At 39.1% G+C, this 288,358-nt stretch overlaps 2 protein-coding genes and 2 pseudogenes across 2 annotated transcripts; 1 reads left to right on the forward strand and 3 right to left on the reverse strand.

Annotated features, from left to right (window-relative positions):
* Window positions 1–5,357: 5,357 nt before the first annotated feature.
* On the reverse strand, window positions 5,358–55,903 carry CREG2 (cellular repressor of E1A stimulated genes 2). Its single transcript, XM_066264909.1, is given in 5 exon segments — window positions 5,358–5,505; window positions 8,077–8,208; window positions 53,033–53,174; window positions 55,484–55,816; window positions 55,819–55,903. Coding segments are annotated over 5 exon segments (840 nt in total).
* Window positions 55,904–64,627: 8,724 nt separating this feature from the next.
* On the reverse strand, window positions 64,628–172,626 carry RFX8 (regulatory factor X8). The gene is given in 21 exon segments (XM_066266496.1): window positions 64,628–64,717; window positions 66,275–66,366; window positions 66,369–66,567; window positions 66,987–66,994; window positions 68,987–69,007; window positions 69,010–69,097; window positions 76,246–76,340; window positions 78,544–78,685; window positions 80,045–80,100; window positions 82,273–82,373; window positions 86,483–86,664; window positions 94,833–94,910; window positions 95,466–95,541; window positions 97,848–97,936; window positions 98,943–99,001; window positions 106,629–106,633; window positions 132,093–132,179; window positions 153,264–153,325; window positions 170,526–170,649; window positions 172,352–172,437; window positions 172,537–172,626. Coding segments are annotated over 21 exon segments (1,830 nt in total).
* LOC136328675 (peptidyl-prolyl cis-trans isomerase A pseudogene) lies at window positions 127,046–127,699 on the forward strand (annotated as a pseudogene).
* Window positions 163,408–165,142, reverse strand: LOC136328922 (eIF5-mimic protein 2-like; annotated as a pseudogene).
* Window positions 172,627–288,358: the final 115,732 nt, after the last annotated feature.

Consider the following 288,358-nt stretch of genomic DNA (forward strand, 5'->3'; position numbering starts at 1 on the left):
TGGCATTTATTATGTTGAGGTATGTTCTGTATTCCCACTCTGCTGAGTTTTTTTTTTTAATCATAAATGGGTGCTGGATTTTATCAAATGCTTTTTCTGCATATAGTTATGTTATCATGTGATTTTTCTCCTTCCTTTTGTTTCTGTGATGAATCACATTGATTTGTGAATATTGTACCAGCCTTGCCTCCCCAGAATAAATCCCACTTGATCATGATGTATGATTTTTTTCATGTACTGCTGATCCGATTTGCTAATATTTTATTGAGAATTTTAGCATCTAAGTTCATCAGGGATATAGGCCTATAGTTTTCTTTCTTTGTAGTGTCTTTACGTGGTTTTTGAATAAGGATTATGCTTGTCTCATAAAAGGAGCTTGGAAGTCTTCCCTCCTCTTGAATTTTTTGAAATGGCTTGAGAAAGATAGGAGTTAGTTTTTCTTTGAATATTGTATAAAATTCACCTGTGAAGCCATTTGGCTCAGGACTTTTGTTTGTTGGAAGTTTTTTGATAACTGTTTCAATCTTATTTGTTGTAATTGATCTGTTTAGGTTTTCTGATTCTTCCAGATTCAGTTTTAAAAGATTATAAGTTTTAAGGACTTTGTCCATTTCACCTAGGTTGTCCAATTTTTTGCCATACTGTTCTTCATGGTATTTTCTTAAAATCTTTTGTATTTCTGCTGTGTCAGTTGTTACTTCTCACTCTTGCTTCTAATTTTATTTATTTGAGTCCTCTCTCTTTTTTTCTTGGTGAGTCTGGTTAAAGGTTCATCAATCTTATTTACCTTTACAAAAAACCAGCTCTTAGATTCATTGATTTTTTGTATTTTTTTTAGCCTCTAAGTCAATTATTTCTTCTCTGACTTTATTATTTCCTTCCTTTTTCTTCCTCTGGGCTTTACTTGCTGTCCTTTTTCTAGTTCTTTTAGATGCAGGGTTAATGTTGTGGACCGTTAATGGCAGGAAGCCATTATAGATTCAAGGCTTAGCAAAAGGCTAAGTTCTCCCCCCTCCATCTCCATATTTGGCTTTGATGCTCTGTGTTTGCACCCACTCCACTTCCTTCCTTGGGTTGCAGGAAGCAATATACATACCCTTCCTCTGACTCTGTTTGTTTCAGATGTTTGTAGATTTCACTAATGTATCCTGTTTTTGCCTTGGGAGAGTTCCTGTCTTAGCCTTTGATGTGCAACTTTGTATCAGGGTCCTTGATTTGCATAGGTCCATATAATAAAGCGAACTGGGGCTGTGAGGGACTCAGATGCTGCCAGGCAGTTTGAGGAGTCCTCCCGGTCCCATTGGTTTTGTTCTGACAAAGTGTGTTTCCTTAATTCCGCACCGTTATTTGGAGCTGCGCTGGTCCGCGGCAGGTTAAGTTGTTTATTTGAGCTTTTTCTTGCTTCTTAATTTATGCCTTAATTTATGTAATGCTATGATCTTTTTCTCTGGACTGCTTTTTCTTTCTTATAAATTTTGAGTTGTTTTATGTTCATTTTCATTTGTTTCAAGAAAATTTTTATTTCTTCTTTGATCTCATTGTTAACCCATTTGTTATCTAATAACGTGCTATTTAGTCTCCAAGTGTTTGAGTGTTTTTCAGTTTTTCTATTGTAGTTGATTTCTAGTTTCATGGTGCTGTGATCATAGAGATCACAAAGTGCCTATTGCTTTTAGTAATAGGCACTTAAAAATATTTGGAAAACTCAAGCTCTCTTAATGTTTTAATTCTATAAAGAGAAATGTAACTATTAATAATACTTTTATTTGCTTTAAAATAAATTGCTTGATATGATTTCAATCTTCTTTAATTTATTGAAACTCATTTTGTGTCCTAATGTGTGGTTCATCCTAGAGAATGTACCATGAGCACTTGAAAAGAATATATATTCTGCTGCTTTAGGGTGAAAGGTTCTGAAAATATCTATTAAATCTAGTTGATCTAGTGTGTCCTTTAAGGCTATTGCTTCTTGGGTAATTTTCTGTCTGGAGGATCTATCCATTGATGTTAGTGGGGTATTAAAACCTCCTACTATTATAGTATTGCTGTTGATTTCACCCTTTATGTCCATCAAAACCTGCTGTCTATATTTAGGTGCTCCTACATTAGGTGCATAGATATTTACAATGGTTATATCCTCCTGTTGGATTGCTCCCTTTATTATTATGTAGTGACCTTCTTTATCCCTTACAATAGCCTTTGTATTAAAGTCTATTTTGTCAGATTTAAATATTGCTACCCCAGCGTTTTTTCATTTCCATTTGCATAAAATACTTTTTTCTATCCCTTTACTCTCAGTCTATGTGTATCTTTTGTTCTGAGTTGAGTCTCTTGTAGATAGCATATGAACAGGTCCTCTTTTCTTATCCATTCAGCTACCCTATGTCTTTTTATTGGAGCATTTAATCCTTTACATTTAAGGTTATTATTGGTATGTAGTTGTTTATTGCCATTTTATTCTTTAAATCTACAATCTTCTTTTTCTAGATTTTTTTCCCTTTACTCTGTTTACAGGAGACCCCTTAACATTTCTTGCAGTATTGGTTTAGTTATAATGAATTCCTTATTTATTTATTTTGTCTGGGAAGCTTTTTATTTTTCTTTCAATTTTAAATGATAGCCTTGCTGGATAAAGTAGTCTTGGTTGTAGGTTCTTGTTTTACATCACTTTGAATATTTCTTGGCAATCTCTTCAGGACTCAAGTGTTTCTGTTAAGAAGTTGAATCTCATCCTTATGGGGGCTTCTCTGTAGGTAATTAATTACTTTTCTCTTGCAGCTTTTAGCATTCTGTCTTTGTCTCTTAACTTTGGCATTTTAATTATGATGTGTCTTGGTGTAGGCCTCCTTGAGTTCCTCTTTAATGGGACTCTGTGCTTCTTGAACTTGTGTGACTTTTTCCTTCATTAATTTAGGGAAATTATCAGCTATGATTTCTTCAAACAGGTTCTTTATCCCTTGTTCATTCTCTTCTCCTTCAGGTACTCTTATGACATGGATGTTGTTTCTCTTCATGTTGCCACAGAGCTCTCTTAGAGTTTCCTCAGTCTTTTTGAGCCTCTTCTCTTTTGCTGTTCTACTTCTGTGTTTATATTTATCTTGTCTTCTAAATCGCTAATTTGATCCTCTGCTTCATCCAGCCTGCTGATGATAGAATTGACTTTTGATAGAGAATTCTTCACATTTTATTTTGCTTTTAGTAATAGGCACTTAAAAATATTTGGAAAACTCAAGCTGTCTTAATGTTTTAATTCTATAAAGAGAAATGTAACTATTAATAATACTTTTATTTGCTTTAAAAATGTATATTTTCTGGCCTGACCGGGCGGTGGTGCAGTGGATAGAGTGTTGGACTGGGATGCAGAGGACCGGAGTTCGAGACCCCAAGGTTGCCAGCTTGAGTGCAGGCTCATTTGGTTTGAGGTAAAGCCCACCAGCTTGAACCCTGGCTCCAGCAAGGGGTTACTCGGTCTGCTGAAGGCCCATGGTCAAGGCACTTATGAAAAAACAATCAATGAACAGCTAAGGTGTTGCAACACGCAATGAAAAACTAATGATTGATGCTTCTCATCTCTCTCTGTTCCTGTCTGTCTGTCCCTGTCTATCCCTCTCTTTGACTCACACTGTCTCCATAAAAAAAATAAATAAATAAATAAATAATTTAAAAAAATGTATATTTTCTATGTACATGATGTGATGTGTTTTTTATACAACATCCTAATCCACCAATAAGGGTTAATAGCCATTATATATAGACAGAAAACTGGGTACTGCTAGCAGCTTTGTTGATGTCAATATAAGAGGTCTTGGATGTGTACACATAGTTCCATGTTGGCCTTAGATGTATACATAAATATAATGTGGTTTCTTGCTAACAGCAAGAGCTCCTGTATATAATTTTGTAGAAAATTTAAAATTTGTAGTAAGAATCAATTTTCAGAGTCCTCTCCACACTATTTATTTATTTATTTATTTATTTATTTATTTTTGCAGAAAGCAGGGTCAAATCATCTACAGGCAGGTTAGTTAAAATTTACTAATTTTCCTGGTTCAATGACTACCTGTGCACTTCAGTAACTCTTGTTTTTAAACTGGAAATTTTCTAGGTAGTACTCCATTTATTGTGGGTAGTGAGGTCTGGGAAGTTGACTTAGATGCTCGGAGCCTTCTGTCTGTAAGTGGCAATGATAAAATGTATCTCATTGGTTGTAAGGCTTAAATAACATGATCCTGTCAAGGGCCTGGACCATGCGTTTAGTTATTAACTTCTTTTCTTCCTTCTTACATGTTGCTTTTGCTTCCTTCCCAGATTCACCCTCTCTCTCTCTCTTCCTGTGCACCATAGAATGAGGTGCTTTTTAATTTTTTAAATTATTTTATTTTTGTAAGAATTTTTTTATAATTGATTTTAGAGAGAGAGGAAGGAAGAGAGAGAGAAACACCAATTTGTTGTTCTACTCATTTATGCATTTATTCATTGATTCATGTAGTTTTCCTGGCTAGAGATCAAACCCCACAACCTCAGTGTATTGGGACAACATTCTACAAACTGAGCTACCTGACCAGGGTAGCATTTTTTATTTTGGATACACTTCTCATACCTAAGAGAAAGGAACCCTCTGCCAGAAGCATAAGCAGTGGGTATCCAGGAAGCTTGCTGCCAAACTTGCCCCTCCTCATTAATGTACCTCCATGGCCTGTGTGCACAAGAGTAGTGCTGTGTGCAAAACTCTGTGTCTTCACATGGTTCATCATGTAAAAGTTGGCAAAAAGTTTCCTAAGTGACCAAAACATTACCATAAATGTGACAGTAATGCATTTACAATCTAGTTGCATGATAAGTAATCCATGGACAAACCTGTATCCTCCCCCTAAACATGAGACTGTGGCTGTGAGATGCATATTTAGTTTCTTTTTGGTTGCTATGAGTTTAGAATGAAGACACTGATTTTGACACAGCAAGAAACAAAAATACTCTCACAATACAAAGCAATCTCACTATACATTCAGGGTTTTTTTTTTTTTTTTTTTTTTTTTTTTTACTTAAAGAATGGAATAGCAACTGTCTCAACATGTCACTTTGACATCCAACAATGATTCCCAAGTAGGTAAGTCTGGATAGACTACAATGTAAACAAAGATGACATATGTGAAGAACCTGTGTGAATTAGGGATTTGCAAGCAACCATTTTATCACCAGTCTTAGCGCAGGGTTCCCTGGACACTCTCTCCCCTTCTGCTGTGAGAATGATAAGGCTGTTATGAACCTCTCACAAATAGAAGCAGTTAGAGCTGTCTGGTAGTATCATTTACAAGATTTTATTTTATGGAAACACTGAGGACTTTTTTCTCATGCCATCAGGCCTTTCTTGGAACTGCTTTGAAATATTCTTCCCTTGAAATGCCTGATACTCCTTCATACCATTTCTGAAGCCAGATGTATTCGATCCTCATCTTCATAAAGAACCATTCATACTGATGAGGCCACTTCCTCATAATCAAGTGTCTGTAAGGATGGAGGAGAAGGTGTGATTAGCTTGTTCTTATCAGCAATTGCACCTTCCTGGGGCACAAGTTCAGACTCTAGTGTACTGAGCCTCATTTGAGCTGAGACCTACTCAAACCAGTCAGGAGAAGAAGCCAGGGGTTTACGAATATGGTATGGGACAGCCTTAGGAAGACAGGAAATTGTTATTCCATAAGGTGGCAAATAGTTCAACTGTAGAGCAGAGCTCCTTGGTTGAATCCCAGTTTGACTGCTGATGAGCTATGATGCCTTGCAGGAGGTTTTCTCTTTCAAATCCTGGTCTCCTCACCTGTCACGTGGGATGACAATGATGGTGCTGAAACCATCGGGTTGCATAGGGAGAAAAAATTAGGCACACATAAAGCACCTGCATAGAGGAAGTGCTCAGTTATTGTATCAGGAGGCAGAAAGAAAGGCATCATTGTATGAAATGTTGAAAGAATTGGGAGCCCATGACATAAACCTGTTCATGGGAAGATTTCCATCCCTGCAGCAGGCTTGGAACTGTTGGGACAATTTGAGAACCAGCCAAAGCAGACAGGGGCACCTCATGTCCTGCCTTCTGCTAGTTACTGACTTGCCTTTACCCTCACACATAGCCCTAAACATACATCTTATTCTTTTTTTTTTTGTATTTTTCTGAAGTTAAAAGTGGGAAGGCAGTCAGACAGACTCCCACATGTGCCAAACTGGGATCCAACCGGCATGCCCACCAGGAGGTGATGTTCTGCTCCTCTGGGGCATTGCTATGTTTCAGTGGGAGTCATTCTAGTGCCTGAGGCAGAGGCCATGGAGCTGTCTTCAGGCCTCAGCACCTGGGCCAATTTTTGCTTCGATGAAGCCTTGGCTGCAGGAGGGGAAGAAAGAGAAAAGAAGAGGAGAAAGGGTGGAGAAGCAGATGGTCGCTTCGCCTGTGTGCCCTGACCGGGAATTGAACCTGGGACTTCCACATGCTGGGCTGATGCTCTACCGCTGAGCCAACCAGCCAGGGCCATACATCTTATTCTTTTTTTTTTTTTAAATAAATTTTTATTAATGGTAATGGGATGACATTAATAAATCAGGGTACATATATTCAAAGAAAACATGTCTAGGTTATTTTGTCATCAAATTATGTTGCGTACCCCTTGCCCAAAGTCAGATTGTCCTCCGCCACCCTCTATCTAGTTCTCTGTGCCCCTCCCCCTCCCCCTAACTCTCTCCCTCCCTCCCTCCCATGTCCTCCCTCCCCCCACCCCTGGTAACCACCACACTCTTGTCCATGTCTCTTAGTCTCATTTTTATGTTCCACCAATGTATGGAATCATGTAGTTCTTGTTTTTTTCTGATTTATTTCACTCCTTATAATGTTATCAAGATCCCACCATTTTGCTGTAAATGATCTGATGTCATCATTTCTTATGGCTGATAGTATTCCATAGTGTATATGTGCCACATCTTCTTTATCCAGTCTTCTATTGAAGGGCTTTTTGGTTGTTTCCATGTCTTGGCCACTGTGAACAGTGCTGCAATGAACATGGGGCTACATGTGTCTTCACGTATCAATGTTTCTGAGGTTTTGGGGTATATACCCAGTAGAGGGATTGCTGGGTCATAAGGTAGTTCTATTTGCAGTTTTTTGAGGAACCACCATACTTTCCTCCATAATGGTTGTACTACTTTACAGTCCCACCAACAGTGAATGAGGGTTCCTTTTTCTCCACAGCCTCTCCAACATTTGCTATTACCCGTTTTGTTGATAATAGCTAATCTAACAGGGGTGAGGTGGTATCTCATTGTAGTTTTGATTTGCATTTCTCTAATAACTAATGAAGCTGAGCATCTTTTCATATATCTGTTGGCCATTTGTATCTCTTCCTGGGAGAAGTGTCTGTTCAATATACATCTTATTCTTAAGGGCAGGTCCTGTGGCTCACTTTTTAAATATTTCATAAAAATAAAAATTTTATTCATATCTATAAATGTTATAAACAAAAGTCAAAGTTCAAGTGCAAACTGGAAAAATACAACCAAGACAGCTAGTGTGAAGTTCTTTTTTTTTTTTAATTTTTATTTTATTTTTTTGTATTTTTTTTCTGAAGCTGGAAACGGGGAGAGACAGTCAGACAGACTCCCGCATGCACCCGACCGGGATCCACCCGGCACACCCACCAGGGGCGATGCTCTGCCCCTCCGGGGCGTCGCTCTGCCATGACCAGAGCCACTCTAGCGCCTGGGGCAGAGGCCAAAGAGCCAACCCCAGCACCCGGGCCATCCTTGCTCCAATGGAGCCTTGGCTGCGGGAGGGGAAGAGAGAGACAGAGAGGAAGGAGGGGGGTGGAGAAGCAAATGGGCACCTCTCCTATGTGCCCTGGCTGGGAATCGAACCCGGGTCCCCCCCACGCCAGGCCGAGGCTCCACCGCAGAGCCAATCGGCCAGGGCCTAGTGTGAGGTTCTTATTGCTGCCATCAAAGGGCAGCTCAGACCATTATTGTCATCAATTCAGAGACATCAAATGATACAGCCCTGACCTGTCCTTTTTATTACTGTATATTTTTGGGAAAACCAACTTCAAAGCACAGACAAATCTTGAAAACATGGCTTGTCTGGCAAATTCTGCTTCTTATGGAGACACTGTGATCACCTGGCTGGCAACTGTTAGTCAAGCGCAGCAGGGATCTTCTGAGTCAACAATATTCTTCCTGTATTTGGAGAACATTTTTCATATATCAAAATGATAATAGGCCCTGGCCAGTTAGCTCAGTGGTAGAGCATTGGCCCAGCATGTGGAAGTCCCAGGTTCGATTTTTGGCGAGGGAACACAGGAGAAGCACCCATCCACTTCTTCCCCCTTCCCCCTCTCCTCTCTCTCTGTCTTTTCTCCTCCCACATCCAAGGCTCCACTGGAGCAAAGTTGGCCCGGGTGCTGAGGATGGCTCCATGGCCTCTGCCTCAGGTGCTAGAATAGCTCTGGTTGCAAGGTAGCAAAGGCCTGGATGGGCAGAGCATCACCCCCTAGTGGGCATGCAGGGTGGATTCTGGTGGAATGTGGAAGTCTGTCTCTGCTTCCCTGCTTCTCACTTCAAAAAAATACAAAAAAAAATGATGATAGACACCATCTGGAAATACTAACGGTTTTATGAGAAACTGAAAACAAAATAAAAGGAACATAAAATAAAGACAGAGATTCTGACTTTTAAAAGTTGTCCATTGTTTCTAGACCTAAATTGACCCAGCAGACCATCTAGAGCAGTTTTCCTGGTTCTGAGAAAAATTTGTAGCATAGAACTTCTCACTGTGTAGAGCTAAAGGGCCCCACTGCCCCGGGATGGAGGGTGCCTGGACAAAGGCCCCTGTCCCTTGGGAAGCTGGAGTGGTCAGTGTTGGCCAATGTGCACTGAGACTAGGGCCTCTTCGGGGAAGCATGGAGACAGGGGCTGTGGCAGGGGAGGTGCTATACTTTCCTCTTTTTACAGGTGTGTCTTAGATGTTTAAGTGACCTACCCTACACCATACCATGAAATTAATGGTGGGACAGATTCTGTCCCAGCTTGGTGAGGCTTCGTAAGCTGAGTGTATGCTGAGCTACAAGCTCCTCCACCTGTCAGAGATTTCCTCACCTCATCCATAAAAACTCAGCATTCAGGGGTCTTCTAGTTCTGTGATCTCTAAACATCAGGTAAGAGCACCCTAGTTTTTGCACATTATTCCAACTATGTGCTGTGATTTTAGAGTGTCAGCTTTCCTTAAAACTAAGTATTATACAACATTCCCCCTCATTCATGGTTTCCTCTCTGTGGTTCAGTAATATCAGTTAACCATGGTCTGAAAATTTGAAATGAATGATTCCAGAAATAAATAAATGATGTGTTTTAAATTATAGGTGTTATGAGTAGCATAACAAAATCTTGACTTTCCTGCTCTATCCTGCTCATGATGTGAATCATTGCTTTGTTGTCTACACACTGTGTGCACCTTCTGCTGCTTAGCCTTCTCGGTTATCAGAGAGAAAGAGACAGAGACCAAATTCACATAGCTTTTATTACAGTATCTAGTTATATTATTATTATTAAATTCTTACTGTGCCTAAATTATAAATAAAACTTTATCATAGGTATGTAAGTACAGGGAAAACACACACATATACATATGTATGTGTATATGTGCATATATATGTATATGTATATAGCTTGGTACTTTCTATGGTTTTAGGCTGTGCTGAAACTTCAGGCATCCTCTGGGGATCTTGGAAGGTTTTAACCTCCAATAAGGAAGAACTACTGTATTTAAAGGATTATTTTTCAATAAATGTAATAAGGGTAGGTATAATACAGAGAAGAATAGAAAATGTGTATTCATTTTTAAGTAAAAAATTAGGGTAGTGTTGGGGACTACCCATATGCTTTGCTCATGCTTAAGGAACTTGTTCTCACCTGCCTGAAGTTTTTCTTTATTACACATTCTTGTTAAGTTGTAACAAGAGAACTAGAGGACAGGACCACATTTTAAAGTAAATTACTAAGTGACGTCACGGAAATGGCGCCGTGAGCAGCGCGTCCGACAGCTCTCCCCTAAGTCACAACAAATTTATCAACTAGAAACAGAAAAATTTATCCTCGGAGCATTCCGGAGTTCCACACAAACTGATAGCGAAAGGACTGTTATCACTTGAATCTGAGAGACGAGGGTGTGGAGGAAGAGACCACAGGGACGTTCTTTCAAACCGCAAGGAAGTGCGCATGTGGTGAGTCAGCCCATATACTTGGGAACCGCGAGCCGCCGCGCGCGAGCCGCCGCCGCGAGCCGCTGCGCGCGCCCGGTCCGGTTGAGCACCGCTGACGTTCCCAGCGGCCTGCACACTGCGAGTGGGGGTCGCCGGCCACCGGTTCCCGGAGCGCCCCATTCGCGCACGTGCCTTGGGCATTCCACGCGCCCAGGGCGCCTTGCTGGCCCGCACACCCAGGGGACTCCATTATCCTGCGCCTGGTGCGGTCCAGCCGCCAGCAGCGGGGCGAGCGGGAGAGGCTTGGGAGATTCTCTCTGTGGGCGGGGCACCTCACCCAGCCATTCAAGCTAACAATCAAGCGTTGGGGGAGGGGTGCGCGCAGGCAGCCTAAAATACCTTCGGAAGCACAGCTGTGACCCAATCACTGAAATTAGCTTAACCCATGAAATCTGCGCACCCTCGGTTCTAATTGATAAGATCTCTCTCAGTTCAGCGATCCAAGACAAGAGGCGTGATATTTTTTAGTGCCTCTCGCTAAAGGGGCGGGGGCAACTTCTGATTGATAGAGCCTCCATATTCAGGGATAAACACTAACAAGAAGGACTTGGCAGATAATAAGGTCTATACTACACTAGTCATAAGCAGAGACTAGTGCCTCTTCTGCCCATCCAAAACAGGCTACAAAGTGTGGAAAGCCTGGGTTGAGAGGTCCAACTAAATGATAGGCGCTGAACAGTCACCTTGACAACAATTGACTCCCACCCCCGCCTGATTACACTGGAGGCCCTGACTCTCAGAGCCTTTCCCAAAGCCTTGCACTGAGTGGGGATAGAGTGGGGATTTCCCAGCTCTTTGAGCCTCTTACTCCCCAGGCAGAAGCAGTTGCAGCCTTATAGCTGGATCACCAGGCTGCTAATTCAGAAAGGGGGGACTAGGAGAGAGAATCCAGGAAAGCAAACTCTCTCATCGTTGGACCCTGCAAACGCCAACAAGCCTTTACTTCCAGCAAGACTAAAGCCAATTATATGACATTGCCATAGAATCCCATCAACTGCAAATCCCTACCTAAGAGTGACACAGGGGCAGAGCCTGGGGTACAGAGTCACCAACCAGGAAGAGGGAGAGAAAAGAAAAAGGAAGAAGTTAACCTCTCAAAATCAAGAAAAACCCACAGACTTTACAACTTGATCCACTAATTTTTTTTTTGTTGTTGTTGTTTGTTTCTTCTATCTTTTTGCCTTTATTTCCTCCACCTCGGTCCTTCTATTCTCTGCCCATCTTATGCTTCCCCTTTCTTGAACTACACTACCCATGAGTGTTGCATTTTATTTTTCTTCTTCATCCTCACCCTCCTTTAAGGTTATACTCCAAAACACTTAACTCTCACTCTCTCCTATTTTGTTCTTGTTTTTTTTGTCTTGCTTTATTTTGTTTTTTTCTCTTCCTATTTTATTTCTTCCTTCGTTTTTCTCTTTTTCTTATTTTTTCCTTTCTATTCGTTTTTTCTTTTCTCATTTTACTTTCCTCCCATATAATCCTCAATCACGAACAAATTAGTTAATTTGGGACTCAAGGCTTTTTTTTGGCTTTATTTCTCTTTTTTGCTTTTGTTTTTATTTTTTTTTCTTGTTTGTTTATTTTTGTGGCATTTTGGGTCCTCCCAACCCAAGGTCTCCATTGTATTTAGTCTTTGCTCCACTTAATACAACAGATTTTTACTTATTATTTTTATTTTTTCTTCTTTATTATTCTTTTTTGTTCCTTTTTTCTGGTTCCCTCTTATCCCTCTCATTATATCTCTTAGTTGACCATCACTTACAAGCAAATCATCTTATGCTTGTCTAAGATTTTCTTCTTCTTTTTTTTTTTTTTCATTTAGTAGGTCCCTACTCCCTTTTTTTTTGCCCCTTGAACTCTTCACCCCAAATCAGGCCCTCCATTATAGGCACGATATTTCCCTGAGGAGGGGAGAGGAGGGAAAGAGAAGAGAGAAAAAAAAGGGGGAAATAATAAATTATTACTGTTTTTTTTTTGTGGGGTGTTTTACCTTTTTTTTTTTTTTACTTTTTACTCTTTATTAATTCTAATTAGTGCTATCAATAAGACCACCCTCAGATGCCGATAAGAAAGAGGAAATCGAATATTATGGGTACAACAGAAAGAGAGGTAACACAAATAGATGTGGAAAAATCTATGGAGAAAAGACAACATATTGGAAGCCTTGGAGCTAAATGACAGAGAATTTAAAATAGAAATCTTAAAAATACTCAGAGATATACAAGAAAACACAGAAAGGCAATATAGGGAGATCAGAAAACAACTCAATGAACACAAAGAATATATTACCAAGGAAATTGAAACTATAAAAACAAATCAAACAGAAATGAAAAACTCAATTCACGAGCTGAAAAACGAGGTAACAAGCTTAGCTAACAGAACAGCCCAGATTGAAGATAAAATTAGTGAAATAGAAGACAAACAACTTGAGGCACAACAGAGACAAGAAGAAAGACACTCAAAAATAATAAAAAACGAGAAAGCCCTACAGGAATTGTCTGACTCCATCAGAAAGAATAACATAAGAATAATAGGTATATCAGAGGGAGAAGAGAAAGAAAATGGAATGGAGAATATACTCAAACAAATAATAGACGAGAACTTCCCAAGCCTGTGGAAGGAACTAAAGCCTCAAATTCAAGAAGCAAACAGAACACCAAGTTTTCTTAACCCCAACAAACCCACTCCAAGGCACATCATAATAAAGATGACACAAACCAATGACAAAGAAAAAATTCTCAAGGCAGCCAGGGAAAAGAAGAGTACAACATATAAAGGAAGGCCTATTAGATTATCATCAGATTTCTCAGCAGAAACTCTACAAGCTAGAAGAGAGTGGACCCCAATATTTAAAGCCCTGAAAGAGAGGAACTTTCAGCCAAGAATACTATACCCATCAAAGCTATCCTTCAAGTATGAAGGAGATATAAAAACATTCACAAATACAGAAAAGATGAGAGAATTTATCAACAGAAAGCCCCCACTCCAGGAAATACTAAAGGGGGTTTTCCAACCTGATTCAAAGAACAAAAGAAAACAACACCACAAGTAACAGCTCCACCAAGAACACAATAAAACCAAACTAAAACTGTGACAAAAAAGGAAAAAAAAGGGGGGAGAGGATGGAGATTAACAGTAGCAAAGGATGATGAAGTGCAGAAATACTTATAAGATAGGGTACTACAATGAATATGGTAGGTACCCTTTTCATTACTTAATGGTAACCACCCTTAAAAAAACCACCACAAAAAACACTTGACTTAAAAAAGGTAGCAACAGAGGAAAGAAGTATGGAACACAAACAAACAAAAACAAATGATAGAAAAACAAAAGAGAAGAATCAAACTAGATACAAAACTAACAGAAAGCAATTTATAAAATGGCAGTAGGGAACCCACAAGTGTCAATAATTACACTAAATGTAAATGGATTAAACTTAACAATAAAAAGACACAGAGTAGCAGAATGGATTAAAAAAGAAAATCCAACTATATGCTGCCTACAAGAAACACATCTAAGCAACAAGGATAAAAACAAATTCAAAGTGAAAGGCTGGAAAACAATACTCCAAGCAAACAACACCCAAAAAAAAGCAGGCGTAGCAATACTCATATCTAATAATGCTGACTACAAGACAGAAAAAGTACTCAGAGACAAAAATGGTCATTTCATAATGATTAAGGGGAAGTTGAATCAAGAAGACATAACAATCCTTAATATATATGCACCAAACCAAGGAGCACCAAAATATATAAGACAGCTACTTATTGACCTTAAAACAAAAACTAACAAAAATACAATCATACTTGGAGACCTCAATACACCGCTGACGGCTCTAGATCGGTCATCCAAACAGAGAATCAATAAAGATATAGTGGCCTTAAACGAAATACTAGAACACCTGGATATGATAGACATCTACAGGACACTTCATCCCAAAGCGACAGAGTATACATTTTTCTCTAGTGTACATGGAACATTCTCAAGACTTGACCATATGTTGGGCCACAAAGACAATATCAGCAAATTTAGAAAAATTGAAATTGTACCAAGCATATTTTCTGATCATAAAGCCTTGAAACTAGAATTCAACTGCAAAAAAGAGGGGGAAAAACCCACAAAAATGTGGAAACTAAACAACATACTTCTAAAAAATGAATGGGTCAAAGAAGAAATAAGCGCAGAAATCAAAAGATATATACAGACAAATGAAAATGAAAATACGACATATCAGAATCTCTGGGATGCAGCAAAAGCAGTAATAAGAGGAAAGCTCATATCACTTCAGGCCTATATGAACAAACAAGAGAGAGCCGAAGTAAACCACTTAACTTCACACCTTAAGGAACTAGAAAAAGAAGAACAAAGACAACCCAAAACCAGCCGAAGAAAGGAGATAATAAAAATCAGAGCAGAAATAAATGAAATAGAGAACAGAAAAACTATAGAAAAAATCAATAAAACAAGGATCTGGTTCTTTGAAAAGATCAACAAAATTGACAAACCCTTGGCAAGACTCACCAAGGAAAAAAGACACAGGACTCAAATAAATAAAATCCAAAATGAAAGAGCAGAGATCACCACAGACATCATAGATATACAAAGAATTATTGTAGAATACTATGAAAAATTATATGCCACCAAATACAACAATCTAGAAGAAATGGATAAATTCCTAGAACAATACAACCTTCCTAGACTGAGTCATGAAGAAGCAGAAAGCCTAAACAGACCAATCAGCAGGGAGGAAATAGAAAAAACTATTAAAAATCTCCCCAAAAATAAAAGTCCAGGCCCAGATGGTTATACTAGTGAATTCTATCAAACATTCAAAGAAGACTTGGTTCCTATTCTACTCAAAGTCTTCCAAAAAATTGAAGAAGAAGCAATACTTCCAAACACATTTTATGAGGCCAACATAACCCTCATACCAAAACCTGGCAAGGATGGCACAAAGAAAGAAAACTACAGACCAATATCTCTAATGAATACAGATGCTAAAATACTAAACAAAATACTGGCAAACCGAATACAACAACATATTAAAAAAATAATACATCATGATACAGTGGGATTCATCCCAGAATCTCAAGGATGGTTCAACATACGCAAAACGGTTAACGTAATACACCATATCAACAAAACAAAGAACAAAAACCACATGATCTTATCAATAGATGCAGAAAAGGCTTTTGATAAAATACAACACAATTTTATGTTTAAGACTCTCAACAAAATGGGTATAGAAGGAAAATATCTCAACATGATAAAGGCCATATATGATAAACCATCAGCCAACAACCTATTAAACGGCATAAAACTGAGGACTTTCTACCTTAAATCAGGAACAAGACAGGGTTGTCCACTCGCTCCACTCTTATTCAACGTGGTGCTAGAAGTCCTGGCCAGAGCAATCAGACAAGACAAAGAAATAAAAGGCAGCCATATCAGAAAAGAAGAAGTAAAGCTATCACTTTTTGCTGATGATATGATCCTATACATCGAAAACCCGAAGGACTCCACAAAAAGATTATTAGAAACAATAAACCAATACAGTAAGGTCGCAGGATACAAAATTAACATACAAAAGTCCATAGCCTTTCTATATGCCAACAATGAAATATTAGAAAACGAACTCAAAAAAATAATCCCCGTCACGATTGCAACAAAAAAAATAAAATACCTAGGAATAAACATAACAAAGAACATAAAGGACCTATATAATGAAAATTACAAAGCATTGTTAAGGGAAATCGAAAATGATACAATGAGATGGAAAAATATTCCTTGTTCTTGGATAGGAAGAATAAATATAATCAAAATGGCCATATTACCCAAAGCAATATACAAATTTAATGCAATTCCCATCAAAATCCCTATGAGATTTTTTAAAGAAATGGAACAAAAATCATCAGATTTATATGGAACTATAAAAAACCCCGAATAGCCAAAACAATCCTAAGGAAAAAGAATGAAGCTGGGGGCATTACAATACCGGACTTTAAACTATATTATAGGGCCACGATAATCAAAACAGCATGGTATTGGCAGAAAAATAGACACTCAGACCAATGGAACAGAATAGAAAGCCCAGAAATAAAACCACATATATATGGTCAAATAATCTTTGATAAAGGGGCCAACAACACACAATGGAGAAAAGACAGCCTCTTCAACAAATGGTGTTGGGAAAACTGGAAAGCCACATGCAAAAGAATGAAACTCGACTACAGCCTGTCCCCGTGTACTAAAATTAATTCAAAATGGATCAAAGACCTAAATATAAGACCTGAAACAATAAAGTACATAGAAGAAGACATAGGTACTAAAATCATGGACCTGGGTTTTAAAGAACATTTTATGAACTTGACTCCAATGGCAAGAGAAGTGAAGGCAAAGATAAATGAATGGGACTACATCAGAATTAAAAGTTTTTGCTCAGCAAGAGAAACTGATATCAAAATAAACAGACAGCCAACTATATGGGAACTGATATTTTCAAACGACAGCTCAGATAAGGGCCTAATATCCAAAATTTACAAAGAACTCATAAAACTCAACAACAAACAAACAAACAATCCAATAAAAAAATGGGAAGAGGACATGAACAGACACTTCTCCCAGGAAGAGATACAAATGGCCAACAAATATATGAAAAGATGCTCAGCTTCATTAGTTATTAGAGAAATGCAAATCAAAACTACAATGAGATACCACCTCACTCCTGTTAGATTAGCTATTATCAACAAGACGGGTAATAGCAAATGTTGGAGAGGCTGTGGAGAAAAAGGAACCCTCATTCACTGTTGGTGGGACTGTTAAGTAGTACAACCATTATGGAGGAAAGTATGGTGGTTCCTCAAAAAACTGCAAATAGAACTACCTTATGACCCAGCAATCCCTCTACTGGGTATATACCCTAAAACCTCAGAAACATTGATACGTGAAGACACATGTAGCCCCATGTTCATTGCAGCACTGTTCACAGTGGCCAAGACATGGAAACAACCAAAAAGCCCTTCAATAGAAGACTGGATAAAGAAGATGTGGCACATATACACTATGGAATACTACTCAGCCATAAGAAATGATGACATCAGATCATTTACAGCAAAATGGTGGGATCTTGATAACATTATAAGGAGTGAAATAAGTAAATCAGAAAAAAACAAGAACTACATGATTCCATACATTGGTGGAACATAAAAATGAGACTAAGAGACATGGACAAGAGTGTGGTGGTTACCAAGGGTGGGGAGGACATGGGAGGGAGGGAGGGAGAGAGTTAGGGGGAGGGGGAGGGGCACAGAGAACTAGATAGAGGGTGACGGAGGACAATCTGACTTTGGGCGAGGGGTTTGCAACATAATTTGATGACAAAATAACCTAGACATGTTTTCTTTGAATATATGTACCCTGATTTATTAATGTCATCCCATTACCATTAATAAAAATGTATTAAAAAAAAATAAAGTAAATTACTTCATGTGAGAACATTGTGTCCTCTTTGAAAATGTTGTAATCTGTTGTTTTTGACCTTCTAAAATTGTAGTCACTTAATTGAGAATTTTTCTTGGAGGTTCAGAGGAAAAAATGATACAATGCAATATACATAATAACTATAAAAATTGGACCTATATTGAACTTTGTGAAAAACCCAAGATAGAAGAAAATAATTGAATATAGTAAACAAGAACTAAATTTACATATACTAAACCAGACTTTCATCAGTTGTATGTAGTTTATTTGTTCACTATTAAAGCTAATTCTTCACAGAATTGCTCTGTGCTGAAAGAAATGAAATTAGCACTCCTAAGTAAGACATTATAGACTAATACATTACATTTAAATAGGGAGGGTTTATTTCTCTACTGGTGGTGGTTACATAGACTGGAAAGGAGTTCTACATTTAAGTAAGTAAATAGTAAACCTTTCATTTACACAGTGGGTAACCTAGCTAAACTCATTATATCTTCCTTCCTACTTGTAGTAGGCAGGAGAATGTCCGCTTCTTCCCCAAAGATGTCCACATCTTAAACTCTGAAATGTGTAACTTTGTTGCTTTATGTGGCAGAGAGAAACTGAGGTTGACAATCAGTTAATTTTGGGTAGGGAGATTATCATGGATTATCTGGCTGGGCCCAAAGCAATCACAAATTTCCTAAAACGTGGAAGAGGGAGGCAAAAGAGCATGTTGGAACATTGTGATGTGAGAAAGACTCAACTCGCCACAGCTGGGTTTGAAGACAGAATGGCACGAGCCAAGGAAAACATCGACCTTCTCTTCTGGAAAGGAATGATATCCTTGGTTTAACCTAGTAATACTCGTATGGGACTTCTGACTTCCAGAACTGTAACAATTAACTTGTATTGATATAAGTTACTAAATTGCAGTAATTTGTTTTAGCAGTATGAGGAAACTAGCATGCCATCAGAAGGGAACTGAATTTCAGTTATGTGAGTATGACGTACTGAGGTTACCTGCTTCTGAAATAGTAAGTGCAACCACGAAGGAAGATCTTGTGTACCCTGATTAATGGCTTTTAATTTATGAAAACCTATTTGGGTGAAAAGGAGCTGTGGAAGACATTCTCTCTTTTCTTAGCAATCCACTTCTCTATCATGATGCTTCGAGGAATCCTTGTCCATCCCCAGATTCTCAAGACTGGGGTCACCTAAATCATACAACATAATCTATCATTTGGCCACAGTGATGAATTCAAGGATTGGCACAAGAGCAAAACTGGTCATTAGGCTCAAGAAAGTACATGGTGGGGACTTCTGGAATAGCAACCCCTTTACACTCTTTTGGCATCTACTGACAGAGGTGCTCACTTTTGCCAGACATAAACAGGAAACATATGGACCTGCAGTTGTTGGCACCACATTGGAACACAAGTAGATCCCCCTTAAGATGAAGCAGACATTGGAGAAGGCAGCAAGGAGAAATGTAAAAATATAATTTTTCTGACATTGCAGAATCCCTAAAAAAACCTACCTCTGGACTTTCTTTTTTCTCTCTCTTTTTAATTATTATTATTTTTTAAATTAATTTTACTAGGGAGACATCAATAAATCAGGGTACATATGTTCAAAGAAAACATGTCCAGGTTATCTTGTCGATCAATTATGTTGCATATCCATCATCCAAAGTCAGACTGTCCTACATCACCTTCTATCTAGTTTTCTTTGTGCCCCTCCCCTTCCCCCTTCCCATCATCCCCCTCCCAAAACCACCACACTCTTGTCTATGACTCTTAGTCTCATTTTTATGTACCACCTATGTATGGAATAATGTAATTCTTGGTTTTTCTGATTTACTTATTTCACTCCGTATAATGTTATCAAGATCCCACCATTTTGTTGTAAATGATCCGATGCCATCATTTCTTATGGCTGAGTAGTATTCCATAGTGTATATGTGCTACATATTCTTTATCCAGTCTTCTACTGAAGGGCTTTTTGGTTGTTTCCATGTCTTGACCACTGTGAACAATGCTGCAATGATCATGGGGCTGCATGTGTCTTTACGTATCAATGTTTCTGAGTTTTGGGGGTATATACCCAGTAGAGCAGTGGTTCTCAACCTTTCTAATGCTGTGACCCCGCAATACAGTTTCTCATGTTGCGGTGACACCAAACCAAAAAATAATTTTGGTGGCTACTTCATAACTGTAATTTTGCTACAGTTATGATTCAGAATGTAAATACCTGATATGCATTATGTATTTTCCAATGGTTTTAGGCGACCCCGCCAGGGTCGCGACCCACAGGTTGAGAACTGCTGCAGTAGAGGGATTGCTGGGTCATAAGGTAGTTCTATTTTCAATTTTTTGAGAAACCACCATACTTTCTTCCATAATGGTTGTACTACTTTACATTCCCACCAACAATGAATGAGGGTTCCTTTTTCTCCGCAGCCTCTCCAACATTTGCTATTGCCTGTTTTGTTGATAATAGCTAATCTAACAGGTGTGTGGTGGTATCTTATTGTAGTTTTGATTTGCATTTCTCTAATAACTAATGAAGATGAGCATTTTTTCATATTTCTGTTGGCCATTTGTATTTCTTCCTGGGAGAAGTGGGGTTTTTTTTTGGATTGTTTTTTGTTTGTTGTTGAGTTTTATGAGTTCTTTGTATATTTTGGATATTAGGCCCTTATCTGAGCTGTGGTTTGAAAATATCATTACCCACTTAGTTGGCTATCTATTTATTTTGTTGTCAGTATCTCTTGCTGAGCAAAAACTTTTTAGTCTGATGTACTCCCATTCACTTTTCTTTGCCTTCACTTCTTTTGCCTTTGGAGTCAAATTCATAAAATGCTCTTTAAAACCAAGGTCTATGAGTTTAGAACCTATGTCTTCTTCTATGTACTTTATTGTTTCAGGTCTTATATTTAGGTCTTTGATCCATTTTGAATTAATTTTAGTACAAAGGGCAAGCTGTAGTCAAGTTTCATTCTTTTGCATGAAGCTTTCCAGTTTTCCCAGCACCATTTGTTGAAGAGGCTATCTTTTCTTCATTGTGTGTTGTTGGCCCCTTTATCAAAAATTATTTGACCATATATATGTAGTTTTATTTCTGGACTTTCTATTCTGTTCCATTGGTCTGAGTGTCTATTTTTCTGCCAATACCATGCTGTTTTGATTATCGTGGCCCTATAATATAGTTTGAAGTCCGGTATTGTAATGCCCCCAGCTTCATTCTTTTTCTTTAGGATTGCTTTGGCTATTCGGGGTTTTTTATAGTTTCATACAAATCTGATGATTTTTTGTTCCATTTCTTTAAAAAATGTCATAGGAATTTTGATGGGAATTGCATTAAATTTGTATATTGCTTTGGGTAATATGGCCATCTATATTATATTTATTCTTCCTATCCAAGAACAAGGAATATTCTTCCATCTCATTGTATCTTTTTCGATTTCCCTTAACAATGCTTTGTAGTTTTCTTTATATAAGTCCTTTACATTTTTTGTTATGTTTATTCCTAGGTATTTTTTTGTTGTTGTTGCAATTGTGAAGGGGATTATTTTTTTTGAGTTCATTCTCAAATGTTTCATTGTTGGCATATAGAAAGGCTATGGACTTTTGTATATTAATTTTGTATCCTGTGACCTTACTGTATTGGCTTATTGTTTCTAGTAGTTTTTTTGTAGATTCTTTGGGGTTTTCGATGTATAGGATAATGTCATTTGCAAAAAGTGATACCTTTTCTTCTTCTTTTCTGATATGGATGCCTTATATTTCTTTGTCTTGTCTGATTGCTCTGGCTAGAACCTCTAGCACCACATTAAATAAGAGTGGACAACTCTATCTTGTTCCTGATTTAAGGTGGAAAGACTTCAGTTTTATGTCATTTAATATGATGTTAGCTGATGATTTATCATATATGGCCTTTATCATGTTGAGATATTTTCCTTCTATACCTATTTTGTTGAGAGTCTTAAACATAAAATTGTGTTGTATTTTATCAAATGCCTTTTCTGCATCTATTGATAAAATCATGTGGTTTTTGTTCTTTGTTTTGTTGATATGGTGTATTACATGAACCATTTTACGTATGTTGAACCATTCTTGAGATTCTGAGATGAATCCCACTTGATCATGATGTATTATTTTTTTACTATGTTGTTGTATTCAATTTGCTAGTATTTTGTTTAGTATTTTAGCATCTGTATTCATTAGAGATATTGGTCTGTAGTTTTCTTTTTATGTGCTGTCCTTGCCTGGTTTCAGTATGAGGGTTATGTTGGCCTCATAAAATGTGTTTGGAAGTATTGCTTCTTCTTCAATTTTTTGGAAGACTTTGAGTAGAATAGGAACCAAGTCTTCTTTGAATGTTTGATAAAATTCGCTGGTATACCCATCAGGGCCTGGACTGTTATTTTTGGGGAGGTTTTTAATGGTTTTTTCTATTTCTTCCCCACTAATCGGTCTGTTTAAGCTTTCTGCTTCTTCTTGACTCAGTCTAGGAAGGTTGTATTGTTCTAGGAATTTATCCATTTCTTCTAGATTGTTGAATTTAGTGGCATAAAATTTTTCATAGTATTCTATAATAATTCTTTGTATATCTTTGACATCCATGGTGATTTCTCCTCTTTCATTTTGATTTTGTTTATATGAGTCCTTTCTCTTTTTCCTTGGTAAGTCTTGCCAAGGGCTTGTCAATTTTGTTGATCTTTTCAAAGAACCAGCTCCTTGTTCTATTAATTTTTTCTATAGTTTTTCTGTTCTCTATTTCATTTATTTCTGCTCTGATTTTTATTAACTCCTTTCTTCGGGTGGTTTTGGGTTGTCTTTGTACTTCTTTTTCCAGTTCTTAAGGTGTGAAGTTAAGTGGTTCACTTGGGCGCTCTCCTGTTTGTTCATAAAGGCCTGAAGTGATATGAACTTCCCTCTTATCACTGCTTTTGCTGCATCCCATAGATTCTGATATGTTGTATTGTCATTTTCATTTGTCTGTATATATCTTTTGATCTCTGCACTTATTTCTTCTTTGACCCATTCATTTTTTAAAAGTATGTTGTTTAGTTTCCACCTTTCTGTGGGATTTTTTTCCTCTTTCTTGCAATTGAATTCTACTCTCAATGCTTTATGATCAGAAAATATGCTTGGTACAGCTTCGATTTTTCTGAATTTGCTGATGTTATTTTTCTGGCCCAACATATGGTCAATTCTTGAGAATGATCCATGTACACCTGAGAAAATGTATACTCTGCCACTTTGGGATGAAATGTCCTGTAGATGTCTATCATATTCAGGTGCTCTAGTGTTTTGTTTAAGGCCAATATATCTTTATTGATTCTCTGTTTGGATGACTGATCTAGAGCTGCAGCGGTGTATTGAGGTCTCCAAGTATGATTGTATTTTTGTCAGTTTTTGTTTTAAGGTCTATAAGTAGCTGTCTTATATATTTTGGTGCTCCTTGGTTTGGTGCATATATATTAAGAATTGTTATGTCTTCTTAATTCAGCGTCTCCTTAATCATTATGAAATGATCATCTTTGTCTCTGAATACTTTTGCTGTCTTGTAGTCAGCATTATCCCATATGAGTATTGCTAAGCCTGCTTTTCTTTGGATGTTATTTGCTTGAAGTATTGTTTTCCAGCCTTTCCCTTTGAATTTGTTTTTATCCTTGTTGCTTAGATGAGTTTCTTGTAGGCAGCATACAGTTGGATTTTCTTTTTTAATCCATTCTGCTACTTTGTGCCTTTTTGTTGGCGAGTTTAATCCATTTACATTTAGTGTAACTATTGACACTTGTGGGTTCCCTATTGCCATTTTATAAATTGCTTTCTGTCATTTTTGTGTCTTTTTTGATTTTTCTCTTTTGTTTTTCTATCTTTTGTTTTTACTTGGTTGTATTCCATACTTCTTTCCTCTGTTGCTATCTTTTTTAAATCATGTGCTTTTGTGGTGGTTTTTTCAAGAGTGGTTACCATCAAGTAACGAAAAGGGTTCCTACCCTGTTCATTATAATGCACTATCTTGTGAGTACTTCTGTACTCCATCATCCTTTGCTACTGTTAATCTCCATCCTCTCCCATTTTTTTGTTTTTGTTGTCAGAGTTTAAATTTGGTTTTATTGTGTTCTTGGTGGAGCTTTTACTTGTGGTTTTGTTTTGTTTTGTTCTTTGGATCTGGTTGGAAAACTCCCTTTAGTAATTCCTGGAGTGGGGGTTTTCTGATGATAAATTCCTTCATCTTTTCTGTATCTGTGAATGTTTTTATTTCTCCTTTATATTTGAAAGATAGCTTTGATGGGTTTAGTATTCTTGGCTGAATGTTCCTCTCCTTCAGGACTTTAAATATTGGGGTCCACTCTCTTCTAGCTTGTAGAGTTTCTGTTGAGAAATCTGATTATAATCTAATAGGTCTTCCTTTATATGTTGTATTCTTTTCCCTGGCTGCCTTTTGACTTTTTTCTTTGTCATTGGTTTGCGCCAATTTCATTATGATGTGCCTTGGAGTAGGTTTGTTGGGGTTAAGAAAATTCGGAGTTCTGTTTGCTTCTTGAATTTGAGGTTTTAGTTCTTTCCACAGGCTTGAGAAGTTCTCGTTTATTATATGTTTGTATATATTCTCCATTTCATTTTCTCTCTCTTCTCCCTCTGATATACCTATTATTCTTTTGTTTGTTTGTTTGTTTTTTTGTTTTTTATAAATAAATTTTTATTTAAATGCGGTGACATCAATAAATCAGGGTACATATATTCAAAGAAAACATTTCCAGGTTATCTTGTCATTTAGTTCTGTTGCATACCCATCCCTCAAAGAGAGATCATCCTCCATCACCCTCTATCCAGTTTTCTTTGTACCCCTCCCCCTCCCCCTCCCTCCTTCCCTCTCGCCACGCCCTGTAACCACCACACTCCTGTCCATGTCTCTTAGTCTCACTTTTATGTCCTACCAATGTATGAAATCCTGCACTTCTTGTTTTTTTCTGATTTGCATATTTCGTTCCGCATAATGTTATCAAGATTCCACCAATCTGCTGTAAGTGATTCAATGTCATCATTTCTTCTAGCAGACTAGTATACCATGGTGTATATGTGCCACATCTTCTTTATCCAGCCTTCTATTTTTTTTTTTTACAGTGGTTAAAAGCTTTTAAGCAAACTCTTGGCCAATACAGCAAGAATCCATAAAAGAGTAGTGTCCTTAACATGTTCACCAAGTCCAAGTTGGCCCCATCACCATGTCAAATCCCTGAAAAATGCAACCCAACCACAGTTCAGTCTGTAGGATCTGTCACAGGGAGCAGGAGTCCAGGAAAAGTCCACATCCAGGAAAAGTCTGCATGGCACTGGAATTGTTATCACTCGTTCTACACTTTGCAGCTCATGTCCAAGTCCCAGTGACTGCTTTTTCTAGCTGGTAATGATTCAGGTAGACTGGAGAAACCATTTGCAGCATGTGTGGATATGGAGCTTCTGTTCTCCTCTGCCTGGAGAGATGAGACCAGGTAGCTTTTCCCTGGAGCTCTGCGACTGTGGCATGGTAAAGAGAACCTTGGGATACACTAGCTGGGTGGCAAAGGTAGATTCATAATAGAAGTTGGCTAAAAGGGGAAAGAGAGCTCTAAATTAGGAGTAGGTCCCAGCCTGAAATTTTAGTGGGGCATTGAGGTAGGAGGGATAACAAAAACACTATATATTAAGGAAAGCAGCAGAACATAGGGCTATCAACACCCACAACAGAGATCTTCAAGGGAAGAATAAAAAACTTGACTATTCAAGCAAAACATAGTTAAGTGGCCCTTGTGCAAATGAGATCAGTTTACCTGCTTCTTGGAACAAATACCCTGAGCTCATCCACAGTGTCGTAGATGGGGCCGACGGCCCTGGGCACCTTCAGCCTTCAGTGGAAAACCCCAGCTTTCTGGGCAAGGCTAGGTCATAGGTGGCTGGAGCAGGGCTGGAAGAGATTGAACCCTCCCATAGAGGAGTGAGGGGGAAGCCTACCTTCCAGTGTCCCTGTTTCCTCACAGTAGAGGCATGTAAGCCTGGCAGGCTTTAGCTCAATGACCTTCCTTTCCACTATTGCAGCAGGACCCAGATGGCATCCCAGGAGACCCCTTTGGGGCATTGGAGCCTTTAAGGGCATATCCTAAAAGCTGGTAGTTCCCCTGATCTCTATTGGGCTTTTTCTGCCTCTAGGTATCTTAAAAGCCATGCTCAGAAGATCTCGCTGAGGGGTTTGAGGATCCCCATCCGCCTATATAAATCTTTTCCATATATCTGGAGCTATTTGGAAAAAGACAAAACAGTGTTATTAGCTGGATCTAATAAAGAAGGTAGTGGTTTGCAGGCGAAAAAGATTTGGTGTCTCCTGTTCATCAGCCTTCAAAAGAAATGTAAAAAAAAAATTTTTTTTAAGTAAAAAGCATGATATGGTAGACCCGTAGGAGTTCCAGGATATGACTACCCCCTTTAAAATTGTTTTTTTTTTAATTGACCTTAAAATGTTTGCTGAGTACACTTTAATAATACCTTAACTTTAAAGATTGTAAGCATGAGAAAATACAGTAAATGCTTTTGCTCCATATGCAGGAGCTTTTTCAGTTAATCCAGTTTAGGAAATCCAATAATAGAACAATGCATACAGACCATGAGCTATAGCATGCTTAGCAGCCTCTCCTATTCTGACAGAGGTTACTATAGATCCGGAATATGAAGCCACTGTAATGTGGACATACGACTGTTTGCCAAATGAAGGTATATGAGTAACATCCATCTGCCAAAGTTGTCCTGGTATGGGTCCTTGAGTGTTAACTCCAAATGAGGGAGCAGTATAGGACCTCTTGGACAGGATTTCCGAATCTTCCATGCTGCTTCCTGAGAAAGTTGAAACTGTTTAAACTGGGCTGCAGCATTCTGGTGATGAATAGTATGAGACTGACTTGCTCAGTCTGTCGTGGTTGCTCCATATAATTTTCTTTTGGGTAGCTTGGTCAACAAGGGCATTCCTAGGCCCTGGCCGGCTGGCTCAGCGGCAGAGCATCGGCCTGTCGTGCAGGATTCCTGGGCCAGAGCACACAGGAGAAGCACTCATCTACCTCACCACCCCTCCCCCTCTCCTTCCTCTCCGCCTCTCTCCTCCCCTCCCACAGCCAAGGCTCCACCGGAGCAAAGCCACCCCGGGCACTAAGGATGGCCCCATGGCCTCCGCTTCAGTTGCCAGAATGGCCCTGGTTGCAACAGAGTAACACCCCAGATGGGCCGAGCATTCTCCCCTGGTAGGCATGCCAGGTGGATCCCGGTCAGTTGCATGCGGGAGTCTATCTGACTGCCACCCCATTTCCATCTTCAGAAAAATACAAAAAACAAAGAAATAAAAGAAAAATATAACAAAAAACAAACAAACAAACAAAAAGAAAAGAGTAAAAAAAAGGGGGGCATTCCTTTGTGTTAAAGCTCCAGGGAGCATGGAGTGAGCTTGAGTATGTCCTATGAAACATGGAGCTCTATGTTGACATATAAGTCTTTGGAGAAGGAGGAACTGTTGAAATAGTTCATCAGCATTTGTCCCTAAGACAGCAGTCTTTATAGTGGAAACACCATAAGTAAATGCTTGATGTCTGTCTATAGATTAAAGGGGGAATATGGCAAATGCTGAAAAGCCATGATCTTTGTGCCCCTCCCCTCCCCCAGAACCCTTCCCTCTCCTACCCCCACCCTGTAACCCCAACCCTGTTGTCCATGTCTTTGAGTCTCATCTTTATGTCCCACTTATGTATGTAACCCCAACCCTGTTGTCCATGTCTTTGAGTCTCATCTTTATGTCCCACCTATGTATGGAATCATATAGTTCTTAGTTTTTTCTGATTTACTTCTTTCACTCCGTATAATGTTATCAAGGCCCATCCATGTTGTTGTAAAAGATCCTATGTCATCATTTCTTATGGCTGAGTAGTATTCCATAGTATATATATACCAAAGCTTTTTAATCCACTCGTCCTCTGACGGACACTTGGGCTGTTTCCAGATCTTTGCTATTGTGAACAATGCTGCCATAAACATGGGGGTGCATTTCTTCTTTTCAAACAGTGCTATGGTGTTCTTGGGGTATATTCCTAACAGTGGTATAGCTGGGTCAAAAGGCAGTTCGATTTTTAATTTCTTAAGGAATCTCCATACTGTTTTCCACAGTGGCTGCACCAGTCTGCATTCCCACCAGCAGTGCAGGAGGGTTCCCTTTTCTCCACATCCTCGCCAGCACTTATTCTATGTTGTTTTATTGATGAGTGCCATTCTGACTGGTGTGAGATGGTATCTCATTGTGGTTTTAATTTGCATTTCTCTAATCATTAGTGATGTTGAACATTTTTTCATATGCCTTCTGGCCATCTGTGTGTCCTCTTTGGAGAAGTGTTTATTCATTTCTTTTGCCCATTTTTGGATTGGATTGTTTGTCTTCCTGGTATTAAGTTTTACAAGTTCTTTATAAATTTTGGTTATTAACCCCTTATCAGACGCAGTGTCAAATATGTTCTCCCATTGTGTAGTTTGTCTTTTTATTCTGTTCTTATTGTCTTTAGCTGTGCAGAAGCTTTTTAGTTTGATAAAGTCCCATTTGTTTATCCTGTCTTTTATTTCACTTGCCTGTAGAGACAAATCAGCAAATATATTGCTGTGAGAGATGTCAGAGAGCTTATTGCCTATGTTTTCTTCTAAGATGCTCATGTTTTCACAGCTTACATTTAAGTCTTTTATCCATTTTGAGTTTATTTTTGTGAGTGGTGTAAGTTGGTAGTCTAGTTTCATTTTTTTGCAGGTAGCTGTCCAATTTTCCCAACACCATTTGTTGAAGAGACTATCTTTACTCCATTGTATTTCCTTACCTCCTTTGTCAAATATCAGTTGTCCATAGAGCTGTGGGTTTATTTCTGAGTTCTCTGTTCTGTTCCATTGATCTATGTGCCTGTTCTTATGTCAGTACCATGCTGTTTTGAGTACAATGGCCTTATAATATAACTTGATATCTGGAAGTGTGATCCCTCCTGCTTTATTCTTCCTTTTCAAGATTGCTGAGTCTATTCGTGTTCTCTTTTGGTTCCATATAAATTTTTGGAATATGTGTTCTATATCTTTGAAGTAAGTCATTGGTATTTTAATCAGTATTGCATTGAATTTTTAAATTGCTTTGGGTAATATAGACATTTTAATGATGTTGATTCTTCCTAACCATGAGCACGGTATATGCCTCCACTTATTCATATCTTCCCTGATTTCTTTTATCAATGTTTTATAATTTTCTGAGTACAAGTCTTTAATCTCCTTGGTTAGATTTATTCCTAGGTACTTTATTTTTTTGGTTGCAATGGTAAAGGGGATTGATTCCTTGATTTCTCTTTCTGACAGTTCATTATTAGTGTAGAAAAATGCCTCTGATTTCTGAGTATTGATTTTATATCCTGCCACCTTGCCGAATTCATTTATCAGGTCTAGTAGTTTTTTGACTGAGACTTTAGGGTTTTCTATGTACAATATCATATCATCTGCAAATAATGATAGTTATACTTCTTCTTTTCCACCTTGAATGCCTTTTATTTCTTCTTCTTGTCTGATTGCTGTGGCTAGGACTTCCAGAACTATGTTGAATAAGAGTGGTGAAAGGGCACTCCCCTGCCTTGTTCTTGATCTTAAGGGGATTGCTTTTAATTTTTGCCCATTGAGTATGATGTTGGCTGTGGGTTTCTCATAGATGGCCTTTATCGTGTTGAGGTATGTTCCCTGTATTCCCACTTTGCTGAGAGTTTTGATTATGAATGGGTGCTGGATTTTATCAAATGCTTTTTCTGCATCTATTGAAATTATCATGTGTTTTTCTCCTTTCTTTTGTTTATGTGATGAATCACATGGATTGATTTGCAAATATTGTACCAGCCTTGCCTCCCAAGAATGAATCCCACTTGATCATGGTGTATGATTTTTTTCATATATTGGTGAATCCGGTTTGCTAATATTTTGTTGAGGATTTTTGCATCTAAGTTCATCAGGGATATTGGCCTATAATTTTCTTTTTTTGTGTTGTCTTTGCCTGGTTTTGGAATCAGAATTATGCTCTCCTCATAAAAGCAGTTTGGAAGTCTTCCTTCCTCTTGAATTTTTTGAAATAGCTTGAGAAGGATAGGAGTTAGTTCTTCTTTGAATAGTTGGTAGAATTCACTTGTGAAGCCATCAGGCCCAGGACTTTTCTTTTTTGGGAGTTTTTTGATAGCTGTTTCCATCTCATTTGTTGTAATTGGTCTGTTTAGGTTTTCTGATTCTTCCAGATTGATTTTTGGAAGATTATATGATTCAAGGAATTTGTCCATTTCATCTAGGTTGTCTAGTTTTTTGGCGTACAGTTCTTCATAGTATTTTCTTACAATATTTTGTATTTCTGTTGTGTCAGTTGTTATTTCTCCACTCTCATTTCTAATTTTATTTATTTGAGTCCTCTCTCTTTTTTTTCTTGATGAGTCTCGTTAAGGGTTCATCGATCTTGTTTACCTTTTCAAAGAACCAGCTCCTGGTTTCATTGATCCTCTGAATTTTTTCTTTAGCCTCTATGTCATTTATTTCTGCTCTGATCTTTATTATTTCCTTCCTTCTACTAGCTCTGGGCTTTACTTGCTGTTCTTTTTCTAGTTCTTTTAGATGCAGGGATAAGTTGTTTATTTGAGCTTTTTCTAGCTTCTTGAGCTATGCCTGTAATGCTATAAACTTCCCTCTCAGGACTGCTTTTGCTGTGTCCCATGAATTTTGAGTTGATGTATGCTCATTATCATTTGTTTCTAGGAATTTTTTAATTTCTTCTTTGATCTCAGTGTTAACCCATTCATTATTTAATATCATCCTATTTAGTTTCCAAGTGTTTAAATGTTTTTCAATTTTTCTATTGTGGTTGATTTCTAGTTTAATGCCATTGTAATCAGAGACAGTGCTCGATATGATTTCAATCTTTTTAAATTTGTTGAGATCACTTTTGTTCCCTAAGATGTGGTCTATTCTAGAGAATGTACCATGAGCACTTGAAAAGAATGTATATGCTGCTGTTTTAGGGGGAAAGGTTCGGAAGATATCTATTAAATCGAGTTGATATAATATGTTTTTTAAGTCTGCTGTTTCTTTGTTAATTTCCTTTCTTGAGGATCTATCTAATGATGTTAATGGGGTATTGAAATCCCCTACTATTATAGTATTGCTATTGATCTCACCCTTTAAGTCCATCAAAGTCTGCTTTATATAATTAGGTGCTCCTATATTAGGTGCGTAGATATTTATAATGGTTATATCTTCCTTTTGGATTGCTCCCTTTATCATTATGTACTGACCTTCTTTATCTCGAACTATGGTCTTTGTTTTAAAGTCCATTTTGTCTGATATAAGTATTACTACCCCAGCTTTTTTTTCATTTCCATTTGCATGGAATATTTTTTCCATCCTTTTATCTTCAGTCTGTGTGCATCTTTTGATTTAAGGTGTGTCTCTTGTAGACAGAATATGTATGGGTCCTGTTTGCTTATCGATGCAGCTATCCTATGTCTCTTGATCGGATCATTTAATCCATTAACATTTAAGGTTATTACTGATATGTAATTGTTTATTGACATTTTTTTTTCTTTAAAACTGTATTCCTCTTTTCTTGTATTCTTATTTTCCTTTGATCTGTTTACCACAGGTCCCTTAGCATTTCTTGCAGCCTTGGTTTGGTTGTAGTGAATTCCTTGAGGTTTCTTTTTTTGTCTGTAAACCTTTTTATTTCTCCTTCAATTTTAAATAATAGCCTTGCTGGATAAAGTAGTCTTGGTTGTAGTTTCTTGTTCTGCATTACTTTGAATATTTCTTGCCATTCCCTTCTGGCCTCAAGTGTTTCTGTTGAGAAGTCAGAAGTCATCCTTATGGGGGCTCCTTTGTAGGTGGTAGCTTTTTTTCTCCTGCAGCTTTTAATATTTTCTCTTTATCACTTAGCTTTGGTATTTTAATTATGATATGTCTTGGTGTTGGTTTCTTTGGGTTTCTCCTTAATGGAGTTCTCTGTGCTTCCTGAACATGTGAAATGTTTTCCTGCCTTAATTGGGGGAAGTTTTTTGCTATGATATGTTTGAACAAAGTCTCTATCCCTTATTCTTTCTCTTCTTCTTCAGGAACCCCTATGATGCGGATGTTGTTTCTCTTCATGTTGTCACAGAGCTCTCTTAGAGTTTCCTGAGACTTTTTGAGTCTCTTTTCTTTTTTCTGCTCTGCTTCCGTGCCTTTATTTATCATGTCCTCTAACTCACTGATTCGATTCTCTGCTTCATCCATCCTGCTTTTAATTCCTTCCATTGTATTTTTTATTTCAGATATTGTATTTGTCATTTCTGACCGATTATTTTTTATTATTTCAATGTCCTTTTTTATATTTGTTATCTCTTTATTTAGGTTTTCATAATGGCTATCTATGGTTGTTCTAATATCTTTGAGCATCCTAACAATCGTTATTTTAAACTCTGCATCTGGTAATTTGGTTATATCTGATTCACTCAGGTCCTTTTCTGGGGATTTCTCTTGGTTTATTTGTGTTGTATTTCTCTGCCTCTGCATTTTCTCTTTATGGGAGTGGCTGTGATCATGCGCTCGGGTGTACAAACGTTGGTGGCCTTGGCCTTTGCCCAGCCCCCGTGTGTGACATTATGCTCGGTCCTGAGGGCACTGGCGAGCACCTTTGCTCAGCTGCGAATCTCAGCCTGTTTCCGGGCTTTTGCCCTGCCCTTGCAGGAGGAGCCCGCTTGAGGAACGGCTGCTAGCCTTGGCTCTACCACTGGGTAGGAATGCGTGCCCAAGTTCAGCTCAGTAGCGGAACTCTGTCTCTTCTGGGCTTTTGGCTCCACCCCCTTTGGAGGAGCCAGCCAACAAGTCAGACCGCAAGCCTGGGTTGCACGGGCGGGGCAAGGCTGTGCTCCTCTGCTCTTGCCCCGGGGCTTGTCTCCACCCTTTCCGGGGTTCCCTCCCTTCTCCTGCAGGCTGGATTACAGGCTGCCAGCAGCTGAGTTTGACCCCTTTTGCACACCCCCTTCCCCCAGCCAGGCAAGATTGAGCTCACACCTGAGCCCAGTGGTGGCCAGCTGGCTTTCGCCCCTGCCAGCAGAACCGTGCTTTTGTCTCACGCTGCCGCCGGCCCTCTGGCGAGCCCTCAGCCACGTGGGCGGGGGAGTTGCAGCTCGGACCCTAAGACTCACTGCTGTAGACCCAAAAGCTCCCTCCTTCTATACAGCTCTGCTCTGAGTGCTGCAGGGGAGCTTGTTTGGCTGCTCTCCTGCTTCCCTTTGCTTGTATTGCTGTTTCTGGGGGAAATATTCACTTCAGCTTTGGGGAGTGACTCATCCCAGGGGTTAGAGTGGCTATCTCCCAAAATGTTTCTCCCCTTGCCTCCAGATTATACTCTCTTCCTGTCACTCTGGTCCTCTCCCCTCTCCCTCTGTCCCCAGGAGTCCTGGATGAGTGTTTGTGAGAGAGATGTTCTGTGCGGTTCCTTTAAGAAGGATCCTGGGTCTGAGAAATTAGACTCTTTCTCACAAACAGTATCCTGACTTATTTCCAGCTAAATACTGTCCTTATGCCTCTTCTGGACTCTGGGGCTGCAGGCTGGGGCTTTGTTCCTGGGGCTCAGGACCCTTCCCCCTCTGCTAAACTCACTTCCCGCCAAGCGAGTCTCTCCCTGCTGCCGTTTGCTCTGGGGAGCTGGGCAGCCCTCTCCGTGTTTCTGCTTTTTCTACCAGTCTTGGTTTGGCTTCTTCAGTGTACCTTGGTTGAAGAGTCCTCTTAGTTTAGTCCAATGGTGGTTTTTCCAGATGATAGTTCCAAAAATTAGTTTGTATTCCACTTTGGTTCTGGGAAGTAGATGTTGCTACGTCCACCTAGTCCAGTGCCATCTTGTCTCTCTCCCTATTATTCTTATGTTATTCTTTTTGATGGAGTCAGACAATTCCTGTAGGGCTTTCTCATTTTTTAAATTTTTGAGTGTCTTTCTTCTTGTCTCTGTTGTGCCTCAAGTTGCTTGTCTTTTATGTCACTAATCCTACCTTTTTTCTGGCTTGTTCTATTAGCTAAGCTTATTACCTCGTTTTTCAGTTTGTGAATTGAGTTTTTCATCTCTGTTTGATTTGTTTTTATAGTTTCAATTTTCTTGGTAATATATTCTTTGTGTTTGTTGTTTTCTGAGCTCCCTAAATTGCCTTTCTGTGTTTTCTTGTATATCTCTGAGTATTTTTAGAATTTCTATTTTAAATTCTCTGTCATTTAGCTCCAAGGTTTCCAATATATTAAATTTTTTCTCAATAGATTTTCCTCATCTATCTGTGCTATCTCTCTTTCTTTTGTATCCATGATATTTGATTTCCTTGTCCTTAATGGCATCTGAAGGTGGTTTTGTTGATAGTACTAATAAAAATTAATAAAGAATAAAAAATTAAAAAAAATAATAAAATTATTATTTTTTCACTCCTCTCCCCTCCTTCTTGAGAGAATCTTGTGGTGAACTGTGAATTATATTGTGCTAAATAGAACAAAATCTACCTATAATGGAGGGTCTGAGTTAGGGAGAAGTGATAAAGGGGCAAAAAAGCAAGCACAGACCCAGAAAATGCAAAAAAGGAAAAAATTTGGGTCATGAATAAAATGATTTCCTTTTAGGTGATGGTTAACTAAGAGATATAATGAGAGGAATAAGAGGGAAACAGAAAAAATTAAAAAAATATTTAGAAATTACCATTGTATTTAGTGGAGCAAAAACTAGATAAAATGAAGAGCCAGGGTTGGAGCACTGCTAGTGAAGTAAAAAAGCAAAATAAAAACCCCCAAAGCACTACAAAGAAAAATTTGAATCCCAAATAAAATAATTTGTTCATGATTGAGGATTGAATGAGAGGAAAGGTAAAGGAGAAAAGAAGAAACTAATATAGAGGGAGAAAAAATAGAAAGAGGAAAACACAAAAGGAAGAAAAAAGAACAAAAGGAGAGAGAGAGAGAGAGAGAGTTAAGGGTTTTGTAGTGCAACCCTCATAGAGAGAAAGGAAGAGGAAAGGAAAGGTAATGAGAGATGTAACACTATGGGTAGTGTAGTTCAAGGAGAGGAGAGAGGAAGACCAGCAGAGAATTAAATGACCAAATGGAAAAGGAAGAAAATAATCATGACAAGAAGATAAGAGAAACAAACGAACAAATATAATAAAATGGGATAGGTTATAAAGTCTGTGGATTATTCTTGATTTTGAGAGGTTATCTTCTTGCTCTTTTGCCGCGGACCAGCGCGGCTCCTAATAATGGTGCGGAATTAAGGAAACACACTTGTCAAAACAAAAACGATGGGACTGGGAGGACTCTTCAAACTGCCTGGCAGTATCTGAGTGCCCCATAGCCCCAATTTGCTTTATTATATAGCCATATGCAAATCAAGGACCCTGATACAAAGTTGCGCATCCAAGGCTAAGACAGGAACTCTCTCAAGGCATAAAACAGGATGCATTAGTGAAATCTACCAACATCCGAAAACAAACAGTCAGAGGAAGGGCATGTATATTGCTTCCAGCAGCCCAAGGAAGCAAGTGGAGTGGGTGCAAATACTCAGCCTTAAAGCCAAATATGGAGATGGAGTGGGGAGAACTTAGCCTTTTGTTAAGCCTCAAAATCTACAATGGCTTTTTGCCATTTACGGTCCACAACACTCTTTTCTCTTCCTCTTCCTGGTCGGTGACTCTGTACCTGGATTCTGCCCTTGTGGCACGTTTAGGTAGAGATTTTCAGTTGATAAGTCTCTATGGTGATGTCATATATTGAGCTTCAGTCTCGTTGGCAATCGAGGCTCATAGCATTTGCAGGCTTTGACAATGAGAGAGTCCATTTTCCCAGAGCCTCTCTCCTAGTCTTTCCTTCCTGAATTAGCAGCCTGATGATCCAGCTATGGGGTTGCTGTTGCCTCTGCCTTTGCGTTTAGTGTGGAACTGCTGGAGGCTCCAAGGATAGATTTTTCTGTCTCTGGTTGAAGATCTTGTTGAATTTTGGGGGAGATTTATCGGTATTGCTTCTTATGGCGCCATTTCTCTGACGTCACTCTCTGGACTTTCAAAAATGTAAACTACTAAGTTTCTTTAATTTTCTAAGCAATTCTGAGCTTACTTATCTGTTTCTTGTAAAGAAAAGGTTTCACGCTAATGAAGGGCTTCAAGTTTTTGGAACTTTCTCTCCATTGTTAGAGTGGATCATAAGGTTGAGGCATGCCCACCTCACGTTAGATGGTATTAACAGCAACCCACAAACTATTGTCTCTATGGGCAGTTAAGTCATGATGGAACTGTGTAAATCCAGAACACAGTTCACATATGCATGTGTTTACATAAAGCAATATCAAGCAAGCAAGGGCAGCCTAAATTATTCACAAATGTATACATTTCCTTAGGATAAGACTATATGCTCCATCTATTGGGAGCAGTTCTCCACGGATCTTTCATGTTTCTGAACATCTTGTGAGCCAAGGACTAGTTTCCTTTGTTTTGGACCATCTTTTTACAAACATATTAATAGAAAAATAGTCTTGGGATATAAAGTGTCCCTTGTGGAGCAGAGGGCAGGGTTGTCTACTGTCCAGTAGGATGAAGGTACTGTCTCCATCTGGGACAAAGGACAGGTAGGTTTACCCTCCTATATACTGTATAATATTTTGGTTCTTTAAACTCAGGGGTCCTCTCCTGTAAGGCAAATTACTGTGTGTACAGATGTCACCTGGTGCTCTTTGAATCACTTTGTGGGAAGTGGGACTCGGGGAATCTCCCTGCCATTAAATGCTGCTTTACAGTTTTTGACACCATATAAAAATAGTAAATTTTTTTGTTTTTGGTTGGAATTAAATTACTTTGGAATTGGTGAGGTAAAATATTTATATCATGCTGATCAGAAGCTCTGATTTATGTATGTTCTAGCTATATTTTTTCAAGTAATAAAAAGGAGGGGCAAAACTATTTTTAAAATGTTATCTATTCTTTAGACAGAAATGCTTTATATTACATGAATTATAGAGGAAAAAAATGAAAGAGAGCCTACTGGTGCAAAGTTTGAAATCTATTGGTGACCTTACTCTTTCTAGATTAATCCAGGGCCTATAGGTCCATCCCCCGACTGAGGGTGTGAACAGCACTGGCACAAAAGGAACTCCCTCTCCACTTCCCTGAACCTCCCCCAAGTCTGCTTGTATCCCCTGTTCCCAGCTAAGCATTTTGAACAGCACCCCACCTTACCCCCTGGCCTGAAATGTCACCTTTCATTTCCTGATCTCTGACTCTGACTCTATCTAGCTTAACTCCATGTCTTGGCTTCTGATGGAAGAAGAAAAACATGTACTACTAAAGAAGTAATAACTGACTGCCAATGGTTTTGAGTTTGGGCATCATCTGTGTGTTATTGAGGTCGAGAGGATGGTGGTGGGTGTAGAGAGTAGCAAATTCACTTCAGGGAGATGCTGTTCCTTTGTTGAGGAAAGCACTTTAATGAGCTTGATTATCAATGCAAGGCCAGGCTGTCCTTCCCAGTGCACCCCAGGCCTGGGTTCTTCCTAAGGAAAAAGCCTCTTTCCCTTAAAGGGCAAATGGAAATCTGCGGAGCCTCTTTAGTTTTGTGGCAACTGGGTTGGGGGACTGAACTTGCCTTTCCTGGGCAGGGGCCAAGAATTCTAAACGTTCTGCAATGCATGGGATTATCTTGCACAATAAACTGTCCCTAGGCTCCCCGGCCCTTTCCACTGCCAGATGCAATATAACTCCTTGAGACATGATGCTGAGCTTTGTCACTCTCTTGGATTGTCCAGTCAGGCAGTAAATTAAGGACAGTTTGTACAGATCAGTGTTTTCAACTTAACTGTGGCACTATAGGCACTCATGGTTCCACCTATGGTGGCAGCTGATATGTACATTGCAGAATATTTAGACACTTTCCTAGGCTCTACCCATAAGTTTGCAGTAGCATCCTCTGCCCTCAAGGTGTAATAATCAAAGGTGTCTCCAGACATCGCTCAGCGGTGGGATTCAGCCTATTTGCACTGGTTCGGTAAAACCGATACCTAATTTTTTGTTGAGTTCAGTGAACTGGATGTTAAAATGGCACTTGTAATCAGGGTTCTCTCTATGGTGGGTGCCTGGGCAGCCACCCAATGTAGAAATCATAAATTTACATTCCTTACTCTTTTTACACGTTCATCTGCGCAACAGCGTACCCTAAGCTCCAGTAGTAATGTTCATCCCATCCATAAGTGAAAAAAATTGCAAGTGAGGATGCCAATCAAGAAGCGATATGGAAATATCTTAACAATTTTATTGTTTTTGTCAGGTATTATTTAATATTTTTTCATTACTATTTTGAAACTTTCTTATAATCTAGTTTTGTGTACCTCTTTTATTGTTCTTATTTAAGTATTATTGTTCTTATTTAAGTATTGTTCTTATTTAAATGCATGAAATAATAAACTATCTCTCAGCATATCATTTTTTATACCTAAAACGGCCATTATGGCAGACAACAATTGTTAAATTATTTGGATCCCACCACTGACATTGCCTAATATCCCCTGGGGAAGGTCTCAGACCTCTCATTTGAGACTACCTTGTGCAGATGAAGGTACTTTTACAGACAGTGGAAGGAGAGGACTTCCACACTTTGTTGAAGTGATGTGGGTGGCATATGCAACTGAGAGAATGAAAGGGATGAGTAGGTTTGGTGTGAAATAAAAGGGAGTAGGCATGAAACTGAGGCCTGGAAAAGGAATTATTTCTAGTAGTGTTGACAACGCATGGGAGGATTTTGCCATGAATTTAAAGTGGAGGTGTCAACCTGACTGCATGGGCTGTCACTGCAATGCTGAATACTTGAGTGCAGGAACAGAGAAGGAGGAAAGAAGGTTTAAGGGGATTGGTGTATCCAGGCAGGAGGTCCAAAGGGAGAGGGGCAGAGGAGGTGCCGATGGTCTCAGGGGTGATTATAAAGATAAAATCACAGAGTTAAAATTTTTTTTAATACTTTCATTTACTTTTTTTTTCTGAGATAAATCTTCTACAAGAAGATGAGTAAGAACCAAAGGAAAGAAATGAATCGATTAAGGTACAATGTAAGCAAATCTAAAGAGGACTGAGATATACAATGTAAATAAAATATAGATTATTAAAATGTAAACTAATTATAAATTTCAATGGAAAGATTTAGCAGCCATTCACCTTTTATTTTAATGTTATTTATTGACTATTAATTTATTTTACTTCCTTAAGAATGATACGGGTGACATCATTGATGTCAATTGAGAGCAATTGGCTCCCAGCCTCCCCTGACATCATAGAAATGGCACCATGAGGAGCACAACTGAAAAATCTCCCCAAAATTTCAACAAGTTCATCAATCAGAGACAGAAAAATCTATCCTTGGAGCATCCTGGAGTTCCACACCCTGAAGGCGAAGGTAGGGTCAAGCGAAAAATTGACTAAATATATAATCAACCCTGAAGAAAATAAGTTGGAGAAAGAAACACCCTGCCTTCCTCACTAACCCGAGCAAAGGCTGCTTTCACTTGGAACTGAGAGTTGGGAGGAGCTAAGGGTGTGGAGGTAGCTAGGCTGCAGAATGGACATTTGTTCAAGCTGAGGAAAGAGTGTGCCTGTGGTGAATCAGTCCACACAAGCAACTGCCTGTGCACCATGCTGTAAGCATCCCAACAGCCCGTGCATGCCAATGGCAACCACCACATGCGAGCAACCACCCGTGCCACGAGCAGCAGCTGCAGGTGGTGCACAGGGAGTGCTCCAAGGTGAACTTCCCTGCACCTGAGCTTATCTAGATGGACAGGGCACCTCACCCAGCCATTCAAGCTAACAATCAAGTGTTAGGGGAGGGGTGCACAAGCAGTTTACAGTTCATTCTGGAGAAATTTGGTGGATCCAATCGCTGAAATGAGCTTAACCCACAGGCTGCTCACCTCCCAACTGACCTACGTGGCTCTAATTGACAAGATCTCTCTCAGTTCAGCGATCCAAGATAAGAGGCGTGATATTTTTTAGTGCCTCTTGCTAAAGGTGTGGGGGCAATTTCTGATTGGCAGAGCTTTCATACTCAGGGATATATGCTAAAAAGAGGGACTTCACAGTATTAAGACCTCCTGTACTGCAGGCAGCGACTAGGGCATCTTCTTCCCAGCCAAAACAGGTTACAAAGTGTGGAAAGCCTGTGGAGAGTGGTCCCACAGAGTGCTAGGCATTCTGAACAGGCCTGGAGGCTCATAGAAAGTCACCTTGAGAGCAATTGGCTCCCAGCCTCCCCTGATTATGCTGGCGGCTCTGACTACCAGAGCCTTACCCAGAGCCCTGCATTGAGCGGGGATAGAGTGGGGATTTGCCAGCTCTTTGAGCCTCTTACTCCCTAGGCAGAGGCAGCGGCAGCCACATAGCTGGATCATCAGGCTGCTAATTCAGGAAGGAGAGACTAGGAGAGAGGCTCTGGAAAACGGACTCTCTCATTGTTGGAGCCTGCAAATGCTAACAAGCCTTGACTACCAACGAGATTGAAGAGATTGCAGCCAAATATATGACATTGCTGTAGAGTCTCATCAACTGCAAATCCCTACCTAAGCATGCCACAGGGGCAGAGCCTGGGGTACAGAGTCACTGACCAGGAAGAGGGAGAGTAAAGAAAAGGGAAGAAGAAGTTAAACTCTCAAATTCAAGAAAAATCCACAGACTTTAAAATTTGTTCCACTATTTTTTGTTGTTGTTTCTTTCATCTTCTTGCCTTTATTAGTATTATTTCTATTTCCTCCACCTTGATCCTTTTATTCTCTGCTTGTCTTACTCTTTCCTTTTTTTGAACTATACTACCCATAAGTGTTTCATTTTATTTCTTTTCTTCTTCCTTACTCTCCATGAAGGTTACACTCCAAAACCCTTAACTCTCTCTCTTTTTCTTTTTCTTTTTTCTTCCTTTCCTTTTCCCCTTTTTCTTGTTTATCCCTTTCTATTAGTTTCTTCTTTTTTCCTTTAAATTTTCTTCCCATTCAATCCTCAATCACGAACAAATCATTTAATTTGGGACTCAAGTTTTTGGTTTTCTTTTTTTGTGGCATTTTGGGTGCTTTTTACTTCACTTTTTAACTCACTAGCATTCCTCCCAACCCAGGATCTCCATTCTATTTAGTCTTTGCTCCACTTAATACAATAGTTTTTTTGTTTGTTTGTTTTCCTTTTTCTTGTTTCCCTCTTATCCCTCTCATTATATCTCTTAGTTGACCATCACTTACAAGCAAATCATTTTATACATGACTCAAATTTTTTCTTTTTTTGCATTTTGTAGATCCCTACTTCCTTTTTTGCCCCTTGAACAGTTCTCCCCCAACTCAGGCCCTCTGTTATAGGCAGTTTTTGTTCCATTTAGCATAATATAATTCACAGTTTATCACGATATTTTCCTAAGGAGAAGGGAAGAGGAGGGAAGAGAAGAAAGAAAAGGGGAGAGAAATAATAAATTATTATTGGGTTATTTTGTGGGGTTTTTTCCATTTTTTTCTTTTTTTCCCTTTTATTCTTTATTAATTCTCATTAGTGCTATCAACAAGATCACCCTCAGATGCATTAAGAAAAAGAAAATCAAATATCATGGATACAAAAGATAGAGAAGTAACACAGATATATGTGGAAAAATCTATGGAGAAAAAATTTAATATATTGGAAACCTTGGAGCTAAATGACAGAGAACTTAAAATAAAAATTCTAAAAATAGAGATATACAAGAAAACACAGAAAGGCAATTTAGGGAGCTCAGAAAACAACTCAATGAACACAAAGAATATATTACCAAGGAAATTGAAACTATAAAAACAAATCAAAGAGAGATGAAAAACTCAATTCGCAAACTGAAAAACGAGGTAATAAGTTTAGCTAATAGAACAGGCCAGATAGAAGGTAGGATTAGTGACATACAAGACAAGCAACTTGAGGCACAACAGAGACAAGAAGAAAGACACTCAAAAATTTAAAAAAATGAGAAAGCCCTACAGGAATTGTCTGACTCCATCAAAAAGAATAACATAGGTATATCAGAGAAAGAAGAGAGAGAAAATGATATGGAGAATTTATTCAAACAAATAATAAACGAGAACTTCCCAAGCCTGTGGAAAGAACTAAAGCCTCAAATTCAAGAAACAAACAGAATTCCGAATTTTCTTAACTCCAACAAACCTACTCCAAGGCACATCATAATGAAACTGGCACAAACCAACGACAAAGAAAAAATTCTCAAGGCAGCCAGGGAACAGAAGAATACAACATTTAAAAGGCCTATTAGATTATCATCAGATTTTTCAGCAGAAACTCTACAAGCTAGAAGAGAGTGGACCCCAATATTTAAAGCCCTGAAAGAGAGGAACTTTCAGCCAAGAATACTATACCCATCAAAGTAATCCATCAAGTACGAAGGAGAAATAAAAACATTCACAAATACAGAAAAGATAAGGGAATTTATCATCAGAAAACCCCCACTCCAGAAAATACTAAAGGGGGTTTTCCAACCAGATCCAAAGAACAAAACAAAACAAAACCACATGTAAAAGCTCCACCAAGAACACAATAAAACCAAATTTAAACTGTGACAACAAAAGCAAAAAAAGGGGAGAGGATGGAGATTAACAGTAGCAAAGGACAATGACGTGCAGAAACACTCACAAGATGGGGTATTACAATGAATATGGTAGGTACCCTTTTCATTACTTAATGGTAACCACCCTTGAAAAAACCACCACAGAAGCACATGACTTAAAAAAGATAGCAACAGAGGAAAGAAGTATGGAATACAAACAAACAAAATCAAAGGATAGAAAAACAAAAGAGCAGAATAAAACAAGATACAAAACTAACAGAAAGCAATTTATAAAATGGCAATAGGGAACACACAAGTGTCAATAATTACACTAAATGTAAATGGATTAAACTCACCAATAAAAAGACACTGAGTAGCAGAATGGATTAAAAAAGGAAATCCAACTGTATACTGCCTACAAAAAACACATCTAAGCAACAAGGGTAAAAACAAATTCAAAGGGAAAGGATGGAAAACAATACTCCAAGCAAACAACATCCAAAAAAAAGCAGGCTTTGCAATACTCATATCTAATAATGCTGAGTATAAGACAGCAAAAGTACTCAGAGACAAAAATGGTCATTTCATAATGATTAAGGGGACACTGAATCAAAAAGAAATAACAATCTTTAATATATATGCACCAAACCAAAAATACAATCATACTTGGAGACCTCAATACACCGCTGATGGCTCTAGATCAGTCATCCAAACAGAGAATCAATTAAGATATATTGGTCTTAAACAAAACACTAGAGCACCTGGATATGATAGACATCTTCAGGACATTTCATCCCAAAGCGACAGAGTATACATTTTTCTCTAGTGTACATGGAACATTTTCAAGAATTGACCATATGTTGGGCCACAAAAATTACATCAGCAAATTCAGAAAAATTGAAATTGTACCAAGCATATTTTCTGATCATAAAGCCTTGAAACTAGAATTCAACTGCAAAAAAGAGGAAAAAACCCCCACAAAAATGTGGAAACAACATACTTTTAAAAAATGAGTGGGTCAAAGAAGAAATAAGTGCAGAGATCAAAAGATATATACAGACAAATGAAAATGACAATACAACATATCAGAATCTATGGGATGCAGCAAAAGCAGTAATAAGAGGGAAGTTCATATCACTTCAGGCCCACACGAACAAACAAGAGAGAGCCCAAGTGAACCACTTAACTTCACACCTCAAGGAACTAGAAAAGGAAGAACAAAGACAACCCAAAACCAACCAAAGAAAGGAGATAATAAAAATCAGAGCAGAAATAAATGAAATAGAGAACAGAAAAACTATAAAAAAATTAATATCACAAGAAGCTGGTTCTTTGAAAAGATCAACAAAATTGACAAACCCGTGGCAAGACTCACTAAGGAAAAAGGAGAAAGGACTCATATAAACAAAATCCAAAATGAAAGAGGAGAAATCACCACAGACATCAGGTATATAGAAAGAATTATTGTAGAATACTACAAAAAACTGTATGCCACCAAATTCAACAATCTAGAAGAAATGGATAAATTCCTAGAACAATACAACCTTCCTAGACTGAGTCAAGAAGAAGCAGAAAGCCTAAACAGACCTATTAGTAGAGAAGAAATAGAAAAAACCATTAAAAACCTCCCCAAAAATAAAAGTCCAGGCCCTGACGGGTATACCAGTGAATTTTATCAAACATTCAAAGAAGACTTGGTTCCTATTCTACTCAAAGTCTTCCAAAAAATTGAGGAAGAAGCAATACTTCCAAACACATTTTATGAGGCCAACATAACCCTCATACCAAAAACAGGCCAGGATGGCACAAAAAAAGAAAACTACAGACCAATATCTCTAATGAATACAAATGCTAAAATACTAAAAAAAATACTGGCAAATCAAATACAACAACATATTAAGAAAATAATACATCATGATCAAGTGGGATTCATCCCAGAATCTCAAGGATGGTTCAACATACGTAAAACGGTTAACGTAATACACCATATCAACAAAACAAAGAACAAAAACCACATGATCTTATCAATAGAAAAGGCATTCGATAAAATACAACACAAATTTATGTTTAAGACACTCAACAAAATGGGTATAGAAGGAAAATATCTCAACATGATAAAGGCCATATATAATAAACCATCAGCCAACATCATATTAAATGGCATAAAACTGAGTACTTTCCACCTTAAATCAGGAACAAGACAGGGTTGTCCACTCTCTCCACTCTTATTTAAAGTGGTGCTAGAAGTTCTGGCCAGAGCAATCAGACAAGAGAAAGAAATAAAAGGCATCCATATCAGAAAAGAAGAAGTACAGGTATAACTTTTTGCAAATGATATGATCCTATACATTGAAAACCCCAAAGACTCCACAAAAAGATGACTAGAAACAATAAAACAATAAAGTAAGGTGGCAGGATACAAAATTTACATACAAAAGTCCATAGCCTTTCTATATGCCAACAATGAAATATTAGAAAACGAACTCAAAAAAATCATCCCCTTCATGATTGCAACAACAACAACAAAAATACCTAGGAATAAACATAACAAAGAATGTAAAGGACCTAGATAACGAAAACTACAAAGCATTGTTAAGGGAAATCGAAAAAAATACAATGAGATGGAAAAATATTCCTTGTTCTTGGATAGGAAGAATAAATATAATATAGATGACCATATTACCCAGAGCAATCTATAAATTTAGGCAATTCCCATCAAAATTCCTATGACGTTCTTTAAAGAAATGGATCAAAAAATCTTCAGATTTATATGGAACTATAAAAAATCCCGATTAGCCAAAGCAATCCTAAAGAAAAAGAATGAAGCTGAGGGCAATACAATACCTGACTTCAAACTATATTATAGGGCCACGACAATCAAAACAGCATGGTATTGGCAGAAAAATAGACACTCAGACCAATGGAACAGAATAGAAAGTCCAGAAATAAAACCACATATATATGGTCAAATAATTTTTGATAAAGGGGCCAAGAACACACAATGGAGAAAAGACACTCTCTTCAACAAATGGTGCTGGGAAAACTGGAAAGCCACATGCAAAAGAATGAAACTTGACTACAGCTTGTCCCCTTGTACTAAAATTAATTCAAAATGGATCAAAGACCTAAATATAAGACCTGAAACAATAAAGTACATAGAAGAAGACATAGGTACTAAAATCATGGATCTGGGTTTTAAAGAGCATTTTATGAATTTGACTCCAAAGGCAAAAGAAGGGAAGGCAAAGATAAATGAATGGGAGTACATCAGACTAAAAAGTTTTTGCTCAGCAAGAGAAACTAACAACAAAATAAACAGCAGCCAACTAAATGGGAAATGATATTTTCAAACCACAGCTCAGATAAGGGCCTAATATCCAAAATATACAAAGAACTCATAAAACTCAACAACAAACAATCCAAAAAAACCCCCACTTCTCTCAGGAAGAAATACAAATGGCCAACAGATATATGAAAATATGCTCATCTCCATTAGTTATTAGAACAGTGGTTCTTAACCTGTGGGTCACGAGCCCGGCGGGGTCATCTAAAGCCATCAGAAAATACATAATGCATATCAGGTATTTACATTCTGAATCGTAAGTGTAGCAAAATTACAGTTATGATGTACCCACCAAAATTATTTTTTGGTTTGGGGTCACCACAACATGAGGAACTGTATTGCGGGGTCATGGCATTAGAAAGGTTGAGAACCACTGTATTAGAGAAATGCAAATCAAAACTACAATGAGATACCACCACAAACCTGTTAGATGAGCTATTATCAACAAAACACGTAATAGCAAATGTTGGAGAGGCTGCGGAGAAAAAGAAACCCTCATTCACTGTTGGTGGGAATGTAAAGTAGTACAACCATTATGGAAGAAAGTATAGTGGTTTCTCAAAAAACTGAAAATAGAACTCCCTTATGACCCAGCATTCCCTCTACTGGGTATATACCCCCAAAACTCAGAAACATTGATACATAAAGATATATGCAGCCCCATGTTCATTGCAGCATTGTTCACATTGGCCAAGACATGGAAACAACCAAAAAGCCCTTCAATAGAAGACTGGATAAAGAAGATGTGGCACATATACACTATGGAATACTACTCAGCCATAAGAAATGATGACATCAGATCATTTACAACAAAATGGTGGGATTTTTTTTTTTTCAAAATGGTAGGATCTTGATAACATTATACGGAGTGAAATTAGTAAATCAGAAAAAACCAAGAACTACATGATTCCATACATTGGTGGGACATAAAAATGAGACTAAGAGACATAGACAAGAGTTTGGTGGTTGCTGGGGGTGGAAGGGAGGGGGGGGCGCGGGAGGGAAGGAGAGGGGAAGGGGAGGGGGAGGGGCAGAAAGAAAACTAGATAGAGGGTGACGGAGGACAATCTAACTTTGGGTGTTGGGTATGCAACATAATTGAATGACAAGATAACCTGGACATGTTTTCTTTGAATATATGTACCCTGATTTATTGATGTCACCCCATTAACATTAATAAAAATTTATCTATAAAAAAGGAATGATACAATTCTTTTTATCAAGTCACTCATAGGCTTTCTTCAATTGGTTATTTCTCAGTATATTGATAAATGGATTTAATGTAGGTGAGACAGAAGAAATGAGTACTGAAACCATTTGATTAGTAGTCATCTCTTCCTTTGCTACAAACTCATATAGATGAACATGCATGTACCATAAGTGTTGAAAAACACAATCATGTAGGAAGAACAGGTGGAAAAGAACTTTTTCCTTTACTGACCAGATGGGAATCCTAAAACTGTCTTGAAAATATAAGTATAGGAGAGAACTACACACATAAAAGTTAAAATGAGGGTCAGCATAGTACGGATTAAAGCAGTTTGTTTTAGAAGTGATAGTAACTTAACTGGAGCAGGGACAGTGCAGAAGTGTTCTGACTGTGTGAAGTGGTGCTGAGCAGTTGGTGGGCACTTCAAGAAACAGGATAACAAGGTTCTAGCACACTTGAGACAAAATGCAGACAAGCAGAGACACAACTAACAAGATTACAAAAAGAAAACAATTTGGATGATGTCAGAATAATGGTGGTATAAGAGATACCTATGATCTCTCCCCTTCAAATTTCTTTTTTTACGTTTCTTCTTTTCCAAGTAAGAGGATGGGAGATAGAGGGACAGACTGCTGCATGTGCCCCAACCGGGATACACCTGCCAATCCCTGTCTGGGGCCAATGCTCTGCTCATTTGTGGCTATGCTCATAACCAACCCACTTTTAGCACCTGAAGTGGAGGCTCCACAGAGCCATCCTCAGCCCATGGGGCCACTGCGCTCAAACCAACTGAGCTATGGATGTGGGAGGAGGAGAAGAGAGAGACAGAGAAGGGGACGGGGTGGAAAGCAGATGGTTGCTTCTCCTGTGTGCTCTAACCAGGAATTAAACCCGGGATATCCACATGCCAGGTAGATGCTCTACCACTGAGCCAACCGGCCAGGGTACCCTTGAAATTTCAACAAATTGAAAACTGTAATGCAGTGAAGCAACCCTAGTTGGGCTCGCAGGTGCACCTGAAAGATCAGTGTACCAAATAGACTAAAGGTTGAATGGGTTGAGGAGGGGGCAGAAGATAAAACTCACTTGCCTTTGGCTTTGGAGAGAAAATAGACCTGGACTGTGTGGGATTTCATCCACTGGGGCTTCGGAGAGGAAGGAAGCCCAGAGGGACTATTTTGTTTTGTTTTCTTCTTCTTTGCTGTGGCCATGGAGAGGGAAGCCTGGAGTGACTGAGTCTCCCTCTGCCAGGAGGAGCAGTAAGATTGAGGGGCAAAGGGGGAGATTCTAAACCAAAGTGGTGGCAGATTATGAGTTCACAGCCAGTGTTTCCGCATGGTCTGCCAGCAGCATGTACTTGGCATAGAGACAGAGAACACTAAAGTGCATCAGATCCCACCTCCCTCACCTAGTGGGTACTGAGAGTGGTAGAGATAGACCCCAGAGCTAACTCTCCAGAGCCACTCTCTCCCCTGAAGAACGGAAATGCTCCATGTCTGGTCCCCTGGTCTGTTGAGATGTGGGAAGGAGAGTCCAGATGCCTGAGGTTGCCATTGCTAAAGCCATAAAGCCCTCACAACACACCCCATCTAACATCGCTATTGCAGCTCTGCCTATATTATTGAGACAGCAACATCTCAGTGGAGATTAGCTCAGGAATTTCATATAGCTAAAACTTGTAACACAGCAACACCTACTGGAAGAAAACAGAAAAACTTCTCAAAACTATTTTTTTTTGCTTTTGAATTTCATTTTATTTAATTTTTATATTTTTATTCTTATTTTTTGGTGGGTGTTTTTTTTCACTTTTTTGGTTTTTCTTTGTGGTTTTTATTTTTTATGTGTCATTATTTTTTAAATTTTTATATTTTTCATTGTATTTTTCCCTTTCATTTTTCTTTTTTAGTTGTTTTCTGTTAGAGTTTTTAACAATATCACTCTCAAATGCCACCAAGGAAGAAGAAGTTGAATACCATGGTTATACCAGAAAGAGTCTTAGTTTAAAAGTAAAATAAAAAATCTCCAGAAAGCAAGCTTAATCACATGGAGAACTTGGAGTTAAACAATAGAGAATTCAAAATCAAAGTTCTGAAAATAATGGATGGGAGAAAACACTGATAGGCAATTTAATGAGGTAAAAAAGCAAATTAATGAACAAAGTGAGTACTTATAGGAGATTTAAACTTTAAAAACAGAATGGAAAAACTCAATACGTGAATTGGAAACTGATATAGCAAGATTAGCTAATAGATCAAGCCAGAAAGAGTAAAGAATCAGTGACACTAAAGACAGGCAACTAGAGATGCTACAGAAAGAAGAGGAGAGAGACCTACAAATTAAAAAAAAAATGAGAGAGCTTTACAAGAATTGTCTGACTCCATCAGAAAGAACAATATAAGAATAATGGGTATATCAGAAGAAGAAGAGATAAAGAAGGTAATGGAGAGCCTATTCAAACAAATAATTGATGAGCACTTCCCAAGCTCATGTGAAGAGTTAGAGCCTCAAATCCAAGAAGTAAACATAACACTGAGTTACCTCAACTCAAACAGACCTTCTCCAAGGAATATCGTAGTAAAATTGTCAAAAATCAATGATGAAAGAATCCTCAAGGAAGCTAGGGAAAAGAAAAATGTAAGCAGAAGTTCCATTAGGTTATCATCGAACTTCTCAGAAGAAACTCCATAAGACAGAAGAGAGTGGACCCAAACATTCAAAGTGTTGAAAGAGAGGAATTACCAGCCAAGAAGACTATATCCATCAAAGTTACCCTTCAAATATGAAGAAGAAATAAAACCTTTTACAGACATACAGAAGCTGAGGGAATTTATCACTAGAAAATCTCCTCTGTCAGAAATACTCAAGGAGGTTATTCAATCAGACATAAAGAACAAAACATATCAGTTTAGATCTAATTTTCTGTTAATGGCCCTATCATTTTTTGGGAGACATGATATGTATCAAATATACATGAGAAAGGAGGAAATCCTGCCATTTGTGACAACATTGATGGACTGTGAGAGTATTGTGCTAAGTGAAATAAGTCAGAGAGAGAGACTACCACTGTATGATCCCACTTATATGTGAAATCCCCCCAAAATCAAACTTGCACAAATAGAGAACAGAATGATGGTTACCAAGAGTTGGAGAATGGGAAAATGAGGATATGTTGGTCAAAGTATACAAACTTGTTTTTCGGAAGATGAGTAAGTTCTAGAGATCTAATGCACAGAATAGTGATTTTAGTCAACAATACTGTATTATAAATCGGAAAGCTGCTTAGAGACTAGTTCCGAAATGTTCTCACCACAAAAAATTATAATTATGTAATGTGATAGAGGTGTTAGCTAATACTACAATGGTATTCAGATTGCAGTATACAAATGAATCAAAGCAACATCTTAAACTTAAATAAAGCTATATGTCAATAATTATATCATAATAAAAAGGCACTTCTTAGCCACATGTCAAGCATGTGTATCAGCTCTGATTACAACAAATTTTCTGATTAAAGACCTCAACTTAATAAAACTAGGCCCAAATCAAATATTGTCAATCAGCAAAAGATCAGGTACTATTATCTATTTTGAGAGGGAGACAGGCACCCTGTCTTTCTTAGTGAGTTTAAATTGGGGAATCCCAAGATCTGATTTGGGTTTTGAAAGATTATTTCAGCTGCTATATTGTGGAAAAATTCAAGGTGATAAAGAGTGGAGCAAGAACCTGGTCAGGTAGCCCAGCTGGTTAGAATGTCATTGTTATACACCAAGGTTGTGGGTTTGATCCCTGGTCAGGGCCTATACAAGAATCAACCAACAAATGCATTAATAAGTGGAATAACAATCTATATTTCTCTCTCTCTCTCTCCCTCTAATCAATAAATTTTAAAAAATTTAAAGAGTGGAGTAGGAAGATCAGTTGTAGGGCAATCATATGTTCTGTGATAAATAATATCTGGCTATGTAAAAATATACACACAAATCTATCATCTATCTATCTATCTATCATCTATCTATCTATCATCATCTATCATCACCTATCATCTAACCTATCTGCTTATTAAACACATACACATTATATATACAATTGTCCTGTACTCCAAATGAAGCTCTAAAAGTACAGAGGGCCAGTCCAATTTGTTTTTTCAGCAGATTCAAACTTGCATTCCTATCACCCTTAAGCCTGAGTTATTTCTGACTCCTGTGTGTCAGGGGGCTTCCTCCTCACAAGCTGTGTCCTCATGCAAATGCATGTCAGGGCACTTCTTTTTTTTTTTTTTTTTTTTTTTTTTTTAGGGCACTTCTTAATCATGGACACCTGATGCCATGATGCTCCAGGGCTAGGGCAGCTCCTGCTTGGCTTATTTGTCCAGGGTACTGGTGTTTTCCCATCTTTGATTGGTTAAGTATCTGCGCTCAACATTACCAAGATTCTAGAAGTGAAACCCAACATGTAATGGAACTTGGAATGTGAACCTCACATAGGTGAATCCACCTGAACTTATGGGAACTGGTGGACTCTGGGGTGAGCACAAGTCCCATGGTCGGGAAACCTTTACTTTGATGCATACTGAGGCTAAACTTAATTGTGCAGATATTTAAGTTATATCTTCATGTTTTAGAAGCTTAAATAGTGCAAGGGGGTGGCAATTCTGAGAAGTAGAGTTTCACATGATCTAGATATCTAGGTACAAATGGGTGGTAGCTCATCCCTCATCTATCCACGGCCAGAATGACAAGTGTGCTGAGACACTAATGCCCTCAGCCCCTGGTGGTCACTTTTGGCCATGAGCTGCCTCATCTGGTTATCCCAGCATGCTGCACAGATGGCTGTACTTTCTGTGGATGGCCATGAAGACAGTCCATGCAGTGGCTTCCGGCTGCGCAGGCAAGCATGCCAGGTTCTCACGGATCTGGAACCCTCTGGTAAGGACATCTGTAAGCTGGATTGTCATTATTCCCAGCTTCCAGCTCCTGCAGCCATCACTGTACCTTCCAGTAGACAATTCCTTCCATGATCCGAATGCTGCAGCAGATTGGTTCACCACTCTGTTTTATGTGGCCTGTCTCCAAAAGCAGATGTGCTCTAGCTTCTAGGATAAACAGGTTCCAGCAGGATGACTGCTTTTAGGATGCCTAAATTAAGAATACCTCAGAAATTTAGAAAGGCATCCTGGGACTACAGTTCTAGTAACAGCAAGTTTCACTGGCCAGGAGCAGGGAAATTATGCCATGAAAAAGGAAACATTCCCAACCCTTTCTAACAATAGCTGCCATTTATCCACCTGGTATTGTCCAAGACACCATAAATATTTCTAACTTTTATGTAAAAAAAAAAATCAAATAGAGCCACTTTAAAATGGAGCCAGAACTGCCACTACAGAGGAACTGGCTTGCATGTCTCATGCCTCAAACCTTTGGAATATTAGAAAAAGGGAAAATTATAATTGGACTGCGCCTAAAGCAACACTGTTCCAAACAACTGTTTGCAAAGATAACAAGAATGCAGACATTATGATTACTGGGCTGATGGCTGCTGGGCTGATAATTAAAGCCACTGTTTAGAATTGACATCATCACTTCATATTATCTGCATCAACAGACAGGCTTTCCTTCTATTGATATAATTGTTCCCCTTCTTTTTCTCATAAATCCCCATTGCTTTATCTCCTAATCGGAATCTTATTTGGGCTGAATCAGTGTATCTAAATAGCTATTCTTATTGATCTCAATAGACACTTTTTCATTTCACTTTGAAAGTCTGTGTTATTTTTACGTTAACACTCCCCATAACCTTATGAGGTAGAAATCATTATTCCCATGTTATAGATAAGGAAGTGGATGCTCCCAAAGGTTAAGTACCTTGCCTGAAATCACAGTTTGGTAACTGGTGGTATTCTACTGATTTGATTACAAGGGCATTCTATGCTTTTCACTTCAAGTCAGTGAAGACATCACTTTGCATCTCAGAGTCCTGTTCCAGTCATCTGACCCAGAGAGGGCCCACCTCATAGTCTGTACTTTATGCAGAGGACCTGTGTTGGGGAGGCCAAACCCTTGTCTACCTGCAGAACTTTCCTTCCATGGGGTTCTTCATCAGACTGGCCACCATAGAATCCTTGGGTATCACACAGAAGAAAGGAATCCCAGTGCTGTTGTTCAACGGGCCATCAATGATGGGCATGCAGTTTCCAAATGGTAGCTTAGCTTTTGTCCTTGACCAGGAATTATAGTTACAGGAATGTGAAGAGAACATGGCATCAACATGGTTCTGACAGGGAATAGTTAGGGCACAGTGGTTTCCATTCTGTCCAGTTCACTCAGTGATGACTCCAGAATTTCTACAGAAGAACTCAGCGTGACATTCCATCTGGGAGGGATGGTTAAGAGGTTATTATTGAAGCTGTAATTGTACATAGCAAACACATTTGCTTTGTTAAATCCAGTTATTTTGGGGAGGGGAAATGAAACTTATGAAGGGTTACTAAAATCTTTTTTGCAAACTTCCCCTGGAAGCCCTACTGACTTCTTAGGGTCCCCCAAGTTTTTGGTAATTTGAGGGATAGGATTTAAGTAGAATTTTAACTGCTTACCTGGTCTTTGGACTCCAGGAACTATGTTATTGCTTCTTTTAGGGCCACATTACTTTCTCATGTATTAGTCATGTTTTTGTTTTATCAATATTTCATTATATAATTCAGAAACTTATGGGAAATTGGTTTCTCATCCTTTCAACTTAAAGGAAGTCATAGAACTATGCTATACCAATTTTTGTTTGTAATCATCTAGTAGAGTGGGTGCAATTAATTCTCAGGCATATACACAATGTTTCTTAGGTCTTCCTAAGCCCTGCTGGGTCCAGCAGACCCATGAGCTTCTCCCTTTACAGACTGCTCCTCATTGTAACTTAGCTCAGGACTCAGAAACTGTATTTGTCTTTGAAGTGCTTTGTGACAACAGGTTATAGAATTGTGATAAGGGAAGACTTGATCTTTGAAGAAAATGCAATGGTAAAGAATCCTTCAAAATAGTAATATCTGTGAATAGTTCACAGATTCTGTCCCTCAGCTAGTCACAAATTGCCTAAAGTCATGCTTTGCGCCCATGGCAGGGACTTGGTTAGTACTCTCTGAATTCATTGAGTTTGGATTAAATATCAATATTGGAAAGGGGAACTACTAATGAAGCTAAGAAAATGGATGTCAAAAGTCAAAATATCATTAATACGTCGACATTAAAATTAATTTATCTGTGTTCTCCTATGTGTGTGAAAGTAGCCTGAGGCTGTGCCCGGGCACCATCCACTTCCTGGCCCATGCCAGCACCTGGGGCTTTCTAGCTACCATGTCCATGCAGGAGAAGGTAAGCCATGCTGCAGGCAGCCGATTGTTGGAACTAAATTTAATTGATCTGTGTTTTAAACCAAGATCAGTTTCTTATCTTCTTAAGGTGTGTCTTAGAAGCATAACATATAACTGTGAAGAACCATTTGGATGCATTGCCATAATCAGAATCAGGTTGCACTTAGATAATGTTTCAAACAGAAACTTCAAAACTATCCAGTCAACCACTTAATCTCATAGATGAGGAAAGCAAAGTGGAGAACCCAGTAATTTGGCCACAGTCTCAGAGCTGGTGAGACCCATGGATGGGGCAAGATCCTGCCCTCTGACCAATGACCTAGACATTCTATAAAAGAATTTTTTTTTTTTTGCCACAAAGCAAATAGGAGTTCATATTACTACCCTGTAGAAAACCCCTTACATCTATCTTAACAATCTTAAAAGTTTTTTGGAGGATGTATACTTATAGATGTTACACTCTCATCATTTATCCATGTCATTTCAGCTTCGGATGGAATCAGGTCTACATAGTGAGCAAAACATTTCTGAACTGAACAATAAAATCTGCAGCTGATAAGAGCTATTCCAGCATTTACACACTTTGCACAATAAGCCTCCTTTCCAGAAAAAGTCTTGAGTTCCATGTTTGTTTGTCGTTCCATTTTTTTAAAAATGTACATTTCCACCAAGATTCAGGTATTGTTTTCCTACCAGTTCTCAATTTGACTCTGTATTAATTAGTGACAAGGAAGTTGAGGTCTATTGGCAGGCACTACGAGCTGGGAGGGACTGATCGAACTCACCTTGTGATGCCAAAGGACATCCAATGGTTTCTTTTGTCCTGGTCTGTGGTCAGGCGCTGGTTATGTGTCAGTCTCATGTCTGAGCATCTAAAGACGCGCTTCAGTCCCCAACCATCTAGCGGAAAGCTGGTTGTCAGCATCCCCGGCGCCCCCTCCGCTCCCCTATTTTGCCAGGAAAACTGAAGCACAATCTGGTTCCGTTATTTACTACGCGCCTACAGGCCAATCCCTCCCACTGGGCACATCCGATAGGTGTGAATCAAAGAGCGTGAGTGGTCGCTAGCATCTTCCTGTCTGTTCCCTGTGTGTGTCGCCTGGGTGCTAGGCCACTGCAAGGCGTGCGCCTGCCACCCGTGGCTTGCGGGGTGGCTTACCTTCTCCTGCGTGGACACGGTGGCCAGAGAGCCCTAGACGCTGGCGTGGGCCAGGAAGCGGGCGGTGCCCGGGTACAGCGTCGGGCAGCTCTCACGCACTTAGGAGAACATCCCCGGCGGGGCGGACCGTGGCCGAGCGCGGCGGTGCTCGAGATGGTCGGCAGTTGCTGGTCATCCTTGTGAGCCGAGGTCCGGGAAACGCCGCTGCCAGATGCTGCCCGAGTCCTACAGTAGCGCGGGCATCGCCTCCTCCGTGGAGGCGCTGTCCAGCTCCTCGTCCCCCTCGTTGGGGACGGCCCAGGACACCAAGCTCACGATCACGTAGCCCCGGTTCCCGGCAGCAGGGCACTGCAGCACAGCAGCCAGGAGAGGCTGGTCTTGGGCTGTGTCAGCCGCAGGCCGTGGCGCACCGACATCTTGCAAGCGATGAGCTCTGGAGTTGGCGAAGGCGGCAGCGCCCCCGGTGGCGGACTCGGGGTCGGGGCTCCGTCCGCCACAGAAGTCCCCAGCCCTGGGAGCACTAGCGGCCATATGGCACCTGGAAGAGTAGAGGCTCCTGGGAAGACCAGGTGGTGCTCCAGAACTGCGCACACTGCAGTCGCTGTGTGCGGGGGTCCCCATTGCGGGGTCCCAGGTCTGGGATGGGCTCGGTTCCCTCTGTATAGTTCAAGTTCTGCAGCCAGATAATGGGCGTTCAAATCCCGGCTCAATACACGCCTCCACTTTGTAGCTGTGTGACACTGCCAAGTCACTTGATGTCTCTGGTGCCCCAGTCCCTTACTAGAAAACAAAGGAAAACAGTATTTAACTCATAGGGTTGACGGATGGGAGGATTAAATGAGTTAATATTTGGAGAGGCTTAGGACAGTGCGTGGCATGGAGCAAGCATTATATTTTGATAATAGACTAAGGTAGAGATTATTATCATTTTATAAAGGAGGAGACCGCGTAAACGGTGATGTTAAGATTAGCACCAAGCCCGTCTGATGCAAAAGCCCATTCTCTTGCTTTGTAAGGACAGTGACAGTGTTACCCTTTGCTGGGACAGGAGGTCATTGCTGCCAGTTCATCTAAAAGCAGAACCAAAGTTTTTTACATATATTGTAAAATAAAGGCTCATCAGTACCCTGAGAGAATGTGGCTGTGATGGAGTGGGCAGAGAAAATTGTATGAATGTACCACAATTTTAAAACATTCTCACACTGATGAAAATTGGGTCTGTTTCCAATTTTAAAGTTTTATAAATATCAAAATAATTTTAAATTATTTATGCTTTTCACCTGACCAGGCAATGGTGCAGTGGATAGAGCATCAAACTGGGACGCGAAGGACCCAGGTTCGAAATCCGAGGTCACCAGCTTGAGCGCGAGCTCATCTGGTTTGAGCAAGGCTCATCAGCTTTAGCTCAAGGTCGCTGGCTTGAGCAAGGGATCATTCGCTTCACTGTAGCCCCCCGGTCAATGAACATATAAGAAAGCAATCAATGAACAACTAATGAGCTGCAATGAAGAATTGATGCTTCTCATCTCTCTTTCCCTTCCCGCCTGTCTTTCCCTATCGGTTCCTCTCTCTGTCTGTCTCTGTCACACACACACACACACACACACACACACACACACACAAAATTGTTTATGCTTTTTAACCTCTGCTTCTGGTATCTATATCAGTGCACCTGGCCCACGAGGAGACATTTTCTGCTCTAGATCTTCTACCTGAAAGTCTAATAAGGCTGCTTCAAATTTGTTATGGATGAAAATAACTTGAACTCACACTACAATTTTTTAAAGGCATTTTGGCAAATGTTACATTCTGTGGTAACCAGAGGATCTACTGTCTGCCCCATCCCCTACTCCATCTTTCTTCCCCTGTCCCCTTTTATTCAAAGCCATTTTTCTTAAGAAAATCTATTTAATCTCCTCAATGCACTCTAAACTGGTTCCCCATCCCAACCGGCTGCCTTTTCCAGGATGACCTCTTTCTAGCCTTAATTTTTATTTTTGACAGACAGAGTCAGAGAGAGGGACAGACAGGAAGGGAGAGAGATGAGAAGCATCAATTCTTTGTTGTGGCACCTTAGTTGTTCATTGATTAATTGTTCATTGATTGCTTTCTCATATGTGCTTTGACTGGGGAGCTACAGCAGAGCCAGTGACCCCTTGCTCAAGCCAGCAACCTTGTGCTCTAGCTGTTGAGCCCGCGCTCAAGTCAGATGAGCCTGCACTCAAGCCAGCAACCTTGGGGTTTCAAACCTGGATCCTCTGCGCCTCAATCCGACGCTCTATCCACTGCACAACTGCCTGGTCATGCTCTTTTTCTTACTGCAGCACCCTACAGCCTTTTCATAGCTGTCCTTACTTCCCATTTGGTTCTTCCCTGACTGGCTGTACTTTCTCAGTCCCCTTTGCTGAGACCCTCTCTGTACCCCCCTGCATACTGCTATTCAAAGGAGAGTTCTGTCTCTTGCCTTCTCTTTGTCCTCTTTGCGTGATTTCATTTACTCCTATGGTTTTGCCATCCTTGTATGCTGTTGACTTCCCAACATACATTTCCTCCCTAGCGCACTGGCTCACCTTCCTCCTCACTCACTCCCAGAACAAACATTGTGTCCCATTGTCTTGAAAAAGCAGTCTAATAAGTCATTAAAAACATGGATTCCTGAGTCAAATGAGTCCAGATTCTGCTCTAACACCAACAATATATGTCTGTGAAATGGGACAGTCACATCTATCCTTAGAAGGAACAGAGATGTTCCCTACAGGTCTTTTCCCTTCTCTGCTCTGCGGAGGCAGAGGGAGCCTGTCACTGACTGCTTCCCCCCATGGCTCTCATTCTTGACCCTTGGCATTTATGGACCACTTCTTCCTTGGAGGTTCTGATAGAAGTAGATGACTTTTCTGCCAGGCCTGGTACATGATGTGAACAATGAATACCTGTTCCTCCTGTTCACATTTGATGTGGAATCACAGCTACAGTGATAGATATTTTATCAGTGTTTGGTAAGTTTAAAATAAAGTGCACAGCCCAGGCTGGGTGGCTCAGTGGATAAAGCATTGATTCAGTGCACCAGAGATCACAGGTGCGACCCCCAGTTGCAGCACATATAAGAAGCAATCAATGAGCATACAACTAAATAAAACGAGTTGATGCCCCTCTCTCCCCCCCTCTCCTTTCCTCCCCTCAAATCAATGGGGAAAAAGTAAAATAAAGTGCACACTCTTTCATTATCTTGTTCCATTAAGAACAAAAAACAAAACAAGAAATCTCAACAACAAAAAACTGCACAGGAGGACACCGGGCAAATTCTAGTGAAGAATTATTGCATCTGGCATCCCAGGGTAAACTTTTATGGATTTTCAAAGGTGGAGAGGGAGGGGAAAAAGAAATTTTGTTACCGTCAAACCAAGGACATATTTGTACAATTTTTTCAATAAAACTTTTCCCATGGAAAAAAAAGTGATTATAAACCTGCATAATTATGTTAACTAGTGTCACTTCAATAAATTTAATTAAAAATGATTACAGGCCCTGGCTGGTTGGCTTAGTGGTAGAGTGTCAGCCTGGCGTGCAGAAGTCCCGGGTTCCATTCCCAGCCAGGGCACACAGGAGAAGCGCCCATCTGCTTCTCCACCCCTCCCCCTCTCCTTCCTCTCTGTCTCTCTCTTCCCCTCCCGCAGTGAGGCTCCATTGGAGCAAAGATGACCCGGGCGCTGGGGATGGCTCCTTGGCCTCTTCCCCAGGCGCTAGAGTGGCTCTGGTCGCAACAGAGCGACGCCTCGGAGGGGCAGAGCATCACCCCCTGGTGGGCAGAGCATCGCCCCCTGGTGGGCGTGCCAGGTGGATCTTGGTCGGGCGCATGCGGGAGTCTGTCTGACTGTCTCTCCCCGTTTCCAGCTTCAGAAAAATACAAAAATAAATAAATAAATAAAAATAAATAAATAAAAATGATTACAGAATGAGATATCAGATGTGAAGTACTTTATGACTGAGGGTGTAGATCATTCAGTCTTATGCATCCACAGAGGATATGAAGCATCCCATTTCAATATCTGGGAAGGGAATATTTGGAGAATTATTGTAGGCTTTTGGCTGTCTTCTTACTCCTGCTGCTTTGTGGGAGAAGGAGTGACTTATCTGATGGACAAGTTTGGAAGAGGAATTCAAACTGCTGTCTCAGCCTCTTCAGTGTTACTCTTTTCTTTCCTGAATGGTCTGTCTACCCTCTCTTCTGCCATGCCTGAGCTGCTTGCCCCTAGAGGAGGAGTACAGTTGCTCTGTTATATCGGTGACTGAGGAAGTAAGTTCGATGGCAGAACCAAACAGAAGTCCTCGTTGATCAACATTGTCCCAATTATCTTAAGCTCCTTGATTCTTGTGCTTTACTTCCCAATTATATCCAAAGTCAAGAGATATTTGAGGTGAAGAATAATCCTTTCAAACACCAACACACAACATGTAAATGCTCAATAATTCATAGCCATTTTTATTTGCCTTTGCCCCTGAATAACTAAAAAGGTCTTTCAGACTCAACTTTTGAGAGACATAAGAGTGGTGAAAGGGGGTACTCCTGCCTTGTTCCTCATCTTAAGGGGATTGCTTTTAACTTTTGCCCATTGAGTATGATGTTGACTGTGGGTCTATCATAGATGGCCTTTATCATGTTGAGGTATGTTCCCTGTATTCCCACTTTGCTGAGAGTTTTGATCATACATGGGTGCTGGATTTTTTTTTTAATTTATTTATTTTTAGAGAGGAGAGAGAGAGACAGAGAGAGGAGAGGCTGAGAGAGAGAAGGGGGAGGAGCTGGAAGCATCAACTCCCATATGTGCCTTGACTAGGCAAGCCCAGGGTTTTGAACTGGTGACCCTCAGCATTTCCAGGTCGCCGCTTTATCCACTGCGCCACCACAGGTCAGGCTGGGTGCTGGATTTTATCGAATGCTTTTTCTGCATCTATTGATATTATCATGTAGTGTTTGTCCTTCCTTTTGTTTATGTGATGAATCACATTGATTGATTTGCAAATATTGTACCAGCCTTGCCTGTAGTGGAATAACCTATTGCATGGTCTTGGATGGGAACCCAGCCAACAAGAAAAGAATGTTTTGCCAAGAGAATTGTTTTATGACTTGAAGGTGGGTCACTGAAACAGGTCTCTGTGACTGAAGGCAGTTGCTTTTCTCAGTAAAACATTCTCATAAGATTTCTGTTCCTTTTAAGGTTATCCCTTGAGATAAAGAGAGGAATGTTGTGGGAACCATAGAAGCAATAGCAATTATTGCCTTTTCATATTGTATTGTTATTAAGCTATCATGCAGGTGTATTCTATGTATCTTTAAGTAAAAGTTATGCTTGATGTTATGCCAATTTCTCAGTAAACAGGCATTTTGAAATCTTATGAATAAAAATAAGACACAGCGCAAACTTGGGTCCATTTGCCTGAGTGAGCGGTGGTCCTTTGCACGATGATTTCATCTGCTGATCTCTCTCTCTGCACCCCCGACTCACAACACTTACCTCCCCAAAATAAATCCCATTTGATCATGATGTATGATTTTTTTTCATGTATTGTTGGATCTGGTTTGCTAATATTTTGTTGAGAATTTTAACTTCTAAGTTCATCAGGGATATTGGCCTATAGTGTTCTTTCTTTGTAGTGTCTTTACCTAGTTTTTGAATGAGGATTATGCTTGCCTCATAAAAGGAGCTTGGAAATATTCCCTCCTCTTTAATTTTTTAAAATAGTTTGAGAAGGATAGGTGTTATTTCTTTGAATATTTGATAAAATTCGCCTATGAAGCCATCTGGTCCAGGACTTTTGTTTGCTGGGAGTTTTTTTGATAACTATTTCAATTTCATTTGTTGTAATTGGTCTGTGCTAGTTTCCTGATTTTTCCAGATTGAGTTTTGGAATACTGTATGTTTCTAGGAATTTATACATTTCACCTAGGTTGTTTAATATTTTGACACTAGATCTTCATAGTATTTTCTTACAGTCCTTTGTATTTCTGCTGTGTCAGTTGTTATTTCTCCACTCTCATTTCTAATTTTATTTATGAGTTTTCTTTCTTTTTTTCTTGATGAGTCTGGTTAAAGGTTCATCAATCTTGTTTACCTTTTCAAAAAAACAGCTCTTGGTTTCATTGATCTTTTGTATTGTTTTTTTTTTAGCCTCTATTGTCATTTATTTCCACTCTGATCTTTATTATTTCCTTCCTTTTACTTCCTCTGGGCTTTATTTGTAGTTCTCTTTCTAGTTCTTTTAGATGCAGGGTTAAGTTGTTTATTTGAGCTTTTTTTAGCTTCTTAAGGTATGCCTGTAATGTTATGAACTTCCCTCTCAGGACTGCTTTTGCTGTGTCCCATAAATTTTGAGTTGCTTTATGTTCATTTTCATTTGTTTTAAGGAAATTTTTTATTTCTCCCTTGAATCTTTGTTATGCTTTAATCCTTGAGTTACATGACCTAAAGTGAAAACTGTGTAATGTACTTTTTCAAAAGAATATTTTTTACTTAATATCAGTGTCATATTTTTTTCTTTATTCTTAGACACACTTTGGTATCTTACTATAATATATTTTGAATGCTGGTAGAATGTAGAAGAGTGACAGATGGTTATGGCAATAGAAACGCTGACTTTGGTTCTTACTACAGGGGCAGGGCAATGCTAATTTTTCAAGGAATGAGGCTGACACTGATGTGCTGCAGAATGGGGCATTAGCTCATGGCAGATGAGTGCAGATGGGGCACAGAGAGTGAATTTTTTGTTGATGATAAGTGCAATGCTGATCAATGAATGCAACAGATATTAAATAAACATAACTTCTTGGCATTAGATTAAGTTATCACTAATTCAGCAGGTATTCACCAACAGAAGTGGTTTAATTAATCTCTAATGTGTGCTACCTCAGATTATCTGACATTCATTTGCTTATAATGCTTTATTGTGTGTAGTTCAATTAAATATTTAATATCTTTTCTGTTGTTTCCACCAATTAAATATATAGCCATGCAACTCTTTATAGTGATACATTCTCAGAAATTTACTGTTAGGCGGCTTTGTTGTTATGTGAATCTCATAAAGTGTTCTTACATAAACCTAGATGGCACAGCCTACTCCACAACTAGGCCTACTGCTTCTAGGCTACAAGGTTGTACAGCACGTCACTGTACAAAACAACATGAGATCAAATCAAGTACAAGAGAAAATGATGCAATCAAGAGATGCTATATGAGGCTGCAGCCAGTGTAACATAGCATGCTGTTGTATAGCAAATGGTTTTTTATAAGTAGGAAGAGTAAATCTAAAATAATGATAAAAATAGTATAGTGAATACATAAACCAGTAAAAATTGTTTATTATCATTATCAAGTGTTATGTACTATACATAATGTATGTGCTATACTTTTATACAATGGGCAGCGTGGTAGATGGTTAACATCAGTACCACAAACGTGAATAATGCGTTGTGTGATGATGACAGTAGGTGATAGTAATTTTTCAGCTCCATTATAATCTTATGGGACCACTGTTGCATATGTAGTTCATTGTTGACTAAAATGTCATTTTCTATGGCACATGACTGTAGGTCAAACCCCATAGCTGTGAACTTTGGAATTGCTAGCAGACTGGGTAGAGAGTGTTATGGAAAGTTGTTGGCCCTGGCCGGTTGGCTCAGTGGTAGAGCATCGGCTTGGCGTGCAGAAGTCCTGGGTTCGATTCCCAGCCAGGGCACACAGGAGAAGCACCCATCTGCTTCTCCACCCCTCCCCCTCTCCTTCCTCTCTGTCTCTCTCTTCCCCTCCCGCAGCGAGGCTCCATTGGAGCAAAGATGGCCCGGGCGCTGGGGATGGCTCCTTGGCCTCTGCCCCAGGTGCTGGAGTGGCTCTGGTCGCAACAGAGCGATGCCCCGGAGAGGCAGAGCGTCGCCCCCTGGTGGGTGTGCCGGGTGGATCCCGGTCGGGCGCATGCGGAAGTCTGTCTGACTGTCTCTCCCCATTTCCACCTTCAGAAAAAAAAAAAAGAAAGAAAGTTGTTCAGATTAGGAGGTTTTGTTGGAGAAATAATAACAATGACTAATGTTTATGAATACTTATAAAGCTCTACAAATTTTATGTTCTAAGAATAGTGATTAACTTATTTAAACCTCATAGATAATATTATTACTATTTTGTAGATAAGGAGAATGAAGACCAGATAAAATTAAACAGTATTCCCAAAGTTCCCAGTAAATAAGAGGAAGATGCAGAGTTATTATTATTAGTAGTAGTAGTATTTTAATTTATTGAGAGGAGGGGAGGCAGAAAGACAAGCTCTCACATGTGCCCCAACTGGGATCCACCCAGCAAGCCTACTTGGAGGCAATGCTCTGCCCATCTGGGTTGTTACTCCATTGTTCAGCAAGTGAGCTCTTCTTAGAACCTGAGGCGGAGGCCATGTAGTAATTCTCAGAGCCTAGGGACAACTCGCTCCAATTGAGCCATGGCTGCAGGAGGGGAAGAAATAGAGGGGGGAGAGAGAGAGAGAAGTAAAGGGGATTTGGGTGCTTCTCCTGTGTTCCTTGACCAAGAATTAAACCCAGGACATCCACACACTGGGTCAACACTCTACCACTGAGCTAACCAGCCAGGGCCATAAAAAGATGTAGAATTTAAACATGGGAACTCCCCACTTATTTCTCCAAATCATCAGACTTGAAGATATTTTTCATTCACTCCCAACTCACTGATTTTGGCATTAAAACACATGAAAGTACCTTTGAGGAGAGAAAAGGTGCTAGAAAAGGATAGTCTCAGAAGTAGATTTATAGAGGTTTGAATCCCTGCCCTGCCTATTACTAGTGAGATAGCCTTGGGACATTACTCAACCCCTTAGGAGCTCAGTTCTGCTATCTGTGACATGGGAGCAGGGATGACACCATCTTGTCAGGTTGATGAAATAACACATTTAAATGCCCAGCACAGGGAGCCCGTCAGCGTCTGTTCCCCACCCACTTCCAACTATGGCTGAAGGGGTAAAAAGTTTACTCCCAGTTACTTTGGTGATTAAGGGACATGTCAAATTGTCTACATCTTAGCTCTGAGGTAGTGAGCAGAGAGATCTGCACTGTTGGAGCTGAACATCCAGCACAAATGCTTGTCTTGTTAGGGCTGCACAGAATGTTTCAGAGTGCACTCAGCTGAACTTTTTACTGGCAAGCCCTTGCAGGGCCCTGTTACCAGGATGGTGTACATCTTCCAGAAAGTCAAGGAGTAAAAAGGGGCATTTTCCTGGGGCCAGTCAACTGGTCCCTTCTTTAGATATAACTGGGCCTTCTCTCTACCCAGAGCTCTGATGAATGGTGACTTTACTGCCCCAGCTATTCCTCTTTTAGGTAGGCCTAGTTCTTTCCACCCCACCCCTGCCACTGAGTCCTTGATTTGGGGGTCAATATTCCCCTATTTCAGGCCTTATCAGTCATGTCTGCTTTACACACACACACACACACACACACACACACACACACACACAGAGAGAGAGAAGAGATGGGTTTCTTACTTACAGATACGTGTCTGAATCTACCGTACCGAGGTCACGGAAGGCAGTTGGATATATGAATTAACTATTGCAAGGTAAAACCAAATCCAGACAGAGAATTAGTAAATCTGGGAAGTGCATTTCCTTTGCTCCTGATCATATTGTTTTTGCCCAACACAGTGTCTTTTTAGGTTAGTGCTCAATAACAGCTGTATAGGTTCTCTGCACTCTGGAGGACTTGGAAAGAGGGTTTGTCTTGCAAGGTTCTGGTTATTTTGAGGGTTGTCAGGCATGAACAATTTCAGGCTGTGACTCATCCATTGCCATGACTATTATTAATTTGGGCAAAGGACAAAGTCCTGCCTTTAATGATCTGCTACTAAGCACCTTTCATCTGCTCACAAGAGGAGCTCATGGGTGCAGAAGAGATACTATGTAAACTGGCTAAACTTGCAGAAGTTTTAGAAATTAGTACCAAGACATTGTGTCAAGATTTTTTAAGCCAGCTACTGCCCCAAATCAATAAAGATATATCAGTTGCTTCCTGCATCAGTCTGGCTCCTCTTCCTGGCAGAAGGCTCCATCAACCTGTGTTCTGTTTTTCTTGGGATATGGATCCTGTCCTAGTGTTGTGGAAGAAGAGTGGAATTGAGTTCAGACTAGCCAGGGCTCCAATCTCTGTTTCACAATATACTTACCTTGTGACTTGGTGCAAGTCAGTTAGCTTCTCTGAGCTTCCGTTTTCACATCCACCACATGAAAATGATCAGAATAGATACACAGTAGTCTTGTATGGCTCCAAGATCATGTATATAAAAGGTGTAGAGTAGGTGTCGATCAATTTGCAATCTTTAATTATATATCTTTCAATATGTACCCCAATTCTTATCTTTTCAAAATCCTTTCTATTCAAACAGTCCAATGTTTTTTTTCTTCGGCACACATCACTTTTCAGTGTAGTGACTAGTGGTGATCTATTTCTCAGTTCACCTGCCCACACCAGGGAAGCTCTGGGAATCCAAGAGTAAGGCCATCCATATATTATTTACCTCCAATTATACCAGGCTCATATTAATGCACCCCAAACTAAGCTGACTGGCAATCCACAGATTAACTATTATAATCACTACTGGAAAAAACACCTAAAGCAAAGATCACTCTAGAATCCTGTCTTGCTGTTTGGACAATGGGATCTTTATGAGTTTCCTAACCACCTGGTAGTTGTTCTTTCCCTTGAAAAAATTGACCAGGAGTTGGGGCCCCAATGTCTATACCTTATTGCCTGTTGCACAGTCCACCAGGAAGCCCAGGACTCTGAGAACCACACTGCTCATACCCACGGGACACTGATTCAGGGTCACATTTTCAGCATCCCCCAAGGTCAGTCCATACTCGGTCTTTCATACTCCTGAGATGATGAAGACTCTGGAAGATGGCCAGGAGAATGGTTGTCTGCTAACATCTCTTTGAGATTTCCCACGTTGTCCTCCTCCTCTTCCTTTTCTGTGTATGATTGTAGTACATGAATCACATATTCCAAAAGCAGTATGAAACACATGCTAGCAGCCTATATTTAAATAACCCAAAGTGAATAATTAGATAAACAAACAGATCACTGTGAAACTAACAACTTTTCTGGAGCCTTTTAACTCCTGTATACTACAGACTCACTCATATAGCTGATCTCGAGGGATCTTGGGCAGGGTCCATCACCCATGTGGCATTCTATATCCAAAGAATCCCAGCAAGGTGACTTTTGGACAGAGAGCACAGAAAACTAAATAGCCAGAGTCACAAAAGGGAACTTAAAACCCATCTGGTGGGAGATGAGGGAAAAGCAAATCCTACAGAGAAATGGTGATTGTTAAAAGATAACTTTTGATTAAGGTACTACCACAAATCTTACACAGATATAAAATGAACATGTGTAAAAAATTAAGAACAGAACTACCATATAACCCAGCAATTTCTCCACTGGGTACCTACCTCCAAAACTTGAAAACATTGGTACATAAAGAGATATGCACCCCCATGTTCATTGCAGCATTATTCATAGTGGCCAAGACATGGAAGCAACAAAAGTGTCGTTTGATAGAGATTGGATAAAGGAGATGGGGTACATCTATACAATGGGATACTATACTCAGCCATAAGAATCGATAACATAGTGACATTTACAACAACATGGATGGACCTTGAGAACATTATACTGAGTGAAATAAGTAAATTGGAAAAAGCTAAGAACTGGATGATTTCACAGATAGATAAAAGTGAAGTGGTTACCAATGGGAAGGAGATGTAGGGGAGGGCGGTGAGGGAGAGGATGGGGGGAAGGGTGTAAAGAGGGACAAATATAAGGTGACAGAAAATGATTTGCCTTTGGATGATGGGTACATAATATAATCAACAGTTCAAATGCTATACAAATGTTCACCTGAAACCCATGTACTCTTATTGATCAACGTTACTCTGTTAAAGTTAAGTTTCTAAATAAAATTTAAAAATTTTAAAAAATGAACATGTATCATAGATTATATGTAATTCATGAATAAGTGAGGGAACTAGTACGTTGTCACAACTGGTTCAAAGGAGAATTCAAAACACTGAACACATATAGAAGTAAAGAATGCTGGCATTAATTCACAAAGAGATGCAAAAAGGATCTGTCCTCCGGGGTGGTCATTAATTGCATCCACTTGACTCCTCCAGCTTGCATTTGTGGGAAGGACTACCATTTGCATTATGATCAGTTTGATATAAGGTGGAGAGTTGTGAAATAAAAGACAGTGAAAGGTGGAAACAACCCAGAATGGATGCCGAACACTTTTGCCCATTTCAAAGCCTTTCACCCATTGCAAGTAATTGTTTTTTGTCCATTTCAAAATAATAGCTCTTTTCTACTATTCCTTGATGGACTTGTGATTAAAAGATACTGTGTTCGTGACATGGTATAACCTGGTCTGAAATAAGCTGGACTAACAACTCCTGGCCTGTTTAACCTTGGAAACCACTGCCTATGTGATGAAGACTTCATATGGAGGTCCAGAGACAGTAGCTGGGGAAGAGCTACAACTACAGGACTGGATTTCTTCCCATGATTGCATAGAAATCTGCTCTACCACTTTAGTTTGCAAAAGAGTTAGCATAAAGTAGAGCCATTTATACTTTATTAAAGGGGATGTCTTCCCTACAAATGGTTGTCACCTATGTGGCAGCTTACAGCAGCAACCCTTGAAAGAACTCTACAGTGTTTGCAAAACTGACCTAGAGTAGGGCGTGTCTTCTCTTCCTTGTTCTGCCTGCCTGCTGGGAAGGCATCAGGCAATGCTCTGAAGTGAGGCTTCTTACCTTAATTAGTGTGTAAGCTATTAGGGCAAAGACTTCGTCTCTCTTTCCACTGCTCTATGCCCATGCCCAGAAAAGTGGGACTTTGTATGACACAGTAAATATCTGTTGAAATTAATGATCTTTTCCATGGGGCTGTAGGATTCTGTGATGAAATCCCCTTCTAATAACTGCTATCCTGCATCTGAACCACAGAGGTGAAAAATGTGACCTTTCCCGACAATAAGTTTAAAAAATGTATACTACTTCACCCTTTCCACTGTCTGCAAGCATTGCCGGCTTTACAATTGTTATTCCTGAAAGCTAAATATGGGTGCCCCCAAGGGCCTATTTTTTCTCCATCGTATTCATCTCCCTTGGTGCTTTCCTGAAGATGGTCCAAAGCACACAATTCAAAAACAAGGGGATGCTTCCAACACATCCAACAATGATGAATAAGAAAGTAAAGTGTGGTCCAACTGTTTGGTAGACTCTTATACTGCCATTAAAAAACAGCTGCTATAGATTTGTATAATTTTTTTTGTGTGTCTAGGTAGTATTTTACATAAAAAGTTAAAAGAATATGACTAGGTTCTACATAGAAATATGAAAAAATCTTATTTTAAAGGTAGAATACAAATGTCCTGCATTCTCTGACTTACCAAAACTGTCTCTGTGGCAGTAATGGCTTTGCTCATGGTGGTGAGAAGGAAATGCCATCTTAGCTGGAAGCTGGCAGCCAATTTGATGAACTTCTCTTTGCTTCTGCTTGGCTATTACATTTTGTGAGAAAAAAAATTGGGTGTTATGACAAAATGAAGACCATGTTTTCAAATGCATACATTTGTCAGGCACAGCCATTTTCAAGGAGCCAAATGAGATGAGAATAAGAAAAAGAGGAAGAAGAAATGATACAATGAGAAGTCAGGCAGTGGTCCACTGGCCCACTGGCCCTTTTCTGGTCTTGATTTATCTTCTCTAGAGATGGTTCTAGGGCAGAACCATGCAAGGTTGATGGAGAGAAAGAAAGAGGTAAAGAAATTGCCTCCTTTTCTTTTTTCTTTATTAAACTGAATACACTTGTGAAGTGTGACAAGGAAACACTTTAGGGACAGCCTCATCAAAGTCCACTTGGCAGTTGTTGTTGAGAGTATTGGTGGACAATTTATCTTTGCCAAGTCTGTTAATGTGAAAAAGTAGCCCAGAATCCCATAATAATAAAAAGTAACGGTGCTGATCTTGGAAAGCACAAAGCTATGTAAATCTTCTGAGGACTGTAAGGTTCCACCTGTATGCCTAGTGGAGCTGAGGCTATCTGATAGCTCGACTGGCACTTAACTGGGCACCAGTGAGATGCTTCTACATGTGGACAAAGAAAGTCTCTGTGTAGATTGAGAATAGCCTTGGACTACACTTTAAATAAAATAAATGACAACCAATAAAATCATATGAATTTCATATGCATGTGTTAAGATGAATGGTCCTGAAGCCTCCCTGAGTCTCATCATATGCATGTGGGACCATCCACTGGCTCAGCCCCAGTCTCTGAAGAAGAGATGGAGAGACAGGCTACACATGAGGACATGCCTTTTCTTATCTTCCCTTCTCTTCCCCTTTTCCCCACTGAAATCTCTCTCAATGTACCAAAGGACTGTCCTGGGTTTTGGGTACATGTGAACTCCTGTCAGTAGAAGCATCCTTCTTACATGACATCTGACCACCTGGGCTGGCATTTCTGATCACCTGAAATGAGCTCCTGGAAGGAACCATGGTGTTCATCAAACCCAAAGACACTTCTGAAAGTATAGGGAGAGATAGCTTTGGGAGGTTGGTGCTTTCTGCACAAATGTTTAGACATGAACCACAAACACTGAGTATTCCTCTCTAACTTCAGTGTGGCACTCCAGGATCCTACATTTGAAAATTTTCTTGGGCCCACTGCATGAGAACCAGCAGAACAGAACAGGTGACACAATTGAACATTTCCCCTGCTTGCATGCTGCCAGATGCCAACAGCTGAAGCCATCAGTCATCTCTGAAGTCTAATCAGAGATTCACATTTATAAAATGTAAAGCCTTAGGTTTACATTTGAACCCTCTGAATATTTTATTGACAATTGTCTGTTTGTTTGTTTATTTTATCAGCCAAAATGTTTTACATAAACAACCCCTTCAAAGGCATGCAGTTACAAAACACCATTTCCTAACATGACTCATTTGTGAAGGCCATATATGGGATGATGGAGATTTGGGAAACACGTGGTGTTACATAGTTTAAAAGGAGCATGGGCCTGTTGCTGCTTTAAGATCAGGTTACTCTTTTATTTCACTTGCCTGTGGAGACAAACCAGCAAATATATTGCTGCGAGAGATGCCAGAGAGCTTATTGCCTATGTTTTCTTCTAAGATGCTCATGGTTTCATGGCTTACATTTAAGTCCTTTATCCATTTTGAGTTCATTTTTGTGAGTGGTGTAAGTTGGTGGTCTAGTTTCATTTTTTTGCAGGTAGCTGTTCAATTTTCCCAACACCATTTGTTGAAGAGGCTGTCTTTACTCCAATGTATGCTCTTATCTCCTTTGTCAAATATCAGTTGTTGATAAAAGTGTGGGTTTATTTCTGGGTTCTCAGTTCTGTTCCATTGATCTATATACCTGTTCTGATCCACCCGGCATGCCTACCAGGGGAGAATGCTCTGCCCATCTGGGGTGTTGCTCTGCTGCAGCCAGAGCCATTCTAGCACCTGAGTCAGAGGCCACGGGGCCATCCTTAGCGCCCGGGGTGGCTTTGCTCCGGTGGAGCCTTGGCTACGGGAGGGGAAGAGAGAGACAGAGAGGAAGGAGAGGGGGAGGGGTGGAGAGGCAGATGGGTGCTTCTTCTGTGTGCTCTGGCTGGGAATTGAACCTGGGACTCCTGCACACCAGGCTGATGCTCTACCACTGAGCAAACCGGCCAGGGCCTAGGAATGCCCTTGTTGATCAAGCTACCCAAAAGAAAATTATTTGGAGCAACCACAACAGATAGAGCAATTCAGTCTCATACTATTCATCACCAGAATGCTGCAGCCCTGTGTAAACAGTTTCAACTTTCTCCGGAAGCAGCACGGCAGATTGGGAAATCCTGTCCAAGGGGTCCTATACTACAATCTGCCCCTTCATTTGGAGTTAACCCTCAAGGACCCATACCAGGACAACTTTGGCAAATGGATGTTACTCGTATACCTTCATTTGGCAAACAGTCCTATGTCCACGTTACAGTGGATACATATTCTGGATTTATAGTAACCTCTGTCAGAACAGGAGAGGCTGCTAAACGTGTTATAGCTCATTGTCTGTATGCATTGTTCTATTATTGGATTTCCTAAACTGGAAGCTCCAGATATATGGAAAAGATTTATATAGGCGAATGGGGATCCTCAAACCCCTCAGCGAGATCTTCTGAGCATGGCTTTTAAGATACCTAGAGGCAGAAAAAGCCCAATAGAGATCAGGGGAACTACCAGCTTCTAGGATATGCCCTTAAAGGCGCTCCAATGCCCCAAAGGGGTCTCATAGGATGCCATCTGGGTCCTGCTTCAATAGTGGAAAGGATGGTCATTGAGCTAAACTTACATTGCCAGACTTACATGCCTCTGCTATGAGGAAACAGGGACACTGGAAGGTAGGCTTCCCACTCGCTCCTCTAAGGGAGGGTTCAATCTCTTCCAGCCCTGCTCCAGCCACCTATGACCTAACCTTGCCCAGAATGCTGGGGTTTGCCACTGAAGGCTAAAGGTGCCCAGGGCTGTCAGCCCCATCTATGACACTGTGGATGAGCCTAGGCTATTTCTTCCAAGAAGCAGGTAAACTGATCTCATTTGCACAAGGGCCACTTAACTATGTCTTGCCTGAATAGTCAGGTTTTTTATTCTTCCCTCGAAGATCTCTGTTGTGGGTGTTGATAGTCTTATTTTCTGCTGCTTTGTTTAATATATAGTGTTTCCTTTATTCCTCCTACCTCAATGCCCCACTCATATTTCAGGCTGGGACCTACTCTAATTTAGAGCTCTCTTTCCCCCTTTTGCCAACTTCTATTATGAATCTACCTTTGCCACCCAGCTTAGTGTATCCCAAGGTTCCCTTTACCAAGCCACAGTCACAGAGCTCCAGGGAAAAGCAACCTGGTCTCATCTCTCCAGACAGAGGAGGACAGAAGTTCCATATCCACACATGCTGCAGATGGCTTTTCCAGTCTATCTGAATCATTACTAGCTAGAAGCATCAGTCATTGGGACTTGGACATGAGCTGCAAAGTATAGAATGGTGACAACAATTCCAGTGCCATGCGGACTTTTCCTGGACTCCTGCTCCTTGTGACAGCTCCTAACAGACTGAACTGGGGTGGGGTTGCATTTTTCATGGATTTGGCATGGTGTTGGGGCCAACTTGGAGTTGGTGAACATGTTAAAGACACTACTCTTTTATGGATTCTTGCTATATTGGCCAAGAGTTTGCTTAAAGGCTTTATTCACTGTAAAAAAAATAGAATACTAGATAAAGAAGATGTGGCACATATACACCATGGTATACTATTCAGCCATAAGAAATGAGGACATCGGATCACTTACAACAAAATGGTGGGATCCTGGTAACATTATACGAAGTGAAATAAGTAAATCAGAAAAAAAAAAGAATTGCAGGATTCCATACAGTGGTGGGACATAAAAACGAGACTAAGAGACATGGACAAGAGTGTGGTGGTTACGGGGGGCAGGGGGAGGGGAGGAGGGAGAGGGGGAGGGGGAGGGGTACAATGCAAACTAGATAGAAGGTGACGGAGGACAATCTCTCTTTGGGTGATGGGTATGCAACAGAATTGAATGACAAGATAACCTGGAGATGTTTTCTTTGAATATATGTACCCTGATTTATTGATGTCACCCCATTAAAATAAAAATCTATTTATAAAGAAAAAAAAGATCAGGTTGCTCTTAAGGGTCTCAAGGGAGCTCTGCTTGGTGAAAGTTAGAAGATGAGCAAGGGGATTGAAAGCTTTGATCAGTGACAACCTATTCAATGAATAAATGTCTCAGTAGAAATGCAACTCTAGACACGTGACCATTATTACAAAGAAGTTTTGACAAAGATCAACAAGGAGAACAAATGCCATTCATAATCTGCAACAATGATTTTCAAGAAACAAATGATGAAAACAGACACCTGCCAAGAGTTGGAACCAGCCTTCAAGCTCTTTCCTGTAGAGTTTTCTGGTTTATCTCAGTAAGGTTTGCCACTACAATGCTCCCTGCAGTCTTTGTGAATGAATCTAGTTATTATTTCTGTCCTTTCTCCTCAACTAGGAGGACAGGGATACGGGCAAGACCAGGTGAGAAGAGAAGGGGAGAGAGAGAAATGTGACCGAGGCTTAAAGGAAAAAGCCCCCAAAGTCCAGTTTCCAGTGCCACACCTTCAAGTGTTTGCTCTGCTCCAGAGCTGTCCTGTTCTTCTTCCCTAAACAGGTCCTTCAGTGTTTCATATGCTCACTGTATCCATATCAGTCTCTTATGACTGTTGTTTTTCACACTGTTCTCGACCTATCAACCCTTCTTGTCCCAATTTAAATCCTACTTCCTTCCTCAAGGCCTTTCATAACTGCCTCAGCCTGCAGAAGACAATGCCTCAAGGGTGGGAGGTGCCTAGCGACCTTGTTTTAGTCTAAGTTTTAATGTATAGCTCTAGGTCCCTACCTTTGCACCACAGGATTAAGTTCACTGTTCTGTGGCTTTCTTTGATGGCATTTTTAGCTCTGAAAGTGTGATTGCTGGTGGGAATGGTGGTGAGGATTAACTCAAAGAACCCCACTGAAGTACCGTATTTCCCCATGTATAAGATGTACAATTAAAAAAAAATTGGGGTCTAAAAACTGTATGCATCTTATACAGTGGTTGTAGATTTTTTTTTTTACTTGTATTTCCTGCTTTTTCACACTTGTTGTCTTTGCGCTCATTGTTTCGCACTTGTTACTGGTATATTATGGCAGGTTACGTTTTACCAATTTCTGCCCATGAATGGCTCAGAAAAGATTTTCATACAGTGCTGAATTCAAATTACAAGTGATCCAGTTTATAAAAGTGAATAGAAATCATGCTGCTGAATGTAAGTTTGATTGAAAAACTGAGAAATCAATCCGAGACTGGCTACAGGAAGAAGAAATTTTACTGAAAACACCATGGCAGAAGAAGGCCAGGAGAGGCAAGTCAGCAAAATGGCCTGATTTAGAGAGGGAACTGAAGATACGGATTGAAGAACAAAGGGCAATTGGAATTCCTGTGTCCACAAAGATGGTTCAGCATGAGGCAAGAAGAATTGCTGATGAAAAAGAAGTTACTGATTTCAAAAGAGGACACAAATGATGCTTCAAGTTCATGAAACGGAATGGACTAAGCATGCGTACATGCACCAGACTTGCTCAAAACATGCCTGAAAGTTGTGAGCAGAAGGTCCTTGAATTTTATCATTTTGTCATTCATTGTCAGAAGACACATCAGTGTGAGTTGGGACAGATTGCAAATATTGACAAAGTCCCCCTGAAGTTTGATGTCCCAAGTAACAGAACTGTTGATAAGAAGGGGGTGAAAACTGTAACTGTGAAGACAAGTGGACATAAAAAGAGCCATGATACAGCTGTTCTAGCTTGTTGTGCCAACGGAACCAAGCTGCCTCCTATGCTGATTTTCAAATGCAAAACAATGCCAAAAGAATACATTGCTCGAGGAGTGATTGTTTACGTTCATGACAAGGATTGGATGGATCAGGATGGGATGAAGATCTGTTTTGAGAACGTTTGGAGAAGAAGACCAGGTGGGCTCTTATGCAAACCTGCCTTATTGGTGCTTGATCAGTTCAGGGCACACATAACAAAAACACAGAGAAGATTGCTGCAGAGCAAAAAACAAAACTTGCTGTCATACCTGGAGGCTTGACATCTCACTCCAACCACTTAATGTCAGCATTAACAAACCCTTCAAAGCTGCCATGAGAGACAAATGAAACCAATAGATGAAGTCTTCTGAAGACAGTTTGACACCAGCAGGAAGAGTGAAGAAACCAACTATAGGAGAAGTTTGTACCTATGTGAAAAGATCCTGGGATAATATCAAGATTGAGATCATTGTCAAGTCATTTAAGAAGTGTGGCATTTCAAATGCCATAGATGAAATTGAGGACGAGGCAATATATGAAGGCAGTGATTCATCATCAAACACAGATGAGGACAAGCTAATGGATGGGAGTTTTGACCATGATGAGGAGTTGTATGAATTTTATGATGAATAAAACTTGAATTCAATAACTTTATGTAATACATTTTTTTTTGTGCAAATTTCAGGTCCTAAAATTAAGGTGCATCTTATACATGAGGAAATATGGTAACTCTCAATTGGCATGTTGACCAGAAATACAAAATCCTCCTCACATTCAACATCAATTTATCTTTTTTATTTTATAAAATCAAGCCTGCCGCTTTAATAGGATGTTTCTGCAAGATACCCAGACTAGTATTATTCTCCCCAAACAGAGAAAACCCCTTCCTCCTCTTATATACTGTCACTTGGTGCACACACCCACTTACCCACATTCAGTGGCACACATGCAATCACTCACCCTTGCAGGCCCATTGAACACATACACACCTGAGCACACACATGCTCACCACATACGTACTCACCTGCAAACACACACCTGCCTGAGGTGCCAACCTTTGATTCCTCTCTTGCTACAGGAATAAGACTCTACTTCTCTGTCCTCAACACCCATACCAGCCCAGACACATTTCTGTCCAGAGAAAACTCTTTTCACTCTACCAGATCATGGGTACTTGGTGCTATTGTGCAGCTAGAATGATCAAAACCTACTTCTTCCCTTAAAAAAAATATGGTTCTGTACCTGGAAGATAAATGTTTGGAGATTTGAAGACAGACAATTCAGGAATGCAAACAAGGTCTGTGATGTCCCCGGCAAAGAAATGAAACTGCTTATACCTATAAAGAAACAGAATGAATAAAAAGATTGCTAGCCATGCAAAAGAATTTTACCTAGGCATTTGTTTACTAGGTAACCCAGGGGACAACATCTAAACAATAGTTCAAAAGCACACCCTGTGGTTTCACACTCATTTTGAACACAAAGGATGCATTCTAAGTCCAAATTTGTCACTTCTGTGGTCATCTAGTTCAGAGTTATGCGGTGTTGCATCCTAGGAACTATGTCTGCGACTTGTTGAATTGGGAAGAAATATTTTGAAATAATAACTACATGTTGCACTTAATTACATATCTGGCTTCCAATGAGCTCATTGCATGATATAGACATGATCTTGCCTATCCTTGTCATTTTCATTATGGGTGTAGTTTACTAATGTCCTATAACTGATGGTGAACATCAAAGCCACTGAGGGATGTTTTGTGCCTTGCCTGGGGTTACAGATTCAGCACAGATATGAAGGACAGAGCCTGACCATGTCTGATATGGAAACTTGAGTCCTCTACCTGCAGGGATAGCACTGAAGAAAATGAACCAACTTTTGGCATTCCCATCTTTTTGGGTGCTGCTGGGGACCAAGCAGAGTTTATAAAACCCAGCAGGTTGCCATGACTCTGGCCGAGTCTTGGTCAGGGTTCATGTGATGGATCTCCCAGGTACACCTCAAACATTTGCCTACCATGTGTCAGCAGTGGCTACCAGCATACCAGGCTCTTTGCTGGCTCTGTGTCTTCTTGGAAGGACACCCAAAAAATGCCAACAGACACACAGGAGCTCTGGGCAGGCCTGTGAGCATCCTGACAGGCAACTGAGAGAGAGGTCTCATGCCTTCCTGGGGTTCCCTGGGCTTGGGCTGGGAGCAAGAACAGGGTTTGGATAGAGCTACCTGGAATTCCTGAGGCAGTCAGAGTGCAGGAGGAGGCCCTTTGGGCTCCTACTAATCAGCATTGCTATCCATAAATTTGAAGCTTGCTGGCTTAGGTGTTCACCTTCTGGTTGCTGGTTTGCTCAGAAGGCAACATCAAAAGAGGAGCTGGGATTTTGGATAGTAAAAAAAAAGGAGAGAAAATCAAGGGACAGGAAGGTGGGATGGGAGGGAAAAAGTGGGCAGAGGCTGCTTACCAGCAAGAATGGACCTATTTCTATATTTCAATAACTGGTACAATCCTCCGGAAATCATCTCTATTTGAAGGTTAAAGAAAGAGGATGGGATAGTTTGTGGTGTTTGTGTGCCTTGCTGAAAATCTCTGTGCCCGTCAACACATAAAGTACTGAAGTGCTACCAAGTGCCAGCCCTCTGTTGGGTAGACTAAGATGAATTAGACATAGGACAGCTAAAGGAGCTCACAGGTACTAGGGAGCCTGCTTTTGCAGAGCTAGATGCTCTAGGTCAAGGTTAGGCTTCCAAGGAAGAAGCCGCTAGACCTTCCCGGGGCATCCTGGCAGGCACATCTGAAAGGGCAGAAATGGGGTCAGAAACCCCACGTCCTCTCTCAGCAAGCCCGGAGTCTGGGGGAGAGGGTGTACATGTCCTGCATCCATGTGCCTGAAACAGCTCTCGCCCTCCCTCACTGCTTCCGCCTCTCCCCAGGGATGCAACAATGCCTCAGCCAGCCTGGGGAGCTCTTTGTGGAAGAGAGATTTTTTGGGGGTCATTGTCGAAAAAGAATTACAGTTATCAGATAGTAAAGAGTAAGAATACCCACTTGCTTCTCATCAGCTGTTTATAAAGTAGTAAAATACAGTAGAGCACCATGGTTCACGGTGTAAAAATAATACTTGCTGATGCTAACAGCAGTGCCAGCAGAACCAGGGCAGCAGAAAGCTACCGCAATCCAATTCGGACAGGAGAAAGGAGACACTGGGATTAGTGCATGCACAAGATTGATGTAGATTTTTCCCCCAAAGAGACTCCAGGTTGATTTCCAGAAACAATTATCATCAAGCAGTAGCCACACTCGTCCGTTCATTTTTCACTCAACAAACATGTGTTTGCACTGAGTGCTGGATGGACCCTTGCGGAGGCGTGGACGAGCTCCTCTGGGGCATTCCTCGCCCCCAGCAGGAGCTCATAAATTATAGTTTCAAAAAGCAAATAGTGTTCTACCTCTACTAAGAAATTCCTTAATTAGTGTGGGCTATGCCAGCCCCCAAGTAAATGCCACACCCCCCACTAAAGCAAACAGAAGAAGGAATGGTTACATTTCATCTCTTTTCTCCAGGTCATCTGTGCTGCAGGTCATCTGTTCCTCAGCAGGGCTTTCTTAGACACTTCCCCGATGGCTTGCAGATCTGACTTCAGAATGTTGACTCTCCTGCTATCTTCAAAAACCATCTTCATGGTCTGTTATGGGGAAGCATAAAACTTAATTAAATCTTATCATTTTACTTTTGCGTCATCCTTCTATTTAAATTAAAAAGATTTATTTTTGTTGTTGTTGGGAAGAAAGAAAACTGGATTTGGGTATTACCAATTCAAATAGAATCGAATAATGTTGCTCAGAATAATGTTATCAGGGTCCATCGAATTTCCAACAACAATTAAAATGTTTGAACTTCACACATTCTGGAACTGTGTTTTGGAAGAGCAGCCTTTAGAATGCTTCCGCTCAGAGGCAGATAGATGTTTTGTGCTCCCCGAACCTCGCAGTGCCTCCTCTACACTCCACATAAGGAGCTTGAATTTCTCTAGAAAGGGAAGCAGTGGGCGATGGGGGTCTGGGGGGACTTTCCACTCCAGGAACAGCAGTGCTGACTGATGCTGGTGGGGAGGGATGCAGGGCTTCAGAAGCGGTCTCTGTCCTCTCCTCTTGGGAGCCAATTTTCTCAGCTGTCCAATGAGGACAATCCAGTCCCTGACATTTTCAGAGTCTGTAGGTTGTCCTCACAACCCCTAGAGCCATCTTCATTTTGCAGAGAAAAGTGAGGGCCCTTGCAGAGGTAAGTAAACTTTCCCAAGTGACAGGAAATAGGAAGAAAGGTGCAGAGCAGGGCCAGTTCTAGGACCCAAGCTGGCCACTTGAGTCTGGCTGGGATGCAGGCGTTGCTGTGGGGCCTTCACCAGTGGACCCAGTCAGGAGTGGAGACAGTTAAACAGGAGACCTGGCTGAGCTCTCCCTGTACTGGGACTGATTAGGAACAGGGTGACAGTTCCTAACTTTGTCCTGATCTGGTGCCCACAGGACTTCAGAACAGATTCCTGAGTGTCCCACAGACCAGCATCTTGTAACCTTTTTCTCAGCCCTTCTCTTCCTTCCTCTGACACTGAAGTGAGATAAACCAACCCTGGAGAGGTAAGGTCAGAGCTGAGGAATCTGGCAGCCTGGACACACTGAGTCCATGAGGCGATGAGCAGGGGGAAGGGCTTTGTCTGTCTGTCCCAGGCTCTGCTATGGTGCCCATTTACTTCTGAGATTGGCTGCTTTGGTGGACCCCTTGGTGGGGTCTCCCTCTGAAACTTTAGAATGGTGACCTGCTCACCCTGCTTTCTCTCCTGAATGGAGGAGGGCAGGAGAGGGTAGGTTTCTCACTGTGCTGCCTCTGGGGCCGACCAGACCTGCCAGGCCAGTAGCCAACCAGGTCCTCCTGTCTGCCCTCTTAATAGATGGAAACAGTCTCTCTGTTCTGAAAGCACACTTGTGGCTTGTAGCTTTCACTTCAGAAAGCTGTTGTGTTTCCTCCTGTCTGGTGGGCAGAAACTTACGTTTGCCATGTTGGAAAGGTATGTCTTTCTTCTTAGCCTTTTGACAAACACAGTAACTTCTGTCAAAAACAATAGAAATGGCCATAACTAATAATATAGCACCGTGTTCTCATGTAGGATAGCAGGAAGATGAGGCATGTGCCTAGACTGTCTTCCACACAGGTAGGCGTCCTTCAGCCAGGACTTCCCACTGCCCACTGGCTCTGTCTGGAATGGCTAGGAGATTTTGGCAAGGGCAACTGGACTAAAATACTCCCCATTTATTCCAGAAAAATGATGTCATTCCAGCTTCTGCCATGCCTGCTTAAAGGAATGTAGGATTTTTGCCTAGAAACCCTGAGTTCCCCAAACTTTCTCATTTCTACAATGCCCTCCTCAGAAATGACCAATTGCAGGGGCGCCAAATGTGGCTACTACTATGCCAGTGGACACCTGCTGCCAAGAGGGTGCTTGCCCCCAAGGTCATAAATGTGTGTGTGAGAGTGCGTATATGCCTGTGTATCCGTAAAAGAGAGAGTATGCAGATGTGGTGAGCAGAAAGCGTGAGCTCAGCCCCAGGGCACTTGGAGTTGAACTCTGGGCAAAGCTGGAGCCTGCAGTGCCCCCAGGGGTGGTGTATCTACAGAGTTGGTGGTGTTGATGTTGCTGTGGCCACTGCTGACCTACTTGAGTCTGTTAGAGATTTTGCCTGACCTCAGTAGGGAATAGGTCCTCTGGAGCTCAGAGAATGAGTCTGCTGACAGCCAAGAGTAGTTTTATTGAATCTCCCATGAGGGAGAAGCACTGGTTGGATTCCTAGGAACGTTGGATGAATAGCCCCAACTTCAAAGCCAGATAAGTGAGTCACTGTCACCACCTGAGTTTGTCCAGATCTCTACTCCCTGGCCAAGGTTGCTCACTCCTCAGCAGGGCCTAATTTCCTCAGGGCGGGTTGAGCAGGAGTCTAGAGGATAGGACAATTGTTTTCCTCCAGGCTGATGCCTCTCAGAGGGTACTGCTCCACCCAAGAAAGATGGTGATAGCAGTATTGGAGAGTGACTCAACACAGGTGTCCTGGTGGCTGTCTCCCCTGTGTCCCTCCCCAGAGCTGCAAGTCCCTGAATCTCCTCATGTGACTCTAGTCCACTCAACCCTCCCACCACCAGAGCCTAGGGTAAGTGGCTGCAAATGAAATTTTGTGTGTTGGCCCTTGAAGAAGTTGCCTAAGGACGTCTGTCTCTTTCTGGCAGACAGAAACTTCGCTGCTTTTCACAGCTAAATCCTATGTGGGCTTTTCTTCTTCCTGGCTCTGGTTCTCTGGGCCAGTGAGTCCAGCATGAGATTTAGGCTCCACAATCTTCCACAGCTGAGATACCCCTCCAGAACCTCAACCACTGCTCATTGGAGCAGGTGGCCTTTTTTGTGTTTCTGCCCTTCTTACTAGTCTCGATGTGGTTTCTGTAAATCCTTGGCTATAAGACTCTTCTCCTTTTAGCCTTGAGTTGGTTATTCAGGATGATCATTTCCAAATTTAGTTATAACTCTAGTTTGGTCCTGGGAGGAGGTGAATATAACATCCACCTACTCTGCTGCCATCTTGGATCTGCACTATACTAGCGTTTAAAGGAAGCCATGGTTGGCCTCGAACAGAAAGGTAGCCTGGTGAACGTTGTAGCAGAGACCATATTTTGGCAGCCAGATGAAAAGAAATAGTGTTCTAGAAAGTCAGCAAGTAGATCAGATGACTAAGGTGGAACACCCTGCTGGCCCCATAGGTGTGAGAAATTTAAGGATATGGAAGAAATTTCTAAGGAGAAATCTATATTCTTAGAGCCTCCCTGAGAGGTCACATTGAGCACAAAAAGGTTTGATGCCTGAGCCCTGGCCAGCCCTGATCAAGGGGCAAGGAGTGAGGATGGCAGGCTGCCCCCAAGGAGCTGTTTGAAGAAGAAAGGTCTGTAGCAGACTACTTGGAGGCACCAGGTAGGTCCTCCCTTTAAGACAGTCAGGCACCTTTTCTACCTTCCTTTTACTCACTCTGTCAAATTCTTTGTTAAGTATTCCTAAGGAGAATCAGCTGGAAGGTGTGAATAGATGAGCACAACAGTACACCATTGGCACTAAGAACCAGCCAGAAGATCTGAGCAGGATGGATTTGTGCATGAGAAGACTAAGCATTCCATACCTGAGAGACCCTGACTAGTCTAAAAGTCAGTTCTGAATCTACTTTCACAGGATTTTTACAAAACCTACTTTAAGTTTGGATATCTGTATAAGGGCTAGAAAACCTTCCAAAGCATGAGGTAGCCACAGCTTAAATTTCCTACTGAATAACTGGACTGTTCTCTTTCTGGTGTTGAGATTTACAAGTTGTTTATAAATTTTGGTTATTAACCCCTTATGAGATGTACTGTCAAATATGTTCTCCCATTGTGTAGTTTGTCTTTTTATTCTGTTCTTATTGTTTTTGGCTGTGCAAAAGCTTTTTAGTTTGATCTAGTCCCATTTGTTTATCCTGTCTTTTATTTCACTTGCCTGTGGAGATAAATCAGCAAATATATAGCTGTGAGAGATGTCAGAGCTATGTTTTCTTCTAAGATGATTTTGGTTTTTTCACGGCTTACGTTTAAGTCTTTTATCCATTTTGAGTTTATTTTTGTGAATGGTGTAAGTTGGCAGCCTAGTTTCATTTTTTTTTGCAGGTAGATGTCCAATTTTCCCAACACCATTTATTAAAGAGGCTGTCTTTAATCCATTCTGTGCCCTTACCTCCTTTGTCAAATATCAGTTGTCCATAGAGCTGTGGGTTTATTTCTGGGTTCTCCGTTCTGTTCCATTGATCTATGTGCCTGTTCTTATGCCAGTACCATGCTGTTTTGAGTACAATGGACTTGTAGTATAGCTTGATATCAGGAAGTGTGATGCCTCCCCCTTTATTCTTCTTTTTAAAGATTGCTGAGGCTATTTGTGTTCTCTTTTGGTTCCATATAAATTTTTGAAATATTTGATCTATATCTTTAAAGTATGTCATTGGTATTTTAATTGGTATTGCATTGAATTTATAAATTGCTTTGGGTAATATAGACATTTTAATGATGTTTATTCTTCCTAACCATAAGAACGGTATATTCTTCCACATGTTTGTATCTTCTTGGATTTCTTTTATCAATGTTTTATAATTTTCCGAGTACAAGTCTTTAGTCTCCTTGGTTAAATGTACTCCTGGGTACTTTATTTTTTTGATTGTAATAGTGAAGAAGATTGTTTCCTTAATTTCTCTTTCTGACTGTTCATTGTTGGTGTATAAAAATGCCTCTGATTTCTGAGTATTAATTTTATATCCTGCCACTTTGCTGAATTCATTTATCAGGTCCAGTAGTTTTTTGACTGAAACTTTAGGGTTTTCTATATACAATATCATATCATCTGCAAATAATGATAGCTTTACTTCTTCTTTTCCAACTTGAATGCCTTGTATTTCTTCTTCTTGTCTGATTGCTGTGGCTAGGACTTCCAAACTATGTTGAATAAGAGTGGTGAAAGGGGCACCCCTGCCTTATTCCTGATCTTAAGGGGATTGCTTTTAACTTTTGCCCATTGAGTATGATGTTGGCTCTGGGTTTCTCATAGATGGCTTTTTTCATGTTTAGGTATGTTCCCTGTATTTCTACTTTGTTGAAAGTTTTGATCATGAATGGGTGCTGGATTTTATTAAATGCTTTTTCTGCATCTATTGAAATTATCATGTGGTTTTTCTCCTTCCTTTTGTTTATGTGATGAATCACATTGAATGATTTGCGAATATTGTACCAGCCTTGCCTCCCCAGAATAAATGCCACTTGATCATGGTGTATGATTTTTTCCATATATTGTTGGATCTGGTTTGCTAATATTTTGTTGAGGATTTTAGCATCAATATTCATCAGGAATATTGGCCTATAGTTTTCTTTTTTTGTATTGTCTTTGCCTGGTTTTGGAATCAGAATTATGCTCACCTCATAATAGGAGCTTGGAAGTTTTCCTTCATTTTGAATTTTTTGAAATAGCTTGAGAAAAATAGGAGTTAGTTCTTCTTTAAATATTTGGTAAAATTTACATGTAAAGCCATCAGGCCCAGGACTTTTCTTTGTTGGGAGTTTTTTTGATAACTGTTTTTATCTCATTTGTTGTAATCGGTCTGTTTAGGTTTTCTGATTCTTCCAGATTGATTTTTTTTTTTTGTATTTTTCTGAAGTTGGAAATGGGGAGAGACATTCAGACAGACTACCGTATGCGCCCGACCGGGATCCACCCGGGACACCTACCAGGGGCGATGCTCTGCCCACCAGGGGGTGATGCTCTGCCCCTCTGGGGCATCGCTCTGTTGCGACCAGAGTTACTCCAGCACCTGGGGCAGACACCAAGGAGCTATCCCCAGCGCCCGGGCCATCTTTGCTCCAGTGGAGCCTCACTGCGGGAGGGGAAGAGAGAGACAGAGAGGAAGGAGAGGGGAAGGGGTGGAGAAGCAGATGGGTGCTTCGCCTGTGTGCCCTGGCCGGGAATCAAACCTGGGACCCCTGCACGCCAGGCCGATGCTCTACCACTGAGGAAACCAGCCAGAGCCTTCCAGATTGATTTTTTGAAGATTGAATGTTTCAAGGAATTTGTCCATTTCATCTAGGTTGTCTAGTTTTTTGGCATATAGTTCTTCATCGTATTTTCTTACAATATTTTGTATTTCTGTTGTGTCAGTTGTTATTTCTCCACTCTCATTTCTAATTTTATTTATTTAAGTTCTGTTTTTTCTTGGTGAGTCTGGTTAAAGGTTCATCAATCGATCTTGTTTACCTTTTCAAAGAACCAGCGCCTAGTTTCATTGATCCTCTGTATTGTTTCTTTAGCGTCTATGTCATTTATTTCTGCTCTGATCTTTATTATTTCCTTCTTTCTACTACACTTGGGCTTTACTTGCTGTTCTTTTTCTAGTTTTTTTAGATGCAGGGTTAAGTTGTTTATTTGAGCTTTTTCTAGTTTCATAATGTGTGCCTGTAGTGCTATGAACTTCCCTCTCAGTACTGCTTTTTCTGTGTCCCATAAATTTTGACTTATTGTATGCTCATTATCATTCATTTTTAGGAATTTTTAAATTTCTTCTTCGATCTCATTCTTAATCCATTTGTTATTTAACAACCTGCTATTTAGGTTCCATGTGTTTGAGAATTTTTTAGCTCTTCTGTTGTGGTTGATTTCTATTTTCATGCCATTGTGATCTAGAAAGTGCTGGATATGATTTCAATCATCTTAAATTTCTTGAGACCGTCTTTGTGCCCTAACATGTGGTCTATCCTAGGGAATGTACCATGAGCACTTGAAAAGAATGTATATTCTGCTGCTTTAGGATGAAAGGTTCTGAAGATATCTATTAAATCCAGTTGATGTAGTGTGTCGTTTAAGTCTGCTGTTTCCTTGTTAATTTTCTTTCTTGGGGATCTATCTAGTGATGTTAGTAAGATATTAAAATCCCCTACTATCATAGTTTTGCTGTTGATCTCACCTTTTATATCCATCAAAGTCTGATTTATATATTTAAGTGCTCCTATATTAGGTGCATAGATATTTATAATAGTTATATCTTCGTGTTGGATTGCTCCCTTTATCATTATGTAGTGACCTTCTTTATCTCTTACTATATTCTTTGTTTTAAAGTCCATTTTGTCTGATATAAGTATTTCTACCCCAGCTTTTTTTTTTTTCATTTTCATTTGCATGAAATGGTTTTTTCCATCCTTTTACCTTCAGTCTATGTGCATCTTTTGATTTAAGGTGTGTCTCTTGTAGACAGCATATGTACGGGTCCTGTTTTCTTATCCATGAAGCTACCGTATGTCTTCTGATTGGATCATTTTGTCCTCCGTCACCTTCTATCTAGTTTTCTTTGTGCCCCTCCCCCGCCCCTTCCCCCTCTCCCTCCTTCCCTGCCCCCCATAACCACCACACTCTTGTCCATGTCTCAGTCTCATTTTTATGTCCCACCAATGTATGGAATTCTTCAGTTCTTTTTTTTTCTGATTTACTTATAATGTTATCAAGATCCCACCATTTTGTTGTAAGTGATTCGGTGTCATCATTTCTTATGGCTGAATAGTATACCATGGTGTATATGTCCCACATCTTCTTTATCTAGTCATATATATATATATATATATATATATATATATATATATATATATTACAGTGATTAAAGCCTTTAAGCAAATCTTGGCCAATACAGCAAGAATCCATAAAAGAGTAGTGCTTTAACATGTTCACCAAGTCCAAGTTGGCCCCAACACTATGCCAAATCCCTGGAAATTGCACCCCAACCCCAGTCCAGTCTGTCAGGAGCTGTCACAAGGAGCAGGAGTCCAGGAAAAGTCCACATCCAGGAAAAGTTCGCATGGCACTGGAATTGTTGTCAAAATTCCACACTATGCAGCTCACGTCCAAGTCCTAATGACCGCTGCTTCTAGTTGGTAATGATTCAGGTAGACTGGAAAAGCCATCCACAGCATGTGTGGAGATGGAGCCTCCATTCTTCTCTGCCTGGAAAGATGAGACCAGGCTGCTCCTCCCTGGAGTTCCACGACTGTGGCCTGGCAAAGAGAACCCTGGGATACACTAAACTGGGTGGCAAAGATAGATTCATAATAGAAGTTGGCAAAAGGGGGAAAGAGAGCTCTAAGTTAGGAGTAGGTCCCAGCCTGAAATATGAGTGGGGCATTGAGGTAGTAAGGAATAAAGGAAACACTATATATTAAACAAAGCTGCAGAAAATAGGACAATCAATACCCACAAAAGAGATCTTTGAGGGAAGAATAAAAAACCTGACTATTCAGGCAAGACATAGTTAAGTGGCTTTGTGCAAATGAGATCAGTTTACCTGCTTCTTGGAAGAAATACCCTAGGCTCGTCCACAGTGTCATAGATGGGGCCAACAGCTCTGGGCACCTTCAACCTTCAGTGGCAAACCCCAGCATTCTGGGCAAGGTTAGGTCATAGATGGCTGGAGCAGGGCTGGAAGAGATTGAACCCTCCCTTAGAGGAGCGAGTGGGAAGCCTACCTTCCAGTGTCCCTGTTTCCTCACAGCAGAGGCATGTAAGTCTGGCAATGTAAGTTTAGCTCAATGACCTTCCTTTCCACTATTGAAGCAGGACCCAGATGGCATTTTATGAGACCCCTTTGAAGCATTGGAGCCTTTAAAGGCATATCCTAAAAGCTGGTAGTTCCCCTGATCTCTATTGGGCTTTTTCTGCCTCTTGGTATCTTAAAGGCCATGCTCAGAAGATCTCGCTGAGGTGTTTGAGGATCCCCATCCACCTATATAATTCTTTTCCATATATATGGAGCTATTTGGAAAGAGACAAAATAGTGTTATTAGCTGGATCAAATAGAGAAGGTAGTAGTTTGCAGAGGAAAGAGATTTGGGGTCTCCTGTTCATCAGCATTCAAAAGAAATTTAAATTTTTTTTAAGTAAAAAGCATGATATGGTAGACCCGTAGGAGTTCCAGGATATGACCCCCCCCCTTTAAATTTTTTTTTAATTCACCTTAAAATATTTTCTGGGTACACTTTAATAATACCTTGACTTTAAAGATTGTAAGAATGACAAAATAAAGTAAATGCTTTTGCTCCATACGCAGGAGTATTGTCAGTTTAACCAGTTTAGGAAATCTAATAATAGAACAGTGCATACAGACAATGAGCTATAGCATGCTTAGCAGCCTCTCCTGTTCTAACAGAGGTTACTATAAATCCAGAATATGTATCCACTGTAACGTGGACATAGGACTGTTTGCCAAACGAAGGCATATGAGTAACATCCATTTGCCAGAGTTGTCCTGGTATGGGTCCTTGAAGGTTAACTCCAAATGAAGGGGCAGATTGTAGTATAGGACCCCTTGGACAGGATGTCCCAGTCTGCCGTGCTGCTTCCTGAGAAAGTTGAAACTATTTACACAGGGCTGCAGCATTCTGGTGATGAATAGTATGAGACTGAATTGCTCGATCTGTTGTGGTTGCTCCAAATAATTTTCTTTTGGGTAGCTTGATCAACAAGGGCATTCCTAGGCCCTGGCCAGTTGGCTCAGTGGTAGAGTGTCGGCCTGGTGTTCAGGAGTCCCGGGTTCGATTCCCGGCCAGGGCACACAGGAGAAACGCCCATCTGCTTCTCCACTCTTCCCCTTCTCCCTCCCCTCTATCTCTGTCCTCCCTTCCCGCAGCCAAGGCTCCATTGGAGCAAAGTTGGCCTGGGCACTGAGGATGGCTCTGCGGCCTCTGTCTCAGGTGCTAGAATGGCTCTAGCTGCAACAGAGCAACACCCCAGATGGGCAGAGCATCCCGCTCTGGTAGGCGTGCCAGGTGGATCCCGGTCGGGTTCATGCGGGGATTCTGTCTGACTCCCTTCCCATTTCCAACTTCAGAAAAATACAAGAAAAGGGGGGGGGGACATTTCCTTGTGCTAAAGCTCCAGGGAGCATGGAGTAAGCTTGAGGATGTCGTATAAAACGTGGAGCTCTATGTTGACATACAAGTCTTTGAAGAAGGCAGAACTGCTGAAATAGTTCATCAGCATTTATCCCTAAGACAGCAGTCTTTATAGTGGAAACACCATAAGTAAATATTTGCTGTCTGTATATAGATTAAAGGGGGGATATGGCAAATGCTGAAAAGCCATGATCATGGCATATAATTCTAGACTTTGAGCTGATTTTAATTTGACAGTTTCAGTACAAAGTTGTCCATTGATTTGCAAGAGCGATTTGCCATTTAGTGGAAGTTTCCCAGAGCCATTGTTGTTGATCCTTTCAAAAAAGGAACAACAATAATTTTGAGGCTCAAAACCTATAAGCTGTAAGGGTCGCCTATGTCCCTTGATAATCCAGGAGGCAACAAAATCAAAATATGGAAGTGTATTCTATGGGCTATTAGATGGTTCAATGTGCCCGAGCTGTAGCTGCTCTTGTACCAATTGAGCAGCTGCCCTAAGTTTCTCCTGAGAAAGGGGCCACTGGTCTACCCATACAGGATAATCTGAGACCAAGTAATTGGTTCCACACAATGCATTATTGAGGTAGCATGAGCTACCAAGGCCCCTATGCTAAATTTTGATATCCTACTCTACCCCTTCTGGTATTGGGTGCCATTTCTATGGGGGTGAGAATTCCTTGCTGTTCTTTCCATAGTCCCTTGGTGGGCAAAAAATCCCTGATCAAGAATCTAAGTACTGACTAAACCATTAGGACTGATAAGCAACACTCCCATATTTTTCAAAACATCTCTACCCCACAAATTAACTGGCTATCCAGGGAGCACATAAGGCTTAAAAAAATTCCAGAATGACCTTCTTAATCTTACCAATGTAGAAAACTAGAACTTTGTTGAGGGGATCTACTCTGCCCTATACCTTGTAATTCTGTGTAAGGTTATTATTGATATGTAGTTGTTTATTGCCATTTTATTCTTTAAAGCTGTATTCCTCTTTTGCTATATTTTTTCCCACTTTGATCTGTTGACACCATGCCCCTTAACATTCCTGCAGCATTGGTTTGGTTGTAATGAATTCCTTGAGGTTTTTTTTTTTTGTCTGGGAAGCTTTTTATTTCTCCTTCAATTTTAAATGATAGCCTTGCTGGATAAAGTAGTCTTGGTTGTAGGTTCTTGTTCTGCATTACTTTGAATAATTTTTGCCATTCCCTTCTGGCCTCGAGTGTTTCTGTTGAGAAGTCTGATGTCATCCTTATGGGGGATCCTTTGTAGGTGATAGCCTTTTTTTCTCTTTCAACTTTTAATATTTTCTCTTTATCACTTAGCTTTGGTATTTTAATTATGATGTGTCTTGGTGTAGGTTTCTTTGGGTTTCTCTTTAATGGAGTTCTCTGCTTCTTGAACTTGTGAGAGTTTCTGCTACATTAATTTAGGGAAGTTTTCAGCTATGATATGATTGAACAAAGTCTCTATTCCTTGTTTTTTCTCTTCTTCTTCTTTAGGAACCACTATAATGTGGATGTTATTTCTCTTTATGTTGTCACAGAGCTCTCTAAGAGTTTCCTCAGACTTTTTGAGTCTCTTTTCTTTTTTCTTCTCTGCTTTTATGCTTTCATTCCAGGTGTCCTCCAACTCACTGATTTGATCTTCAGCTCTATCCATCCTGTTTTTAATTTCTTCCATTGTGGTCTTCATTTCTGATATTGTATTTGTCATCTCCGACTGACTCTTTTCTAATATTTCAATATCCTTTTTTATACTTGCTATTTCTTTATTTAAGTGTTCGTAATGACCATCCATTTTTGTTCTAAGATCCCTAAGCATCTTTACAATCATTATTTTGAACTCCACATCCGGAAGTTTGATTATTTCCATATCACTCAGTTCATTTCCTGGATGTTTCTCTTGGGGTTTTATTTGGATTGCACTTCTCTGTCTTCTCATATCTATGTGTTTGGGTGTTTTGTTTGTAGAGCTGGTTGAGTCTAGGCTTGGTGTTGTCTGCCTCCAGTTTTCAATTGTGTTACTTCTAGGTCTTCTTGGGTTGGCATCAGCTATTATTTGTAATCCACTTTCAGATTTGGGCCACTTTGAAGTCTTGATTTGTTTGTTTTCTTTACAGGTGATTTTCTTGTTGCTTATCTCAGCAGGGGGCTCCTTTGAAACTGTATCCAGGAATGCGGTGGGTGTAACCTGAGCTCTGCCAGTTAATCTCTCTGGGGGCGTGTTGTTTTCTCAGGTTCAGTAGGGGGAGATGTATCTCAGATCTCCATGGAGACCTCAGTTACTGCCCCTCCTCCCTACTTTCTGTTTTCAGCTGTGTCTTGTTGTGCTGATTGGAGCTGGAGAGATGTCTGGAGATCTGTGACCTGGAAGTACCTTTTATTCTCTTTTGTGGAAGGATCAGCCCCTCTCCCAGCTATGGCTGCCTCCAGCACTGAATGAGTCAGCTTTTCAGGTCATCCCCTGCATTCCTCTTCCCCTCACCGTCTGTGTCTCTCTCTCTCCCCTTTCTTTTTGGAAGACACGCTGGCCCTTTCAACACCCCTCATTCCCTGGTTGTCAGGCAAGTTGCTGTGAGCAGTATTTACTGCTCTTTTCCTTGGAGTTAGATCCCTTCTGGGCTCTCAGTCTCACCCCTTCTATGTTCCTGTAAGCAGGGGAGATTTAGGTGCTCCCTACCAGGTTTGTTGTGGCTTCTTCTTTGCTCCTTGGTTTTTAAGAGCTGTTCTTGTAGTCCAGATTTGGTTTTTCATGCTGATTGTTCATAAATTAGTTTATAATCTAGTTCGGTGGTGTGAACTGGGATTCTGTGTGTCTGCCTACTCTGCTGCCATCTTCAGCTTTGGTGTGTTGTTTTGTTGATGAGCACCATTTTGACAGGTGTGAGGTGGTATCTCATTGTGGTTTTAATTTGCATTTCTCTGATGATTAGTGACATTGAACATTTTTTCATATCTTTATTGGCCATCTGCAAGTCCTTTTTGGAGAAGTGTCTATTTAGTTCTTTATCCCACTTTTAAATTGGATTGTTTGCTTTCCTGGTGTTGAGTTTTACAAGCTCTTTATAAATTTTGGTTAATAACCCCTTATCAGACATATTGGTGAATGTGTTCTCTCATTGGGTGGGTTGTCTTTTTATTTTGTTAATAGTGTCTTTTGCTGTGCTAAAGCTTTTTAGTTTGATATAGTCCCTTTTTTCATTCTGTCCTTTATTTCACTTGCCTGTGAAGATAAATCCACAAAAATATTACTATGAGAGATATTGGAGAGTTTATTGCCTATGTTTTCTTCCAAGATGTTTATGGTATCACGACTTACATTTAAGTCTTTTATCCATTTTGAGTTTATTTTTGTGAATGGTATAAATCGGTGGTCTAGTTTCATTTTTTTGCATGTACCTGTCTAATTTCACTAATCCCTTATAGTATAACTTGATATCAGGAAGTGTGATACCTCCCACTTTATTCTTTTGTATTTCAAGATTGCTGAGGCTATTTGTGTTCTTTTTTGGTTCCATTTAAATTTTGGAGATATTGTTCTATATCTTTGAAGTATACAATTGGTATTTTAATAGAAATTTCATTGAATTTATAGATTGCTTTGGGTAATATAGACATTTTAATGATGTTTATTCTTTTTACTCATGAACATGATATATACTTCTACTTGTTTGTATTTTCCTTGATTTTTTTTATCAATGTTTTATAATTTTCTCAGTACAAGTCTTTTACCTCCTTGGTTAAATTTACTCCTAAGTACTTTACTTTTTTTGTTGCAATAGTGAAGGGGATTGTTTCCTTAATTTCTGTTTCAGACAGTTTTTTGTTGGTGTATAAAAATGCCACTGATTTCTGAATATTTATTTTATATCCTGCCACCTTGCTGAATTCATTTATCAGGTTTAGTAGTTTTTTGACTGAAACTTTAGGGTTTCTGTGTATAGTATCATGTCATCAGCAAATAACAATAGTTTTACTTCTTCTTTTCCAATTTGGATGCCTTTTATTTCTTCTTCTTGTCTGATTGCTGTGGCTAGGACTTCCAGAACAATGTTGAATAAGAGTGGTGAAAGGGGGCATTCATGCCTTGTTCCTGATCTTAAGAGGATTTTTTTTTAATTTTTGCCCATTGAGTATGATGTTGGCTGTGGGTTTGTCATAGATGGCCTTTATCATGTTGAGGTATGTTCCCTGTATTCCCACTTTGCTGAGAGTTTTGATCATAAATGGGTGCTGGGCTTTATCAAATGCCTTTTCTGCATCTATTGATAATATCATGTGATTTTTCTCCTCTCTTTTGTTTATGTGATGAATCACATTAATTGATTTGCAAATATTGTGCCAACCTTGCCTCCCCAGAATAAATCCTACTTGATCATGATGTATGATTTATTTCCTGTATTGCTGGATCCAGTTTCCAACTCTTGAGTTACCCCATGATGAACCCTTGATTCAAAACCCTGTTATCAGGTGCATGAATTTTAGAGAAGACTTCTCCCAAGAGACTCAGAGATATTCAACAAAAAATAAAGTAGTGGAATAAGCAGGATATACATAGTAACCTTTTTTATCTCAGGTTGGTAAATTTGGAGCATATATTTTTGATGGGTTTGAATGAGACAGAAGTCCTGGGCTCATCTCTGCAAATTCCCTCACCATTCATGCCCAACGTCATCACATCCTATTGAGTCTGCTTCAGAAATATTTCTCTCCAATGTCACTGCTCTAGATATGATGACCCTCATCACTTCATATCTCTCTATGACAAAGCCTCCTGACCATCCTGTCTGTTCCAATATGGCAACCTGTCACTGCTCCCACATATCTCTTCAATAAGTCAGAATTCTTGATAAGGCATACAATATTTTTAGCATCAGCCTACTTTTCCACCTCCTTCTGGCTTCTTTCCTTTAGAGATAATAGAATTTAGTGACCTTTCTGTCACATGCCAGTTAACATGTTGCTGCCTTTGTCCACACTGATTGTTTACTTCCAAGCCCTTTCCTAGTCCACTTTAGTCTGCTGAACCTCTGGTCTTCCACCAAGGTCCAACTATATAGCCTCCTCTTGTGAGCTTGCCCTAGCCATCTCTGATACTTTTCCTCTGGGCACTCAAAATAGTTTAATCATATTGCTGTTCTAGAACATGTCATACTGTATCATATTTATTGGCTTATTTAACTCCTTTTGGAACCAGACTATTAGCTTATTAAGACTTATGGAAGATACTTTCTTAGTTCTAGAACAAGCACTGGTCACAGCGTAAGAATTAAGTTAATATGAATGAGTGAATGAAGAAAAGGAGAAATATAACAGATATCTAATGTGGGTGGATATTTTAAACATTGCATTAATAGGACAGGGGCCATTCTGAAGACATCTTGGTCTGTGTCTTACTATAATGCTTCACACTGAGTAAGTACTAGATACATTCATGCTGAATGGATATTATCACCCAAAGTTTAAGTATTTAGAACACTAAAGCATCAGAAAAGCTTTTATTTGAATGTGTACTTCTTTTCCTAGATTTCCATTTTTCTACTGCAAAAGGTAAAACTCAGAATGATTAAAAGATGTATCATGTTTTCCACAATCCAATTATTATAATATCCATATCAAATCACTCTGGTTCAAAGTCTTGTTTCTTTAGCAGTTAGTATGTATCAATAAAAAAATGACTCTTCAGCATTATTGAAAATTCCAGGATAGATAATATTACCAATACTTTATTCAAAATCAGTTGGATTTAAGATCTAAAAAATAGCTGAACTATATTTAAAGTATAAAGTTATATATATTAGCACCTTGGAAAATTGCCAAATGATTAATTTGAGTAAATGTATCACCCTCAAGAACTCATTAATTATAAAATATCTGAATTCTGAGTAAGTGCAGTGAATTCAACTAGATGTCCCATGAGGATCTTTTCAAGTAAAATGGTTAGATAAATAAAAGGCAGGCTGACAGCTGTTGGATGGTGGGCCTTATGGAACAATGGAGGGATTGAGCAAACAACAACAACAACAAAGAAACAAACAACAAACTCATGTACATGAACAACAGTGTGGTGAATGCCTGGAGGAGGGGTGTACGGCGAGGTGGAGGAGGGTATAGGATGGATAAATGGTGATGGATGGAGACTTGACTTGGGATAGTGAACACACAATACAGTATACAGATGATGTGTTGTGGAATTGAGCACCTGAAACCTGTATAATTTTGTTAGCTAGTGTCACCACAATAAATTCAATAAATAGGAAAAAAACAAAAATAAATGCTTGTATTTTGTAGATAAAACCCTACCTTTTTAAGTTCTTGGTTTCTCACATTTTGTAAAATGTCTTGACAATAGTTACAGTATTCATCAGCAAGAAAGGCCATCTAGGAAGGAGATGGAAAATTATTTCAGTTTGAAGGCTACTTCAAGAATGAATTGCTCCTCAAAGGCCTTTATAAACTCCTTGGAAGCTGATGCACTTCCTGTATGACAGTAGCTGAGTTCTTCCTTCTGTGCAGTAACACATACCTTATTGGCCTAAAACTGAGTGGCTTCCATTTTGATGTGGTAACTTGAGGATCTGTACCACCCTTTATAAAGACAAATTTCTTTCTAAACCCCAATTTTCCTCCTCCATATTTAATCAGTTCCTATTTCTAGAAAATCCACATATCTATTACCTTCTCTGTCATGGGAAGCCCTCACTCTAGAATATGACAGAGTAGTCCCAGGTGGAGCCTTTTTATAAGACAAGAGAAGAAGACCTAAATTTTCTGACCACCACCAAGCCCAAGAGGAAATGTTGGTCCTCATGGGTCTGGGAGATGGCAAATATTACGCCATCTGGTACAATACTCATAACAGGCAAATAAAAAGACATTTACTGCCTGAGGTATCAAAGACATAAAAAGTTAGTTTCCCTAGGCGTGCAAGCCCACCAATTTGTAGGAGTACTTCTTTGCTAGTTCTTGCTCCCAGAATAGACATCTCCTGAATTCAGACAAAGGTGATAAACTGGGTCAGTTATCAGTGAATAATTTTCACATTAGAAATCATTTACACAATAGATTATTTCTTTAAAATGAAATTCATTTTCTCATGTATAAGCATGTAATAATCACATTACTACTATAGGTTAATGTTCTATGTAATCTCTTACCTCTGCACACATTATTGATCCCAGCAACTTTCATTTCAACTGATACTAACCTTTTTTATAATTCTATTAATTATGGTCATCAGGAAAAAGTTAGAACTTAATATATTGCCCAATGTATCACTGCTGCAGTCATGTATTACAAGTGCTGTATAGTAGCACACAATAAAAATATTATCTATGAATAACTTATTGCCACAAATACATTTTTACAACCCTGTCCACCAAGTTGTTCCTCCTTGAGTCACCATGTCTGCATTATAAAAATGGCTAGTTGTATCAGAAATCTTAGGCCCTGACTAACAAGGAAAATGAGAAATACATACTTTCTTTCAGAAGTACAACTTACAAAAAGGTAAAACTTTTCTATCAATAACCAAAGCCAGTATTTCTTAGTATGGTCCTGAAACTATCTATCTATATTAGAATCCCTGATAGTGCTTGGACTTTCATAAATCATTTCCTTTGGGCCTTCATAAATCAGATGAGGTCAGAAACCTGTCATTGTAACAAGCTTCCCAAGTGAGCCGTGTATACACCAAAGCTGAGAACATGATTTAGGCAGATTGTTCCTTGTCCAGCTCTGCGTAAATCTCAACGTTGCAACATGGCAAATGCCTGATAGTTTCACTTGTTTAGAAATCATCTGAAGTCAGGTCTCTGTGAAAATAACTGATTTTTCAGTAAAAAAAAAAAGAATTTTAAATCATGAACTGAAATTGCCTAGCCAGGCAGTGGTGCAGTGGATATGTCATTGGACCGGGACAAGGAGGACCCAGGTTCAAAACTCTGAGGTTGCTGGCTTGAGCCCAAGGTCACTGGCTTGAGCAAGGGGTCACTCACTCTGCTGTAGCCCCCAGGTTAAGGCACAAATGAGAAAGCAGTCAATGAACAACTAAGGTGCCACAGCAAAAGAATTGATTCTTCTTGTCTCTCTCCCTTCCTGTCTGTCTCCCTATCTGTCCCTCTGTCTCTCTCTCTGTCTCTGTAACACAGAAAAAGAAAATCATGAAATGAAATCTTTTTTCCACAATACAAACAATCAGAAGTCTTAAAAAGTATGGTACAGCCCTGGCCGGTTGGCTCAGCGGTAGAGCGTCGGCCTGGCATGCGGGGGACCCGGGTTCGATTCCCGGCCAGGGCACATAGGAGAAGTGCCCATTTGCTTCTCCACCCCTGCCCCCTCCTTCCTCTCTGTCTCTCTCTTCCCCTCCTGCAGCCAAGGCTCCACTGGAGCAAAGATGGCCCGGGCACTGGGGATGGCTCCTTGGCCTCTGCCCCAGGCGCTAGAGTGGCTCTGGTCTCAGCAGAGCGACGCCCCGGAGGGGCAGAGCATCGCCCCCTGGTGGGCAGAGCGCCGCCCCTGGTGGGCGTGCCGGGTGGATCCCGGTCGGGCGCATGCGGGAGTCTGTCTGACTGTCTCTCTCTGTTTCCAGCTTCAGAAAAATACAAAAAAAAAAATAAAGAAATAAAAAAAAAGTATGGTACAGGACTTGACTCAAGCTTGAATCTCTGCAGAAGAAAGCATTCAGGATGGAATCAGAGGTATTCCCATTTTGGAGAAGTCATTCAACAAAATAACAAAGAAAAATGAGAAATTCCTTTTCATTTTTTCAGGTATATTAAATGTCATTGGAATTACTGTCATTCATGTATTCTACCAACCTTCTGTGAGCACATACCATGTGGCAACCCTTAGAGATAAAATGGGGGGGACCTTTTCTGTCATGTCCCACCTCTCTAGGCACCATCTGCCTCCCCTGCATTACTCCATCAATTCTCCTTGATTCCTTTTGTTCTTCCTGCATCCTTGAAGACACTACTCCAGAATTATCAGCCCCAAAGCAAATGTATCTTCTCACTCTCTCGCTGAAGATGCCTCAGTGGTTTCCTACAGTCTCTTGAGTGAAACCCAAACTCCTCAGCCTGGCATTGACAAGCTGTCCACCTTCTGGATCTCAACCTGAGTCTTCTGCTCCCCCAAATCCTCACTTCTGGCTCCCTACTGCCTCCATATGTCCCAGTACAAATGCAAGGTACACCCTCAAGATGAATGTCTCCCAAAGAAGGATCCTGTGACCTGTCCAGAACCAGCCCAAGGACTATGCATAAAGCAGAATAGTGGCCCCTAGAGATGCCCACATCCTAATTCCTAGAACCCTACCTGGCAAAAAGGACATTGCAGATGTGATTAAGGCTAAAGACCTTGTGATGGGGATCATCCAGGTGGTTCTCAATATCATCAAAAAGGTCCTTAAAAGCAAAGAACATTTCCCAGGTACAGAATCACAGAGATGGCAGTATGGAGAAGAGCTCAGCCTGCCTTTATTGGCTTTGAAGACTGAGGAAGAGCCACAAGCCAAGGAACAGGGCAGTCTTTCAAAGCTGGAAAAGTAAAGGAACAGAATCTCCCCTAAGTTCCCCAGAAGTAACATAGTCATTCCAAGCTTTTGATCTCAGTTTGGTGGAAACTGTGTTATACTTGTGACATGTAGAACTGCAAGATAATAAGCTTGTGTTTTTTTAAGTCACCAAATTTGTGTTAATTTATTGCAGAAGCAATAGGAAATGAACCCAGGCCACCTTTTCTGGAAAGGCCCACCACAATCTTCCTCTCTCCCACTTTGGACTTCCCAAACAGACAATCTGCTTTGCCTGTTGAACAAAACACAGTTGTTTCAGGTCTGTCTTAACTCCCAACTAGAAAACTGTATTCTATTCAAGTATAAGGAGTATAATTGTTTTTGTTTGTGCTTTTAGTTTTCTTTCCTACCTCATTCATCCTTCAAGAGTGTTGGTCACAAAACAGATTTTTAAAAGATTGTCCATTCAATGACCCTTGTCAAAAAGACAGCATCAAAGTGTTATCATGTTGTCTTGGCCAACTAAAATAAAGTCTAACTCATGATGTCACAGCTATCAATAGTTCTGGTGTCTTAATTCAAAGAGCTAAAACTAATTTAGAGGCACTTTCACACCTATGCATCCTTTTATTTTATCTTTATTGTTCACAATCTATGCACCGTTTGTAATTACAGTGGAAGTAACACACTAAACAGCTGATGGGAAGCCACACACTATGCTTTTTGAAGACAGGGATCTCATCTGCCCCAGCATGTGTGGCATACGGTAGATTTTCAACAATCCTGGTCAAATGGGTAAGGGAGTAAGGCTACACACAAGAAAGTAGTTGCATCTTATTAAGCAATTACTGAATATTTCAGGGCCCATTATAGAAAATCTATTATTCAACACTCACTGTTATGTCTTGTTGCATAATGCTGTCATAAGTAGTAGATTTTTCAGAGGCACCAACATCTCCAATGTGACAGAAAAGATAACAGAGCAATAATTTTAGTAAGACATCTATTTCTGAGCACAGGAATAAAGTTTCTTTTGCAGCAAGTTTATTTCTATGGGATATAACTTTTATTTCAAAACCACCTTTCAAGTTTTTATCCATACTGGTGACTATCTCCTGATCACAGCTATAAAAAATTCATTTCTGTAATTGAGACCACCACATATATATTTTTACATTTTCTTTTTTTTTTTTAATAAATTTTTATTAATGGTAATGGGATGACATTAATAAATCAGGGTACATATATTCAAAGAAAACATGTCTAGGTTATTTTGTCATCAAATTATGTTGCAAACCCCTCGCCCAAAGTCAGATTGTCCTCCGTCACCCTCTATCTAGTTCTCTGTGCCACTCCCCCTCCCCCTAACTCTCTCCCTCCCTCCCTCCCATGTCCTCCCTCCCCCCCCACCCTTGGTAACCACCACACTCTTGTCCATGTCTCTTAGTCTCATTTTTATGTTCCACCAATGTATGGAATCATGTAGTTCTTGTTTTTTTCTGATTTGCTTATTTCACTCCTTATAATGTTATCAAGATCCCACCATTTTGCTGTAAATGATCTGATGTCATCATTTCTTATGGCTGAGTAGTATTCCATAGTGTATATGTGCCACATCTTCTTTATCCAGTCTTCTATTGAAGGGCTTTTTGGTTGTTTCCATGTCTTGGCCACTGTGAACAGTGCTGCAATGAACATGGGGCTACATGTGTCTTCACGTATCAATGTTTCTGAGGTTTTGGAGTATATACCCAGTAGAGAAATTGCTGGGTCATAAGGTAGTTCTATTTGCAGTTTTTTGAGGAACCACCATACTTTCCTCCATAATGGTTGTACTACTTTACAGTCCCACCAACAGTGAATGAGGGTTCCTTTTTCTCCACAGCCTCTCCAACATTTGCTATTACCCGTCTTGTTGATAATAGCTAATCAAACAGGAGTGAGGTGGTATCTCATTGTAGTTTTGATTTGCATTTCTCTAATAACTAATGAAGCTGAGCATCTTTTCATATATCTGTTGGCCATTTGTATCTCTTCCTGGGAGAAGTGTCTGTTCATGTCCTCTTCCCATTTTTTTATTGGATTGTTTGTTTGTTTGTTGTTGAGTTTTATGAGTTCTCTGTAAATTTTGGATATTAGGCCCTTATCTGAGCTGTCGTTTGAAAATATCAGTTCCCATATAGTTGGCTGTCTGTTTATTTTGATATCAGTTTCTCTTGCTGAGCAAAAACTTTTAATTCTGATGTAGTCCCATACATTTATCTTTGCCTTCACTTCTCTTGCCATTGGAGTCAAGTTCATAAAATGTTCTTTAAAACCCAGGTCCATGATTTTAGTACCTATGTCTTCTTCTATGTACTTTATTGTTTCAGGTCTTATTATTTAGGTCTTTGATCCATTTTGAATTAATTTTAGTACACGGGGACAGGCTGTAGTCGAGTTTCATTCTTTTGCATGTGGCTTTCCAGTTTTCCCAACACCATTTGTTGAAGAGGCTTTCTTTTCTCCATTGTGTGTTGTTGGCCCCTTTATCAAAGATTATTTGACCATATATATGTGGTTTTATTTCTGGGCTTTCTATTCTGTTCCATTGGTCTGAGTGTCTATTTTTTTGCCAATAACATTCTGTTTTGATTATCATGGCCCTATAATATAGTTTAAAGTCAGGTATTGTAATGCCCCCAGCTTCATTCTTTTTCCTTAGGATTGTTTTGGCTATTCGGGGTTTTTTATAGTTCCATATAAATCTGATGATTTTTGTTCCATTTCTTTAAAAAATCTCATAGGGATTTTGATGGGAATTGCATTAAATTTGTATATTGCTTTGGGTAATATGGCCATTTTGATTATATTTATTCTTCCTATCCAAGAACAAGGAATATTTTTCCATCTCATTGTATCTTTTTCGATTTCCCTTAACAATGCTTTGTAATTTTCATTATATAGGTACTTTACGTTCTTTGTTATGTTTATTCCTAGGTATTTTATTTTTTTTGTTGCAATCGTGAAGGGGATTATTTTTTTGAGTTCGTTTTCTAATATTTCATTGTTGGCATATAGAAAGGCTATGGACTTTTGTATGTTAATTTTGTATCCTGCGACCTTACTGTATTGGTTTATTGTTTCTAATAATCTTTTTGTGGAGTCCTTCGGGTTTTCGATGTATAGGATCATATCATCAGCAAAAAGTGATAGCTTTACTTCTTCTTTTCCGATATGGATGCCTTTTATTTCTTTGTCTTGTCTGATTGCTCTGGCCAGAACTTCTAGCACCACGTTGAATAAGACTGGAGAGAGTGGACAACCCTGTCTTGTTCCTGATTTAAGGTAGAAAGTCCTCAGTTTTATGCCGTTTAATAGGATGTTGGCTGATGATTTATTATATATGGCCTTTATCATGTTGAGATATTTTCCTTCTATACCCATTTTGTTGAGAGTCTTAAACATAAAATTGTGTTGTATTTTATCAAAAGCCTTTTCTGCATCTATTGATAAGATCATGTGGTTTTTGTTCTTTGTTTTGTTGATATGGTGTATTACGTTAACCGTTTTGCGTATGTTGAACCATCCTTGAGATTCTGGGATGAATCCCACTTGATCATGATGTATTATTTTTTTAATATGTTGTTGTATTCGGTTTGCCAGTATTTTGTTTAGTATTTTAGCATCTGTATTCATTAGAGATATTGGTCTGTAGTTTTCTTTCTTTGTGCCATCCTTGCCAGGTTTTGGTATGAGGGTTATGTTGGCCTCATAAAATGTGTTTGGAAGTATTGCTTCTTCTTTAATTTTTTGGAAGACTTTGAGTAGAATAGGAACCAAGTCTTCTTTGGATGTTTGATAGAATTCACTAGTATAACCGTCTGGGCCTGGACTTTTATTTTTGGGGAGATTTTTAATAGTTTTTTCTATTTCCTCCCTGCTGATTGGTCTGTTTAAGCTTTCTGCTTCTTCATGACTCAGTCTAGGAAGGTTGTATTGTTCTAGGAATTTATCCATTTCTTCTAGATTGTTGTATTTGGTGGCATATAATTTTTCATAGTATTCTACAATAATTCTTTGTATTTCTATGATGTCTGTGGTGATCTCTCCTCTTTCATTTTGGATTTTATTTATTTGAGTCCTGTGTCTTTTTTCCTTGGTGAGTCTTGCCAAGGGTTTGTCAATTTTGTTGATCTTTTCAAAGAACCAGCTCCTTGTTTTATTGATTTTTTCTATAGTTTTTCTGTTCTCTATTTCATTTATTTCTGCTCTGATTTTTATTATCTCCTTTCTTCGGCTGGTTTTGGGTTGTCTTTGTTCTTCTTTTTCTAGTTCCTTAAGGTGTGAAGTTAAGTGGTTTACTTCGGCTCTTTCTTGTTTGTTCATATAGGCCTGAAGTGATATGAGCTTTCCTCTTATTACTGCTTTTGCTGCATCCCAGAGATTCTGATATGTCGTATTTTCATTTTCATTTGTCTGTATATATCTTTTGATTTCTGCGCTTATTTCTTCTTTGACCCATTCATTTTTTAGAAGTATGTTGTTTAGTTTCCACATTTTTGTGGGTTTTTCCCCCTCTTTTTTGCAGTTGAATTCTAGTTTCAAGGCTTTATGATCAGAAAATATGCTTGGTACAATTTCAATTTTTCTAAATTTGCTGATATTGTCTTTGTGGCCCAACATATGGTCAATTCTTGAGAATGTTCCATGTACACTAGAGAAAAATGTATACTCTGTCGCTTTGGGATGAAGTGTCCTGTAGATGTCTATCATATCCAGGTGTTCTAGTATTTCGTTTAAGGCCACTATATCTTTATTGATTCTCTGTTTAGATGACCGATCTAGAGCCGTCAGCGGTGTATTGAGGTCTCCAAGTATGATTGTATTTTTGTTAGTTTTTGTTTTAAGGTCAATAAGTAGCTGTCTTATATATTTTGGTGCTCCTTGGTTTGGTGCATATATATTAAGGATTGTTATGTCTTCTTGATTCAACTTCCCCTTAATCATTATGAAATGACCATTTTTGTCTCTGAGTACTTTTTCTGTCTTGTAGTCAGCATTATTAGATATGAGTATTGCTACACCTGCTTTTTTTTGGGTGTTGTTTGCTTGGAGTATTGTTTTCCAGCCTTTCACTTTGAATTTGTTTTTATCCTTGTTGCTTAGATGTGTTTCTTGTAGGCAGCATATAGTTGGATTTTCTTTTTTAATCCATTCTGCTACTCTGTGTCTTTTTATTGGTAAGTTTAATCCATTTACATTTAGTGTAATTATTGACACTTGTGGGTTCCCTACTGCCATTTTATAAATTGCTTTCTGTTAGTTTTGTATCTAGTTTGATTCTTCTCTTTTGTTTTTCTATCATTTGTTTTTGTTTGTTTGTGTTCCATACTTCTTTCCTTTGTGCTACCTTTTTTAAGTCAAGTGTTTTTGTGGTGGTTTTTTTAAGGGTGGTTACCATTAAGTAATGAAAAGGGTACCTACCATATTCATTGTAGTACCCTATCTTATAAGTATTTCTGCACTTCATCATCCTTTGCTACTGTTAATCTCCATCCTCTCCCCCCTTTTTTTCCTTTGTTGTCACAGTTTAAGTTTGGTTTTATTGTGTTCTTGGTGGAGCTGTTACTTGTGGTGTTGTTTTCTTTTGTTCTTTGAATCTGGTTGGAAAAACCCCTTAGTATTTCCTGGAGTGGGGGCTTTCTGTTGATAAATTCTCTCATCTTTTCTGTATTTGTGAATGTTTTTATATCTCCTTCATACTTGAAGGATAGCTTTGATGGGTATAGTATTCTTGGCTGAAAGTTCCTCTCTTTCAGGGCTTTAAATATTGGGGTCCACTCTCTTCTAGCTTGTAGAGTTTCTGCTGAGAAATCTGATGATAATCTAATAGGCCTTCCTTTATATGTTGTACTCTTCTTTTCCCTGGCTGCCTTGAGAATTTTTTCTTTGTCATTGGTTTGTGTCATCTTTATTATGATGTGCCTTGGAGTGGGTTTGTTGGGGTTAAGAAAACTTGGTGTTCTGTTTGCTTCTTGAATTTGAGGCTTTAGTTCCTTCCACAGGCTTGGGAAGTTCTCGTCTATTATTTGTTTGAGTATATTCTCCATTCCATTTTCTTTCTCTTCTCCCTCTGATATACCTATTATTCTTATGTTATTCTTTCTGATGGAGTCAGACAATTCCTGTAGGGCTTTCTCATTTTTTATTATTTTTGAGTCTCTTTCTTCTTCTCTCTGTTGTGCCTCAAGTTGTTTGTCTACTATTTCACTAATCCTATCTTCAATCTGGGCTGTTCTGTTAGCTAAGCTTGTTACCTCGTTTTTCAGCTCGTGAATTGAGTTTTTCATTTCTGTTTGATTTGTTTTTATAGTTTCAATTTCCTTGGTAATATATTCTTTGTGTTCATTGAGTTGTTTTCTGATCTCCCTATATTGCCTTTCTGTGTTTTCTTGTATATCTCTGAGTATTTTTAAGATTTCTATTTTAAATTCTCTGTCATTTAGCTCCAAGGCTTCCAATATGTTAAGTCTTTTCTCCATAGATTTTTCCACATCTATTTGTGTTACCTCTCTTTCTTTTGTATTCATAATATTCGATTTCCTCTTTCTTATCGGCATCTGAGGTTGGTCTTAATGATAACACTAATTAGAATTAATAAAGAGTAAAAAGAAAAAAAAAAAGGGTAAAACACCCCACAAAAAAAACAGTAATAATTTATTATTTCCTCCTTTTTTTCTCTCTTCTCTTTCCCTCCTCTCCCCTCCTCAGGGAAATATCGTGCCTATAATGGAGGGCCTGATTTGGGGTGAAGAGTTCAAAGGGCAAAAAAAGGGAGTAGGGACCTACTCAATGCAAAAAAAAAAAAAAAAAAAAAAAAAAAGGAAGAAAATCTTAGACAAGCATAAGATGATTTGCTTGTAAGTGATGGTCAACTAAGAGATATAATGAGAGGGATAAGAGGGAATCAGAAAAAAGGACCAAAAAAGAATAATAAAGAAGAAAAAATAAAAATAATAAGTAAAAATCTGTTGTATTAAGTGGAGCAAAGACTAAATACAATGGAGACCTTGGGTTGGGAGGACCCAAAATGCCACAAAAATAAACAAACAAGAGAAAAAACAATAAAAACAAAAGCAAAAAAGAGAAATAAAGCCAAAAAAAAAGCCTTGAGTCCCAAATTAACTAATTTGTTCGTGATTGAGGATTATATGGGAGGAAAGTAAAATGAGAAAAGAAAAAACGAATAGAAAGGAAAAAATAAGAAAAAGAGAAAAACGAAGGAAGAAATAAAATAGGAGGAGAAAAAAACAAAATAAAGCAAGACAAAAAAAAAAAACAAAAGAGGAGAGAGTGAGAGTTAAGTGTTTTGGAGTATAACCTTAAAGGAGGGTGAGGATGAAGAAGAAAAATAAAATGCAACACTCATGGGTAGTGTAGTTCAAGAAAGGGGAAGCATAAGATGGGCAGAGAATAGAAGAACCGAGGTGGAGGAAATAAAGGCAAAAAGATAGAAGAAACAAACAACAACAACAACAACAACAAAAAATTAGTGGATCAAGTTGTAAAGTCTGTGGGTTTTTCTTGATTTTGAGAGGTTAACTTCTTCCTTTTTCTTTTCTCTCCCTCTTCCTAGTCGGTGACTCTGTACCCCAGGCTCTGCCCCTGTGTCACTCTTAGGTAGGGATTGGCAGTTGTTGGGATTCTATGGCAATGTCATATAATTGGCTTTAGTCTTGCTGGAAGTAAAGGCTTGTTGGCGTTTGCAGGGTCCAACGATGAGAGAGTTTGCTTTCCTGGATTCTCTCTCCTAGTCCCCCCTTTCTGAATTAGCAGCCTGGTGATCCAGCTATAAGGCTGCAACTGCTTCTGCCTGGGGAGTAAGAGGCTCAAAGAGCTGGGAAATCCCCACTCTATCCCCACTCAGTGCAAGGCTTTGGGAAAGGCTCTGAGAGTCAGGGCCTCCAGTGTAATCAGGCGGGGGTGGGAGTCAATTGTTGTCAAGGTGACTGTTCAGCGCCTATCATTTAGTTGGACCTCTCAACCCAGGCTTTCCACACTTTGTAGCCTGTTTTTGCAGGAAAGAAGAGGCACTAGTCTCTGCTTACGACTAGTGTAGTATAGACCTTATTATCTGCCAAGTCCTTCTTGTTAGCGTTTATCCCTGATTATGGAGGCTCTATCAATCAGAAGTTGCTCCCGCCCCTTTAGCGAGAGGCACTAAAAAATATCACGCCTCTTGTCTTGGATCTCTGAACTGAGAGAGATCTTATCAATTAGAACCGAGGGTGCGCAGATTTTATGGGTTAAGCTAATTTCAGTGATTGGGTCGCAGCTGTGTTTCCGAAGGTATTTTAGGCTGCCTGCGCGCGCCCCTCCCCCAACGCTTGATTGTTAGCTTGAATGGCTGGGTGAGGTGCCCCGCCCACAGAGGGAATCTCCCAAGCCTCTCCCGCTCGCCCCGCCGCTGGCGGCTGGACCACACCAGGCGCAGGATAATGGAGCCCCCTGGGTGTGCGGGCCAGTAGGGCGCCCTGGGCGCGTGGAATGCCCAAGGCACGCACGTGAATGGGGCGCTCCGGGCACCGGTGGCCGGCGACCCCCACTCGCAGTGTGCAGGCCGCTGGGAACGTCAGCGGTGCTCAACCGGACCGGGCGCGCGCGCGGCGGCTCGTGGCGGCCGCTCGCGGTGGCGGTTCACGGGGGCTCGTGGCAGCTCGCGGTGGCGGTTCACGGGGGTTCGCGGCAGCTCGCGGGGGCTCGCGGCGGCTTGCGGTTCCCAAGTATATGGGCTGACTCACCGCAGGCGCACTCCCTGGCGGTTTGAATGAGCGTCGCTGCGGTAGCTTCCTCCACACCCTCGTCTGTCAGATTCAAGTGATAACAGTCCTTTTGCTTTCAGTTTGTGTGGAACTCCGGAATGCTCCGAGGATAAATTTTTCTGTTTCTAGTTGATAAATTTGTTGTGATTTAGGGGAGAGCTGTCGGATGCGCTTCTCACGGCGCCATTTCCGTGACATCCCACATATTTATTTTTAAAGGTTTATTTCCTACAGAAGGAGGATATGATGTCATCATGGGTAGAACTCGTTCCTGTGAGAAAAAAATAATTATCATGGACACAAAGTCTTATTCTTTCTAATCTAGGATTTAAAAAATGATCAATTCAGAAACAATAATGTCCTCTGAGTTGATGAATTTAACAGAGCAGCTTCAAGAACAAGGAATTGAGAATAAGTAAGATGTCTCTCAGATTCATATATTATACTCGGGACATTTGTATGTCATGGAGAACAAGCTCAGGTTTATCCATGTGGTATGGTATATTTGGACATGTGGTATGATAATTATGGACATTAGAGAAATAAAGAGCCCAAGGACTCCCACTTTGCACATGGAATGTGCATTCTCCAGATACCAAAGGTGGTGGCTTCTCCACTGCTTCCTTGCTATCTTCAGAGCTGTGGCAGCTCTGTTCATTCCAACATATCCTCACACCTGATCGTTCTAACTCTACATAAACACACAAAGAGAAGAGGAAGACAGCAGACTAATGTTCTGCTTCTGGAAACAATGTCTTCAAGGCAGAGATGGCCTGGGAGAGGGTGGGAGTAAGAGAGGAGAAGAAAGGAAATGGCTTTCATGTCGCACATAAAAAATCCCTTTCCAGCCTATACCAAGCCCCAGCAGCTCTCTTATGAAGGTTTGTATCAGGACATTCTCCAATTCAAGTCATGGAAAACTGGGCAGAATACTTGATACCTATCTGGTCAATGTTCTCATGTAGCACTGTATCCAAAATAGGGGAAATAGATTTAGAGGGTCTGGAAACAAACCCACTAAAAGCCACTCCCTTTTTATCACTTATTAAGAGTTGTTATCATGATAAGAATTGATCTTTTGGGCCCTGGCTGGTTGGCTCAGTGGTAGAGCGTCGGCCTGGCGTGCGGGAGTCCCAGGTTTGATTCCCGGCCAGGGCACACAGGAGAAGCGCCCATCTGCTTCTCCACCCCTCCCCCTCTCCTTCCTCTCCTTTTTTTTTTTTTTTTTGTATTTTTCTGAAGCTAGAAATGGGGAGAGACAGACAGACTCCCGCATGTGCCCGACTGGGATCCACCCGGCACGCCCACCAGGGGGCGATGCTCTGCCCCTCCCAGGCATAGCTCTGTTGCGACCAGAGCCACTCTAGTGCCTGGGGCAGAGGCCAAGGAGCCATCCCCAGTGCCTGGGCCATCTTTGCTCCAATGGAGCCTCGGCTGCGGGAGGGGAAGAGAAAGACAGAGAGGAAGGAGAGGGGGAGGGGTGGAGAAGCAGATGGGCGCTTCTCCTGTGTGCCCTGGCCGGGAATCGAACCCGGGACCCCTGCACACCAGGCCGACATTCTACCACTGAGCCAACCGGCCAGGGCCATCTCCTTCCTCTCTGTCTCTCTCTTCCCCTCCCGCAGCCAAGGCTCCACTGGAGCAGAGTTTGCCCGGGCGCTGAGGATGGCTCTGTGGCCTCTGCCTCAGGCGCTAGAGTGGCTCTGATTGTGGCAGAGCAACTCCCCAAGATGGGCAGAGCATTGCCCCCTGGTGGGCGTGCCAGGTGGATGCTGGTCGGGCACATGCGGGAGTCTGTCTGACTGCCTCCTGTTTCCAGCTTCGGAAAAATACAAAAAAAAAAAAAAAAGAAAAATAATTGATCTTTTGACTGTTCAATGGCAAGAAAATCTCAGAACATAGAATACATTTACACTGGAAAGTATACACACACACACACACACACGACCCTTGAACAATGCTGGGGGAGGGGGTGGGATTTGGTAGTGTTAGAAGTGGCCACCACCTGTGAAGTTGAAAATCCATGTACGACTTAAGCTGGCTCTTCAAATACATGGATTTCCAACCAACAATGTACTCTTGAACAACTACATTTGAATTGCACAAGTCAGTTGAACTGAATCGGTCAAATGAACTGAGGGGGTCAACTGAACTGAGGGATTCAATTTTAAAAATCTGCTTATCAGTGGATTCATGTAGTTAAAACCCATGTTGCTCAAGAGACAACTGTGTATCTCCACATATATTGGTGTCAGGAGAACGAAAGGTGAGGAACTTAAAATGTTTTAGAATTTTGCTTCTCATGTCTCAATGGTATCTCTGTGGATAAATGTGGACAATGGTGGAGTTTCTCCAGGTAAAACTTATAAACAGTCCACTGCCACACAGAATCTGGGATGTTATATTGACAAAGACAACAAAGAATAAAGCAATGACTAAAATCTAGCATGAAGGAAGATAGAAAAAAAATGTCAGACATAAAAGCTCACTCAATAGAAAACTATAATAGTTAATCTCGAGTGACGTCACGGAAATGGCGCCGTGAGCAGCGCGTCCGACAGCTTTCTCCTAAATCACAACAAATTTATCAACTAGAAACAGAAAAATTTATCCTCGGAGCATTCCGGAGTTCCACACAAACTGATAGCGAAAGGACTGTTATCACGTGAATCTGAGAGACGAGGGTGTGGAGGAATCTACCGCAGCGACGTTCATTCAAGCCGTGAGGAAGTGCGCCTGTGGTGAGTCAGCCCACATTTGGGAGCCGCAAGCCACTGCCGCGAGCTGCCACGCATGCGCCCGGTCCGGTTGGGCACCGCTAACGTTCCCAGCGGCCCGCACACAGCGAGTGAGAGTCGCCAGCCACCGGTGCCCGGAGCACCCCATTCGCGCGCGTGCCCTGGGCATTCCATGCACCCAGAGCGCCCTACTGGCCCGCACACCCAGGTGCTCCATTATCCTGCGCCTGGTGCGATCCAGCCGCCAGCGGCAGGGCGAGCGGGAGAGGCTTGGGAGATTCTCTCCGTGGGCGGGGCACCTCACCCAGCCATTCAAGCTAACAATCAAGCATTGGGGGAGGGGCGCGCGCAGGCAGCCTAAAATACCTTCAGAAGCACAGCTGCGACCCAATCACTGAAATTAGCTTAACCCATGAAATCTGCGCACCCTCGGTTCTAATTGATAAGATCTCTCTCAGTTCAGCGATCCAAGACAAGAGGCGTGATATTTTTTAGTGCCTCTTGCTAAAGGGGCGGGGGCAACTTCTGATTGATAGAGCCTCCATGTTCAGGGATAAACGCTAACAAGAAGGACTTGGCAGATAATAAGATATATACTACACTAGTCACAAGCAGAGACTAGTGCCTCTTCTTTCCTGCAAAAACAGGCTACAAAGTGTGGAAAGCCTGGGTTGAGAGTTCCAACTAAATGATAGGTGCTGAACAGTCACCTTGACAACAATTGACTCCCACCCCCGCCTGATTACACTGGAGGCCCTGACTCTCAGAGCCTTTCCCAAAGCCTTGCACTGAGTGGGGATAGAGTGGGGATTTCCCAGCTCTTTGAGCCTCTTACTCCCCAGGCAGAAGCAGTTGCAGCCTTATAGCTGGATCACCAGGCTGCTAATTCAGAAAGGGGGGACTAGGAGAGAGAATCCAGGAAAGCAAACTCTCTCATCGTTGGACCCTGCAAACGCCAACAAGCCGTGACTACCAGCAAGACTAAAGCCAATTATATGACATTGCCATAGAATCCCATCAACTGCAATCCCTACCTAAGTGTGACACAGGGGCAGAGCCTGGGGTACAGAGTCACCGACTAGGAAGAGGGAGAGAAAAGAAAAAGGAAGAAGTTAACCTCTCAAAATCAAGAAAAACCCACAGACTTTACAACTTGATCCACTAATTTTTTTTTTGTTGTTGTTTCTTTCTTCTGTCTTATTGCCTTTATTTCCTCCACATCGGTCCTTCTATTCTCTGCCCATCTTATGCTTCCCCTTTCTTGAACTACACTACCCATGAGTGTTGCATTTTATTTCTCTTCTTCATCCTCACCCTCCTTTAAGGTTATACTCTAAAACACTTAACTCTCACTCTCTCCTCTTTTGTTTTTTGTTTTTTTTTGTCTTGCTTTATTTTGTTTTTTTCTCTTCCTATTTTATTTCTTCCTTCGTTTTTCTCTTTTTCTTATTTTTTCCTTTCTATTCATTTTTTCTTTTCTCATTTTACCTTCCTCCCATATAATCCTCAATCACGAACAAATTAGTTAATTTGGGACTCAAGGCTTTTTTTTTGGCTTTATTTCTCTGGTTTGCTTTTATTTTTTTCTTGTTTGTTTATTTTTGTGGAATTTTGGGTCCTCCCAACCCAAGGTCTCCATTGTATTTAATCTTCGCTCCACTTAATACAACAGATTTTTACTTATTATTTTTATTTTTTTCTTCTTTATTATTCTTTTTTGTTCCTTTTTTCTGGTTCCCTCTTATCCCTCTCATTATATCTCTTAGTTGACCATCACTTACAAGCAAATCATCTTATGCTTGTCTAAAGTTTTCTTCCTTTTTTTTTTCTTTTTTTTTTTTTGCATTTAGTAGGTCCCTACTCCCTTTTTTTGCCCCTTGAACTCTTCACCCCAAATCAGGCCCTCCATTATAGGCACGATATTTCCCTGAGGAGGGAAGAGGAGGGAAAGAGAAGAAAGAAAAAAGGGGGAAATAATAAATTATTACTGTTTTTTTGGGGGGGTGTTTTACCTTTTTTTTTTCTTTTTTTTCTTTTTTTTTTACTTTTTACTCATTATTAATTCTAATTAGTGCTATCAACAAGACCACCCTCAAATGGAGATAAGAAAGAGGAAATCGAATATTATGGATACAAAAGAAAGAGAGGTAACACAAATAGATGTGGAAAAATCTATGGAGAAAAGACTTAACATATTGGAAGCCTTGGAGCTAAATGACAGAGAATTTAAAATAGAAATCTTAAAAATACTCAGAGATATACAAGAAAACACAGAAAGGCAATATAGGGAGATCAGAAAACAACTCAATGAACACAAAGAATATATTACCAAGGAAATTGAAACTATAAAAACAAATCAAACAGAAATGAAAAACTCAATTCACGAGCTGAAAAACGAGGTAACAAGCTTAGCTAACAGAACAGCCCAGATTGAAGATAGGATTAGTGAAATAGAAGACAAACAACTTGAGGCACAACAGAGAGAAGAAGAAAGACACTCAAAAATAATAAAAAACGAGAAAGCCCTACAGGAATTGTCTGACTCCATCAGAAAGAATAACATAAGAATAATAGGTATATCAGAGGGAGAAGAGAAAAAAAATGGAATGGAGAATATACTCAAACAAATAATAGACGAGAACTTCCCAAGCCTGTGGAAAGAACTAAAGCCTCAAATTCAAGAAGCAAACAAAACACCGAGTTTTCTTAACCCCAACAAACCCACTCCAAGGCACATCATAATAAAGATTACACAAACCAATGACAAAGAAAAAATTCTCAAGGCAGCCAGGGAAAAGAAGAGTACAACATATAAAGGAAGGCCTATTAGATTATCATCAGATTTCTCAGCAGAAACTCTACAAGCTAGAAGAGAGTGGACCCCAATATTTAAAGCCCTGAAAGAGAGGAACTTTCAGCCAAGAATACTATACCCATCAAAGCTATCCTTCAAGTATGAAGGAGATATAAAAACATTCACAAATACAGAAAAGATGAGAGAATTTATCAACACAAAGCCCCCACTCCAGGAAATACTAAAGGGGGTTTTCCAACCAGATTCAAAGAACAAAAGAAAACAACACCACAAGTAACAGCTCCACCAAGAACACAATAAAACCAAACTTAAACTGTGACAACAAAGGAAAAAAAGGGGGGAGAGGATGGAGATTAACAGTAGCAAAGGACGATGAAGTGCAGAAATACTTATAAGATAGGGTACTACAATGAATATGGTAGGTACCCTTTTCATTACTTAATGGTAACCACCCTTGAAAAAACCACCACAAAAACACTTGACTTAAAAAAGATAGCAACAGAGGAAAGAAGTATGGAACACAAACAAACAAAAACAAATGATAGAAAAACAAAAGAGAAGAATCAAACTAGATACAAAACTAACAGAAAGCAATTTATAAAATGGCAGTAGGGAACCCACAAGTGTCAATAATTACACTAAATGTAAATGGATTAAACTTACCAATAAAAAGACACAGAGTAGCAGAATGGATTAAAAAAGAAAATCCAACTATATGCTGCCTACAAGAAACACATCTAAGCAACAAGGATAAAAACAAATTCAAAGTGAAAGGCTGGAAAACAATACTCCAAGCAAACAACACCCAAAAAAAGGCAGGTGTAGCAATTCTCATATCTAATAATGCTGACTACAAGACAGAAAAAGTACTCAGAGACAAAAATGGTCATTTTATAATGATTAAGGCGAAGTTGAATCAAGAAGACATAACAATCCTTAATATATATGCACCAAACCAAGGAGCACCAAAATATATAAGACAGCTACTTATTGACCTTAAAACAAAAACTAACAAAACTACAGTCATACTTGGAGACCTCAATACACCGCTGACGGCTCTAGATCGGTCATCCAAACAGAGAATCAACAAAGACATAGTGGCCTTAAACAAAATACTAGAACACCTGGATATGATAGACATCTACAGGACACTTCATCCCAAAGCGACAGAGTATACATTTTTCTCTAGTGTACATGAAACATTCTCAAGAATTGACCGTATGTTGGGCCACAAAGACAATATCAGCAAATTTAGAAAAATTGAAATTGTACCAAGCATATTTTCTGATCATAAAGCCTTGAAACTAGAATTCAACTGCAAAAAAGAGGGGGAAAAACCCACAAAAATGTGGAAACTAAACAACATACTTCTAAAAAATGAATGGGTCAAAGAAGAAATAAGTGCAGAGATCAAAAGATATATACAGACAAATGAAAATGAAAATACGACATATCAGAATCTCTGGGATGCAGCAAAAGCAGTAATAAGAGGAAAGCTCATATCACTTCAGGCCTATATGAACAAACAAGAGAGAGCCAAAGTAAACCACTTAACTTCACACCTTAAGGAACTAGAAAAAGAAGAACAAAGACAACCCAAAACCAGCCGAAGAAAAGAGATAATAAAAATCAGAGCAGAAATAAATGAAATAGAGAACAGAAAAACTATAGAAAAAATCAATAAAACAAGGAGCTGGTTCTTTGAAAAGATCAACAAAATTGACAAACCCTTGGCAAGACTCACCAAGGAAAAAAGGCACAGGACTCAAATAAATAAAATCCAAAATGAAAGAGGAGAGATCACCACAGACATCATAGAAATACAAAGAATTATTGTAGAATACTATGAAAAATTATATGCCACCAAATACAATAATCTAGAAAAAATGGATAAATTCCTAGAACAATACAACCTTCCTAGACTGAGTCATGAAGAGGCAGAAAGCCTAAACAGACCAATCAGCAGGGAGGAAATAGAAAAAACTATTAAAAACCTCCCCAAAAATAAAAGTCCAGGCCCAGACGGTTATACTAATGAATTCTATCAAACATTCAAAGAAGACTTGGTTCCTATTCTACTCAAAGTCTTCCAAAAAATTGAAGAAGAAGTAATACTTCCAAACACATTCTATGAGGCCAACATAACCCTCATATCAAAACCTGGCAAGGATGGCACAAAGAAAGAAAACTACAGACCAATATCTCTAATGAATACAGATGCTAAAATACTAAACAAAATACTGGCAAACCGAATACAACAACATATTAAAAAAATAATACATCATGATCAAGTGGGATTCATCCCAGAATCTCAAGGATGGTTCAACATACGTAAAACGGTTAACGTAATACACCATATCAACAAAACAAAGAACAAAAACCACATGATCTTATCAATAGATGCAGAAAAGGCTTTTGATAAAATACAACACAATTTTATGTTTAAGACTCTCAACAAAATGGGTATAGAAGGAAAATATCTCAACATGATAAAGGCCATATATAATAAATCATCAGCCAACATCCTATTAAACGGCATAAAACTGAGGACTTTCTCCCTTAAATCAGGAACAAGACAGGGTTGTCCACTCTCTCCAGTCTTATTCAACGTGGTGCTAGAAGTTCTGGCCAGAGCAATCAGACAAGACAAAGAAATAAAAGGCATCCATATCGGAAAAGAAGAAGTAAAGCTATCACTTTTTGCTGATGATATGATCCTATACATCGAAAACCCGAAGGACTCCACAAAAAGATTATTAGAAACAATAAACCAATACAGTAAGGTCGCAGGATACAAAATTAACATACAAAAGTCCATAGCCTTTCTATATGCCAACAATGAAATATTAGAAAACGAACTCAAAAAAATAATCCCCTTCACGATTGCAACAAAAAAAATAAAATACCTAGGAATAAACATAACAAAGAACGTAAAGTACCTATATAATGAAAATTACAAAGCATTGTTAAGGGAAATCGAAAAAGATACAATGAGATGGAAAAATATTCCTTGTTCTTGGATAGGAAGAATAAATATAATCAAAATGGCCATATTACCCAAAGCAATATACAAATTTAATGCAATTCCCATCAAAATCCCTATGAGATTTTTTAAAGAAATGGAACAAAAATCATCAGATTTATATGGAACTATAAAAAACCCCGAATAGCCAAAACAATCCTAAGGAAAAAGAATGAAGCTGGGGGCATTACAATACCTGACTTTAAACTATATTATAGGGCCATGATAATCAAAACAGAATGTTATTGGCAAAAAAATAGACACTCAGACCAATGGAACAGAATAGAAAGCCCAGAAATAAAACCACATATATATGGTCAAATAATCTTTGATAAAGGGGCCAACAACACACAATGGAGAAAAGAAAGCCTCTTCAACAAATGGTGTTGGGAAAACTGGAAAGCCACATGCAAAAGAATGAAACTCGACTACAGCCTGTCCCCGTGTACTAAAATTAATTCAAAATGGATCAAAGACCTAAATAATAAGACCTGAAACAATAAAGTACATAGAAGAAGACATAGGTACTAAAATCATGGACCTGGGTTTTAAAGAACATTTTATGAACTTGACTCCAATGGCAAGAGAAGTGAAGGCAAAGATAAATGAATGGGACTACATCAGAATTAAAAGTTTTTGCTCAGCAAGAGAAACTGATATCAAAATAAACAGATAGCCAACTAAATGGGAATTGATATTTTCAAACAACAGCTCTGATAAGGGCCTAATATCCAAAATTTACAAAGAACTCATAAAACTCAACAACAAACAAACAAACAATCCAATTAAAAAATGGGAAGAGGACATGAACAGACACTTCTCCCAGGAAGAGATACAAATGGCCAACAGATATATGAAAAGATGCTCAGCTTCATTAGTTATTAGAGAAATGCAAATCAAAACTACAATGAGATACCACCTCACTCCTGTTTGATTAGCTATTATCAACAAGACGGGTAATAGCAAATGTTGGAGAGGCTGTGGAGAAAAAGGAACCCTCATTCACTGTTGGTGGGACTGTAAAGTAGTACAACCATTATGGAGGAAAGTATGGTGGTTCCTCAAAAAACTGCAAATAGAACTACCTTATGACCCAGCAATCCCTCTACTGGGTATATACCCCAAAACCTCAGAAACATTGATACGTGAAGACACATGTAGTCCCATGTTCATTGCAGCACTGTTCACAGTGGCCAACACATGGAAACAACCAAAAAGCCCTTCAATAGAAGACTGGATAAAGAAGATGTGGCACATATACACTATGGAATACTACTCAGCCATAAGAAATGATGACATCAGATCATTTACAGCAAAATGGTGGGATCTTGATAACATTATAAGGAGTGAAATAAGCAAATCAGAAAAAAACAAGAACTACATGATTCCATACATTGGTGGAACATAAAAATGAGACTAAGAGACATGGACAAGAGTGTGGTGGTTACCAAGGGTTGTGGGAGGGAGGACATGGGAGTGAGGGAGGGAGAGAGTTAGGGGGAGGGGGAGGGGCACAGAGAACTAGATAGAGGGTGGCGGAGGACAATCTGACTTTGGGCGAGGGGTTTGCAACATAATTTAATGACAAAATAACCTAGACATGTTTTCTTTGAATATATGTACCCTGATTTATTAATGTCATTTCATTTCCATTAATAAAAATTTATTATTAAAAAAAAAAAAGAAGACTATAATAGAAAAGAAATTTAAATAGAAAACTATGGTCATCAACCTTTAAGAGATGTCTTAAAAATAACTTGAGACTTTCTTCAACTAAATTGGAGGAAGGGCAATTTCTCTATCATTCCATATTGTATTAACATGCTAATATGTTTTCTTTGGAAAATGAATGCAAGACTATAGTATGAATATATTGAACTCCATCCATCCATTTCTTACTTACTTATTGTATATCTATGTTAGGCACTGTGCTAAGTAGGTCCTAGTAGTTATAGCTATGGCAGACTATGATAGAAAAGGTGTGTTCTCAGAGTCTATAGCCTAAGAGGCAAAAAGATATTACACTAATCATTTCAAAGATATTGAGTGAAGGTTTTTCTTTAATTATTTTTTTAGAGATAGAGGGAGAGAGAAAAAGAGAAAGAGGTTTGTTGTTCCACTTATTTATGCATTCATTGGTTGAATTTTGTATGTGTCCTAATCAGAGATTAAACCTGCAAACTTGGCCTATCCATACATTTGAACCAACTGAGCTAACCGGCCAGGCCCAGAGGGAAGGTTTTGACAGCTTAAATATAGGGTATCGGGAAACATATGTTGGGGTGATTCTCTTGTTAGTTCAACAGTTTACATTCCTGTAAACTGTCAGCTAGGTAAGCAGAAGAGCACTTCACTTGTGATTAATTAGTGTGCTTTGTTTTGGTTGGCACTTATTACAACACCATACTTGGACAGCACTTATTAAACTCTTTCCATGATAATAATAATCTTCATGGGATATGCATGTGGATGCTCAGAAATGGGAATCCAGGATCTGGGAAGTCTAATTCTTGACTTAAAAGAAGTGACATAAGAAACCCTCACCTATGGCTTACCCTTATCCCTCAACCCTCACCCTGGTAGCTTTGGTGGTCAATTGACTGAGTGATGTCAATTATTTTGGATTTTTAAATGAAACTCCCAAGTTTCTACCACGTGTTCAAAGTAGAATGAGTTTAATTCTACAGCCACAGAAAGGAGGTTGGTGCCACCTAGTTGTTATTTTACAAGGAATACTGAGAGGGAAATTCCTGCCCTATAGAGGGTTATGTGTGGCAGAGAAGGGTATACAATACAAACATAGTCACTTGAGAGCTATTATTTTTGTAGTTTTAATAATTGCTGTTTCAATACTACACAGCTATTTTATCCATTGAAATAACAATAATGGGAAAAAGAATATTTATCAACTTTGTGGAGAGAGGAGGTCATCTGTAAAAAAGTATCACCACCTGGCTGGGCAGTGACAACTGGCTTGTTCAAAGCAACAATGAAGCTGTCCTTCCCCACTTTGGAATGCCCTAATTCTGATGAATAGATCCTCACATGGGTTGATATGTAGGTTTGGTGATAGCCTACTTATTTATTAAAAATTTATCTAGTCTTAGAGAATGTATGCAGGCAAAGATTCATGAACACATGCATGATTAGAGGGTAAGTGGGAGGCGATATTAGAACCAGGCTACAAAGCAGATGAGCAAAGAATCCATACTGGAGACTTGCCTTAGGCAAGACTGATTGTGAAGGGCCAAGTCAAGGGCATTGGCACCTAAAGGATCTGGCCTACTAAGACACATGATCACTGCCGGCAATGGTTGTGCTTTAATCTTGCAGGCAAGGCTGGGCTGGATGAGGAAGTTCAATTGTGCAGAGAGGTACTCCACCAATGCCACCGCTTTCCCCACACTGGGGCCTACCTCCCAAGAAAAGTAGCAGTGAGGGCAAAGAGGCCAAAGAAGCATTGGAGGTGACAGTTTCAACTCTCCGGGTGCCAACCAGGTTGGCCTCATTTTTTAGAGTCACTGCTTCTGTGTCATTTCCCATTTGTGGTTCTGATTCAGTCCTTTGGAACATTTATTAGGTTATGATTAAAAGCAGTCATTACTGAAAAATAGTTCTAATAAAACCACAGAAAACATCCAGAGCTGGCCTTACTCTGAAGGATTTTGAATCCAAAAGGAAGTCTTCTTCTATGGTCCTCTGAGGACCTGAGATGTCTTAACAGTGCCAAATCATGAAGACACAGAAAAAAGCCCATGGCACAGGAGCGAGTGACCTGAGGTGGAGTAGCCTAGTGAGGTCACTTGGGTTCCTTGTGAGTTGTCCCCTCAGCATCTGCTCCACAGAGCCCAAGTCAGGTGGGCACGGGCTGTTAAGATTCAACTACTGGGGGGAAAGGGAAAGGGCTCAGAAGGTTTCAAAAGGGTCAGGGTAATGGAGGGAGTGAGCAGAGACAGAGTACACCCAGGGAAGAAGGAAAGCCTAGGATAGAGCAGGCTTCCTTGTCCTGTTCTGCTGCTAGCTTGCCCTGTGGTCTTAACGCACATTGCTCGGGCTTTGAGGGCTTCAATTTTCTACCACTCTAAAGACAAGGAATAGAATCTGATGACTCCTAAGAACTCTTTTATCTTCCAGAGCCTACAACCTTGTGAACTGGTGGTCTTAGTGCCATGTAAGGTTGGAAGATTCTTTCTGGGCCTTGCATAGGGAGAGTGCAGGAAGGTATTTTCTGGGGCCCTGCAAATTGTCTACTTCACTCAGTGCAGTGCAAATACAGCATGACAATAACATTGTATTTTAATTAGTTTTCATGATCAACTTGGCTAGAAAAGGGTCTGGCATAAAGAGGACTGAGACATGATTATATGGCACAAAACTCATCTATTTTTCCCCCATACAATTGTTCAGATGTAGTGTAAGCTTTGATATGCTTTTGGCATTTAACTTTCCTTTAGTCCTGCTACACTTTGCATTCACATTCTAAGGTTTTGACATCATTTGTCATTAATCCAGACTTTCACATACTTCATCTTGGCATTGCAATTTCCCTCTCAAATCACTCTAACAGCAATGAAACAACTTTAAGCAATTATAAAGGTAAGAGGATAAAAATGTAATAAAACCTGATTCATGTATATATAATGCTTATTTAGTGTTAGATTCCAGAACAAAGTTGCTTTGTCTTCTAATTATTAAAGGGTCTCACTTCCATTCTTATTCAAAGCACATGAATTATTTTGGTTTTGATTAGAAGATATCTTTAACTTAATGAATATATATATTATTCAGTGAGAGGAGGGGAGGAAGAGAGACAGACTCCTGCATGTGCACTCACCACACTGACTGGGATCCACCTAGAAAGCCCACTAGCGGGTGATGCTCTGCCTATCTGGGGAGTTGCTCCATTGCTGAGCAACCAAGCTCTTCTTAGAGCCTAGGCAGAGGCCATGGAGCCATTCTCAGTACCTGGGGACAACTTATTCTCATCGAACCATGACTGCAGGAGGGGAAGAGAGGCAGAAAAGGGAGGGGGAGGGTGGAGAAGCAGATAGACATTTCTCCTGTGTGTCCTGACCGAGAATTGTTCTGGGACATCTACACACTGGGCAACACTCTATTACTGAGCCAACCAACCAGGGCTTAATGAATATTTTTATATCCAAATTTTAAACAGTAAATATATGTATTCATACAAAGACATGTCATTATGATTGCAAAACATTGAATTTAATATCATCTTGACTATACTAATAGTACTAACCACTAAAATATACTGAGTACTAATTCACTGCTAAGTGCTTTTACATGTATTACCTTAATTCTCACAATGATTCATTAGGTAAGTAGATGTTAAATCATTATTATCTCAATTTTACATATAGGAAAAGAAAATCAGAATTTGTAGGTTTGGAAACCCAGCTCTGACTTCAAGGCCTCACTTCTGTGATCTACTCCAATCCATCTTGTAAAATACACATGCATGATTAGAAGTAATGTACATAAGAAGGACAAAGCAAGACAATGTTTTGAATCTTAAAACAGGAAAGAACAACCTTATTTTTAAATTTGGTCTGCTAGGAATTGTGGATTAGTTGTTTTCTGTATTGGGGGTGGGTGCTTTAATACTGTTACACTTAACCCATCCAATTTTATCAACAACTTAATTGCAAAATAACAACCTATGGGGCTGCCTTTAGAAGTGTTGAAAGTCAAATTCATTCACACATTCACCTTCTTGCAGTGAACTCAGCAGCTGGAAGTTAGGCCTCCATGGTAGACAGCAAATAGCACATTGCATTGTAGTGACCATCTCTGGGCTGGAGGTGGGCAAGGGAGGGGATGCTTAAGAACAAATAAGATAGTTCCCTGTATCAGGTTGCTCAGGAGCATTAGCAGTTTTTCAAACCTTTCCCAAGCAAGGGTGCAGTCTAGGGTGTAATTCTACACACGTTTTTTTGAGCTACTAGAAAACAACCAGGCAATGCATACTTTTTAAAACCTTAACAAGTTCTAACTGGCCTTGAAAACCTTAGGGTAAAGAAGGCCAAAAAGCAGGTTACAACTTGGACATCTGATTAGTACCTGAGAGTTAGGCCCTCTGGGCTCATCAGAGTCCTTGCAAGGGGTCCTAGACCCAGGAAAGTTCAGGAGCCACAGATGCACAACCAGAAGGGAAAGAAATTCTTTTTGAAAGGAAATGAAAACTGCCTCTGAAGGAAACACTGGTGTTCTCTCTGACACCAGTAGATCTGTAGTGGCCACAACTGCCAGGCCGACACTCTCTTGTGACCTCACTGTCCCCTCCAGCATGGTGTAGCCTGAGAGATAAACCCCATGCCTTTCTGCTTTGTCGTCGGAACAACTAACCAGCTACAGACCCACAGCCCTGGCTCTCCCAGGACTTGCTGAGGCCTGGGCAGCCCCTTGAGCTCTTGAGTTGGCGAAAGAACAAAGGAGTAGAAGAGCAAAAGTGTGGAATGTTGAAGGCACAGTTTTAGAAGCTTTTTAAGGGTCTTTAATATGCTAAGTTGGAAAAAGTGTGTGTGTGTGTGTGTGTGTTTATTGAGGAGTGTAGGAATAAGGAAAGGGTTAGTTTCCATATATCCTGAGAGAAACATGAGACTCTATACAATTGATTTCAAAATTTACATTAGATAGAAAGGGGATTCATCTAGTTGGAAAAAGACAAACAAATTTTCTTTGAAACATATCAACCAAGGGCTTTATCTAAGGTAGAGAGCAAATATATTCAGCAGAACTATTTTTCTAGATGTGTCAAACACACACACTCTCTCTCTCTCTCTCTCTCTCTGTCTCTCTCTCTCTGTCTCTCTCCTCTTCCCATCTCTCTAGACAACAATAAAGCACTTTTTACTCTATTATCAATTTTTCAGTAAGTTTCTAGGTCAGCAATTATACCAGTGTCCAAGTTTCAATCTGGTTGCCAGCTAAACAAGATTAGAATATGAGGAGGCCTATTCCCCATGAAATGATATTGCCCTGGAGAGGGAGCAGGGAGGCAAAACATCCTGGATTTTGTGAAAGATTCTTTCCATATGGTACACACTGCATATTTACAATCATACAATCATTTTCTTTTCTTTTTTTTAAAATAGTCTTGAGCTTTTCATTTGTTTTAAAAATCAAGCCTTGGTTTCTCCATGGTTCAGGGCAGATACTGCTTCAAAAGTTTCCAGTGTGATTCACTACAACCCCCCCCACCTAAGTAAAAATGAAGGCTGTTGACAGAAGGCCCCCCGATCTGTACTGTGGCTACCTATTCAGGTGTCTAGTTTAAGGGAATCACCAGTGCCATAGTCCCTGGCTCAGGACCATGTCTTTATGCTGCTTCCACTGGGATGAGAATGGGTGGTTGGATAGATTGTGTTAGAGATTTGGGCACAGAAATTCTATACTGATGGGATTTAGAAGGGGCAATATGAGGGAAATAAGGAAGAGGTAGGGACTTAGGTTAAAACTAAGTTTATTTTAATTAGAGCATATGTTCCTGTACAGTGTCTGATGGTGTGGGTATAAGAAAGCAAAGTCCCCCCAAACTATCCCTTTGCTAACAATCCTGGTTCCAGGCCTGGTCTCTCTATACTCTTAATGGTGTTTCCATTTCTTTCCTTGACACAAGGTCCAGAATAAAAAAATAAAAATAAGATGTTGGCAGAGTAGGAAGAAGTTACACTCACCTCTTCCCAGAACCAAACTGGAGCTACAAATAAAACATAGAACAACCAACCTGAATAACTGCAGACTAGCTGATCAAAAGTCTTTTAACCAAGGTTTCACAGAAGAAGACACATCAATACTGTTAAGAAGGGTAGAGACAAGAAAAAGACTGGACCCATTCCCCTGGGGTCACAGATGCAAATGTTCCCTCTGAAGAGCATGAGGTCTCAACCCCACACTGGGATCTCCAGCCCAGAGCACCAGAGCTGGGGAAAGGCGCCCACATAGCATCTGCATGTAAAAATCAGTAAGGTTTTTGTCTACCAAAGACCAAAACTCCCTCTTAAAGGACCAGTGCACAAGATCTTATTTGCAACTACTTACTCTGGGCTTCACAGAAGGATGGTGGAGCTGACTAGAGTTGTGTGGAAAGATACTGGGGTTTGTAGCTCCAGGGAGAAAGTGAATAGACAGACATGAGGATCCACATGCCAAGTCCCTCTCCCACAACTTAGATGCCATCTTTCTTGGGTTGAGCACTCTTCTCCAGTGTGGCATCAGCCTGGAAGAAAGCAGTAGCTCCACCCTCTGGACTCTCTCTCACCACACCTGGAGAGCTTATGCCCTGTTGAGGAGTCAGCTGGAGGCTCTTTCAGTGACTGAGCCTAAGAGGAAGATGGCAGCAAAGACAGGTAGAAGTAGATCCCGGGGTGCCTTGGGACTTTTACTGACTGGTCCCTGGGTCAGGTGCTGGTAAAAGCTGGTTTTCATATGCAGCATGATCCTTCCCATGTGCACCCAGGTCCAGCAGAGGCTGCCACAAACTGTGGATCGTTTTGCAGTTCCTAACAGGTTTCCCAAGCACAGTCACAGTCAGCATCTGGCATTTATGGCACCAGAGTCCCTCCAAGAGGCCCCAGAACAGACATAACCAGTGGTCAGCTTCAGACATCAGAGCAGGATCCAATTAGCTTCATAAGCAACATATCCAAAGAGAGATCTTAGAAAGCACCAGACCCTGTTGAGGGGAACTCGACTTAGTGTGGTCAGTATCTGCATAGCACTGTAATCACAGCTGATTCTCACAGTCAGCCAGCCTGAGGATTGGCCCCACACATAAAGGAGCCAATTGCAATCAAGACTCAATTACAGCCCTTGCTGGACAGCTCAGTTGGTTAGAGTGTCATCCTAAAGGGCAAAGATTGCTGTTTCAATTTCCAGTCAGAGCATATACAGGAACAGATTAATGTCCCTGTCTCCCTGTCTCTCTTTTCCTCTCCTCCCACCCTTTCTCTGTTCCTTTCTCTCTAAAACCAATAAATTTTTTTAAAGATTCAACTACAACAAGAGGGCTCACATAACCCACACAAGGGACATTCCTGGAGCACCCAGCTCAGGTGATCAAGGAGACAGTGCCACTAGGTCTCACAGGACACCCACTAGATAAGGCTACTCTGCCATGACTGGGATTCACACCAGATATACTTAATACACAAAACAAATACAAAGTGGCAGCCAAAAAGAGGAGTCAAAGAAATAGGCCCCAAATGAAGGAACACGAGAAATCTCCAAAAGAATAGCTAAGGAATAGAGGCAAGCAATGTACCAAATGAAGAATTTTTTTAAAAAAACAGTTATCAGGATGCTCAAGAAACTCAGTGGAAACTTCAGTAGTACAAAAAAGGATATAAGAACCATAAAAAACCCAGAAATGTAGAATACAATATTTGAAATGAAAAATACACTAGAAAAAATAAACAGTAGGTTAGATGAAGCAGAGGGTCAAATTAGTGATTTGGAAGACAAGATAGCAGAAAACATCCAATCAGAGCAAGCAAAAAAATTTTTTTAAGAAAAGAGTTTTTATAAATGAGGATAGGTTTAGGGATCTTTGTGACAACAGAAGTATAACAACATCTGCATCACAGAGATACCAGAAGAAGAAGAAGAGAGAGCAAGGAATTGAGAACTTATTTGAAAAAATAATAACTGAAAACTTCCATAGCCTAATGAAGGAAATAGACATACAAATTCAGAAAGCTCAAAGAGTCTCAAAAAAGATGAACCCAAAGATGCCCACACCAAGACACATAATTAAAATGCCAAAGGTTAAAGACAAAGAGAGGATCTTAAAAGCAACAAGTGAAAGGTAAAAGACAGTTACCTACAAGGAAGCTCCCATTAGGCAGTCAGCTGATTTCTCAACAGGCCAGAAAGGACTGGCATGAAATAATCAAAGTGATGAAAAGCAAGGACTTACAACCAAAACTACTTTATCCAGCAAGACTATCATTTAGAATTGAAGGAGAAATAGTTTCCCAGACAAGAAAAGGCTAAAGGAGTTCATTACCATGAACCAGTATTACAGGAAATGCTAAAGGATTGAATAAGAAGAAGGAGAAGAGGAGAAAGAGGAAGAAAAAAACAAGAAAAACAGTTATAAAAAATAAAATGGCAATAAATACATACCTATCAATAATTATTTTAAATGTGATTCAATCAATAAATGGCTTAAATGCTCCAATCAAGACATAAGGTAGCTGAATGAATAAGAAAACAAGACCATATATATGCTGTCTGCACACCTCAAAATAAAAGACATACATAAACTAAAAGTAAAGAAATGGAAAAGGATATTTCATGAAAATGAAAATGAAGAACAGCTAGGGTAACAATATTTATATGAGACATACTATACTTTAAAATATAGGCTATAATATAAAATGAAGAAGGACAATATATAATATTAAAGGAATTAACCCAACAGGAGGATATAACCCTTATAAACATTTATGCCCAATATAGGAGAACCTAAGTATATAAAGCAAATCTTGATGGACATAAAGGGAGAGATCAACAGTAATACAATTATAATAAGGAATTTTAACACTTCATTGCTATCAATGAATAGATATTCCAGACAGAAAATGAACAAGAAAATAGCAACCATAAATGACACATTAGATCAAGTGGATTTAATTGATATCTTCAGAACATTTCACCCCAATGCAACAGAATATGCATTCATTTCAAGTGCACATAAAATATTTTCTAGGATAGCCCACATGTTAGACAGAAACTAAGTCTCAATCAATTTAAAAAGGTTGAAATCATCTTTCAAGCATCTACTCTGACCACCAAAGATATGAAACTAGAAATTAGTCACAAGAAAAAAAACCTGAAAAACACACTAAGACATGGAGGCTAAATTACATGTTACTAAATAATGAATAGGTTAACAATGAAATCATGGAAGAAATCAAAAGATAACTTTGAAATGAATGAAAATGAAAACACAATAACCCAAAATCTATGAGATACAATGAAAGCAGTCCTAAGAGGGAAATTCCTAGCATTATAGGCCTACCTCAAGAAACAAGAAAATCTCAAATAAACAATGTAACTTCACACTTAAAGGAACTAGAAAAAAGAACAACAAACAAATCCCAAAGTAAGTAAAGGAAATAATAAAGATCAGAGGAGAGATTAAAAAATAGAGTCTAAAGAAAAACAATACAAAAGATCAATGAAACCAAAAGCTAATTCTTTGGAAACAAACAAGATTGATAAACCTTTAACTAGACTCATCAAAAATAAAAGAGAGAAGACCCAAATAAAGTCAGAAATGAAAAAGGAGAAGTAACAGCTAACACAACAGAAATACAAAAGACTATAAGAAAATATTACAAACAACTATATGCCAACAAATTGGACAATCTGGAAGAAATGAATAAATTCCCATAAACATACAATCTTCCAAAACTTAATTCACAAGAAACAGAAAATCTGAACAGATTACAACTAATGAAATTGAAGCAGTAATCAAAAAACTTCCAACAAATAAATCTTGGACTGCATAGTTCCACAGGTGAATTTTACAAAAAAAAAAATACCAACCTTGCAGATGCCACAGCCCTGGAGTTGTCTGTGCCCACGGCTCACAATGAACTCCAATAAGTTTTTCAACATCACTATTGACGGCAAGCCCTTGGGATGCATCTCCTTGGAGCTATTTGCAAAGTTCCAAGGACAGCAGAAAATTTCATGCTCTGAGCACTGGAAAGAAAGGGTTTGGTTATAAAGGCTTTTGCTTTCACAGAATTCTTCCAGGATTGATGTGCCAGGTTGATGACTTCACACACTATAACAGCACAGGAGGCAAGTCAATCCACACAGAGAAATTTGATGATGAGAATTTCATCTTGATGCATATGGATCCTTGGCAAATGCTGGACCCAACACAAATGGTTCCCAGTTTTTCACCTGCACTACCAAAAGTGAGTGATTGGATGGCCAGCATGTGGTCTGCAGCCAGGTGAAAGATGGCATGGATATTGTGACAGCCATGGAGCGCTTTGGGTCCAGGAATGGCAAGACCAGCAAGAAGATCATCATTGTTGACTGGACAACTCTAATAAATTTCACTTGTGTTTTATCTCAACCACCAGACCACTCCTTCTGTAGCTTAAGAGAACACCCCTTCAGTATCATCTGCTTGGAATGTTCTATAATCTTTATGCTCTTGCCACAGTTCATTGGGTTACATATTTTCTTTATCATTTCCAAGTCTAGCTGGATTGCAGAGTTAAGTTTATAATTATGAAATAAATTCTAAACAAACAAAGATAAATTAACACCTATCATTCTCAAACTATTCAAAAAAATTCAAGAGGAGGGAAAACTCTCAAATTCATTTTACAAGGCCAGCATTATCCTGATTCTAAAACCAGATAAAGACACAACAAAGACAAAATATTATAGCCCAATATCCCTGATGACATAGATGCAAAAACCCTCAACAAAATATTAGCAAATCAAATCCAGCAATACATTAAAAAGATTATAGCCCTGGCTGGATAGCTCAGATGGTTAAAGTATCATCCCAAAGCGCAGAGGTTGCTAGTTCGATCCCTGGTCACAGTACATACAGGAACAGATCATATTCTGTCTTTCTCTTTCTTTCTCTCCTTTCCTCACTTTCTAAAATCAATAAATAAAAATTTTTAAGGAAAGATCATATAGCATGATCCAGTAGATTTATTCCTGGCATGCAAGGCTGGTACAATGTATACCAATCATTAATGTGGTATACCATATAAACAAAATGAAAGATAAAAATCATATGATCCTATCAACGGATGCAAAAGCTTTTGACAAAATTCAGCACCCATTTATGATAAAACTCTCAGCAAAGTGGGAATAGAGAGAATATATCTCAACACAAAAAGGCTATATATGACAAACCCATGTTAACATCACAGTCAATGGGAAAATAAAAGCATTTCCATCCATATCAAGACCACAACAGGGATATCTGCTAAAACCACTCATATTCAATATGGTGCTGGAAGTCCTAACCACAGCAATCAGATAAGAAGAAGAAATAAAAGGCACCCAAATTGGAAAGGACAACTGTCATTATTTGCAGATGGCATGATACTGTATATAAAGAACACTAAAGGTTCCACCAAAAAACTACTAGAACAGATAAATAAATTCAGTAAAGTAGCAGGGTACAAAGTAACTATCCAGAAATCAGTTGCATTTTTATACACCAATGATGATCTATCAGAAGGGAAAACTAAGAAAACAATCCCATTTACAATTGTATCAAAAAACAAACAAAAAGATGGCTAACTGGTGGTGGTGCAGTGGATAGAGCATCGACCTGGGATGCAGAGGACCCAGGTTTGAAACCCCAAGGTCGCCAGCTTGAGCATCGGCTTATCAGCCTTGAGTGCGGACTCACCAGCTAGAGTGCGGGATCGCTGGCTTGAGCGTAGGATCATAGACATGACCCCATTGTCACTGGCTTGAGCCCAAGGTTGCTGGCTTGAACAAGGGGTCAGTGTCTTGGCAGGAACCACTGGTCAAGGAACATGTGAGAAAGCAATCAATGAACTAAGGTAGGTGCTGCAACTACAAGGTGATGCTTCTCATCTCTCTCCCTTCCTGTCTGCCCCTCTGACTTTATCAGTTCTCAACTACATGTTAAGCACAGTACTTATAAAGTGTTTGTTGCTGGGCTTATCTGATGAATAAGCCAATGCCATCTTTGTCCTTATCTTTGTCCCTTGACAGCCCTCCTCTTTCTTGCTGAGAATAAAGCCTATTTTTACCCCCACAAAGACTGGTTCCAGCCCCTTTCTCTGTGACATCAACTGAGATGCCTAGGGATGTTCTAGGCCCAGCCTGGAACATCTGGCAAGTCTGGACAGGTCAGCCAGGAAGAGAATATATTTGCACAAGAAAAGTTTTTGTCACTAAAATAAATCTCTCCCTTCCCAAACTTCTCTTTTGGTTGATGTAATTTTTCAATCTTTGTGACTAAGGGATGCATAATATTGAAGACTGAAGAGCAGGTTGGAAGCAGAACATAATGATTCAATTTGAGGTTGAGTTTCAGGTTTTGATGGGATAGGCGGGGCTGAGTCATTTCTGTTCTCTTCTATTGACACTAACTCAACCAACTGAAGACCTTGTGTCAAGAGGTCTTTCTGATTTGCCTCTTTTTTTGGCCCAGGTGCTTATGTGAATAACTGTGGCAGTCTCTCTGGCCATCCCTATCTTCTTCTAGTTTAGTCTTCTTAAACGCCAATTCAGATATCTCAGATCTTCAACAGTTCAAGTGCTCATTCTGTACTTCCAGGCAACATTGAGGGTAGGAACAAGTAAAACTCCATGGTTCCTGCCCTTATGGAGGTTCCCATGACAATACCACCTTATTATTTCTCAAAGGAATTCTTTTTTTTTTTTTTTTGAGTCAGAGAGAGGGATAGATAGGAACAGACAAACAGGAATAGAGAGAGAGGAGAAGCATCAATCATCAGTTTTTCGTTGCGACACCTTAGTTGTTCATTGATTGCTTTCTCATATGTACCTTGACTGTGGGGCTACAGCAAATCGAGTAACCCCTTGCTCAAGCCAGCAACCTTGGGTCCAAGCTGGTGAGCTTTGCTCAAACCAGATGAGCCCGCACTCAAGCTGGTGACCTCGGGGTCTCGAACCTGAGTCCTCCACAGCCCAGTCCAATGCTCTATCCACTGCGCCACCACCTAGTCAGGCTCAAAGGAATTCTTAAAGGCTTACAGACACCTGGCCCTCTAGCCCGGTGTTCAAGGCTCTCTGAATTCACCTTCCTGGTTCATCATGTACTACAGCTTCACACAGTCCTACAGAGCAGGAAACCTCTGCCTTCTTATCTCTTTGTCTTCACTCAAATTCCTCCCTGATCCCAGATATCTTCTGTACTCCAGCCTTCCTCTCCCATTCCACCCTTCCCACCTGTCAACATTCTAAACTATCCTTCATAGCTTAGCTCAAAGCATGACTCATGCATAGGCTCTTCATGACCTGCTGCTCAAGATATCTGCTCTCTGAGTTCTCATGGGAGTTCTCTTTTGTATACTTCTGCTACCCATTATGTTATACTTGCTATCAAGATCACTGTGTATTTATCTCTACTATTAAGCTATCAGAGAGAAAGGTCTATATCTTATCCATGTTGGTGGCTCCACCTCAACAGCTGCTTCACACACAGGGTACCTTCTATAAAAATTGACTATAAAGTTTGTTATAGCTTATTATCCAAACTAAAACACTTGAGATTGAAAGGGGGCACTCTTAATAATTATGCAAAGCTACAAGTAAAACTAAAGTTGTGCCTGGCTACTTGGTTACGTGGTAGTTTATTTGATGCTAAATGAAAGCTTAGAGAATAGTTTATTAATTAAATGGAAAAGTTTATGATGTAGTTAGCCAGTGATCGCATGAAAGGTTGGAAGAAGGTGCCTTTACTAAAGCTGGTATTGCTGGGAATGCAGTTGGCCCCTGAGGTATGTCCATAGAGAAGGAATGACATTCAGGAAGGTCCAATTAGAGAAAAGAAGGAATGATATCATGGAATATTGGATGATGAGAGCAAGGACAGAACCACATTTTGTATTTTCAGAGAAAAGAGTTTATGGCTGAAATTGATGGTTTATAGTGAGGTGAAATAGGCAACATAGTTTGAAAGTGGAGTAGGAAGAAACTGGAATGCTAACACCAGTGTGTGTGTGTGTGTGTGCAGGGGAGAGAGGATGTAGTCTTTATACAGGAGATAAGAGCAGCAAGCATTTGTGTGTTTCTAAGCAGGAAAGAGACAAGGAAAATGAGTTATTTTAGGGAGATTATTCTCATGGTCTTAAAGAGAGGTGAGTTTGAGGAGAGGGACGCCACATAGGATCCATTGGAAATAATCTCAATGTAAAATGACAGAAATTTAAAGGAAATATCAGTAACCAAACTGAGTAAGTCAGGAGAATGGACAAGGTGGAATTAACAGCACTTTGTGACCCAAGGAAGATGGAGATAGTTTTAGGGTGACACAAATTCTATCTGTTGGTATCATACATTGAAATAAGAAAGCAAGAGGCAGTGATCATTTGGATAAAGATTACAAACTTAGATTTTTACACTCTAAATATGAAGCCCTAGTGGGTCATCTAGGAAATGACTAGTAGATAGCCAGGGGAATACCTAGGAGGTAGGATAAACAGGATCAGTGAAAATGATTTAGGAGGAGAAGCCATTCTTGGGAGCGAGCAATAGGTGAAAAGTAAAATGATGAGGTGTTCTGTGACCAAACAGTAGATTCTAACAGAACCATTGACTATCAAGGGTTGGATTTCAGAAAAATGCCTGCACTTAATGGGGAGGCAAGATACAAGGAGACTATCCAGTGACTTGGCAATTGAGATAATGATTAAGATAAAAAAATATCTAAGGAAATGAACAGAAAATGCATTTCTCTGGCCCATGATATTGCCAGAGATTGATTTTCTGCCCATGTCAAAGGTATGTCGATGTGATGATTTGTGTTTCCTTCCTAAATAGGGGTTAAAGGCAGAACAACCAAAAGGCCAATTTGATTCAAGCAAAATATGAATGGATCTATTATTAATCAGGCTGTGACTGATAACCAAAATACTTGAATGATATATCTTAACCTGTGATACCCTTTTTCACCCAGGGGGTTGCAATACTGGGCATAAATGAGAGAGCTTTTCTTTATACAGATTCCATCATAATGATACCTGAAAAATAAAGGCTGTCTTTTTTTTTTTGTATCATACAACTTTTATTTTATATTCTTTATTCATTTAAGTCTTCCAATTTTATCTTGCATTTACTTGTATCATGGTACCTTGTAGGTAGTTTTGTAATTAGCCATTTATGTGCATGTCTGTCCTTTAACTCAGTTTACCACCTCGTGGCATTTGGCACAATTGACCCAATCTCCTTACCGTCACTCTCTTCTGTAATCATGGCACTACTTCTGGTTCTCTTTCAGCTTCTTTGCTGTCTCCTGTATGGTCTCCTTGTAGACTTCTCTTCCCCCTTGTCCTATGTCCTCCAAGTTGATCTCATCAAATTCCTTGGCTTCAGATATATACTGATACTTGACTAAGGCTGTCTTTTTTTTAATTGAATTTATTGAGGCGACATTGGGTAATAAAATATACAAGTTTCAGGTGTACAATTCTATGATACACCATCTGTATATTGCATTTTATGTTCACCATTTTTAAATTAATTTTAATAGGGTGACATTAATAAATCAGGGTACATATGTTCAGAGAAAACATCTCCAGGTTATTTTGACATTTAATTATGTTGCATACCCATTACCCAAAGTCTAATTGTCTTCCGTCACATTCTATCTGGTTTTCTTTGTGCCCCTCCTCTCCCCTCTCCCTCTCTCTCCTTTCTTCCCCCCCCCCACATAACCACCACATTCTTGTTCATGTCTCTTAGTCTTGTTTTTATGTCCCACTTATGTATGGAATCATGTAGTTCTTTGTTTTTTCTGATTTACTTATTTCACTCTGTATAATGTTATCAAGATTCATCCATGTTGTAGTAAATGATCCAATGTCATCATTTCTTATGGCTGAGTAGTATTCTATAGTATATATTTGCCACATCTTCTTCATCCAGTCATCTATTGAAGGGCTTTTTGGTTGTTTCCATGTCTTGACCACTGTGAAAAATGCTGCAGTGAACATGGGGCTGCATGTGTCTTTACGTACCAATGTTTTTGAGTTTTGGGAGTATATACCCAGAAGAGAGATTGCTGGGTCACATGGTCTATTTTTAGTTTTTTGAGGAACCACCATACTTTCTTCCATAGTGGTTGTACTACTTTACATTCCCACCAACAGTGGATGAGGGTTCCTTTTTCTCCACAACCTCTTTAACACTTATTATTACCTGTCTTGTTAATAATAGCTAATCTAACAGGCGTGAGGTAGTATCTCATTGTAGTTTTGATTTGCATTGTTCTAATAGCTAGTGAAGATGAGCATCTTTTCATATATCTGTTGGCCATTTGTATTTCTTCCTGGGATAAGTGTCTGTTCATGTCCTCTTTGCATTTTTTTATTGGATTGTTTTTGTTTGTTGTTGAGTTTTATGAGTTCTTTGTATATTTTGGATATTGGGCCCTTATCTGAGCAGTTGTTTGAAAATATCATTTCCTATTTAGTTAGCATCTGTTTGTTTTGTTTTCAGTTTCTCTTGCTGTGCAAAAGCTTCTTAGTCTGATGTGGTTCATTTGTCTTTGTCTTTACTTCCCTTGCCTTTGGAGTCAAATTCATAAAATGATCCTTAAAACCAAGGTCCATGAGTTTAGAATCTATGTCTTCTTCTATGTACTTTATTGTTTCAGGTCTTATATTTAGGTCATTAATCCATTTTGAATTAATTTTAGTACAAAGGGGCAAACTGTAGTCAAGTTTCATTCTTTCGCATGTGGCCTTCCAGTTATCCCAGGACCATTTGTTGAAGAGGCTTTCTTTTCTCAATTGTGTGTTGTTGGCCCCTTTATCAAAAATTATTTGACCATATATATGTGGTTTTATTTCTGGGCTTTCTATTCTGTTCCATTGGTCTGAATGTCTAGTTTTTTGCCAACCATGCTGTTTTGATTATCGTGGCCCTATAATATAATTTGAAGTCAGGTATTGTAATGCCCCCAGCTTTGTTCTTTTTCCTTAGGATTGCTTTGGCTATTCGGGGTTTTTTATAGTTCCATATAAATCTGATGATTTTTTGTTCCATTTCTTTAAAAAATGTCATTGGAATTTTGATGGGAATTACATTGAATTTGTATATTGCTTTGGGTAATATGGTCATTTTGATTATATTTACTCTTCCTATCCAAGAACAAGGAATATTTTTCCATTTTATTGTATCTTTTTTGATTTCCCTTAACAATGCTTTGTAGTTTTTGTTATATAGGTCCTTTACATTCTTTATGTTTATTCCTAGGTATTTTATTTTTTTTGTTGCAATCTTAAAGGGGATTATTTTTTTGAGTTCATTTTCTGATATTTCGTTGTTGGCATATAGGAAGGCAATGGACTTTTGTATATTAATTTTGTATCCTGCGACCTTACTGTATTGGTTTATTGTTTCTAGTAATCTCTTTGAGGCGTCTTTGGGGGTTTTCAATGTATAGGATCATATCATCTGCAAAAAGTGAAACCTTTACTTCTTCTTTTCTGATATGAATGCCTTTTATTTCTTTATCTTGTCTGATTGCTTGGGCTAGAACTTCTAGTACCATGTTAAGTAAGAGTGGATGGAGATAGTGCACAATCCTGTCTTGTTCCTGATTTAAGGTAGAAAGTCCTCAGTTTTATGCCATTTAATGTGATGTTAGCTGATGGTTTATCATAAATGGCCTTTATCATGTTTAGATATTTTTCTTCTATACCCATTTTGTTGAGTGTTTTAAACATAAAATTGTGTTGTATTTTATCGAATGCCTTTTCTGCATCTATTGATAAGATCGTGTGGTTTTTGTTCTTTGTTTTGTTGATATGGTGTATTACGTTAACTGTTTTACATATGTTGAACCATCCTTGAGATTCTGGGATGAATGTCGCTTGATCATGATGTATTGTCTTTTTAATATGTTGTTGTATTCAATTTGCTAGTATTTTGTTTAGTATTTTAGCATCTGTATTCATTAGAGATATTGGTCTGTAGTTTTCTTTTTTTGTGCCATCCTTTCCAGGTTTCAGTATGAGAGTTATGCTGGCCTCATAAAATGTGTTTGGAAGTATTGCTTCTTCTTCAATTTTTTGGAAGACTTTGAGTAGAATAGGAACCAAGACTTCTTTGAATGTTTGATAGAATTCACTATTATAGCTGTCTGGGCCTGGACTTTTATTTTTGGGGAGGTTTTTAATAGTTGTTTCTATTTCCTCCCTGCTTATTGGTCTATTTAGGCTTTCTGCTTCTTTATGACTCAGACTAGGAAGGTTGAATTGTTCTCGGAATTTATCCATTTCTTCTAGATTGTTGAATTTGGAGAAGACAAGATGGCACTGGAGTAGGTGAATGTACCAACATCCACCTCCCAGAACCAAAGTGGATTACAAACTAATTTTAAGAACCATCATCTGGAAAAACCAGCTTTGGACTAAGCTAAGAGGACTCTTCAACCGGGGAACACTGAAGAAACCACACTGAGACTGGTAGGAAAAGCGGAAATGTGGAGAGGGCTGCCCAGCTCCCTGGAGCGAACGGCAGCTTGGAGAGATTCATGTGGCGGGAAGTGAGTTTAGCAGAAAGGGGAGGATTTGTCCTGAATCCCAGTAACAAAGCCCCAGCCTGCAACCCCAGAGCCCAGAAGAGGCGTAAAAACAGTATTTAGCTGGAAACAAGTCAGGATATTGTTTGTGAGAAAGAGTTTGATTTCTCAGACCCAGAATTCTTCTTTTTTTTTTTTTTTGTGAATGAATTATAATTTTATTTTTTTAATGGGATGACATCAATAAATCAGGATACATATATTCAAAGATAACAAGTCCAGGTTATCTTGTCATTCAATTATGTTGCATACCCATCACCCAAAGTCAGATTGTCCTCTGTCACCTTCTATCTTGTTTTCTTTGTGCCCCTCCCCCTTTCCCTCTCCCATTCCCCCCTCCCCCCTGTAACCACCACATTCTTATCAATGTCTCTTAGTTTCACTTTTATGTCCCACCTACGTATGGAATAATGCAGTTCCTGGTTTTTTCTGATTTACTTATTTCACTTCGTATCATGTTATCAAGATCCCACCATTTTGCTGTAAATGTTCCGATGTCATCATTTCTTATGGCTGAGTAGTATTCCATAGTGTATATGTGCCACATCTTCTTTATCCAGTCATCTGTTGATGGGCTTTTTGGTTGTTTCCATGTCCTGGCCACTGTGAACAATGCTGCAATAAACATGGGGCTGCATGTGTCTTTATGTATCAATGTTTCTGAGTTTTTGGGGTATATACCCAGTAGAGGGATTGCTGGGTCATAAGGTAGTTCCATTTTCAGTTTTTTGAGGAACCACCATACTTTCTTCCATAATGGTTGTACTACTTTACATTCCCACCAACAGTGTATGAGGGTTCCTTTTTCTCCACAGCCTCTCCAACATTTACTATTACCTGTCTTGCTAATAATAGCTAATCGAACAGGTGTGAGGTAGACCCAGGATTCTTCTTAAAGAGACCACGCAAAAAACCTCTTTCACAACCACTCACCTGGGGCTCCAGGGGATGGGGAGAAAGGAGAGAACCAGAGTAGTAGGAAGAGAGTGTAATCTAGGAGGCACAGGGAGAAACATTTTGGGAGACAGCCACCCTAACCCCTGGGATGAGTCACTCCCCAAATCTAAAGTGAATATTTCCCCTGGAAACAGCAATACCAGCAAAGGGAAGCAGGACACCAGCCAAACAAGCTCCCCTGAGGCACTTAGAGCAGAGTTTCTTAGAACGAGGGAGCTTTTGGGTCTACAGTAGTGAGTGTTAGGGTCTGAGCTGCAGTGCCCGCACCCACATGGCTGAGGGCTCACCAGAGGGCGGGTGGCGGCGGGACATGGAGGCACAGTTTTGTTGGCAGAGGTGGAAACCTGCTGGCAGCCACTGGGCTTATGTGTGAGCTCAGTTTTGCCCGGCTCGGGAGGAGTAGGCATGCAAAAGCTGTCAAGCCCAGCTGCCAGCAGCCTGTAATCCAGCCTGTGGGAGAAGGGCAGAACCCTGGAAGGGGTGGAGACCAGCCCTTGAGCAAGGGCGCAGGAGCACAGCCTTGCCCTGCTCATGGAACTGAGAATTGTGGCCTGACTTGGGAGCCAGCTCCTCCCATGGAGGTGGAGCCAAAAGCCCAGAACAGGCAGAGTTCTTCTACTGAGCTGAGCATGGGCACACAGTCCTGCCCAGCAGGTAGAGTCAAGGATAGCAGCTGTTCCACAAGTGGGCTCCTCCTGCAAGGGCACGGCAAAAGCCCAGAAACAGGCAGAGACCCACAGCTGAGCAAAGGTGCTTGCCATTGCCCTCAGGGCTGAGCATAACGCCACCCATGGGGGCGGGGCAGAGGCCAAGGCCACCAAGGCTTGTGCACCCGAGCACGTGATCACAGCCACTCTCATGAAGAAGAGGTGGAAACCACAGCAACAGCCCCAATGGGCAGGCACTGGCAATGCCCAAACACAAAAGCCCTAAGCAGCAACAGAAGAGGGGGTGGTGGGCCTGCAGACAGATCATACCTAGGGAACAGAGACCATACCCAGTGAACTCCAGAGGCCAAACCTTCCTTTACACAGAGAAAATGAGAAGGCAAAGAAATGCAACACAAATGAACCGAGAGAAATCCCCAGAAAAGGACCTAAATGAATCAGATATAACCAAATTACCAGATGCAGAGTTTAAAATAACGATTGTTAGGATGCTCAAAGATATTAGAACAACAATAGATGGTCATTATGAACAACTAAATAAAGAGATAGCAAATATAAAGAAGGACAATGAAATAATAAAAAAGAATCAGTCAGAAATGACAAATACAGTAGCTGAAATAAAGAACACAATGGAAGGAGGCCCTGGCCAATTGGCTCAGCGGTAGAGCATCGGCCTAGCGTGCGGAGGACCGGGGTTTGATTCCCGGCCAGGGCACACAGGAGAAGCGCGCATTTGCTTCTCCACCCCTCCGCCGTGCTTTCCTCTTTGTCTCTCTCTTCCCCTCCCGCAGCCAAGGCTCCATTGGAGCAAAGATGGCCCGGGCGCTGGGGATGGCTCTGTGGCCTCTGCCTCAGGTGCTAGAGTGGCTCTGGTCGCAACATGGAGACGCCCAGGATTGGCAGAGCATCGCCCCCTGGAAGGCAGAGCGTCGCCCCTGGTAGTTGTGCCGGGTGGATCCCGGTCGGGCGCATGCGGGAGTCTGTCTGACTGTCTCTCCCTGTTTCTAGCTTCAGAAAAATGAAAAAAAAAGAAAAGAAAAAAAAAGAACACAATGGAAAGAATTAAAAGCAGGAGGGATGAAGTGGAGAATGGAATCAGTGAGTTAGAGGACATGATAAATAAAGGCACGGAAGCAGAGCAGAAAAAAGAAAAGAGACTCAAAAAGTCTGAGGAAACTCTAAGAGTTTCAACATGTGACAACATGAAGAGAAATAACATCTGCATCATAGGGGTTCCTGAAGAAGAGAAAGAACAAGGGATACTTTGTTCAAGCATATCATAGCTGAAAACTTCCCTCAATTAAGGCAGGAAAACATCTCACATGCTCAGGAAGCACAGAGAACTCCATTAAGGAGAAACCCAAAGAAATCAACACCAAGACATATCATAATTAAAATACCAAAGCTAAGTGATAAAGAGAAAATATTAAAAGCTGCTAGAGAAAAAAAAGACTATCACCTACAAAGGAGCCCCCATAAGGATGACTTCTGACTTCTCAACAGAAACATTTGAGGCCAGAAAGGAATGGCAAAAAAAATTCAAAGTAATGCAGAACAAGAGCCTACAACCAAGACTACTTTATCCAGCAAGGCTATCATTTAAAATTGAAGAAGAAATAAAAAGCTTTACAGACAAAAAATACTCAAGGAATTCACTACAACCAAACCAAGGCTGCAAGAAATGCTAATGGACCTGTTGTAAACAGATCAAAGGAGAAAAAGAATATAGCAAAAGAGGAATAAAGTTTTAAAGAATAAAATGGCAATAAACAATTACATATCAATAATAACCTTAAATGTAAATGAATTAGATTGTTGAATTGGTGGAATATAGTTTTTCATAGTGTTTTACAATAATTCTTTGTATATCTATGATATCTGTGGTGATTTCTCCTCTTTCATTTTGGATTTTGTTCATATGAGTCCTTTCTCTTTTTTCTTTGGTGAGTCTTGCCAAGGGTTTGTCAATTTTGTTGATCTTTTCAAAGAATCAGCTCCTTGTTTTATTAATTTTTTCTATAGTTTTTCTGTTCTCTATTTCATTTATTTTTTATTTATTTTTTTATATAATTTTATTTTTTTAATGGGGTGACATCAATAAATCAGGATACATATATTCAAAGATAACAAGTCCAGGTTATCTTGTCGTTCAATTATGTTGCATACCCACCACCCAAAGTCAGATTGTCCTCTGTCACGTTCTATCTTGTTTTCTTTGTGCCCCTCCCCACCCCCTATCCCTCTCCCATTCCCCCCTCCCCCCCGTAACCACCACACTCTTGTCAATGTCTCTTAGTTTCAGTATTATGTCCCACCTACGTATGGAATAATACAGTTCCTGGTTTTTTCTGATTTACTTATTTCACTTCGTATCATGTTATCAAGATCCCACCATTTTGCTGTAAATGTTCCGATGTCATCATTTCTTATGGCTGAGTAGTATTCCATAGTGTGTATGTGCCACATCTTCTTTATCCAGTCATCTATTGATGGGCTTTTTGGTTGTTTCCATGTCCTGGCCACTGTGAACAATGCTGCAATAAACATGGGGCTGCATGTGTCTTTACGTATCAATGTTTCTGAGTTTTGGGGATATATACCCAGTAGAGGGATTGCTGGGTCATAAGGTAGTTCTATTTGCAGTTTTTTGAGGAACCACCATACTTTCTTCCATAATGGTTGTACTACTTTACATTCCCACCAACAGTGTATGAGGGTTCCTTTTTCTCCACAGCCTCTCCAACATTTGCTATTACCTGACTTGCTAATAACAGCTAATTGAACAGGTGTGAGGTGGTATCTCATTGCTGTTTTGATTTGCATTTCTCTAATAGGTAAAGAAGATGAGCATCTTTTCATATATCTGTTGGCCATTTGTATTTCTTCCTGGGAGAAGTGTCTATTCATATCCCCTTCCCATTTTTTTATTGGATTGTTTGTTTGTTTGTTGTTGAGTTTTATGAGTTCTTTGTATATTTTGGATATTAGGCCCTTATCTGAGCTGTTGTTTGAAAATATCATTTCCCATTTAGTTGGCTTTCTGTTTATTTTGTTATCAGTTTCTCTTGCTGAGCAAAAACTTCTTAGTCTGATGTAGTCCCATTCATTAATTTTTGCCTTCACTTCTCTTGCCATTGGAGTCAAATTCATAAAATGCTCTTTAAAACCCAGGTCCATGAGTTGAGTACCTATGTCTTCTTCTATGTACTTAATTGTTTCAGGTCTTATGTTTAGATCTTTGATCCATTTTGAGTTAATTTTTGTACAGGGAGAGAGACTGTAGTCCAGTTTCATTCTTTTGCATGTGGCTTTCCAGTTTTCCCAGCACCATTTATTGAAGAGGCTTTCTTTTCTCCATTGTGTGTTCTTGGCCCCTTTATCAAAAATTATTTGACTATATATATGTGGTTTTATTTCTGGACTTTCTATTCTGTTCCATTGGTCTGAGTGTCTATTTTTCTGCCAATACCATGCTGTTTTGATTGTCATGGCCCTATAATAGAGTTTGAAGTCAGGTATTGTTATGCCCCCAGCTTCATTCTTTTTCTTTAGGATTGCTTTGGCTATTCGGGGTTTTTTATAGTTCCATATAAATCTGATGATTTTTTGCTCTATTTCTTTAAAAAACGTCATTGGAAGTTTGATGGGAATGGCATTAAATTTGTATATTGCTTTGGGTAATATAGCCATCTTGATTATATTTATTCTTCCTAGCCAAGAACAAGGTATATTCTTCCATCTCATTATATCTTTTTCGATTTCCCTTAACAATGGTTTATAGTTTTCATTATATAAGTCCTTTACATTCTTTGTTATGTTTATTCCTAAGTATTTTATTTTTTTTGTGGCAATCGTGAAGGGGATTATTCTTTTGAGTTCCTTCTCAGTTGTTTCATTGTTGGCATATAGAAAGGCTATTGACTTCTGTATGTTAATTTTGTATCCTGCGACCTTACTGTATTGGCTTATTGTTTCTAGTAGTCTTTTTGTGGATTCTTTGGGGTTTTCGATGTATAGGATCATATCATCTGCAAAAAGTGATACCTTTACTTCTTCTTTTCCGATATGGATGCCTTTTATTTCTTTGTCTTGTCTGATTGCTGTGGCGAGAACCTCTAGTACCACATTAAATAAGAGTGGAGAGAGTGGACAACCCTGTCTTGTTCCTGATTTAAGGGGGAAAGCCTTCAGTTTAGTGCCATTTAATGTGATGTTAGCTGATGGTTTATCATATATGGCCTTTATCATGTTGAGATATTTTCCTTCTATACCCATTTTGTTGAGAGTCTTAAACATAAAATTGTGTTGTATTTTATCAAAAGCCTTTTCTGCATCTATTGATAAGATCATGTGGTTTTTGTTCTTTGTTTTGTTGATATGGTGTATTACATTAACCGTTTTACGTATGTTGAACCATCCTTGAGATTCTGGGATGAATCCCACTTGATCATGATGTATTATTTTTTTAATATGTTGTTGTATTCGATTTGCTAGTATTTTGTTTAGTATTTTAGCATCTGTATTCATTAGAGATATTGGTCTGTAGTTTTCTTTTTTTGTGCCATCCTTGCCTGGTTTTGGTATGAGGGTTATGTTGGCCTCATAAAATGTGTTTGGAAGTATTGCTTCTTCTTCAATTTTTTGGAAGACTTTGAGTAGAATAGGAACCAAGTCTTCTTTGAATGTTTGATAAAATTCGCTGGTATAGCCGTCAGGGCCTGGACTTTTATTTTTGGGGAGGTTTTTAATGGTTTTTTCTATTTCTTCTCTACTGATAGGTCTGTTTAGGCTTTCTGCTTCTTCTTGACTCAGTCTAGGAAGGTTGTATTGTTCTAGGAATTTATCCATTTCTTCTAGGTTGTTGAATTTAGTGGCATAAAGTTTTTCATAGTATTCTACAATAATTCTTTGTATATCTACAGTGTCCGTGGTGATTTCTCCTCTTTCATTTTGGATTTTATTTATATGAGTTCTTTCTCTTTTTTCCTTGGTAAGTCTTGCCAAGGGTTTGTCAATTTTGTTGATCTTTTCAAAGAACCAGCTCCTTGTTCTATTAATTTTTTCTATAGTTTTTCTGTTCTCTAATTCATTTATTTCTGCTCTGATTTTTATTATTTCCTTTCTTCGGCTGGTTTTGGGTTGTCTTTGTTCTTCTTTTTCTAGTTCCTTAAGGTGGGAAGTTAAGTGGTTCACTTGGGCTCTCTCTTGTTTGTTCATATATGCCTGAAGCGATATGAACTTCCCTCTTATCACTGCTTTTGCTGCATCCCATAGATTCTGATATGTCGTATTGTCATTTTCATTAGTCTGTATATATTTTTTGATCTCTGCACTTATTTCTTCTTTGACCCATTCATTTTTTAAAAGTATGTTGTTTAGTTTCCACATTTTTGTGGGATTTTTTTCCTCTTTTTTGCAGTTGAATTCTAGTTTCAAGGCTTTATGATCAGAAAATATGCTTGGTACAACTTCAATTTTTCTGAATTTGCTGATGTTGTTTTTGTGGCCCAACATATGGTCAATTCTTGAGAATGATCCATGTACACTGGAGAAAAATGTATACTCAGTCACTTTGGGATGAAATGTCCTGTAGATGTCTATCATATCCAGGTGCTCTAGTGTTTTGTTTAAGGCCACTATGTCTTTGTTGATTCTCTGTTTGGATGACCGATCTAGAGCCGTCAGCGGTGTATTGAGGTCTCCAAGTATGATTGTATTTTTGTCAGTTTTTGTTTTAAGATCAATAAGTAGCTGTCTTATATATTTTGGTGCTCCTTGGTTTGGTGCATATATATTAAGAATTGTTATGTCTTCTTGATTCAGTGTCCCCTTAGCCATTATGAAATGGCCATTTTTGTCTCTGAGTACTTTTCCTGTCTTGTAGTCAGCATTATCCGATATGAGTATTGCTACACCTGCTTTTTTTTTGGATGTTATTTGCTTGGAGTATTGTTTTCCAGCCTTTCACTTTGAATTTGTTTTTATCCTTGTTACTTAGATGAGTTTCCTGTAGGCAGCATACAGTTGGATTTTCTTTTTTAATCCATTCTGCTACTCTGTGCCTTTTTATTGGTGAGTTTAATCCATTTACATTTAGTGTAATTATTGATACTTGTGAGTTCCCTATTGCCATTTTATATCTTGCTTTCTGTTAGTTTTGTATCTAGTTTGATCCTTCTCTTTCGTTTTTCTATCTTTTGTTTTTATTTGGTTGTATTCCATACATTTTTCCTCTGTTGCTATCTTTTTTATCTCATGTGCTTCTGTGGTGGTTTTTTCAATGGTGGTTACCTTTGAGTAATGAAAAGGGTCCCTACCCTGTTCATTGTAGCAAACTATTTTGTGAGTACTTTTGCACTCCATCGTCCTTTGCTACTGTTAATCTCCATCTTCTCCCCCTCTTTCTTTTTGTTGTTGTCACAGTTTAAATTTGGTTTTATTGTGTTCTTCTTGGAGCTTTTACTTGTGGCTCTGTTTTTTTTTTTTTTTGTATCTGATTGGAGAACCCCCTTTAGTAATTCCTGAAGTGGGGGTTTTCTGATGATAAATTCCCTCATCTTTTCTATATCTGTGAATGTTTTTATTTCTCCTTCGTATTTGAAAGATAGCTTTGATGGGTATAGTATTCGTGGCTGAAAGTTCCTCTCTTTCAGGACTTTAAATATTGGGGTCCACTCTCTTCTAGCTTGTAGAGTTTCTGCTGAGAAATCTGATGATAATCTAATGGGCCTTCCTTTATATGTTGTATTCTTCTTTTCCCTGGCTGCCTTGAGAATTTTTTCTTTGCTGTTGGTTTGTGTCAATTTCATTATGATATGCCTTGGAGTAGGTTTGTTGGGGTTAAGAAAACTTGGAGTTCTGTTTGCTTCTTGAACTTGAGGCTTTAGTTCTTTCCACAGGCTTGGGAAGTTCTCATCTATTATTTGTTTGAGTATGTTCTCCATTCCATTTTCTCTCTTTTCTCCCTCTGATATACCTATTATTCTTATGTTATTCTTTTTGATGGAGTCAGATAATTCTTGTAGGGCTATCTCATTTTTTTTTATTTTTGAGTCTCTTTCTTCTTCTCTCTGTTGTGCCTCAAGTTGCTTGTCTTCTATTTCACTAATCCTCTCTTCTATCTGACCTGTTCTATTAGCTAAGCTTGTTACTTCGTTTTTCAGCTCGTGAATTGAGTTTTTCATCTCTGTTTGATTTGTTTTTATAGTTTCAATTTCCTTGGACATATATTCTTTGTGTTCATTGAGTTGTTTTCTGAGCTCCCTATATTGCCTTTCTGTGTTTTCTTGTATATCTCGGAGGATTTTTAGGATTTCTATCTTGAATTCTCTGTCATTTAGCTCCAAGGTTTCCAATATATTAAATTTTTTCTCCATAGATTTTTCCTCATCTAGCTGTGTTACCTCTCTTTCTTTTGTATCCATGATATTCGATTTTCTCTTCCTTAATGGCATCTCAGGGTGGTTTTGTTGATAGTATTAATGAGATTTAATAAAGAATAAAAAGTTAAAAAAAAATAAAAAAAATAAAAAATCGAAAAGAGTTGTTTTTTTTAAAAAAATTAATAATGAAATAAAGAAAAATAAAATAAAATAAAAATTTTTAAAAAAAGGAAATTATTCCCACCCTCCTTTTTTCCTCTCCTCTTCTCTCCCCTCTTTCTTGAGAAAATCTTGTGGTGGACTGTGAGTTATAACAAACAATGCCTGTGATGGAGGGCCTGAATTGGGGAAAAGTAATAAAGGGGCAAAAAAGAAAAAAAAAAAAAAAAAAAAAAAGGAAAAAAAAAAAAACGAAAAAAGAAAAAAAAAAATAGCGTATGGACCCACAAAAAGCAAATAAGGAAAAAATTTGGGTCAAGAATAAAATGATTTGCTTTTAGGTGTTGGTTGTCTAAGAGTTATCATGAGAGGAATAAGAGGAAAACGGAAAAATGGGGGGACAAATTAAAAACTTACTATTGTATTTAGTGGAACAAGAACTAGATAATATGGAGAGCCAGTGATGGGAGCACTGCTAGTGAGTTAAAAAGGTGAAGTAAAAACCCCCCAAAATGCCACAAACATAGGTTTGAGTCCCAGATAAGATAATTTGTTTGTTATTGAGGTTTGAATGAGAGGAGTTGTAAAGGAGAAAGGAAGAAACTAATATAGAGGGAGAAAAGAAAGAGAGAGAGAGAGAGAAAAAAAGAGGGAACCACTAAAAGAAGAAAAAAGAAAGGAGAGATAGAGAGAGTTAAGGGTTTTGGAGTGCAACCCTCATAGAGAGAAAGGAAGAGAAGAGAAAAGATAATGGGAGATGTAACACTTATGGGTAGTGTAGTTCAAGGAGAGGAGAGAGTAAGACCAGTAGAGAGTTAATCGGCCAAATTGGAGGAAGAAAAAAAAGTATCAAGAATGAAGATAAGAGAAACAAATGAACAAATATAATAAAATGTGATAGGTTATAAAGTCTGCAGATTATTCTTGATTTTGAGAGGTTATCTTCTTGCTTTTTCTTTTCTCTCCCTCTTCCTGGTCGGTGACTCTGTACCCCGGGTTCTGCCCCTTTGGCACGCTCAGGTAGAGGTTTGCAGTTGATAAGTCTCTATGGCAATGTCATGTATTGTGCTTTAGTCTCGTGGGAGTCGAGGCTCATTAGCATTTATAGGCTCCGACAGTGAGAGAGTCCGTCTTCCTGGAGCCTTTCTCCTAGTCTTTCCTTCCTCAATTAGTAGCCTGATAATCCAGCTATGGGGTTGCTGCTGCCTCTTCCTGGATAGTAAGAGGCTCAAAGAGCTGGCAACTCCCCACTCTATTTCCACTCAGCACAGGGCTCTGGGTAAGGCTCAGTCAATCAGAGCTGCTAGCATAATCAGGCGGGCTTTCCGCCCACTCAAAGACCACTGGCTCTGCCACTCTGTCCGGTAACACAAGCGGGCGCCCACTTCTGGGGGGCGCTTGGAGGAAACTCTCACTCACTGTCTGCGACCAGGATATCCAGCCAGCAGTCTCACGCTCTGAGTGAAACCCCCAACCGCAGGGAAAAGTTGCAGCATTGGAATTGAGTCTCGCTCCGTCCCCGTGCGCGGCTTTTGCAAGGCGCTGGGGCGGCTCGAGATTCCGCTTTGGCCCACACAAAGGCCCCTGACTCTGCCCCTCTCTGCGATAACACCGGCGCGCACTGCGGAGGCACTCGGAGGAATCACTCACTCCTTATCTGCGCGCGCACACCAGGATATGAGGCCGGCCGCGGTTCCCTCTGAGTGAAACCCTCACCAGCACGGAAAATCTCCGCCGTTGGAAGTAGTTCTCACTCCCTCCCGTGCGTGGCTTTCCCAGGGCGCTGGGGCTGCCCAGAGACTCTGTCCTCGGCCCACAGAAAGGCCTCTGACCCTGCCTCTCCGTGGGGCAACACGGGCACCCACTCTCGGGGCCTAGGAAGAAATTCTCGCCCACTAACTGCGCACCGACCAGGAGACCGGGTAAAATGGCCGCTCCGCTTGTCTTTCTTTCTTTGGGTTTGGCGCGAGTGTTAGCTTGTATTGCCCGGGTTGCCACAGGATCAGATTTTCCTCGGCTTGGATCTGTGAGCCACAGCCTGGTTCGGCCGTTTGTGCCGCGGCGGCCTGGATCTATTCACCCCCTTTGCCCGCCTCAGTTTCTATATTCACAGTTACCAGAGAAAGCCGCCCTTTTTAGGTTAGTGAGGAAGGCGGAGCATTTCTTACTCCCTTTTTCCTTCGGGGTTTGGTTATATATTTAGCCAATTTTTCACTCAATCATACCTTTGGATGTATTGCGAAGCATCTGGAAGCTCCAAGTATAGGTTTTTCTGTTTCTGGTTGAAGATCTTGTTGAGTTTTGGGGGAGATTTATCAGTATCGCTTCCTACCCCGCCATTACTCTGACTTCATCTCTCTATTTCATTTATTTTTGCTCTCATTTTTATTATTTCCTTTCTTCTGCTGGTTTTGGGTTGTCTTTGTTCTTCTTTTTCTAGTTCCTTAAGATGTGAAGTTAAGTGGTTTACTTATAGTGATATGAACTTCTCTCTTATTATTGCTGTTGCTGCATCCCTGAGATTCTGATATGTCGTATTGTTATTTTCATTTGTCTGTATCTTTTGATCTCTGTGCTTATTTCTTCTTTGACCCACTCATTTTTTAAAAGTATTTTGTCTAGTTTCCCACATTTTTGTGTTTTTTTTTACCTCTTTTTTTCAGTTAAATTCTAGTTTCAAGGCTTTATTAGAAAATGTGCTTGTACAATTTCAATTTTTCTGAATTTGCTGATGTTATTTTTGTGGCCCAACATGTGGTCAATTCTTGAGAATGTTCCATGTATACTAGAGAAAATGTATACTCTGTCACTTTGGGATGAAATGTCCTGTAGATGTCTATCATATCCAATTGCTCTAGGGTTTCATTTAAAGCCAATATTTCTTTACTGATTTTCTGTTTGGATGAACGATCTAGAGCCGTCAGCGGTGTATTGAGGTCTCCAAGTATGATTGTATTTTTGTCAGTTTTTGTTTTTAGGTCAGTCAGTAGCTGTCTTATATATTTTGGTGCTCCTTGGTTTGGTGCATATATATTAAGAAGTATTATTTCTTCTTGATTCATTGTCCCCTTAATCATTATGAAATGACTGTTTTTTTGTCTCTGATTACTTTTGCTGTCTTGTAGTCAGCATTGTTAGATATGAGTATTGCTACACCTGCTTTTTTTTTCGATATTTGCTTAGAGTATTGTTTTCCAGCCCTTCTTTTTATCCCTGTTGCTTAGATGTTTTTCTTGTAGGCAGCATACAGTTGGATTTTCTTTTTTAATTCATTCTGCTACTCTCTGTCTTTTTATAGGTGAGTTCAAGCCATTTACATTTAGTGTAATTATTGACACTTGAGGGTTTTCTATTGCCATTTTATATATTGTTTTCTGTTAGTTTTGTATCTTGTTTGATTCTCTCTTTTGTTTTTCTGTCATTTGTTTTTGTTTGGTTGTGACCCATACTTCTTTTCTCTGTTACTTCTTTTTTCAAGTCATGTGCTTCATGGTGGTTTTTTCAGGGTTGGTTACCATAAAGTAATGGAAAGGGTTCCTACCATGTTCATTGTAGTATACTATCTTATGAATGCTTTGCTACTGTTAATCTTCATCTTCTCCTCTTTTTGTTTTTGTTGTCACAGTTTAAATTTGATTTTATTGTGTTCTTGGTGGAGCTTTTATTTGTAGTTTTGTTTTGGTTTGTTCTTTGTATCTGGTTGGAAAACCCCCTTTAGTATTTCTTGATGTGTGGGTTTTCTGATGATATATTCCCTCACCTTTTCTGTATCTGTGAATGTTTTTATTTCTCATTTGTATTTGAAGGATAGCTTCGATGGGTATAGTATCCTTGGCCGGAAGTTCCTCTTTTTCAGAACTTTAAATATTGGGGTCCACTCTCTTCTAGTTTGTAGAGTTTCTGCTGAGACATCTGATGATACTCTAATTGGCCTTCCCTTATATGTTGTATTCTTCTGTTTTCTGGCTACCTTGAGAATTTTTTCCTTGTCATTGGTTTGTGCCAATTTCATTATGATGTGCCATGAGTAGGTTTGTTGGGCTTAAGATAACTCGGTGTTCTGTTTGCTTCTTGAATTCAAGGCTTTAGTTCCCATAGGCTTGGGAAGTTCTCATCTATTATTTGTTTGGATATGTTCTCCATTTCATTTTCTCTCTCTTCTCCTTCCGATATACTTATTATTTTTATGTTACTCTTTTTGATGGAGTCAGACAATTCCTGTAGTGCTTTCTCATTTTTTTTAAATTTGTGAGACTCTCTCCTTTTCTCTCTGTTGTGCCTCAAGTTGCCTGTCTTCTATGTTACTAATTCTCTCTTCTATCTGGCCTGTTCTATTAGTTAAGCTTGTTACCTCATTTTTCAGTTCATGAATTGTGTTTTTAATCTCTGTTTTATTTGTTTTCATAGTTTCAATTTCCTTGGTAATATTCTTTCTGTTCATTGAGTTACTTTTGAGCTCCCTAAATAGCCTTTCTATGTTTTCTTGTATATCTCTGAGTATTCTTAGGATTTCTATTTTAAATAGAAATCTATAGATTTTTCCTCATCTATCTGTGCTACATCTCTGTCTTTTGTATTCATGATATTCAATTTCCTTTTCCTTAATGGCATCTGAGGGTGGTTTTGTTAATAACACTAATGAGAATTAATAAAGAATAAAAAGTAAAAAAAATAAATTTAAAAAAATTAAAAAAGAATTATTTAAAAAAATACTGTGAAAAACTGAGAATTATAGTGTGCTAAATGGAACAAAAACTACCTAGAACGGAGGGCCTGAGTTGGGGGGAAGTGACAAAGGGGTAAAAAACGAGGTAAGGACCCACAAAATGCAAAAAAGGAAAAAAATTGGATCAAGAATAAAATAATTTGCTTGCAAATGATGGGCAAATGATAAATATAGTTAAAGAGATAAGAAGAAAACAAGAAAAAAAGACAAATACTATTGTATTAAGTGGAACAAAAAGAGTACATAAAATGTAGAGCCAGGGTTGGGGAGAATGCTAATGAGTTAAAAAGCAAAGTTAAAACCACACAGAATGCCACAAAGAAAGAATTTGAATCCAAAATAAAATAATTTGTTTGTGAGTGAGGATTGAATGAGAGGAAAAGTGAAAGAGAAAAGAAGAAACTAAGAGAGAAGGAAAAAAGGAGAGAAAGAAAAAGAAAAGAAAAAATGGGAAATGTAACACGTATGGGTAATGTGGTTCAAAATGAAGAAAAAAGATTATGATGAGCAGAGGATAAAAGAACCAAGATGGAAGAAAAAAATAAAAATAAGAAAATGAAAGAAACAAAAAAAAGTGGAAAGAGTTATAAAGACTGTGGATTATTCTTGATTTTGAGAGGTTTTCTTCTCCCTCTTTCTGGTCTGTGGCACTGTATCCCAGGTTTTGCCCCTGTGGCACGCTTAGGTAGAGATTTGTAGTTGATACGTTGCTATGGCGGTGTCATACACTAGGCCTCACTCTCATTGGTAGTCGGGGCTTGTTAGCATTTGCAGGCTCCAACAATGGGAGAGTCCATTTTTCTTGAGCCTCTCTCCAAGTCTCTTCTTCCTGAATTAGCAGCCTGGTGATCCAGCTATGAAGTTGCCCCTGCCACTGCCTGGAGAGTAAGAGGCCCTAAGAGCTGGCAAATCCCCATTCTATCCCCACTCAGCACAGGGCTCTGGGTAAGTTTCTGCCATTCAGAGCCGCCAGCGTAATCAGGCAGGGCTGAGAGACAATTGCTTTCAAGGTGTCTTTCTATGAGCCTCCAGGCATGTCTAGTATGCCTTAGCACTCTGTGGGACCCCTCTCCCCAGGATTTTGCACTTTGTTACTTGCATTGGCTGTCAGGAAGATGCTCTAGTCACTGCCTGCAGAACAGGAATTCTTAAAAGCTGCCAAGTCCCTCCTTTTAGCACACAGTCCTGAGTATGAAAACTCTGCTGATCAAAGCCACCAGCTTAAGCAGGTAAGAGGGCATATTGTCTTCTGTTCAGGTTCCTTTCTAAGGTTCCCCGGGTATGTCTAGTTAAATTTGCTTTAGCGTTCTGTGGGATTGCTCTCTGCAGGCTTCTCCCTTGTTAAAAAGCCTACAGCCTAGCCTGTCCAACTTCTGCAGTGTTCTCTGAAATCTGTTCCATAAGAATGTGTTTTTCACCCTGTATCAGCTGGCATAAAGTTGCCTCAGCTACTGCGAGCTGAGCAAGAGGCTCTAAAAAATATCACATCTCTTCTCTTAGATTGTGTACCTGAGAAAGAAGACTTTGTCAGCCAGAACCGCTGCCGGCGTAAACCAGCTAGGCAGTATGCAGACTGTGGGTTAAGCTAATTTTAGCAATTGGATCCATGGATCTGCTCCAAAGACTGTCTGCAAGCTGCCTGCGTGCCCCTCCCCCTAGCACTTCTGTATTTTTTTTCTTCCCTGGAAATGTGCTTTGTTAGCCTGGTAGAGGTGCCCCACCTGCCCAGAGAGGTCTGGGTGTAGGGAAGTCAACTTTCACACACTCCCTGCTCGCTGTTGTTAGGGGAGCAGGGATTACGCCCAGACTCTGGTCACAGCCCACGCAGAAGGCTACTGCTGACCGTCTCTGACCCTGCCCCTCTGTCTGGGAATGCAGGCGCCCACACCCAGGGCACTAGGAGAAACCACTCGCACACTGTTCACACTCACCAACCAGGATATCAGGAGTAATGAAGGCCACTGCTCACCCACCTCTGCCGGGGTCCACTGCCAGTGTTAGCTCATGTGGGCTGAGCTGCTGCAGGCACACTCTTTCTTCTGCTTGAATGTCTCTGCCCCAGCACAGCTCTTTCTATGCCCCTATCTCTAACTTTCTCTCAGTTCCAAGTGAAAGCAGCCCTTGCTCAGGTAAATGAAGAAGGTGGAGTATTCCATTCTCCGTCTTATTTCCCTCGGGTCAATTATATATTTAGCACCTTTTTGCCCAATAGTACCTTTGTTTGGTGTGTGGGTCTTACAGATGCTCCTGAGATAATTTTTTTCTGTCTCTAGTTGTCGAACTTGTTGAAATTTTGTGGAGAGGTATTGGAAACCCTCCTCACGGCGCCATTTCTCTCAAAAGGCTGTCTTAAAGATTGTGTCTAACCACTGACAGGCTTTGTAGAAGACTCAGAATAGACTAATGTATCTCCCCATGTATAAGACGCATTTTCCCCCCATAATTTGGGGTCTAAAAACTGGATGTGTCTTATACAGTAGTTGTAGATTATTTTACTTGCATTTCTCACTTTTTCACTTGGATTAGGAGTTATATAATGAATCAAACTTGAGTTTAATAACTTTACGTAATTTTTTTTCCAAATTTTGGACCCCAAAATAAAGGCGTGTCTTATTCATGGGGAAATACAATAGCTAATAAAGACTTAGGGTTCTTCTCCAGCTTTTATCATTTATTAGGAAAAGTGAACCAGTCAGTCAGCCTGATCAAGCTCAGGTAGGTAGATAATTTCATATTATTACAAACACATCAGTTTCAAAATGAGCTTGAGTATTCTACTATGCTTTCTTAATTTATGACACTCTCATCTTAAAGATACAACAGGGAAAGCCTCCTGCTGCTGCCACCATTAACATCTTAAGGTAAAGTGAAGCTACACCAAGGTCCAGGGAGCCGGGCTTGAGCTCTGACAGCCAGTCAGGAGGCTGGCTTATCCTCTGCATCCCAGTCTTCACCCACTGAGCCAGGGAAATGGCAGCCACTTGTCCAGGTGCACAGCTATAAAACAAGAAGCTTTCAAATGAACTATTGCCCAATATTGAGTCTGGCAAAATCTTCCACTATCTTCAACACCTACATGGGTGGGAGCCCCCTTTCCTAATTTGGCTTCCACTCTTCTCGCTGATTTCCCAATCTCTCCTGATTTCTCTTCATTTTAAACAAAGAGCAAATTATAATCGTAATTGAGTGACAGTTACAACACCATGCACCAAGTAACTCTGAAATTTATTTTTGTGTTAAAAATATAGCCTGGGTTTCTACTTTCTTGAATATAAAACAAATAAAATAATTATATGAAACCTTAGAAATTTTAGCACAAACAGGTTTATTATTCTATGCGTGTAATTATTTAAATATTTCAACAACTAAACATTTACATCTCTAAATATTTAAGGTGTTGAAACAAAAGATATATTGTTGCTTTTGTGTTTTAACAAAATTCCAAAAAATATATAAATTAAAATACAGTTCTAACATTACTAGAATTATTTTAGGCACTAAGATTTCTATTTGAATTATGAGAACTCTCTGGGAAGGTTGATATTTATAGTTTGTTTAGTTTTGGATTTTTTTCCTCAGAATGTTTGTTTTTAACATTTAAAATAAAACAAAAATGATAAACCTACCTGGCACATCCTCTTGTGCCTAGCTTCTGGGTGCAAAAATCAGGAAAAACCAAGCACACAAGCTAAAAAAACTAAGCCAAATTTAAAGTTTGAATTAAAAAATTTAGAAATAAAACTTCTGATTTCTTCTCTCACACTGTTTAAATTGTATTTCCTCTTTTCTGATGATAAAGAAAATATATATAAATGAAATTTTAGAAAAATCAGGCAAGTATTGTACAAAGAAAAAAGCATAGCACTCAGAGGAAACCACCATCTAAACCTCAATATGGTTTCTTGAAATCTTTTATCAAAGCCTCAATATGCATGTACATTTTATGGGTATATACATGAAATAACTGACATCACATAACTAGCATGCCTGCAGTCTTATTTTCCACTTCCTTTCCTCCACAGTTACTATAAATATTTCCCCTCATTATTAAGAATTCTCTGAAAACAAAAATTATTAACAGTTGTATAACAGTTCATCATATAAGTGTCCCATAATTTTACTATTTTCCTCCTTTTCTAATGACATTTTTATATTTTATTATTCATTTATTTACCTGGTACAGGTTTTGTTATCAAAGGCTATTACAATATTCAATGACATAGCTATTTCTAACTCATCTTCTCATCTCCAGTTATCATTTTAATGCATGGTGTCAAATAGCACTGATATTATGTTTATGATCAATAACATTAAAAAAACAGAAGTCCATTTCATTTTTCTAATGATGAGGTCCATGGCATGCATGGCATCAAAGTGAAGGTCTGCTAAGGTAAAAGTTCTGGGACATGGTGAAATTATATACATACAGATCATGAAAGGCATGGTGTTCTGAACAGTCAAGTAATGAGCTCTGCACTTTTTTGATAATCCTTATCATCCCTATAATCACTCAGCCTTTTCTTCTGCTTGGTCTCCTGTTACATCACTCTTTCTTTCTTTCTTCTTCTTTTTTTTAGCTTATAAGCAGCAGAATTTGACAGTGTCATGAAACATTCTTGTCTGGCTCTATGCCTCACCTCAAGGTCATGAGGCTAAACTGACAGTTTCCTTTAGGAAAGGAGAACCAAAATGTACAGATAAAAAATAAAACATAAGAGATAAAAGAAAATGCCTGACCTGTGGTGGCACAGTGGATGAAGCATCAACCTGGAATTCTAAGGCTGCTGGTTCAAATTCCTGGGTTTGCCTAGTAAGGCACATACAGGAAGCAATTACTATAAGTAGGTACTTACTGCTTCTCACTCCCTCTTTCTCACTCTCTCTCTCTATTCTTTGAAAAATTAACTAAAAAATAAATAAAAAGTCAGTGAAACCTAAATGCAGACAGAATTAGCAGCCAGAAATTCCTACTTTTAACAATAGATCCTAACAATTTTATTTTCTCTTAAGAAAAGTCACTTAAGGAGCAGCAAGATGGTGATGGAGTAGGCAGATGTACCAACTTCCACCTCCCAGATCCAAAGTGGATTACAACTTAATTTTAAAAACCATCATCTGAAAAACCCAACTTTGGACTAAACTAAGAGGACTCTTCAACCAAGAAACACTGAAGAAGTTATACTGAGACTGGTAGGAAAAGCAGAAATACGGAGAGGGCTGCCCAGCTCCCAAGAGTGAAGGGCAGCCCAGAGAGATTCACGTGTCAGGAAGTGAGTTTAGTGGAGAGGGGAGGGTCTTGAGGCCCAGGAACAAAGCCCCAGCCTGCAGCTCCAGAGCCTAGAAGAGGCATATGAACAGCATTTAGCTGCAAAACAAGTCAGGATACTGTTTGTGAGAAAGACACAGATTTCTCAGATCCAGGATTATTCTTAAAGGGACCGCACAGAAAACCTCTCTCACAACCACCCACACAGGGCACCAGGAGATAGGAGAGACAAGAGAATTGGAGCAGCAGGAAGATAGTGTAATCTAGGAGGCACAGGGAGAAACACTTTGAGGGACAGTCATCCTAACCCCTGGGCTGAGTCACTCCCCAAATATGAAGCAAATATTTCCCCTGGAAATGGCAGTACCAGCAAAGGGAAGTAGGACACCAGCCAAACAAGCTCTCCTGTGGCAATCAGAGCAGAGTCGATTAAAAGGAGGGAGCTTTTGGGACTACAGTATGGAGTGTTAGGGTCTGAGCGGCAGCGCCCCCACCCACACAACTGAGGCCTCTCTGGAGGGCAGGCAGTAGCAGGATATGGAAGCATGGTTCCATCGGCAAGGGCAGAAGCTGGCCAGCCATGACTGAGTTCCGGGTGTGAACTCAGTCTTGCCCTACAGGGCCGAGGGAAGGTGCAAATGTGGTCAGGCCCAGCTGCGGGCCCGCCTTCAATCCTGCCTGTGGGGGAAGGGCAGGAGCCCTGGAAGGGGTAGAGACCCACTGCTGAGCAAGGGCGTGTTGGTGCACAGCCTCACCCAGCCCACAGAACCCAGACTTGCAGCCCAATGCGCAAGCCAGCTCCTCCCACGTGGGTGGATGAAAGCCCAGAACAGGCGGAGACCCACACCTTAGCAAAGATGCTCAACACTGCCTGCAGTGACAAGGCTTGATTGCGGCCCAGGAGCAGCACATACCTCACCCACAGGAGCGGGGTGAAGCCCAAGGCCACTGAGGCTTGTAGACCTGGGCAAATGATCACAGCTCCTCCTGTTGAGGAGAAGTGGAAACCACAGTGACAGCCCCAGCAGGCAGACCACACCTAGAGAACACAGAGGCCACACCCATTAGACTCCAGTGGCCAAAACCTTCCTATACACAGACAAAATGGGAGGGCAGAAAAATGCAACACAAATGAATCAGGAGAAATCCCCAGAAAAAGACCTGAATGAGTCAGATATAACCAAATTACCAGAAGCAGAGTTTAAAATAACAATTGTTAGGATGCTCAAAGATCTTAGAACAACAATATATAATCATTATGAACACCTAAATAAAGACATAGCAAATACAAAGAAGGACATTAAAATAATAAAAAAGAATCAGTCAGAAATGACAAATACAATATCAGAAATGAAGACCACAATAGAAGAAATTAAAAGCAGGATGGATTAAGCTGAGGATCAAATCAGTGAGTTAGAGGATAAGATAAACAAAGGCACAGAAGCAGAGCAGAAAAAAGAAGAGACTCAAAAAGTCTGAGGAAACTCTACAAGAGCTCTGTGACAACATGAAGAGAAATAACATCCTCATCATAGGGGTTCTTGAAGAAGAGAAAAAACAAGGGTTAGAGACTTTGTTCAAACATATCATTAGCTGAATTCTTCCCTCAATTAAGGCAGGAAAACATCTCACATGTTCAGGAAGCACAGAGAACTCCATTAAGGAGAAACCCAAAGAAATCAACACCAAGACACATCATAATTAAAATACCAGAGCTAAGTATAAAGAGAAAATATTAAAAGCTGCTAGAAAAAAAGGAGTCCCCATAAGGATGACTTCTGACTTCTCAACAGAAACACTTGAGGCCAGAAGGGAATGGTAAGAAATATTCAAAGTAATGCAGAACAAGAGCCTACAACCAAAACTACTTTATCCAGAAACACTATTGTTTAAAATTGAAGGAGAAATAAAAAGCTTTTCAGACAAAAAAGAACTCAAGTACTTCACTACAACCAAACCAATGCTGCAAAAAATGCTAAGGGGCCTCTTGTAAACAGATCAAAGGAGAAAAAATATATAGCAAAAGAGGAATACAGTTTTAAAGAATAAAATGGCAATAAACAACTACATATCAATAATAGTCTTAAATGTAAATGGATTAAATGATCTGATAAATAATAGTAGGGGATTTCAATACCCTACTAACATCACTATACATATCCTCAAGAAAGAAAATTAACAAAGAAACAGCAGACTTAAAGGACACACTAGCTCAACTGGATTTAATAGATATCTTCAGAACCTTTCTCCCTAAAGCAGCAGAATATACATTTTTTTCAAGTGCTCATGGTACATTCTCTAGAATAGACCACATGTTAGGGCACAAAGGTGGTCTCTACAAATTTAAGAGGGTTGAAATCATATCGAACACTTTCTCTGATTACAATGGCATGAAACTCAAGATCAATCACAACAGAAAAACTGAAAAATACTCAAACACTTGGAAACTATATAGCATGTTATTAAATAATGAATGGGTTAACAATGAGATCAAAGAAAAAAATTAAAAATTCCTAGAAAAGAACATTAACGAGAATAAATCAACTCAAAATTTATGGGACACAGCAAAAGCAGTCCTGAGAGGAAACTTCATAGCATTACAGGCATACCTTAAGAAGCTAGAAAAAGCTCAAATAAATAACTTAACCCTGCATCTAAAAAAAATAGAAAAAGAACAGAAAGTAAAGCCCAGAGGTAGTAGAAGGTAGAAAATAATAAAGATCAGAGTGGAAATAAATGACATAGAGGCTAAAGAAACAGTACAGAGGATCAATGGAACCAGGAGGTGGTTCTTTGAAAAGGTAAACAAGATCAATTGATGAACCTTTAATCAGACTCACCAAGAAAAAAGAGAAGACTCAATAAATAAAATTAGAAATAAAAGTGGAGAAATAACAACTGACACAACAGAAATACAAAATATTGTAAGAAAATACTATGAAGAACTGTATGCCAAAAAATTAGACAACCTAGATGAAATGGACAAATTTCTTGAAGCATATAATCTTCCAAAAATCAATCTGGAAGAATCTGAAAACCTAAACAGACCGATTACAACAAATGAGATCGAAACAGATAAAAAAACTCCCCCAACAGAGAAAAGTCCTGGGCCTGATGCTTCACAGGTGAATTCTACCAAATATTCAAAGAAAAACTAACTCCTATCCTTCTCAAGCTATTTCAAAAAATTCAAGAGGAAGGAAGACTTCCAAGCTCCTTTTATGAGGCGAGCATAATTCTGATTCCAAAACCAGACAAACACAACACAAGGAAAGTAAATTATAGGCCAGTATTCCTAATGAATTTAGGTGCTAAAATCCTCAACAAAATATTAGCAAACTGGATCCAGCAATATATGAAAAACATCATACATCATGATCAAGTGGGATTTATTCTGGGGAAGCAAGGCTGATACAATATTTGCAAATCAATCAATGTGATTCATCACATAAACAAAAGGAAGTAGAAAAGCCACATGATAATTTCAATAGATGTAGAAAAAGCATTTGATAAAATCCAGCACCCATTCATGATCAAAACTCTCAGCAAAGTGGGAATACAGGGAACATACCTCAACACGATAAAGGCCATCTATGAGAAACCCACAGCCAACATCATACTCAATGGGCAAAAATTAAAAGCAATCCCCTTAAGATCAGGAACAAGGCAGGGATGCCCCCTTTCACCACTCTTATTCAGCATAGTTATGGAAGTCCTAGCCACAGCAATCAGACAAGAAGAAGAAATAAAGGCATCTAAATTGGAAAAGAAGAAGTAAAATTATCATTATTTGCAGATGATATGATATTGTATATAGAAAACTCAAAAATCACAGTCAAAAAACTAGTGAACCCAGTAAATGAATTCAGCAAGGTGGCAGGATATAAAATTAATACTCAGAAATCTGAGGCATTTTTATACACCAACAATAAACTGTCAGGAAGGGAAATTAAGGAAACAATTTCCTTCACTATTGCAACCGAAAATATAAAGTACCCAGGAGTAAATTTAACCAAGGAGATTAAAGACTTGAACTCTGAAAATTATAGAGCATTGATAAAAGAAATCAAGGAAGATACAAAAAAGTGGAAGCATATACCATGCTCATGGTTAGGAAGAATAAACATCATTATAATGTCTATATTACCCAAAGCAATTTATAAATTCAATGCAATACCAATTAAAATACCAATGACATATTTCAAAGATATAAAACACATATTCCAAAAAGTTATATGGAACCAAAAGAGAACATGAATAGCTTCAGCAATCTTGAAAAGGAAGAATAAAATGGGAGGTATCAAACTTACGGATATCAAGTTATACTACAAGGCCATTGTACTCAAAACAGCCTGGTACTAGCATAAGAACAGGCATAGATCAATGGAACAGAAGAGAGAACCCAGAAATAAACCCACACCTTTATGAACAACTGATATTTGACAAGTTTGGTAACAGCATACAATGGAGTAAAGGCAGTTTCTTTAACAAATGGTGTTGGTAAAATTGGACATCTACCTGCAAAAAAATAAAACTAGACCACCAACTTACACCATTCACAAAAATAAACTCAAAATGAATAAAAGACTTAAATGTAAGCCGTGAAACCAGAAGCATCTTAGAAGAAAACATAGGCAGTAAGCTCTCCGACATCTCTCGCAGCTATATTTGCTGATTTATCTCCACGGGCAAATGAAATAAAAGACAGGATAAATAAATGGACTATGTCAAACTAAAAAGCTTTTGCACAGCTAAAGACAATAAGAACAGAATAAAAAGACAAACTATACAGTGGAAGAACATATTCAACAATATGTCTGATAAGGGGTTAATAACCAAAATTTATAAAGAACTTGTAAAACTCAACACCAGAAAGACAAACAATCCAAGCAAAAAATGGGCACAAGAAATGAATAGACACTTCTCCAAAGAGGAAATACAGATGGCTAATAGGCATATGAAAAAATGCTCATCATCACTAATTATTAGAGAAATGTGAATTAACACCACAATGAGATATCACCTCACACCAATCAGAATGGAGCTCATCAACAAAACAACACAGAGTAAGTGCTGGCGAGGATGTGGAGAAAAGGGAACTCTCTTGCACTGCTGGTTGGAATGCTGACTGGTTATGCGGGTGGGGGGTGGGGAGGAGCACAAAGACAATCAGCCACTATGCAAAACAGTATGGAGATTTTTCAAAAAATTAAAAATCGGACTACCTTTTGACCCAGCTATGCCACTTTTAGGAATATACCCCAAGAACACCATAGTACTGTTTCAAAAGGAGAAATGCACCCCCATGTTTATGGCAGCATTGTTCACAATAGCAAAGATCTGGAAACAGTCCAAGTGTCCATCAGTGGACAAGTGGAGATCAAAGCTTTGGTACATATATACTATGGAATACTATTCAGCCATAAGAAATGATGACATAGGATCATTTACTACAACATGGATGGATGGATCTTGATAACATTATACGGAGTGAAACAAGTAAATCAGAAAAAACTAAGAACTATATGATTACATACATAGGTGGGACATAAAAATGAGACTCAGAGACATGGACCAGAGTGTGGTGGTTATGCGGGTGGGGGGTGGGGAGGAGCACAAAGACAATCAGATAGAAGGTGATGGAAGACAATTTGACTTTGGGTGAGGGGTATGCAACATAGTCAAATGTCAAAATAACCTGGAGATGTTTTCTCTGAACATATGTACCCTGATTTATCAGTCACCTCATTAAAATTAATAATAATAATAATTTAAAAAAAAGAAAAGTCACTTAAAACCCTCCTTGTAGGTCTAGTTGTAAAACAGGAAGTATTTACTGGAATTATTGTAAAATATGCAGCAAGGTCAGGTTCAAGGCTCTGCATGGTTTTCTGGTGTTTTAGAGAGAGAGAGGCAGAAATGAACTACCTAGTTGACTGACAGTAAAATAATCTGCATATTTTACTTTATTGAGTAGTTCCAACTCCAACTAGCCCTTGATTCTAGTTTATGGCAGGTATACCACAGTTAAAATTTAAAAACCAACTGAGATGTCTAGTTTGACAAATTGTACAAAGTAAAAAATTTACGTACTTAATATAGTGAGAGCTCAAAAAAATAAATAGAAAAGACACTAATGCACCAATATAAAAAGGTCTGGTGATATTATGTATACACACAAGAGACATATGACCAAAACACATGCTTACCTTGCCTAACCACCCAATAAATGCAAGTTGAGACAGCTAAATAAAGTTCTTAACCAACGAATGTCATAGGCTAAGAATATTACGGATTTGCAACATAATTGAACGACAAGATAACCTGGACTTGTTATCTTTGAATATATGTATCCTTATTTATTGATGTCGCCCCATTAAAAAAATAAAATTATTAAAAAAAAAAGAATATTACGGATTTGGGTAAAAATATCAATAACTATCATGAGGAGTGTGAAGTGGTTACAATTGCCTAGAGCAGGGGTCCCCAAACTTTTTACACAGGGGGCCAGTCCACTGTCCCTCAGACCATTGGAAGGCCACCACATACAGTGCTCCTTTCACTGACCACACATGAAAGAGGTGCCCCTTCTGGAAGTGCAGCAGGGGGCCAGATAAATGGCCTAAGGGGGCTGCATGTGGCCCACGGGCCATAGTTTGGGAATGCCTGGCCCCCTGTCTTTCCTAGAGAAATTACCAGATATAGATGTCAACTAATGTTACTTATAATAGATAAAAATTATAAACAACTTAAATTTCTTATAAAAAGAATGATTAGATGAATTCTAGAACATCCCAAAATACTTTTAGCCATTATACAACATGCATTTTAAAAAATTTATTTTTCTTTATATAACCCTAAGTGTGGACTTTATTTTTTTTTCAAAAGTCTATGTACTACAAATGACAAAGTAAAAGCAGATCACTATTTAGAAACCTAGTTGAATACATTTTTGCCTGTGCTTGAAAATTTTATCAAAGTTATTTATTTAACAATTTTACCTCATTCACAATGGTATCAGTAATAATACTCTTCTTCATAAGGTTAGTATACACCTTTATTTCAAATTATAGTACACATTATTCCTTCCAGATGAATTGCTAAACACCATCTTATTGGGTCATAAAAATGGCACCTTTGAAAGGGGCAATTTCCACTCAATCTCTGGAGGCATTGTTTCAAGCTAGTTTCTTTTAGCAATCAAAACTTTCAAAATCTTCATTTTCACCAAAAAGTGTGGTCACATTTTGTTTTCTATTGACTACATATATAGATGGGTGGCAGCAAGAAAAGAGAAAAAATAAAAGGTAGTCATTAAAATAAATGAGTCAATTGTATGGAAGAGATATTTGGCTCGTGGCAATTAAAAAAAAAAAGGCAACTAGAGTGTGTTAATAGCCAGATACCTGAATCATTAGTAAATATGTTAAGAGAATGAAGCTAGTCCTATACAACCAAGTGGACAAATCATTATCACTGTACTCCATTCTTTACATCAAATACTCTAAGACAACAGGAAATGAGTTTTATTTAGAGTACCAAAAACACATGCTGACTCTTAACAATTTCAACAATTTACTGGGTTTAGTAGTCACTTCCTTTACTCACACTATTTCATGAGTCCTTTCCTATCTAAGTGTGTGACAAGTGTTAAATTTGTTAGATAACAGGACTTTTCTAAGGTATAAATGAAAACGGTATCAAAAGAAGACCCATTTTTTTTGCCTGGAAATATACAAACAATGCAGAAATTTCTCAATGGGAAAAAGTTCAACTTTCTTCCTCTCGCCTCTGCCACATATGATTTCCCAAAGACCTCACTTTCGGGTTTGTTTTTCATGGCTTCACTCAGTGGTAGTCAACCTGGTCTCTACCACCCACTAGGGGGCGCTCCAGCTCTCATGGTGGTAGTAGCAGAACAACCAAAGTATAAATAAAAAGATAGATTTAACTATAGTAAGTTGTTTTATAAAAATTTATTCTGCCAAACTTAGCAAAAATCTGACAAAGTACTTGGTAAGTAATTATCATTATATGCTTTAACTTGCTGTAACTCTGCTTTATAAATTTTATAAAGTTACTTCCCTACTTTATAAATCACCATGACTGTGGTACCGGTGGGCGGTTAGAAAATTTTACTACTAACAGAGTTACAAAAGTGGGCAGTAGGTATAAAAAGGTTGACTACCCCTGGCTTCACTAAAGAATGAAAACCAGAAAGCAAACAATTGAGCTCAAGGACATCTGGGGTTGAAAGTGCAACAAAATATTAACATGTAAGCAATGGTCCAAATACTCAAGATTCATGTTAATAAACTCAATTATTGTATATGAGATTTTCATTGATGAGGAGGGCTCTGGGCATACCAAATTATCACATAAATCCTTGCTTTTTGAAACTTTGGATACTTTTACAATTTAATTTGAAAATAGAATTTTTATAACAAATTATTTTTTAACCAAATCATATCTCAGAAACTGTTTATATAGAAAACCCAGGAAAAAAGTGAACTGTTCATTGTGTAAGGCCTTAAATCACATTATTTCAGTAAAAAATACAGGAGGTAGATAACTAAAAAGACTAATGCAACATTAGATTCTAATCTATAGCTCCTGTAGCTACTTAAAACATGATTTTAGAAACTAAACCCAATATTTCCAGTAATGATAGAAACAGTTAAAATAAAATTTGCCATGAAAGCCCTTATATTATGCTTGATACAGGGAATTGGAAGATGTAAGAACTGGGACATATGAGACATGACATTTTATCTACAACTCCTGTTTGCTTTACTGAGGGTATAGTTTCAAAATTCAGTCCCCTTCTTCAGCTTCAGACTCATATTCTTCTTCAGCATTTTTGAGCCACTCCACAAACTTTTTCATGTGTTCAAGGAATACATTTTTCCCCTTTGCAACATGTGCATCTTTACACCATTTCAGAATGGGCTCTTCACTCAGGACTTCAGCTTTATAAAAAAGCACCACTATTTTCTGGAAGGTTTTCATGAAATGGATGTTATCATAACAATACTCCTGAATCCTCAGTAACAGCTTCAGCTCAGACTGACCTTGAGTAGTAAAGGCAGCAAGAAGGGGGCTGTATTGCTTCAAGTGCTTGATGGCTTGCTCTGCTACAAGCTCCTCTTTTTTGTTCCATTCCACAGTGCTCATTACACTGGACCAGACTATTCCAATGACAGTGGGTTCTGGTATGTTATTTTTTTTCATCTCCTTCTTGACATCCAAAATTAGATCCTTAAATGGATCACCATGGACATTTGTTCTTGAAGTTCTTTCTGGAGTTCCTTACGAGCTCCTATGGTTTGCTGATTGCAAACATATTTTGAAAGCTCTTTTACGCCTGCCTCTGTAAAATACTTCGTGAAGTATTCAACATTTTGTTTTATTGGCAGGAAAAAGTTCCATCAGTTTGTTATCAATGCTAACTTTCTGAAGACTTGCAGCTACTGCATTATATCTTTTTTATTTATCAATGATTTAAAAAGCTTTACAGCAAAAGCTGCTGAAATCCCTTCCTTAACTAAGTTCTCATTGTAAAGGCTATTAAGAATGGATTCATTAAGTTCCATTAGCCAGAAGAACACCAGTCAGCATAGCCAGATTGTTCCTCTCCAACTCTGAAAACTCTTTAAGAACAGGACAGCTTTTTTACTTCATCTTCAAAACCTTTCTCCAGGTATTTATAGCACCCGTTAACTTGTTAAAAACCCGAGCAATGCCTGCATGATTTCTAGGTCTTCTTGTGCTGTGAACACACAGACATCTGTATGTATCATGTCATCTGCAAGTGTATCACCTGGAGCCAACACTCTCCCGGCCACCAGAATGTCAAAGAGTGTTTCTGCATGTCAGTGGTAATCAAGTTTTGCTCCAGAAGCATCAAGAAACTTTGCTACTGATTGATCTATGTCACCCCATTAAAATTAATAATAATAATAATAAAAAGAAGGTGCTGCTTTCAAAGAAAAAAGAAAAAAAGAAACTTTGCTACTGCTTCCAAATTAGTACCAGTTTCATTCAGTTAAGCCTTGAATAATACAGTCTTTAAACTGAGTAGGGTCAAACCTCTCTTTTTCATCTCTTTCTAGTTTTAAAATGTTGGCCTGATAGTGTTGGCTTTTGCTGCTTTTGATTATTCATAAAAGACACCCGAATTTAAGGCAAAGAGAAAAAGGTAAAAAATCCCAGATGTGGCGACAATGGTGGCGATCTCTGCTCTGCTGCATTTAAAAATATTTTAATGTCAAAATGTTTATGATATTCTAAGTGAAAATAGGTATATAATTGTAAAAATTAATGTTTCTTGGGTGCTTTCTATGCACCAAGGTTAATTAATTCTTTACATATATTTTCTCATTAATTTCTTAAAAGCTTTTCATGATGTAGGTACTATTAATATTAGGAATGTTCTTATTTTACAGATGACAAAGTTGAGGCACAAAATGGTTAAATAACTTGCCCATGGTTATAAGCTATTAGTCTGATTCTAGGCTTAGTGCTGTTAAAAAGTGTGTGACATTGTGCTCTGGGTATCTGTCTGCCTACCTGTCTGAACACTCATATGTCTGAACACTCATCTGTCTGTACATCCAGTCATACATTGGTCTTTCAATCCATTCATCTATATATAGTATCTTTACAACAGGATGAGGCACGGAGACAGACAGCAAAGTAAATTGTGAGACACACTGGAGGGGACTCGCACCCTCAGACATTTAGCTAAAATTTGGCTTTAAAACTCTGAAAAGTTTTCAATTCAAATCATCCATAAAGAGGTAAAGAGAAAAGTAAGTGTAAGGGTATTTTTTGTAGCAAGACCATCCTCGAACTTTTTTTTTTTAAATAATTTTATTTTTTTAATGGGGCGACATCAATAAATCAGGATACATATATTCAAAGATAACAAGTCCAGGTTATCTTGTCGTTCAATTATGTTGCATACCCATTACCCAAAGTCAGATTGTCCTCTGTCACCGTCTATCTAGTTTTCTTTGTGCCCCTCCCCTCCCCCTCTCCCTTTCCCCCCTCCCCCCGTAACCACCACACTCTTATCAATGTCTCTTAGTTTCACTTTTATGTCCCAGCTACGTATGGAATAATGCAGTTCCAGGTTTTTTCTGATTTACTTATTTCACTTCGTTTCATGTTATCAAGATCCCACCATTTTGCTGTAAATGATACGATGTCATCATTTCTTACAGCTGAGTAGTATTCCATAGTGTATATGTGCCACATCTTCTTTATCCAGTCATCTGTTGATGGGCTTTTTGGTTGTTTCCATGTCCTGGCCACTGTGAACAATGCTGCAATGAACATGGGGCTGCATGTGTCTTTACGTATCAATGTTTCTGAGTTTTTGGGGTATATACCCAGTAGAGGGATTGCTGGGTCATAAGGTAGTTCTATTTGCAGTTTTTTGAGGAACCACCATACTTTATTCCATAATGGTTGTACTACTTTACATTCCCACCAACAGAGGATGAGGGTTCCTTTTTCTCCACAGCCTCTCCAACATTTGCTATTACCTGTCTTGTTAATAATAGCTAATCTAACAGGTGTGAGGTGGTATCTCATTGCAGTTTTGATTGGCATTTCTCTAATAGCTAAAGAAGATGAGCATCTTTTCATATATCTGTTGGCCATTTGTATTTCTTCCTGGGAGAAGTGTCTGTTCATGTCCTCTTCCCATTTTTTATTGGATTGTTTGTTTGTTTGTTGTTGAGTTTTATGAGTTCTTTGTATATTTTGGATATTAGGCCTTTATCTGAGCTGTTGTTTGAAAATATCATTTCCCATTTAGTTGGCTGTCTGTTTATTTTGTTATCAGTTTCTCTTGCTGAGCAAAAACTTCTTACTCTGATGTAGTCCCATTCATTAATTTTTGCCTTCACTTCTCTTGCCTTTGGAGTCAAATTCATAAAATGCTCTTTAAAACCCAGGTCCATGAGTTGAGTACCTATGTCTTTTTCTATGTACTTAATTGTTTCAGGTCTTATGTTTAGATCTTTGATCCATTTTGAGTTAATTTTAGTACAGGGGGACAAACTGTAGTCCAGTTTCATTCTTTTGCATGTGGCTTTCCAGTTTTTCCAGCACCATTTGTTGAAGAGGCTGTCTTTTCTCCATTGTGTGTTGTTGGCCCCTTTATCAAAAATTATTTGACTATATATATGTGGTTTTATTTCTGGACTTTCTATTCTGTTCCATTGGTCTGAGTGTCTATTTTTCTGCCAATACCATGCTGTTTTGATTGTCATGGCCCTATAATATAGTTTGAAGTCAGGTGTTGTAATGCCCCCAGCTTCATTCTTTTTCTTTAGGATTGCTTTGGCTATTTGGGGGTTTTTATAGTTCCATATAAGTCTGATGATTTTTTGCTCTATTTCTTTAAAAAATGTCATAGGAATTTTGATGGGAATTGCATTAAATTTGTATATTGCTTTGGGTAATATGGCCATCGTGATTATACTTACTCTTCCTAACCAAGAACAAGGTATATTCTTCCATTTCATTATATCTTTTTCGATTTCCCTTAACAATGGTTTATAGTTTTCATTATATAAGTCCTTTATATTCTTTGTTATGTTTATTCCTAAGTATTTTTTGTTGTTGTTGCAATCGTGAAGGGGATTATTCTTTTGAGTTCATTCTCAATTGTTTCATTGTTGGTATATAGAAAGGCTATTGACTTCTGTATGTTAATTTTGTATCCTGCGACCTTACTGTATTGGCTTATTGTTTCTAGTAGTCTTTTTGTGGATTCTTTGGGGTTTTTGATGTATAGGATCATATCATCTGCAAAAAGTGATACCCTTACTTCTTCTTTCCCGATATCATCCTCGAACTTTTAAGGGTGTGTGGGATAGGCTTAACAGAAGGGGATCCACAGATTTGTTAAAGAGCTTATTGTGAGGCCCCTATAGTTAATGTCTGGTTCTAGCATAGGAGTTCCGGTGGATTAGAGATAGGCTGACCAGTGGCTTTGGTGGACAGGCAGAGGACAATGGCTGCTGCCCTGGTTTCAGCTGGCATACCCATTTTCTGCTCAGGTCAAGACTGACTGACCAGAGGTTGGCCATGAATGAGAAAGAGCTGACATGTGGGAGAGCCCAGCCTCGGGCCACAGCAAGGATCCCAGCTTGGGCAGTCAGGCTTCAAAAAGAGTCAGTCACCAATGCAAGATGTACATACAAGAACATTCCCAAGACCTACTCTGAAGAAGCCACCAAAGGGACTAGAAGCCAAGGGTCTGCCTGGCCACCAAAGTGTGAAACTATGCAGTAAGAACTTTTCAGCCAATTTTATCTCCCCCACTCCTGGAAAGGTCAAACCAACATTCAGTGAAGTGGGAGAAGGAAGATGGAGAGGGGGAAGAAGAAACCACCATGCCTACTTCTCTACTGGCAAGAAAGCATACTGGAGGAGACGGGAGAAGATTCCACCTTAAACCCAGTTCAGAATATAGAGCTGGACATTCCAAGCATCAGACTGGCACGCACTGTTTGGTAAATTAGAATGACAACGGGCTTTGTATCACCCAGGGATTTCTAGAAAGGTCATGCTGCCTGCTCAAACGCTTATGCAGGGGCTGAGGAAGAACCACCCAATGAGCTGGTCTAAAGGGACATGGGAAACCAAGTCACTTCTGTTGGTCATGTGTGTGCATGAGTGTGCAAATCAACCATACACGTGGCTATATCTCTGGACAGTGAGGCCATAGCTGGTATGTATTTCTTTTTAAACACTTTTCTCTAACTCTCACATTTTCTCTTTTCTGTTTTATAAACAGAAAAGCATCAGTAAACGTTGCTTTTAAAAGGAAGTCAGTGTTCTGGAAATCCCCTCATCCTTGTCAGATTATCATTTACACTAGGAATGAGTATCACCCATTATATGCCCAGGACTGCCAAAAGGAGCAAGAAACATTCTAATATCTGCACAGGAACTGCTGTGGAATCTGGAATTGCCTCCATTCCCAGGGGAGGGAAGGAGGGGAGGAGGAGGAAATGAGAATTGGGTATTTTGTTGCTTCTCTTATAAACATGCTTTGGGATCATATCCTTTTCCTCTTCCTCTTCCTTCTTTGTTTAGTCACAAATTAGGCAGCACAGGATCCCTTCCCAATCCCAGCACCACTGGGCTGGCCTGTCCTTCAGGCAAGTTCCCAATCACAGATATAAGCTAGTGTTTTAGGAAATGGATTCCAATGGAGTATTAAGATAAAAACTGCTAACAAAATGTCTGTTGTCATACACTCGAATATCTTTTTTTTTTCTTTGGAATACTCTGCAGTGGGACTGCCCCAAAGGTGAAAAAACTTCTAAGAAAATCTAAAGCAGATTTTGAAAAACAGTCTTTGGTTTCTTAGAAAAGGAAGTAAGGATCATACAACAGGGCCAAAACACATGAGTCACCCCACTTCCATCTGACAAGGCTGCTAGGCAGGCAGATGAGGAGAAGGCTGCAAGGCATGGAGCAGGCCAGTGGAGAGAAGCAGAGTCCTAGTGGTTGAAGGATACCCCAGAGGGAGAGAGAAGAGGTGCTGGTGACTCATCATCTTGAAGTGTGGCTTGTCTGAATTGAGATGGGCTCACATGTAAAATACACTGGGTTTTTGAAATTTAGTTGGAGAAAGAATAAAAAAATAACTCACTGATTTTAATGTTGATTTCATGGCGTAAAGGTAAAATTTCAAGTATTTTGGATTAAATTTAAGTATTATAAAAAATTATTTTCACCTTTAAAAAAAGCTTTTAAAGTGAGGATACTAAAATATTTAAAATCATGTCTATGGTTCCCCTTAAGTTTCTACTGGACAGCACTGGACTAGATTCTATGAGGTCCAGTCAGATGTGCAATTAGATTGGGTGAGACATCCCTTTTCCTTAGAGTCTTATCTTTATGTTCTATATCCTCCTTTAGCATTTAACCCAGATAATATACTATATATTTTATCTCATCTCTCTGTCTCCCCCAACTATAAGATAATAAGTTCAGTAAGGGCAAAAATATCTTTTTCACTGTTGTATCCCCAGCACCTAAAACAGTGCCTGATATAAAGAGGTTACTTGATAAACATCTGTTAAATATGGAGGGTCTCAAAAGACTATCATTGTGTTAACATTTTCTGTATATTGTATGATCTAAACAAAGTTCCTGATAAAGATCTTAATTTCCAGAGGAAATCTTTAAGAGCCAATGAGTTCTCTAAGTACAACCGAATCATGGGAAACATCAGCCATCTGACATCACAAAGTGGCTCCTAGAACTTGTCTGGAGCCGAGTTTGGGCATTTTTAGGCAGGAAGTAATGGCCTGGCACACCTGGCTGAGTACTTGGAGCTGCCATAGCTACACTTTCTGAGGTGGCATCCCATCCTTTACCTTTCCAGGGCCTCACTATGAAGTGTGGACGAAGAAAGGATGGCTTTTTCATAGAGATAAAATAGTATATTAGCCATCTTGTTGGCTCTCAGAGCAAAGCAAAATTATACCTATTGAGAACCCATTAGACCCAAACAAATCCTAACATTGCCTTATTGATTAATGTGGGTACTATTTTTTTTAAACTCAGTGAATACTGTACTTTCACACCTTACCTTTCTAAATGTGGCTGGGTTGACTTGGTTCTGGGAGTTTTGCCTGAAGGTCTCCTTGTGAATCTCATACATGAGGCAGTGAGGCACATTGCACCCTTTGCAAAGGCAGAAATTGTCCACCAACCTGAGGGAGAGAGACAAAGAAGAGGAAATTGGTATCTGCCATGAACCAGCATGGCTAGTAATTCCAGATCCTGAGTGGGAATAGCGCAGAATTAAGAAAATATGCTTAAAGAATAAAAGGATGGGTTTAGGAGGGCTCTGCAAAGCTGCTGGCAAGAACAAGAGCATGCTCAAAAACTGCTTTCTCATTTATTTATAGGGAAAAGTGGGCCATCAGCAAATCAATGAGATCTCTGACAATATCTCCAAGGCAACCCAAGAATTTTACCAAGTGCAGAAAACTTCCACCATAAATAACATCTTAACTTTACACAAAGCAAAGGATAGAAGAAACTTGCCTCCAGTCTTTCTGGGGGACATGGGAGGTAGGATAAGTATAAACAATTTAACACCACAGCTTAACAGCCTTTTGCAACCTAATCAGGCAAGTGAGGTGGGGGGATGTGCAGACTGTCAGCTTACAGCCAGTTCCCCACACCTCTGTCTCCCAAAAATCTAAACTGCAAAAACCCTGTTGGCTTTTCAGCCCCCAACATATCCCCCTTTTCTATTTTTTAATTTCAATTTGTGTGCTGTGATTCATACTCATCTGATTTCCCATGTTCCAGTTTGGAGGCATACTGGAAAAATATAAAATAAACACAAAATTAAAATAGCCAATGCTAACAGATACCAAAACAAGTGTCTTAATATAATGAAGGGATTAAAGTCTTAGATTATCAAGCAAATTCTTAGCTAATACAGCAGGATCTAAAATAAAATCTTTGCAGTTTTAAATGCCTTTAATATGTTAATATAATTTCACCAACTCCATGTTGACACCATCACCACTCCACATTTTCTGTAAATGCAACCCAACCCTACTTCAGTCTGAGAACTGTCCCAAGGAGCAAGAGTCACACACAGTCAGGAAAAGTCTGCATGGCACTGGAACTGTTGTCATATTTCCACACTCTGCAGCTAGCATCCAAGTCCACTGTCCACTGCTTCTAGAGCATTAAGCTTTTGTCTTAAACTTAATGTCAATACTGGATTTCTGGCAATGATTCAGGTAGATTGGAAGGGCCATGTGAAGCATGTATGGAGATGGAGCTTTTGTTCTCTTTAACCTGGAGAGACTAAACCAGGGGGCCTTTCCCTGGAGCTTTGCAGTTGTGAGGTGGTGAGGAGAACCTTGGGATTCACTATGGTGGGTGGTAGAGGTAAATTTGTAACAGAAGTGGGCAAAAAGAAGAGAGAGAGAGAGCAAGAGAGAGAGAGAGAGAGAAATAGAGAGAGAGGATTTGAATTTGGAGAGTAGGTCCCGGACTAAAATAAGCATGGAGCATTTAGGCAGAAGGAGAAAAGAGTGTGTAAAGGAGACACTATGTATTAAACAAGGCAGCGGATTCGTGGCAAATGAGGAGGAAAATAAGATCATCAACACCTACAACAGAGATCTTCGAGAGATGAGCAGAACCCGAATATTTGGGCAAGGCAGAGTAAGTGGCCCCTGTGTCTATAAGAAATGAAGTTTGCTTTCCTGCTACTTGGATGATTACCCTAGGCTCCTCCATGGTGACGTGAGATGGAGCTGATGGTCCTGGGCACCTTCATTCGTCAGTGGCAAGTCCCAGCAGACTGGGCAAGGTTAGGTCAGAGGCGGCTAGGGTAGGGCTGGAAGAGACTGAACCCTCCCTTGGAGGAGCAAGGAGGCAGTCTACCTTCCAGTGTCCCTTTTTCCCACAGCAATTGTTAAACTATTTGAATCCCACCACTGGGATTGGCCACTGTATTTTGATTCTTTAAACTGCAATGACACCAGGAGACAGAGAAACAGTACACTTTGACTCTCTTTTATGTCCTTCTGGGAACAGAGCTAGATGGCATTCTGGTGTGATGTGCAGACCTTAGGCCTCTGCTCTGCTTGAGTAGTAACTTCAACTGCCCAAGTGCTTGTGGGCCCCGGGCAGGTGGTGGTCCCCTGTGATGAAGGCATCTGCTAGTGACTCATAGCTCACAGCCAAGTCCATAGACACATTACTTCCCTTGAGAGCTAAAGACCACAGTCACAACCATTAACCCTGTTGGCTTGCTAGAAGAAAGACAAATCAACATATGGGGTTGGAGTTGGGAAATATTTAGCCCTGCATTTGTTTCCTCAGGTGGCTTAAAACAACAGAAATCTAATCTTTCACAGTTGTGGAAGCTAAACGTCCAAAATGAAGGCATCCAAGGGCTCTGAGGAAAAATCTGCTCTGATTTTCTCCCAGCATATGGTGATTGCCAGGAATCCCTGGCTTTCCTTGGTTTGTAGATGAATGGTTCTATGTGTGCCCACATCTTCAATAGGCCTTCTCCTAAGTATCCTCTCTCATTTTCTAATAAGGACACAAGTCATTGGATGGAAGTTCACCCTAATCCAGTGTCATTTTATCAAACTTTTCCCTTAAAATTATTGTAGGAGTCTGACACCTCAGCTATTTCACAATGGTTTAAATATAGCTGTTATGGAACTAATTACATATTTGCTCAAGGTTTAATCAGGGTGATATCTCTTGGAGTGGAGAGTAGAAAATTTATAGATATAGGTGATATTTTATTTATTTTGCTAAGACACCACTTGATGATGAATGAAAAACCTACTTAAAGTATCCCAGAAAAATGTTGGATAAGTTTGTGGCACTGTAGCAGAATGCGACAGGCATTAAGTTGAAACTCACTTTTGTTTATTCACAGTAACTACCAATTTAGTCATAGGATGGTCTTCTTAAAAAACAGATGTACCAAATATTTGCTCCTTAAAGTACATTTTTTCAAATTGTCATAGAAATCCATTCGCTCTTAGCCTCTGTAAGTTGTCCTAGGATTGCTTCTTAGGGTAGTATTTTTCTTCTTGTTGTATGTGAGTATTAGATGCAGTTGATCTTTTCATTAGTACATGTATCTCTTCCACCTGGCTAGTTCTAAGTGTCAACCTTGATAATGTGTATTACACACTGTGCAATGTCTGTCCTGTTGGGCATATTTATTCTTCACAGTGTCTGGTGCTTGCTAGACTCTATCTTTTGTAATGCTACTTGTATAGGTATTTGAGTCTAAGGTTCGTGCTGTCTGCCACCCACTATCAGTAGCGTTGGCTATAGTTCTTCTTGGGTTGGCATCAACTGTTGTTTATAAACCACTGTGGACTACCAGAATGCAGCTACTGCACTTTTTGCTGTTTGTGTCTGGGTACTATGATAGGGGCAAACCTTTGTATAAGGATCAGCTTCCTCCTTCTTAGAGATGACAACAGCTTTGTGAAAGCCTCAAGCTCTGAGATTTGTCTCCACGTTTCAGCTTCTCCTCCTCCTCTTGCAGCTACCTGGTCTTTCTACAGAGTCTTCTGTAGTAAGATTGTAGTGTGGGCTCAGATTGGCCTCACCGAACCAACCCTTATACAGATTGCACACTTGGTGGGTTAGGGCAGCTGAGGTTGTGGATACAACATTTGTGGGACCCCCTACTTCTTGGGAAAGTTTTTGATAGCTGTTTCTATTTATTCCCTGCTTATGGGTCTATTTAAATTTTGCACTTCTTTGATACTCAGTCTAGGAACATTGTATAGTTCTAGGAATTTATCCATTTCTTCTATTGTTAATTTTGGTGGCATATAGTGTTTCATAGTATTCTAGTAAGATTCTTTGTATATCTATGATGTCTCCTGTTTCATTTTGAAATTTGTTTATATGGGTCTTATCTCTTTTTTCCTTTGTGAGTCTAGCCAGGGTGTGTCAACTTTATTGATCTTTTAAGGCACTAGCTCTTTGCTGTATTAATTTTTTCTATAGTTTATGTGTTCTCTACTTCATTTAGCTCTACTCTAATTTTTACTATTTCCTGTCTTCTGCTGCCTTTAGAATGACTTTGTTCTTCTTTTTCTAGTTATTGAAGATATGATGTTAGGTTGTTTACTTGGGTTCTCTCTTATTTCTTGATATAAATGACATAAACTACCCTGTTATTACTGCTTTCATTGCATCCCAGAAATTTTTATATGTCGTGTTGTTATTCTCATTTGTCTGTATGTGTCTTTTATCTCTACACTTATTTCTTCTTTGATGCAGTCATTTCTTAGAAGTATGTTGTTCAATTTCCACATTTTGGTGAGTGCAAGTTTCTTTACTTCTTTTTTGCAGTTGAATTCTAATTTCAATGCCTTATGGTAAAAAAATATGCTTAATATAATTTCAATCTTCCTGAATATATTGACATTAGTTTTGTGTTTAACATATGGTCTATCCTTGAGAATGTTTTATGCACAATGGAAAGGAATAAACAACTTGATGTTCTGCAATGAAATGTCCTGTAAATGTCTATTATGTCCATTTGGTCTAGAGTGTCATTTAAGGTCAATATTTCTTAATTGATTTTCTGTTTGGATGATCTATCTAAAGACGTTAGTGGTGTGCTGATATCTTAAAGTATGACCATATTTTTATCTGTTTCTACTTTTAGTTCTGCTAGTAGATGTCTTATATATTTTGTTGCTCCCTGATTTAATGCATATATGTTAAGAAGTGTTATGTCTTCTTGATACAAGGTCCCCTTTATCTTTTCTTTTTTTTACAAGGTCCCCTTTATCATTATGAAATGTTCATCTCTGTCTCTGGTTACCTTTGTTGTCTTGAAGTCAGCATTGTCAGATGTAAGTATGGCTATAGTTGCTATTCTTTGGGTATTATCTGCTTAGAGAATTATTTTCTAACCATTCACTTTGAGTTTACTTTTTCCTTTACAATTGGAAGTGTCTCTTGAAGGCAGAAAATGGTTGGGTTTTGCCTTTAGATCCAATCTGCCACTCTGTGCCTCTTTACTGGTGAGTTTAGTCCATTTACATTTAGGGTAATTATTGATGGTGAGGATTTCCTGTAGGCATTTTATGTTTTATTTTCTGGCAGCTCAGTGTTTCCTATGATTCTTCTCTTTTTTGTTTCTTTCAATTGTTTTTGTTTCATGGTATTCCATACTTCTTTCTTGTTTCATCTTTTTTTAAACTATGTGTTTCAGTAGTGACTTTTTCATGGGTTGTTACCATTAGGTTATTAAGAGAAAAATTTTCATATGTGCAAGTGTCCTTTGTCTTATCAGTGTTTCTGCATTTTATTCTCCTTTGCTATGCCAGATCTTTCTTCTCTCCTTTTTTATGTTATTGTTGCAACTATTATCCTTGTTTTTATTGTAACCTTATTGCAGCTTTTACATGTAGCTTTGATTTGTTTTGTTTTGTTTTTTGTATCTGATCAAATAACTCCCCTGAGTATTTCCTGCAGTGAGGGTTTTCTGGTGATAAAGCCCCTCAAGTTCTGTATGTCTGGAAACATTTTTATTGCTTCTTCATATTTGAGGATAACTTTGATGTATATAGTATTCTTGGCTGGTAATTCCTGTCTTTTGGTACTTTGAATGTTTGGGTCCACTCTCTTCTGGCTTGAAGAATTTCTGCTGAGAAGTGAAGATAACCTAATGGGCCTTCCTTTATATGTTATGTTCTTCTGTTCCCTAGCTGCCATAAAGATTCTTTGTCATTGATTTTTGCCAATTTTATTATGATGTACCTTGGAGAAGGTCTGTTTGAGTTGAGGTAATTTAGTGTTCTGTTTGCTTCTTGTATTTGAAGCTCTAACTCTTTCCATAGGCTTGAAAAGTTCTCATCAATTATTTGTTTAAATAGGCTCTCCATTGCTTCCTCCCTCCCTTCCTCTGATATACCCATTATTCTTATGTTAATTTTTCTGATGGAGTCAGAAAATTATTGTAAACCTCTCTCATTCTTTTTTAAGTTCATGAGTCTCTCTCCTCTTCTCTCTGTAGCATCTCTAGTTGCCTGTCTTCAATTTCACTGATTCTTTTTTCTATCTGGCCTGTTCTAGTAGCTAAACTTGCTATCTCAATTTTCAATTCATGTAATAAGTTCTTTACCTTTGTTTTTAAAGTTTCAATCTTCTTGATAAGGTATTCATTTTGTTTTCTGAGCTGATTAAGTTTTTTATTATTTTCTTACATCTTGTTGAGTATTTTTAAAACTTCAATTTTCAATTTGCTATTGTTTAACTCCAAGGTTTCTATGTGATTGAAATTGCTCTAGAGATTTTTTATTTTCTTTCTGAACTACAGCTCTGTATTGTGTAGCCATGGTATTAAATTTCTTCCTATTTGATGGCATTTGAGAGTGTCATTGTTAAGACTTCTAACAAAAAATGACTTAAAAATAAAAAAGTACAATCAAGAATATAAAAAAATTTAGAATGACAAGTATAATAAACAAGAGAAACCACAAAAAAGTAAAAACAAACAAAACACTCATAAATAAATAAGAATAAATATATAAAAATTAAAGAAAACTGAGGGATTCCAGGATGGCAATGGAGTAGGTGGACATTCCAACTGCCAATTCCCAGGACCAAGTTAAATTACAACTTAATTTAAGAACAATCATCTTTTTTTTTTTTAATAAATTTTTATTAATGGTAATGGGATGACATTAATAAATCAGGGTACATATATTCAAAGAAAACATGTCTAGGTTATTTTGTCATCAAATTATGTTGCAAACCCCTCGCCCAAAGTCAGATTGTCCTCCGTCACCCTCTATCTAGTTCTCTGTGCCCCTCCCCCTCCCCCTAACTCTCTCCCTCCCTCCCTCCCATGTCCTCCCTCCCCCCCCACCCTTGGTAACCACCACACTCTTGTCCATGTCTCTTAGTCTCATTTTTATGTTCCACCAATGTATGGAATCATGTAGTTCTTGTTTTTTTCTGATTTGCTTATTTCACTCCTTATAATGTTATCAAGATCCCACCATTTTGCTGTAAATGATCTGATGTCATCATTTCTTATGGCTGATAGTATTCCATAGTGTATATGTGCCACATCTTCTTTATCCAGTCTTCTATTGAAGGGCTTTTTGGTTGTTTCCATGTCTTGGCCACTGTGAACAGTGCTGCAATGAACATGGGGCTACATGTGTCTTCACGTATCAATGTTTCTGAGGTTTTGGGGTATATACCCAGTAGAGGGATTGCTGGGTCATAAGGTAGTTCTATTTGCAGTTTTTTTGAGGAACCACCATACTTTCCTCCATAATGGTTGTACTACTTTACAGTCCCACCAACAGTGAATGAGGGTTCCTTTTTCTCCACAGCCTCTCCAGCATTTGCTATTACCCGTCTTGTTGATAATAGCTAATCTAACAGGGGTGAGGTGGTATCTCATTGTAGTTTTGATTTGCATTTCTCTAATAACTAATGAAGCTGAGCATCTTTTCATATATCTGTTGGCCATTTGTATCTCTTCCTGGGAGAAGTGTCTGTTCATGTCCTCTTCCCATTTTTTTATTGGATTGCTTGTTTGTTTGTTGTTGAGTTTTATGAGTTCTTTGTAAATTTTGGATATTAGGCCCTTATCTGAGCTGTCGTTTGAAAATATCAGTTCCCATATAGTTGGCTGTCTGTTTATTTTGATATCAGTTTCTCTTGCTGAGCAAAAACTTTTAATTCTGATGTAGTCCCATTCATTTATCTTTGCCTTCACTTCTCTTGCCATTGGAGTCAAGTTCATAAAATGTTCTTTAAAACCCAGGTCCATGATTTTAGTACCTATGTCTTCTTCTATATACTTTATTGAAGAACAATCATCTTTAAAAACAAACTTTGGGCTAAAGGAAGAGAATTCTATAACCAAGATTTACAGAAACCACACCAAGACTGGTAGGAAGGGCAGAGATGAAGAAAGGGCTGCCTCGCTCCCAGGAGCAAGTCCAGATGGACTCTCACTGCTAGGATGGTCACCCTGAGAGGTATGGGTTCTCAGCCCCAGGCCCGGAGCCCAGCCTAGAGCCACAGAGCCTAGGAGAGGTTCCCACACACCACTTAGCTGTATAAAGAGCCAGGTTTCTGTCTGTGAGAAAGAGACTGAGCTCTCAGATGCAGACTCCATCTTCAAGGGCCTGTACAGAAAATCTCATTCCTAGCCACTTACTGGGACTCTGGCAAGGGAGAGCTGAGAGGACTGGAGTTGCATGAGGAGAGTGTAAAGTTGGAGGCCCAAGGAGAGACACTGTGGGAGACAGCCACTGGAACCCCTGTACTGAGGCATTATCCAATACTGTAATCATCATCTTCCTTGGGTGTAGCAATCCCCTTTGAGTGGCATCAGCTTGGGGTAAAGCAACTTCTCTGACTGCAAGAGTCTCTCCTACTCCAGTCAGGGTGTAGGGTAGTTCTGACAGGCCAGGAAGCAGGGGGTGCATCAGTGACTCAGTTTTTTAGTGTTGAGGCTAGAGCTACCCCTGACTTCTATGCTCCTGAGTCTCAGACTGATAATTCCATCTCATGAGAGAATAAATAGAAACTGTCCAGAAGGCAGGCAGGCCACAACTTTGGGTCACAGAGGCCACACCCACCAGATTCCTGGGGCCACACCCTGCTGAGGTCTGTGAAAAAAGTCTAGACAGACTGAAACCTGGAGCTGAGGGACAGAACCACACCCACCACATAATCCCTGAGTTGCTGCAGGCTCTAGACTCTAGCAGAGGTTTGTTCAGAGGCTGAGCCCAACAAGCAGCCAGCAGACAGAGGCCGAAGAATGACAGACCAGGGAACCTTGGACTTTTAAGTGGCCTTTTCCCCAGGCCAAGAGTGGGTAAAATCCAGCCTAGGGGTGTAGCTGGCATGTCTATGTGCACCTGGGCCCATCAGAGGCAGACACAAACTCTGAATTTCTTGTAACTCTAAGAGGGTTGCTGAGGGCCAGTCACAGGCAGTGTCTCTCACTGGTCTGCACTAGGTTCCTCCCAGGGAGGCCAGGGCTGGCACATCAAGTGGCTACCTGAAGAGAGAACGGGTTCGGAACCTAAGAACCCTTGCTAGAGTGGTATACTAAGGAAAAAATACTCACACCTAGCCCAGCTTAGGCTAGTTACGTTCTCTATGATCAGCACTGGCACAGAGGCTCATATGCATTGGATATAGTGAAACTTCACAGTCAACTGGCCTGGGTGCTAGACATACTACCCTGCTGGGCTAGACTCCAAAGGGAGAAGGGAGAGAGACTTGGAGTATGGACATTTAATGTGTAGGTCCTTGTGAGCCTATTGTTGGATCTAGTCAAGTGGCTTAGAAAATTTCTGGGGAGCACAAAAAGCCCCAGGAGAAGATTTCTCAGTCTTCCTTCTTGAGACCAGGCTCTCATCAAGTGTAAGAACTTCTACAGAGAGGACTCTTGGCCCCACTCGATCTAAATCTTCTGCTCACCTTGTTGGGGAGAAATAAAATTTGAGTATGCAGCACTGGCAGAAAGATTAAGCTGTAAAGTAGGGACTACAATCCCTATACTGAGTTACTGCCCAAGAGACCCCTGAAGTAGGGGGTTCCACTAATGTTGTCTTCCCAATCTCAGCTGCTCTAACCCAACAACCTTGAAACTTGTACGAGGGTTGGTAGGGTGAGGCCAGTCTGGGCCCATATTACAGTCCTTCTACAGAAGACTGTGGGAAGACCAGGTAGCAGCAAGAAGAGGTGGAGTAGCTAAAAAGTGGAGGCAAATCTTAAAGAGCTGATGGGTTTTTACGGAGCTGCTGTCAGCTGTAAGCAAGAGGAAGCAGATTATTATACACACATTGGCTGCTTTCACACTACCCACACACAGAAATATCAGGCACAAACAGCAAAAAGAATAGTAGCTGCTGAAAGTAGCCCACAGCAGGTTACAAACAACAGCTGATGATGATCCAAGAAGATCTAGAGCCAACACAACTGGTACTTGGTGGCAGACAGTACAACTCTAGACTCAGTTAGCTACACAAGCAGTATGCCCAAATGAGGAGTCTATACACATACAAAATGGGTAGACAAAGAAATGCTACCCAAATTAATCAACAAGAGAAATACCCAGAAAAAAACTAAATGAAATGAAAGTAACCAAACTACCAGATGTAGTTTAAAATAATGATTTTTAAGGATGCTAAAGGATCTTAGAGCAACAATGGATGGACATAATGAGCACCTAAAGAAAGAGATAATGAGCATCAAAAAGGACATTGAAATCATAAAAAAGAACCAGTCAGAAATGACAAATACAATACCAGAAGACTGCACTAAAAGGAGTCAATAGCAGGCTGGATGAAGCAGTGGATTAAATCAGCTATTTAGAAGACAAGATAAAATTAAGCACAGAAGTAGAGCAGCAAAATAAAAAGAGGCTCAAAAAAGACTGAGGAAACTCTAAGAGAGGTTTGTGACAACATGAAGAGAAACAACATATTGATCATAGTAGTGTCTATGCAGAAGAGAACAAACAAGAGATACATAACCTGTTTGAAGAAATCATAGCTGAAATTTTCTCTAAATTTATGAAGGAAAAAGTCACACAAGTTCAAGAAGCACAGAGAGTTTCATTAAAGAGAAACCCAAGGAGGCCTACACCAAGACACATAGTTAAAATGCCAAAATTAAGAGACAAACAAAAAACACAAAGAGCGGCATGAGAAAAGCAGTTAATTACCTAAAGAGAAGCCCTCATAAGGATGACATCTGACTTGAGGCCAGAAGAGACTGGCAAAAAGTATTCAAAGTGATACAAAGCAAGAACCTACAACCAAGATTACTTTATCCAGCAAGGCTATCATTTAAAATTGAAGAAGAAATAAAAAGTTGTCCAGATAAAAAGAGACTCAAGAATTCATTACAACCAAAGTAGAACTGCAAGAAATGTTAAGGGTCCTGCTGTAAAAACAGCAAAGGAAAAAAATATTGAGAAGAAGAGGATTGTAGATTTAAATAAAATGGCAATAAATAAGTACATGTCAATAATAACCTTAAATGTAAATAATTAAATGTTCCAATCAAAAGACATAGGATAGCTGCATGGATAAGATAACAGGACTTGTATATATGCTGTCTACAAGAGACCCAACTTAAAAAAAAGATACACATAGATTGAAAGTGAAGGGATAGAAAAAAGTATTTTATGTGAGTGGAAATGATAAAAAAGTTGGGGCAACAATACTTATATCTGACAAAATAGCCTTTAGAACAAAAACTATAGTAAGGAATAAAGAAGGTCACTACATCGTGATAAAGGAAATAATTCAACAGGAGGATATAACCATTGAAAATATTTATGTGCCTAATATAAGAGCACTTAAATATATAAAGCAGATTTTGATGGACATAAAAGGTGAGACCAACAGCCATACTCTAATAGTAGGGGATTTTAATACCCCATTAACATCAATGGGTAGATTCTCCAGACAGAAAATTAACAAAGAAATAGCATCCTTAAATGACACACTAGATCAACTGGATTTAATAGATATCTTCAGAACATTTCACCACAAAGCAGCAGAATATACATTCTTTTCAAGTGCTCATGGTACATTTTCTACGATAAACCACGTTAGGACACAAAACAAGTCTCAATAAATTTAAGATTAAAATCATATCAAGCATCTTCTTTGATCACAATGCCATGAAACTAGAAATCAACTACAATAGAAAAACTGAAAAACATTCAAACACTTGGAGGCTAAATAGCATGTTATTAAATAACAAGTGGGTTAACAATGAGATTAAGGAAGAAATAAAAATTTACTTGAAACAAATAAAAATGAATATACAACAACTCAAAATTTATGGGATACAGCAAAAGCCGTTTTGAGAGGGAAGTTCATAGCATTACAGGCATACCTTAAGAAGCAAGAAAAAACTCAAATAAACAACTTATCCCTGCATCTAAAAGAACTAGAAAAAGAACAACAAATAAAACTTAAAGTAAGTAGAAAGAAGGAAATAATAAAGATCTGAGTGGAAATAAAGGACATAGAGGCAATAAATAAAAAAATAACAATACAAAAAATCAATGAAACCAAGAGCTGGTTCTTTGAAAAAGTAAACAAGATTAACAAACGTTTAACCAGACTCATTAAGAAAAAAAGAGAGAGAACACAAATAAATAAAATCAGAAATGGAAGTAAAAAGTAACAGCTGACACCACAGAAATACAAAGAACTGTAAGAATATACTATGAGGTTCTATATTCCAAAAACTGGACAACCTAGGTGAAATGGATAAATTCCTAGAAACATACAATCTTTTAAGATGTAATCCAGAAAAATCAGAAAACCTAAACAGATCAATTACAATAAATGAAATAGAAACATTAATCAAGAGTCCCAGAAAACAAAAGTCCTGGACCAGATGGCTTCACAGGTGAATTTTACCAAATATTCAAAGAAGAACTAACACCTATTCTTCTCAAGCTATTTCAAAATATTCAAGAGGAGAGATGACTTCCAAGCTCCTTTTATGAGGCAAGCATTATCCTCATTCCAAAAGCAGGGAACAACACTACAGAAAAATAAACTATAACCCAATATTCGTCATGAATTTAGATACTAAATTCTCAACAAGATATTAGTAAACCTGATCCACAGTACATAAAAAAAAATGAAATATCATGATCAAATGGGATTCATTCTGGGGAGGCAAGGCTGGTACAACATTTGCAAATCAATCAATGTGTTCATCACATAAACAAAAGGAAGGATAAAAACAACATGATTATATCAATAGATGCAGAAAAAGTATTTGAAAAAATCCAGCACCCATTTATGATCAAAACTCTCTCAAAGTGAGAATACAGGGAACATACCTCAACATAATAAAGGCCATCCATGATGAACTGACAGCCAACATCATATTCAATGAACAAAAATTAAAAGCAATCCTCTTAAGATTGGGAACAAGGCAGGGGTGCCCCCTTTCAAAATGGATAGAAAACTTAAATGTAAGTCACAAAACCATAAACATCTTGGAAGAAAACATATTCTCCAATATTTCTCTTAGCAATATTTTTGCTGATTTATCTCCAAAGGCAAGTGAAATAAACAAATAGGACTATATCAATATAGTTCTGGAAGTCCTAGCCACAGCAATGAGACAAGAAGAAGAAATAAAAGGCATCCAAATTGTAAAAGAAGTAAAACTATCATTATTTGCTGATGACATAATAGTGTACATAGAAAACCCTAAAGTCTCAGTCAGAAAACTACTAAACCTGATAAATGAATTCAGCAAGGTGGCAGGATATAATATCAACATTCAGAAATCAGTGGCATTTTAAAAAAACCAACAATAAACTGTATGAAAGTGAAATTAAGGAAACACTCCCCTTCACTATTGCAAAAATAATAATAAAGTACCTAGGAGTAAATTTAACCAAGGAAGTAAAAAGCTTGTACTCGGAAAATTATATAACATTGTTAAAAGAAATCAAGGAAGATACAAACAAGTGGAAGCATATACCATGTTCATGGATAGGAAGAATAAATATCATTAAAATGTCTATATTACCCAAAGCAATCTATAAATTCAATGCAATTTCTTTTAAAATACCAATGGCATACTTCAAAAATATAGAACAAATATTTCAAAAATATATATGAAACCAAAAATGAACACGAATAGCCACAGCAATCTTGAAAATGAAGAATAAAATGGGAGGTATCACACACTTCCTGATATCAAGTTATACTACAAGACTATGATGATCAAAACAGCCTGGTACTGGCATAAGTACAGGCATACAGATCAATGGGACAGAACAGAGAACTCAGAAATAAACCCACACCTTTATAGTCAAGTGATATTTGACAAAGGAGGTAAGAGCATACAGTGGAATAAAAACAGTCTCTTTAACAAGTGATGTTGGGTAAATTGAAGAGGTACATGCAAAAAATAAAAAATAAAACTAGACCACCAACTTACACCATTCACAAAAATAAACTCAAAATGGATAAAAGACTTAAATGTAAGTCATGAAACCATAAACATCTTGGAAGAAAATGTAGGCAGTATATTCTCCAATATTTCTCTTAGCAATATTTTTGCTGATTTATCTCCAAAGGCAAGTGAAATAAAGGACAAAATAAACAAATGGGACTATATCAAACTAAAAAGCTTTTTATATATATAATTTTATTTTTAATGGGGCAACATCAATAAATCAGGATACATATATTCAAAGATAACAACTCCAGGTTATCTTGTCGTTCACTTATGTTGCATACCCATCACCCAAAGTCAGCTTGTCCTCTGTCACCTTCTATCTAGTTTTCTTTGTGCCCCTCCCCCTTTCCCTCTCCCTCTCCCCCCTCCCCCTGTAACCACCACACTCTTATCAAATGTCTCTTAGTTTCACTACTAAAAAGCTTTTGTACAGCAAAAGACACCATTAACAAAATAAAAAGACAACCCACAGAATGCGAGAATGTATTTGTCAATACATCTGATAAATTTATAAAGAACTTATATAACTCAACACCAGGAAGGTAAACAATCCAATTAGAAAATGGCCCAAAGAACTGAACAGGGACTTCTCCAAAGATGACATACAGATGGCCAATAGGCATATGAAAAAATGTTCAACATCACTAATCATCAGAGAAATGCAAATTAAAACCACAATGAGATATCACCTCAAACCTGTCTATATGCCACCCAATAACAAAACAACACATAGTAAGTGCTGACGAGGGTTTGGGCAAAAGAGAACCCTTCTGCACTGCTGGTGAGAATGCATACTTGTGCAGCCACTGTGGAGAACAGTATGGTGTTTCCTCAAAAAATTAAAAATGGAACTACTTTTTGACCCAGCTATCCCATTATTAGGAGTATATCCTAAGAATGCCAAATCACTGATTCAAAAGAAGATATGCACCTCCATGTTTATTGCAGTGTTGGTTACAATAGCCAAGATCTGGAAACAGCCCAAGTGTCCATCAGTGGATGAATGGATTAAAAAGCTGTGGTACATATACACAATGGAATACTATGTGCCCATGAAAACAAAGCAAATCTTACCATTTGTGATTGCATAAATGAACCTGGAAACTATTATGTTAAGTGAAATAAGCCAGGCAGAGAAAGACAAATATTATATGATCTTACTTATATATGGAATCTAAGGAACAAAGTGAACTGAGGAATGAAATGGAGGCAGAGGTGGTGTCTCAGGGACCAGAGGTACAGCTATTAGAGGGAAAGGGGATAAGGGGTTGGGATCAGAGAAGGTGAAGGGATTAGCGAAATTATATATACATAACACAGAGATATAGATAACAGAACAGCAAATCCCAAAGGGAAGGGGAGAAAGAGTTAGGGGGAAGGGTGCAAAATGGGTGTAAATAGGGACATGGGGGTGGGGGGGTGAGAGTGTTATATTCAGGGGGACACTTGAATACATGTTAACAGAATAAATTAAAATAAATAACTAAATAAAGAAAATTAAATTCAAAAGAGAAAAAAGTTTCAGTTTTGAGAAGTTGTTCTGTTTTCTCCCAGTAAGTGTCACTGTTTAACAAGTTTTAGCTTAGTGAAATTCTTCAGCAGACCTCTACTGAGATGTTGCTGTCACAATTATATAGGCAGGGCTGTAGTTGCATGGGTGGGTGGGGGGTGTTTGAGGGCTTTATGGCTCTAGCAATGGCAATCTCAGGCCTCTGGACACTCCTCCCCATGTCTCAACAGACAAGGTGACCAGACTCGGAATACCTCCATTCTTCAGGGGAGGGAGTGACTCTGAATAGATAGCTGTGGGTTCTGTCTCTTTCACTCTTAGTACCCACGAGGTGAGGGAGGCAGGATCAGAGAGGTTGGAATGCTGCACTTTGGTTTTCTCTGTCTCTGTGGGCATACTACAGGAACACTAGCTATGACTCCTCATTCTGCCCCTGTTTTTGTTTAGTATTTTCCCCACTGCCCCCAATTTCACCACTCCTCTCTGCCGAAGGAGACCCAGTCACACAGGGCTTCTCCCTCTCTGGAGCCCCTGCTGATAAAACCAATTACTCCAGGCTTCTCCCCTTTCTGGAGTCCCTGCAGACCAAAACCCAGACAGTCTGAGCTTCTTTCCTCTCTGGAGCCATGGCAGAAAAAAAGGAGAACCAGTCTCTCCAATCTTCCCTTTTCTCAGAGCCCCTACAAGAAAATACCCTGGCCTCTCTTCTTTCCAGAGTCAAATGCAAGTATGTGTTATTTTCCACCCTTCTTCTCAGCCTTTCCCACCTTCAGTCCATTCAGTGTATGGATCTTTCAGGTGTACCTGGGAGACCAGCTGGGGTTGCTTTGTGAGAGATCTGGAGTATCTCTCACCCTGCTATTACTCTGATAGCATCTGTTGTTATTTCTTTAAAAGAAAGAAAAACATGAAAGTGTTGGCAAGGATGTGGAGAACTGAAACCTGGTACCTTGTGGTGGGAATGTGAATAAGTGCAGGTGTTGCGGAAAACAAGTGTTTCTCAAAAAATTAACACAGAATTAACATATGATCCATTCATTCTACTCTGGGTTTGTACCTCAAAGAATTGAAAGCAGAAACTCAAACAGATATTTGTACTTTGTACGACCCATGTGCACAGCAGCATTATTCATAACAACTCAAAGGTAGAAGCAGCTCAGTGTCCATTAACAGGGAAAGGTAGACAGAAGGTGGTCTATATTGACAATGGAATCTCATTCATTTGAGATTCCATTTTTTTTAATAATTTTATTTTTTTTAATGGGGTGACATCAATAAATCAGGATACATATATTCAAAGATAACAAGTCCAGGTTATCTTGTCGTTCAATTATGTTGCATACCCACCACCCAAAGTCAGATTGTCCTCTGTCACCTTCTATCTTGTTTTCTTTGTGCCCCTCCCCACACCCTATCCCTCTCCCATTCCCCCTTCCCCCCCGTAACCACCACACTCTTATCAATGTCTCTTAGTTTCACTATTATGTCCCACCTACGTATGGAATAATACAGTTCCTGTTTTTTTCTGATTTACTTATTTCGCTTCGTATCATGTTATCAAGATCCTACCATTTTGCTGTAAATGTTCCGATGTCATCATTTCTTATGGCTGAGTAGTATTCCATGATGTATATGTGCCACATCTTCTTTATCCAGTCATCTATTGATGGGCTTTTTGGTTGTTTCCATGTCCTGGCCACTGTGAACAATGCTGCAATAAACATGGGGCTGCATGTGTCTTTACATATCAATGTTTCTGAGTTTTGGTATATATACCCAGTAGAGGGATTGCTGGGTCATAAGGTAGTTCTATTTGCAGTTTTTTGAGGAACCACCATACTTTCTTCCATAATGGCTGTACTACTTTACATTCCCACAAACAGTGTATGAGGGTTCCTTTTTCTCCACAGCCTCTCCAACATTTGCTATTACCTGACTTGCTAATAACAGCTAATCGAACAGGTGTGAGGAGGTATCTCATTGCCGTTCTGATTTGCATTTCTCTAATAACTAAAGAAGATGAGCATCTTTTCATATATCTGTTGGCCATTTGTATTTCTTCCTGGGAGAAGTGTCTATTCATATCCTCTTCCCATTTTTTTATTGGATTGTTTGTTTGTTTGTTGTTCAGTTTTATGAGTTCTTTGTATATTTTGGATATTAGGCCCTTATCTGAGCTGTTGTTTGAAAAAATCATTTCCAATTTAGTTGGCTTTCTGTTTATTTTGTTATCAGTTTCTCTTGCTGAGCAAAAACTTCTTACTCTGATGTAGTCCCATTCATTAATTTTTGCCTTCACTTCTCTTGCCTTTGGAGTCAAATTCATAAAATGCTCTTTAAAACCCAGGTCCATGAGTTGAGTACCTATGTCTTCTTCTATGTACGTAATTGTTTCAGGTCTTATGTTTAGATCTTTGATCCATTTTGAGTTAATTTTTGTACAGGGGGAGAGACTGTAGTCCAGTTTCATTCTTTTGCATGTGGCTTTCCAGTTTTCCCAGCACCATTTATTGAAGAGGCTTTCTTTTCTCCATTGTGTGTTCTTGGCCCCTTTATCAAAAATTATTTGACTATATATATGTGGTTTTATTTCTGGACTTTCTATTCTGTTCCATTGGTCTGAGTGTCTATTTTTCTGCCAATACCATGCTGTTTTGATTGTCATGGCCCTATAATACAGTTTGAAGTCAGGTATTGTAATGCCCCCAGCTTCATTCTTTTTCTTTAGGATTGCTTTGGCTATTCGGGGTTTTTTATAGCTCCATATAAATCTGATGATTTATTGCTCTATTTCTTTAAAAAATGTCATTGGAAGTTTGATGGGAATTGCATTAAATTTGTATATTGCTTTGGGTAATATAGCCATCTTGATTATATTTATTCTTCCTAGCCAAGAACAAGGTATATTCTTCCATCTTATTATATCTTTTTCGATTTCCCTTAACAATGGTTTATAGTTTTCATTATATAAGTCCTTTACATTCTTTGTTATGTTTATTCCTAAGTATTTTATTTTTTTTGTTGCAATCGTGAAGGGGATTATTCTTTTGAGTTCCTTCTCAGTTGTTTCATTGTTGGCATATAGAAAGGCTATTGACTTCTGTATGTTAATTTTGTATCCTGCGACCTTACTGTATTGGCTTATTGTTTCTAGTAGTCTTTTTGTGGATTCTTTGGGGTTTTCGATGTATAGGATCATATCATCTGCAAAAAGTGATACCTTTACTTCTTCTTTTCCGATATGGATGCCTTTTATTTCTTTGTCTTGTCTAATTGCTCTGGCTAGAACCTCTAGTACCACATTAAATAAGAGTGGAGAGAGTGAACAACCCTGTCTTGTTCCTGATTTAAGGGGGAAAGCCTTCAGTTTAGTGCCATTTAATATGATGTTAGCTGATGGTTTATCATATATGGCCTTTATCATGTTGAGATATTTTCCTTCTATACCCATTTTGTTGAGAGTCTTAAACATAAAACTGTGTTGTATTTTATCAAAAGCCTTTTCTGCGTCTATTGATAAGATCATGTGGTTTTTGTTCTTTGTTTTGTTGATATGGTGTATTACATTAACCGTTTTACGTATGTTGAACCATCCTTGAGATTCTGGGATGAATCCCACTTGATCATGATGTATTATTTTTTTAATATGTTGTTGTATTCGGTTTGCCAGTATTTTGTTTAGTATTTTAGCATCTGTATTCATTAGAGATATTGGTCTGTAGTTTTCTTTTTTTTTGCCATCCTTGCCTGGTTTTGGTATGAGGGTTATGTTGGCCTCATAAAATGTGTTTGGAAGTATTGCTTCTTCTTCAATTTTTTGGAAGACTTTGAGTAGAATAGGAACCAAGTCTTCCTTGAATGTTTGATAAAATTCGCTGGTATAGCCGTCAGGGCCTGGACTTTTATTTTTGGGGAGGTTTTTAATGGTTTTTTTCTATTTCTTCTCTACTGATAGGTCTGTTTAGGCTTTCTGCTTCTTCTTGACTCAGTCTAGGAAGGTTGTATTGTTCTAGGAATTTATCCATTTCTTCTAGGTTGTTGAATTTAGTGGCATAAAGTTTTTCATAGTATTCTACAATAATTCTTTCTATATCTACGGTGTCCGTGGTGATTTCTCCTCTTTCATTTTGGATTTTGTTTATATGAGTTCTTTCTCTTTTTTCCTTGGTAAGTCTTGCAAAGGGTTTGTCAATTTTATTGATCTTTTCAAAGAACCAGCTCCTTGTTCTATTAATTTTTTCTATAGTTTTTCTGTTCTCTAGTTCATTTATTTCTGCTCTGATTTTTATTATCTCCTTTCTTCGGCTGGTTTTGGGTTGTCTTTGTTCTTCTTTTTCTAGTTCCTTAAGGTGTGAAGTTAAGTGGTTCACTTGGGCTCTCTCTTGTTTGTTCATATATGCCTGAAGTGATATGAACTTCCCTCTTATCACTGCTTTTGCTGCATCCCATCGATTCTGATATGTCGTATTGTCATTGTCATTAGTCTGTATATATCTTTTGATCTCTGCACTTATTTCTTCTTTGACCCATTCATTTTTTTAAAGTATGTTGTTTAGTTTCCACATTTTTGTGGGATTTTTTTCCTCTTTTTTGCAGTTGAATTCTAGTTTCAAGGCTTTATGATCAGAAAATATGCTTGGTACAATTTCAATTTTTCTGAATTTGCTGATGTTGTTTTTGTGGCCCAACATATGGTCAATTCTTGAGAATGATCCATGTACACTGGAGAAAAATGTATACTCAGTCACTTTGGGATGAAATGTCCTGTAGATGTCTATCATATCCAGGTGCTCTAGTGTTTTGTATAAGGCCACTATGTCTTTGTTGATTCTCTGTTTGGATGACCGATCTAGAGCCGTCAGCGGTGTATTGAGGTCTCCAAGTATGATTGTATTTTTGTCAGTTTTTGTTTTAAGATCGATAAGTAGCTGTCTTATATATTTTGGTCCTCCTTGGTTTGGTGCATATATATTAAGAATTGTTATGTCTTCTTGATTCAGTGTCCCGTTAGCCATTATGAAATGGCCATTTTTGTCTCTGAGTACTTTTCCTGTCTTGTAGTCAGCATTATCCAATATGAGTATTGCTACACCTGCTTTTTTTTGGATGTTATTTGCTTGGAGTATTGTTTTCCAGCCTTTCACTTTGAATTTGTTTTTATCCTTGTTACTTAGATGAGTTTCCTGTAGGCAGCATACAGTTGGATTTTCTTTTTTAATCTATTCTGCTACTCTGTGCCTTTTTATTGGTGAGTTTAATCCGTTTACATTTAGTGTAATTATTGATACTTGTGAGTTCCCTATTGCCATTTTATATCTTGCTTTCTGTTAGTTTTGTGTCTTGTTTGATCCTTCTCTTTCGTTTTTCTATCTTTTGTTTTTATTTGGTTGTATTCCATACATCTTTCCTCTGTTGCTATCTTTTTTATCTCATGTGCTTCTGTGGTGGTTTTTTCAATGGTGGTTACCTTTGATTAATGAAAAGGGTCCCTACCCTGTTCATTGTAGCGAACTATTTTGTGAGTACTTTTGCACTTCATCGTCCTTTGCTACTGTTAATCTCCATCTTCTCCCCCTCTTTCTTTTTGTTGTTGTCACAGTTTAAATATGGTTTTATTGTGTTCTTCTTGGAGCTTTTACTTGTGGCTCTGTTTTTTTTTTGTTCTTTGTATCTGATTGGAGAACCCCTTTTAGTAATTCCTGGAGTGTGGGATTTCTGATGATAAATTCCCTCATCTTTTCTGTATCTGTGAATGTTTTTATTTCTCCTTCATATTTGAAGGATAGCTTTGATGGGTATAGTATTCGTGGCTGAAAGTTCCTCTCTTTCAGGACTTTAAATATTGGGGTCCACTGTCTTCTAGCTTGTAGAGTTTCTGCTGAGAAATCTGATGATAATCTAATGGGCCTTCCTTTATATGTTGTATTCTTCTTTTCCTTGGCTGCCTTGAGAATTTTTTCTTTGCTGTTGGTTTGTGTCAATTTCATTATGATATGCCTTGGAGTAGGTTTGTTGGGGTTAAGAAAACTCAGAGTTCTGTTTGCTTCTTGAACTTGAGGCTTTAGTTCTTTCCACAGGCTTGGGAAGTTCTCATCTATTATTTGTTTGAGTATGTTCTCCATTCCATTTTCTCTCTCTTCTCCCTCTGATATACCTATTATTCTTATGTTATTCTTTTTGATGGAGTCAGATAATTCTTGTAGGTCTATCTCATTTTTTTAAATTTTTGAGTCTCTTTCTTCTTCTCTCTGTTGTGCCTCAAGTTGCTTGTCTTCTATTTCACTAATCCTCTCTTCTATCTGACCTGTTCTATTAGCTAAGCTTGTTACTTCGTTTTTCAGCTCGTGAATTGAGTTTTTCATCTCTGTTTGATTTGTTTTTATAGTTTCAATTTCCTTGGACATATATTCTTTGTGTTCATTGAGTTGTTTTCTGAGCTCCCTAAATTGCCTTTCTGTGTTTTCTTGTATATCTCGGAGGATTTTTAGGATTTCTATCTTGAATTATCTGTCATTTAGCCCCAAGTTTTCCAATATATTAAATTTTTTCTCCATAGATTTTTCCTCATCTAGCTGTGTTACTTTCTTTCTTTTGTATCCATGATATTCGATTTTCTCTTCCTTAATGGCATCTGAGGGTGGTTTTGTTGATAGTAGTAATGAGATTTAATAAAGAATAAAAAGTTAAAAAATAATAATAAAAAAAATAAAAAATCGAAAAGAGTTGTTTTTTTTAAAAAAAAATTAATAATGAAATAAAGAAAAATAAAATAAAATAAAAATTTTAAAAAAAAGGAAATTATTCCCCCCCCTCCTTTTTTCCTCTCCTCTCCTATCCCCTCTTTCTTGAAAAAATCTTGTGGTGGACTGTGAATTATAACAAACAATGCCTGTGATGGAGGGACTGAATTGGAGAAAAGTAATAAAGGGGCAAAAAGAAAAAGAAAAAGAAAAAAAAAAGACCGTATGGACCCACGAAAAGCAAATAAGGAAAAAATTTGGGTCAAGAATAAAATGATTTGCTTTTAGGTGTTGGTTGTCTAAGAGTTATGATGAGAGGAATAAGAGGAAAATGGAAAAATGGGGGGACAAATTAAAAAATTACTATTGTATTTAGTGGAACAAGAACTAGATAATATGGAGAGCCAGGGATGGGAGCACTGCTAGTGAGTTAAAAAGGTGAAGTAAAAAACCACCAAAATGCCACAAACATAAGTTTGAGTTCCAGATAAGATAATTTGTTTGTTATTGAGGTTTGAATGAGAGGAGATGTAAAGGAGAAAGGAAGAAACTAATATAGAGGGAGAAAAGAAAGAGAGAGAGAGAAAAAAAGAGGGAACCACTAAAAGATGAAAAAAGAAAGGAGAGAGAGAGAGAGAGAGACAGTTAAGGGTTTTAGAGTGCAACCCTCATAGAGAGAAAGGAAGAGAAGAGAAAAGATAATGGGAGATGTAACACTTATGGGTAGTGTAGTTCAAGGAGAGGAGAGAGTAAGACCGGTAGAGAGTTAATCGGCCAAATTGGAGGAGGAAAAAAAAGTATCAAGAATGAAGATAAGAGAAACAAACGAACAAATATAATAAAATGGGATAGGTTATAAAGTCTGCAGATTATTCTTGATTTTGAGAGGTTATCTTCTTGCTTTTTCTTTTCTCTCCCTCTTCCTGGTCGGTGACTCTGTACCCCGGGTTCTGCCCCTTTGGCACGCTCAGGTAGAGGTTGCAGTTGATAAGTCTCTATGGCAATGTCATGTATTGTGCTTTAGTCTTGTTGGCAGTCGAAGCTCATTAGCATTTATAGGCTCCGACAGTGAGAGAGTCCCTGTTTCTGGAGCCTTTCTCCTAGTCTTTCCTTCCTCAATTAGTAGCCTGATAATCCATCTATGGGGTTGCTGCTGCCTCTGCCTGGATAGTAAGAAGCTCAAAGAGCTGGCAACTCCCCACTCTATTTCCACTCAGCACAGGGCTCTGGGTAAGGCTCAGTCAGTCAGAGCTGCTAGCATAATCAGGCGGGCTTTCCGCCCACTCAAAGACCTCTGGCTCTGCCACTCTGTCCGGTAACACAAGCGGGCGCCCACTTCCGGGGCGCTTGGAGGAAACTCTCACTCACTGTCTGCGACCAGGATATCCGGCCAGCAGTCTCACGCTCTGAGTGAAACCCCCCAACCGCAGGGAAAAGTTGCAGCGTTGGAATTGAGTCTCGCTCCGTCCCCGTGCGCGTCTTTTGCAAGGCGCTGGGGCAGCCCGAGATTCCGCTTTGGCCCACACAAAGGCCCCTGACTCTGCCCCTCTGTGCGGTAACATGGGCGCGTACTGCCGAGGCCCTCGGAGGAATCGCTCACTCCTTATCTGCGCGCGCAAACCAGGATATGAGGCCGGCCGCGTTTCCCTCTGAGTGAAACACCCTCCAGCACGGAAAATCTCCACCGTTGGAATTAGTTCTCACTCCCTCCCGTGTGTGGCTTTCCCAGGGCACTGGGGCTGCCCAGAGACTATGCCCTCGTCCCACAGAAAGGCCTCTGACCCTGCCTCTCCGTGGGGCAACACGGGCACCCACTCTCGGGGCCTAGGAAGAAATTCTCACCCACTAACTGCGCACCGACCAGGAGACCGGGTAAAATGGCCGCTCCGCTTGTCTTTCTTTGTTTGGGTTTGGCGCGAATGTTAGCTTGTATTGCCCGGGTTGCCACAGGATCAAATTTTCCTCGGCTTGGATCTCCATGCCACAGCCTGGTTTAGCCGTTTGTGTCGTGGCCTGGATCTATTCACCCCCTTTGCCCGCCTCAGTTTCTATATTCACAGTTACCAGAGAAAGCCGCCCTTTTTAGGTTAGTGAGGAAGGCGGAGCATTTCTTACTCCCTATTTCCTTCGGGGTTTGGTTATATATTTAGCCAATTTTTCACTCAATCATACCTTTCGGTGTATTGCGAAGCATCTGGAAGCTCCAAGTATAGGTTTTTCTGTTTCTGGTTGAAGATCTTGTTGAGTTTTGGGGGAGATTTATCGGTATCGCTTCCTACCCCGCCATTAATCTGATGTCATCTCCACATTCAGTCTTAGAAAGGGAGGACATTCTGACACATTCTGCAACATAGGTGAACCTGGAAAAAATATTATGCCAGATGAAAAAAAAGGATTCCACTTATATGGGGTCCTTAGGAAAATCAAACTCTTAGAGATAGAAAAAATGGTGGTTACCAGGGTGCTGGAAAAAGAGGTAATGGGGAGTTATTGCCTGGATACAACAGAGTTTTATTTTGAGATGATGAAAAAGCTCTGGAGATTTATAGGAGCGATACTTGCATCACAATGTACTTAATGCCATTGTACACTTAAAAATCATTGGAATCGTATATTTTATATTATATATTTTTAATGACAATTTTAAAAAAGCAGGGTAGAGATTCATTCAGCAAAAAAATGTTGACTGCCTTCCATGTGATAGCACTTGAATGGAGATGTTGGCATATACCAGCAGAGGTCCCAGGGTCAGCACTCTCCCCTCAGTGGGGTCACCATCATTAATTGGAAGATCAGGCAGGTATAAGGCTCCAGGGCAGTGCAGGGGAGAGATCACAAGATTTTCACTAAACAGCCTGAGCCTTCAATTTTGAGCAGGTCACTGGAGCCAACTCTGGAAAGCATTTAGCTCTCCTTTGGGGAGCTGTGCCAGGGATCAGCTTAGTCCTGAAGCTTGGAGAGGGCTTTTGGGTGGTTTTGGATAGAGTAGGGTGGGAGATTAATTGGGAAGGACTTAAAATCATCAAATGATGGGGGCCTTCTGCAGTGGGGCAGGTCCTCCTCCATAACCTGTGGATACTGAGAGCATGGCTCCTCCCATCCCTCATGCTGGTCCTGTAGCAGCTCCCTGCCATCCAAAAAACTTCCCAAGATGACTACCTGTTTCCACAGAGACTGCAAATAACCAAGACAAGAACCTACTGTTATTTGCAGCTGACTTGAGGTCTTATTATGTCACTGCTGATTATGTAATATTTGCATTTTACTGAGCTCCTGTCAGTACCAGACACTGGGACAGACCTTAAAAATACAACAGGACACCATGATCCTCTGGTCTCTTTGCTATTAATTGCATGGAATATTAGATGCTATGAAATGCAAACATTACCTCCCCTTGTTGCAGAGCTGTTGAGGTCTGTTGTTTAAGGGATGATAGAAATGAGGACATGGGGTCAACTTCATACCCTTCACCCAGTTAATTTCATCTATGACAGGTGACAGCTGTGTCCCCAGTTTGACCAGCCCCCTTACAGATACAGAATCTGAGTAGGTGTGTGCTAATGCAATAATTTTCAGATTTATTTGGTGCTGTGCCTTACTAATGTACTTAATGTGTTAAGGATGTTCACCTCTGCACATGCCTCTTTGGATTGAGCATATAGACACAGAGACTGCAAAATAGAATTAGGTATAAAATCCATTTTCAAAGAATGTTTAATTACAACTGACATTTAAAAACATCATTTTGTGTTGTATATGCTCTCTTTTACCTGAAAAGTCTCCCTCTATCTCATATTTAGCATCTTCTTTTTAATATGCTATACCATTAAAAGGGGAAAGAAATCTTAATTATATCAAATAGAATTCCAATTCCTGTGTCACATTTTACGCACACCAAGTTTTTTCTCCCTCTGCCAAAGACCTCTGTTAGCTGATCAGTGACTTATTTTGCCTACCTCAGCCTAATTAGTCTCAAGCATCTACCCGGACAGAGCATTACAGGGGACAGACTTACAATTTATAGCATTACAATGGACCTTTATGTTCCATTTTTGCCCAGAAGAGACTACAATCATGGGTTTCTAAACCAATAAGCCGTGCAGACTTTGAAACCACACTAGAGTAAAACAATATCATTGAAAAAATTCCAAATGACTATCATGTGTATAATTTTTCCTTGGTTTAGATTCACCTTCTGAGGGTCTGGCTCATGGTCTGGTTGAAATAGATGGGGTTACCACAGTCACAGGCATGTGTGGAATGGGAAAACCCAACTTCACACAAAGGACATCTCTGCCATTTCTTCATCTGAAATCCATGATTGGAGCATCTGAAGATATGCCATTACCACAGAGGTTGCTTTCCACCCACCCACTGTCTTCCTTTTTTCTTTTTTGCAGAAGTCAGGTAGAAGACTGGCCACATGTGGTATAGCAAACAGTATTATCGCAGAGGAACTCTGAGAATGTGGGAAATGAAAAGGAAGAGCCTTCATTCATCTCAGAATTTTTGTAAATTGTCATTTAAACTCTTTCTGTTCTATTAAAAGAGAGATTCTTCCTGAAGTGATAGAAAACTAAGAAAAATAAAATGTGGTTTCTTCTTCTATACAAAGTAAGACTAAGAATTAAATTTCATCTTCTTGGAACTGTCACATAACCTCTCATGGCACTTGTCCAAATTATGATAGTGTGCAAATTCATAAATCATACCCTAATTCATTTAATAATGTTTCAGAGAGTGGGCAAAGGCACACTAAAGCAATTATTTTAGATTTATGTAACTATTATTTTAAAGGTTTTATGAGTGTGGAGTCATTACCTTTTAAAAGCAGTTTTTATTTTATTTATTTATTTTCTTTTTTTATTTGTATTAACTTTAATGCAGTGACATTGATAAATCAGGGTACATATGTTCCGAGAAAACATCTCCAGATTATTTTGACATTTGATTATGCTGCGTACCCATCACCCAAAGTCAAATTGTCTTCTGTTACTTTGTATCTGGTTTTCTTTGTGCCCCTCCTCTCTCCCCACTCCCTCTCTCTCCTTCCTCACCCCCTCCCCACCCCCCCCCACCCCCGTTACCATCACATTCTTTTCAATGTCTCTGATTCTCATTTTTATGTCACATCTATGTATGGGTTCATATAGTTCTTCATTTTTACTGGTTTACTTATTTCATTCTGTATAATGTTATCAAGGTCCATCCATGTTATTGTAAATGATCCGATGTCATCATTTCTTATGGCTGAGTAGTATATTCCATAGTATATATCAGGGGTCCCCAAACTTTTTACACAGGGGGCCAGTTCACTGTCTCTCAGACCGTTGGAGGGCCGGACTATAAAAAAAACTATGAACAAATCCCTATGCACACTGCACATATCTTATTTTAAAGTAAAAAAACAAAACAGGAACAAATCCAATATTTAAAATAAAGAACAAGTAAATTTAAATCAACAAACTGACCAGTATTTCAATGAGAACTATGCTCCTCTCACTCACCACCAATGAAAGAGGTGCCCCTTCCGGAAGTGCGGCGGGGGCTGGATAAATGGCCTCAGGGGGCCACATGCGGCCCACGGGCCGTAGTTTGGGGACCCCTGGTATATATGTACCAAAGATTTTTAATCCACTCGTCCTCTGACGGACACTTGGGGTGTTTCCAGATATTTGCTATTGTGAACAATGCTGCCATAAACATGGGGCTGCATTTCTCCTTCTCGAACAGTTCTATGGTGTTCTTGGAGTATATTCCTAAAAGTGGGATAGCTGGGTCAAAAGGCAGTTCGATTTTCAATTTTTTGAGGAATCTTCATATGGTTTTCCACAGAGGCTGCACCAGTCTGCATTCCCACCAGCAGTGCAGGAGGGTTCCCTTTTCTCCACATCTTCACCAGCACTTATTCTGTGTTGTTTTGTTGATGAGCGCCATTCTGACTGGTGTAAGGTGATATCTCACTGTGGTTTTAATTTGCATTTCTCTAATGATTAGTGATGTTGAGCATTTTTTCATATGCCTATTGACCATCTGTATTTCCTCTTTGGAGAAGTGTCATTTCTTTTTCCCAATTTTTGATTGGATTGTTTGTCTTTCTGGTGTTGAGATTTACAAGTTCTTTATAAATTTTGGTTATTAACCCCTTATCAGACATATTGTCAAATATGTTCTCCCATTGTGTAGTTTGTCTTTTTATTCTGTTCTTATTGTCTTTGACTGTCCAAAAGCTTTTTAGTTTGATATAGTCCCATTTGTTTATCCTGTCTTTTATTTCACTTGCCCGTGGAGATACATCAGCAAATATATCGCTGCGAAAGATGTCGGAGAGTTTACTGCCTATGTTTCCTTCTAAGATGCTTATGGTTTCACGGCTTACATTTAACTGTTTGATCCATTTTAAGTTTATTTTCAAGAATGGTGTAAGTTGGTGTTCTAGTTTCATTTTTTTGCAGAAAGCTGTCAAATTTTCCCAACACCATTGATTACAAAAGCTGTCTTTATTCCATTGTATGCCCTTACCTCCTTTGTCATATATCAGTTGTCCATAGAGCTGTGGGTTTTCTGGGTTCTCCATTCTGTTCCATTGATCTATGTGCCTGTTCTTATGCCAGTACCAGGCTCTTTTGAGTACAATGGCCTTGTAGTATAGCTTGATATCAGGAACTGTGATAACTCCCCTTTATTCTTCTTTTTTAAGATTGCTGAGGTTATTCACGTTCTCTTTTGGTTCCATATAAATTTTTGGAATATGTGATCTATATCTTTATTGTATGTCATTGGTATTTTAATTGGTATTGCATTGAATTTATAAAATGCTTTGGGGAATATAGACATTTTAATGATGTTTATTCTTCCTAAACATGAGCACAGTATATGCTTCCACTTGTTTGTATCTTCTCTGACTTCTTTTATCAATGTTCTATAATTTTCCGAGTACAAGTCTTTAGTCTCCTTGGTTAAATGTACTCCTAAGTACTTTATCTTTTTTGGTTGTAATAGTTAAAAGAATTTTTTCCTTAATTTCTCTTTCTGACTGTTCATTGTTGGTGTATAAAAATGCTTCTGATTTCTGAGTATTAATTTTATATCCCACCACCTTGCTGAATTCATTTATCAGGTCCAGTAGTTTTTTTACTGAGACTTTAGGATTTTCTATATACAATATCATATCATCTGCAAATAATGATAGCTTTACTTCTTTTCCAACTTGAATGCCTTGTATTTCTTCTTCTTGTCTGATTGCTGTGGCTAGGACTTCCAGGACTATGTTGAATAAGAGTGGTGAAAGGGGGCACCCCTGCCTTGTTCCTGATCTTAAGGGGATTGCTTTTAATTTTTGCCCATTGAGTATGATGTTGGCTGTGGGTGTGTCATAGATAGCTTTTATCATGTTGAGGTATGTTCCCTGTATTCCCACTTTGCTGAGAGTTTTGATCATGAATGGGTGCTAGATTTTATCAAATGCTTTTTCTGCATCTATTGAAATTATCATGTGGTTTTTCTTCTTCCTTTTGTTTATGTGATGAATCACATTGATTGATTTGTAAATATTGTACCAGCCTTGCCTCCCCAGAATAAATGCCACTTGATCATGGTGTATGATTTTTTCCATATATTGCTAGATCCGGTTTGCTAATATTTTGTTGAGAATTTTAGCATCTATATTTATCAGGAATATTGGCCTATAGTTTTCTTTCCTTGTGTTGTGTTTGCCTGGTTTTGGAATCAGAATTATGCTCGCCTCATAAAAGGAGCTTGGAAGTCTTCCTTCCTCTTGAATTTTTTGAAATAGCTTGAGAAGCATAGGAGTTAGTTCTTCTTTGAATATTTGGTAGAATTAAGTTGTGAAGCCCTCAGGCCCAGCACTTTTCTTTGTTGGGAGTTTTTGATAACTCTTTCGATCCATTTGGTGTAATCGGCCTGTTTAGGTTTTCTGATTCTTCCAGATTGATTTTTGGAAGATTGTATGTTTCAAGGAATTTGTCCATTTCATCTAGGTTGTCTAGTTTTGGGGCATATAGTTCTTCATAGTATTTTCTTACAATCCTTTGTATTTCTGTTGTGTCAGTTGTTATTTCTCCACTCTCATTTCTAATTTTATTTGAGTCCTCTCTTTTTTTCTTGGTGAGTCTAGTTAAAGGTTTATCAATCTTGCTTACCTTTTCAAAGAACCAGCTCCTAGTTTCATTGATCCTCTGTATTGTTTCTTTAGCCTCTATGTCATTTATTTCTGCTCGGATCTTTATTATTTCCTTCCTTCTACTACATTTGGGCTTTGCTTGCTGTTCTTTTTCTAGTTCTTTTATATGCAGTGTTAAGTTGTTTATTTGAGCTTTTTCTAGTTTCTTAAAGTGTGCCTGTAATGCTATGAACTTCCCTCTCAGTACTGCTTTTGTTGTGTCCCATAAATTTTGAGTTGTTTTATGCTCATTATCATTTGTTTCTAGAAATTCTTTTATTTTTTCTTTGATCTCATTCTTAATGCATTCATTATTTAACAACCTGCTATTTAATTTCCATGTGTTTGAGAATTTTTGAGCTTTTCTGCTGTGGTTGATTTCTAGTTTCATGCCATTGTGATCTAGAAAGTGCTTGATATGATTTCAATCTTCTTAAATTTCTTGAGACCACTTTTGGGCCCTAACATGTGATCTATCCTAGAGAATGTACGATGAGCACTTGAAAAGAATGTATATTCTGTTGCTTTAGGGTGGAAGGTTCTGAAGATGTCTATTAAATTGAGTTGATCTAGTGTGTCCTTTAAGTATGCTGTTTCTTTGATAATTTTCTTTCTTGAGGATCTATCTAATGATGTTAGTGGGGTATTAAAATCCCCTACTATTATAGTATTGCTGTTGATCTCACCCTTTAAATCCATCAAAGTCTGCTTTATATATTTAGGTGCTCCTATATTAGGTGTGTAGATATTTATAATAGTTATATCTTCTTGTTGGATTGCTCCCTTTATCATTGTGTAGTGGCCTTCTTTATCTCTTACTATATTCTTTGTTTTAAAGTCTATTTTGTCTGATATAAGTATTGCTACCCCAGCTTTTCTTTCATTTCCATTTGCATGAAATGTATTTTTGCATCCTTTTACCTCAATCTATATGCATCTTTTGATTTAAGGTGTGTCTCTTGCAGACAGCATATGTACGGGTTCTGTTTTTTTTATCCATGCAGCTACCCTATATCTTTTGATTGATCATTTAATCCATTTGCCTTTAAGGTTATGATTGATATGTAGTTGTTTATTGCCATTTTATTCTTTAAAGCTGTATTCCTTTTTTTCTATATTATTTTCCCACTTTGATCTGTTTATACCATGCCCCTTAACATTTCCTGCAGCATTGGTTTGGTTGTAATGAATTCCTTGAGGTTTTTTTGTCTGGGAAGCTTTTTATTTCTCCTTCAATTTTAAATGATAGCCTTGCTGGATAAAGTAGTCTTGGTTGTAGGTTCTTGTTCTGCATTACTTTGAATATTTCTTGCCATTCCCTTCTGGCCTCAAGTGTTTCTGTTGAGAAGTCTGATGTCATCCTTATGGGGGATCCTTTGTAGGTGATAGCCTTTTTTTCTCTTTCAGCTTTTAATATTTTCTCTTTATCACTTAGCTTTGGTATTTTAATTATGATGTGTCTTGGTGTAGGTTTCTTTGGGTTTCTCTTTAATGGAGTTCTCTGCTTCTTGAACTTGTGAGAGTTTCTGCTACATTAATTTAGGGAAGTTTTCAGCTATGATATGATTGAACAAAGTCTCTATTCCTTGTTCTTTCTCTTCTTCTTCTTCAGGAACCGCTATAATGCGGATGTTATTTCTCTTTATGTTGTCACAGAGCTCTCTAAGAGTTTCCTCAGACTTTTTGAGTCTCTTTTCTTTTTTCTTCTCCACTTTTATGCTTTCATTCCAAGTGTCCTCCAACTCACTGATTTGATCTTCAGCTCTATCCATCCTGTTTTTAATTTCTTCCATTGTGGTCTTCATTTCTGATATTGTATTTGTCATCTCCGACTGACTCTTTTCTAATATTTCAATATCCTTTTTTATACTTGCTATTTCTTTATTTAAGTGTTCGTAATGACCATCCATTTTTGTTCTAAGATCCCTAAGCATCTTTACAATCATTATTTTGAACTCCACATCCGGAAGTTTTGTTATTTCCATATCACTCAGTTCATTTCCTGGATGATTCTCTTGGGGTTTTATTTGGATTGCACTTCTCTGTCTTCTCATATCTATGTGTTTGGGTGTTTTGTTTGTAGAGCTGGTTGAGTCTAGGCTTGGTGTTGTCTGCCTCCAGTTTTCAATTGTGTTATTTCTAGGTCTTCTTGGGTTGGCATCAGCTGTTATTTGTAATCCACTTTCAGATTTGGACCACTTTGAAGTCTTGATTTATTTGTTTTCTTAACAGGTGATTGTCTTGTTTGCTGATCTCAGCAGGGGGCTCATTTGAAACTGTATCCAGGAATGTGGTGGGTGTATCCTGAGCTCTGCCAGTTAATCTCTCTGGGGTGGGTTGCTTTGTTAGCTTCAGTAGGGGGAGGTGTATCTCAGATCTCCATGGAGACCTGAATTACTGCCCCTCCTCACCACTTCTTGTTTTCAGCTGTGTCTTGTTGGGCTGATTGGAGCTGGAGAGTTGTCTGGAGATCTGTGACCTGGTAGTACTTTGTATTCTCTTTTGTGGAAGGATCAGCCCTTCCCCCAGCTATGGCTGCCTCTAACACTGAATGAGTAAGCTTTTCAGGTCGGCACCTTCATTCCTCTACCCCTCACCATCTGTCTCTCTCTCCCCCCTTTCTTTTTGGAAGAGAATCTTGCCCTTTCAACACCCCTTGTTCCCTGGTCACCAGGCAAGTGGCTATGAGCAGTATTTACTGCTCTTTTTCATGAAGTGAGATCCCCTCTGGGCTCTCAGCCTCACCCCCTTCATTCCTGTAAGCAGGGGAAATTCAGGCGCTCTCTACCAGGTTTGTTGTGGCTTCTTCTTTTTTCCTTGGTTTTTGAGAACTGTTCTTGTAGTCCAGATTTGGTTTTTCATGCTGATAGTTATTAAATTAATTTATAATCCAGTTCGGTGGTTTGAACTGGGAGTCTGTGCATGTCTGCCTACTCTGCTGCCATCTTCAGGTCTCCTAAAAGTAGTTTTTAAATGGTAGCATTAACTGACTTTTTGATGTTCATATTCTTTGGTCAAAACACACTCCAACAGCTGCTTGCTCCCTGCTATTCTGCATGGAATGGTCTCATGATACCATGCCGGCCATGAAGTGAATTTCACTAAAGCATCCCCAAAGGAAAATGTGTTTGTCAGTTTTCTGAAAGCACCTAACGAATGGCAGACTGCCTTTCAACTGACTGTGTGACCTTTTCTGCTAATTAGCAATTGGAATTCCCCAGCAGAGAGAGGCAACAAGAATGCTTTACAAAATAACATCTCTGTGTATGCTTTGTTGGCAGAACAAAAGTAGGTACATTCCAATAAGTGCATCAAGAAAGTTAAAGTAAAAAGCATGTTTTAAGAAAAGAATTATGTCTTAACCCAGGTTAAAAACCACTAATATTAAAATCCAAAAGAGCCAGTCCAAGATGCCAACAGCTGTCCACTTTAAAATACAGTTTTCACATGTCATCACTGTGCATAATCTAGATGCTGGTCCAGTGCCTCTCCTCCACATCTATGGGCAGCTAAGCTGTCCAGGTTATACCTCTCCCACTTGCCTCTGATAATTCTCTGTCCAGACCGCCCAGCTTGGCAACACTTCTGACAGCCTTGCAGAAGAAGCCAGTAAGCTGAAAAAAGCTGAGGTGAGAGGCCATGGAACCCAGGTGGGGAGAGTTAAAGAGGGTCGATGCCTGATAATATTCTAGTTCCTAACTGGCTTGGCTGTCCCTCCTGAAGTTGAGTTCCTCAAGACTTCCCTGTGGTCTCCCACAAATTACTTTTGTACTTGAGCTAGTTTGAGCAGAGTTTATAATACATTGATGTGTTATTAATACTTGTCGTTTTCTCTCACTGTGGATTCTGGGAGAAGCTTGCTGCTCCCACATCAACCTGGAGGTGACTATTTGGAAGTACACTTGGTGATTTATGGCTAAGCAGAGGGAGGGCTAGATTTCAGCCATCACTTAACATATATTTATGAAGTACTAATACCTTTGTGAGCCATATGCATGCAAAGAGTCAGGCAGACATCAGTAAGGACACATTATAATGTACCCGCCCCCATGTCAAACACAGCAAAGACATACAAATAAAATAGGGCTACCCCAAAAGATTGTGTAAAATAGAATCCACTAGATAGTGGTTAAAGTTTTAGCTAGGAACCTCATCAGTATGGTTATGTACCTCCGGGCCACCAGGTGGGCCTCTTGGCAGGCAACATGAGGTAAAGAATGCAGCCAGACCTCAGGGTCCTACAGAGCCGTCAGCAGTAAGAGGGAGCAAGTCTTCCAGGGAGGGTGACTGAGCCATGCTGAGAAAGCAGCACCATGAGTACCAGGGCCAGGAAAGAGGTCAGTGACTTCTCAGGGATCAATATGGGTGTGATTTGCCTGGAACAATTCCAATTTATGCCTGCTGCCCCTTGTGCAATTGTTTCTAGCTCTCTTTTTCATTCTTCTGAGTTTCCTGGCTTATACTTTGAGTTCTGTTTTCCTCCCATGTGTTAAGCCACTCTTCTTCCCCATATGGCCTGGGGTCATCTTGAGGAAAGACAAGAGGGAAATAAATATAGAGATACATCATGTTTACCTAAGGAGACTGGTATGATCTCAGAGGACTGAATCATTACATTGGGCTAACTCTTGTAGATCAGACTAAAGTTACATGTTTCCCCCTGATACTCAGCCTGTGCAAGAAAGCAGTACCCCTCAGGGTCTTATATATGACTTTGTGGGTTCACTAATGTTTAATAGAATTATTTGCCTCATTATGCAGGGAGAAAAAGAAGACCTGAAGAAATTGGAAATGACTTTGTCCCAAGTCATAATAGCTGAAAAGTGGCAGAGCATTTGGGGCCCTAGGCTTAAGCTAGGGGATATCTAAGAGACACATTCCTCACTTGTAAAAATGGGACAAAAAGAGTTGAGAAAGCTCTTAGCATAGTCAGTGTTCAATAAACTTTTAATTATTGCTTATTTTATAACTTTCCTTGAAAGTAAATAGTCAAAATGAGTTTAGTTATTTCAAAATTTTGATGCAATGTTAGTATGAAAGAGAATCCTTGTCCATTTTAGAGATATACACCCAAGTATTTACAGATGAAATGAGATGATGTCTGAGATTTTCTTCAAAGTTCGCACGGCAGGGGTATGGGAAGAGAGAGGGGAAGGTAGAGGACACAAAATTGGCAGGTTGTGAGGATTACTGAAGCTGGGTGTCGGGTCCAAGGGAATTGTTATACTCTCCACTTTTGTATGTGTTTGAAATTGCCCATATTAAAACATGTGTGTGTGTGTGTGTGTAAAATGTATTTTTTGAAGCTGTATTCTGGGGTTGATGTGTAAAAGATATATAGACACACACACACAATAATTTCAGATCTGGCTAAGAACCCTCTTCAACATGTAGAATACCCAAAGTACATTATTAAAGGTATAATGAGCAGTAGTAAATTATCAATATGGCATTATAAGGACTCTGTTTTAGTGTTCTGTAGAACATACTTGCAACTAAGTGAACTGCAGAAAGAAAAAAAGTTTCTGTTTTGGAAACTCCCCAATTCCATATATCTTGGTGATTCACAGTTATATGATCACATTAAAGGATCTAAAAAAAAAAGAAGGATCTGAGAGGTCCTGCAGTAAATAAACCTATTTTACTCCATGTAAATTGATGTTTCCAAGTTTAACTGTCTACAGAATCCCACCCTTCTCCATTTGTTTGCTTATTAGTCTGTTTTCTTTGTTTGTTTGTTTTGGGGGTTTTTTGTATAAAATTGTTCACCACTGATAAACAGCTTGAAAGATACTGGATTCCATGGAACTCAGTTTGGGAAACACTTGTATGGGATTTTCATCACAGAATGAGTCATATCCCCTGGACTAATAATCTTGGGACTATCAGCTGTTGTTATAAAAAATGGTTTCTAAAGTTTTGACAAAAAAGAAGTTTGAGTCTTTGTCTCATGCTTCCTTCATCCACTTTTCTTCTCCCTTCTTTCCTTCCTCATAGCACCAACCACAAATTGCCACACGTCTGGAGAAGGGGAAGGGATGACCTCGTGAGCACATCTCTATCTGCTCTCCCATGGGAAAGCCTTCCTGGCTGGCATGAATAGGGGCTAGCAAACATCCTGATTCCTTGAGGACAGGGTGAGCTCTCAGTTCCCCTCTTCTCTCTGCACAACTGCACACACTTGGGCCTTCTTGTGTCAGGCAGGAGTGTTGGCTCTCTCTAAGGAGATGTAACATGTGAAATTAAAGAGGCACAGGTAGGTCTTGTTTTATACATTCAGCTTTCTTATATGATGCAAGTAAATTTTCTCCAATTTTCCACCTAGTGAGCACTTCAACTCATGTTTTCATGCATTGAAAAGTACTATGAAAACTAAATACACTGGTCCATTTTGGGTTTTCTTACTATGGCAGTTTTATTAAAAAACAAACAAAAAGAGTGTGATCATACCTGCTCAAGAAATATGCTGAGAGTCATAGAATGTTAATTCGCAGGTTCACTTTTTTATTTATCTGCCAACCACACAATTAGCCATTTCTCCTCCCACACCCAGCCACTTTTACCTTTCTCATCTTTCAGGAAGGCTTTCTCTTATCAGTGGCCCCTGGGGCCCCTGGGATTCGAAAGTCCTCTGCAACCACCTCCACTTTATCTTCCTCATTCTTCTTTCCTTTCCATCTCCCATCATGCGGAGGGCTGGGAAGCATGGTGAAGATTATGATAACCATAATACTAATGCTAAATACAGTGCAGTTCAACACAATGGTTGTTACCACTGCATCACATTGGCTCCTAAAACTCATGCAACTCTTTTGTGTCTATCCACCTACAGAAAAGATATTTTCATTGTTTTGGGGGGATTTTGGGCGGGAGATGTGAAACATCAATTCTTTGTTGCAGTTCCTTAGTTGTTCATTGATTGATTTCTCATCTGTGCCTTGACCAGGGGGCTAGAGCAGACCAAATAAGCCCTTGCTCGAGCCAGCAAACTTGGGCTCAAGCTGATGAGCCTTGCTCAAACTAGATGATCCCACGCTCAAACTGGAGACCTCAGGGTCTTGAACCTGGGTCCTCCACATCTCAGTCCAATGCTCTATTCACTGCACCACCACCTGGTCAGGCTATTTTTATTGTTTTGTAGGTAAAGACATTGAGTCTTCAGAGAAATTAAACAGTTTGCTTAAGATCATACAATTTGGACTTCATTGCAATTAAATATGTGATCTACCTAAATTTTTACTGTCATTTACATTTTCATTATACTCTGGATCCTCAGTTTACCAAAAATGACTGCAGAGCCATGATCACACACCCAAGGATTTCTTTTCTTCTTCACAGGTGTACACTTAAAGTTTCAAATGTTCATATAGAATTATTCAGATTTGAACAACTGCTTCTCTAGCCTCATCGCACTCACATCCATGAAGCACAGAATATACTTCCTTGAGTAGTTGCACACTTGCATGTCTGACTGGGAATCTAACTTGGGACAGCCATATGCCAGGCTGATGCTCTATCAACTGAGCCACTGGCCAGGGTGTCCTTTCTTTTTTTTTTTTTCTTTCTTTCTTTTTTTTTTTTTTACAGAGACAGAGAGAGGGATAGACAGACAGGAACGAAGAGATGAGAAGCATCCATTATCAGTTTTTTTGTTGCGCATTGTGACACCTTAATTGTTCATTGATTGCTTTCTCATACATGCCTTGACCGCAGGCCTTCAGCAGACCGAGCAACCCCTTGCTCAATCCAGTGACCTTGGGCTCAAGCTGGTGAGCTTTGCTCAAACCAGATGAGCCCGCACTCAAGCTGGAGACCTCGGGGTCTCGAACCTGGGTCTTCCACATCCCAGTTCAACGCTTTATCCACTGCACCACTGCTTTGTCAGGCCAAGTTGTCCTTTCTTTATCTTATAAAGTGAGACCATTCTTAAGAAAGGGACTGGCTAACAGTGCTCCACAGAGGCTGGTAGGTGCTGAATAAATGTTTGTCAAACTACTCTAGGAATGAGAAAGTTCCTCTAAGAAGAGATACTAGAAACTTTAGTTTATGTTTCCTTTTTTTTTTTTTTTTTCCTGTATTTTTCTGAAGCCGGAAACGGGGAGAGACAGTCAGACAGACTCCTGCATGCGCTCGACCAGGATCCACCCGGCACGCCCACCAGGGGGTGATGCTCTGCCCCTCCGGGGCATCGCTCTGTTACGACCAGAGCCACTCTAGCACCTGGGGCAGAGGCCAAGGAGCCATCCCCAGCGCCCGGGCCATCTTTGCTCCAGTGGAGCCTCGGCTGCAGGAGGGGAAGAGAGAGACAGAGAGGATGGAGGGGGGTAGGGGGGGAGAAGCAGATGGGCGCTTCTCCTGTGTGCCCTGGCAGGGAATCGAACCCAGGACTTCTGCACGCCAGGCTGACGCTCTACCACTGAGCCAACCAGCCAGGGCCTAGTTTATGTTTCTTAAAAGCACCGTGCCTTGCATTATTTGCTTGACATCATCGTTTCTATTTCCTAAGGTGGCAGTGTTATTTTCTTTGGATCCATGCCAGGAGCCATCACTTGAACTTCCTGACTTTGTTGCCTTTGCCACATCAGATACAGCACAGGATAAAGAGGTCTGCTGCATTTGATTTCCTTTGTAAGGAAGAAAAACAGAACAAAACAAAAGCCTCAATTTATCACAAAACCCAGCACAGGAAAGCTTAAACAATGGCTCTCAAACCCAGCTCTTAGTTCCTCAAATCCAACAAAGGCAACTCTTCTTCTTGAGTAAAGTAATTTTGCCAGGAATGAAAATAACAGTCACAATAAATGTTGATGGGCAAGTGACCTTTGCAATCCTACAGGCTATTCAAGGAAGGAGGGACACAATGGAGAGCGGACTCATTTAGTTTGGAGGATAAGATGGATAACAGCAGAATCTTAACATCTTTAGACAATACACATGTTTAAAAACACTAGGAAATCATCAAATGTTTGGGAGGAAGCTGGGGAACCATTGAGTCCTAAATGGTTGTATAGAGATAGATGGTAAAATAATGAATCTATGCCTGTTCTTATCTTGTACCTCCCTCTGATAACTGCTGCGAAAGAGTGCCACTTTCCCGCCATTTAACAGAGACCTCCTACCATGATATCTGTTGCTAATTTTATTATTTGTTTGTTGTGCACCCTCTGATTTAATGATAAATTTAAAAATCATTTTCTCTACTTTCTTTTGGATTAATTTAGTACTTTTATCATTCCATTTTTATCCTCCACAATTTTATTTTATTTTTCGAAGTGAGAGGAAGGGAGATAGAGAGACAGACTCCTGCATGTGTCCCGACTAGGATTCATTTAACAACCCCCATCTGGGGTGATGCTCTGCCCATCTGGAGCCATGCTTGCAGAGGAGCCATCTTCAGCATGTGAAGCAGAGGATCCACAGAGCCATCTTCAGTGCCCAGGGCCCATGCGCTCAAACCAATTGAGCCAAAGCTGCAGGAGGGGAGGGGAAGAGAGAGAGATCTTGGACTTCCAGCCTCTAGACCGGTGTGATAATAAATGTTTGTTGTTTAAGACCATCAATCTATGGTATTTTGTTATATCAACCTGAACAAACCAAGACAGATGGCAAACTAAACTGCCCTACTTATACCCTAGCTATTTGGTATTGGTAGTATTAAATTGATTAGGTATTCATTTTGGGCAAAACTGTGCATTCTTTGGCTAGTGATTACTGATGGATCTTAACAGGTTACTTTACTTAGAATTTTACCAGAAAACTTATAGAAAACTTGGCACAACCCTGCTCAGCACACTTGCAGCTTTAATTTAATAAAGAGCTCCTTAATAAGGAGAAAGACTGAGAGTCAAGAGGTTTCTGCTCTGCTGCAAACCTAGATATAGAAATGTCTTCCTCCCATTGAGTCCCAGGTACTCAGTGGCTGACCAAGACAGAGCGAAAGGAGCACTGGCCTCACTTGAAGGCAAAAAGGGATGCAACATCTGCAAAGGATTTTAAAATAATCATATAACCTAATAAGACTCAGTTCCTTTTTATCACCACACTTCAACAGATTTAAACAAAGTCAATAATAGAATGCTCCTCAACCCCAAAATGTTTTATTGGTGTAAGTTCTAAAAAAATTAGTTCAATTGTGATTTATTTTTAATAATAATTATGTAAAATTATTGTATTTGCATTTATTGTCCATGACATTAGCTTTCTTATTGCTATATAATAAACTGCCACAAATTTAGTTGTTTAAAATGATGTGGGGGGAGGGGAGGGGCACAAAAAAAACCAGTTAGAAGGTGACAGAAGACAATTGGACTCTGAATGATGGGAATGCAGCATAATCAAATGTCAAAATAACCTAGAGATGTTTTCTCTGAACATATGTAACATGATTTATCAATGTCACCCTATTAAAATAAAATAAAATACTAGAGTGACGTCACGGAAATGGCGCCGTGAGCAGCGCGTCTGACAGATCTCCCCTAAATCACAACAAATTTATCAACTAGAAACAGAAAAATTTATCCTCGGAGCATTCCGGAGTTTCACACAAACTGAAAGCGAAAGGACTGTTATCACTTGAATCTGAGAGACAAGGGTGTGGAGGAAGCTACCGCAGGGACGTTCATTCAAGCCGTGGAGGGAGTGCGCCGGTGGTGAGTCAGCCCACGCTCGGGAGCGGCGAGCAGCCGCGGGCGGGCGCCTGGTCCAGTTGCAGAGCCAGCACCGCCCACACTCGGGAGCCGCGAGCAGCCGCCGGCGCGTGCCAGGTCCGGTTGCAGAGCGAGCACCGCTAACGATCCCAGCAGCCCCGTGCACTGCGAGTGAGAATCGCCAGCCACCGGTGCCCGGAGCACCCCATTCGCGCGCGTGCCCTGGGCATTCCACGTGCCCAGAGCGCCCTACTGGCCCGCACACCCAGGGTACCCCATTATCCTGCGCCTGGTGCGATCCAGCCTCCAGCGGCAGGGCGAGCAAGAGAGGCACCAGGGTGGTCTTCCCTACTTGGGAGATTCTCTCCGTGGGCGGGGCACCTCACCCAGCCATTCAAGCTAACAATCAAGCGTTGGGGGAGGGGCGCGGCGCAGGCAGCCTAAAATACCTTCGGGAGCACAGCTGCGACCCAATCACTGAAATTAGCTTAACCCATGAAATCTGCACACCCTCGGTTCTAATTGATAAGATCTCTCTCAGTTCAGCGACCCAAGACAAGAGGCGTGATATTTTTTAGTGCCTCTCGCTAAAGGGGCAGGAGCAACTTCTGATTGATAGAGCCTCCATATTCAGGGATAAACGCTAACAAGAGGGACTTGGCAGATAATAAGATCTATACTACACTAGTCGCAAGCAGAGACTAGTGCCTCTTCTTCCCATCCAAAACAGGCTACAAAGTGTGGAAAGCCTGGGTTGAGAGGTCCAATTGAATGCTAGGCGCTGAACAGTCACCTTTACAACAATTGACTCCCACCCCCGCCTGATTACACTGGAGGCCCTGACTGCCAGAGCCTTTCCCAAAGCCTTGCACTGAGTGGGGATAGAGTGGGGATTTCCCAGCTCTTTGAGCATCTTACTCCCCAGGCAGAAGCAGTTGCAGCCTTATAGCTGGATCACCAGGCTACTAATTCAGGAAGGGGGACTAGGAGAGAAAATCCAGGAAAGCAAACTCTCTCATCGTTGGACCCTGCAAACGCCAACAAGCCTTGACTACCAGAAAGACTAAAGTCAATTATATGACATTGCCATAGAATCCCATCAACTGCAAATCCCTACCTAAGTGTGACACAGGGGCAGAGCCTGGGGTACAGAGTCACCGACCAGGAAGAGGGAGAGAAAAGAAAAAGGAAGAAGTTAACCTCTCAAAATCAAGAAAAATCCACAGACTTTAAAACTTGTTCCACTAATTTTTTTGTTGTTGTTGTTTGTTTCTTCTATCTTATTGCCTTTATTTCCTCCACCTCGGTCCTTCTATTCTCTGCCCATCTTATGCTTCCCTTTTCCTGAACTAAACTACCCATAAGTGTTACATTTTATTTCTCTTCTTCATCCTCACCCTCCTTTAAGGTTATACTCCAAAACACTTAACTCTCACTCTCTCCTCTTTTGTTTTTTTTTTTTGATTTGCTTTATTTTGTTTTTTTCTCTTCCTTTTTTATATCTTCCTTCGTTTTTCTCTTTTTCTTATTTTTTCCTTTCTATTTGTTTTTTCTTTTCTCATTTTACTTTCCTCCCATTTAATCCTCAATCACAAACAAATTAGTTAATTTGGGACTCAAGGCTTTTTTTGGCTTTATTTTTCTTTTTTGCTTTTGTTTTTGTTTTTTTTCTTGTTTGTTTATTTTTCTGGCATTTTGGGTCCTCCCAACCCAAGGTCTCCATTGTATTTAGTCTTCGCTCCACTAAATACAACAGATTTTTACTTATTATTTTTATTTTATTCTTCTTTATTATTCTTTTTTTGGTCCTTTTTTCTGGTTCCCTCTTATCTCTCTCATTATATCTCTTAGTTGACCATCACTTACAAGCAAATCATCTTATGCTTGTCTAAAATTTTCTTCCTTTTTTTTTTTGGTTTTTTTTTTGGTTTTTTTTGCATTTAGTAGGTCCCTACTCCCTTTTTTTGCCCCTTGAACTCTTCACCCCAAATCAGGCCCTCCATTATAGGCACTATATTTCCCTGAGGAGGGGAGAGGAGGGAAAGAGAAGAAAGAAAAAAAGGGGGAAATAATAAATTATTACTTTTTTTTTTTTGTGGGGTGTTTTACCCTTTTTTTCTTTTTTTTACTTTTTACTCTTTATTAATTCTAATTAGTGCTATCAACAAGACCACCCTCAGATGCCAATGAGAAAGAGGAAATCGAATATTATGGATACAAAAGAAAGAGAGGTAACACAAATAGATGTGAAAAAATCTATGGAGAAAACACTTAACATATTGGAAGCCTTGGAGCTAAATGACAGAGAATTTAAAATAGAAATCTTAAAAATACTCAGAGATATACAAGAAAACACAGAAAGGCAATATAGGGAGATCAGAAAACAACTCAATGAACACAAAGAATATATTACCAAGGAAATTGAAACTATAAAAACAAATCAAACAGAAATGAAAAACTCAATTCACGAGCTGAAAAACGAGGTAACAAGCTTAGCTAACAGAACAGCCGAGATTGAAGATAGGATTAGTGAAATAGAAGACAAACAACTTGAGGCACAACAGAGAGAAGAAGAAAGAGACTCAAAAATAATAAAAAACGAGAAAGCCCTACAGAAATTGTCTGACTCCATCAGAAAGAATAACATAAGAATAATAGATATATCAGAGGGAGAAGAGAAAGAAAATGGAATGGAGAATATACTCAAACAAATAATAGACGAGAACTTCCCAAGCCTGTGGAAAGAACTAAAGCCTCAAATTCAAGAAGCAAACAAAACACCAAGTTTTCTTAACCCCAACAAACCCACTCCAAGGCACATCATAATAAAGATGACACAAACCAATGACAAAGAAAAAATTCTCAAGGCAGCCAGGGAAAAGAAGAGTACAACATATAAAGGAAGGCCTATTAGATTATCATCAGATTTCTCAGCAGAAACTCTACAAGCTAGAAGACAGTGGACCCCAATATTTAAAGCCCTGAAAGAGGAACTTTCAGCCAAGAATAATATACCCATCAAAGCTATCCTTCAAGTATGAAGGAGATATAAAAACATTCACAAATACAGAAAAGATGAGAGAATTTATCAACACAAAGCCCCCACTCCAGGAAATACTAAAGGGGGTTTTCCAACCAGATTCAAAGAACAAAAGAAAACAACACCACAAGTAACAGCTCCACCAAGAACACAATAAAACCAAACTTAAACTGTGACAACAAAGGAAAAAAAGGGGGGAGAGGATGGAGATTAACAGAAGCAAAGGACAATGAAGTGCAGAAATACTTATAAGATAGGGCACTACAATGAATATGGTAGGTACCCTTTTCATTACTTAATGGTAACCACCCTTGAAAAAACCATCACAAAAACACTTGACTTAAAAAAGGTAGCAACAGAGGAAAGAAGTATGGAACACAAACAAACAAAAACAAATGATAGAAAAACAAAAGAGAAGAATCAAACAAGATACAAAACTAACAGAAAGCAATTTATAAAATGGCAGTAGGGAACCCACAAGTGTCAATAATTACACTAAATGTAAATGGATTAAACTTACCAATAAAAAGACACAGAGTAGCAGAATGGATTAAAAAAGAAAATCCAACTATATGCTGCCTACAAGAAACACATCTAAGCAACAAGGATAAAAACAAATTCAAAGTGAAAGGCTGGAAAACAATACTCCAAGCAAACAACACCCAAAAAAAAGCAGGTGTAGCAATACTCATATCTAATAATGCTGACTACAAGACAGAAAAAGTACTCAGAGACAAAAATGGTCATTTCATAATGATTAAGGGGAAGTTGAATCAAGAAGACATAACAATCCTTAATATATATGCACCAAACCAAGGAGCACCAAAATATATAAGACAGCTACTTATTGACCTTAAAACAAAAACTAACAAAAATACAGTCATACTTGGAGACCTCAATACACCGCTGACGGCTCTAGATCGGTCATCCAAACAGAGAATCAATAAAGATATAGTGGCCTTAAACGAAATACTAGAACACCTGGATATGATAGACATCTACAGGACACTTCATCCCAAAGCGACAGAGTATACATTTTTCTCTAGTGTACATGGAACATTCTCAAGAATTGACCATATGTTGGGCCACAAAGACAATATCAGCAAATTTAGAAAAATTGAAATTGTACCAAGCATATTTTCTGATCATAAAGCTTTGAAACTAGAATTCAACTGCAAAAAAGAGGGGGAAAAACACACAAAAATGTGGAAAGTAAACAACATACTTTTAAAAAATGAATGGGTCAAAGAAGAAATAAGCGCAGAGATCAAAAGATATATACAGACAAATGAAAATGAAAATACGACATATCAGAATCTCTGGGATGCAGCAAAAGCAGTAATAAGAGGAAAGTTCATATCACTTCAGGCCTATATGAACAAACAAGAGAGAGCCGAAGTAAACCAGTTAACTTCACACCTTAAGGAACTAGAAAAAGAAGAACAAAGACAACCCAAAACGAGCCGAAGAAAGGAGATAATAAAAATCAGAGCAGAAATAAATGAAATAGAGAACAGAAAAACTATAGAAAAAATCAATAAAACAAGGAGCTGGTTCTTTGAAAAGATCAACAAAATTGACAAACCCTTGGCAAGACTCACCAAGGAAAAAAGGCACAGGACTCAAATAAATAAAATCCAAAATGAAAGAGGAGAGATCACCACAGACATCATAGATATACAAAGAATTATTGTAGAATACTATGAAAAATTATATGCCACCAAATACAACAATCTAGAAGAAATGGATAAATTCCTAGAACAATACAACCTTCCTAGATTGAGTCATGAAGAAGCAGAAAGCCTAAACAGACCAATCAGCAGGGAGGAAATAGAAAAAACTATTAAAAACCTCCCCAAAAATAAAAGTCCAGGCCCAGACGGTTATACTAATGAATTCTATCAAACATTCAAAGAAGACATGGTTCCTATTCTACTCAAAGTCTTCCAAAAAATTGAAGAAGAAGCAATACTTCCAAACACATTTTATGAGGCCAACATAACCCTCATACCAAAACCTGGCAAGGATGGTACAAAGAAAGAAAACTACAGACCAATATCTCTAATGAATACAGATGCTAAAATACTAAACAAAATACTGGCAAACCGAATACAACAACATATTAAAAAAATAATACATCATGATCAAGTGAGATTCATCCCAGAATCTCAAGGATGGTTCAACATAAGCAAAACGGTTAACGTAATACACCATATCAACAAAACAAAGAACAAAAACCACATGATCTTATCAATAGATGCAGAAAAGGCTTTTGATAAAATACAACACAATTTTATGTTTAAGACTCTCAACAAAATGGGTATAGAAGGAAAATATCTCAACATGATAAAGGCCATATATGATAAACCATCAGCCAACATCATATTAAACGGCATAAAACTGAGGACTTTCTACCTTAAATCAGGAACAAGACAGGGTTGTCCACTCTCTCCACTCTTATTTAACGTGGTGCTAGAAGTTCTGGCCAGAGCAATCAGACAAGACAAAGACATAAAAGGCATGCATATCGGAAAAGAAGAAGTAAAGGTATCACTTTTTGCTGATGATATGATCCTATACATCGAAAACCCGAAGTACTCCACAAAAAGATTATTAGAAACAATAATCCAATACAGTAAGGTCGCAGGATACAAAATTAACATACAAAAGTGCATAGCCTTTCTATATGCCAACAATGAAATATTAGAAAACGAACTCAAAAAAATAATCCCCTTCACGATTGCAACAAAAAAAATAAAATACCTAGGAATAAACATAACAAAGAATGTAAAGGACCTATATAATGAAAATTACAAAGCATTAAGGGAAATTGAAAAAGATACAATGAGATGGAAAAATATTCCTTGTTCTTGGATAGGAAGAATAAATATAATCAAAATGGCCATATTACTCAAAGCAATATACAAATTTAATGCAATTCCCATCAAAATCCCTATGAGATTTTTTAAAGAAATGGAACAAAAATCATCAGATTTATATGGAACTATAAAAAACCCCGAATAGCCAAAACAATCCTAAGGAAAAAGAATGAAGCTGGGGGCATTACAATACCTGACTTTAAACTATATTATAGAGCCACGATAATCAAAACAGCATGGTATTGGCAGAAAAATAGACACTCAGACCAATGGAACAGAATAGAAAGCCTAGAAATAAAACCACATATATATGGTTAAATAATCTTTGATAAAGGGGCCAACAACACACAATGGAGAAAAGAAAGCCTCTTCAACAAATGGTGTTGGGAAAACTGGAAAGCCACATGCAAAAGAATGAAACTCGACTACAGCCTGTCCCCGTGTACTAAAATTAATTCAAAATGGATCAAAGACCTAAATATAAGACCTGAAACAATAAAGTACATAGAAGAAGACATAGGTACTAAAATCATGGACCTGGGTTTTAACGAACATTTTATGAACTTGACTCCAATGGCAAGAGAAGTGAAGGCAAAGTTAAATGAATGGGACTACATCAGAATTAAAAGTTTTTGCTCAGCAAGAGAAACTGATATAAAAATAAACAGACAGCCAACTAAATGGGAAATGATATTTTCAAACAACAGCTCAGATAAGGGCCTAATATCCAAAATTTACAAATAACTCATAAAACTCAACAACAAACAAACAAACAATCCCATAAAAAATGGGAAGAGGACATGAACAGACACTTCTCCCAGGAAGAGATACAAATGGCCAACAGAAATATGAAAAGATGCTCAGCTTCATTAGTTATTAGAGAAATGCAAATCAAAACTACAATGAGATACCACCTCACCCCTGTTAGATTAGCTATTATCAACAAGACGGGTAATAGCAAATGTTGGAGAGGCTGTGGAGAAAAAGGAACCCTCATTCACTGTTGGTGGGACTGTAAAGTAGTACAACCATTATGGAGGAAAGTATGGTGGTTCCTCAAAAAACTGCAAATAGAACTACCTTATGACCCAGCAATCCCTCTACTGGGTATATACCCCAAAACCTCAGAAACATTGATACGTGAAGACACATGTAGCCCCATGTTCATTGCAGCACTGTTCACAGTGGCCAAGACATGGAAACAACCAAAAAGCCCTTCAATAGAAGACTGGATAAAGAAGATGTGGCACATATACACTATGGAATACTACTCAGCCATAAGAAATGATGACATCAGATCATTTACAGCAAAATGGTGGGATCTTGATAACATTATAAGGAGTGAAATAAGTAAATCAGAAAAAAACAAGAACTACATGATTCCATACATTGGTGGAACATAAAAATGAGACTAAGAGACATGGACAAGAGTGTGGTGGTTACCAGGGGTGGGGGGAGGGAGGACATGGGAGGGAGGGAGGGAGAGAGTTAGGGGGAGGGGGAGGGGCACAGAGAACTAGATAGAGGGTGGCGGAGGACAATCTGACTTTGGGCGAGGGGTTTGCAACATAATTTAATGACAAAATAACCTAGACATGTTTTCTTTGAATATATGTACCCTGATTTATTAATGTCATCCCATTACCATTAATAAAAATTTATTTTAAAAAAATAAAAATAATTTTAAAAAAATAATAAAAAATAAAAAAAAAAAAACTTGACCCAGCAATTTCACTTTTGGGAATACATCCGAAGAATCCAGAAACACTAATTCAAAAGAATATATTTACCCCTATGTCCATTGCAGCGTTATTTTCAATAGCCAAAATCTGGAAAGCGCCCAAAAGCCCATCAGTAGATGAGTGGATAAAAAAGCTGTGGTACCTTTACATACTGTAATACTACACAGCCATAAAAAAGAAAATTTACCTTTTTTGACAGCATGGATGGACCTGGAGATCATTATGCTAAGTGAAATAAGCCAGCCAGAAGAAGACAAGTACCATATGATTTCACTCATATGTGGAATCTAATGAAAAAAATGAACAAGCAAAATAGAGACACTCACACATAGAGGTCAGGCTGACAGCAGTAGGGAGGGGGATGGATGAAGGAGGTGGAGAGATAGAGAAAAAAAAAGGACAGAAAGAAGCCTTATGGATATGGACAACAGTGTGGTGATTACCAGGGGTGGGGGAGGTAGAGAAAGGGGGGAGGAATAAATGGTGATGGATGAAGACTTGACTTGGCAGGGGGTGAACACAGTGTGGTGTACAGAGATGTGTTGTGGAGTTGGGATCCTGAAACCTCTATGATTATGTTAACTAGCGTCACCCTAATAAAGTCAGTTGTAAAAAATCACAGAATATGTCTATAAAAAATAAAATAAATTTTAAAAATCACAAAAAAATAAATAAAATGATGTGGTGTATAAATGGTGTTATATTGAGCTATACACTTGAAACTTGTATAGTTTTGAGAACCATGTCAACCTAATAAATTTAAAAAATTAATTTAAAATAAATAAATAAAAACTTGAAACAAAATAAAACAAAGCACTCACCTCTGGGTATTTAGCCAAAGGAAATGAAATTGGTATCTTAAGACACATCTTTACTTCCCTGTTTGCCATAGCAGTATTCACAATAGCTACAATATGGAGACAACCTGAGGTCCTTTGATAGACGGATAGAGAAAATGTTACATTCATATAAAAGAGAATATTATTCAGCCATAAAAAGAAGGACATCCTGACATTTGGGACAACATAATGGACCATAAGGACAATATGCTAAGTGAAAGAAGCCAGACACAGACAAATATGCATGAGCTCACGTACATGTGGAATACAAAAGAGCCAGACTCAGAAACACAGTAGAATGGTGGTTGCCAGCAGTTGGAGGGTCAAGAAGTGAGGAGATGTTGCTGAAAGGGTACAAAGTTTCAGTTGTGCAGAATGAATAAGTTTTGAAGATCTAAAGTACAGTGTGGTAGCCATAGTTAACAACATTGTACCATACAGTTGAAATTTGCTAACAGGGTAAATCTTAAGTGATTTTGAAAGGCAGAAACTGCAGGCCAAACTGAAAACACAGACTAGTGTGTCCCAAAAGGAAAATTTATTTTAAAAGTGGCTGGATACAGATGAACTGAGACCAGCAAAAGAAGTCAGCCCCGAGGTGGGAGAGTGCATTAGAAATAGGGGTCGTTGCAGGCATTTGCTGGCATGGGGCTAACTGCACCTGGACACGCTCAGATTAGCATAACTTGGTTTGATGTCTTTGGTCACAGACTGTCTCCCTTTCCCAACCCTCAGGTTCCTCATGATGGCCTTGTCCCAAGGACATTTCTCAGAACCTTCCCAGGGTAGGGGGAGTTGCTTAAGGGGAGGGGGAGGTCAGGTGAGGGAGATGCTTAATGAAGAAGTTGCCCTAGTGAGAGGTTGGGTAAGGGGAACTTGAGGGGTTTTTTGGGGGTGGAATTTGAGTTTTAAAGGGGCTCTGGATTTAAAAGAGCTATGAACCCAAACCTACCAGTTCTTACCACAGAAAAAGTAACTATGTGAAGTGATGGTTATGTTGATTGTGGAGATAATATCACATTGTATAAGTATATCAAAATATCTAATAGTATACCTTAAATATATATAGTTGTCTTGAATTATGCAGGTGCACTTATACATCTATCTTTTCAATAAATACATACACTACTATAAATGTATTTTCTCTAATGATTTTAAAAATAACATTTGCTTTTTTCTAACTTACTTTCATGTAAGAATACAGCATTAATAGCTGTAACATAAAAATTATGTGTTAACTGTTTATGTTATTGGTAAGGCTTCCGATCAACAGTAGGCTATTAGTGGCTAATTTGGGGGGGGGAATCAAAAGCTATACTCAGATTTTCTACTCTGCAGAGGTTGGTGCTGCTAACCTCCATGTTGTTTAAGGTCAGCTGTACAATTTTCACTTATAATTATATCTTAAGAAAGCTAACAAACACACAAAACTTAGCATTCCCTGATTAGTGTACAGATGTGTAGGTCACAAGTCCCATATGGTGTGTCTCAGCTGGTTCTCTGCTCCAGGTCACTGGATAAAAGTCAAGTTTGTTGGCCAGTCTGAGTCCTCACAAGATGTGTACCCATATTAGGTACACATCTTCTTCTTTTATTAAAAAAATACACTAATGTAATTAAAAAGCACTAATTCAATGTTATGTGTTTTTATTTTTGTTGTACTGAAAATATATTTTCTTTGTTTGATTGGACATTTATTTTATATTTTATTGTCATGATTATATTTAGAAATTTTAGTAAAAGAAAAATTTTACTGCATTTTTTCTGACTTATTATTATTTATTCCATGTAATAATTTTATTATTATTATTATTATTATTACTAAGTGAGAATTAGGAAGGCAGAGACAGACTCCTGCATACACCCCAACTAGGATCCACCCATCAAGTCCCCAAACCAAGGAATGTTCTGCCCATCTGAGGCTGCTGCTCTGTTTCTTGGCAACTGAGCTACTTCAGCGCCTGAAATGAGGCCATGGAACCATCTTCAACACTGGGGGCCAACCTGCTCAAACCGTTTGAGCCATGGCTGCAGGAGGGAGAGAGAGAGAAAGAGAGAGAGAAAGAGAGAAGGGAGAAGGGGGAGTGGAGAAGCAGATGGTCACTTCTTCTGTGTGCCCTGACCAAAAATTGAACCCGGGGCTTCCACACGCTGGGCCAATGCTCTACTGATAAGCCAATTGACCAAGGCCCTCTGTAATAATTATTACTAAAAGATGTTTTGTTGTAAAAGAGCAAGAGGAAGTAAAAGCTGAGGACTGTGGATGTCATGTACAGGGTACACTGGGTACTGCAGTACTTGACATGCTTCCGACTGCATTGGCACAAGGCTCACATTTCCTGCCTCTCTCCTACATTCGGGGGACTATGATCAGTGCTTTCTATACATTGCCTTATTTAATTGTTACAAAAACTTTATTGTATAGAGAGGAAATAACACAGAGTCACACACTTGTAAGTGGAGAAACTGAGACAAAAACATATGCCAAGACCATTAGCCAGTCACTAACTGATAATTCATAGAAAATCTTGGATTACTAAAAGCAACAAGTTTTGTTGTTTTTTTCCTCTATTTGTCCTTCCCCAGGGTGGTCAGCACCATGATTTCCTGACACAACTTCCCAGCTGAAAAGAACATGGGGGCAGACCCCTCTCCACTAGTGACTGATTTGACTGAACAATGTGGATCCGCTGATACAGACTCCCTAGCAGCCATTGTTAGCTGCCTCTACTCAACTCTACCCTTGAGGTCATGGCATAGTGAAAGAGGCAGGATTTGATTTGGATACTTTTTAATCTGCCTGTTTGCATGTTAGTTATTTCACAGTAATGACTGTGTGTAGTGCATGGGTACAATCCCAGCTCCTCTCAGAGTCCTTGGCACCTAACATGGATTTAGGAAAGATTTGTGGCACTTAACTTGACTGGCTGAATAAAAACTATTGATGAAGAAAGTGTTTGGAAACTCTCTGGGAATTTTGTTTAATAAGATGACTCTTATCTCCCATGAATCAATTCCTTACTCTGGTAAGAATCTCTCGCCAGAGAGATTTTCCCTCTTTAACAGTGGGTGGATTAAAATAAGGAGCAAGCAAAGCTGAGGGTCTGGTAGGATGACCAAGGCCAACATGGTTGGTGACCAAGGCTAACATCATTGATGAACAAGTTTAATCACATTGGCAATAAAAGTACTGTCACTAAAACCATGCACAGATATTCCAGCTCTTCTCTCCTTCTGGGGGCTAGTAGAATTGTACTTCTCTGCATCCAGTAAAATTAGGAATGGCTTGCTTCAGCCAATGAAATGTGAGCACAGAATTAAGAACTTGCTACCTTCACCATGTTGCCTTCTTCATCACTCAGGGATCATGAAATTGTGTGTGGAAAAAGATGCTCCATCAACTTGGGTCCCTAAATGATTGTAATGAGGAGAAATCCTCCAACCCATACTGCATATGTAGCATGAGCCAGAAATAAACTCTTATTGTATTAAATCACTAAGTTTTTTAGAGTGATTATTACTATAGCTGCACCTACTATATTCTAACACAGAGTATCTGAGGCTAAGAGGACATCACAGACTGAAGAGTTAAGAAAAGAGAAACAAGAAATGTAGATCAAGAGGCCAAGTGGCAGCCCTGGCCGGTTGGATCAGTGGTAGAGCATCAGCCAGGCATGTGGAAGTCCTGGGTTCAATTCCCAGTCATGGCACATAGGAAAAATGCCCATCTGCTTCTCCTCCCCTTCCTCTCTATCTCTCTTTTCCCCTCTCCCACAGCCAAGGTTCCATTGGAGCAAAGTTGGCCCCGGGTGCTGAGGATAGCTCCATGGCCTCTGCCTCAGGCGCTAGAATGTCTCCCGCTGCACAGAGCAACATTCCAGATGGGCAGAGCATCACCCCCTGGTAGGCATGCTGGGCGGATCTTGGTCAGGCTCATGCGGGAGTCTGTCTGACTGCCTCCCTGCTTCTAACTTCAGAAAAAATACAAAAAAAAACCCAACACAACCAAACAACAACAACAAAAACAACAAGAAGCCAACTGGCAAGGAGATCTAAGCAGAGCCTGAAGCTGAGGCCATTGTCCATGGCTAGTGCTTTATGCACCATATAGTAGGATAGTTCCCTCTGAAGGTCCAGGGTTGGGAAGGTGAACACAGGCCATGGAGTGACACCATCCAAGAGACATGCTAGTGATGATTTTGTGGCATATGCTGACAGTTGGTCACCGTTGACTGGGGATGTGGTAGCAGGAAGAGGGTCAGGGAGAATGTGTGTCATGAACAGAAAAGTTTGATCCCAGGACATTCTAACTGTTCTCAAGAATGAGTTAATTGGTATAGCCACTGAGGAAGCATAACTCTGACTTCCTGTGTGGGAAGCAGTACTTAGCAGTGGGTGAATTATTTTATCACATGTGTTGAGTGGCTAATGCACTTACTCTGTGGCCACTCTTTGAATAAAGAATTTCTTGTGGGCCATTGGTCATTATTTATACATTCATTCTGCAAATATTTGAGACCCTGGGCATTGAGCTTACCATAGTGAGTAGATGGGCTTAATGGATATTATGGTCTGCATCTAGCCAAATAATTCTAGCAACTGACAATATGGAATAAGTACACAGACAGAGGGCAATAAAATATTCCAGGAGGTCTACAAAGAATGAGGCTGCTAGCACCTGATTTGGGAGTGAAATACCAGATGCTGCTTAGCAAACATAACCCACATTACAGATAGATACAACCCTTCCCTTCAAGGGCCAGTGAGAAAAGGAAAAAAATTACTGAATTGCCCAAGGATTTGAAGGTAGTATAAAAAGTTCTGAAACTTGAAAGTCTTGAAGAGAATATTCATGAGGAAAAAGTTTATGATTCACACTCTTGGGTTCACTTTGTGGTCAAAAAAAAAAATCTTGGGAATTTAAAGAAAACCAAGTATCTGGAGTGAATTAACTAGTTATTTTTCTCCCTCTCTCTCTTTTCAATTGATGAGCACTACTGAAAACTCAAGGGACCTGAGACTATTAGGAAATTAGAATGGTAATGGAGCTAGATGCCCAACTAAAATGAACTCTTCTTGTTTCACAGATCACATCCTTCCTCTCTATTCTGTTCCACAAACCAAATCTTCTTATCCTTTAAGGCCCAGTTTAAAATCTATCTCCTATAATCATACAAAGCAATTTCTAAGCAGCAGTGACCTGTTGAGAATGGAAGTGTGTGTCTGTATATATTTTTTGACGTCTGTACTTATTTTTTCTTTGACCCATTCATTTTTTAAAAGTATGTTGTTTACTTTCCACATTTTTGTGGGATTTTTTTCCTTTTTTTTGCAGTTGAATTCTAGTTTCAAGGTTTTATGATCAGAAAATATGCTTGGTACAATTTCAGTTTTTCTGAATTTGCCGATGTTATCTTTGTGGCCCAACATATGGTCAATTCTTGAGAATGTTCCATGTACACTAGAGAAAAATGTATACTCTGTTGCTTTGGGATGAAATGTCCTGTAGATGTATATCATATCCGAGTGCTCTAGTGTTTTGTTTAAGGCCAATATATCTTTATTGATTTTCTGTTTGGATGAACGACCCAGAGTCGTCAGTGGTATATTCAGGTCTCCAAGTAGGATTGTATTTTTGTCAGTTTTTTTTTCAGGTCATTAAGTAGCTGTCTTATATATTTTGGTGCTCCTTGGTTTCGTGCATATATATTAAGAATTTTTATGTCTTCTTGATTCAGCATCCCCTTAATCATTATGAAATGATCATTTTTTTCTCTGAGTACTTTTGCTGTCTTGTAGTCAGCATTATTAGATATGAGTATTACTATGCCTGCTTTTTTTTTGGATGTTATTTGCTTGGAGTATTGTTTTCCAGCCTTTCACTTTAAATTTGTTTTTATCCCTGTTGCTTAGATGTGTTTCTTATAGGGAGCATACAGTTGGATTTTTTTAATCCATTTTGTTACTCTGTGTCTTTTTATTGGTGAGTTTAATTCATTTAAATTTAGTGTAATTATTGACCCTTGTGGGTTCCCTATTGCCATTTTATAAATTGCTTTCTGTTAGTTTTGTATCTTGTTTGATTCTCCTCTTTTTTTTTTTCTTTTCTTTTTGTTTGGTTGTATTCCATACTTTTTTCCTCTGTTGCTATCTTTTTAAGTCATGTGCTTCTGTGGTGGTTTTTTCAGGGGTGGTTACCATTAAGTAATGAAAAGGGTTCCTACCATGTTCGTTGTAGTGCACTATCTTATGAGTATTTCTGCACTCCATCGTCCTTTGCTACTGTTAATTTCTGTCCTCCCCCCCCCTTTTTTTGTTTTTGTTGTCAGAGTTTAAATTTGTTTTTTGTGTGTGTTCTTGGTGGAGCTTTCACTCATGGTTTTGTTTTGTTTTGTTCTTTGTATCTGGTAGGAAAATCCTCTTTAGTAACTCCTGGAGTGGGGGTTTTCTGATGGTAAATTCCCTCATCTTTTCTGTATCTGTGAATGTTTTTATTTCTCCTTTGTATTTGAAGGATAGCTTTGATGGGTATAGTATTCTTGGCTGAAAGTTTTTCTCTTTTCAGGACTTTAAATATGGGGGTCCACTCTATTTTAGCTTGTAGAGTTTCTGCTGAGAAATCCAATGATAATCTAATAGGCCTTCCTTTAAGTGTTGTATTCTTCTTTTCCCTGAGTGCCTTGAGAATTTTTTCATTATCATTGGTTAGTGCCAATTTCATTATGATGTGCCTTGGAGTAGCTTTGTTGGGGTTAAGAAAACTCGGAATTCTGTTTGCTTCTTGAATTTGAGGCTTTAGTTCTTTCCACAGGCTTGAGAAGTTCTCATTTATTATTTGTTTGAATATATTCTCCATTCCATTTTCTCTCTCGTCTCCCTCTGATATACCTATTATTCCTATGTTAGTGTTTTTGATGTAGTCAGACAATTCTTGTAGAACTTACTCATTTTTTTAAATTTTTGAGTCTCTTTCTTCTTCTTTCTGTTGTGCCTCTAGTTGCTTGTCTTTTGTTTCACTAATCCTACCTTCTATCTGGCCTGTTCTATTAGCTAAGCTTGTTACCTTGTTTTTCAGCTTGTGAATTGAGTTTTTCATCTCTGTTTGATTTGTTTTATAGTTTCAATTTCCTTGGTAATATATTCTTTGTGTTCATTGAGTTGTTTTCTGAGCTCCCTACATTACCATTCTGTGTTTTCTTGTATATCTCTGAGTATTTTTAGGATTTGTATTTTAAATTCTCTGTCATTTAGCTCCAAGGTTTCCAATATATTAATTTTTTCTGCATAGATTTTTACGCATCTATCTGTGCTACATCTCTGTCTTTTGTATCCATGATATTCGATTTCCTTTTCCTTAATAACATCTGAGGGTGGTTTTGTTGATAGTACTAATGAGAATTAATAAAGAATAAAAAGAAAAAAATTTAAATTTATTATTTTCCCTTTTTCCCCCTCCTCTCTTTTCCTCTCCTTATTGAGAAAAAAAATGTGATGAGCTGTGCATTATATTGTGCTAAATAGAACAAAAACTACATATAATGGAGGGCCTGAGTTGGTTAGAAGTGATAAGGGGCAACAAAAGAGGTATGGACCCACAAAATACAAAAAAGGAAAAAATTTGGGTGAAGAATAAAATGATTTGCTTGTAAGTGATGGTCGACTAAGATATAATGAGAGGGGTAAGAGGGAAAAAGGAAAAATGGGAAAAAATTAAAAATTACTATTGTATTAAGTAGAGAAAATCTAGGTAAAATGAAGAGCTTGGTTGGGAGCACTGCTAATGAGTTAAAAAGTGAAGTAAAAAGCACCCAAAGTGCCATAAAGATAAATTTGAGTCCCAAATAAAATAATTTGTTTGTGATTGAGGATTGAATGAAAGGGAAAGTAAAGGAGAAAAGAAGAAACTAATATAGAGGGAGAAAAAAGAAAGAGGAAAAATTAAAGGAAGAAAAAAGAAGAAAGAGAGAGAGAGAGAGTTAAGGGTTTTGGAATGCAACCCTCATAGAGAGAAAGGAAGAAGAAAAGAAAGAAAATGGGAAATGTAACATTAATAAATTGTGTAGTTCAAAAAGAGGAAAGAATAAGATGTACAGAGCATAAAATGACCAAAGTGGAAGAAGAAGAAAATAATCAAGACAATAAGATGAAAGAAACAAACAAACAAAATAAAATGGAAAAGGTTATAAAGTCTGTGGATTTTTCTTGATTTTGAGAGGTTATCTTCTTGCTCTTTCTATTTCTCCCTCTTCCTCGTTGGTGACTCTGTACCCCAGGCTCTGCCCCTGTGGCTTGCTTAGGTAGAGGTTTGCAGTTGATAAGTCTCTATGGCCATGTCATATATTAGGCTTCAGTCTCGTTGGCAGTCACGGTTTGTTAGCATTTGCAGGCTCTGACAATGAGAGAGTCTGTTTTCTTGGATCCTGTCTCCTAGTCTTTCCTTCCTGATGAACCGGCTATGGGGTTGCTGCTGCCTCTGTCTGGAGAGTAAGAGGCTCAAAGAGCTGGCAAATTTCCACTCTATCCCTACTCAGTGCAGGGCTCTGTGTAAGGCTCTGTCAGTTAGAGCTGCTAGCATAATCAGGCAGGGCTGGGAGCCAATTGCTTTCCAGTTTCCTTTCTGTGTGTCTCCAGGCATATCCAGTATGCCTCAGCACTCTGTGGGACCACCTTCCCCAGGCTTTTGGCATTTTGTAACCTGTTTTGGCTGGGTAGAAGATGCCCTAGTCACTGTTTGCAAAACAGGAGGTCTTACTAGCTGCCAAATCCCTCTTTTTAACATATAGCCCTGAATAGAAAGCTCTGCCAATCAGAAGGTGCCCCTACCTCTATGTGCATAGCAAGAGGTACTAAAAACTATCACGCTTCTTGTCTTAGATCGCTTAACTGAGAGAGATCTTGTCAGTTAGGGTCACATAGGTCAGTTGGGAGGTGAGCAAACTGTGGGCTAAGGTAATCCTTCCTGGGTCTGTTAGCTTGTATGGCTGGGTGAGGTGCCCCACCCACTCAGAGAAGTTCAAGCATAGGGAAGTTAGCTTTTGCGCACTTCCTGCACGCCTCTGTTCAGGGTGCAGGAGCCACACTGAGACTCTGGTCACAGCCCACACAAAGGCCTCTGACTCAGCCCCTCTGTCCGGTAACATGGGTGCCCACTCCTGGGGCGCTAGGAGGAATCTCTCACACACTATCCGCGCTTGCCGACCAGGATATCAGGGCTAATGGTAGCCACAATCCGCCCATCTTTGTCAGGGTTCAGCACAGGCATTAGCTTACATTGGCTGGGTCGCCACAGGCACAGTCTTTCCTTGGCTTGGATATCTGTGACACAGCCTGACTCGGACGTCTGTGCCACACCCTGGCTCTATTCACACCTTTTACCCGCCTTAGCTCCTATTCTCTCAGTTCCAAGTGAAAGTAGCCCTATTTAGGTTAATGAGGAAGGCAGAGTGTTCCTTTCTCCATCTTATTTCCTTCGGGGTTGATTATATGATATATCTAGTCAATTTTTCGCTCAATCATACCTTCGTCTTCAGTGTGGTACTTCTAGATGCTCCAAGGATAGATTTTTCTGTCTCTGGCTGAATAACTTATTGAAATTTTGGGAGATTTATCAATATAGCTCCTCATGGCACCATTTTTCTGACTACTTTTTCCACTATATTATTTTAAAGCAAATAACAGGTGATGTCAGAGAAATGGTGCCGTAAGAAGCGATACCGAAAAATCTCCCCAAAATTTCAACAAGATCTTCAACCAGATACAGAAAAATCTATCCTTGGAGCCTCTAACAGTTCCACACTAAACGCAAAGGTATGATCAAGTGAAAAATTGACTAAATTTATAATCAACCCCGAAGGAAATAAGACAGAGGAAGAAACACTCCTCCTTGCTCACTAACCTAAATAAAGGCTGCTTTCACTGGGAACTGAGAGTATAGGAACTGAGGCAGGCATAGGGTGTGAATAGTACCAGTCTGTGGCACGGACATCCAAGCCGAGGAAAAACTGTGCTTGTGGCAACCCAGTCAACACAAGCTAATGCTCGCACCAAATTCAGACAAAGAAAAACAAGTGGGGCAGACATCCGCCCTAATCTCCTGGTCGGCGCGTGCAGATAGTGTGCGAAATACTCCTCCTAGAGTCCTGGGAGTGGGCACCTGTGTTATCAGTCAGAGGGGCAGAGTCAGAGGCCTTTGTGTGGGCTGAATCCACACTCTCGGGATCGCCACTTCACCCTGAATAAATGGCACATGGGGAGTGAGTGGGAGCGAAATTCCCTACACTCAAACTTTTCTGTGAGGGCGGGGTGCCTCTCCCGGAGTGAGAGGCAGCTGGCCTGATATCCTAGTTGGTGAGCGTGGATAGTGGGCAAGAGATTCCCCCAGGAATGGGCACCCATGTTCCCAGACAGAGGGGCAGAGTGAGAGGTCTTTGCATGGGCTGTGACCAAAGTCTCAGTGTCACTGACCCTGTGCCCTGAAGAGTGGTGCGCAAAAGGGAGATTTCCTACGCTTGAACTTCTCCAGGCAGGTGTGGTGCCTCACCCAGCCATACAAGCTAACAGACCCGTGAAGGATTAGCTTAACCCACAGTCTGCTCACCTCTCAACTGACCTATGCAACCCTATAGGTTAAAAAAAGGGATTTGGCAGCTTGTAAGTCCTCCTGCTTTGCAAACAGTAACTAGGAAATCTTCTACCCAGCCAAGACAGGTTACAAAGTGCCAAAAGCCTAGGGAAAGGGGTCCCACAGAGTACTGAAGCATTCAGGATGTGCCTAGAGGAGCATAGAAAGGCACATTGAAAACAATTGGCTTCCAGCCCCGCCTGATTATGCTAGCGGCTTTGACTGATTGAGACGTACGCAGAGCCCTGCGCTGAGTAAGAATAGAGTAGGAATTTTCCAGCTCTTTCAGCTTCTTACTCTCCCGGCAGAGGCAGCAGCAACCCCATAGCTGGATCATCAAGCTGCTAATTCAGGAAGGAAAGACTAGAAGAGAGGCTCCGGGAAAACAGACTCTCTCATTGTCGGAGCCTGCAAATGCTAATGAGCCTCGACTGCAAATGAGACTGAAGCCCAATATATGTCTCTACTGAAGCTCCATATGATGGAGACTGAAGTCTCCATCACCATAGAGATTTATCAACTGCAAACCTCTACCTAAGCATGCCACAGGGGCAGAATCTGGGGTACAGAGTCACTAACCGGAAGAGGGAGAGAAAAGAAAGAGCAAGAAGACAACCTCTAAAAATCAAGAATAATCCACAGACTTTATAACCTATCCATTTTATTGTATTGGTTCATTTGTTTCTCTTATCTTCTTATCTTAGTTATTTTCTTCCTTTTCCAATTTGGATATTTAATTCTCTGCCGGTTTTACTCTCTCCTCTCCTTGAACCCATAAGTGTTACATCTTTCATTATCTTTCTTTCCTCTTCCTTTCTCTCTATGAGGGTTGCATTCCAAAACCCTTAACTCTCTCTCTCCCTCTCTCCTTTTGTTCTTTTTTCTTCTTTTTGTGTTTTCCTCATTCTTTTTTTCTCCCTCTATATCAATTTCTTCTTTATTCCTTTACTTTTTTGCTTATTCAATCCTCAATCATGAACAAATTATTTTATCTTGGACTCACATTTTTCTTTGTGGTGCTCTGGGGCTTTTTTACTTCACTTTTTTAACTCACTAGCAGTGCTCACAACCCTGGCTCTCCATTTTATCTAGTTTTTGCTCCATTAAATACAATAGTAATTTTTAAATTTTTTTTATTTTTCCTTTTTCCCTCTTATTCCTCTCATTATTTCTTTCAATTAACCATCACCTAAAAGCAAATCATTTTATTCTTGACCCAAATTTTTTTCTTTTTAGCATTTTGTGGGTCCATAACCCCTTTTTTGCCCCTTTATCACTTCTCCCCAACTCAGGCCCTCCATTATAGGTATTTTTTGTTCTATTTAGCACAATATAATTCACAGCTCACCACAAGATTTTCTCAAGAAGGAGGGGAGAGGAGAGCTGTAAAAGAAGGAAAAATGAAAAAAATTTTTTAATTTATTTTTTTTTTATTATTTTACTTTTTATTCTTTATTAATTCTCATTAGTACTATCAACAAAACCACCCTCAGATGCCATTAAGGAAAAGGAAATCAAATATCATGGATACAAAAGACAGAGATGTAGCACAGATAGATGAGGAAAAATCTATGCAGAAAAACAAGATATTGGAAACCTTGGAGCTAAATGACAGAGAATTTAAAATACAAATCCTAAAAATACTCAGAGATATACAAGAAAATACAGAAAGGCAATTTTGGTAGCTCAGGAAACAACTCAACGAACACAAAGAATATAGAACCATGGAAATTGAAACTATAAAAACAAATCAAACAGAGATGAAAAACTCAATTCACGAGCTGAAATATGAGGTAACAAGCTTAGCTAATAGAACAGTCCAGATAGAATGTAGGATTAGTGAGATAGAAGACAAGCAACTTGAGGCACAACAGAGAGAAGAAGAAAGAGACTCAAAAGTTAAAAAAAAAAATGAGAAAGCCCTACAGGAGTTATCTGACTCCATCAAAAAGAATAACATAAGAATAATAGGTATATCAGAGGGAGAAGAAAGAGAAAATGGAATGGAGAACATATTCAAACAAATAATAGATGAGAACTTCCCAAGCCTGTGGAAAGAATAAAAGCCTCAAATTCAAGAAGCAAACAGAACTCCGAGTTTTCTTAACCTCAACAAACCTACTCCAAGGCATATCACAATGAAATTGACACAAACCAACAGCAAAGAAAAAATTCAAAAGGCAGCCAGGGAAAAGTAGAATACAACATATAAAGGAAGGCCCATTAGATTATCATCAGCTTTCTTAACAGAAACTCTACAAGCTAGAATATAGTGGAACCCAATATTTAAAGTCTGGAAAGAGAGGAACTTTCAGCCAAGAATATTATACCCATCAAAGCTATCCTTCAATTACAAAGGAGAAATAAAAATATTCACAGGTACAGAAAAGATGAGGGAATTTATCATCAGAAAATCCCCAGTCCGTGAATTACTAAAGGGAGTTTACCAACCAGATACAAAGAACAAAACAAAACAAAACCACAAGTAAAAGCTCCACCAAGAAAAAAAAAAAACAAATTTAAACTGTGACAACAAAAACAAACAAAAAAGGGGGGGGGGGGAAGAGGACAGAAAATAACAGTAGCAAAGGATGATGGAGTACAGAAGTACTCACAAGATAGTGCATTACAATGATGAGGGTAGGAACCCTTTTTATTACTTAACGGTAATCACCCTTGAAAAAACGACCACAGAAGCGCATGATTTAAAAAAGGTGGCAGCAGAGAAAAGAAGTATGGAATACAATCAAACAAAAACAAAGGATAGAAAAACTAAAGAGAAGAATCAAATGAGACACAAAACAAACAGAAAGCAATGTATAAAATGGTAATAGGGAACCCACAATTGTCAATAATTACACTAACTGTAAATGGATTAAACTCACCAATAATAAGGCACAGTAGCAGAAAGGATTAAAAAAGAAAATTCAACTGTATGTTGCCTACAAGCAACTCATCTAAGAAACAAGGATAAAAACAAATTCAAAGTGAACAAATTCAAAGTGAAAAGCTGGAAAACAATACTCCAAGCAAATAACATCCAAAAAAAAGCAAGCATAGTAATACTCATATCTGATAATGCTGACTACAAGACAGCAAAGGTACTCAGAGACAAAAATGGTCATTTCATAATGATTAAGGGGACGCTGAATTAAGAAGACATAACAATTTTTAATATATATGCAACAAACCAAGGAGCACCAAAATATATAAGACAGCCACTTATTGACCTGAAAACAAAAACTGACAAAAATACAATCCTACTTGGAGTCCTCAATACACCGCTGACGGCTCTAAATCAGTCATCCAAACAGAGAATCAATAAATATATATTGGCCTTAAACAAAACACTAGAGCACCTGGATATGATAGACATCTACAGGATATTTCACCCCAAAATGACAGAGTATACATTATTCTCCAGTGTACATGGATCATTCTCAAAAACTGACCATATGTTGGGCCACAAAAAATAACATCAGCAAATTCAGAAAAATCAAAGTTGTACCAAGGATATTTTCTGAGCATAAAGACTTGAAACTAAAATTCAACTGCAAAAAAGAGGAAAAAAACCCAACAAACATATGGAAACTAAATAACATACTTTTTAAAAATGAATGGGTCAAAAAAGAAATAAGTGCAGAGATCAAAAGATATATACAGACTAATGAAAATGACAATACGACATATCAGAATCTATGGGATGCAGCAAAAGCAATGATAAGAGGGTAGTTCATATCACTTCAGGCCTTTATGAACAAACAAAAGAGAGCCCAAGTGAACCACTTAACTTCACACCTTAAGGAACCGGAAAAAGAAGAACAAAGACAACCCAAAACCAGCCAAAGAAAGGAGATAATAAAAATCAGAGCAGAAATAAATGAAAGAGAGAACAGAAAAACTATAGAAAAAATTAATAAAACAAGAAGCTGGTTCTTTGAAAAGATCAACAAAATTGACAAACCCTTGGCAAGACTCACCAAGAAAAAAAGAGAAAGGACTCATATAAACAAAATCCAAAATGAAAGAGAAGAAATCTTCATGGATATCATAGATATACAAAGAATTATTGTAGAATAGAAGAAATGGATAAATTCCTAGAACAATACAACCTTCCTAGACTGAGTCAAGAAGAAGCAGAAAGCCTAAACAGACAAATTAGTAGGGAAGAAAGAGAAAAAAATATTAAAAACCTCCCCAAAAATAAAAGTCCAGGTCCAGACGGTTATACTAGTGAATTCTATCAAACATTCAAAGAGCACTTGGTTCCTATTCTACTCAAAGTCTTCCAAAAAATTGAAGAAGAAGCAATACTTTCAAACACATTTTATGAGGCCAACATAACCCTCATACCAAAACCTGGCAAGGATGGCACAAAAAAAGAAAACTACAGACCAATATCTCTAATGAATACAGATGCTAAAATACTAAACAAAATAGTAGCAAATCGAATACCACAATGTATTAAAAAAATAATGCATCATGATCAAGTGGGATTCATCCCAGAATCTCAGGGATGGTTCAACATATGTAAAACGCTTAACTTAATACACCATATCAACAAAACAAAGAACAAACACTACATGATCTTATCAATAGATGCAGAAAAGGCATTCGATAAAATACAACACAACTTCATGTTTAAGACTCTCAACAAAATGGGTATAGAAGGAAAATATCTCAACATGATAAAGGCCATATATGATAAACCAAAAGCTAACATCATATTAAATGGCACAAAACTAAAGGCTTTCCCCATTAAATCAGGACCAAGACAGGTTTGTCCACTCTCTCTACTCTTATTTAATATAGTGCTAGAGGTTCTAGCCAGAGTAATCAGACAAGACAAAGACATAAAAGGCATCCATATCGGAAAAGAAGAAGTAAAGGTATCACTTTTTGCAGATGACATAATCCTATACATTGAAAACCCCAAAGAATCTACAAAAAGATTACTAGAAACCATAAGCCAATACAGTTTGGTTGCAGGATACACAATTAACATACAAAAGTCCATAGACTTTCCATATGCTAACAATGAAACATTTGAGAATGAACTAAAAAAAAAAATTCCCTTCAAGGATTGCAACAAAAAAAATAAAATACCTAAGAATAAACATAACAAAGAATGTAGAGGACTTATATAAAGAAAACTACAAACCATTGTTAAGGGAAATTGAAAAAGATACAATGAGATGGAAGAATATTCCTTGTTCTTGGTTAGGAAGAATAAATATAATCAAGATGGCCATATTACCCGAAGCAATATACAAATTTAATGCAATTCCCATCAAAATTCCAATGACATTTTTTAAAGAAATGAAAAAAAAATCATCAGATTTATATGGAACTATAAAAAACTCTTAATAGCCAAAGCAATCCTAAAGAAAAAGAATGAAGCTGGGGGCATTACAATACCTGACTTCAAACTGTATTATAGAGCCACGACAATCAAAACAGCATGGTATTGGCAGAAAAATGGACACTCAGACCAATGGAACAGAATAGAAAGTCCAGAAATAAAACCACATATATATGGTCAAATAATTTTTTTTTTTTTATAATTTTATTTTTTTAATGGGGTGACATCAATAAATCAGGATACATATATTCAAAGATAACAAGTCCAGGTTATCTTGTCGTTCAATTATGTTGCATACCCACCACCCAAAGTCAGATTGTCCTCTGTCACCTTCTATCTTGTTTTCTTTGTGCCCCTCCCACCCCCTATCCCTCTCCCATTCCCCCCTCCCCCCCGTAACCACCACACTCTTATCAATGTCTCTTAGTTTCACTATTATGTCCCACCTACGTATGGAATAATACAGTTCCTGTTTTTTTTTCTGATTTACATATTTCGCTTCGTATCATGTTATCAAGATCCCACCATTTTGCTGTAAATGTTCCGATGTCATCATTTCTTATGGCTGAGTAGTATTCCATAGTGTATATGTGCCACATCTTCTTTATCCAGTCATCTATTGATGGGCTTTTTGGTTGTTTCCATGTCCTGGCCACTGTGAACAATGCTGCAATAAACATGGGGCTGCATGTGTCTTTACGTATCAATGTTTCTGAGTTTTGGGGATATATACCCAGTAGAGGGATTGCTGGGTCATAAGGTAGTTCTATTTGCAGTTTTTTGAGGAACCACCATACTTTCTTCCATAATGATTGTACTACTTTACATTCCCACCAACAGTGAATGAGGGTTCCTTTTTCTCCACAGCCTCTCCAACATTTGCTATTACCTGACTTGCTAATAACAGCTAATCGAACAGGTGTGAGGTGGTATCTCATTGCCGTTTTGATTTGCATTTCTCTAATAGCTAAAGAAGATGAGCATCTTTTCATATATCTGTTGGCCATTTGTATTTCTTCCTGGGAGAAGTGTCTATTCATATCCTCTTCCCATTTTTTTATTGGATTGTTTGTTTGTTTGTTGTTGAGTTTTATGAGTTCTTTGTATATTTTGGATATTAGGCCCTTATCTGAGCTGTTGTTTGAAAATATCATTTCCCATTTAGTTGCCTTTCTGTTTATTTTGTTATCAGTTTCCCTTGCTGAGCAAAAACTTCTTAGTCTGATGTAGTCCCATTCATTAATTTTTGCCTTCACTTCTCTTGCCATTGGAGTCAAATTCATAAAATGCTCTTTAAAACCCAGGTCCATGAGTTGAGTACCTATGTCTTCTTCTATGTACTTAATTGTTTCAGGTCTTATGTTTAGATCTTTGATCCATTTTGAGTTAATTTTTGTACAGGGGGACAAACTGTAGTCCAGTTTCATTCTTTTGCATGTGGCTTTCCAGTTTTCCCAGCACCATTTATTGAAGAGGCTTTCTTTTCTCCATTGTGTGTTGTTGGCCCCTTTATCAAAAATTATTTGACTATATATATGTGGTTTTATTTCTGGACTTTCTATTCTGTTCCATTGGTCTGAGTGTCTATTTTGCTGCCAATACCATGCTGTTTTGATTGTCGTGGCCCTATAATAGAGTTTGAAGTCAGGTATTGTTATGCCCCCAGCTTCATTCTTTTTCTTTAGGATTGCTTTGGCTATTCGGGGTTTTTTATAGTTCCATATAAATCTGATGATTTTTTGCTCTATTTCTTTAAAAAATGTCATTGGAATTTTGATGGGAATTGCATTAAATTTGTATATTGCTTTGGGTAATATAGCCATCTTGATTATATTTATTCTTCCTAGCCAAGAACAAGATATATTCTTCCATCTCATTATATCTTTTTCGATTTCCCTTAACAATGGTTTATAGTTTTCATTATATAAGTCCTTTACATTCTTTGTTATGTTTATTCCTAAGTATTTTATTTTTTTTGTTGCAATCGTGAAGGGGATTATTCTTTTGAGTTCCTTCTCAGTTGTTTCATTGTTGGCATATAGAAAGGCTATTGACTTCTGTATGTTAATTTTGTATCCTGCGACCTTACTGTATTGGCTTATTGTTTCTAGTAGTCTTTTTGTGGATTCTTTGGGGTTTTCGATGTATAGGATCATATCATCTGCAAAAAGTGATACCTTTACTTCTTCTTTTCCGATATGGATGCCTTTTATTTCTTTGTCTTGTCTGATTGCTGTGGCGAGAACCTCTAGTACCACATTAAATAAGAGTGGAGAGAGTGGACAACCCTGTCTTGTTCCTGATTTAAGGGGGAAAGCCTTCAGTTTAGTGCCATTTAATATGATGTTAGCCGATGGTTTATCATATATGGCCTTTATCATGTTGAGATATTTTCCTTCTATACCCATTTTGTTGAGAGTCTTAAACATAAAATTGTGTTGTATTTTATCGAAAGCCTTTTCTGCGTCTATTGATAAGATCATGTGGTTTTTGTTCTTTGTTTTGTTGATATGGTGTATTACATTAACCGTTTTATGTATGTTGAACCATCCTTGAGATTCTGGGATGAATCCTACTTGATCATGATGTATTATTTTTTTAATATGTTGTTGTATTCGATTTGCTAGTATTTTGTTTAGTATTTTAGCATCTGTATTCATTAGAGATATTGGTCTGTAGTTTTCTTTTTTTTTGCCATCCTTGCCTGGTTTTGGTATGAGGGTTATGTTGGCCTCATAAAATGTGTTTGGAAGTATTGCTTCTTCTTCAATTTTTTGGAAGACTTTGAGTAGAATAGGAACCAGGTCTTCTTTGAATGTTTGATAAAATTCGCTGGTATAGCCATCAAGGCCTGGACTTTTATTTTTGGGGAGGTTTTTAATGGTTTTTTCTATTTCTTCTCTACTGATAGGTCTGTTTAGGCTTTCTGCTTCTTCTTGACTCAGTCTAGGAAGGTTGTATTTTTCTAGGAATTTATCCATTTCTTCTAGGTTGTTGAATTTAGTGGCATAAAGTTTTTCATAGTATTCTACAATAATTCTTTGTATATCTACGGTGTCCGTGGTGATTTCTCCTCTTTCATTTTGGATTTTGTTTATATGAGTTCTTTCTCTTTTTTCCTTGGTAAGTCTTGCCAAGGGTTTGTCAATTTTGTTGATCTTTTCAAAGAACCAGCTCCTTGTTCTATTAATTTTTTCTATAGTTTTCCTCTTCTCTAATTCATTTATTTCTGCTCTGATTTTTATTATCTCCTTTCTTCGGCTGGTTTTGGGTTGTCTTTGTTCTTCTTTTTCTAGTTCCTTAAGGTGGGAAGTTAAGTGGTTCACTTGGGCTCTCTCTTGTTTGTTCATATATGCCTGAAGCGATATGAACTTCCCTCTTATCACTGCTTTTGCTGCATCCCATAGATTCTGATATGTCGTATTGTCATTTTCATTAGTCTGTATATATCTTTTGATCTCTGCACTTATTTCTTCTTTGACCCATTCATTTTTTAAAAGTATGTTGTTTAGTTTCCACATTTTTGTGGGATTTTTTTCCTCTTTTTTGCAGTTGAATTCTAGTTTCAAGGCTTTATGATCAGAAAATATGCTTGGTACAACTTCAATTTTTCTGAGTTTGCTGATGTTGTTTTTGTGGCCCAACATATGGTCAATTCTTGAGAATGATCCATGTACACTGGAGAAAAATGTATACTCAGTCACTTTGGGATGAAATGTCCTGTAGATGTCTATCATATCCAGGTGCTCTAGTGTTTTGTTTAAGGCCACTATGTCTTTGTTGATTCTCTGTTTGGATGACCGATCTAGAGCCGTCAGCGGTGTATTGAGGTCTCCAAGTATGATTGTATTTTTGTCAGTTTTTGTTTTAAGATCAATAAGTAGCTGTCTTATATATTTTGGTCCTCCTTGGTTTGGTGCATATATATTAAGAATTGTTATGTCTTCTTGATTCAGTGTCCCCTTAGCCATTATGAAATGGCCATTTTTGTCTCTAAGTACTTTTCCTGTCTTGTAGTCAGCATTATCCGATATGAGTATTGCTACACCTGCTTTTTTTTGGATGTTATTTGCTTGGAGTATTGTTTTCCAGCCTTTCACTTTGAATTTGTTTTTATCCTTGTTACTTAGATGAGTTTCCTGTAGGCAGCATACAGTTGGATTTTCTTTTTTAATCCATTCTGCTACTCTGTGCCTTTTTATTGGTGAGTTTAATCCATTTACATTTAGTGTAATTATTGATACTTGTGAGTTCCCTATTGCCATTTTATATCTTGCTTTCTGTTAGTTTTGTGTCTTGTTTGATCCTTCTCTTTCGTTTTTCTATCTTTTGTTTTTATTTGGTTGTATTCCATACATCTTTCCTCTGTTGCTATCTTTTTTATCTCATGTGCTTCTGTGGTGGTTTTTTCAATGGTGGTTACCTTTGAGTAATGAAAAGGCTCCCTACCCTGTTCATTGTAGCGAACTATTTTGTGAGTACTTTTGCACTCCATCGTCCTTTGCTACTGTTAATCTCCGTCTTCTCCCCCTCTTTCTTTTTGTTGTTGTCACAGTTTAAATTTGGTTTTATTGTGTTCTTCTTGGAGCTTTTACTTGTGGCTCTGTTTTTTTTTTGTTCTTTGTATCTGATTGGAGAACCCCCTTTAGTAATTCCTGGAGTGGGGGTTTTCTGATGATAAGTTCCCTCATCTTTTCTGTATCTGTGAATGTTTTTATTTCTCCTTCGTATTTGAAGGATAGCTTTGATGGGTATAGTATTCGTGGCTGAAAGTTCCTCTCTTTCAGGACTTTAAATATTGGGGTCCACTCTCTTCTAGCTTGTAGAGTTTCTGCTGAGAAATCTGATGATAATCTAATGGGCCTTCCTTTATATGTTGTATTCTTCTTTTCCCTGGCTGCCTTGAGAATTTTTTCTTTGCTGTTGGTTTGTGTCAATTTCATTATGATATGCCTTGGAGTAGGTTTGTTGGGGTTAAGAAAACTTGGAGTTCTGTTTGCTTCTTGAACTTGAGGCTTTAGTTCTTTCCACAGGCTCGGGAAGTTCTCATCTATTATTTGTTTGAGTATGTTCTCCATTCCATTTTCTCTCTCTTCTCCCTCTGATATACCTATTATTCTTATGTTATTCTTTTTGATGGAGTCAGATAATTCTTGTAGGGCTATCTCATTTTTTTTAATTTTTGAGTCTCTTTCTTCTTCTCTCTGTTGTGCCTCAAGTTGCTTGTCTTCTATTTCACTAATCCTCTCTTCTATCTGACCTGTTCTATTAGCTAAGCTTGTTACTTCGTTTTTCAGCTCGTGAATTGAGTTTTTCATCTCTGTTTGATTTGTTTTTATAGTTTCAATTTCCTTGGACATATATTCTTTGTGTTCATGGAGTTGTTTTCTGAGCTCCCTATATTGCCTTTCTGTGTTTTCTTGTATATCTCGGAGGATTTTTAGGATTTCTATCTTGAATTCTCTGTCATTTAGCTCCAAGGTTTCCAATATATTAAATTTTTTCTCCATAGATTTTTCCTCATCTAGCTGTGTTACCTCTCTTTCTTTTGTATCCATGATATTCGATTTTCTCTTCCTTAATGGCATCTGAGGGTGGTTTTGTTGATAGTATTAATGAGATTTAATAAAGAATAAAAAGTTAAAAAAACAAAAAAATAACAAATCGAAAAGAGTTGTTTTTTTTAAAAAAAAATTAATAATGAAATAAAGAAAAATAAAATAAAAATTTTTTAAAAAAGGAAATTATTCCCCCCCTCTTTTTTTCCTCTCCTCTCCTCTCCCCTCTTTCTTGAGAAAATCTTGTGGTGGACTGTGAGTTATAACAAACAATGCCTGTGATGGAGGGCCTGAATTGGGGAAAAGTAATAAAGGGGCAAAAAAGAGAGAAAAAAAAAAAAGAAAAAAGAAAAAAAAAAGAGCGTATGGACCCACAAAAAGCAAATAAGGAAAAAATTTGGGTCAAGAATAAAATGATTTGCTTTTAGGTGTTGGTTTTCTAAGAGTTATGATGAGAGGAATAAGAGGAAAATGGAAAAATGGGGGGACAAATTAAAAACTTACTATTGTATTTAGTGGAACAAGAACTAGATAATATGGAGAGCCAGTGATGGGAGCACTGCTAGTGAGTTAAAAAGGTGAAGTAAAAACCCCCCAAAATGCCACAAAAATAGGTTTGAGTCCCAGATAAGATAATTTGTTTGTTATTGAGGTTTGAATGAGAGGAGATGTAAAGGAGAAAGGAAGAAAGTAATATAGAGGGAGAAAAGAAAGAGAGAGAGAGAAAAAAAGAGGGAACCTCTAAAAGAAGAAAAAAGAAAGGAGAGAGAGAGAGAGAGTGAAGGGTTTTGGAGTGCAACCCTCATAGAGAGAAAGGAAGAGAAGAGAAATGATAATGGGAGATGTAACACTTATGGGTAGTGTAGTTCAAGGAGAGGAGAGAGTAAGACCGGTAGAGAGTTAATCGGCCAAATTGGAGGAGGAAAAAAAGTCTCAAGAATGAAGATAAGAGAAACAAACGAACAAATATAATAAAATGTGATAGGTTATAAAGTCTGCAGATTATTCTTGATTCTGAGAGGTTATCTTCTTGCTTTTTCTTTTCTCTCCCTCTTCCTGGTCGGTGACTCTGTACCCCGGGTTCTGACCCTTTGGCACACTCAGGTAGAGGTTTGCAGTTGATAAGTCTCTATGGCAATGTCATGTATTGTGCTTTATTCTCGTTGGGAGTCGAGGCTCATTAGCATTTATAGGCTCCGACAGTGAGAGAGTCCGTGTTCCTGGAGCCTTTCTCCTAGTCTTTCCTTCCTCAATTAGTAGCCTGATAGTCCAGGTATGGGGTTGCTGCTGCCTCTTCCTGGATAGTAAGAGGCTCAAATTGCTGGCAACTCCCCACTCTATTTCCACTCAGCACAGGGCTCTGGGTAAGGCTCAGTCAGTCAGAGCTGCTAGCATAATCAGGCAGGCTTTCCGCCCACTCGAAGACCTCTGGCTCTGCCACTCTATCCGGTAACACAAGCAGGCGCCCACTTCTGGGGCGCTTGGAGGAAACTCTCACTCACTGTCTGCAACCAGGATATCCGGCCAGCAGTCTCACGCTCTGAGTGAAACCCCCAACCGCAGGGAAAAGTTGCAGCGTTGGAATTGAGTCTCGCTCCGTCCCCGTGTGCGGCTTTTGCAAGGCGCTGGGGCGGCCCGAGATTCCGCTTTGGCCCACACAAAGGCCCCTGACTCTGCCCCTCTCTGCGATAACACGGGCGCGCACTGCCGAGGCACTCGGAGGAATCGCTCACTCCTTATCTGCGCGCGCAAACCAGGATATGAGGCCAGCCGCGGTTCCCTCTGAGTGAAACAGCCTCCAGCACGGAAAATCTCCACCGTTGGGATTAGTTCTCACTCCCTCCCGTGCGTGGCTTTCCCAGGGCGCTGGGGCTGCCCAGAAACTCTGCCCTCAGCCCACAGAAAGGCCTCTGACCCTGCTTCTCCGTGGGGCAACACGGGCACCCACTTCCGCGGCTTAGGAAGAAATCTCTCTTCCACTAACTGCGCACCGACCAGGAGACCGGGTAAAATGGCCGCTCCGCTTGTCTTTCTTTGTTTGGGTTTGGCGCGAGTGTTAGCTTGTATTGCCCGGGTTGCCACAGGATCAGATTTTCCTCGGCTTGGATCTCTGAGCCACAGCCTGGTTCGGCCGTTTTTGCTGCGGCGGCCTGGATCTATTCACCCCCTTTGCCCACCTCAGTTTCTATATTCACAGTTACCAGAGAAAGCCGCCCTGTTTAGGTTAGTGAGGAAGGCGGAGCATTTCTTACTCCCTATTTCCTTCGGGGTTTGGTTATATATTTAGCCAATTTTTCACTCAATCATACCTTTGGGTGTATTGCGAAGAATCTGGAAGCTCCAAGTATAATTTTTTCTGTTTCTGGTTGAAGATCTTGTTGAGTTTTGGGGGAGATTTATCGGTATCGCTTCCTACTCCGCCATTACTCTGACGTCATGTACCTGGTCAAATAATTTTTGATAAAGGGGCCAACAACACACAATGGAGAATAGAAAGCCTCTTCAACAAATGGTGCTGGGAAAACTGGAAAGCTACATGCAAAAGAATGAAACTGGACTACAGTTTGTCCCCTTGTACTAAAATTAGTTCAAAATGGATCAAAAACCTGAATATAAGACCTGAAACAATAAAGTACATAGAAGAAGACATAGGTTCTAAACTCATGGACCTTGGTTTTAAAGAGCATTTTATGAATTTGACTCCAAAGGCAAGAGAAGTGAAGGCAAAAATTAATGAATGGGGCTACATCAGACTAATAAGTTTTTGCTCAGCAAGAGAAACTGACAACAAAATAAACAGACAGCAAACTAAATGGGAAATGATATTTTCAAACAACAGCTCAGATAAGGGCCTAATATCCAAAATATACAAAGAACTCATAAAACTCAACAACAAACAAACAATCCAATAAAAAAAATGGGAAGAGGCCATGAACAGCCACTTCTCCGAGGAAGAAATACAAATGGCCAACAGATATATGAAAAGATGCTCATCTTCATTAGTTATTAGAGAAATGCAAATCAAAACTACAATGAGATACCACCTCACACCTGTTAGATTAGCTATTATTAACAAGACAGGTAATAGCAAATGTTGGAAAGGCTGTGGAGAAAAAGGAACCCTCATTCACTGTTGGTGGGAATTTAAAGTAGTACGACTATTATGGAAGAAAGTATGGTGGTTCCTCAAAACCTGAAAATAGAACTACCTTATGACGCAGCAATCCCTCTACTGGGTATATACCCCCAAAACTCAGAAACATTGATACGTAAAGACACATGCAGCCCCATGTTCATTGCAGCATTGTTCACAGTGACCCAGACATGGAAACAACCAAAAAGCCCGTCAATAGAAGACTGGATAAAGAAGATGTGGCACATATACACTATGGAATACTACTCAGTCATAAGAAATGATGACATCGGATCATTTACAGCAAAATGGTGGGATCTTGATAACATTATACGGAGTGAAATAAGTAAATCAGAAAAATCCAAGAACTGCATTATTCTATACATAGATGGGACATAAAAACGAGACTAAGAGACATGGACAAGGATGTGGTGGTTATGGGAGGCTGGTGAGGGAGAAGGGAAGGGGGAGGGGGAGGGGCACAAAGAAAACTAGATAGAAGGTGACAGAGGACAATCTGACTTTGGGTGGTGGGTATGCAACATAATTGATCGACAAGATAACCTGGACATGTTTTCTTTGAACATATGTATCCTGATTTATTGATGTCACCCCATTAAAATTAATAAAAGTTTATTAAAAAAATTCCTAAAAGCTGGTGGTAGAAGTGATGGAGGCTACAGGGAGATTGACACGATTTTAAAGATTCATTAATAAAATTATTAGAAGAAAACAAATAAAAAAAAGCAAATAACAGACATCTTAATATTTCAGTAGTCACTATTTCAGTCTCTATATCTAAAAAATAAACCTTTTAACTTTTTCTAAGCAAAACCACAATGCCATTATCACACTTTAAAAAACATACACACAAATCACTTGCTGTTATCAGTTATTGAGTCAGTGTATAAATTATCCTGATGTTCTCATAAATGTAATTTTATAGTTGAGTTGTTGAATTTGGATCCAAGCAAATCTCTACATTGCATTTGATAGATGTATCTCTTACATCTCCTTTAATCCATGGGTTCTCTTTTCCTCTTTGTTTTCCTTAATAATTAATTCAGTGAAGAAGGTGTCTGTCTCACATTCTGGATTTTTCAAAATTACAGTCCAGTAGTGTTTGTTTTTCCTGAAAGTATTTTTATTTTGTTTTTATTCTTTTTAAAAAGAAAGCTTTAGTGAGGCATCCTTGAAATCTAATAAAGCGTATACACAGTGTGCACGTTGGTGAGTTCTGACATGCATGTGTATTCTGAAACTATTATCAGAATCAAGACCATAAGAATATTTGTCATTACGGATACATTTTGCTCTTGGAATCTAAGCATACACTTAATTTCTTTACCTCAGTCTCAGTTTCTCTTCTGTAAAATAAAGGTTGTTCAGAATAGGTGTATATAGAATTAGATAATCATTCACATCCCATATGTGTCTAACTTTCTTTTATTCTTTCTCCCTTGGCTTGTCAGTCTATTAGATGTTAGATATAAAATACACAGGTGAAATACATAGGTTAAGTTCGTTTTTTTCATATTTCATAGTGTTATTTTTATTTAATTAAAATAAAAGAAGAGGCTCAGTAGCTGCTTTCTTGCCTGCATAACAGAAAAATTTATAAATTGGCTACTCATTCATTGCTGAATATGAACATATTTTATTTGAGTTTCTACATCATAGATTGCCATTTGGAACTTCTGCAAAACACTGCCTTTTCTTAAGCCAGACTGAATGCCATGTAGGTTCAGCACCATGTAGTATGGCTTTAGTTGGTCTGTAAAACACTTTTCTGTTTAGAAAACTGGGAATGAAGGATCAAATGCCTCCCCAGAGAGGGGCTTAGAGAGGTAACTATTTAAAAGTGTTCAAGGGATGATCAAAATGAACATGGGAGGAAAATGTTTAAAGATCACAAAAGCAAAAGCAGTTTGAATAAAGTACTATCTATACACTCTGGTCCAGGAGTCAGGGCATGAGCAAATTTGGGCCTGTGGTATTAATAAAAAGTATGGTTAATATTGTCCTGGAGATTTGAAAATGTCAATAAAATCTAAATCCTTTTGAGAAACACATTGGCTAATTAATTTACTCACCCACTTGGGGCTAGGTAGCAGGGGCTCTAGGTACCCTAAAATAAATAGTCCATAGTCCCCTTAAGAGCTTACTCTCACAAACAAGATAGAAGATACATGCTTAAATATCTACTGTACCAAGCAGCTCAGAATTTGGGCCTCAGTTTCCCTTTCTTAGAAAGTTAGATTTTGGTATTTGAAAGACAAAATATATGAAACATTCAAATGGAAATTCCAGTTGAATCTTTGAACTCATCTGTCTTTTAGTGTAAGAGACGTTAATTCAAAAATGTCACATAGGCCCTGGCCAGTTGGATCAGTGGTAGAGCATCAGCCCCGTGTGTGGATGTCCTGGGTTCAATTCCCAATCAGTGCCCATTTGCTTCTCCACCGCTCTCCCTCTCCCTTTCCTTTCTCTCTCTCTTCACTTCCTGCAGCCATGGCTCAATTGGAGCAAGTTGGCCCAGCGTAATGAGGATGGCTCCATGGTCTCTGCCTCAGGCACTAAGAAGAGCTGGTTGCTAAGCAATGGAGCAACGTCCCAGATGGGCTGAGCAGCGCCCTCTAATGGGTTTTCTGAACAAATCCTGGTTGGGGCACATGCAGGAGTCTGTCTCTGCCTCCTCTCCTTTCACTGAATTAAAAAAAATATCACATAATAAACCAGTTTTTAACATTCTGGGCACAGTTTTTTGTCCTTGGAAATTCTTCACATCCATTTCCCTGGCTAATTCCAATTCACTTTCATCTCTGGATGTAGGTGCTTCTTGTTCTGGGAAATCTTGTTCTACATCTATGTTTTGGTTAATATCCTTCTCCATGCCCCTATCACTCTATTTATCAAATGCCTGATTGTTGTGGACCGTTAATGGCAGGAAGCCATTATAGATTCAAGGCTTAGCAAAAGGCTAAGTTCTCCCCCCTCCATCTCCATATTTGGCTTTGATGCTGAGTGTTTGCACCCACTCCACTTCCTTCCTTGGGTTGCAGGAAGCAATATACATACCCTTCCTCTGACTCTGTTTGTTTCAGATGTTTGTAAATTTCACTAATGTATCCTGTTTTTGCCTTGGGAGAGTTCTGTCTTAGCCTTTGATGTGCAACTTTGTATCAGGGTCCTTGATTTGCATAGGTCCATATAATAAAGCGAACTGGGGCTGTGAGGCACTCAGATGCTGCCAGGCAGTTTGAGGAGTCCTCCCGGTCCCATCGGTTTTGTTCTGACAAAGTGTGTTTCCTTAATTCCGCACCGTTATTTGGAAGCTGCGCTGGTCCGCGGCACCTGATACTCTTTGGAACCACCCCTGTGCAGTTATAAAGAGTAATTCACTAGATCAGTTAGCTATACCTGCATTTTTAAAAATCTTAAAACCACAACTATCTAGGTAGTTCATAATTCTTTGGGTAGGTTGACTCCTACCAGTATGCACTGGCCTGGCTGATCTTGCTGAGGATCTGCATGTATCTGTGGTTAGCTGGAAGCTGAGTGACCTTGGGGCCTCATCAGGGCCGCTCATCTCTGCCTTGTGTTTTTTCATTCAGTTGAGTTCAGCAACTCTGCACAGGGTCTCTTCTGCCAGTCCATTGGTTAAAAGTCACAAGGTCAGATACAAGGGGTCAGGAAATAGACTTCACCTTTTGATGGAAGGAGTTGCAAAATACTGTGACCACTCTTGCAATCCACTGTCCTGATTTTAAACAGACCATTGTCCTCAGAAAGGGGAAAGAGTGTGCTTTGTGTTAAACAGGGAAAGGAATCCTCAGGGAATTGTCAGGATAGACTTGAAAGAGCAAAGAGACTTTCCTGAATACAAAAGTAAAAAAAAAAAAATCTATTTTTAATTTCTATTTGGTGCCTAGGAAATGAGAAATCTGTGAGGAGTAAGAGAGGAGAGTCAGTTCTCCCTGAGGGTTAGTGCAGGGCCTTGCACACCCGCACACCACTCCAGGCTTTTACTAAGGTTTCCCACCAATAGCCAGGCTATTGACACTTCAGAGAGCAAGGTGACATGGACTGGCAAAGAGGACTTGCAGAAACTTACACCTGTGTCACCACTGGTTTTTCCTTTAACATGGTCAAGTTTTAGAACATCAATATATTCCATACTGTGCTTTAAGCAATGATACTTTTTTCACATTTTATCATGGAATATTTTAAACATACACATAAAGTAGAATAATCTACGAAAGCCCCTTGTACCTAAATCCCTGCTCTCACTATGATTAATTCATGACTCTTCCTTAATCTGTGCCCACCCATCTTCTGCCTACCATATTGTTTGGAGAAAATCCAGGATTGCTCTTCTGTATGTATTCTTAAATGGTAGGAGATTGTCTTAAAAGTGTATAACCACATACTTACTGTAATTACTATTTTAAAAATTAACAGTTCCTTAAAAGTATCAAATAACCAGTCAATGTTCAAACTTTCAGCTCCAGCTGTTCAAACTAAAGTTTACACATTGTAAGTGATTAACAGATCTTAAGCCTGTTAACCTACAAAATGTCCCAACTAAACTGATTTGAAAATCTGTTACATAGGCATTTTATATATCCTCTCTAATACACTTGATTATACCAGGTCATTTGTCCTACCAAGTTCCCCTAGACTGTAATTTGTATCTTGCAACTTTACTATATAAGTTTATTGTTTCTAATACAGTAGTTTTTTGGTGGAGTTTTTTTGGGTTTTTATATACAGGATCATGTCATCTGCAAAAGGTGATACTTTTTGTTGCATAAGAGTAGAGAAAGTAAGCAGCCTAATTTTGTTCCTGAATTTAGAGGAAATGCCTTTATTTTTTCACCCTTTAATATGATATCATCTGATGGTTTGTCATATTTGGCCTTTATTATGTTGAGGTACTTTCCTTCTAAACCATTTTATTGAGTGTTTTAAACATAAAGCGATGTTGTATCTTATCAATCTCTTAAAACATCAATGAAGAATAAAGAAAACTCTTCTTTTTGTAAAATAGTTGTGAGGATAAAATTTTCTTTTTCATCTTAGTATTTCCAATGAAACACTAAAAATAAAAGGATCTCTGTAGTAACTTTTAAGTTTGTAAAGAAATCGCCCTCATCAGTTTCACAAAAAGAACACGGAAGTCAGAATTGAATGTCCTTGTGCTCATTTACAGGACCTCTGTCCACCCACAAAGGGCCCTATCCACAAGTCATGTTCTGCCAGGCAGCTATAGGTCAAGTTTTTATAGGTCGTAATTACTAAAATAATGCAAGGCAAGGCGATATCCTCGAGCTTTCTGGCAATAGACCAAACATCTGCTTTGTTTGAGAGGAATTCTGATTCTTTCTTTCAATGATTCCCAGATAGGGACTTACATCAGCTACTCTGCCCTTGTCTCCCCTTAGCAAGGCCTTGCAGTGAGGAGAGCAGCCAGAACACCAGGGGGAGCTACTGAGCGTGTCATCATCCAATCCACTGTGGAAGGTGCCCTCAGAGCAGGGGTCCCCAAACTTTTTACACAGGGGGCCAGTTCACTGTCCCTCAGACTGTTGGAGGGCCGGACTATAAAAAAACCTATGAACAAATCCCTGTGCACACTGCGTATACCTTATTTTAAAGTAAAAAAACAAAATGGGAACAAATACAATATTTAAAATAAAGAACAAGTAAATTTAAATCAACAAACTGACCAGTATTTCAATGGGAACTATGGTCCTGATTTTGGCTAATGAGATGGTCAATGTCCAGTTTCATATTTGTCACTGCTAGCTGTAACAAGTGATGCAAGTGTGCATCAATTAGTCTAGATCTGGTTGGAGATTTCAGATGTTTCATTCTGGAAAAAGTCTGTTCACAAACATAAGTGCTGCCAAAGATGGTTGCCATTTTGAGTGCATGGTTCCTGAGATTAGGATATGTCTCAGAGGGGAGAGATGCATAGAAATTAGGCAAGCTGCTTGACTTTATTGTGTCTTTCAGAGTCACAATTCTGCAGTTCAGCCAGTTCCATTTGGTAAATTGTATCCACATTTTCAATGTCAATGGAAAATGGGTTATGGAAAAGCTGTATCTCCTGTTCATGGAGATGAAGCTCTTTAAATCTAAATTGGAACTCCTTTTGCAACTTTTCCAGTGAATCCACACATGTTTCTTTTGGGAACGCAATAAAGGTTTTTTCCGCAACAGATTTTGAGTTAAGGGGAGATGGCAGAAATTTTCCTCCTTCACTTGTTTGATAAGGAGGCCTAATTCTACTTCAAATGCTCTCACATGTGATTGCATATCACAGATGAGCTTCCCTTTTCCTTGAAGTTGCACATTGAAACTTTTGAGTAGCTCTGTTGCATCTGTCAGAAAGGCGAGGTGCCATTTCCATTCTGCATCATTGAGCTCTGGTACTTCTTTGTTTTTTGAAAGCATAAAAGCTGTAATCTGTGGAAGTAAATCATAGAAATGTCTCAAAACTCTCCCTCAACTCAGCCAAAGGACTTCTGTGTGGTACAGAACATCTTCATAGGCAACATTTAGCTCACATAGAAATTCCTGAAATTGTCTGTGGTTTAGTGCATTAGCTCTAATGAAGTTAACACAAGATATCACAATTTTCATAAGAGTCCCACTTCAGTGGTTTACTACATAGTGCTTGTTGGTGGATGAGGCAGTGTATGACTATTGAATGAGAATGGTTACGTTTGTCCATCTTTTGGTTAATGCGAGCAATTACTCCTTTCTTAGACCCCACCATGCTAGGAGCACCATCAATTGTCACACTGGCTAGTTTAGCCCAATCCAGCTCCAAATACTTCATAGTTTGGGAAAACATTTTATAGATATCCTCTCCTGTAGTTCTTCCTTTGATGCTTTGCAGTGCAGCAAGCTCTTCTGTGACTTCGAAATTGTCATTCGTCCCACAAATAAAAATTAGAAGTTGTGCAGAATTACGAACATCATTGCTCTCGTCGAGTGCCAAGGAAAAATAGGAAAGTTTTCTTGCGGAGTTTTGCAAATGCTGATGCAAGTTGTCTCCCATTTCTTCAATCCTTCATGTAATTGTAGATCCTGAAAGACTAACTGTACAAAATAAGTCTGCCTTTTCTGGACACATCTCTTTGGCAACAGAAAGAAGGCACTCTTTAACAAATTCTCCCTCCACGAATGGTCTGCCAGTGCACGCTATTAGCTTGGCAACTTGAAACCATGCCACTTTGCCCAGCACTGCCTCCAGTGCTATATTCAGGGATGGCGGTGATCAGCCTGTGACACTGTGTATACAGTGTCCTGGACATCTGCAGCAGCAGCGGTGGGCCTCTTCTGTGGGAAGCCCACTGCTGCATGTTTCCCCTATTATAAGACACCTCCTAAAATAAGACAGCCCCTGTCTTTTGGGGGTAAAATTAATATAAGACAGGGTCATATAATAGGGGAAACATGGTGTGTAGTAATGTGGGGGGGGACTTTTGGGCAAAGGGAGGTTATAGGGGCCATTATGTTGTTGTACATTTGGGGGAGGATGGGGGCCATTGTACTGTGTAATAGTGGTTATAGTGCTTTGCCATTCTTCCTACTTCTGCTGTTATTTCACACTGCTTCCGGTGGTGTGGGGCGCCTTAGCTGCAGACTGGATATGCGTCATATGACGTGCTTCCGGAGCCATGATGCATGTGTCCCGCGTCACTGGAAGTAGTACTGTACGTGAGCGACACTGTGCTTTGTGGCGCTGCCACATACAGAACTCCAGAGGTACCCCTTCCAGAAGTGCGGCGGGGGCCGATAAATGGCCTCAGGGGGCTGCATGCAGCCTGCAGGCTGTACTTTGGGGACCCCTGCCTCAGAGCATCAGAGTTTCAGCATCTCTTTTTGCCTTCTCCTCAAATTACCTTTGCCACATAGAGACGGGATGCCATGACCACATATGCACTTTCCCTAACCACACTGCTGGTTGTAAAAGAGAAATGGGTATATTTTCCATCATGCAGCAGTGTGGAAAGAATCTTCCTTGCCTGCCTCTCCGAAGTCCTGAGCCTTGACAAGTACCCTCTGAGCTAGTGTTATTATCTCTACATTTACTATTGTGATAATTAATTTCACACATCATCTTGACTTGACCACAGGATTTCCAGGTGTTTGGTCAGACATAATTTTGCATGTGTCTGTGAGAGTGTTTCTGGATGAGATTAACATTGAAATCAGTAGACTGAGTAAAACAGATGGCCCTCCCCAAAGTGTGTGGGTCTTATCCAATCGGGAGAGAACCTAAATGAAATAAAAACCCTAACCTTATCCCAAATAAGAGAGACTTCTACTTGACTGACTTTGAACTGGGACATAGGCTTTTTCCTATCATCAAACTTGAACTGAAATATCAGGTCTTTCTGGATCCTGAGTCTATCAGCCATTGGACTAGAACTCACACCACTGGTTCTCTGAGTTCACATGGCTTAGGACTCAGACTACACAATCACTTTTTCTGGGTTTCCAAATTGTTTACTCACTCTGTAAATCTGGGGACATGCCAGGCTCTATAACTGAGTAAGCTGATTCTTTTTTTTTTTAAGGTAGAGGAGGGGAGATACAAAGACAGATACCCACATATACCCTAACCAGGAACCACCCAGCAACCCCCTGTCTGAGGCCGATGCTCTGCCCATCTAGGGCTGCTTGCAACCGAGCTATTTTTAGCACCTGAGGCGAGGCTTGATGGAACCATCCTCATCGCCAGAGCCAGTGTGCCCAATCAATCAGGTCATGGCTGCGGGAGAGGAAGAAAAAAAAAGAGGAGATGGAATGGGGGAGAAGCAGATGGCAGATGGTTGCTTCTCCAGTGTGCCCTGGACAGGAATCAAACCCAGGACTTCCACATGCTGGGTCACGCTCTACCTCTAAGCCAACTGGCCAGGGTCATTAGCTGATTCTTATGATTAAATCCATATCTTTGTCTCTCTCTCTCTGTCTCAATCTAGACATAGATAAATATGGATATGAACATGGGCAGAGAGAGAGAGACAAAGAGATAATAGGGATATGTACACACATCTTACTGGTTCTGTCTTTCTAAAGAACCCTAATATAGCAATAAATGAGACTTAAGGAGGAAAGCTAAGGATTTGATATGTAGAAGTCTAAAGACTCTCCCTCTTTCTTAATCTTCACAGTTCCATAGATGAGAACCCTTAACCCAACCTAGGCTGACAGTCACCTAATGAGTCTCCCCACCACCCCAAAGACTGAAGTGAACATCCTTTTGGGCTCATCTCTACCTCCATCCCTAGAAGAGGCTCTTGTGGGCCATGAGGAGTCTCATTGTTTGTGAACTGGGACTGACATGGTCCTATCAATAAGAACTGTTTTTGAAATGTCTTATCAACAACTAGTGTCCTCATTGTTTTGATAAATGGTAATATTTGTGGGTCTTCTCCATAGCTATTTCCACAGCCTCTCCCATACAGAGTAAGCTAATGTAACACAAAGTATTTAATCCCTAGGGAAAGCAGAAAGAACCCTAAAATGGAATCTGGGATTGTACTGCCTTTTAATGACCACTGCAAAAGACAACCTGAATATTATAAGAGGCTCAATTTATTTTCTTTTTCCATTTTCACATAAATACCTATAAAAAGAAAACAAGGGACGGAGGAAGGAAGGGAGGGAGGGAGGGAGGGAAGAAGGAAGGGAACTTTTCTAAACTTGAAGCAAAGAATTATATCAACATATTTATCAGAGACCAAGTCAAACATGAATCAACTCACATATTTGCAACACCTTAATTTGGACTAATTAGGAGAACTTTTGGGTTATTTCCTCTTGTAACACCTCTATGTTGGGATAGTAAATATCTTTGTACATCAGCTTTTTATTTAACCAATTATTAGCATTTAGCTTTCTTTTATGGGTCAAATTAGTTTGCAATCAACTTTGAATTGCTGTGAAGGGAGACAGCTCTGCTGCCGTCTAGTTCATCGTGCCTCAACATGAATAAATTTCCCCCTTTGGGCAACATCTTAGTTGTAATCTAGAGTAGGGAGTGTGCCATGGGGAAAGCAGATTACTAGTTTATCAGAGGTAAGGAGGAGCTTTTCTTCCCCTGGGCACCTCAGCATCTACCTAAAAGGCAGACTAGATTAACCACAAAAGAGTCTTCTCGCACTACATGTGCCCTTTCCGTGGTTCTTGGTGTCACTCCCTCTTTGGGGAGACCCTGTCCTTGAGGGCTGCCTTTATGAAACTTTATCCACTGACCACAAACTAATTATAACTCCATTTCCAGGCACAGAAAACCTACTTTCTTTTTTTATTTCTTCAGTTCCTGTTACTCAAGATGGAGTCCACGAGAATATATCTGGACAAGTCAGGGTTGGGCTGCAGGCATGACGAACAAGGTGGAAAAATTGATGGAATAATGGCTGATTTGAGTTTTAGTGAAGTTATGGGACAAGCATATTCTACTTTTGAGTCTGGCATGGAGTGCTGAATTGGATAAATGGGAAGATAGTACAAAAACAAAATGCTTTAAGAAGTAGGTAATTAAAATTCATGGCGTTGAGAATTTGTGAAAAATGACTTTTCCCTCATGAAAAAGGCAGCTCTGAAGCTTGGAACCTGGTATAAACACATTCCTGGAAGGAGGTCTGATGAAACCCAAAGGGCAGGAGTTAACTACTTATGCTAGCACTGACCTAGCAATAAGTAAGCACTGAAATGCTTTGATTTAGACTTCAAAGAGGCCAAAGGATGGAGCAGCTGTGTTCTGACAGCTTCCCCTTTAATGATGGGACCCCAGTGTACCAAGGGCAAGTCAACAATCTGTGTGGAGAGGGCAGGACAAACATCACTGATAAAATGTCTTCCAAGGCACAGAGTGAATGCAAATACAACAATCAATACCTAGATCTAATCCTAGAGATAAGATCAAAGCAGGCAGTTTATACATAAGCAAATACAATAAATCAATGCCTAGAAGCACTTGTAGAAATATAAATGTACAATTTTATGATAGCATGAGGCACCTGTAAAGCTCATCAATTCATACAAAAGTAAATATCCAGCTTGGTCAGAGTCTAAATCATTTTGATCTTTTGGGGCAACAGTGTGGCAGTATATAAAATAAAAGCTACACATTTATTTTAAGACTTCTTACCCAAAACTCTAATTTGGGAATTATAGCACATAAAAATAATCCATTTACAGTTTTAAAAAGTAAAGAATCATTCCAGATACTCAAGAATGGGCAATTGGTTAAATAAATAATAAAATTTTAACTTAAAGTCATGCAGTTTTACAGATGAGGACCCCCAGGAGAAAGAAGATCTAGTATGGTGAATAGTGTTCATCTTATGTACGAGTTCTTTTGTTGGAAGAATGTCTCAGAGTCCTAAACTAGAAGGGTCCTAAGGCAGTATCCTTAGGACCTGGGCTTTTTGGAAAGAAAACATGGTTAGTACATGATGTCTGCTAAGGGAGTGATCTGAGGCCTGCAGGAATCTCTGTGCACGTGACCATAAGCCCTGGATCACAAATTGACTGAGAGAGTGTCAGCCATGGAACGATTCTCCTTCTCCCATCTGCACCAGAGTCTCCTTTGGTGCCTCTACCACACAAGTCTTTAAACTTGGGACTGAAGGTTCCTGAGGGTGGTCAAAAACATTCTGGGGGTATTATGGAAGTTTTAAGGGAATGTATTACCTGACTCTCAATATCTGTATGTATACTCTCCTAAACAGGTTTGCAGAGTTCTGGCTTAAGTTCTCCAAAGCCTACTCCCACCTAGAAAAGGCAGACATGTTTCTTCACTATTTAACATCATACCAGGAAGCCTTGCCCAAGTGAGAAGTGTTCTGTGGTGCAACACCAAGGTGACCTCTCCAATAATAAGATAAATTTGCCATAAACTCAGGAGATCCTATTTTTCCCAATCTATACACACCTTGTGAAAGTGAAGTGGCCTTGTATTAAAATATATGGTAGTGTTGATGGTGACAGTAATCACAATCTCCATGTCACAACTTTGCTTTTCATATTTTTTCCTCAGGATCTCTAAAGCACTCTTTTCTTCAGTGATTTCTTTAGTAATTTCCCAAGGGATTTGAGACTCCCTTGAGAGCAAAGGAGAGAAAACAGTCCTAGGAAATGTTAATTATCAAGAAAATATTATTTGTATGCATTCATATAAGCTATTCTTCTCAGCTATTATCAATTTTCATCCCTAGGAAGACATTATCTGAAAAGAAAGTGCCATCAATCACCAGGGAAGTAGAGGTCAGGGCCACTGAATATTTTAAATGTAACTGAAATGTTTTCTGGGACTGCTGAAGTTCTCATGATACATGAACTCTAATCCACAGGTAAAAGGATTACTTAATTTCCTTTAGATTTAGTAAAAAACTATTTCTGTCAACCATTATAAAATATTTATTCAAAATACATGATCTCCAACTTCATTTTATTTCATAAAATTATAACCTTTTATACTCCCTAGTAGCAAAAAATAAATAACATTCTAGCTCTTGGCATATTTTACCTTCTGTTAAAGGCATATGAAACATTTGATTGTGGTGTATCTGATGTCAAGTCATTTACAATAAAATTCTTTATGATTTTTAATATAATAAAATGGATAATATATTTATGTTGCTTTGATCAATCATGTTCTAAAATAACACCTATAATGGAAACTTAATCAATAAAATTAATGTGTAAGCTATTATAATCACATTGAAATCTAAAATTGCAGTTTTTACACACTTGTATTATCTGTTAGGATAACCAATAAAATGTTTTCAGAAATAACAATATGACATGAGGATATAAAGCTGTGGAGACAGTGAATTGAAAATATGGGTTTAAGAAGAAAAATCTACTTTATTTCATTTTTAATGGATATTGGTATGTATTAAATTGTTATCATTTTGAAATTTCATTGTAAACTTTTTAAAGATTAATCTTTATTGATGTTTAATATTTGCATCAGTGCAATTATCTAAACTTATATAAATTTTAAAATATTAATTTAAAATATGCAATAGAGCAAACAGTTTCAAAATTCTTTTAAGGAATACATGACAAAAATCTTTGCAAACTACTATTCTTCAAAGGTAGTCCCATTAGAAATGCCTCATAAAGAGAGTATGTTGATCAAATAAATAGGGGGATGCTTCAAATCCCCATTTTGAAAACTTACAATACATGTTTAATACTGTGAGAAACCCTACGCTAAAGAAGCATGTTTAACTTTGTTTAATCCAGTGTTTCCCAAATGTATTTGATCATTGATATATTTTCTCAAATATCCTTTTTAATATCCATGAAATAGTTTTTGAGAAAAGCTGCCCTGTCATATCCACCTGGAAAAAAAATGACACAGTACTATATATGAGAAAAGTAAAACAAAAAATATTGACATACATTACAGCTATGCAAAACTGTTTACTGATTGAAACAATTTTTAACCAATGTAAACAGCTTAATATCTCCTGTTCTTTTTTTTTTTCATTAAGTTGCTTTAAAATAAAGAAGACAAGTCCTAAGAGAAGGGAGAGGTGAAGGGAGGACATGCATAGGTGAGCAAGAAGGGATGATAGTTGGTTGACAGATTGATTCAGAAGAAAGTCCTAAGCAGAGAATAGAGCTCTGGGTTCCCAGGGTCATCCAGGTATTGGAAGTTGTCTGGGAATCCACACCAAACATCAGCATCTGGGGACCAGATCAACCAAGGAACTTGTTTTAACTTGCAGAGCTCAGCTCTTGAGAATATCTATTCAGTGCATTATGGTGGACACAGTAACGTATTAATGTATCAGAGGCAAAAAGGCCAGTCTCAAATTTAGATGGGAATAAGTCAGTGGTGGGATTCAACAAGTTCATGCCAGTTCAGCAGAACCAATACCTAATTTTTTGTTGAGCTGGCACTTGGGCAGCCGCCCAATATGAAAATCACAAATTTGCATTTCTTACTTTTTTTAACTTTCATCTGTGCAACAATGTATTTTAAGCATCTATAGTAATGTTCATTCAGTCCATAAGTGAAAAAGATAGCAAGTGAGGATGCCAAACAAGAAGCAACATGGAAATATCTTAAATAACAGTTTTATTGTTTTTTGTCAGGTATTATTTAATATTTTTTGTTAATATTTTAAAGTTCTTTCTTATAACATAACCTAGTTTTGTGTACTTCTTTTAATTGTTCTTATTTAAGTATAACATGCATGAAATAATAAACTACCTTTTGGTATTTGTTTACACACACACACACACATTTATTATGGTCATTAGTGCAGAGAAGTGGTTGTTAAATAATTTGAATCCCAACACTGGAACAAATTATGCCATTATGATGAGGCATCTCCAGTTCAGGCCATTTGGGAAGAACTGGAGCAGCTGGTTGGGTTTTATGGTCTCCAGAGATGCGCTGATTTGTCTTCCCAGAAAATTCATTTCTTACAGATTCTGGCAGTTTGGTAGCAAACTCAGCTTGCCACACCTTAGAGACAAAATCAAAGCCTCTATGAAGTAAAGCCTCTCACCTTTGAAAAGAAGAAGGGATCTTAGGTGAACAATGCCACAGCAAATCCAATTTAAGGCTCTCTGGCATGCACAGCATTTTTTATTTGTTTCTTTCTTTCTTTCTTTGTGTTTTTTGGTTTGAACATATCCTACAGAGCAACTAACCAGTCTCAGTCTTCCAAAGGAACCTGCATGAGGACAGGAACTACTGGAAGTCAGCTAGACGTAGGTGGTGACAGCAAGGAAAAGAAACAGCAAAGAATACCATGTTCACTCTGAGCAAATATTTGGGCATTTTAACCCCCAAATAAAGCGGCTACTCCTTCAATGACAAAATCTGAAGTAATCTACTCTTGATTATATGAGAGTTTATCTATTTGCAGAATACCTATATTAATTTTGTATGTGTGTATATTCTGAAAAGAGACAATTCAACTATCCTATACATGTTCTTTTTATATTTTTATGGAGGTGAAATTAATATAACATAAAATGAACCATTTTAAAGTACACAATTTAGTGGTATTTAGGATATGTGTAAGGTTTTGCAACCACCATTTCTAGCTATTTATTTTTATTTATAATTTTAATTTATTGTGTTTATATATATTCAAGTGTCCCACCAAATATAAATCCCCCCACTCCTGTGTTTCCCTCACCCCCCCCCTTTGCCCTTCCTCCCAATGCCTTCCTCCCTTCCCTTCAGGATTTGATGTCCTGTTCTCTATAACGCTGTGTTATGTGTGTGTGTGTGTGTGTGTGTGTATATATATATATATATATTTCACTATATAATTTCACTATGTCTTTCCCTTCTCTGATCCCATCTTCTCTTCCACTTTCCCTCTGATCACCTTCCTCTGGTTCTTTCGATCCTGCCTCTGCTTCTGTTCCATTCTCCATTTCACATTGCTCATTGAATTCCTCAAATGAATGAGGTCATATGATATTTTTCTTTCTCTGCCTGGCTTATTTCACTTAGCATGATAGTTTCCAGGTCCATCCATGTTGTCACAAAAGGTAAAATTTCCTTCTTCCTCATGGCCATGTAGTATGCCATTGTGTATATATAACACCGCTTTTTAATCCACTCGTTCACTGACAAATACTTGAGCTGTTTCCAGATCTTTGCTATTGTAAACAATGCTGCAATAAACATGGGGGTGCATTTCTTCTTTTGAATCAGTGATTTGGTATTCAAAGGATATATTCCTAAAAGTGGGATGGTTCAGTCAAAGGGCTGTTTCATTTTTAATTATTTGAGGAGTCTCCATACTAGGGGTCCCCAAACTTTTTTTTTTTTAGAGAGGAGAGACAGAGAGACAGAGAGAGACAGAGAGAGAGAGAGAGAGACAGAGAGAGAGAGAGAGAGAGAGAGAAAGGAGGAGCAGGAAACATCAGCTTCTTTTTTTTTTGTATTTTTCTGAAGCTGGAAACGGGGAGAGACAGTCAGACAGACTCCCGCATGCGCCCCACCGGGATCCATCCAGCACGCCCACCAGGGGCGAAGCTCTGCCCACCAGGGGGCGATGCTCTGCCCCTCCGGGGCGTCGCTCTGCCGTGACCAGAGCCACTCTAGTGCCTGGGGCAGAGGCCAAAAAGCCATCCCCAGCGCCTGGGCCATCTTTGCTCCAATGGAGCCTTGGCTGCGGGAGGGAAAGAGAGAGACAGAGAGGAAGGAGGGGGGGTGGAGAAGCAAATGGGCGCTTCTCCTATGTGCCCTGGCCGGGAATCAAACCCGGGTCCCCCGCCCACCAGGCCGACGCTCTACTGCTGAGCCAACCGGCCAGGGCTGTCTAGGGGGCTGTCTAGGGGGCTGTCTAGGGGTCTCCCCAAACTTTTTACACAGGAGGCAAGTTCACGGTCTGCCATTGGAGGGCCGGACTATAAAAAATACTATGAACAGGCCCTGGCTGGTTGGCTCAGCAGTAGAGCATCGGCCTGGTGGGTGGGGGATCCGGGTTCAATTCCCGGCCAGGGCACATAGGAGAAGTGCCCATTTGCTTCTCCACCCCCCCTCCTTCCTCTCTGTCTCTCTCTTTCCCTCCCGCAGCCAAGGCTCCATTGGAGCAAAGATGGCCCAGGCGCTGGGGATGGTTCCTTGGCCTCTGCCCCAGGCGCTAGAGTGGCTCTGGTCGCAGCAGAGCGGAGCCCCAGAGGGGCAGAGCATCGGCCCCTGGTGGGCGTGCCAGGTGGATCCCGGTGGGGTGCATGCGGGAGTCTGTCTGACTGTCTCTCCCCGTTTCCAGCTTCAGAAAAAAAAAAAAAAAAAAAAAAACTATGAACATATCCCTATGCACACTGCACATATCTTATTTTAAAGTAAAAAAACAAAACGGGAACAAATACAATATTTAAAATAAAGAATAAGTAAATTTAAGTCAACAAACTGACTAGTATTTCAGTGGGAACTATGCTCCTCTCACTGATCACCAATGAAAGAGGTGCCCCTTCGGAAGTGCGGAGGGGACCAGATAAATGGCCTCAGGGGTCGCATACGACCCGCGGACCGGGCCGTAGTTTGGGGAACCCTGCTCCATACTGCTTTACACAGTGGCTGCACCAGTCTGCATTCCAACCAGCAGTGCAGGAGGGTTCCCTTTTCTCCACATCCTCGCCAGCACTTATTCTATGTTGTTTTGTTGATGAGCGTCATTCTGACTGGTGTGAGGTGATATCTCATTGTGGTTTTAATTTGCATTTCTCTAATGATTAGTGATGTTGAACATTTTTTTCATATGCCTATTGGTCATCTGTATGTCCTCTTTGGAGTAGTGTCTATATATTACTTTTGCCCATTTTTTGATTGGATTGTTTACCTTCCTGGTGTTAAGTTTTACAAGTTCTTTATAAATTTTGGTTATTAACTCATTATCAGACGTATTGGCAAATATATTCTCAAATTGTGTGCATTGTCTTTTTATTTTGTTAATGATGTCTTTGTTGTGCAAAAGCTTTTTAGTTTCATATAGTCCCATTTGTTAATCCTATCCTTTATTTTACTTGTCCATGGAGATAAATCAGCAAAAATTTTGCTACAAGAGATATCAGAGAGCTTACTGCCCATGTTTTCTTCCAAGATGTTTATGGTTTCAAGACTTACAGTTAAGTCTTTTATCCATTTTGAGTTTATTTTTGTGAATGGTGTAAGTTGGTGATCCAGTTTCATTTTTTTGCTAGTACCTGTTCAATTTTTCCAACACTACTTGTTAAAGAGACTGTCTTTACTCCATTCTATGCTCTTACCTCCTTTGTCAAATATCAATTGTCCAAAATGATGTGAGTTCATTTCTGGGTTCTCTGTTCTGTCCCATTGATCTGTATGCCTGTTCTTATGCCAGTAACAAGCTGTTTTGAGTACGATGGTCTTTTAGTATAACTTAACATCAGGAAGTGTGATACGACCCACTTTATTTTTCTTTTTCAAGATTGTTGAGGCTAGCCTGACCAGGCAGTGGCACAGTGGATAGAGCATCGGACTAGGATGTGGAGGACCCAGGTTCAACACCCTGAGGTTGCCAGCTTGAGCGCGGGCTCATCTGGGCTACTCAGTCTGCTGAAGGCCCACGGTCAAGGCACATATGAGAAAGCAACCAATGAACAACTAAGGTGTCACAACAAAAAACTGATGATTGATGCTTCTCATCTCTCTTTGTTCCTGTCTGTCTGTCCCTATCTATCCCTCTCTCTGACTCTTTCTCTGTCTCTGTAAAAAAAAAAAGATTGCTGAGGCTATTTGTGTTATTTTTGGTTCCATATCAATTTTTGAAATATTTGTTCTATACCTTTGAAGTTTGTCATTGGTATTTTAATAGGAATTGCATTGAATTTATAAATTGCTTTGGGTAAAATAAACATTTTAATGATGTTTATTCTTTCTATCCATGAACACAGTATATGCTTCCACTTGTTTGTATCTTCCTTTATTTCCTTTATCAATATTTTATAATTTTCTGAGTACAAGTATATAACCTCTTATGGTTAAATTTACTCCTAGGCACTTTATTTTTTTGTTGCAATAGTGAAGGAAATTGTTTTTATTTTAATTTCTTTCAGACAGTTCATTGTTGGTGTATAAAAATGCTACTGATTTCTGAATATTGATGTTATATACTGCAACCTTGCTGAATTCATTTATCAGGTCCAGTAGTTTTTTTACTGAGATTTTAGGGTTTTCTATGTACAGTATCATATCATCAGCAAACAATAATAGTTTTACTTTTTCTTTTTCAATTTGGATGCCTTTTATCTCTTCGTCTTGTCTGATTGCTGTAGCCAAGACTTTCAGAACTATGTTAAATAAGAGTAGTGAAAGGGGACACCCCTGCCTTCTTCCTGACCTTAAGGGGATTTCTTTTAATTTTTGCCCATTGAGTACAATGTTGGCTTTGGGTTTGTCATAGATGGCCTTTGTCATGTTGAAGTATGATCTCTATATTCCCACTTTGCTAAGAGTTTTTATCATAAATGAGTGCTGAATTTTATCAAATGCTGTTTTTGCATCAATTGATATTATCATGTGATTTTTATCCTTCCTTTTGTTTATGTGAGGAATCACATTAATTGATTTGTGAATATTGTACTAGCCTGGTCTCCCCAGAACAAATCCCACCTGATCATGATGTATGATTTTTTTCATGTATTGCTGGTTCCAGTTTCTAATATTTTGTTGAGAATTTTAGCATCTAAGTTTATCAGGGATATTGGTCTATAGTTTTCTTTCTTTGTAGTGTCTTTGCCTGGTTTTGGAATCAGTATTATGCTTGCCTCATATAAGGAGTTTGGAAATCTTTCCTTCTATTGAAATTTTTGAAATAGCTGGAGAAGGAAAGAAGTTAGTTCTTTGAATATTTGATAAAATTTGCCTGTGAAGCCATCTGGCCCAGTACTTTTTTTTATTGGGAGTTTTTTGATAACTGTTTCGATCTCATTTGATGAAATCGGTCTGTTTAGTTTTTTTTATTCTTCTATGTTGATTTTTGAAAGATTATATGTTTTGAGAAATTTGTCCATTTCACCTAGGTTGTCTAATTTTATGGCATACAGTTCTTCATAGTATTTTCTTACAATCCTTTGTATTTCTGCTGTGTCAGTTGTTACTTCTCTTTCATTTCTAATTTTTATTTATTTGAGTCCTCTCTCTCTTTTTCTTGGTGAGTCTAGTTAAATGTTCATCTATCTTGTTTATCTTTTTAAAGAACCAGCTCTTGGTTTTATTGATTCTCTGTATTGTTTATTTAGCCTCTATGTCATTTATTTTCACTCTGATCTTTATTATTTCCTTCCTTCTACTTCCCTGGGCTTTATTTGCTGTTCCTTTTCTTATTCTTTTAGATGCAAGGTTAAATTTTTTATTTGAGCTTTTTCTAGCTTCTTAAGGTATGCCTGTAGTGCTATGAACTTTCCTCTCAGGACTGCTTTTGCTGTGTCCCATAAATTTTGAGTTGTTTTAAGTTTGTTTTCATTTGTTTCAAGGAAATTTTTTATTTCTTTCTTGATCTCATTCGTTATTTAATAACATGCTATTTAGTTTCTAAGTATTTGAGTGTTTTTCAGTTTTTCTATTTTAGTTGATTTCTAGTTTCATGTTATTGTGATCCAAGAAGATGTTTGATATGATTTTATTCTTCTTAAATTTATTGAGTCTCATTTTGTGTCCTAATATTTGGTCTATCATAGAGACTGTACCATAAGCACTTGAAAAGAATTTATATTCTGCTGCTTTAGGGCGAAAGGTTCTGAAGATATCTATTAAATTCAGTTGATCTAGTATGTTCTTTAAGTCAGCTGTTTCTTTATTAATTTTCTTTCTTGAGGATCTATTTAATAATGTGAGTGGGGTATTAAAACCCTTTACTATTATAGTATAACTATTGATCTTGCCCTTTATGTTTATCAAAATTGGCTCTCCATATTTAGGTGCTCCTATAGTAGGTGCATAGATATTTATAATGGTTAAATCTTCCTGTTGAATTGCTCCCTTTATCAATATGTAGTGACCTTCTTAATCCCTCACTTCTTTAGCCTTTGTTTTAAAGTCTATTTTGTCAGATATAAGTATTGCTACCCCAGTTTTTTTTTTCATTTCCATTTGCATGAAGTATATTTTTTCCATCCCTTTACTTTCAATCTATGTGTATCTTTTGTTTTGAGGTGGGTCTCTTATAGATAGCATATGTACGGGTCCTGTTTTCTTATCCACACAGCTACCCTATGTCTTTTGATTGGAGCATTTACTCTATTTACATTTAAGTGTATTATTGACTTGTAGTTGTTTATTGCCATTTTATTCTTTAAATCGACATTCCTCTTTTACTAGATTCCCCCCCCCCTTTGGTCTGTATACAGCAGGCCTCTTAATCTTTCTTGTAGCATTGGTTTGGTTGTAATGAATTCCTTGAGATATTTTTGTCTTGGAAACTTTTTATTTTTTCTTCAATTTTAAATGATAGCCTTTCTGATAGAGAAGTCTTAGTTGTAGGCTCTTGTTTTGCATTACTTTGAATATTTCTTGCCGTTCCATTCTGATCTCTCATGTTTCTGTTGAAAGTCTGATGTCATCCTTATGGGGGATCCTCTATAGTTAATTGACTGCTTTTCTTTTGCAGCTTTTTGTAATCTTTATTTATCTCTTAATTTTTGTATTTTAATTATGATGTGTTTGGTGTGGACTTCTTTGGGTTCATCCTTAATGGGACTCTCTGTGTTTCTTGAAGTTGTGTGACTTTTTCCTGCATCAATTTAGGGAGTTTTAAGCTATGATTTTTTCAATCAGATTCTCTATCCCTTGATCTTTCTCTTTTTCTTCAGGAACCCCTATATGGATATTGTTTCTCTTTATGTTGTCACAGAGCTCTCTTAGAGTTTCCTCAGACTTTCTGAGCCTTTTTTTTCTGCTCTGCTTTCGTGCTTTCATTTATCTGGTTCTCTAAATCACTGATATGATCCTCAGCTTTATCCATCCTGCTTTTAATTCCTTCTAGTGTGCTCTTCATTTCTTATATTGTATATGTTATTTCTGACTGGTTTTTTTTTTATTATTTCAATATTCTTTTTGATACTTGCTAACTCTTTATTTAGGTGCTCACTATGTCCATTGATTGTTGCTCTAAGATCTTTGAGCATCCTAATAATCATTTTTTAAACTCTGCATCTGGTAATTTGGTTGTTTCCATCTCATTCTGTTCCTTTTGTGGAAACTTCTCTTGTTGATTCATTTGGGTTGCATTTTTTGGCTTTCCCATTTTGTCTGTGTATAAGAAGGGTGTGACCACAGGAGTCCAATAGGTGTGGCCTCTGTGTTTTCTAGGTGTGTTCTATCTGCAGACTCACCACTCCCTCTGCTGCCACCTTGGGCATTTGGGCAAGGGCATTGTCAGTGCCAGTTCAATACTGCAGTCGCTGCAGCTTCTGCCTTGTCCTGTGGGCAGGACTGCATTTATGTGTTTGGGCTGCAAGCCCTGACCAGCCCCCAGCCTCCACCTGACTTCTGTGGGTGAGACTGCGTTCCCATGTTCAGGCTACAACATTTGGCCAGTCCCCAGTTTCCACCCCGCCCCTGCAGGTGGGACTGTGCTCACATGCTGGGGCTGCAAGCCTCAGCCCCATGGAATAGGCTGTGCTCTTATGCCCAGCTACAAGCCTCAGCTGGTTTATGGCTTCTGCCTTGCCCCACTTCTGTAGGCGGGACTGCTCTCATGCACCGGGCCTGTGGCCACAGGTCAAACTGCTTTTGTGCACCCCATCTGCAGTTGCAGCTGACCCCCCACTTCCACCTCTGCAGGTGGGACTGTGCTCACACCCAGGCCACAGCTGCAGCTGGCCTGGGTGTGAGCACCTGGGCCGCAGGGTGTGAGCACCTGAGCCACACGTGGGGCTGGTGACAAGCCCCCAGCTTTTACCCCCCCTGATGGGACCATGCTCCCATGTCCCACTGCTGCTCTCCACCCAGCAAGCACTCAACTGTGTGGGGGTGATGATGTAGCTAAGACCTCAGCACTTAATATTGTATCCATGATGGCTCCTTGCTTCTAGGCAATTCTTTGCTTTGAGTGCAGCAAGAGAGCTTCTGTTTGGCAGGTGACCTGCTTCCTTTTGCTGGTATTATTGGTTCCAGAAAAAATATTCACTTTAGATTTGGGGAGTGACTCAGCCCAGGGGTTAGGGTGGCTGTCTTTCAAAGTGTTTCTCCCTGTGCCTCCTAGATTACACTCTCTTCCTGCTATTCTGGTCCTTTCAGCTCACCTCATCCCCCAGAGCTCCAGGTGAGTGGTTGTGAAAGAGGTTTTCTGCAGGATCACTTTAAGACAAATCCTGGGTCTGAGAAATCTGTTTCTCTCACAAACAGTATCCTGGCTTGTTTCGCAGCTAAATACTGTACTCCTTTTATAGGCTCTGGGGCTGCAGGCTGGGGCTTCTGTTCTAGGGCCTATGACCCTCTCCTCTCTAAGAAACTCCCCTCCTGCCACATGAGTCCCTCCGGGCTGCCACTCACTCCTGGGAGATGGGCAGCCCTCTCCACATTTCCACTTTTCCTACCAGTCTCAATGTGGCTTCTTTGGTGATCTTTGGTTATAGATTCCTCTTGGTTTACCCCACACCTGGTTTTTCCAGATGATTGTTCTTAAAATTAAGTTGTAATCCACTTTGGTTCTGGGAAGTGAAAGTTGGAATGTCCACCTACTCCATTGCCATCTTGCAGCTCTCTAGCTATTTTTAAAATTGTTCATTATCCCATAAAAACACCCCATGCTCATTAAGTGATCTCTCCCCACATCCCTCTCCTCTCAATGCCTGGTAACTTCTAATCTCTTGTCTCATTCTATGAACTCATCTATTCTGGATTTTTTTGTGGAGTATATAGATGTAAGGAATATTGGTCTGTAGGTCCTTATGGTATCTTTGTCTGACTTTGGCATAAGGATAATTCTGGCTTCATACAATGTTTTAGAAAGTGTTGCCATCTGTTTTTTGGAAGAGTTTGAGTAGAATTGGTGTGGATTCTCTTTAAAATGTTTGGTAAAGTTCATCAGTGAAGCTATCTAGTTTGGGCCTTTATATATTTGTTTTTTTACACAAGTGTTTATAGAAGCTTTATTTGCAATACACAAAATCTGGAAATAAGCCAAATATCTATCAACATATAAATGGATAAACAAATTGTGATATATACAAACTAACCTACAATGATAGAAAGCAGATCAGTAGTTGCCTTGAGATGGGGTAGAAGGAGTGGGAGGGAGATAATACAAGGAAAAGAAAAGTTTTCATAAGAACAAATAGGTTTGCTATATTGTTGTGATGGTTTCACAGATTCATACACACAGCAAATCTACCAAATTATATGCTTTAAATATGTATAGTTTATTGTATATTGATTGTGCCTCAAAAAAAGCTGTTAAAAAATAAAACCACTAAGGATCAAGCATCAGCAAGACAATAAGATACAGAGCTCTAAATTACAGTCTGTCTAACAAGAAAGAGGTTCAACTAAAATTTAGAGTTATATGCAATGCTCATGGGATACATGCATTACAAGATGCAGACTTATATAGGGTGTCATATAAAGAGACCTTACTCATAAGTCTGTCTGGATTCTTTTTTTTTTTTTTTTGTATTTTTCCAAAGCTAGAAGTGAGAGGCATTCAGAATCCTGCATAAGCCCAACCAGATTCACAGCTAAAGACAATATGAAAAAAATAAACAAACCACACAGTGGGAGAACATATTCGACAATATGTCTTATAAGGGGTTAATAACCAAAATTTATAAAGAACTTGTAAAACTCAACACCAGGAAGATAAACAATCCAATCAAAAAATGGGCAGAAGAAATGAATAGACACTTCTCCAAAGAGGACATACAGATGGCCAATAGGCATATGAAAAAATGTTCAACATCACTAATCATTAGAGAAATGCAAATTAAAACCACAATGAGACACCATCTCACACCAGTCAGAATGGCACTCATTAACAAAACAATACACAAAAAGTGCTGGTGCGGATTTGGAGAAAAGGGAACCCTCCTGCACTGCTGGTGGGAATGTAGACTTAAGACAAATTTCTTGAGACTTTTGGAAACATAGTAGACCTGTTGAAATGTCAAGGAACCCACTAAATGAATCATAAAATATAAATTTATTATTCTAGTTCTTTATCTAGCAAGTGATAAAATTATAAATTATTTTTTAAGATTAAAAAAAGAAATCAAGGAGAAAACAATCTGTAAACCATGACATGGAACAATTATAGTATACATCCTCCTTCCCTCACCACAACATGACAAGTACCTTGTCCATACATATGTGTGCATGTGTGTGCATGTATGCAGGAACATATGCCTAATGTACACATGTGTGAACAATGTGTTCATTTATATGCATGTTTGCATATATGTGTGTGTGTTGCATGTGAATCATAGAAGTTCAGGAGTAAGAGAACTTAGTCCAGTCTTGTCCCTGCTCTGTACTCAATGTACAGTCTTTACAACAGATGTCTTTGGGTGCCAGCACAACTCACAAGAATTTGGCTCCTCTCTATGTACTATTCCTCCCATCTTTCATCAACACGTGCAACCAAATTTCTGTTATATGAGGCCCCTGACCAACAGTATCAGCTAATTCAACTAAGTTGGACAACTGAACTATGGATAGCCCAATCAGATTCATTTCTGCAGAAACTTGGTTGGGGGTTGAAAAAAGCCAACCAGTTTCTTTCTTTCTTTCTTTCTTTCTTTCTTTCTTTCTTTCTTTCTTTCTTTCTTCTTTCTTTCTTTCTTTCTTTCTTTCTTTCTTCTTCTTTCTTTTTTCTTTATTTCTTTCTCTCTCTCTCTCTCTCTTTCTTTTTTCTTTCTTTTTTTCAGAGACAGAGTCAGAGAGAGGGACAGCTAGACAGGAAGGGAGAGAGATGAGAAGCATCAATTCTTTGTTGCAGCTCCTTAGTTGTTCAGTGGTTGCTTTCTCATATGTGCCTTGACCAGGGGGCTACAGCAGAGTGAGTGACTCCTTACCAGAGATCTTTAGGCTCAAGCCAGTGACCATGTGGTCATGTCCATGACCCTACACTCAAGCCAGCAACCCCTCACTCAAGCTGGTGAGCCCATACTCAAGCCAGATGAGCTTGTGCTCAATCCAGTGATCCTAGGGTTTCAAACCTGGGTCCTCTACATCTGATGCTCCATCCACTGCACCACTGCCTGGTCAGGCGCCAGTTTCTTTATATAACTGGAATGAGATTGGGCATGTGGGCGCTCTCTGAGCAATGGTGTGAGGAGAGAATTCTTGAGCTCTCCATGGCTTTCTATAGGCTATTCGCAGCCCAATTTTGCCTTCCCCTTGGATTCCATGGAATACCCCTGAATCCTTATGATAAATTATATTTGCTTATTTGTTTGAAGTAACTGAGATTGTTTGCTGCTTCTAACCAAATATTCCTTACAATGTGGACAAGCCACTTACCTTCATCATATTTCCATGTCTTCACTTACAATACAAGAAAATTTGGCCAGATCTCCTTCTAGCTATAATTTACATTACATTAAACAGAACCTTCCTGAAGCTGGCCTCCAAGGTGAGAATAGAGTTTTGCTTGCTTTTGGCAAAGAGGAATGAGGAAAGACTATGGCAATCTTTTATTGACAATCAGCTCTCTAAAAGTTACACAAAGGTAGATTCTCACTTCCTCTAGAGCGTACTAGCTAGTGACTGTTTATATATTCTAGGTAAGGGCTCCAATCACCAAGAGAAATATAAATATCTGAGTGAGCAGGAGTCTTTGCAAACAAATCAGGATTAAATATATTTTTCCAGATGTGAGTTTAGGGTATAAGCTTGTTAACAGAAACATTTTGGTCTCCATATCCTTTCTATGCATTTTTTGGCCCCCAATATTATATATCACATACAGAATTACATACTTTCTTATTTTATTTTTAGTGTGTGTGTGTGAGAGAGAGAGAGACAGAGCAGAGGGAGAGACAGAGAGAGGGACAGATAAGGACAGACAGGAAGGGAGAAAGATGAGAAGCATCAATTTTTTGTTGCAGCACCTTAGTTATTCATTGACTGCTTTCGCATATGTGCCTTGACCAGGGGGCTACAGCAGAGTGAGAGCGACTTACCCCTTGCTTAAGCCAGAAACACTGGGCTCAAGCCAACAACCATGGGTTCATATCTATAATCCCACGCTTAAGCCAGCAACCCCTCACTCAAGCTGATGAGCATACACTCAAGCCAGATGAACCTGAACTCAAACCAGCAACTTCTGGGCTTTGAACCTGGGTCCTCTGAGTCCTAGTCTGATGCTCTATCCACTGTGTCACCACCTGGTCAGGCCATACTTTCTTATATTATTAAGTACACGTTTGTGATCATAAATCTTGCCTTCCTAATAAAATTAAATATTCTTTCAGAGTAAAGGTCAGAATGTATACTTCCTGTTCTGAATCCCTACTGTGCTTAGTCCCATTATTGGTGTGTAGTAGTTATTCTTGAAAAACATTAAATTGCATTTATCACCCAAATAAACCATTGATTCAAGATGCTCCTACCTCATCAAGATTTCTGAAAAGTGTATGTCATTTTCTGGCTGAAGGGACAATTGATTTAATCTATGAATGATGCCAACATATATTCATTGGGTTCATGCTAAGTGTCCAAAAAAAGTACACCCATTAAGTCATCACAATGCATACACAGCACAGCTCTCAAAAATTAAGAAACAAGGAATGGAAGTGAGTTGTTTTTTCATTCTTACTCACAGAGGTTTATTGAATGTGTCACAGAATAGCCTGCAAACAATAGATGCTGTGTTTACTCAGGTCGTTGGAGAAACCAATGAGATTAAATGTGTAAGAACATATTAGGGGAAATGCTTGTGTGAAAAAATCTGGGAGAGCCATCAGGCCATGATACTAATGAAGGAGAGTGAAAGGATAGATTGGGAGAACATCTCCTGGACTGCCATGCAGTATGTGGAAGTTTTAACAAGGCAGAGGCATCCTGTGGTTCCCAGGAACAGATCTGTCCTAATATTCTGCCAGGCTAAGCCACTGCCTCAGAGCAGCCCATGGGAGGCATCGGCTTCATGAAAAACAATGACAGATTAAAGCAGCGGGGGGTCCTTAATAAATTACACACTGTATGGTCAACCATATATAATGCATGACCACCGCTGATGTTCATAGTTTTGCCTCATTGATTTGACTTTACCTTAAAAAGCCACATCCATTTTCTTTTCTTATCATGGCCATTCTGACTAAGACAGAAGAGACTACAGACCTCAGATGGTAAGCAACTTTAACCATCCAATTTTACAATCTGGGCAAATCTCCATTAGAAGTCCATTAGGAAGCATCCAGAATCCACTTTTTTTTTCAGTCTCAGAAAGTTCAGATCACCTGACAAATATCTCATTTCCTTCAGTAGCTCAAGATTTTTCTTCTAAAAAATATAAGGTGCAGTAGAAGTGTATGTATGTGAAAAAAGAGGCAGACAGACAGCCTTGGCCTATGCTCCAGTTAATGTTTGAATCTGAATATTTCAGTACATATTATCTTTAAATTAAAATGAAAAGTCTTCTCCATGTCTCTTAGTCTCATTTTTATGTCCCACCTATGTATAGAATCATGAATTTCTTAGTTTTTTTCTGATTTACTTATTATGAGGGGGGGAGGGAGAACAGGGAGGGAGAGGGAGAGGGGAGGGGCACAAAGAAAACCAGATAGAAGGTGACAGAGGACAATTTGACTTTAGGTGATGGGTATGCAACATAATTGAATGACAAGATAACCTAGAGGTGTTTTCTTTGAATATATGTACCCTGACTTATTAATGTTACTCCATTAAAATAAATAAAAATTTTAAAAAATGAAAAGTAAAGCTAATGCAGCCAAGTCCACATAATATCAAGTTGTTAATTAAAATATGCTTCATAGATTTTTTTTTCCTTCAGACTGCAATCAGTTTGGCAAAATTGCAATACAACCAGCCAAATATGCACTGACATCAAAACACCCTCAAGGTTAAGAGCTAAATAAAAAACCACTTTCTGGGACTAAAATTTACTTGCTATTGACCAAAGTAAGCAAAATAATTATTTTAATAGATAAAAACTTGTATTTTGTTCCTCCTCTATAGGTATGTTAGTTACATACAACAAAGTTGTTTGGGCACACCAGAGTAATAATATCAATTCTGCTGAATTACTTAGGGTTTGCCAGAGGAACAGCAGGTAGGTAGGTAGGTAGAGCTATAAATGCATAGCTATGCATAACTGGTGGTGGCACAGTATATAAAACATCAACCTCAGTGTCCCAGGTTCAAAATTTTGAGGTTGCTGGTTTGAGCATGCCTCATCAGCTTGAGCACAGGCTCATCAGCACAGCTCAGCATGAGGCAGCCGGCTTGAACTCAAATGTCACTGGTTTGAGCCCAAGGTCATTGGTTTGAGCAAGGGGTCAGTGGCTCAGATGCAGCTCCCAGGTCAAGGCATATATGAGAGGAAATCAATGAAGAACTAAAGTGCTGTGACTGAAAGTTCATGCTTCTCATCTCTCTCCGTTTCTTTATCTTATTTCTTTCTCCTTTCTCGCATTAAAAAAAATTATTCAAAACAAAAATTATTAAATACTTAGCAATAACAATAACAAAAGATGTGCAAAAAACTGTAACATATTATTGTATAAAATTAAAGAGATCTTTAAAAATATATAGATACATATATATATTCATGAAATTATAAACTCAATATTGTGAAGATGTCAATTTTCCCTCAAAACTGATGTCTAGACTCAAGGCAATTCTAATAAAAATTCCTACAGGTATTTTTGTTTGTATAGAAAACAGATAAACTTATTTTTAATATATATATGGAAGTGAAAAGGTTGATGAAAAAAATCAAGGCTCCATTGAGGAAGAAAAACAAAAAAGATATGTTCTACCAAAATATCCAGACTTATTATAAAGTACAACAATTAATATGTTATGGCATTGGCAAACATGTAAATAAATGAAGCAGAATAGAGTCCAAAAACAAACTCATGCATATACAGACATGACAAACTTGTCACTGCAGAGAATGAGTGAATTATAGCATTTTAAATACATTGTGCTTGGAAAATTGGATACTAGTGTGAGGAGAAAAAATAAAACTTGGCCCCTACCTCACTTTATATAAAAACCAAATTCAGATAAATGATAGATTTAAATGTGAAAAGCAAACAATAATTAAAATAATATTTAATAATAATCTATATAAATAAAAATGTAAATGTTTGTTCAAAATCTTAAATCTCCAAAAATTCTTCACTGATTACTTTGAAATTGTGACACAACATTGCATTCGAATACGCAGTTGTTTTAATATACCTACTATTATATAGATATAGATGTTACACCTGTGACAGGTAAAAACATGCTTTTTTAAAAAGAACAGTGCCATCTGTGGGACATAAAAACAACACATGCTATACTAAATATTTTACGATTTCATTTCAATGTTTCCGATTTACAATCCATTTATGTGCAGCCAGACTTGAGGATGCACGGTTGTGAGCAGAGCGATAGCATTCTGCAGCTTCAGATATGCTTCATTCTCAAAAGAATGAATGCAACAGGCTGAGAGTGGCTGAAAGATGTCAACAAGAAACAGCAGATCAGCATCAAACACGACTCTGCACTCAGCAATCATGCAATTACAATCACCTTGCATTCCGGTACGACCCAGCTGATGATTGTAGTTTGAGCTGGCATGTTCTCATTGGCACTATGACTGAAGTGTGTCTTTATTGTAAGGCTCTGAAATTTAATAGAGAAATGGAAGGAATGTGTTGTGCTGCTAAAAAAATTAAACTGATTAAACTTGGAGAACAGCCAGAGCCATTAAAAACTTTGCTCGCCAATATACCGACAAATCAAAGCATTTCCTGTCTAACATCAGGAAATAGAACTCATGCTTCCAAATGACATTGTTCAGCGCAGAAATTGAACACCTCAATTCATACCAACTTTTTATTATAATAAATAAATTTTTATTCATGTTAATGGGGTGACATCAATAAATCAGGATACATATGTTCAAAAAAAATATGTCAAGGTTATCTTGTCATTCAATTATGTTGCATACCCATCACCCAAAGTCAGATTGTCCTCTGTCACCCTCTTTCTTCCTGCCCCTCCCCTCCCCCTTCCCCTCTACTTCCTTCCCTCCCACGCCCCCACTCCCCCCATCCCCAGAAACCACCACACTCTTGTCCATGTCTCTTAGTCTTGTTTTTATGTCCCACCAATGTATGGAATCATGTAGTTCTTGGTTTTTTCTGATTTACTTATTTCACTCTGTATATTGTTATCAAGATCTAACCATTTTCTTGTAAATGATCCGATGTCATCATTTCTTATGGCTGAGTAGTATTCCATCGTGCAGTGGTTCTCAACCTGTGGGTCACAACCCTGGCGGGGTCGCCTAAAACCATCGGAAAATATATAACGCATATCAGGTATTTAGATTCCGAATCATAACTGTACCAAAATTACACTTATGAAGTAGCCACCAAAATTATTTTTTGGTTTGGGGTCACCGCAACATGAGGAACTATATTGCGGGGTCACGGCATTAGGAAGGTTGAGAACCACTGCCATAGTTTATATGTGCCACATCTTCTTTATCCAGTCTTCTATTGAAGGGCTTTTTGATTGTTTCCATGTCTTGGCCACTGTGAACAATGCTGCAATGAACATGGAGCTACATGAGTCTTTACGTATCAATGTTTCTGAGTTTTGGGGGTATATAACCAGTAGAGGGATTGCTGGGTCATAAGGTAGTTCTATTTTCAGTTTTTTGAGGAACCACCATACTTTCTTCCATAATGGTTGTACTATTTTACATTCCCACCAACAGTGAATGAGGATTCCTGTTTCTCCACAGCGTCTCCAACATTTGCTATTACCTGTCTTGTTGATAATAGCTAATCTAACCAGTATGAGCTGATATCACATTGCAGTTTTGATTTGCATTTCTCTAATAACTAATGAAGATGAGCATCTTTTCATATATCTGTTGGCCATTTGTATTTCTTCCTGGGAGAAATGTCTGTTCATATCCTCTTCCCTTTTTTTTTTTAAATTTTTCTGAAGCTAGAAACAGGGAGAGACAGTCAGACAGACTCCCGCATGCGCCCGACCAGGATCCACCCAGCACGCCCACCAGGGGCGACGCTCTGCCCACCAGGGGGCGATGCTCTGCCCCTCCGGGGCGTCGCCATATTGCGACCAGAGCCACTCTAGCGCCTGAGGCAGAGGCCACAGAGCCATCCCCAGCGCCCGGGCCATCTTTGCTCCAATGGAGCCTCGGCTGCGGGAGGGGAAGAGAGAGACAGAGAGAAAAGCGCGGCGGAGGGGTGGAGAAGCAAATGGGCGCTTCTCCTATGTGCCCTGGCCGGGAATCGAACCCGGGTCCTCCGCACGCTAGACCGACGCTCTACCGCTGAGCCAACCGGCCAGGGCTCTTCTCATTTTTTTATTGGACTGTTTGTTTGTTTGTCATTGAGTTTTTTGTATATTTTGGGTATTAGGCCCTTATCTTAGCTATTGTTTGAAAATATCATTTCCCTTTTAGTTGGCTGTCTGTTTATTTTGTTGTCAGTTTCCCTTGCTGAGCAAAAACTTTTTAGTCTGATGTAGCCCCATTCATTTATCTTTGCCTTCACTTCTCTTGCCATTGGATTCAAATTCATAAAATGCCCTTTAAAACACAGGTCCATGAGTTTAGTACCTATGTCTTCTTCTATGTACTTTATTGTTTCAGGTCTTATATTTAGGTCTTTGATCCATTTGAAATAATTTTAGTACGAGGAAACAAGCTGAAGTCGAGTTTCATTCTTTTGCATGTGGCTTTCCAGTTTTCCCAGCGCCATTTGTTGAAGAGGCTTTCTTTTCTCCATTGTGTGTTGTTGGCCCCTTTATCAAAAATTATTTGACCATATATATGTGGTTTTATTTCTGGACTTTTTAGTCTGTTCCATTGGTCTGAGTGTCCATTTTTCTGCCAATATCATGCTGTTTTGATTATCATGGCCCTATAATATAGTTTGTCAGGTATTGTAATGTCCCCAGCTTCATTCTTTTTCCTTAGGATTGCTTTGGCTATTCAGAGTTTTTTATACTTCCAAATAAATCTGATGATTTTTTGTTCCATTTCTTTAAAAAATGTCATTGGAATTTTGATGGGAATTGCAATAAATTTATAAATTGTTTTGGGTAATATGGCCATTTTGATTATATTTATTCTCCCTATCCAAGAACAAGGAATATTTTTTCATCTCATTGTATCTTTTTTGATTTCCCTTAACAATGCTTTGTAGTTTTCATTATATAGGTCCTTTAAATTCTTTGTTATGTATATTCCTAGGTATTTTTGTTGTTGTTGTTGTTTCAATCATGAAGGGGATTATTTTTTTAAGTTTGTTTTCTAATATTGCATTGTTGGCATATAGAAAGGCTATGGACTTTTGTATATTAATTTTGTATCCTGCGACCTTACTGTATTGGTTTATTGTTTCTAGTAATCTTTTTTGTGGAGTCTTTGGGGTTTTCGATGTATAGGATCCTATCATCTGCAAGAAGGGATACCTTTACTTCTTCTTTTCTGATATGGATGCCTTTTATTTTTTTATCTTGTCTGATTGCTCTGGACACAACTTATAACACCATGTTAAATAAAAGTGGAGAGAGTGGACAACCTTGTCTTGTTCCTGATTTAAGGTGGAAAGTCCTCAGTTTTATGCCATTTAATATGATGCTGGCTGATGGTTTATCATATATGGCCTTTATCATGTTGAGATATTTTCCTTCTATACCCATTTTGTTGAGTGTCTTAAACATAAATTTGTGTTGTATTTTATCAAATGCCTTTTCTGCATCTATTGATAAGATCATGTGGTGTTTGTTCTTTGTTTTGTTGATATGGTGTATTACATTAACCGTTGTTCTTACATTGAACCATCCTTGAGATTCTGAAATAAATCCCACTTGATCATGATGTATTATTTTTTTAATATGTTGTTGTATTTGATTTACCAGTATTTTGTTTAGTATTTAAGCATCTGTACTCATTAGAGATATTGGTTTGTAGTTTTCTTTTTTTGTGCCGTACTTGCCAGGTTTTGGTATGAGGGTTATGTTGGCCTCATAAAATGTGTTTGGAAGTATTGCTTCTTCTTCAATTTTTTGGAAGACTTTGAGTAGAATAGGAACCATGTCTTCTTTGAATGTTTGATAGAATTCACTAGTATAACCATCTGGGCCTGGACTTTTATTTTTGGGGAGGTTTTTAATAGTTTTTTCTATTTCCTCACGGCTAATTGATCTGTTTAGGCTCTCTGCTGCTTCATGACTCAGTCTAGGAAGGTTGTATTGTTCTAGAAATTTATCCATTTCTTCTAGATTGTTGAATTTGGTGGAATATACTTTTTCGTAGTATTCTACAATAATTCTTTCTAAATCTATGATGTGTGTGGTGATTTCTTCTCTTTCACTTTGAATTTTGTTTATATGAGTCCTTTCTTTTTTTTCCTTGGTGAGTCTTGCCAAGGGTTTTTCAATTTTGTTGATCTTTTCCAAGAACCAGCTCCTTGTTCTATTAATTTTTTCTATAGTTTTTCTGTTCTTTATTTCATTTATTTATGCTCTGATTTTTATCATCTCCTTTCTTCGGCTGCTTTTGGGTTGTGTTTGTTCTTCTTTTTCTAGTTCCTTAAGGTGTAAAATTAAGTGGTTTACTTGCGCTCTCTCTTGTTTGTTCATATAGGCCTGAAGTGACATGAATTTTCATTTATTACTGCTTTTGCTGCATCCAGAAATTCTGATATGTTGTATTGTCATTTTCATTTGTCTGTATATATATCTTTTGATCTCTGTGCTTATTTTTTTGACCCATTTATTTTTTAAAAGTACGTTTTTTATTTTCCACATTTTTGTGGGGTTTTTTCCCTCTTTTTTGCAGTTGAATTCTAGTTTCAAGGCTTTATGATCAGAAAATATGCTTGGTACAATTTCAATTTTTCTCAATTTGATGATGTTATTTTAATGGCCCAACAAATGGTTAATTCTGGAGAATGTTCCATGTACACTGGAGAAAAATGTATACTCTGTCACTTTGGGATGAAGTGTTTGTAGATGTCTATCATATCCAGGTGCTCTAGTGTTTCATTTGAGGCCAATATATCTTTATTGATTTTCTGTTTGGATGAACAATCTAGAGCTATCAGCCGTGTATTGAGGTATCCAAGTATGATTGTATTTTTGACAGTTTTTGTTTTTAGGTCAATAGGTAGCTTTCTTATATATTTTGGTGCTCCTTGGTTTGTTGTACATGTATCAAGGATAGTTATGTCTTCTTGATTCAGTATCCTCTTAATCATTATGAAATGAACATTTTTGTCTCTGAGTACGTTTGCTGTCTTGTAGTCAGCATTATCAGATATGAGTATTGCTACACCTGCTTTTTTGGGGATTTTATTTGCTTGGAATATTATTTTCCAGCTTTTCACTTTGAATTTATTTTTATCCTTGTTGCTTAGATGAGTTTCTTGTAGGCAGCATCAGTTGGATTTTCTTTTTTAATCCATTCTGCTACTCTGTGTCTTTTTATTGGTGAGTTTAATCCATTTACATTTAGTGTAATTATTGACACTTGTGGGTTCCCTATTGCCATTTTATAAATTGCTTTCTCTTAGTTTTGTATCTTGTTTGATTCTTATCTTTTATTTTTCTATCATTTGTTTTTGTTTGTTTGTATTCCGTACTTCTTTCCTCTGTTGCTACCTTTTTTAAGTCATGTGCTTCTCTGGTGGTTTTTTCATGGGTGGTTACCATTAAATAATGAAAAGTATACCTACCATATTCATTGTAGTACCCTATCTTATGAGTATTTCTGCACTTAATTGTCATTTGCTACTGTTAATCTCCAATTTCTCCCATTTTTTTGCTTTTCTTGTCACAGTTTAAATTTGGTTTTATTGTGTTCTTGGTAGAGCTTTTACTTGTGGTTTTGTTTTGTTTTGTTCTTTGACTCTGGTTAGAAAACTCCCTTTAGTATTTCCTGGATTGGGAGTTTTCTGATGATAAATTCCCTCATGTATACTGTATTTCTGAATGTTTTTATTTCTCCTTCGTATTTGAAGGATAGCTTTGATTGGTATAGTATCTTTGGCTGAATGTTCCTCTCTTTCAGGGCTTTAAATATTGGGGTCCACTCTCTTCTAGCTTGTAGAGTTTCTGCTGAGAAATCTGATGATAATCTAATAGGCCTTTTTTTATATGTTGTATTCTTTTCCCTGTTGTATTTTTTTCTCAAAGAAAAAATTCCCTTGAGAATTTTTTCTTTGTCGTTGGTTTGTGCCAATTTCATTATGATGTGCCTTTGAGTAGGTTTGTTGGGGTTAATAAAACTCGGTGTTCTTTTTGCTTCTTGAATTTGAGGCTTTTGTTCTTTCCACAGGAGTGGGAAGTTCTCGCCTATTATTTGTTTATGTTCTTTATTCCATTTTCTCTCTCTTCTCCCTCTGATATACCTATTATTCTTATGTTATTCTTTTTGATGGAGTCAGACAATTTCTGTAGGGCTTTCTCATTTTTTTAAATTTTTGAGTCTCTCTCTTCTTCTCTCTGTTGTGCCAGGAGTTGCTTGTGTTCTGTCACTAATCCTACCTTCTATCTGGCCTGTTCTATTAGCTAAGCTTGTTACCTTGTTTTTTAGTTCATGAATTGAGTTTTTCTTCTTTGTTTGACTTGTTTTTATAGTTTCAATTTTCTTGGTAATATATTCTTTGTGTTCATTGAGTTATTTTTTGACCTCCCTAAATTGCCTTTTTTTGTTTTCTTGTATATCTCTGAGTATTTTTTGGATTTCTATTTTAAATTCTCTGTCATTTAGCTCCAAGGTTTTCAATATATTAAATTTTTTCCCCATAGATTTTTCCACATCTATCTGTGTTACTTTTCTATCTTTTGTATCCATAATATTCTATTTCCTTTTTTTTAATGGCATCTGAGGGTGGTCTTGTTGATAGCACTAATTAGAATTGATAAAGAATAAAAAGTAAAAAAAAATAAAACATAAAAAATGGAAAAAAATTGGAACAAAAAGAATAATAATTTTTTTTCTCCCCTTTTTTTTTTCTTCCCCTTCTCTCCCTTCCTCCTTAGGAAAATATCATGATGAACTGTGAATTATATTATGCTAAATGGAAGAAAAGCTGCCTATAACAGAGGGTCTGAGTTGGGGGGAACTTTTCAAGGGGCAAAAAAGGAAGTAGGAACCTACAAAATTCAAAAAAGTATAAAATTATTTGCTTGTAAGTGATGGTCAACTAAGAGATATAATAAGAGGGATAAGAGGGAAAAAGGAAAAAAATTATTGTATTAAGTGGAGCAAAAAGTAAATAGAATGGAGATCCTGGGTTGGGAGTAATGCTAATGAGTTAAAAAGTGAAGTAAAAAGCACCCAAAATGCCACAAAAAAAACTTGAGTCCCAAATTAAATAATTTGTTCGTGATTGAGGATTGAATGATAGGAAGAGTAAACGGAGAAAAGAAGAAACTAATAGAGAGGGAGAAATAAGAAAAAGAGGAAAAGGAAGGAACAAAAAAAAACAAAGAGAGAGAGAGAGTTAAGTGTTGGAGTCTAACCTTCATGGAGAGTAAGGAAGAAGAAAAGAAATAAAATGGGAAATGTAACACTTATGGGTAGTGTAGTTCAAGAGGAAAGAATAAGATGGGCAGAGAACAAAAAAAAACCAAGGTGGAGGAAATAGAAATAATAATAATAATAAAGGCAAGAAGATGAGAGAAACAAAAAAATTGTGGAACAAGTTATAAAGTCTGGATTTTTCTTGATTTTGAGAGGTTAACTTCTTCCTTTTTCTTTCCTCTCCCTCTTCCTTGGGAGAGGAAATAAAAGTTAGTGACTCTGTACCCCAGGCTCTGCCCCTGTGGCATGCTTAGGTAGAGATTTGCAGTTGATGAGACTCTATAACGATGTCATATATTAGGGTTCAGTCTCGTTTGTAGTCAAGGCTTGTTAGCATTTGCAGGCTCTGACAATAAGAGAGTCCGTTTTCCCAGAGCCTCTCTCCTAGTCTCGCCTTCCTGAATTAGCAGCATGGTGATCCAGCTATGAGGCTGCCACTGCCTCTGCCTGGGGAGTAAGAGGCTCAAAGAGCTGGCAAATCCCCACTCTATCTCCACTCAATGCAGGGCTCTGGGTAAGGCTCTGGAAGTCAGAGCCGCCAGCATAATCAGGCAGGGCTGGGAGCCAATTGCTCTCAAGGTGACTTTCTATGAGCCTCCAGGCCTGTTCAGCATGCCTAGCACTCTGTGGGACCACTCTCCCCAGGCTTTCCGCACTTTGTAACCTGTTTTGGCTGGGAAGAAGATGCCCTAGTTGCTGCCTGCAGTAAAGGAGGTCTCAACATCTGCCAAGTCCCTCTTTTTAGTGTATATCCCTGAGTATGAAAGCTCTGCAAATCAGAATTTGACCCACCCCTTTAGCAAGAGGCACTAAAAAATATTATGCCTCTTATCTTAGATTGTTGAACTAAGAGAGATCTTGTCAGTTAGAGCCACGTAGGTCAGTTGGGAGGTGAACAGACTGTAGGTTAAGCTAATTTCAGCGATTGGATCTGCCGATCTGCTCCAGAAAGGACTGCAAGCTGCCCGCATGCCCTTCTCCCAACACTTGATTATTAACTTGAATGGCTGGGTGAGGCACCCCGCCCACCCAGAGAAGCTCGGGCATAAGGAAGTTTGCTTTGGTGCACTCCTCATGTACCGCTGGCATCTGCTGCTCGTGGTGGGGGTGTTAGCACACATGGGTTGGTTCACCACAGGCACACTCTTTCCTCAGCTTGAATGAATGTCTGTGCCACAGCCTAGCTTCCTCCACACACTTAGCCCCCCCCCAACTCTCAGTTCCAAGTGAGAGCAGCCTTTGCTCAGGTTAGTGAGGAAGGCAGAGTGTTCCTTTGTCCATCTTATTTCCTTCAGGGTTGATTATATAATATATTTAGTCAATTTTTCACTCAATCTTATCTTCATTTTCAGTGTGTGGAACTCCCAGACTCTCCAAGGATAGATTTTTCTGTCTCTGGTTGATGAACCTATTGAAATTTTGTGGAGATTTGTTAGTCGTGCTCCTCACAGTGCCATTTCTCTGACGTTTAGAAATGACTTTTCAATCAATCTATGCCAACTTTCAAAGTGAAAGGACAAATTTATCATAAAGCTGGCTCCCTGCTTCCATTCAACATAAATTCCTACAAATGTATTTCATTGTGATGGCAATGATGAATTGAATGCAAGCTGCAGAATTTCTACTGGCATAAAAAAGTCCATCATTTCCCATCTGCAAGAGCTTCTTCATAAAAAAAAAACAATTTAGAGTGTTTGTTCAAAACAGCAATTGACATGATGCCATCTGATACACACAAGATTGTTATTCATGCTGACAAAACGGCTGCTGGAGAACATGTGCAAAGATTCAATGCTCCACCTATAGACGAAGTGGCAATTGATATAGTCGGAGATCAATTCCAACCTAGAGATATTGTTCTTTATTGGAGAAACAATCAATTGACAAAACTTGCAGAAACTCATTGATGCTATGATGCCCTGCAATATCCAATCATTTTTTGGGATGGTGCCGATGGATATCACTTCAATGTTAAGATGATAAATTCAGTCAGTGGCGAAGAAACAAATATCAAATGCAGTGCAATGAACTATTATTTATACTGATTAATTTGAAAGAATGAAGACAATCACGTTTTAAAATGCTGTCAATGGTTTCACCAATACATCATAGATATGTATGCAAAAATTAAAACAGAATGTTTGATATTACATTTGTTTGAATCAGACCAAGCTTTGCTCTGAAGAATACCTTCATTTGCGAGATGCAGTTGTAAATGACAGTAATACAACTAATGTTGGAAGACTAACGATTTTGCCATCTTCATATACAGGCAGTCCATGTCATATGCATGAGTATGCTCTAGATGCAATTGCATATGTTTATCACTATGGGTGTTCATTACATTCACATGCAATCCAGCTTGGGACAGTAAACAACAGCTCTTACTTTCTGGCCAATCACCGGTGGGTAGGCATGACATCACAGCACATTTTCAGAAAGAAGCTGAAATCATTGATGGATTTCATGGTAAAAGATGAAGTGTTTGGGTATGTGCACTGTAAAAAATTAATGAGCAATGTCGTAGAAGCAACAATCTTGACAGGACGTCATTCCTCACATTCCTATGATTACAACAGATATACCATTTCAATTTAAGAGATTGCAATTTTCGATTCAATTGGCATTTGCAATCACCATCAACAAAGCTAAGGGCCAATCTTTAGAATTGTGCGCTTTAGATTTACACATGGATTGCTTCTCACATAGACAATTATATGTTGCGTATTCTAGACTCAGCAAACCAGACTATCTCTATATCTGCACAGACAATGAAACAACAAAAATATTGTGTACCCACAAGCATTGTGAAATTAAACATATTAGAAACGTGCACTTTCTCTTTTCTTTCTTTTCTATTTAACCAGACTGAGCCACAGCAACGTGTGGCCGGGTATGGCTAGTAATAGTAATAAAACTTGTGGCCTGACCAGGCAGTGGCACAGTAAATAGAGTGATGGACTTGGATGTGGAAAACCCAGGTACGAAATCCCAAGGTTACCAGCTTGAGTGTAGGCTCACCAGCTTGAGCGTGGGTTCACTGGCTTGAGTGTGGGGATCATAGACATGAACCCGTGGTCTCTGGCTTGAGCCCAAAGGTCACTAGCTTGAAGTCTAAGGTTGCTGACTTGAGAAAGTGGTCACTCACTCTCCTGTAGCTTTCCCCACCCCCACACCTGTCAAGGCACATATGAAAAAGCAATCAATGAACAACTAAAAAGTTGCAACAAAGAATTGATACTTCTCAACTCTTTCTCTTCCTGTCTGTCTGTCCCTATTTGTCCATCTCTCTGACTCTCTTGCTGTCTCTGTCAAATAATTAGAATAATAATAATAATAATAATAATAATAAAACTTTTATCTTTTTTTTTTTTTTTTTCATTTTTCTGAAGCTGGAAACAGGGAGAGACAGTCAGACAGACTCCCGCATGCACCCGACCGGGATCCACCCGGCACGCCCACCAGGGGCGATGCTCTGCCCACCAGGGGGCGATGCTCTGCCCCTCCGGGGCGTCGCCATGTTGCGACCAGAGCCACTCTAGCGCCTGGGGCAGAGGCCACAGAGCCATCCCCAGCGCCCGGGCCATCTTTGCTCCAATGGAGCCTTGGCTGCGGGAGGGGAAGAGAGACAGAGAGGAAAGCGCGGCGGAGGGGTCGAGAAGCAAATGGGCGCCTCTCCTGTGTGCCCTGGCCGGGAATCGAACCCGGGTCCTCCGCACGCTAGGCCGACGCTCTACCGCTGAGCCAACCGGCCAGGGCCAATAATAAAACTTTTATAAAAAAATATAGGAAATTATTTTTTTTACCTTAAGGTAAGTAAGTATTTCTTAACAGGCTATAGAAAGCATTAACCAAAGGAAAATATTAATAAATAGGACTAAATTATAATTAAGAACTTCTATTCATCAAAAGTATTAGTCAGCCTGACCAGGCGGTGGTGCAGTGGATGGAGTGTTGGACTGAAATGCAGAGGACGCAGGTTCAAGACTCCAAGGTTGCCAGCTTGAGCATAGGCTCATCTGGTTTGAGAAAAGCTCACCAGCTTGGACCCACGGTCACTGGCTTGAGCAAGGGGTTACTCGGTTTGCTGCAGGCCCACAGTCAAGGCACATATGAGAAAGCAATCAATGAACAACTAAGGTGTTGCAACAAAAAACTGATGATTGATGCTTCTCATCTCTCTCCGTTCCTGTCTGCCTGTCCTTATCTGTCCCTATCTATCCCTCTCTCTGACTCTCTCTCTGTCTCTGTAAAAAAAAAAAAAGTATTAGTCAATTGGCTGTACCCAAAAGGATATCCACAAATTAAAAAAAGAGATACACAACTGAACAGACAAATGGGCAAAAGACAAGCACTAAGCAAAAGAGGATATCTAGTGGCCCAAGAACCTATGAAATAGGGCTCTATCTAATTACTAAGTCAAGAAATAAACATCAAAACCACAATGAGGTACACTTCACTGACAAGCACTAAATGTAAGTGATGATATGGAGCCTCAGAACCCTCAAACACTGCTAGAGTGGGGTGAGGGGTATAAATTCCAATAACAAAATTGAAAACTCAGTGGTTCTGTCTCTCATAGTCTATAACTACAGAATTCTACTCTTAGGTGAAACTCCCAACAAAAATACCTGCACAGGCCCTGGCCGGTTTGCTCAATGGTAGAGTGTTGGCCTGGCGTGCAGGCGTCCCGGGTTCGATTCCCGGCCAGAGCACACAGGAGAAGTGCCCATCTGCTTCTCCACCCCTCCCCCTCTCTTGTCTCTCTCTTCCCTTCCAGCAGCCAAGGCTCCACTGGAGCAAAGTTTGCCCGGGTGCTGAGGATGGCTTTGTGGCCTCTGCCTCAGGCACTAGAATGGCTCTGATTGCAGCAGAGCGACGCCCCAAGATGGGCGGAGCATCGCCCCCTGGTGGGCATGCTGGGTGGATCCCGGTCGGGCGCATGCGGGAGTCTGTCTGTCTGCCTCCCTGTTTCCAGCTTTGGGGGAAAAAAAATACCTGCACATGGGCACCAACAGATATGCACAGGTATGTCCAAAAACAGCACTGATCAAAGTAACCCTAAACTTGAAACCACCTGAGTATTTAACAATCGAAGAAAGGATAAGGAAATTATGTCTGAAGTAGAGAGTGTAAAATGGGTGAAGGGGATCAAAAGGTATAAGCTTCCAGTTATAAGATAAAAGGGGCTGTCATAGTGATTATAGTTAATAGTACTGTAGTGCATATTTGAAAGTTTTTAAGAGTAAATCTTGGCTGCAGAATCCAGATGGGAGGCCCAATCAGCACCCCTCCCAGCACCTTGTGGAGGTTTGGGGCTTCCTTGGGTCCCCATGTCATAATGACAATATAAATATTAATAATGGGGGAGTGGCAAGATGGTGATGGAGTAGGCCAGGGGTTGGAAACCTATGGCACACAAGTCAGATGTGGCTCTTTTGATGGCTGCATCTGGCTCGCAGACAAATCTTTAATAAAAAAATAATAATAATAATGTTAAAAATATAAAACATTCTCATGTATTACAATTCATTTCTTTCCTACCACTCATGTTCATGGTTGCGGGTAGCTGGAGCCAATCACAGCTGTCCTACAGAACACCACCAAATTTTTATTGGATAATGTGTAATGTACACGGGTCATTATAAGGTTAGGAAGTGAACTTCCCTCCTTTTAATCAAGTAGTCAGCTAGCTAATTGCAGAAACCTTTTGACAAAGAAGATGGCTAAAAGAAAAAAAGATGAAGAGTATCATACTTTTCAGCAGGACTGGACAGAGGAATTCACCTTTGTGGAGAGAGCAGGTTCTGCAGTGTGTCTAATATGCAATGATAAAATTGCATCGATGAAACGGTCAAATATAAAGTGGCATTTCAACACACATCATACTACATTTGCATTGAAATATCCAGAGGGGGACAGCAGGAAGAAAGCATGTCAAGATCTACTGTGCAGAGTGCAAGCTAGTCAGCAACAACTCCATGTTTGGACCCAACAAGGTGACTAGAATTCAGCTAGCTTTGCTGGTGCTTTAGCAATTGAGAGAAAAGGAAAGCCATTCACAGATGGGGAGTATGCCAAAACATTCATGTTTGATGTTGCCAATGAACTTTTTGATGACTTTTCGGATAAAGACAAAATAATCAAATTAATAAAAGACATGCCTGTCAGCAAGAACGGTTCATGATCGTACCATCATGATGGCAAATCAAATTGAGGCAACACAAGTGAAGGACATAAATGCAGCACCATTCTTTTCTCTCGCTTTGGATGAGTCAACAGACCTAAGCTATTTATCCCAGTTCAGCGTGATTGCAAGGTATGCTGTCAGTAACACACAACGTGGGGAAAGTATTGCTGTTTTGCC

This window comes from Saccopteryx bilineata, chromosome 3 (genome assembly GCF_036850765.1).
Source record: "Saccopteryx bilineata isolate mSacBil1 chromosome 3, mSacBil1_pri_phased_curated, whole genome shotgun sequence".
NCBI lineage: Eukaryota > Metazoa > Chordata > Mammalia > Chiroptera > Emballonuridae > Saccopteryx > Saccopteryx bilineata.